This window comes from Syngnathus floridae, chromosome 15 (genome assembly GCF_059516105.1).
Source record: "Syngnathus floridae isolate MCC-2025c chromosome 15, RoL_Sflo_1.0, whole genome shotgun sequence".
Lineage (NCBI taxonomy): Eukaryota > Metazoa > Chordata > Actinopteri > Syngnathiformes > Syngnathidae > Syngnathus > Syngnathus floridae.
Genome location: NC_142427.1, coordinates 12,398,730 through 12,662,500, shown reverse-complemented (window position 1 = coordinate 12,662,500; position 263,771 = coordinate 12,398,730). Strand labels below are relative to the sequence as shown.

General features: G+C 47.9%; 29 protein-coding genes, 4 long non-coding RNA genes and 1 other non-coding gene across 106 annotated transcripts in view; 18 read left to right on the top strand and 16 right to left on the bottom strand.

Annotated features, from left to right (window-relative positions):
* Positions 1 to 5,314, bottom strand: part of LOC148386821 (uncharacterized) — a 6,444-nt gene extending 1,130 nt beyond the window's left edge. Inside the window, exons 1-4 of one of the 4 annotated variants that reach the window (XM_088399442.1) lie at positions 4,583 to 4,899; positions 4,453 to 4,507; positions 4,331 to 4,385; positions 4,209 to 4,263 (exon numbers count right to left, since the gene is read on the bottom strand). In XM_088399442.1, the coding sequence (XP_088255568.1) occupies positions 4,209 to 4,263; positions 4,331 to 4,385; positions 4,453 to 4,507; positions 4,583 to 4,641 (224 nt within the window). In that variant the 5' untranslated portion in view covers positions 4,642 to 4,899. Of the gene's footprint in view, positions 1 to 4,208; positions 4,264 to 4,330; positions 4,386 to 4,452; positions 4,508 to 4,582 lie in introns of all 4 variants that reach the window. The other 3 variants (XM_088399446.1, XM_088399445.1, XM_088399443.1) reach the window with 3 other exon arrangements.
* A 1,941-nt stretch (positions 5,315 to 7,255) lies between these two features.
* On the bottom strand, positions 7,256 to 14,627 carry LOC148386820 (uncharacterized). 4 transcript variants are annotated; one of them, XR_015863236.1, is made up of 11 exons: positions 14,398 to 14,626; positions 14,213 to 14,254; positions 13,283 to 14,132; positions 11,873 to 13,182; positions 10,671 to 11,807; positions 10,523 to 10,603; positions 10,352 to 10,452; positions 9,583 to 9,648; positions 7,936 to 9,340; positions 7,707 to 7,851; positions 7,256 to 7,478 (listed from the first exon to the last, which is right to left on the bottom strand). It is a non-coding gene; the product is annotated as an uncharacterized LOC148386820 (long non-coding RNA). The 4 variants fall into 4 exon arrangements; XR_015863235.1 differs by having other exon boundaries at positions 7,258 to 7,478; positions 10,523 to 11,807; positions 13,283 to 13,397; positions 13,686 to 14,132; positions 14,398 to 14,622; XR_015863237.1 differs by having other exon boundaries at positions 10,352 to 10,445; positions 10,523 to 11,807; positions 14,398 to 14,627.
* A 1,245-nt stretch (positions 14,628 to 15,872) lies between these two features.
* LOC148386819 (heterogeneous nuclear ribonucleoprotein D-like) lies at positions 15,873 to 19,189 on the bottom strand. The gene is made up of 9 exons (XM_088399489.1): positions 19,034 to 19,189; positions 17,786 to 17,969; positions 17,451 to 17,619; positions 17,214 to 17,372; positions 16,897 to 17,028; positions 16,706 to 16,829; positions 16,468 to 16,626; positions 16,304 to 16,388; positions 15,873 to 16,237 (listed from the first exon to the last, which is right to left on the bottom strand). The coding sequence occupies exons 2-8, from the start codon at positions 17,947 to 17,949 to the stop codon at positions 16,321 to 16,323; spliced, it is 975 nt and encodes a 324-aa protein (XP_088255615.1). The 5' UTR covers positions 17,950 to 17,969; positions 19,034 to 19,189; the 3' UTR covers positions 15,873 to 16,237; positions 16,304 to 16,320.
* LOC148386817 (uncharacterized) lies at positions 18,507 to 23,158 on the top strand. Its single transcript, XR_015863245.1, has 3 exons — positions 18,507 to 19,788; positions 20,155 to 20,458; positions 20,589 to 23,158. It is a non-coding gene; the product is annotated as an uncharacterized LOC148386817 (long non-coding RNA).
* btg4 (BTG anti-proliferation factor 4) lies at positions 19,565 to 22,981 on the bottom strand. 3 transcript variants are annotated; one of them, XM_088399491.1, is made up of 5 exons: positions 22,834 to 22,981; positions 21,106 to 21,308; positions 20,912 to 21,049; positions 20,525 to 20,806; positions 19,565 to 20,384 (listed from the first exon to the last, which is right to left on the bottom strand). In XM_088399491.1, the coding sequence occupies exons 2-5, from the start codon at positions 21,276 to 21,278 to the stop codon at positions 20,120 to 20,122; spliced, it is 858 nt and encodes a 285-aa protein (XP_088255617.1). In that variant the 5' UTR covers positions 21,279 to 21,308; positions 22,834 to 22,981; the 3' UTR covers positions 19,565 to 20,119. The 3 variants fall into 3 exon arrangements, with proteins under 3 accessions (XP_088255617.1, XP_088255616.1, XP_088255618.1); XM_088399490.1 differs by lacking the exon at positions 22,834 to 22,981 and having other exon boundaries at positions 21,106 to 21,744; XM_088399492.1 differs by lacking the exon at positions 22,834 to 22,981 and having other exon boundaries at positions 20,539 to 20,806; positions 21,106 to 21,744.
* On the bottom strand, positions 21,889 to 26,122 carry slc25a14 (solute carrier family 25 member 14). 2 transcript variants are annotated; one of them, XM_088399488.1, is made up of 9 exons: positions 25,954 to 26,122; positions 24,849 to 25,038; positions 24,436 to 24,574; positions 24,212 to 24,306; positions 24,049 to 24,134; positions 23,876 to 23,971; positions 23,687 to 23,811; positions 23,276 to 23,489; positions 21,889 to 23,200 (listed from the first exon to the last, which is right to left on the bottom strand). In XM_088399488.1, the coding sequence occupies exons 2-9, from the start codon at positions 24,910 to 24,912 to the stop codon at positions 23,159 to 23,161; spliced, it is 861 nt and encodes a 286-aa protein (XP_088255614.1). In that variant the 5' UTR covers positions 24,913 to 25,038; positions 25,954 to 26,122; the 3' UTR covers positions 21,889 to 23,158. The 2 variants fall into 2 exon arrangements, with proteins under 2 accessions (XP_088255614.1, XP_088255613.1); XM_088399487.1 differs by lacking the exon at positions 25,954 to 26,122 and having other exon boundaries at positions 24,849 to 25,912.
* A 1,727-nt stretch (positions 26,123 to 27,849) lies between these two features.
* On the bottom strand, positions 27,850 to 36,210 carry LOC148386815 (dual specificity protein kinase CLK4-like). Of its 7 annotated transcripts, XM_088399482.1 has the most exons (14): positions 36,063 to 36,115; positions 33,828 to 33,909; positions 31,020 to 31,157; positions 30,120 to 30,231; positions 29,958 to 30,049; positions 29,762 to 29,885; positions 29,633 to 29,699; positions 29,415 to 29,528; positions 29,187 to 29,353; positions 29,025 to 29,119; positions 28,821 to 28,950; positions 28,589 to 28,671; positions 28,426 to 28,505; positions 27,850 to 28,340 (listed from the first exon to the last, which is right to left on the bottom strand). In XM_088399482.1, exons 4-14 carry the CDS (start codon positions 30,154 to 30,156, stop codon positions 28,037 to 28,039), a joined length of 1,293 nt encoding a protein of 430 aa, XP_088255608.1. In that variant the 5' UTR covers positions 30,157 to 30,231; positions 31,020 to 31,157; positions 33,828 to 33,909; positions 36,063 to 36,115; the 3' UTR covers positions 27,850 to 28,036. The 7 variants fall into 7 exon arrangements, with proteins under 7 accessions (XP_088255608.1, XP_088255607.1, XP_088255606.1 ...); XM_088399481.1 differs by lacking the exon at positions 33,828 to 33,909 and having other exon boundaries at positions 36,063 to 36,210; XM_088399480.1 differs by lacking the exons at positions 33,828 to 33,909; positions 36,063 to 36,115 and adding an exon at positions 32,916 to 33,059.
* LOC148386814 (rho GTPase-activating protein 24-like) lies at positions 31,378 to 37,647 on the top strand. The gene is made up of 10 exons (XM_088399493.1): positions 31,378 to 33,938; positions 34,593 to 34,706; positions 34,783 to 34,990; positions 35,068 to 35,200; positions 35,300 to 35,373; positions 35,439 to 35,560; positions 35,643 to 35,859; positions 36,054 to 36,355; positions 36,578 to 37,127; positions 37,253 to 37,647. Exons 1-10 carry the CDS (start codon positions 33,887 to 33,889, stop codon positions 37,503 to 37,505), a joined length of 2,025 nt encoding a protein of 674 aa, XP_088255619.1. The 5' UTR covers positions 31,378 to 33,886; the 3' UTR covers positions 37,506 to 37,647.
* On the bottom strand, positions 31,907 to 42,458 carry LOC148386813 (putative monooxygenase p33MONOX). Of its 3 annotated transcripts, XR_015863244.1 has the most exons (14): positions 42,015 to 42,458; positions 41,530 to 41,664; positions 41,382 to 41,443; positions 41,123 to 41,298; positions 40,832 to 40,946; positions 40,620 to 40,747; positions 40,125 to 40,228; positions 39,848 to 40,029; positions 38,866 to 39,322; positions 37,248 to 37,499; positions 37,019 to 37,074; positions 36,538 to 36,913; positions 36,063 to 36,211; positions 31,907 to 33,909 (listed from the first exon to the last, which is right to left on the bottom strand). XR_015863244.1 is itself a non-coding variant. In XM_088399486.1 (10 exons), exons 3-10 carry the CDS (start codon positions 41,404 to 41,406, stop codon positions 39,102 to 39,104), a joined length of 1,026 nt encoding a protein of 341 aa, XP_088255612.1. In that variant the 5' UTR covers positions 41,407 to 41,443; positions 41,530 to 41,664; positions 42,015 to 42,446; the 3' UTR covers positions 37,755 to 39,101. The 3 variants fall into 3 exon arrangements, 1 of the variants encoding a protein (XP_088255612.1); XR_015863243.1 differs by lacking the exons at positions 31,907 to 33,909; positions 36,063 to 36,211; positions 36,538 to 36,913; positions 37,019 to 37,074; positions 37,248 to 37,499 and adding an exon at positions 39,439 to 39,513 and having other exon boundaries at positions 37,755 to 38,922; positions 39,023 to 39,322; positions 42,015 to 42,450; XM_088399486.1 differs by lacking the exons at positions 31,907 to 33,909; positions 36,063 to 36,211; positions 36,538 to 36,913; positions 37,019 to 37,074; positions 37,248 to 37,499 and adding an exon at positions 39,439 to 39,513 and having other exon boundaries at positions 37,755 to 39,322; positions 42,015 to 42,446.
* Positions 42,459 to 42,789: 331 nt separating this feature from the next.
* Positions 42,790 to 51,267, top strand: pof1b (POF1B actin binding protein). The gene is made up of 12 exons (XM_088399477.1): positions 42,790 to 43,335; positions 48,451 to 48,686; positions 48,773 to 48,797; positions 48,861 to 48,935; positions 49,011 to 49,103; positions 49,168 to 49,281; positions 49,351 to 49,503; positions 49,572 to 49,691; positions 49,886 to 50,023; positions 50,160 to 50,233; positions 50,319 to 50,439; positions 50,744 to 51,267. Exons 1-12 carry the CDS (start codon positions 43,009 to 43,011, stop codon positions 50,747 to 50,749), a joined length of 1,482 nt encoding a protein of 493 aa, XP_088255603.1. The 5' UTR covers positions 42,790 to 43,008; the 3' UTR covers positions 50,750 to 51,267.
* Positions 51,268 to 52,601: 1,334 nt separating this feature from the next.
* Positions 52,602 to 56,102, top strand: LOC148386811 (homeodomain-interacting protein kinase 3-like). Its single transcript, XM_088399159.1, has 9 exons — positions 52,602 to 52,898; positions 52,966 to 53,157; positions 53,822 to 54,003; positions 54,084 to 54,207; positions 54,436 to 54,549; positions 54,839 to 54,925; positions 54,987 to 55,183; positions 55,261 to 55,446; positions 55,518 to 56,102. The coding sequence occupies exons 1-9, from the start codon at positions 52,659 to 52,661 to the stop codon at positions 55,723 to 55,725; spliced, it is 1,530 nt and encodes a 509-aa protein (XP_088255285.1). The 5' UTR covers positions 52,602 to 52,658; the 3' UTR covers positions 55,726 to 56,102.
* On the top strand, positions 53,030 to 64,229 carry LOC148386810 (protein sprouty homolog 3). Of its 2 annotated transcripts, none has more exons than XM_088399161.1 (2): positions 53,030 to 53,157; positions 60,702 to 64,229. In XM_088399161.1, the coding sequence occupies exon 2, from the start codon at positions 60,761 to 60,763 to the stop codon at positions 61,673 to 61,675; it is 915 nt and encodes a 304-aa protein (XP_088255287.1). In that variant the 5' UTR covers positions 53,030 to 53,157; positions 60,702 to 60,760; the 3' UTR covers positions 61,676 to 64,229. The 2 variants fall into 2 exon arrangements, with proteins under 2 accessions (XP_088255287.1, XP_088255286.1); XM_088399160.1 differs by lacking the exon at positions 53,030 to 53,157 and adding an exon at positions 57,407 to 57,721.
* Positions 64,230 to 91,926: 27,697 nt separating this feature from the next.
* LOC148386808 (uncharacterized) lies at positions 91,927 to 116,615 on the top strand. Its single transcript, XR_015863056.1, has 6 exons — positions 91,927 to 91,983; positions 94,385 to 94,448; positions 100,141 to 100,463; positions 102,670 to 102,811; positions 104,593 to 104,844; positions 116,083 to 116,615. It is a non-coding gene; the product is annotated as an uncharacterized LOC148386808 (long non-coding RNA).
* On the bottom strand, positions 98,428 to 103,001 carry pou4f4 (POU class 4 homeobox 4). Of its 2 annotated transcripts, XR_015863039.1 has the most exons (3): positions 102,682 to 102,947; positions 99,842 to 101,111; positions 98,428 to 99,724 (listed from the first exon to the last, which is right to left on the bottom strand). XR_015863039.1 is itself a non-coding variant. In XM_088398563.1 (2 exons), exons 1-2 carry the CDS (start codon positions 102,799 to 102,801, stop codon positions 100,089 to 100,091), a joined length of 1,143 nt encoding a protein of 380 aa, XP_088254689.1. In that variant the 5' UTR covers positions 102,802 to 103,001; the 3' UTR covers positions 98,428 to 100,088. The 2 variants fall into 2 exon arrangements, 1 of the variants encoding a protein (XP_088254689.1); XM_088398563.1 differs by having other exon boundaries at positions 98,428 to 101,111; positions 102,682 to 103,001.
* A 6,396-nt stretch (positions 116,616 to 123,011) lies between the features above and the next one.
* Positions 123,012 to 133,300, top strand: klf5l (Kruppel like factor 5 like). 2 transcript variants are annotated; one of them, XM_088398553.1, is made up of 5 exons: positions 123,054 to 123,142; positions 123,226 to 123,362; positions 127,233 to 128,154; positions 128,674 to 128,733; positions 132,171 to 133,300. In XM_088398553.1, the coding sequence occupies exons 2-5, from the start codon at positions 123,243 to 123,245 to the stop codon at positions 132,347 to 132,349; spliced, it is 1,281 nt and encodes a 426-aa protein (XP_088254679.1). In that variant the 5' UTR covers positions 123,054 to 123,142; positions 123,226 to 123,242; the 3' UTR covers positions 132,350 to 133,300. The 2 variants fall into 2 exon arrangements, with proteins under 2 accessions (XP_088254678.1, XP_088254679.1); XM_088398552.1 differs by having other exon boundaries at positions 123,012 to 123,362.
* A 166-nt stretch (positions 133,301 to 133,466) lies between these two features.
* LOC148386806 (uncharacterized) lies at positions 133,467 to 154,166 on the top strand. 16 transcript variants are annotated; one of them, XR_015863048.1, is made up of 6 exons: positions 133,467 to 133,746; positions 145,184 to 145,257; positions 147,985 to 148,048; positions 152,254 to 152,468; positions 153,111 to 153,189; positions 153,842 to 154,148. It is a non-coding gene; the product is annotated as an uncharacterized LOC148386806 (long non-coding RNA). The 16 variants fall into 16 exon arrangements; XR_015863044.1 differs by lacking the exon at positions 133,467 to 133,746 and adding an exon at positions 144,410 to 144,954 and having other exon boundaries at positions 153,839 to 154,148; XR_015863043.1 differs by lacking the exons at positions 133,467 to 133,746; positions 152,254 to 152,468 and adding an exon at positions 144,429 to 144,954 and having other exon boundaries at positions 153,936 to 153,995; positions 154,091 to 154,157.
* On the bottom strand, positions 135,798 to 156,200 carry klf8 (Kruppel like factor 8). 6 transcript variants are annotated; one of them, XM_088398556.1, is made up of 7 exons: positions 156,084 to 156,200; positions 146,699 to 146,908; positions 141,479 to 141,742; positions 141,166 to 141,403; positions 140,256 to 140,367; positions 139,475 to 139,614; positions 135,798 to 139,231 (listed from the first exon to the last, which is right to left on the bottom strand). In XM_088398556.1, exons 1-7 carry the CDS (start codon positions 156,183 to 156,185, stop codon positions 139,050 to 139,052), a joined length of 1,248 nt encoding a protein of 415 aa, XP_088254682.1. In that variant the 5' UTR covers positions 156,186 to 156,200; the 3' UTR covers positions 135,798 to 139,049. The 6 variants fall into 6 exon arrangements, with proteins under 6 accessions (XP_088254682.1, XP_088254684.1, XP_088254683.1 ...); XM_088398558.1 differs by lacking the exon at positions 156,084 to 156,200 and adding an exon at positions 155,467 to 155,859; XM_088398557.1 differs by lacking the exon at positions 156,084 to 156,200 and adding an exon at positions 148,005 to 148,031.
* Positions 156,201 to 156,471: 271 nt separating this feature from the next.
* Positions 156,472 to 164,628, top strand: rbm41 (RNA binding motif protein 41). Of its 2 annotated transcripts, XM_088398554.1 has the most exons (9): positions 156,472 to 156,680; positions 157,216 to 157,332; positions 157,498 to 157,699; positions 157,767 to 157,971; positions 158,251 to 158,633; positions 158,755 to 158,914; positions 158,989 to 159,113; positions 162,130 to 163,004; positions 163,203 to 164,628. In XM_088398554.1, exons 1-8 carry the CDS (start codon positions 156,673 to 156,675, stop codon positions 162,175 to 162,177), a joined length of 1,248 nt encoding a protein of 415 aa, XP_088254680.1. In that variant the 5' UTR covers positions 156,472 to 156,672; the 3' UTR covers positions 162,178 to 163,004; positions 163,203 to 164,628. The 2 variants fall into 2 exon arrangements, with proteins under 2 accessions (XP_088254680.1, XP_088254681.1); XM_088398555.1 differs by lacking the exons at positions 162,130 to 163,004; positions 163,203 to 164,628 and having other exon boundaries at positions 158,989 to 159,210.
* On the bottom strand, positions 159,699 to 161,445 carry cldn2 (claudin 2). The gene is made up of 2 exons (XM_088398564.1): positions 161,286 to 161,445; positions 159,699 to 160,657 (listed from the first exon to the last, which is right to left on the bottom strand). Exon 2 carries the CDS (start codon positions 160,640 to 160,642, stop codon positions 159,866 to 159,868), a length of 777 nt encoding a protein of 258 aa, XP_088254690.1. The 5' UTR covers positions 160,643 to 160,657; positions 161,286 to 161,445; the 3' UTR covers positions 159,699 to 159,865.
* A 680-nt stretch (positions 164,629 to 165,308) lies between the features above and the next one.
* Positions 165,309 to 174,246, top strand: clip2 (CAP-GLY domain containing linker protein 2). Of its 5 annotated transcripts, none has more exons than XM_088398544.1 (18): positions 165,311 to 165,893; positions 166,470 to 166,647; positions 168,704 to 169,206; positions 169,320 to 169,444; positions 169,514 to 169,727; positions 170,270 to 170,467; positions 170,532 to 170,635; positions 170,804 to 170,864; positions 171,110 to 171,160; positions 171,526 to 171,804; positions 171,896 to 172,390; positions 172,453 to 172,504; positions 172,586 to 172,669; positions 172,748 to 172,904; positions 172,985 to 173,144; positions 173,220 to 173,408; positions 173,488 to 173,550; positions 173,658 to 174,246. In XM_088398544.1, the coding sequence occupies exons 2-18, from the start codon at positions 166,545 to 166,547 to the stop codon at positions 173,664 to 173,666; spliced, it is 2,847 nt and encodes a 948-aa protein (XP_088254670.1). In that variant the 5' UTR covers positions 165,311 to 165,893; positions 166,470 to 166,544; the 3' UTR covers positions 173,667 to 174,246. The 5 variants fall into 5 exon arrangements, with proteins under 5 accessions (XP_088254668.1, XP_088254666.1, XP_088254670.1 ...); XM_088398543.1 differs by having other exon boundaries at positions 165,312 to 165,893; positions 173,655 to 174,246; XM_088398545.1 differs by lacking the exon at positions 171,110 to 171,160 and having other exon boundaries at positions 165,312 to 165,893; positions 173,655 to 174,246.
* A 379-nt stretch (positions 174,247 to 174,625) lies between these two features.
* gtf2ird1 (GTF2I repeat domain containing 1) lies at positions 174,626 to 184,183 on the top strand. Of its 3 annotated transcripts, none has more exons than XM_088398538.1 (27): positions 174,626 to 174,920; positions 176,542 to 176,672; positions 176,749 to 176,890; positions 176,982 to 177,185; positions 177,283 to 177,466; positions 177,652 to 177,956; positions 178,057 to 178,152; positions 178,231 to 178,314; positions 178,437 to 178,620; positions 178,799 to 178,824; positions 179,004 to 179,148; positions 179,246 to 179,289; positions 179,388 to 179,468; positions 179,534 to 179,653; positions 180,532 to 180,588; positions 180,652 to 180,729; positions 180,804 to 180,987; positions 181,092 to 181,147; positions 181,256 to 181,327; positions 181,419 to 181,686; positions 181,761 to 181,789; positions 181,855 to 181,902; positions 181,970 to 182,047; positions 182,118 to 182,310; positions 182,490 to 182,527; positions 182,618 to 182,736; positions 182,853 to 184,183. In XM_088398538.1, exons 1-27 carry the CDS (start codon positions 174,749 to 174,751, stop codon positions 182,919 to 182,921), a joined length of 3,207 nt encoding a protein of 1,068 aa, XP_088254664.1. In that variant the 5' UTR covers positions 174,626 to 174,748; the 3' UTR covers positions 182,922 to 184,183. The 3 variants fall into 3 exon arrangements, with proteins under 3 accessions (XP_088254664.1, XP_088254663.1, XP_088254665.1); XM_088398537.1 differs by having other exon boundaries at positions 174,627 to 174,920; positions 180,649 to 180,729; XM_088398539.1 differs by having other exon boundaries at positions 174,758 to 175,051; positions 180,649 to 180,729.
* A 54-nt stretch (positions 184,184 to 184,237) lies between these two features.
* Positions 184,238 to 190,178, bottom strand: dtx2 (deltex 2, E3 ubiquitin ligase). 2 transcript variants are annotated; one of them, XM_088398546.1, is made up of 9 exons: positions 189,541 to 190,178; positions 188,421 to 189,096; positions 188,276 to 188,334; positions 187,613 to 187,849; positions 186,900 to 186,967; positions 186,649 to 186,825; positions 186,303 to 186,464; positions 186,124 to 186,213; positions 184,238 to 185,301 (listed from the first exon to the last, which is right to left on the bottom strand). In XM_088398546.1, the coding sequence occupies exons 1-9, from the start codon at positions 189,863 to 189,865 to the stop codon at positions 185,062 to 185,064; spliced, it is 2,034 nt and encodes a 677-aa protein (XP_088254672.1). In that variant the 5' UTR covers positions 189,866 to 190,178; the 3' UTR covers positions 184,238 to 185,061. The 2 variants fall into 2 exon arrangements, with proteins under 2 accessions (XP_088254672.1, XP_088254673.1); XM_088398547.1 differs by lacking the exon at positions 187,613 to 187,849 and having other exon boundaries at positions 189,541 to 190,177.
* LOC148386799 (FH2 domain-containing protein 1-like) lies at positions 185,469 to 195,515 on the top strand. Of its 3 annotated transcripts, XM_088398550.1 has the most exons (13): positions 190,997 to 191,470; positions 191,665 to 191,768; positions 191,920 to 192,263; positions 192,344 to 192,405; positions 192,679 to 192,775; positions 192,847 to 192,932; positions 193,235 to 193,335; positions 193,398 to 193,468; positions 193,549 to 193,656; positions 193,732 to 193,802; positions 193,881 to 193,998; positions 194,214 to 194,378; positions 194,658 to 195,515. In XM_088398550.1, exons 3-13 carry the CDS (start codon positions 191,949 to 191,951, stop codon positions 195,357 to 195,359), a joined length of 1,896 nt encoding a protein of 631 aa, XP_088254676.1. In that variant the 5' UTR covers positions 190,997 to 191,470; positions 191,665 to 191,768; positions 191,920 to 191,948; the 3' UTR covers positions 195,360 to 195,515. The 3 variants fall into 3 exon arrangements, with proteins under 3 accessions (XP_088254674.1, XP_088254676.1, XP_088254675.1); XM_088398548.1 differs by lacking the exons at positions 190,997 to 191,470; positions 191,665 to 191,768 and adding an exon at positions 185,469 to 185,728; XM_088398549.1 differs by lacking the exon at positions 191,665 to 191,768.
* Positions 195,516 to 195,645: 130 nt separating this feature from the next.
* Positions 195,646 to 195,717, bottom strand: trnaw-cca (transfer RNA tryptophan (anticodon CCA)). The gene has a single exon. It is a non-coding gene; the product is annotated as a tRNA-Trp (tRNA).
* Positions 195,718 to 196,081: 364 nt separating this feature from the next.
* Positions 196,082 to 216,245, top strand: sra1 (steroid receptor RNA activator 1). 4 transcript variants are annotated; one of them, XM_088398065.1, is made up of 7 exons: positions 196,082 to 196,292; positions 196,686 to 196,778; positions 214,908 to 215,012; positions 215,285 to 215,362; positions 215,432 to 215,586; positions 215,650 to 215,758; positions 215,839 to 216,245. In XM_088398065.1, exons 1-7 carry the CDS (start codon positions 196,253 to 196,255, stop codon positions 215,970 to 215,972), a joined length of 714 nt encoding a protein of 237 aa, XP_088254191.1. In that variant the 5' UTR covers positions 196,082 to 196,252; the 3' UTR covers positions 215,973 to 216,245. The 4 variants fall into 4 exon arrangements, with proteins under 4 accessions (XP_088254191.1, XP_088254193.1, XP_088254192.1 ...); XM_088398067.1 differs by lacking the exons at positions 196,082 to 196,292; positions 196,686 to 196,778 and adding exons at positions 214,286 to 214,465; positions 214,582 to 214,669; XM_088398066.1 differs by lacking the exons at positions 196,082 to 196,292; positions 196,686 to 196,778 and adding an exon at positions 214,498 to 214,669.
* On the bottom strand, positions 196,929 to 205,406 carry LOC148386797 (glutamate receptor 1-like). 8 transcript variants are annotated; one of them, XM_088398043.1, is made up of 18 exons: positions 205,193 to 205,401; positions 204,553 to 204,690; positions 203,714 to 203,953; positions 203,457 to 203,641; positions 203,294 to 203,347; positions 202,989 to 203,147; positions 202,754 to 202,921; positions 202,528 to 202,632; positions 202,365 to 202,475; positions 202,047 to 202,253; positions 201,764 to 201,979; positions 201,607 to 201,703; positions 201,281 to 201,413; positions 201,014 to 201,212; positions 200,638 to 200,885; positions 199,157 to 199,271; positions 197,656 to 197,790; positions 196,929 to 197,375 (listed from the first exon to the last, which is right to left on the bottom strand). In XM_088398043.1, exons 1-18 carry the CDS (start codon positions 205,266 to 205,268, stop codon positions 197,163 to 197,165), a joined length of 2,799 nt encoding a protein of 932 aa, XP_088254169.1. In that variant the 5' UTR covers positions 205,269 to 205,401; the 3' UTR covers positions 196,929 to 197,162. The 8 variants fall into 8 exon arrangements, 6 of the variants coding, with proteins under 6 accessions (XP_088254169.1, XP_088254168.1, XP_088254167.1 ...); XM_088398042.1 differs by having other exon boundaries at positions 203,457 to 203,953; positions 205,193 to 205,402; XM_088398041.1 differs by having other exon boundaries at positions 202,047 to 202,475; positions 205,193 to 205,402.
* LOC148386796 (uncharacterized) lies at positions 208,949 to 210,546 on the bottom strand. Its single transcript, XM_088398070.1, has 5 exons — positions 210,380 to 210,546; positions 209,901 to 209,949; positions 209,498 to 209,532; positions 209,303 to 209,432; positions 208,949 to 209,191 (listed from the first exon to the last, which is right to left on the bottom strand). Exons 2-5 carry the CDS (start codon positions 209,947 to 209,949, stop codon positions 209,058 to 209,060), a joined length of 348 nt encoding a protein of 115 aa, XP_088254196.1. The 5' UTR covers positions 210,380 to 210,546; the 3' UTR covers positions 208,949 to 209,057.
* Positions 210,602 to 214,582, bottom strand: apbb3 (amyloid beta precursor protein binding family B member 3). Of its 10 annotated transcripts, XM_088398058.1 has the most exons (13): positions 213,964 to 214,459; positions 213,391 to 213,554; positions 213,179 to 213,228; positions 213,065 to 213,116; positions 212,704 to 212,841; positions 212,501 to 212,628; positions 212,320 to 212,325; positions 212,087 to 212,201; positions 211,649 to 211,718; positions 211,499 to 211,582; positions 211,304 to 211,413; positions 211,051 to 211,239; positions 210,602 to 210,946 (listed from the first exon to the last, which is right to left on the bottom strand). In XM_088398058.1, the coding sequence occupies exons 1-13, from the start codon at positions 214,010 to 214,012 to the stop codon at positions 210,707 to 210,709; spliced, it is 1,395 nt and encodes a 464-aa protein (XP_088254184.1). In that variant the 5' UTR covers positions 214,013 to 214,459; the 3' UTR covers positions 210,602 to 210,706. The 10 variants fall into 10 exon arrangements, with proteins under 10 accessions (XP_088254184.1, XP_088254183.1, XP_088254181.1 ...); XM_088398057.1 differs by lacking the exon at positions 212,320 to 212,325 and having other exon boundaries at positions 212,501 to 212,841; positions 213,964 to 214,463; XM_088398055.1 differs by having other exon boundaries at positions 211,304 to 211,718; positions 213,964 to 214,463.
* A 139-nt stretch (positions 216,246 to 216,384) lies between the features above and the next one.
* Positions 216,385 to 224,594, top strand: camk2a (calcium/calmodulin-dependent protein kinase II alpha). 3 transcript variants are annotated; one of them, XM_088398059.1, is made up of 18 exons: positions 216,385 to 216,852; positions 217,414 to 217,508; positions 217,664 to 217,723; positions 218,465 to 218,519; positions 218,593 to 218,658; positions 218,727 to 218,799; positions 218,871 to 218,973; positions 219,133 to 219,216; positions 219,886 to 219,980; positions 220,062 to 220,184; positions 220,270 to 220,353; positions 220,488 to 220,530; positions 221,684 to 221,721; positions 221,799 to 221,847; positions 221,942 to 222,017; positions 222,096 to 222,190; positions 222,255 to 222,483; positions 222,590 to 224,594. In XM_088398059.1, exons 1-18 carry the CDS (start codon positions 216,791 to 216,793, stop codon positions 222,603 to 222,605), a joined length of 1,446 nt encoding a protein of 481 aa, XP_088254185.1. In that variant the 5' UTR covers positions 216,385 to 216,790; the 3' UTR covers positions 222,606 to 224,594. The 3 variants fall into 3 exon arrangements, with proteins under 3 accessions (XP_088254185.1, XP_088254186.1, XP_088254187.1); XM_088398060.1 differs by having other exon boundaries at positions 222,572 to 224,594; XM_088398061.1 differs by lacking the exons at positions 216,385 to 216,852; positions 217,414 to 217,508; positions 217,664 to 217,723; positions 218,465 to 218,519; positions 218,593 to 218,658 and having other exon boundaries at positions 218,746 to 218,799; positions 218,871 to 219,541.
* Positions 224,595 to 225,829: 1,235 nt separating this feature from the next.
* Positions 225,830 to 232,580, top strand: hyou1 (hypoxia up-regulated 1). The gene is made up of 24 exons (XM_088398040.1): positions 225,830 to 225,986; positions 226,683 to 226,761; positions 226,871 to 226,964; positions 227,074 to 227,152; positions 227,236 to 227,390; positions 227,531 to 227,607; positions 227,689 to 227,870; positions 227,975 to 228,090; positions 228,170 to 228,356; positions 228,494 to 228,628; positions 228,708 to 228,790; positions 228,881 to 229,013; positions 229,137 to 229,321; positions 229,401 to 229,539; positions 229,636 to 229,693; positions 229,900 to 229,976; positions 230,111 to 230,269; positions 230,333 to 230,481; positions 230,567 to 230,654; positions 230,755 to 231,011; positions 231,105 to 231,189; positions 231,309 to 231,558; positions 231,633 to 231,734; positions 231,833 to 232,580. Exons 2-24 carry the CDS (start codon positions 226,689 to 226,691, stop codon positions 231,877 to 231,879), a joined length of 2,910 nt encoding a protein of 969 aa, XP_088254166.1. The 5' UTR covers positions 225,830 to 225,986; positions 226,683 to 226,688; the 3' UTR covers positions 231,880 to 232,580.
* A 687-nt stretch (positions 232,581 to 233,267) lies between these two features.
* On the top strand, positions 233,268 to 238,228 carry vps11 (VPS11 core subunit of CORVET and HOPS complexes). Its single transcript, XM_088398047.1, has 16 exons — positions 233,268 to 233,473; positions 233,774 to 233,918; positions 234,013 to 234,148; positions 234,226 to 234,389; positions 234,517 to 234,752; positions 234,847 to 235,039; positions 235,228 to 235,379; positions 235,446 to 235,632; positions 235,752 to 235,895; positions 236,017 to 236,217; positions 236,334 to 236,495; positions 236,593 to 236,726; positions 236,932 to 237,134; positions 237,249 to 237,420; positions 237,502 to 237,724; positions 237,793 to 238,228. Exons 1-16 carry the CDS (start codon positions 233,328 to 233,330, stop codon positions 237,955 to 237,957), a joined length of 2,763 nt encoding a protein of 920 aa, XP_088254173.1. The 5' UTR covers positions 233,268 to 233,327; the 3' UTR covers positions 237,958 to 238,228.
* A 485-nt stretch (positions 238,229 to 238,713) lies between these two features.
* Positions 238,714 to 242,871, top strand: hspa8 (heat shock protein 8). The gene is made up of 9 exons (XM_088398048.1): positions 238,714 to 238,880; positions 240,100 to 240,317; positions 240,405 to 240,610; positions 240,687 to 240,839; positions 240,920 to 241,475; positions 241,612 to 241,814; positions 241,911 to 242,109; positions 242,193 to 242,425; positions 242,541 to 242,871. The coding sequence occupies exons 2-9, from the start codon at positions 240,113 to 240,115 to the stop codon at positions 242,736 to 242,738; spliced, it is 1,953 nt and encodes a 650-aa protein (XP_088254174.1). The 5' UTR covers positions 238,714 to 238,880; positions 240,100 to 240,112; the 3' UTR covers positions 242,739 to 242,871.
* A 764-nt stretch (positions 242,872 to 243,635) lies between these two features.
* On the top strand, positions 243,636 to 250,580 carry jhy (junctional cadherin complex regulator). Of its 2 annotated transcripts, XM_088398062.1 has the most exons (8): positions 243,636 to 243,778; positions 245,149 to 245,734; positions 248,157 to 248,222; positions 248,368 to 248,453; positions 248,548 to 248,785; positions 249,387 to 249,473; positions 250,008 to 250,142; positions 250,336 to 250,580. In XM_088398062.1, exons 2-8 carry the CDS (start codon positions 245,363 to 245,365, stop codon positions 250,534 to 250,536), a joined length of 1,185 nt encoding a protein of 394 aa, XP_088254188.1. In that variant the 5' UTR covers positions 243,636 to 243,778; positions 245,149 to 245,362; the 3' UTR covers positions 250,537 to 250,580. The 2 variants fall into 2 exon arrangements, with proteins under 2 accessions (XP_088254188.1, XP_088254190.1); XM_088398064.1 differs by lacking the exons at positions 243,636 to 243,778; positions 245,149 to 245,734 and adding an exon at positions 247,760 to 247,958.
* A 1,257-nt stretch (positions 250,581 to 251,837) lies between these two features.
* bsx (brain specific homeobox) lies at positions 251,838 to 254,268 on the bottom strand. The gene is made up of 3 exons (XM_088398069.1): positions 253,799 to 254,268; positions 253,137 to 253,327; positions 251,838 to 252,681 (listed from the first exon to the last, which is right to left on the bottom strand). The coding sequence occupies exons 1-3, from the start codon at positions 254,040 to 254,042 to the stop codon at positions 252,439 to 252,441; spliced, it is 678 nt and encodes a 225-aa protein (XP_088254195.1). The 5' UTR covers positions 254,043 to 254,268; the 3' UTR covers positions 251,838 to 252,438.
* Between the last annotated feature and the right edge of the window lie 9,503 nt (positions 254,269 to 263,771).

Genomic DNA, 263,771 nt, shown 5'->3' with positions numbered 1-263,771 from the left:
TGCACGATAGACTGCCAATGCCAATGTTTAAAATGGACCACTTGAATTCAGTTCACAGTTTAATTGCAGTTCAGTGGTACACACACACACAATTACAGTACAAACACTTCATTTCATGATTAAAAAAACAACAGTAAAACAACAATATTGCAAAATGACGCAAAACAAAAAAAAAAAAAAAAGAAAAACAAACAATACAAAACAAACAATACAATACATACAATACAATACATACAACACATACAATACAATACATACAATACAATACATACAAAACAAAAACAAAAAGAAAAAACAAAAGAAAAACAAAACAAAAAACAAAAAAAACAAAACAAAAAACAAACAATACATACAATACATACAAAACAAAACAAAAAACAAAACAAAACAATACAATACATAAAATACATACAATACAATACATACAATACAATACATACAATACAAAAAAACAAAACAAAAAACAAAACAAAACATAAAAAAAAGAAAAACAAACAACACAAAACAAACAATACATACAATACAATACATACAAAACAAAAAAGAAAAAACAAAAGAAAAAAAAAACAAAAAAAACAAAACAATACATACAATACATACAATACAATACATACAAAACAAAAAACAAAAAAAAACTAAATACATACAATATAATACATACAATACATACAAAACACAAAACAAAACAAAACAAACAATACAATACATACAATACAAACGATACATACAATACAATACAATCAATACAATACAATCAATACAAACAATACATACAAACAATACATACAAACAATACATACAAACAATACATACAAACAATACAATACAAACAATACAATACATACAATACATACAAACAATACATACAAACAATACAATACAAACAATACAATACATACAATACAATACAATACATACAATACAATACATACAATACAATACATACAATACAATACCATACAATACAATACCATACAATACAATACAATACCATACAATACATACATCCAATACCATACAATACATACAATACAATACATACAATACAATACATACAATACAATACATACAATACAATACATACAATACAATACAATACATACGATACATACAATACAATACATACGATACATACAATACAATACAAACAATACATACAAACAATACATACAATACATACAAACAATACAATACAAACAATACAATACAAACAATACAAAACAAATACAAACAATACAATACAAACAATACAATACATACAATACAATACATACATACAATACATACATACAACACATACAATACAAAACAACAAAACAAAAAACAAAAAAACAATACAAAACAATACATACAATACAATACACACAATACATACAATACATACAAAAAAAAAAAAAAATAAACAATACAATACCAACAATACATACAAACAATACAATACAAACAATACATACAATACAAACAATACATACAAACAATACATACAAACAATACATACAAACAATACATACAAAACAATACATACAATACAATACATACAATACAATACAATACATACAATACAATACATACAATACAATACATACAATACAATACATACAATACAACACATACAATACAACACATACAATACAACACATACAATACAATACATACAATACAATACATACAATACAATACAATACATACAATACATACAATACAATACATACAATACAATACAATACAATACAATACAATACATACAATACAAAAAACAAAAACAAAAAAAAAAGAAAAAAAAATACATACAATACAATACACACAATACAATACATACAGTACATACAAAACAAAAAACAAACAAAAAAAAAAAATATACCTACAATACAATACAATGCATACAATACAATGCATACAATACAATGCATACAATACAATACAATACAATACATACAATACAATACATACAATACAATACGATACAATACATACAAAACGAAAAACAAAACAAAACAAAAAACAACAAACAAAACAAACAATACAATACAAAAAAAACAAGAAACAAACAAAAAAAAATACATACAATACAATACATATAAAACAAAAAAAACAAAAAACAAAAAAAAACAAAAAAAAACAATACATACATACAATACATATAGTACAATACATACAATACAATACATACAATACAATACATACAATACAATACATACATACAATACATACATACAATACATACAATACAATACAATACATACAAACAATACAATACAAACAATACAATACAAACAATACAAAACAAATACAAACAATACAATACATACAATACAATACAAAAAAAACAAAAACACAACCAAAAAAAACCAAAAACACAATACATACAATACAATACATACAATACATACAATACAATACATACAATACATACAATACAATACATACAATACCATACAATACAAAAAAAAAAAACAAAAAAAAAAAACAATACATACAATACAATACACACAATACAATACATACAGTACATACAAAACAAAAAACAAAAAACAAAAAAAAAAATAAAAAAAATAATACATACAATACAATACAATACATACAATACAATACATACAATACAATACATACGATACATACAATACGATACATACAATACAATACAATACAATACATACAATACAATACATACAATACATACAAAACAAAAAACAAAACAAAAAACAACAAACAAAACAAAACAAACAATACAAAACAATACATACATACAATACATACAATACAAAAAAAAAACAATACAAAACAATACATACAATACATACAATACAAAAAAAACAACAAAAAAAACAAAAAAAAAAAACAAAAAAAAAATACATACAATACAATACATACAATACAATAGATACAAAACAAGAAAAACCAAACCCAAAAAAAACCCAAAAAAACTAAATACATACAATACATATAATACAATACATACAAAACAAAAAACAAAACAAAAAAAACAAAAAACAAAAAACAAAACAAAAAACAAAAAACAAAACAAAAAACAACAAAACAAAAAACACAACAAAACAAACAATACATACAAATCTTGGGATTTCCTGGGTTGAGCTGGATGAAGTGGCTGGAGAGAGGAAAGTCTGGGAGTCCCTCCTAAAGCTGCTGCCGCCGCAATCCGACGTCCGGATAAGCGGTGGATGGCTGGGTGGCTGGATGGATGGGTGGCTGGGTGGATGGATGGATGGGTGGGTGGATGGGTTGGGTGGATGGTTTGGATGGACGGATGGATGGGTGGATGGGTTGGGTGGGTGGCTGGATGGATGGGTGGCTGGGTGGATGGGTTGGGTGGGTGGCTGGATGGGTTGGGTGGATGGGTTGGGTGGATGGATGGGTTGGATGGGTTGGATGGATGGATGGGTGGATGGGTTGGATGGATGGGTGGATGGGTTGGATGGATGGGTGGGTGGGTGGATGGGTTGGATGGATGGGTGGGTGGGTGGATGGGTTGGTTGGATGGACGGGTGGGTGGATGGACGGATGGACAGGCGGACGGACGGATGGATGGATGGGTGGATGGATGGATTGACAGAACACATACAATACCCTGCCATACGCTACCATACACACAATGCATACAATACAATACAATACAATATCATACCATACTATATGCTCTGCATCTGGGAGTTACAATTATAGACATTGAGTAGAGTGGCAATGGCATGATATTTTTGCAACAATTACACATACCAACTCCAGTTTTATATTTAAAATATGTATACAATTATCAGTATATTGTAATGAGTTATAATAATTACAAAAGTATCCGAATTATAATAATTAATTTTATCATCCATCAACTCACTCAAAAATGTCGGCATGAATCGAGCAGTCGACTAAACGGGTGAAAATCACGCTCGCAAATGTTTGTTGCATAACGGAAGGCGGGCGGGCGGGCGCCATCTTGGAATAGATTTGAACATGACGTAACAAATTCGTCACATTCATCAGTTTGCATAACACGGAAATAGCACACTATATGTAATGCAACATTGTTAATTTGACGAAACACAACGCCAAAGAGATTTGAAATACTGTAGCGGCAAAACGACAGTCGCGGTGGCCGGGACGAGTGTGAAAAGATTTTCAAGATATTTGTTCGCATCAAACAAACAAGGCGTCCGTCGTGAGAAACGGCAATGAACGACAAACATTTGATAGCTTACCCGAGAAACCGCCACACGGTCGGTGGCGCCTGCATTTGATAACTCGCCTTGAATCCTGCAACAAACAAACAAGGCGTCCGTCGTGAGAAACGGCAATGAACGACAAACATTTGATAGCTTACCCGAGAAACCGCCACACGGTCGGTGGCGCCTGCATTTGATAACTCGCCTTGAATCCTGCAACAAACAAACAAGGCGTCCGTCGTGAGAAACGGCAATGAACGACAAACATTTGATAGCTTACCCGAGAAACCGCCACACGGTCGGTGGCGCCTGCATTTGATAACTCGCCTTGAATCCTGCAACAAACAAACAAGGCGTCCGTCGTGAGAAACGCCAATGAACGACAAACATTTCCTAGCATGTTAGCTTACCTGAGAAACCGCCCGCTGCGCGGGTGATTGCCCCGGTATTTGACAACACCCGAAGACATGACGTCACATCCGTCAATTCAAATCTTCCTCGCCTGCTCGTCCAATGGTGCTTTGCACACTAGCGTACCACGTGACAGGCCACTTCACACGCGGGCGGTTGCACCTGTCGCTCACCTCAAGACTGAAAACTGCCTTCAAAAACCTAAGTGCCACTTTGCCCGCCTCCTACCTCTGCCCAAATTCAGTCTGACCAATCACAGCGCAACTGAAATTGGCTTGACCACGCCCACCTCTCCGACAGCCAAGACTGAAACCTGCCTTCAAAAAAAAACAAAAAAACCTATAAAAACCTTCAGAGGGGAAAGAAGACAATAGCAAAGTGAAGGGATGGACTGATTTTAGACATCACCATATTTCATATTTCCACAGACAGATATAATTTTGATGTAATTCAATTCAATAAACAAATCATAATGTTAATGTACATTCTTGAAGCATACATCAAGTTGTGCAGGACTTGTGCCATAATGTATACATGTCTGATCATTTCTTTTTTATGGAACAGTCGCCCACCACCCTGCCCAGCCCCCCCTTGCTGGCACTACAGTGCTAACAAAAGTTCCACAAGCCTTTTTTTAATTTTATTTATTTTTTAAACTCTCATACGTTTCACCCATTCAGTAACATTTTTTAAAACTATATATTGGAGGAAATTCGACCTTTTAATTACGCTTTAAAAAAAGCTGCAAGTGCAGCATCGATAAGTTCGTGTTCGACTCTTATTGTACATAGACAACTAGGGGCACAAACTTTGAAATAAAAACCCCCTTAATTTGATTTCCGATTGAGGTCTGCAGTGGAATTTGAAAAAGATACACAATGGTACAAGTCGTATGGCAAAATTGGACATTCAGCTCCACGTCAAAGTTCAGTTTGAAAAGTCCTCCCCCAAGTGGGCCGTCAATGGCAACCAAGCACAAGACAACGCTGGATCCAGACCAGCCACAACCACAGCGCACCTCGAAAGCAAGACCAACCATCAGAGCCCTAAACACTGTCCACACCTGCAACCTTTGCGTCGTGCACCCATAACCAAAGGCAACCACACTGCCCCCTCCTGGGCACATGATCCGCACACGTCGACTTTTGCAGCGCGATGCTTGATTCTTGACTTGATATGGCCATTGCTCCTTTGCATATGGCCATTGCTCCTTTGCTCCTTTGCATATGGCCATTGCTCCTTTGCATATGGCCATTGCTCCTTTGCTCCTTTGCATATGGCCATTGCTCCTTTGCTCCTTTGCATATGGCCATTGCTCCTTTGCTCCTTTGCATATGGCCATTGCTCCTTTGCTCCTTTGCATATGGCCATTGCTCCTTTGCTCCTTTGCATATGCTCTTTTTTTTTTTAACCTCGTGTAGTGTACCTACACATATTGTCATATAAAATGTCTGATTTTTATGTTTTAATTGGCGAATATAAAAACAAGGAATAAGACGCCAGACACGTTTTAACATAAATGTTTATTAAAAATAATAATCAAAAGCAAATTTCAAACCAGCAATCTAATGTGAAATTGCAGTAGATATATTGGATAACAATATTTAGGGGTATATAGGTATACACGTTATTTAAAAACGACTATAAGTGTTATACTACGACACAAGTGTTTACCAGCTCAGTGGCCTAAGAGGAGAGTGTCCGCCCTGAGACTGGGAGGTGGTGGGTTCAAACCCCTGCCGAGTCATACCAGTGACTATAACAATGGTACCCATTTCTTCCCTGCTTGGCACTCAGTGGAAGGGGTTGAAATGGGGCCCCCCCCCTGCTGCTCACTTATACTCCGGTGCGACTTACAGTCCGAAAATTACGGTAAGTTCAAAAATATCAGAGGACGTGATAAACAACTGAGGTGATTTGGTTGCATAAGCAAGCCTAACCCTAAGCACAGCAAAAGCGAGAGCAAGCCTAACACAAACCCTAACCCTAGCAAGAGCTCTGGTCGAGTGGTTAACGCCATTGCCTTCAATCAAATGAAAATATTTGTATCGAGAGTTCATCCTAAAACGAATTGTTCTTGCAAAAATTCTGCCTGCCGCCGTTGCAGTGCTCCCGTGGACTCATTTTCAAGTCAGTTGCTAAAAAACACCACACCGTTGCACAGAGACAATTCTTGAGTCATATCAAATCAATGATTTTCAAACGGGTCCAAACAAGCTTTTCCCTCATGGCTACAAAGATCTTTAGATCTTTTCGTTCACTCTCGTTCACTGAAAACATTCGTTCTTTTGAACCCATCGTTCACTCACGAGCCAACACTACACTGCAGTAGTGATACACACACACACACACACACACAATGATACGACAAACACGATGACACGACTTTTCACGCACCTGCACCTAACGAGGGAATCTTGGGAAACATGTTGGAACGCGGCCCCGAGGACTAGAGCTTGACACCTGTGACCTTTGACCATGATATTTCCCTCATAAAGTGGCCTGTGTTTAGGTACACTTGAAAATGGCGGTGTACCTAATGGAGTGTCCGTGTGGTTCCCTCGTTAAGCGCACCTGTGTGAAAAGTTTGTTTGTAAAGTGACCAAAAACTTTTCACGCAGGTGCGCTTAACGAGGGAATCACATGGACACTCCATTAGGTACGCCACCATTTTCAATAAATAATAAAGTGGCCTGTTATTAGGTACTAGGTAAAAAAATAAATAAAGTGTAGCGAACGATTCGGTGAACGATTCTTTTGAACAAATCTTTTGAGCGAACCAATTCTAAAGCTGCAGTTCTTAGCTGGAATGCACATGACTAGTACAAAAGAGTGCGGAATTGTCATTGTTTTCCTGATCCGCATCCGTGGCGTTCACCTTTATGACCTCAAAACCTGGCAAGTGAAAAATGACAAATCGATGCGATGACAACCAACAGGTAGTTTGCATTTCAAATCAATGATGGAGAGGCGATCATCTTTTATCGACAGTCAGCAGCCGAACTTGCCCAGTATCATTTATTTACTTATTTTTAAATCCTGTCTTCAAACATATCTTCTCGTGCCATCTTTCTTTTATTATGGTGTGTTGAATAAATAAATCCATTTGTTAGCAGGTAGTACCTGTTGGTGATGCCTCAGCCACTTCTCCCAAGAAGGTATCCTTTTCAAAAACAGGGTTGTTGTCATTTTGATCAATGACATTGACAATAATTTCCATGGGCTTCTCAGCGTTTCCAGAACCTTCTGCCACGGCGAAGGCTTTGAACTGCACACACATGGACAATGGTAGGAGTGTGTACAGCAGTAGACATTTTAAGCATGAATTTCTCCAAAAGAGGACCTCACTCACCAAGTACCTGGGCTGCTTTTCCCTGTCCAGCGGTTGTGTGAGGTAAAGATTCCCGGTGTCTCTGTCCATGGTGAAAAGACCAACAGGAGGCTGATCAGCTCCTGGATCAACGCTGGATCCAGACCAGCCACAACCACAGCGCACCTCGAAAGCAAGACCAACCATCAGAGCCCTAAACACTGTCCACACCTGCAACCTTTCCGTCGTGCACCCATAACCAAAGGCAACCACACTGCCCCCTCCTGGGCACATGATCCGCACACGTCGACTTTTGCAGCGCGATGCTTGATTCTTGACTTGATATGGCCATTGCTCCTTTGCATATGGCCATTGCTCCTTTGCATATGGCCATTGCTCCTTTGCATATGGCCATTGCTCCTTTGCATATGGCCATTGCTCCTTTGCATATGGCCATTGCTCCTTTGCTCCTTTGCATATGGCCATGGCACCTTTGGATAGGCCATGGCACCTTTGGATAGGCCATGGCTCCTTTGGATAGGCCATTGTGCCTTTTCATATGGAATTGTCCCATTCGGCTCCTCTTGCAGCCTACACCAAAGTTGACTTTATTTACAAGACCACCAACAGGAAGCAAACACACCACTGTTGATTTTATTCACAAGAATGCCCACATGATGCATGACGATTCAAAACAAACCAAAAAATGGCTCTGACTAGATTCAAATAACAGCTTTTACTCTTACAGAAAATGTACCAACATTCTGCAAGATTCTGAGTTCGGTGGCCATTTTAAAGCAGGGTTGCCAAAGATGACTTACTGATTGCAACAGAGACCGTTTGTACACTTGTCGTTTGCATCTACGGGTGTCTGGCTACGTGGCTTTTGTCAACAATTTAGAATAAATCCAGCTTTTCTTTGTGTAGTTTAAAAAAAAAAAAAAAAAAAAGCCTGACACTGCATATTTAACAAGTCAATTTTGTTTCAGCCTAACTTTACAATTGTCTTGTCATTGAGAATGTCTCAAATGATTCCAGTTTGTATGCACGATAGACTGCCAATGCCAATGTTTAAAATGGACCACTTGAATTCAGTTCACAGTTTAATTGCAGTTCAGTGGTACACACACACAATTACAGTACAGTTCATTTCATGATTGAAAAAAACAACAGTAAAACAACAATATTGCAAAATGACGCAGCGCTGAGAGAGAAAGAAAGAGGCATCATGCAGATAGCCAGTGTGCACACCCAGTGAAAAAGTGGAGGGAGGGAGGGAAGAAAAAATGCAGTCATACTCTCCTTAAATACTGGCTGGGCGCTTTGCCCTCGCCGCATCCGCACCCGTCCGTCTCGTGTCGTGTCGTGTCGGTCGCTCATCACGGGCGAAGGTTGGCTCCCCCCCGGCCGCTATTCGACGTTTGGACTCATCCTCCGCCTCGTGCCACTGCAAAAAGAAAATCGGCTCTCTGTTGCATGCGGTTCACTTCTGTGGACGTACTCATTACCTGTCTATTAAAGCTTGCTCCTATTTTAAGCTCCCTTTATTGATAGCGTATGCACACATGAATGTTTTTGTTTTCTTTTTGTCTGTTCCTATATGAAGAATTCAATGCTTATAATTTCTTTCTTTGTCGTAAAGTGCTTTGAGCTGCATTTCTTGTATGAAATAAAGTTTTTTATTATTACCCTCCTCGCGGTCCTGTCCAGTCCCTCTCTGTGCAGGCACTCGTCCGATCCAGTGCCCCAGCAATCCTGAAAGGCAGACATATTGTGTTGGTTTTGGCAAGGGGAAAAATTCCACTAGCACCCCCCCCCCCCCCCCCCCCCAACCTTAAGTTTGAATCAGGTAACTCGCGGCACGCACGGGCTGGCGCATGTCGGATTGGAGCGATCCGGGTTACCGGGTTTAACCCCTTACAAAAAGGGAGGGAGGGAGGGAGGGAGAGAGGGAGGGGGAGGGAGAGAGAGAGAGAGAGAGGGAGAGAGAGAGGGAGGGGGCGAGAGGAGATGAGAAGAGGCTTTGGTGCGCACTTAAGCGCAACCGGCCAGTTCCCCCTGAGTAGAGCTGGCTTGGCCCTGAGAGGAAAAAAAGAGGAAACGTGACGTCACGGAGAGCGTCACGGAGAAGCTCCTTGTCCTCGACACCGTCGACGACACTGGGACCCAGTCTGGCAGACATTATACCCTGGTATTCCACAAAGGGCAAGGTATAGCCACGTTCCATCCTGAGCGCACCAGGCCAGGTACTGCCGGGCGCGTTGGAGAAAGAGAGTGAGAGAGCGAGAGAGGGGGGGGGGAGGAGGGGGGAGGAAGGGAGGCAGGCAGGGGGTGTCTACTTTGCCGATTCGTATCTAGAGGGTCACAGCAACCCAAACGCCCGTGCGTGCTACTAGTTACCCTATTCAAACAGACAGGGGTAGGGAAAGCACAAAAGAAAAAACAAAGTCATACTCACCCGCAACGCTGGCTGCATCTGCCCCCATCAGTCTTGTGTGGGCCGCTCGTCACGGGCTAAGGTCCGGGTCTGCTCCGGCCGGTGTTGGACTCTTCTTTCGCCTCACACAAGTGCAAAAAGAGAAACGGCACTCAGTTGCATGCGGTTCACTTCTGTCAACGTACTCATTACCTGCCCCCTCCCTGGTCTTGTGGGTGCAGCCCAGTCCCTCAGTGCAGGCTGGCGCTCGTCCCATCCGCCGCCCTGGCAACCCTGAACGGCAAACAAATCATATTAAAACTAACAAGTGTTGCATATTGGATTGCCATGTCACCACCACCTCTGGCCAGCCTTGGCCAGTCGTGCATCAGGCTCCTCTTCAACACTTGGCGACTGCTTTCTTTGGGTGATTCCTTCCTTTGGACCCCGCTCACCAATCGCGGGTCTGATGGCCTCCGTCCACCGGCTCTTCGTTTCATACATCGTCTCTTCCACCTAGCAAGACAAGCACAAAAAAGTCTCGCTGCGCCGTCGCTTGCGCTTGCCGTCGCTTGCGCAGTCGCTTGCGCTTGCGGTCGCTTGCGCGGTCGCTTGCGCTTGCCGTCGCTTGCGCTTGCCGTCGCTTGCGCGGTCGCTTGCGCTTGCCGTCGCTGCGCGGTCGCTTGCGCTTGCCGTCGCTGCGCGGTCGCTTGCGCTTGCCGTCGCTGCGCGGTCGCTTGCCGTCGCTGCGCGGTCGCTTGCGCTTGCAGTCGCTGCGCAGTCGCTTGCGCTTGCAGTCGCTGCGCGGTCGCTTGCCGTCGCTGCGCGTTTGGCACTCAGTGAGGGCTGCACAACATTTTGGAAAATCAATGATATGGCAGTATTGGGCCAGACCACTGCATTGAGGCAAGTTGTGCAAAATTCTTGGATGGAGGTTAACTATTTGATCGCAATGAGAGCAGTTAGATGAGTTAACTTTAACTTACATCAATGACTTATCGTCTTAACTCATTACAAATAGTTAGGCAAGAAAGCATGTTTCATTTGAGACATGAAAAAAAAGAAAATTCTTTGCTGTCTTCAAGTGCATGTCAATAACCTAGACCACCATATGGCAGTTTTCCAATACACGTGCAGCCCTACACACGTCACCATTGGTGTCCAAATGGCAGCCTCGGGGCAACTTGATCAACACACCACACGACTGAACACGACACTGCTTTGTAGCACTAAATATCAATGGCAACATTTCGTGATTGATTTAATGAATTTGCGTCAAAGAATTCTGAATTTGTTTCAGTATGCAGCCCTCAAGCAGACATTGGGACACCGCTGGTGTAATATAAAAAAGAAAAAGAAAAAATCCATTTCACACGTTGAAGCTGCGCAGGTCGACGCCTCCAGGGAAGCGGGTCTCCCTCACAACTCGGCGACTTCAGAGCGATGCCACAGCGGTCCGTTCACCTCTGATCAGATCGTGTCCCATCCCGGTCGCCATCTGCAGAAACAGAAACAAATGTTAAAAACTCAAAGAGCACCCCAAGTTGTCAGTCACTTGCTTACTTGATCACAGCGGCTAGCTACGATTGTTGAGCATCGCCCGGTCGGATCGGGCCGTGCGCCCCCCCCTTTCGCGTCCGGCCTGCAAATGGCAGAACATGCAATGAGTTGGGCGCTGCTCGCATCACTACGTCTTCCTCGTGGACCGGCTCGCCCAAACACCGCCCCCTACACCTAGAGAACAAAGGACACACAGCTTAGATCAAGCACGACAGCGGTAGTTTAGAAAAAGACACAAAATGTTACCGTCTCGCTCCAATGCTGCCTTACACCTAGGGGAGAACAAAGAACGCAAGTACCACAGCGGTGGTAGGTTAGGGTTAGATGAAGTGCAACAGTGGCAGGTTAGAAAAAGACAAAATGGTACAAGTCAAATTGCAAAATTGGACATTCGGGATCGGCTCGCTCCAACGCCGCCCTACACCGATGGGGGAGAACAAAGAATGCAGCAAGTACAACAGTGGCAGGTTAGAAAAAGACAAAATGGTACACATCATATGGCAAAATTGAACATTCGGATCCACATCAAAGTTTCGTTTTGTCTCCGTCCACGTAACCACGTCCTCCCCCAAGTGAGCCGTCAATGGCAACAAAGCACAAGACAACGCTGGATCCAGACAAGCCACAACCACAGCACACCTCTGAAGCCAGACCAACCATGAGAGCCCCAAACACTGGCCACACCTGCAACCTTTCCGTCGTGCACCCATAACCAAAGGCAACCACACTGCCCCCTCCTGGGCACATGATCCGCAAACGTCGACTTTTGCAGCGTGCTGCTTGATTCTTGACTTGATATAGCATTGCTCTTTTGGATAGGGCATTGCTCTTTTGGATAGGCCGTTGCTCCTTTGGATAGGCCATGGCTCCTTTGGATAGGCCATGGCTCCTTTGGATAGGCCATGGCTCCTTTGGATAGGCCATGGCTCCTTTGGATAGGCCATGGCTCCTTTGGATAGGCCATGGCTCCTTTGGATAGGCCATGGCTCCTTTGGATAGGCCATTGCTCCTTTGGATAGGCCATTGCTCCTTAGGATAGGCCATTGCTCCTTAGGATAGGGCATTGCTCCTTTGGATAGGCCATTGCTCCTTTGGATAGGCCATTGCTCCTTTGGATAGGCCATAGCTCCTTTGGATAGGCCATTGCTCCTTTAGATAGGCCATTGCTCCTTTGGATAGGCCATTGCTCCTCTGGATAGGCCATTGCTCCTCTGGATAGGCCATTGCGCCTTTGGATAGGCCATTGCGCCTTTGGATAGGCCATTGCGCCTTTTTATGTGGAATTACTTATCCCATTCGGCTCCTTTTGCAGCCTACAAAAACACAGACAGACATTAATTGTGTGCTGGGACGCTAAAACTCGACAACCATTGTGTGTTGGGAAGCTGAAACTTGACAAAGACAGGTTTTCACCTGATTTAGGACTACTCTTCCTCCTTAGTGTCCTCAACATCACTGAAAGGGCTCCTTCAAGAGCCTCCTGCTTGCTTTTTATAGAAGGATGCTGGCTGGGCGGCCTTTTTTAGTGCTACAAAAAACAAGCAAATTATTGCAACAAAAATAGACATTGAGTAGAGTGCCAATGGCATGATTTTTTTACCAACAATTATACATACTAGGAGTTTTACATTTGAGAAAAAAATATTATATTGCAGTAAGTTATGATAATTGATCAAAATTATAGTTAATGTTTTAATTTTATACATTCTAAGTAGAGTTTTATATTTGAAAAAATATATAATCATTACATTGTGGTAAATTACAAGAATTATTAAAGATTATAATTCATATTTTAATTTCATCATCTACAACTCACCTCACATTGGACAGATGGATGATCCAGGTTGGCGGCGTCCAAAACGGGAGAAAATAACCCGCGCAAATGTTTGTTGCGTGACGGAACGAGAGCGGGCGGGCCGGCGCCATCTTTGAATGGATTTGCTCTGATTTGGACATGACTTAAATTCGTTACATTTATCAGTTTGCATAACACGGAAATGGCACACGCATGATATAAAATAATAAAAAAGTGTTCAGTTAACTAGAGTCAAACTAACATTTCCTATAGTCAGACAAACACGAGCTTATCGCCGGCGTCATTTACGAACTTTTAACAAACGAATGAAAAAAGGCTGGCCAGCATTATTAAAAAAACAAAAACCCGCGAAAGACATTTGAAATAGCGTAGCGGCAAAACGACCAAAACGCGCAACGACGCGACGCAAAGTCGATTGTGGCGTGCATTCCCTAGACAGCGAGAATCCTGCAAGAAATAAAAAATGGCATCGTAAGAAACTGCAAACATTTGCTCACGGGCTAAATGGCCTCCGGCCTACAATTTACCTCCAGGCCCACCGTTGCGTGAGTCACGAGAGTACGACAATCCTGCGACAAACAAAATAAAGAAATAAATAACAAAGGCTTGTGAGAAAAGGCAACAAAGCGTGCCAATCGTGCAACAAACAAGGACGGCGTCCGTCGTGAAAAACGGCAGGAGACGCCAAACATTTGCTAGCATGCTCGCTTACCTGAGAACCCGTCCGCCGCGCCGCCACGCGCTCGGTGGCACCTGCATATGATAACTCCCCTTGAGCGAGCACACCGGTCTTCAATTGACCTAAAGACCTGACGTCACATCCGTCGATTCAAATCTTCTTCTCCTCATCGTCCAACGGCGCTCGGCACACTGACGCCACCAGGTGGTCGGCTGTCATGGTGACTACTGTGGAAAGGGTTGCTTCGGACGAGTGATGTGCATTCCAGTTCTTTTAGGTGAGCGAATCTTTAGAATCAGGTTCACTCAAACGGTTCGTTCAAACGAATCGTTCAACGACTACAAAGTCGCAGGCTTTTATTGATTCATAATGACCTGTTAATGTTAACAACACATTCAATATATTCTTTCACGTTCCGCAGGAGCTAAAAGTTTTCACGCACCTGCGCTTAAGGAGGGAATCACACGGACACTCCATTAGGTACACCGCCATTTTCAAGTGTACCTAACAACAGGCCACTTTATTATCTTGGAAAACATGTTGGAATGCGGCCCCAAGGACTGGAGCTTGACACCTGTGACCTTTGACCATGATATTTCCCTAATAAAGTGGCCTGTTATTGGGTACACTTGAAAATGGCGGTGTACCTAATGGAGTGTCCGTGTGTTTCCCTCGTTAAGCGCAGGTGCGTGAAAACTTTTAGCTCCTTTTGAACGTGAAAGAAGCTAAAACTTTTCACGCACCTGCGCTTAACGAGGGAATCACACGGACAATGCGAATCACTCACTCACTCGTTCACTCACAGATTCGTTCCTTGGTGAACGGGAAATGCAATTCACGACTCGTTCGTTAACGGGAAGTGACGTCATTTCGTTTTGTTTTACGGCGAGGTGGCACCAGCTTCAATGGGCGTTACTGACACCTACTGGTTGAAGTCATATGAACTGAGAAAAGAACGAATCACTTTAGGAAGTGATTCACTGTAACAAAGAAATAAAATCTATTTTAAATTTTAATATATATATTATTATACAATATAATATAGAATTGAAAATTTTAACTTTATGACTTAAATGAATGAATGTAGTATATTACACTAGGTCATCAAATCAGTGTCAGTTGAGTCTGTCGACTCCGATGCCTGTAGTATTTTTAAGGTCCAGCAGGTGTCCGCAGTCAGCGACAGTGTCAATACAGTTTGCCAATGTGTCGGGACGACACGCGACGCCTCATGGACCCATCACTAAAATAAAGATATTTCAAACACCAAATCATTGTTGTGTGGTCCTGGATATAATACCTAATACCATAGAAGTGCATGACTCTCTACCAAAATGACAGCATTAAAAATACAGTGATTCTAATATGGGTCGTTTATGACCCACTTAGTGCAGGGTTAAAATGAGTAGGTCATCCAAGTGTAACCCCGACACCACCAGCAACTGCTCCACATCAAGGCTTTTACAATGATCATTTCTTTTCAAAAAGAAGTGAAAAAGGACACCAGGTTACAATTTGTTTTTCTTTTTTATTTGTCAAAAAAGCTCCTTTACAGTGCCAAGACGCCCAACCTGTAAAGCTAGCTGACATGTAAAATACCCTTAGCAATACATTAGAATCAAAACAGGTACCAAAAAGTACAGTCAAATTACACTTCCTTTCAATGGAAATGTTGGGGGGAGGGACAAAAAAAACTGGAAGAAAAAAAAACAAAAAAAAACACTGAAGGGAAAAGTAAAACCTAAAAAATGAAAGCATACAATTAAAAAAAACAAAAAAAAAAACATGGAAAAGATTCATTTCTGATGTTTTCTGTACAAATGGTCTTCTGTCATAAAAGGAGTCGCCGCGTTGGTTTGTTTCTTGCTGGATTCTGAGGAGCAAAAGAACAAGGCCGTAAGTGGGTTAGCCGCCTTCCAGAGGACAGCGGATGACGTACCTGCCGCGTTGCGCGCATCAGTATGGCTTGTAGGTGCTCTGGTGGCCCCGTCGAGGAGCCTTGCCGTAACTGGCGCTGCCCTGGCCTGTCGGCGACCGCACGCACGCACGCAAAATGTTTGTGGACGCGTCAAATAGGATTGGGAGCGATTGGGCCGTACGTACTGTAGTCGTATCCGGGATATCCGTAGTAGCCGCCGGAGGGGTAGTCGTAGCCCCCGTAGCCGCCGTAGCTGCCGTAGCCTTGGCCGCCGTAGCCTTGACCGCCGTATCCCTGCTGATAGTAGCTTCCATAGCCGCCCTGGTTCCAGCCCTGGCTCTGGCCTGCAGAGTCAGCCACCATTAAGCACTTTGTGCTAACACTTTTGCTTGCTTGGCTGTCTGCTTAATATGAGCAACCCACCTCCGCGTCCTCCTCGGCCCCCTCGGCCACCGTAGCCACCGCCGCCGCCGCCACGTCCTCCGCCGTATTGCTGCTGCTGTTGCTGCTGGTACACTTCCTTGGGTTGGGCGATCTTCAACTCACACTGTCGAGGCAAGCGGAACGTTCAAACCCCCACGTGAGTGACAGTCTTGGCCGACGAAGCCACTGACCCTGCCGCCCTCTATGTTGTGGAACTTCTTTTCCAAGCACTTCTTGACGCTGGCTTCATCTTTGTACGTGATAAAGATGAAGCCCCTCCTCTTCTTCGACTTGGGGTCCAGCGGGAGCTCAATGGTTTCGATCTGAAAGATGACAACACGCAAGCTCGGGTCTGAATTTTCAAACGTCAGTTGTTGCGAGACCATTTCATCTTTGTTTTTCTGAGTGACAACCAAAAAATCTGTTAAATGGAAAGCGACAATTTCCTGGCCAATCCCTTCTTGAATTGCATAGAAAACAAAAAAAACCAAGAGTCCAATCGCCTCACCTCTCCAAAGGCCCCAAAGTGCGCCCTTATGCTCTCCTCAGTGGCTTCTGGATTCAAGCCGCCCACAAAGATCTTCTTGACGGCCTCCTTCTTCATGGCCAGGGCCCGCTTGGGGTCGATCTGGCGGCCGTCCAGTTTGTGCTGGCTCTGCTCCAGCACCTGCATAGCACACCCGGACGGTCGGTCCGTCCGTCAGCGGCGAGTTGGGTGCGTTACATTTCTGCTAGCGCTCCCCACCTTGTCTACGCTGGCCGGGTCCTTGAAGAGCACAAAGCCAAAGCCGCGGGAGCGCCCGCTGGCCGTGTCGATTTTGATGGTGCAGTCCGACACCTCGCCGAACTTGCTGAAATAGTCCTTGAGGTCTTTCTTGTTGGTCTCCCAGCTCAGGCCGCCCACAAACATTTTGCTGGAGAAGAGAGGAGGAACGCTTGCTAATCTTATTCAGGATTTGCACATGGAAAAATACATGACAAGAAAATGCTGAAGACAGAAAAAAAAAAAGAAAGAAGAAGCCAGCTTTCCCATTTTGTGTCTTGGGGCAAAAAAATGAAGTAAGACAAATGGACATTCACCCAGCATCCTCTTCGCCTTTGCTGGCGTCAATTTTGCCGCCGTCTGCCTGGCTGTCATCGTCAGCCATCAACTCGGCTTCGGCGGCGCCGTCGTTCTGGTCCTCGTCGCCCTCGTTGCCGTTCTGCTCTGAAGTCTCCATGAGCAGAATGTCAGAGTCGGCCATCGTGAGGGTGGATTGCTAACCTGATATGAGATTTGGGGCGGTGCAGAACCAGATTTTTTTAGTAGAATGGGGCCCCGTTCAAGGCATTTACTCTTAAGGTTGTTGTGCCAAGATGAGTTAGAAACGATCATTTCATTGTTTTGAGTCAAGCGCAGTTGTACTCAAAAGAAGCATGTTTGTGGCGACGGGTCAGCAACCAAAGGAGATGGAAGGACAATAGTGCAGTTTTTTAAATTTGTGCCATACAAGAAGAACTAGGGGAAATGTAGGCTAAACTTCAACATTTGCAAATATTTCAACGAACATTCCTTCCGAATAATGGAACCCCCAAGGTTTGAAATCAAGGTTGAACTATTTTATAATGAGCGACTAATTCGAAGATGAAGCATGCCTCGTTACATGCATATTTGAACTTTCTCGCGTTGCAAGGACTTCAAAGATTATAAAGCGTGCCTTCAAAGTTGAGCTCTAACTGACTTGAATGAATAACAGTGGGGGGCGCTTCCCATTCAAACAAACGCACGCACGCACGCACGCTTGCTTGCTTTCCACACAGACAGAAACATGCACAATCATTTCCTTTTGCTGCTGGATCTGCATTCGATTTGGAATTGCAATGGAGTTATTGTCAAAGAAAGTCGGACGAGCGTGTTTTCCATCCACCTAGCAACGTTTGGCAACAATAAGACGGCTCGTCGGATGGACGGTAACGAGCCGCGCTCGGGGAAAGTAGCAAGGCCCCGGCTAGCATTCGACCCCCCGTAAGTAAGACTACACATGCCATACGTCGCACGGGAATCAAGTGAAGTCACAACAACGACGACGACGACGATCGAGATGTGCAATTCAAGTGGAAATTCTAGGCAGCAGACAGCCGTGCTAACCATTCATTGGCCATACGCAACACGAGCTTGAATGTATAGCGCCACTATTAGCCTAGCTAGCCGATAGCATTGTCTTACCGCTCCGAAAAATGCACAATTCAGCTGAAATCAGAGGGTAGACCACAGCGCGAATAGCGGCATACGGGCTCCGACTGTTACGACTAAGCCCTTCGACAGACACAAATACGCAATTGTCTTACTTTAAGAAAGGGGGGAAACGAGGGAGACGCCGGATCTCAGCTCAAAATGGACACTCCAAATTCGCCGCTAACTCGTGGCTCTTTATATACAACCGGATGTGACCAAGCTCCACTGCGCGTTCCAATAACGATGCTCCCGATTGGCCAGAAGAATGGCGCGCGCGAATAAGGGCGCCGCACCATTGGCCTGACGGCAGCCGTGGGACCTGTGACGTCAAGGCGGCGGCGACAACAGAATGGCCTTCCTGTCGGACTGCCAATTTGCCATGTCCTGTCCTGTCGTGAGTGTGTGTGTGTGGAGAAAGCCGTTTGCATTCCATACTAGCAGATCGAGGTACTTGTAGCGGTTCTGTCTGGTGGTAGTATGCCAAACTTGTTCCACGAGTGACAACAACGTCCACAAAACAGAGCAGATGGATTTGGAGCAATTCAAACGATCAACGAGTTCCCGAAGCTTCCTTGGTAGCTTCGCCTCTTGCATCCCAGTAACAGCGTCAAATCGCAACTGGTGGCACTATTGCCAAAGCACCGTTGTTTACTTCTTCAAAGTATTTATTGGATTCAGAAGACAAAATCTACAACAGATACAGGAAATGGACCAGAAATACAATGCAGAAAATACGACATGGACTGAAGCTGAAGGAATTCGAGGATCAACTCTTGCAATAGTACAAAGTTGTTGAAAATATGGCATGATTTTAAACTTGATGGAAGGACTCCTGAAAGCCAGTCATCTTCCACCATCTAGAAACAAGGTCTTTACTTTAGGTTCTTTTCAGAAAAACGAATCAAGGCTAAGTTCTTTGCTATTCATACAGTGCAAACATGACATTACATTGTTTGCACATAAAAATGGAAGAAAAGAAAGGTTAACATTTTTGAAATGGGCGCCTTTTTTTCACCTACAGTTCACAATTGTGTTACTTTATTCAGTTACTGGAGATTAAAAATACATTTACAGTTAGAATTAGTTAAAAAGCACTTGTGTGTCAAGACGGTTAAAAAAAAATAACACCAAAAAAAAAAAAAGAAAAAACCTGATTTGCACAAATAGAAAATTCTGCTTTAAAGATACACAAACAGTCCTTAGACTTTTTTGGGGAAATTCTTTTCTTCTCCAGGGATACGGAAAGTTTTAGGAGCGGGACTTGCTGACCCAGTGGTACTTATCCACGCGGGGCCCGGTGAAGGTGAACAAGGTCCGGTCGGAATAGAAACCTTTGGAGCCCGCCAGCTGCTGCGGTGAGAGAGGAGGAAGTGGGACGAGAGGCGGGAAGGCGTCCCCGCCGAACGGCTTCCTCCTCGGGTAGGTGAGCCACGTCCGGGGGGCGCCGGGAGCAAACTCGCTGAACTGAGAGAGGGAGAAGTAGACAAAGACACCCAAATTCATATTCCAGGATTTCTTCCAGACTGGAAAGTCCCAAGGTACAAATACTCTCTTATCAGTATTTCCAGGAAATTGTTTTATGATCGCATGGAAGTAGTCTTTACCTGTGCTGACTTACCCGGTAGACGCTATTGGGGTTGTTAACAGTCGGGATGCTTTTGGGTTCAGCAAAGAGAGCAGAGGGGCTGCCGCCGCCACAGCGCTGCTCTTCTTCCTCCTCCTCCTCCTCCTCCTCCCCGCCGCCGCCCTCATCCGAAGAACTCTCCGAGGGCACTTCCAGGCTGGCGCGCTCCACCGCGTCGTGGACTCTCCGGGAAAATTGGCCACGGGCGTGTCGACTGCCGTCCACAACTGAGATGGCGAAGGGGGCGCTGTGTTCGCCGTACCTGCCACAGATGGCTCAGGTTCAGAGCTTAGTCAATCAATCATCAAGCCATCAGTCGTTACAAAGTTCAGGCTCGGTGGCTCTAAAACGCCGGCCGGCCGCCTACCTGCACGAGACCTCGCCGGGGTCGACCCACACGGTGAGCTCCCGAGGCAGGCCCAGGTCCTCGTAGCGCACGCCGCTTCTCTCGCACACCTTCTGAAGCACTGGATCCTGTAGTTGTAACCAGTTCATCCGCAGGCACCTGCAAAACAAAAAGGGTTGATACAAATGACTTTGAACTGACATTTCCAAGCGTACCTGTAGGCCTGGCCCTTGGCGGGCACGTCCGGGTGCCAGTGGTTCTTGTAGCTCTCAAACAAGGCCGACGTGAGCGCAGCGGCAAAGCGCTCGCGGCCGTCCTCGTCCAGGCATCCGTAGCGTTTGACCAGGCGGCCCATGAAGAACACGGTGGCGGCAATTTCCTCCTTCATAGCGACGAGCGTGGTTTCAAATCAAAGCACCTGAAAGGACAAGACTGACTCTCTTCTAAAACCAGATAAAAACGTGTAGGGTGCTCCTACTAGTCAAGTAAAAGTCAAGGAGATAAACAGAAAGGGCAAGCAAACATATTTGCTGTTGGAGCTCCGCAGAAATGTCAGCTTTCTTGCCCTAAGTTAAGAAGTCAACTGCTGTCTAGAGTGGGGAGGAGGATCAAGTCGACACCTGTTGACGCTTCACTTAATTGGAGTAGGCGGAGAAAATCAGCGGATTGGTTTCAAACTAATGGAACGTTTCCAATTTGACATTACCAATGAAAAATGCATTTGCTCCAGAAAATCCATACAATTTGAAGCATTTTGATGGCAATGGAAAAATGGATTGGAAGTTTTTTCAAACGAATTCAATACAATTTGAAGCATTTTAATGGCGATGATTAAGACTGCAGATACTTTTATGGCCACTTGATGGCGGTATACGCGAGGCCTACGGATATACACGGTGACGGTCACAAGATCAGTACACTGCGGTTGTTTTTTGTCGCACTGGTATCTTTAATTTAAAACTGCAAAACAAATGCATATGAGGCGGGGGGAGAAGAAATGTTTAGGACTGATTTTTTTTATTATTATTTGGAGTGTACAATACATAAATTGAAGCCATTAAATGACTCACAACAGATGAGAAACAACAAACCCGCCCGCATTCAAAACTTCCAGCAAAAAATAAAATCCCTCCGATTCGACAAGCACTAAAGTAAAACCACCACCAACGAAGAAGCGCTCGCTCTCTGTTGCAATATTCATAAATTAAGTGTGGCCTTTATAAAATCCATTTGATGACCTATCAAGTATATTTCAGTACTCTTATTCAATGCAACAAAAGGCAAGTCGAAGGGAGGGAATGAATGACTGGCGATGGCGACGTGACGCGCCAGATTGCAAAACGGGAGTGTTCGCTGTGTTGGAATTGTGTCGAAAGAAAAACAAAGAAGCAGCCTTGATTGGCACGTGATCCGACAAGAGGAATAAATACAAGTGTCAGCCAAGTGGCCAAAATAAATAAGCATCAAACAAAACACATTAAATAAGTAGCCGCACTCTGACAATACACACACACACACACACGTACAAAGTTTGGGTAAGACAAAGTGAAATCATTCAATGAAAAGTGAGGGAGGAATTTCTGATGCTTTGGTACTACAAATGCATCCCAACGTCTGCACTGCACGAGTCACAGACATAGTGTAGATGCAGGCAGGCAGGCAGGCAGGCAGAACAACTTTGGGCACTTTTGGCCTTCCTTTCCAGCTGTGAACCGCATCAGTCTATGGGTGTGTGTGTGTGCGTGGCACAGAAAAGGCTTTGGCTCAGATCGACGTCAGGCTTTTTTTTTCCGCCTCTAGAATCTCCGGCCAACAACATACAAGTATGGCACCTTGCGATGGAGTTCTTGTACCAGAAGGACATTTCAAGGCTCGCAGATGCGCGTCACTTGACCAACGGATGAACAAAACACCTTGGAAGAAAAATGGAGGTTCAAACTCACCTGGTGTGCGGCAGTAACCAGGTTCTAACTCACTCTCCTGCTAAAACGTAGCTGCCTGGTCTCAGTGCTCACGACTGTGGCGAAAACAGAATCAATCAACCGTGAAGAAAGAGCAAACTAAAGAAGAAAAACAAATACACGAGGTGACGGATGAGTGTGCGGGGAGGTCGGCCGACGCTGGTAGAGGAGAGGAGAGCGCAAAGCCGCCCAGTACTTCTTCTTCTTCTTCTGCGTCTCCCCAACAGGCCGCTCGGCCGACCGACACAGTCTGACCGACCGACCGACCGACCGACAGATCGGTGGCGTTCCGACTGGCCTTCCTCGCTTACAACGGGAGCTTCTTCAGCTGCTCAAAGGTGATGAAGAACTGAGCTGTAGGTGAAGGAAAACAAGCACAAGTGACAAAAGCCATTTGGTTTTCTCCTGTGCGCGCAAAGGATACGATGATGTTCCAAGGGCCCAGCCGCAGCCAGTTGGGCCAGAATCCTTTGTAGAGCGCAAAGAAGCCCTCGTTCCTCCAGGTCTGCATCACGCCATCCAGCGTGCCTTTGTACATGGGCGCCCCCGACAGCACGCGCTGGTTCATCATGCGTGTGCGCACCACGTCCACGGGGTTGGAGGCCAGCGCCCCTGCCAGGCCGCACGTGAAACTGGAGCTGCGGCAAAACGAAAGAAAGAAAGAAAGAGAGAGAGAGCGAGAGAGAGAGAGAAAGAAAGAAAGAGAGAAAGAAAGAAAGAACAAACGCTGAATCCACTCCCGTTCCCAACCACAACGAGCGCAATCGAAATGGAATGAGTTCTCATTATGACGATGATTCACTTCCCACTGCTGCACTGCGATGCGACGACTTACATGAAGTGTGTCAAAATGGTGTCGCCCATGACGCCGGAGCGGAGGAGGTGCTTCTTTGTGATGTCGTAGACGGGGAGTTCAACGCCGACGACGATGGCGGCCCTCTGCGCCGTGGGAATGACGCCCTGAGGAGCGCCGCCGACGTGTAAATGGAAGCGGGCAAATTGTTTCAACGGCTTTCCCACTCACTCGCCAGAGGCCTCTGGTGCCTTCCGTCTGGTAGATGTTGATGAAGTTGGACATCATGCTGCCTTGCAGCAAACTGCCCTGCGCCTGCATTCGGATCTACGATCAAACAACGGCAATTGTTTCGAATCCATTCTTCGAAGATTTGGTCCGTCGGTCAACAAACGGTCGGTCACCTTGAGCACGTCCGTGGGATTGGCCAGCGAGGACGACAGGACGCCGGAGACCACTCCGCAGAAGACGTTGATGACCATGGTCTCGTCTGTCACCAGACAAACATGGACACTTTGCAAAAATAGAAAAAGACAACCAAAAAGTATCACGTCTAGCGCCGCTGACCCTCCGGGTGACTGACAAAAAGCCTCTTGAGCGAGTTGTAGGTTCCGATCTTGATGGTCCCGTAAGACGCTTGCCTCAACAGGGCAGGTGAGATGCTGCAATGCAAGAGATTTTTGGTCGCAATATTAACTAACATATTGGGCCATTTCAAAAAGTTCTCGGCTGTCGTCAGAACATGCCCCGTGATTCGCTTTCGGCGTGGACTCAACGGAGAAGTCCTTTACCCGGAGTAAAGCGCCCGGACGCCCTCCTCCTTCCCGATCCTGAACAGGGCGTGGAACATGCCTCTGTAGCGCACCTCCGTGTACTGGGACTGACCCTGCACCTGGAGCCGCGTCTTTGTCAGATCGATGGGGAACGTGCCTACAAATACAAGTGCATCACGGGCAATGAGGTCGAAATGAAGCCGTTACCTGACAGATCAAGGAACCGCACCAGAAGCCAAATAAACCGTTGAGTTCGTGACATGATTATGCACAAAAACAATCAACTCGCTATTATGAAATGAAAACACATCTGATTTTCGAATTGGCCTTTTTTTTCCTTCTCAAAACGAAGAATTGATGGCACCGCTTTTGCATGAGACAGGTGTGCCATCCAAAACGTCTTGCATTCCATTGAAAAGACAATCACCTACTAAATTCTGCGACGATCGAGGCCATCCCACCGTAGATGAACGGCTTCCAGTTCAGGTTGGCCATCTCCACTGTGGGGGCTCCGGCGGCCCCTGCTGCTGCTGCGGCGGCGGCGGCGGCTGCTGCCTCTGCTTGCTGCAGCCCGCTCAGGAACAACAGCAAGCCGGCCAGGCACAGGTCCACGCAACAGCGCTGTGACAGCAGGCGAACAAGCACGGCAAAAAACATGATGCGACCGAGATCGGCGGGCTCTCCCTCATCAGCATCAGCATCGGCATCGGCATCGGCATCAGCATCAGCGCCCGAAAGCACACTGCGGCCGGAAACTGACACGGGGCGTCGTCGTCACGACGGACGCCTCGCTGCTATTAGCTGTCAGCTACGTCAATCAAACGCCTGCACAATTCTACTGGAGGAGAACGAGCCTCATTGAACGACAGTGGAAAATAACTGGGATTCATTTGGATTTGTTTTTTAAGCGAGCCACCGAAATGGTGCTTGAATGAATACAGGGATCCATATGCCGCCGATATTCGACAAACGGGAAACATGGGCTGCATCACTCCGATTGGCTGTCAACTATGTCAATCAAATAGACTGGCGTAAAAGTCTATTGGAGGAGGGCGGGCAGGAGGGCGGGCGAACTTGGCGAATGCACGTCGAACGCCAACACCAACAACTCCTTTCTTTATTGAGTGCCAAAACTGACAAGGCCAGGAAATATTTGTCATGTTATTACAAATGTAATTCAATATACATACACAACACAAACACTAAGCCGGCCGACAAGAAAGAAGAGAACAACTCTCATTGGTTGCCTGTCAAACGCTCCGCGATTCTATTGGTCCAAATCGAACCTTTCTGGACCGTTGTCGATTGGAACTCGAATTGAACTTCTTTATGAAGTCACAAACCCTGCCGAGTACATCAGAATTTGACCATGAACATTTCTTACTTATGGTTGAAATTTTACAGTATAATTAGAGAAATTCACACCGAGCGCCGTCGTCGTGAGTTAGCTCTCGTCGGCTAACACTTTGTGGAGATTACCAGCCTGTTGGATGGCTTCCAAATACTTCCCCATACAAATACATCGCGTTTACATACCTGAAGAGCGTCAGTAAAATCGACCAAACTCCTACGTTGCTCGCTTTTCCATCATTCAAGACTCGAGCATTTGACTTCGAAAAAGCGAAAAAGCAACTTGCTCGCTGTCGCGCTTGGCCGGTCTCCAAATAAGCTAACGTTAAGTTGACGGAAGCGACACATCTTGGGTTTCCGGGTTACACTTTCAAAGTAAATCGGGTGACTCGTCCGATGCAAGGTCATGACAATATGGGTGAATATTGGTCATGAGAATACTGGTGTTGGTCGTTGGAATTGGAAGTCGAAAAACCAACTGGGGAGGTTATTGTACGAGGTCAAGTTCATTTGTACGTTTTAATCCAACAAATATCTTAAATAAGGCCGACAGAGAAACCAAATCATCGACTGAGTTTAATACGATTCAAATCATGACAATCATTTTCAACAACATGGCAAAAGGATTAGACAGCAGCAGAAAGCGGTTCTTTTCCCCATGTCATCACCTTTGCACATTTTCGGCTGTGGTCATTCACAGAGTGTTCCGCAGCAGATGGGTGATCCTCTTGGAAAGCTGCTGGAAAAGCGCCATCAGGTTGCTATGGCGACACGGGAGAAATGGAACAGTTTAAAAAGAAAAACAAAATGCAAGGCTCCAGTGAGATGCCCCTCAAAGTCTCACCGGGGTCCGGCCGAAGTTCCGCTGTGGCGTTTGTGTTGACGGCAGAAAACCTTGGCCGCACGCTGAAGGCAGTACACCAGCCCGGCCACGAGAGGGCTCTTCAAGGACATCTTCAGTCGTCTGCAACTCAAGCGAATACCGACAAGGGCAAACGCACAACGTCGAGCTCATCAGTGAAATGGGAGCATTGAAGTGCATAGCTAAAAAAAAGAACTTCTCTTAATAGGACTGTTCATTCTTTCCAGCAATAGAAGCATAAAAGCACCAATGTCACTTCATTCCCATTCCATGACTGTCAAAAGGTGAGTAGCTTTGCTTTGTTTGAGTGGGATTGAATTTGTCTTTATTGGAATCCAAAAATATGGATATACGTAGGTTGGTAGTTTTTGCTTTCATTTCTATTAACACGTTTTAATATAAGTATGCCATTAGTTTGCTTTGATTTAAAACATGTGATTCCATCACTTTTATTCATTCGATTTTTGTGAATATACTGTGGTAGATCAGTAGTTCTTCCTGTTACATTTACTTGACATATCTACCAAAATCTAGTCATTGTTCTTTTTACATTTCATCATTTTCGCAACAAACGGTCATCACACACACAGAGACACACGGCACTGCAACACCCTGTGCTTACCAATTCCTCCTCAAGAAAAGCTCCTGCTTGGTTACAAAAGGGATGTCGGGAAAAAGGTGTTGTCTGGAGGTGTAACCAGAACCCAAAGCGGAACCCTAACCTTGTGCCCGTGGGCCGCCAGCCACAATAAGTGCTGAGGTGGCGCTTTCCAAAAGGTCCTGAAAGGTCCAGTGGCGCTTGGATAACATAGATGCATTGTGTCAAATGCGGCGGGGGGCTATTTATGTGTTTTGGGGAAAGGGGAGGTCGGGGTGGCAGGTCGCTAAAAAGCTCTCGGGTTGCTGTGAAGCCTTTAGTCCAAGTCATGTAAAGCTGATAAACGAAATGACACCACCAACGAGGCAGTCAAAAGTCACTTGACTCGTTTTTTTCCCCAATCTTTACTCTAGGTGAATAGCCTCCGCTAAAGTTTTTTTTCTTTCTGAATCATGACTTTCATGGAAATCTAGGACCCAGCTGAAAGTTGGTCATCTAATCAGCCAAGGCAGGTCTTAAGACGTCTGAACTTGCAAACCGGAATGTGTTTCCATTCCACCATTGCGTTTGCAAAATGACATTTGCAAAGTGACCTCTTTTTTGTCAGACATAACATAAAGCACTGTATCCACAACATATTTATTTTGTTATGATGGTGACCAGATGGCTTCAGCATCCAATTGTCTCTTTTGGACAGTTTGACGTTGCTACTGCATTTGCATCTGGTCTCGGTCCCTTAACCAAATAGTAAGCATTAACTGCACTGCACTGCACTGCACTGCACTGCACTGTACTGTACTGTAGGTGCGTTAGCTTGGCCTTTGTTTCTCCAGTCTGGCCGCTTGGAAAAACGGGTGCCACAGCGCCTCCTCCAGGGTGATGCGCCGACTCACGTCCAACTCCAGCATGCGGGCCAGAAGGTCCAACAGCTGCCGCTCATCGTCGCTGCGCCTCGGCAGGCTCTGCCAAAATAGACCGGAGCCGCATATTACTTTCTGCCCGACACTCCGTGTCCGGCGTACCTTGAGAGGCCTGCAGTGTTTTCGGACGTATCGGCCCGAGGAGCTGCGTTCGTCCCAGTCCAGTCGCTCATCGAGGATGTAGTGTTGCTTTCTAAGCAAGTCGTATAAAAGGAGTGAAATGACGGGATATTTTCTCCTAAAAAAAAAAAAAAAGGCGTTCCGGCGTTCTGTGGTACCTGCTTTGTTTCAGCATGTGCGGCGGGATGGGTCCCAGAATTGTCTCCATCATGGCCAGATGCTCCCTGCTGTCATGAGTCTGGAACAACACACGGGAAGAGGAAGCACTTTTTTACGAGCGCTGCCGTTAGTAACCGGGTGGCACTCGGCGTTCGTTCATACCGGGAATAGCGTGTGTCCCAAGTAGTACTCCATGAGAACGCAGGCCAAACTCCAAACGTCACACGATTGATTCCAGCCTAACTCTGAGCACAAAAATAGAATCAATATTAGCGGAAGGAACCTGACCGCTTTCCTTTTGACATTCTATTTCATTAGCTCGGAACCAACCGTACGGAGGAGTATTTTTTTTTCTATCATTTGAGCTTCCATTTTTGCGGCTGTTCATACCGACCGAGTATGATTTCCGGAGCTCGATAGTGGCGCGTGGACACTAAGGGTTGGTGATGCTGGTGGTCGAAAACGGCGGCGCCAAAGTCCACCACCTTTACATCCGGACTGCTCGTCTTCCTCTTGTCAAGTTTCTGATGCACACAAATGTTTTGGCTTCAGCTTTTATTTGGGAGTTGAGGGCAACCACGGGGGAGAGAGCCTTTACCATCTGCTCGTTGGATTTCATGTCGTCGTCGGAGCAGACAAACAAGATGTTTTCCGGTTTCAGATCAGTGTGGGTTATCTTATTGCGATGCAGGACTGGAAAAAAAGAACGACGCAAAAGAAAATGGAGGCCGAGCAAAAAAAAAAAAAAAAAAGTACTCACAGCTGACGGCTTGGAAGATCTGAAAGGCCATGTGTCGGATCTGCTCCACGCTGAACGGCAGGAACCGGTTTTGCCGGAGGACCTCGTAGGTAGTGCGTCCCAGGAGCTCGAAGACCAGACACACGTGGCCTTGGTGCTCAAACCAGTCCAACATCCGCACGCAAGCGCTGGCGAGAAACACGAAGATGGAATGGCAGGCGTTCTCTCACCAGCTGCGAGTCAACTCACAATCTGTTGTCGTCGTCCAAGGCGTTGATCTCCTCCAGGACGGCGATCTCGCATTTGGCTGCCCGCTGGAAACTTTGGATGTTGCGCACAATCTTGACTGCCACGCGAGTGTCTCTAGAACGTAAACACACGGTTGAATGAACCTCTCTCTGATCGTTGAACTAGGACTGCTCTTCGGAAGCCAAGAAAGACAATTTACAAATGAAAATCCAGCTTACGTGTCTCGGTCGATGCACTCGGCCACTTTTGCGAAGGCTCCCTCTCCCAGCGTGGACACCACCTCATCTAGGGACGGACGTTTGTTGAACATCTCTGAGGGACATCGGAAGGGAAAAGCACATACGTACAGCGCTCTTTCATCACGAGGCCGACGTGGTAGAGCAGGTGACCTTGGTCTTCATCGCGGTCGCCGCTCTCGCCGGCCGGACTCCTGGGAACTCGGTGGTCATCGCGGAGGTCGGTGGACTCCGGCTGGGAAGGTGAGGCAGAGAAAGAGGCCACTTTTGACATTGACTGGCCATTCAAACATCAACTATTCCATACAGAGTTGTGAGGATCCGTAGAGCTGTGCCGATTGTCACTTGCGCTCCTCTTCATCTCAACTTGGACTGAGTTTGGCTCAGTCTCTTTGCGGTCTACCAGAGAAGACAAACTGTAGATCAAATGGTCAACTGGCAAAAGATGTGTGTGGAAATACGTACGTACCGAAGCAAGAATCCAAGTCCCGCTCTTTCCTGCCCATGGCGTTAAAGCTTCGGGGTGGTGTCGCCCTTCTTCGGACAGACGTGACACCTGGACGGGCTCAGGTGGGTCCTGTCTGTCCACAGATCACATGTCCAATGTTGCCACTACCGTCTGTTTCCTTTTAGCCACCACTCAAAAATTGCAAAACGGCTTTTAGCAGTGTTGATGCCAGCTTGACAATGCGCTACGGTTTTCCTCACGTGGGCCAAGGCCTCAGCCCGCCACCCGCTTCTACAAATAGCATACTACATATGGGCAGCCGGGGGCCCCCTTCAGCGCCTCTCTCGCCCCAAAATCCATGCGATTCCCAAATCAATGGAGGGCGTACGATGAGGCGGACTGTAAATTGGCGGCGAGGGAGACGACGACGCTTGGCTTGGCGCTTGTCAACATGCAGCATTGTTGTCACTCACTTAAGAGCCCCGAAGGTATCAAAGCTGCTGGCAAGCCGTCCCGTGTAGCGAGCAGAGCGCGGGTCTCGTGTAGCGAGCAGAGCGCGGGTCTCGTGTAGCGAGCAGAGCGCGGGTCTCGTGTAGCGAGCAGAGCGCGGGTCTCGTGTTTCCGTTATTTGAATTCCTACCTTATTTACGATAATCCTTTACAGTTGGACTGCTCTGGCTGATGGCTTAAATGATAAAATATTGACACGATATTGTCACTGCCACAAAAGGTTAATAGCATTCAGTTGAAATTCGGGGGAAACATATTTTGCAGGGTTCGTCATTTTAATGGAATAATATTTGCGAATTGTAACTACAGGTAAATCCTAAACTTGATCACGTCAAAACTAATTCAACAAGAAACCGTGCAATCATAACATTACTGCCGATTCATTCCACCTAAAAAAGTTTTTGTTCTCACCTGAATATGACAACTGCTGAATGAAGGCCACTGGTTGTGCTGCTCTTCTCTATCTGATGGCTCTTTGGGCTCTCCTGCTGCTTTGCTTTGACTCCAGTCGTCTTGCCCCCCCCACACACACACACACAAGTAGGCGGCCTGTCAAAAAGAGGGGGTATGGAAATGGCGTGACCAGCGCAATAAAACAGAATGTTCTTCAAAAAAAAACAAGACGTGGGACATTCCCTCCAAACACCTCAGCGATGGAAAAAGTCACAGCCAGCTGCAGTGAAAGGAGACACGGGTCGTAAGGTGGCTGGCGGGCAGGCGGGCCGGCGGGCGGGCGGGCGGGCGACAGACGGGGCGGAAAAACCACTGACCCCGACCCAGATGGTGACCGTTCTAATTTTACTAGCAGATAACGCTTATGTGATGTAAAGGTACACTGCATTTGACGAGGCGTTACGGCTCCAGTGGTGTTGTTCCACGTCGAAAATGTCAAAATGCGTCACTCACTTACAACAAACACTGAATCACATTCGTACAACTTGAACGGCTCATGCTACCAGTAGCTACCTTATACATATTGAGATTTTGGGGGAATTGTTAACTTTCCGGTGGGTTGGCAGCTTAACATTGAACTAAAAACGGCTTAAGATGAAGCGATGCTCCTCAGGGCTCATTTCAGAGTCAACTCTTAATTTAAAACTTTGGTACAGTAGAAACAGTTGGTTGAAAATCAACTATGCGAATGGCTATTTATCGGTACATTTGGAAAAAAAACAACGTTGCAATGTTCCTCTTTCTTAATTGACAAATAGTAAGTCAACGGCTATCTTTAGCTTGAGCGGCAAGCGAGCAAAGCAACAACACTAAAAAGTCAAGCTAAAATTATCAGAACAGCACCATTGGCTTTCAGCAACTGCCTCATGGTCCTGCAGTTAGCCTTTGTTGGACATAACATGCAGAAGGAACAAAGCTATAGCTTTAAAAATCAAAAATGGAATTTCAAAACATCACATAAAATAGTCATCAGTGAATTCCAAAGTACACTTCAAAACCTAGCATTTGCATGTCGAGCATGATTGATTGATTCAATTAGTGAGAGGAGGCGCTTCAGTATTTCATTCATTAAAAAGCTCAGGCTCGCGCCGAGTTATGGCGACGTCGTCACGGCGATCGTCAGCGCCGCTCGTATCGACAGACAGCCGTTAAAGCTCTCGGCTAGGATTGGACGTCCAGGGGACGGACCATTGATCAGGTAGATCTACGGTCAGCCGCCGTTAATATCAATTGGCCCGCTTGGGAGCGCAACAATGATCGTCGGGGGCTGCCTGTCGTGTTCTTGCTCGGTGTGGAGTTTTCACCACCCTTTTCTTTTGTACCTTTGGCCCTCTTTTCAAGCTGGAAATCCAACTTGTGGGGTTCCTCAGGACTCCCATCAAGAACCACAGTTTTGTTTTTTTTAAAATACATATTACTAAGAATACAGGAGTTCCCATGTAAAATAATATCAGGTCTGTGATATTCTTTAGCCCCAATACGCTAAGGAGAAACACTGATTTCAATTCTTTTCTCTCAGCCAATACATACATATGTGAGCTGGGTTTGGCCTACAGAGGAAAAAAAACACAAATGGTTGAAAGGGTCCTCAGTGGCAGCCTCTCCAATACATCGAGCCAAAATGGGTCTCCGGGGAGTTTTTATCAGGTTGCCAATTATCAGAGTAGCCCCACATTTTGCTACCTACCGGTGGTAGTTAGAACATCCCAACAGTAAGTCACAAGGAATCAAATCTATTAAGCTGAGCTTTTTACACGGAGTTCAAAAGGGACAACCAGTCTGTCTGGCTTCAATGTGAATCATGGTGACACTGTGTGTGCATGTTTGTGTGTGTGTGTGTGGAGTGCCGCAGACCGTATCTCAGCAGCAGAATCAGAGACACAGACAGAGCCAGAGCCAGAGCCAGAGCCAGAGCCAGAGTCAGAGTCAGATCATCTCTCTCTCTCGCTCGCTCTCTCGCTCTCTCCGCTGTGATTACTGGAGTCAAAGAGAGCGCTGCGTCGCAGAGAACCAATTTTCCTAATGCACTGGCACACATACACACACACACAGCACCACTGTTATTGATGAGGTAAATGGGGAGGGGGCAAAACAGGGCCCCACGTCGTGCTGGGAAGTAGAGAGAGAGGGAGGCAGGGAGGATAGTGGAAGGACAAGCTGGACAAAGAGAGGGACAAGCCAGGCAAGGAAGGAGAAAGAAAGAAAGAAAAAAAAAGAAAAGGGGGGACGGGATGGAGGTGAGGGAAGAGGAGCGCCAGATGTTGGAACAGGACATTCACTTGGAATGAGGGAACATTCAAAGACGGCTGGCTCCTTTCCATTGAAGAAAAGAGAGAAAAATGCACGACAAGTTCCGAGACGGAGTCTCGCTGCTGCTTTTGTGGTGGTGTCTTCCGCTTGAAGTCCCCAAAAGGCAAAGAGACAAGAAATGGGCTTCCAAAGTCACTCCAGAGCAGTCCAAAAGGGCTTTGGTCTACCGTGGGATTCAACTGGAGCAGCCACACACTGTAGGAGAGAAGAAGTGGGAGCGCTTGTTTTGAGGAGGATGCCGCCGCTGCTTGAAGATGCTTGTTGAAAGATTCCGTTCAAAGGACAAAGAGGAAACGGCTTCTCAACTTTTCTTTCTCGACCTCCTTCCATCTCCCGCTCCATTCAGCCCCAGATTGGAATTTGTTCATCCCGGGACAGCCTTGGGCCACAGGTGGCGGGCGGGCGCGCTTTGTGGCAACTCGATTTGAAAAAACGGCTCAACTTTGCATCACTTGCACTTGAGCGGCTGCGGTCACGGTTACCACGGCAACGAGCCAGAGCGGGAGTGCTGCAGCATGGGACTCAGCTGCTTCAAGTCCTGGAAACATGACAGAGCAGGCCTCAAAGGTGACATGCACACAGTCCCTCCAGATCATGTGTGTGTGTGTGTGTGTGTGTGTGTGTGAGGTGAAATGGTGACTCAGGCAGGGATTTGAGCATTCTGAATTTGACTTTGAAGAGGGAATGAGTGAGGCATGTCGGGAGTTACAAGACAACTGCCATGCAAGTGTGTGTGTGTGTGTGTGAGAGAATATATATACAAAGCATACGTATATACATCCTGTTGGTTCCATGTTCAATATAAAGTTCAACCTGAACCTTTTGGCCATCATATGCTACGTAAATAATATTGAACTGTACAACTCGTTTCTTTATTTGACTCTGCTGCCTGATGCCAGATCAGTACTGCCACCTGGATAAATATATGTATATATATATATATATTTGATGAAGTATGTCAAGTAGCAACTCCTCCTACATGAACACCATCTTGACAATAATTGATATGGCCTCCTGTGATGTTATCTCGCATGGACGTAATCCAATTTGCTCATTAAGTAGCCTCCGCTCTGCCGTTGGAGAAAAAGATCTCACTCACGTCATCTTGACTGGCCGCACCGCCTGAGATGGGACACGATCGTCCCTTTAGCGTCCAAACCATAAAAAGCACGTTTGGATGGCTGTGTGTGTGCGTGCGTGCGTGCGTGCGTGCGCGCGCAGGAAACAGAGACGTGTTGGCCAGCCCGGGCTCGTATTTCTTCCTGTCCAACAGCGCCGGCCAGGGGGACGAGTGGCTGAAAAGCCTCAATAAAGGAGTCTGGATCCCCTTCACAGGTACACAAAGGGAGTGAGTGAGGGAGCATCTTGGGATGCTTGCTTGTTCATCAACTCCAACTTGAGTCCCGCTTAGGTGTCTTTGGACAGCGTCTGGAGGAGACGGTGCTGTACGAGCGGCGTTACGGCGTTTGCTCGGTTCCCCTGGTGGTGGAGCAGTGCGTGGCCTTTATACGAGAGCGGGGCCTCCAGGAGGTGGGCTTGTTTCGCCAACCGGGACGGGCCAGCTCGGTGAGGGAGCTGCAGGAGGCCTTTGACGCCGGGGAAAGGCCCTCCTTCGACAGGTAAGCCTCCAAACTTCCAGCCAGCCAGCCGATTGATTGATTGATTGATTCAGTGAGGAAACTTGATGCGTTTGCAGTAACACAGATGTCCACACGGTGGCATCACTGCTGAAGCTCTACTTGCGACAGCTGCCTGAGCCTCTGGTTCCTTTCGCTCACTACCGGGACTTTCTCCTCAGTGGCCAAAAGCTTTCGAGTGACCGCACACAGGTGACGGATGCGCTACTCCAAAAAACAGAAAAGGAAATAGCAAGAAATGGTAGATTATGTGAAAAGTAAAACACGATCATGCTCTTTGCGCCATCGCAGGGCTTGGAGGAGTTGAGGAGTCTGCTTCAGGAACTACCGGTGGCCAATTTCAACCTTCTGCAGTTTATATGCCAGTAAGAGCTACTGCAAAAAGATCCAAAATGTCTGCAAGGTGCCATGATGAGTCGTTGCCTGACAGGTTCCTCAACGAGGTGCAGAGTCACTCAAAAGGGAACAAGATGAGCTGCCAGAACTTGGCCACGGTCTTTGGGCCCAACATTCTCCGAGCTAAGGCGGAGGACCCGCAAAGCATCATGGGAGGTGGACACCAACTCAAAAGGCTCATGCGCTTGCTTCGGTTAGGTTAGAATGTCAGAAAGAGCTTTGAAGGGTTGTGTTCCAGGTGCAGCACTCGTCCAGGTGCTGATGTCGGAGTTGATCAGGGAGCACCGGTCCTTGTTTTCCAGAGTCTTCGTCGCAAGTCCCGCGCATACAGCCAGAGGATTTCACGGGTCGCCCGGTCCTCTCGGACGACCGCATCTGCACCAAAGCCCCTGCCTTCGCCAGATGTCGCTGCCGCTTATTGCCGAGCCGTGCCGGGAGTCGGGACAGAGTACCAGGTACCTTCTGGATTTCTGACTGTCAAACCCATTGAAATCCAGAGGTGGCAAAATGACTCCAGTTGATTTACAACAGAGCCCAACGATAAAAACGACGCAAAAGACTCCTTGTGTACAGTAGCGATGTCATCGAGTTCTCACTCCATCACGAGTTAAACTGTGCTTGTTATTTGGACCAAGAAAGTCATAGAAAGTACACGTACCTGTTTCACTTGCTCGTGCAGCTCGGTCCCTTTGTCGTCGGAAGTGACCTCAAACCACAAGCGCTTGCTGGGCCATCGCTACACCTCATCGCATCCGGAAAACTGCTTCTTCCCGCTACCTCCCTCAAGTCAGCTCCTTCAGAACCACACTGAGGAGAGAACACGAGATCAACACCAGCACTTAACCAGTTGCGGATCATCCCCTGCAAATGTTCGCAGCGATGCAAAGCCGACATTTGCGCCCATGGACTGGACGGAGGTCTGGACCGGTCTGGGAGAGGCAGGCGACACAGGTGGCAAAAATCTGCACTTTATGGATGTAAACAAACAAACAAACAAACTCTGCTGATACTGTTTCGACACCTTTACTTGGTCGTTGAAAGCACCCTTCTTCAAATGTAGAGTGAAAATAAAAAGTCAGAGAAAATAATTCTCAAGTGAAGTACTGATACTTCAAAATGTTAAATCCACTCACCTCATATTTGTACTTGGTTATTTTCCACCACCAGCAACAGGGGGCTACCTGTGGAGTTCAAGTGTCACTCAGATGGCCGGAGCTAAAGTTGAGGGCCCCGAAGCGGCCAGCGGGGGCAGCAGTGAGGCGCAGGAAGACAGCACGCCATCCCATTATGACAACTTGGACAGAGCGTCTTCCAGTCAGACATTGGACGACATTGCAGGTGAGCATTTGGACCCAAACAGCCAGGGAAACTCTGGCCAAGAATCAGAGGAGGCGTGGCAGACAGTGGGCGACTCCTCGTCGTGGTCCTCCTGCGAGATTATACCTCTGGACGAGAGCCAGTATCCTGCAGGTCGGGGTAGTCCGGTCTTGACGTCCCCCTCACGTCAAGCTGCAGATGACACAGAAAGTGAGCATGACGGAAGACACCTGAACACCCCGACATCCGGGTCCATCCTCAGCCCCATCAGCACCGGGAGCTCAGAGGTGTTCCTACCGTCCGGTCCTCCGGAACAGTCGCAGCCTGACGGTGCTCAGTCTCTCCTAGCCCAACTTCGACAGCAAATGGCCCAGCAGAAGTCCGAGTACCAGTCCAGGATACACAGGTTAAAAACAAACACACGTCGCTGCTGGCAGGGCTCAATGCTCTTTTCGATCATTTATCAATTACAAGTGCAAATCACTGATATTGGTGCACTCACTCACTCACTCCCTCCCTCCCTCACCACAGGTTGGAGCGCTGCAATGACACCCTCGAGCGGCAGGTGGCAGCACTGCGTGACCGCCTGGAGCGGCAGAGGCGCAGTCAGAGCGCTGCGGAGGTCAGGATCCGCCAGGTTGAGCGGGCCAGGGCGGCTGCGGACCACCGCAACGCCACACTGCAGGCGGACATGGAGCTGTTTTTCCAGACACGCGGAAAGACCAGAACACGGGAACGGGGGGATGAGGGAAAGGGAGAACGACGCATCTTAAAGAGTCTGTGAGGACGGAGGGAAAGATGAAGAATTAGTTATGATGGACTTACAGCGTCTATATTTGGAAACAACACACAGCAAGTCTGCGTTCATTTGCATGAGTGAGAAAAAAAACAAACAGTTCTTTTATTTGTTGACGCAATATTAAAGGGCACCAATGTCAAAAGCACAATCGTTGGTTTTGTGCGGAGTGCGTTCACAACTCAACCAAGCCAACTCTCACTTCAACATCGTATTTGGATAGGAAAGACAATGTGCTTTTTGGGTGATGTGACATTTATTCGGTAAGAAATAATCACTAGACACTATCAGTCACGACAAACAGAGAGGACACAATTGATTGCATTTAGAGGCGTGCGGGAGGGAGGGGTGACCAACATACGGCACGTGGGTCAAACAGTATTTCCAGCTATCGGTTTTTTTCCTGGCCTGCCTGTTGATGAACGGGAAAAACAAGAGCAAGTTCATTGCATCTCTAGTGTCTACGATTCTTGCTTCTGATATTCGCTCATTTGTTGAAGTGTTGAGTAGAGTTCCGTTTTAATTCAGTTCAACACTTGTGCAAATGACGCATCCAATATGAGTGTCAGTTGGTGAAACTGGCATGAGTAACTTTTTTTCTTTTTCCTTCAAACTTTCCAGGGAGTGTTTTATTCATCTGACCCACTAAGGCCCGCGGCGAAGTCGGCCATCCTTTAGCACGGACAAAAAATATTCTCAACTTCTTTTACCGCCAGCGACAACAAAGTAACAGTGACAGCCCGAGCTGCTAATAAAAGTGCAACGACTAAAACAAGGAAAGTGCAACTAAAGGGGAAAAGGAAGCTTCACGTATGACAAGCATTTGAAGTGCAGCTACGATCAAGTCGTGTTTTTTCAACTTCAAAAACCAACGGTAAACATACTTCAATCACGTTTTGACGAGAATTAAAACGTAACAAAATAATAAGCGGCGAGGACGGGAAAAAAAAAAAAAAGTAACACAAGTGGATGATTGGAGCCAGCCATTGTCCTTTTTGAGAATTTGGGGCAATTATTAAGCAGAGTAGGATGTTAAGATAAAGTGCAATTGAAGGATGAGCTTCTTCAGTCATTTTCAGAGGAGCTCACCAACATTTCACATGTGACAGTTGGCGGAGGTTGAAATACGTACTTATAGCTCTATGCATATGGTTTGATATACTAGCAGAATGGGCTTTCAAATCAAATCAAAAAATGAAAATATAAAAAAATTGAACTCAATGTTAATTACTAAAACGCTACAATTTAAAAAATCAAATTTTACATACGAAATCAAACGATCATCACGCCTACGGGAAATCTCATTTTGTAACAAGTTGTTCATTGTGATCCAGTTTGACAGACTGACCTATGAAATGCCACAAGATGATCACTGGTATCAATCCCTCTGCCAACGCCTGCCTCCCTGTTCCAAAGAGGACACTTTGCTCTCTTTGGATTCCATTCTGTGTGAAAAGGCTACAAACAACTATTGATTATGTTCTGAAGTGGAGGTTGCACCGTACATGGGAGCTGCCATTTTGAAAGCTGAAAATGGGAGACCGTGCGACCTCATCAGCGTGGTCGCGGGACGGGCTGCGGCATCTAGAAGCCGGAGGGCGTAAGGATGTTCATGTCGCGCGGCTTGAGCTTGTGCGGGCGGGCGCCCTGCCGCCGCCCCTCCGCCGTCGGGATCTCCATCTTGGGCAGGGCGGCAGCCCTCTGGGCGTCGGGGCCGTCGGCCAACCGGGTGGCCGCCTGCGACTTCATGACCTCCGCGGCGCTGGGCTTGTGGATGCCGCGGTAAGCCTGAAGCGCAAAGCCTGCTGGGTTCAAAAAAGAAAGACAGCAGGGTCAACTCACACGTGAGCCAAACCAGCGACTGCTCGGAACAGAGGCCGGCGAGCCACATGCTGCTTCACACTCTAATAAAGTACCCTACCCAAAGTCATGCGGCGGGCGGCAAAAAAAGGCTCGGACGTCTTCTCAGCACGCCAAGTCTCGCTCCCCCATTGAGCTGTGTTAAAAGTCATCCCGCGTCTGTTTTTATACAGGGCCAACCAAAAGGGCCACCGACCGGTCTGAAGGTCGTCCTTTCACTCATTAACCTAAAGCTCCTCTTTTCTTTTGCTTACCAAATACATGAGCCTGGCCTGATAAACGGGAGATTGTGCCTTGCGACCTTGGTCGACAGGGCACGTGCTGCCTCACCGTGTCCGATGGCGGATGTGTGAATGCTCACCACGAGTGGCCAAGACTTCTTTTTTTTTTTTTTTTTTTACACAATAACACCAAACATCCTGGAGCCAAGGCGTCATCCATAAAGCCTACATTTACGCAAACGTGTTTACCTGGCGCGATAGGATCGGTGCCCAGATCGGAAGTGGACTTGTGCACCGGCGGCCGTGGCCCAAACACGCCCCAGCGCTCCAGCACGCCGCCGCCTCCTCCTCCTCCGTCGCCTCCTACCAGATCCACGCTGCTGTTGGAGGAGCTCACGCTGACGTCCGAACTGGTGCTGCTGAACCAGGTCCTGGACACAAGGCGACAACAAACAAAAGCAGGGCTGGTTACATATCAGCCCGCTTGGGAGGGGCGGGCAGGCGGGGGATGTTTTTGGGGGCAAACCTGCGCTGTTGTTTTGGGGAGGTGTGCGGCGTGGTGGATGGCGTGGACTGGGCCGACGAGTTCTGGCGCTCTTCCCGAGCCTCCATGCTCTGAATCTGCATTTTCTACACCGCAATAAAAGAATATGACATCCTTACAGTAGAATCAGGTTTTAATACTCTAAGCATGACAACGACAGATTAGGGCTACAACAACAACAAAAAATACAAAAAAGTTATGAGAATAAAACAAATCACTTTAAACAGGAACCAAATCTTGATAATAAAGAGCTATTCCTATTCATTTGACAAAGGAGTATTGCGGCTCCTACTACCTAAGAATGATGTCAAAGCCGTAAGAAAAACGCTTTTGAGAAACGAGTATTTTACATGGATTTGGATCAGACTGGTTAACTTTGGCTTCGACCTCAAAGTCAGTTCACAGTGTTGCCTGGGGTGCTAATCAATATTTGATTGAGGGAGTGTGTACGTGTGTGCGCGCGCGCGCGCACGCGACCTGGAAGGATTCAGGCATGCGGTGATGGTGCCTCGTCTCCTCCGCCGTCAGGCCTTTGTGCGGAGTGTAACTGGTGTCGGTGAGGCCCGCCTTCTCTTCAAACTTGTACATGCTGTCGTGGGACTGCTCTGTGGATAGAAACACAGGACTAATGCAAAAGGCCTGACATTTAAGTACAAAAGCATTTGGAAGCGCGGGGGTCGTTGCCTTACTGGTGATGAGAGAGTTGAGGATGAGGGAGGAAGCCTTGGTCTTCACTACACCCGTGGACCTGGAAGAGGCGCTGTCCAACACCTTCGATTGACCAACCGCAACACCTTCATCCTCCTGGTGGCCAAGCCCAAGGCATGAATTGTGTGGGCCTCAAACGGCATTTATACGCAGATCCGTGTGAATTCTCTCCTCTAGCTTCAGCTGTTTCATTTTAGCAATGGTCCAAACTGGAAAATCTTATGAGCGGAAGGAAGGGCGTAGCATAAAAGGGTTTGGGGTTTGCGTCCCACCTCCGCCAGGTGGTTGAACTTCCTCTCGGGCACGACGGGGCGCCTCCACAGGTTGGTGATGTTGATGTCGTGCGGGGGCGTGGACATCGGCGCCTCCAGGTTGTCGTCGTAGCTGAGCGCCCGGCGGGTCATGCCGATGGGGAGCTTCATTCCGCCCATCCCGGAACCTTCCAGAGCTGCCGAGGCGATACCGTTGGCGTGTCGAGCCCTTGGTTCATAATCACCCGATGGTTGTTGTTGTTGTTTTTTTTTAACTCACCTGGTAAGTCACCTGAGCCGGACATGGTTTCCGTACTGTTAAGAGTAAAGATTGCGCAGTAACTGTGGGGACAGAAGAGACTTACAATGCAGCCATTGACAAGAAATGGTCAAGTTGTGCGCACGCAGTACAAAAACGGCATTCTAACCTGTGATTAGAGTGACAGCGGCGAGCAGAAGATGGCAATGGATGGGCTCATTGCATCCGGTTATGCTTAAAAGTGCCGTGGACAGGGCTGATGGAGAAGCTGAGGTTGCATCAGGTCAGATGGGACACAAATCCTCTAGCGGTGCATTATGGAAAATGGAGCCAGGCCGAAGGGGGGGAGACGCACATACAGGAATCCAGTCAACAACATAGCATTTGCTCAATGACCGTGACCAACAATATTCGACGGTTTAGGTACATGTCATTGACGCCGAATTGAAGAGTGGTGGCTCAAACGCCAGATTCGAGAGGATTGAAAGGACGTTTGAATCATTATTGACATGAAAATATGGTGGCATCGTTCATCTAAGACATTTCTGAACGCAGTTTGGTTTCGCAGATAGCGGAACCAACCGATGCCGAAGGACAACCAGATGCGACACAACTGGCGACCGAACAATTGTAGCGGCGATTTTTCTGTCTTACCAACCAGGGCGAAAACGTCGAGGCGTGTGGCTATAGTTTCCGATATGAAACTCCAACGATGAATGGGCACTTTGCTGGGAAGTTCCTAATTTGCTCGTCGGCCATTATGCTGATTTGTGAAAAGATTTCCGGGATCGATTTGCGACGTCACCTCCTCATCTCGCGAGACTTTGTCGTTCTTGTTTTGGTGTCAAGTTTGAGTTTACTGCTTGCAGCTGAAACAAGTTGGACGTCGTTTAGCATTGTTTTCGTTTTCACTGACTCGTTTTGTGCAACCACATCCGAATCCACCCATGGCTCTCTGGCTCTGTCTAGTGGTTCATTTGGAGAATGACGTCATCGGGTCGAAAATGGCCTGTTGACATTCATGAGCTGAGCGGTGGGCGTTTCCATGGCGACCAGCCGACAAGAATTAGGACTTCGTGCCTAGTAAACAACGCAAAAAGCTGTTTGAGCATTTATTATATGTTTTCCATGTAGCCTACTACTACCACCACCACGCTTTTTTCGAATGATTGACGATTTTCCATATTGTAGGACACACGAGCGAGTGGGATAACGTTGGCATACACGTTGGAAAACATGCTACTAGGGAGGCAAAACTGCACACGAGTTGACATCTGCGTAGTAGTTAAGCTTGTACAACATTAGTATTAGTCAAACTGAGCCCCTTCAAGTATTATGGAATACTAAATGCTGAAGGGCTTGTTGAAACTTTCTCTCGGTTCCGCCCACCTCCACAGTCGACATTTGCATGCCAAGCAACAGCACCTCCCGCCCCGTCGCTAGCTTCTCCACCCCCCCAGACCGACTCCACTAACCGGACTTTCCTCCCGAGCGCTGCCTGTAGAGAAGGAAGTAACATCGGAGGACTCACCTCTCCTCTCTGGGGGAAAAAGAAAAGAGCGCCAGCGGAGCAGCTTGTTTTGAGCAACTTTCCTGACTTTTTTTTCCCCCTTCTAACCTTTTCATTTTTGCCCGTGTCTCCGCAACAATGTCCGTCCAGAGCCAGAAGACCACCACGTCCACCTCCACCTACCGGACCATGAACGTGGCCTCGCCCGAGGCGGTGAGCGGCGGTACGTTGCTGACCACGACCGCCCGCTCGGCGTCCCCGCTTCAGTACGCCGTCAACGGCGGCAACTACAACACGCTGCGCTACCTGGTGCCGGTGCAGCCGACCGTGCAACAGCAGTCCTACGTGCTGGTGCAGCAGCCGGCCGTCATGCAGCAGATGATGTCGCCCGTCTACCTGCAGGGCGTCCCCCGCGTGAGCGTCAGCAGCAGCCTGGACTCGGAGCTCCTGTTTCAGCAGAACACGGTGAGAACACTCGCTCCATTGCTGGCCGTGGACACGGCACGCACCTTCTTCACTCCAGTGCAGTGCCAATTTCTAGAAACAAGTGAACAGGGAAAGAATTGAGAGCATTGATTCCATGTTTTGTCTTTACGACTTGCATAACTTTGGGCTACTGGTAGGAAATGTATTATGACTAGTGAGGCAAAACGGGACGAGTTCACATTTGTTACTAGTCCTATGAGTAGTATGATTTTCACATGCAGTCAGCCAAAATTGTCCTGCCAGTGTGCAGAAAGGTCATACGGAAGTGGGGAATACAAAACCCCCGTAGTAAGATGCTTGAAATGGTCACTTCGGGGTTTCCACTGTTGCATTAAGCAACCGCATGTGGTGATGATGATGATGATGATGATGTGTCTTCATTTAGCAACAGGCGTGTGCATTGTGAGCAGAGTGTATCATCATTTTGAACAATGTCTTTGCGGTATTTGGCTGTATCATCATATTCCAGCTCCTCCTTTGCATGCTTGGAAAAGGCGACCGTTTTGTTTGCAAGTATTTTTGGGCAATACGCATGATGCAACAGTGTGCGCATGTGTCGGCCGGCGTATGACCGCATCTTAACACCCGGCCGGCCCTGACTTCTCGCAGCCTATCCTGAGCAATCGTTTGTCATCGTGATACGAGTGAGTCGTACTTGTTTCACCCGCTGAAGGGAATTGGAATGAAACAAATAACGACCGACATCCGTCACGTGCTTGTGATCGGGCCGGTTCTCGAGTGGGAGTTGGTCGAAGCTGGGAAATGACAACTCCAAACCAAAACGGCTCACTTCCTGTTCAATTTGCTTACTTGAGATTTTTCCGTGTCCTGGTTTGATAGACACGTTCATCGGCTTTTGCATTGCGCAGTGAAAGCCATGCCGATTGGTCTATCCTGGCCTTTACGGTCCTCCTGATACATTGAAGGTCCTGCGCATGCTCTCAGAGTAACTTGACTAATCTTTTTTTAAAAATAACACATGAAACTTGCCATGCTTTGGTTTCATTTGGACACTCCCGTTCTTTCTTGAGCTTTTTATTTCTCAATAGGGATTTCCCCTGACTCCTCTTTTATTTCCAACCACACTCATTTGTTCTCCTGTTTTGAGTAACTCCAGTCGGAATTGTCAGAAAGCAAGCGAGCGAGCCACCCGGCAGGCAAGGTGGCACGCCCTGAACTCGCAGTAAAACAGACTCCCCCCCCCCCCCATGTTTGATTGCAGTGGTCATAGGTCATATGAAGCAGTGCACTTAATTATGTGTGACAATGACAATAAAGATCTATTCTATTCTATCTTACGCAACACATACATTCTAAAACAAAACAATGTCCCCCAAAAAGTTCCCAAATAATATTTTTGGGATGTAAATATTCAGATAGAAAGGAGTAGCTGAAAAAAAAAAACTGCAGCAGAGAAATGTCCCAATTAAAATGTCCAATAATGGTCCCCCACTCAAAATAGGGAATATGACTTGTATGAAATGTGATCGATCTCACGCTAAGCATGGTTATTCTAAGTGCACAAACAACTGGCAACTTGTGAAAAACGTCTGTCAGCAATGTCGTTTTCTGGAAAGACAAGTTCCTATTGTGTTTTTTTGAAAGAGGCGTTGGGCTCACTCTGACAATAGCACACAGACATACGTAGCATAGGGCAGCTACTTTGTTACTACATTAGTGATGCCAACCTGCCAGGTGAGATTGGAAAGCGATGGTGCTAGGGGCGTGGAATCGGAACGGTGCTTGAGGTCAATAACATTCTTTAGCTTGTTGTGCTGACACTCAGTGCTTACGTAAGGCAAGTGTGGATGTCAGCAGCAAGCAAGGACTGCTGTTTGACTTGAGAGAGGCACCTCAAAGATTGCAAAGAGAGAGACTTGCACAGATACTTTCAAACGTTGAATTCAATTCATGATTTGTAAAAATACTTGCACAGATACTTGAGCAAACATGTCATGAAATGAATGGTTTCATTTCATTCCCTTCTCATTTGACATAGGGCTATTTTGTCACCAAAGAGGGCATCGAATCATGTTCCACTGCTCCCGTTGATAAGTTTAACAAACGCGTCAGCTTTTGCAAGCAGGGTGGCCGGCCGATCTAGCCCCAAAACACCCGACGGACGGACATTCCTTCCGCGTGTTCCTCAAACAGGAGTACAAAGATGCATTCTTGGGGCGGGTTAAAGGACTCCTCCGGCGGGCACAGCTTTCTATGAACACAGCTCTTTCTTCCTCTCGTCTCAGAGCGTGAGCAGGAACTTGTCCTCAGGCTTCAGCCTATCCTCCAGCCCCCGAAAGGCCCCCGCAAGGCCCCCGCAAGGCCCCCGCAAGACCCCCGCAAGACCCCCGAGCCCAGTGTGGACGAGGAAGAGGAGGCAAGGCACATACAAACACACCAGTTTTGGCTTCCCCACCCGTCCGTCCGTCCGTCCGTCCGTAATGGAAGAAAATCTCCGGGAAGCAGCCGTCTGTCTGTCTGGCAGGAGCACAAATATGTGTCCTTTGAAAGCTTTTGCCCTTTGTTTGGAGCTTGAGAATGAAACAAATGAAAGTGTTGCTTCGAGGAAACATCACATTCTCCCTCAGCATAGGAGCTTAAACCTGTCGCAGCAGGTTGCGCTCAGAGTTGAATTACTTCTGCCCAACGGACGAGTTATTACTTGGCGCCAAAAATCATTATATCACCAATTTGGATGAGGACTGCATCTTCTAAAAAGAATAAGCTATTTTTTTTTTATACCGTATTCTGTATTTTATTGCAATAAAGTACAATTATCTTGATAGTGTGTAAAGAACTACGCGGAAGAGTTTGATAAAAATGATTTCTCCAGCTAAGGCAATTGAGGACAGATGCTCATTTGGGAGCTCCTTTTTTAAAAGGAGTTCATTTAGTTATACATACAAGCTTATCATGTTAGTGTGATTGTGCCTTGTCTGGGACAAGCTTAGCTTATTAGCAAAGTTGAAGCGCGTACTCATGTTTGGCTCTCTGAACTCAAAGGTCACATTTCAATATGCTGTCTTAGGTTTGCTACTGACAGGAAGACGGAGGAGGAAGCGGGGGGAGTGTGCAAGTGTGTGTGCGCAAGTGTGTGTGCGGGCGGGCGGGCGGGCGGACACACCCATCGGCTCAAAACAGACATTAGCTTGCGTTAATAGCTCATAGCGTGTCTGACAAAGCGCTCAAGGGTGTGTGTGTCTAACAAGGCGTGTCCGGGGCCACCTCCCACACCTTTTTGCAGTGGGTGGGTGCATTCCGTGGAATGTCAACCTGCAGCGTCACGCATCGGACGGGCGTGGCCGCAGTTCAAGTGCATTCCGCTACAGACGCTCATTTCGTGACTTTTTCTCGGAAGCGCCTGAGAGGATTTGCCATGACGCTGCCAAAACATTGACGTTTTCCAAAATGAAATCCGTCAACATTCCCGCTCCCTACAACAAAGGTCATTTACCCACCAGCGATGGTTGTTGTTATTATCCGTTCTAATGAAATGTAAATGGCACCAATGGCAATGTAGGTCAGTGTGTGATGCAGTGGCTCCCTCCTGGAGTGTAACCCAAGAAGAGGCTGTTGGCTCAGTTGACCTCATCGCCATTGCCACCTCTTTTGCTTCCATTTCTTCAAATGCCCAACAGGCGCAAAACAGCGCCTTCAAATTCATGTCGTTCAAATAGTTCAACTTGCTAGCATCAACAGCAGCACTAAGCAAATAATGGTAAAGGACTTTAGTCTTTCCTTGAAAAGCACTCGCCTTGACCGACCGAGTTCATTCCAATTTTTCAACATGAGCTTGGCCCCGTCTCTGGAATTTGCCACCTGCCGCTTATCCGCAAATTGAAAAGCCAACCGCTTTCTGCCGTTGCGCAACAATCGACAGCCAACTCTGTCCCAGTTCAGGGATTCGATGTACTTAAATGACATTTCGGAAAAGAATGGGGGGAGTATGTCGAGTGTCGCAAATTTAGTGTCGTACGAGTCAATGAAGTTTGAGGCTTAGGAAATTCGAAGCGCTGATTTTAGGCTGTCAAGATGGAAACGATGGCCAGTCCCCGACTGGCTCACTTTTGGTGCAGGCATGACCGGCATGCGCTGCTGACACACCTATGTGAACCCGCACGCTGGTTTCAACTTTAATTGACACAAGCGTCTTAGTCGACACGTTGAATGGCCACAAAGAGATTTCTGTGCTTGTGCAGATGATTCCTTGAGGAGAAAAAAAAACGTCATCACGTAAACAAATTGAAGATGTTATCTTTTGATAAGCCGAAGGGCACAACACCAGGAAGGGTTTTGTTTTCGTCACCGACATGCTGGTTTGTGATCTTCTCTCGGGCCCTTGCGGAATCTGGCAGAGCGACTCTGCGGGTATTTATGAAGCCATAACAAAAGTGTCAGCTCGCAAAAGCGTGAGTGACGAGTTATTGATATTTACAGAGGGAGAGTGAAGGTGCATGGCATGACTGCAGATAACGGCTTATGCAACGTTGAGTCGGACTCCAGATAAGGAAAAGCGCCGTCCGTGTGTTGGAGAGCTCTTTGAAAAAGGCCTCACACACTTTTTCAACACATCGAAAGTTAGCGTTGGGTTGTTTTTGTTTCCTGTTGTTTTTGTAGTGATAAACAATGTCATGTCTGACCAACGGGGATTTTTTTTTTTTTTTTGTGGCCGATACCGTTCTGAACATTCCGATGACCCATCAATCGGCAGATTCGTTTAAAAAAAAAAAAAAGAGGAATAAAATCCCTTTTTGGGGTCCCTCAATGCTTATAGCAATAAAGATGTGAAATACAGGGTGAATATTGGACTGTTTTACAATGCGTTGTCTTGTATTTGTTGAACTTTGCATATGAATCAGACAACAACTGACCATTTTTTGGGGTGGGAGCGTTTGAATGTCATCATTTGTTTGTTCCATTTTGTTCATGAGCAATTTGAACAAATAAAGAATCGCCCCAAACCATTTTTCTCCCATTAAAAACGATCGTATTGGCCGATCAATCGATCGGAACGGACACGGTTAAGTCACCGTGATCTCTATTGTGACACCGACGTCCTCCATCTAAGAGGTACCATCGACGCTGTGCTTCCAGGAGGAGGAGGACGAGGCGGTGGAAGTGGAGGAGGTGGAGATAGTGAACATCGTACAGCAGAAGCCGCCGCCGCCGCCGGCCATCGAGAAGATCTCCCGCACGGAGGTGAAGACGGAGCTGAACGAGGCCACCAAGATGGACACGCGCTACTTTGCCGCCTTACTGGCCGACGTCTACAGGAAGAACTGCGACATCCACTCCTGCATCTCCGAGCACGTGTCCAAGATCCGAGGACAGTGAGTGGGCCGCTGACATACGTAACGTGCCGGCTCATCGCAGCAAAAATGGAATAACGGTTTACGTTCTCCCTTTTGTGCGACAGGAAAGTGGATCTGGGTGTCGACCAGGTGCGTTGGGACTCATTTTGTTTGACTCCAGAACACAATCTCAATAACAAGCTGCGTGTTTAGGTGGAAGATGTCGAGTCCCTGCTGCCGAAAGGAGCCACGGAACTGACCAAACAGCAAATCCGCTACCTGCTGCAGGTGGGTGATTGGCAATCGCAAGCTGAGATCTCAGCGTGGAGCAAACTGTCAACAACTTTGTGCGCACGGGTGTAGACTCGCCTAACTGCGGATAAGAGCATGCGTCTGCTGCTGTCCACCTTCAGCAGCCTGAGAGAAGAGCTCCTGCACATGTCCGATGACTTGCGGGTAAGACTTTGTATGGACCACACCTCAAGGAAATTGCCCTGAAATGCGTGACTGTGCGCTTCAGCGTCTGGAGGGCGAGAAGGAGGCGCTGGAGCGAGATCTGGCCTTCAAAGCGGATCAGGGTCGCCAGTACGACAGTCTCTTGGAAGCGGTTCGTGAAAACAACAGACAGCTTCAGGTAAGAAAGACCACCCGACCTTAGAACCTTTTTCAAATGATGATCCCCATCTCCATCTTGCACTCCCAGGTGTCTCTGAAAGAGAGCACCACCTCCCAGCGCGCCTTGGAGAGCCAGCTGATGAGCGCCCGCAACACCGACGCCAGCCGCGACTTCCGAATGAAAGAGCTGGAGGGACGCATCAGAGCTCTGGAGAAGGAGAACGAGATGCTCCGACAGAAGGTACTCTCAACTTCCTCGTTTTAGTCCGAAGGTATGTGTTTGACCCTACGCGCCTTGCCACATTGCAGCAATTAGGCCAATCCAACAGCAGCACACTCCACATCAAGACCGAGGAGCTGTCGCGGCAGTTCAACGAGCAGCTCGGCACCATGAAACAGGAGAAGGACCAAGAGATCCTGCGGCTGCGGGTGGGTGAATTTGCCTCTTACGGACCAGCATTTCATATTGTTGACGTTGTCGAGTCACGAACCGAAATGTTCGACCGAACCGTATCATTTCATCCGACCCAGGTCCGCTAGCTTAACGCTAAATGATGAAACAAAACGCCATAGACAGGGCGCCAAAGGGAACGCTCGCTCATCCATTTTCCGTCCCTTTTTAGACTCAGATTACGAGGCTCCAGACAGAGATCACCACCGAGAGAACGTCGTCTGCCTCGGAGAAGACCCTCCAGTTGAAGATCTCGGAGCTGCTCGCCATGCTGGAGCAGCGACAGACCACCATCACCAGACAGGAGGAGGTCTGTAACATCACACGCGCGAGGAACCAATACTAGCTATGGGTATCAGATATGATTTGGTCTGGCCGAGAATAACTGGTGAAAAGTCCTGATTCCGGTTTACCGCTGAGCCAGTCACAATCTCTCTCTCCCGTAGGAAATCCAAAGGCTGATGATGGAGAGAAACAAAAAAGACAGCTCCCAAACCACCAAGACTATCATCACCAAAAGGTACATACGCTGCACAAAAACCCAAATCAGCCACAATCACTCTTTGGTTCATTCGGGTCATTTATGGTCTTTTCCGTCACTGCAGGTACAGGAACCAGTACCCCATCCTCGGCCTGCTGAGTGACGACTACCAGATAAACTCGAGCTCGCCTATCAGTGAAGACAAGACCATCGTCATTGAGAGATCCGGAGAGGTTATCCGACGGGTATGTAACAGAACCGGCCGGGCAGGAGGGGTACTGCGGCATTAGCGACCTACTGGAGTTGTTCTTGTCGAGTGAGTTGATCTAGGCTCTCACTGTGGTGCAGTTTTTCACTGATGGTGGTTGCGTCTGGAATGTAAGATTGGGGAGACACTTTCCAGGCCAACCGTTGAAACATCAACCCAGAGATCAAATTCACTGTGTAGCAAATGAAATAGCGCCTCTTGGTGGCCAAAAAGTGCTACAGCGTGTAACTATCCATACACTCATTGATTGATAAAGACACACACTGCTTTTGTCCCAACAGGAATGAGGGAACAAGAACAACACGGGAGCTCATCCATCCCACTCCATCGATTCCGAAGAAAAGCTTATACGCAGAAATGGATTTGATGTCTTGTTTTTATACTAATCCAACAATTCTGAAAACGTTGTTTTTTTTTTCTGTTTTTTTTGCATTGACCAATTATGGGCCTACGATGCCTAGCTTTTGCAGTAACTCATTGATAGTTTCCCCACAAAGTCCGGTAAATTTGTCACTGTAAATATTTAAATATATATATTTGTGAGACGGTTTAGAGAAATGGGGAGCTTTGCGCTTTATTTGGTTTATTGAAGTCGATTTGATCATGTTTATTTGAGGGTGGTATGAAGGGGAGAGGTGCATGGATGTCGGCGCTTTATGGTTAGGGAGTTTTAAGATGGGATGTCAACTGGTATTTTCTTGTGCTTCTAGAGTAGTGAACGCTTTTTGTCCACTGGAAGATGTCCTACAGCCTGATGAGCATAGGACGCTAACACATTAGCAATAAAACAGCCTTACTAAAACCTCACGTGTGACTACTCATTCCTACTTTGTGCGACGTTTCCAAAATGCACTGGGTTTGCTCACTAAGCCAACGAAGGCTTAGGATTTGGAACAGTAGATCTGATCGCGAGCTAGCAATAGCTTAACTAGCATATCATCATAGTAGTGTCGCCTGCAAGTAACCCCATCAGAGGGCGCTAAAAACTACTAGCATATAGACTTTAGCAACTTTTGACCTCTAGAGAAATGTAAAAAAAAAAAAACAGGGTTGCACTGTAGTCATTTAGACAGCAGGTGGGGTTATTCGCTCTTCGGCAACGGAGAACGGGATCGGGAATGAGGTCACGGCAGCTCTGTAGGGCTCGTTGGCTGCCCCATCGACTGCTTGTCACAACACCCGACCTTCTCCTACAAACGAAAGCCATCCCGACCGACTTCTAAATGTCTACAAGAGAAAGCCACGAGTGAGGGATTGGCGTGCAAAGTGAAGCTCTGTCGTGTCGAGCTTCATCGGGATCCTTCTCCACCCTGGTCGCACACGTTCCTGAACTCAATCGATTATGCGGCCGGGCCGTTCGACGGTATGTAGGCCTCGTGAATGAATTATGAGGCATGACAGGGAAAGGGGGCGGTGGGCTGGGGGGGAAGCAACTGCTTACAAACAAAATTCAGCCGTGAGCTGGCACCAAAAGATCAAACTGCACAATGTGAAGTTTGTCCCGCTATACACTACGCAGATGAACTGGGCTCGCACTCAACCTCTCTCTTCACTCCTCATCTCATCACACTCCTTTCTTCCGTGCGTGTCGGACGCTCCCGTGTAAATTCCCTCTGAGGGGCCCGGGGGGAATTTTAGTGCGATGGAGGCAGGAAGAGAGACCGCATTGTCCACATCAAAAGCGTTCATAGCCATAATCAATGAGCCGCGCCCCCCCCCCCCCCGCTATAGCCGACACACACGCCCCTCTAATCAGATCAATAGGCCTTATTGGCATAGATTGGGAGCTACGATATTGACATTGGAGGGTAAAAGGGATGCGAACTCAGAATTAGAATGATTAACACAGTGGACCGGCCTGCTTCGGCATTATGATGTCATTTCCATTCGAGCCATTCAAAATAGAGAAGCGGTGAAAATGCACGGGCCCTTTTCTGTTGAATTGAACACGATTTTCGCGTATCCCATTTAATGTTGACTTGGGTTCATTCGGTCGGGTATGTTTGGCGCTTGTCATCTCTCAAAAGTGATGTCAGAATCATAGCATGATTGATGAGTACACAAAAGGCTTGGCACTGTGATGTCACACTTTAATGACAACTTGTTGCCGTTAATTCCCTTTGATGATCTGCCTTGTTTGTACAAGGCCGCTTCCGTTTCATTTCTTCCAATGTTTGAACACGCAAGCAGGTCAAAATGCTTGGCACGCGAAGAGCGCTGCGGACGAGGATGGACGTCTCCCCGGGCGAAGCCGCCTACTGCCTGTGCCCGGGAGCCAGGCTTCACTCGCCGTTGGCCGGCTACAAGGTGCTCGCCGTTATGGGCGAGGGCACTTTTGGCAAAGTGGCCAAATGTCGCAAGACGGACACCAACAAGACAGTGGCGGTGAAAATGATCAGGGACCAGGGAAACTTTGCCGTGCAGGCTAGGTTTGAGGTTAGAGCGCGACACATTCGAGCGTCCCGAAAATCAGCTTTGGGAACCGTTACTCCAATGTCTGCAGATTGAGGCGCTACAGAAAATCCAAATGCTGGAAAACTACACGAGTCACCTGGTCCAGTGGATGAGCACTTTCAGCTACATGGGCTACATTTGCCTGGAATTTGAATACTTGGATAAGAGTTTATTTGACTTCATGAAGGAGCGACATTTTAAGCCCCTCCAAGTCAAAGAGATCCGACCCATTGTCCACCAGGTAGGCCGACCTGGACCCGGTCCAGTCTGAAACACTCCAACATTAGAACCCATCTTGGCTCCAAAAGGAACTGGATTGATTGCTACTTGGTCAGTCCCTTTTGGACCCATAAATGGGTGAGCCAAGCCATTTGCTGTGTAGAACAAGATTTCTTGATGGTTTGAGTTCACCGGTGTCTTACTAACATGTTTGTGTCAAGTTTTGGTCCAAGTAACCCGAGCGAGGATCAACTGAAACAGACTACTTTTTCTTTTCTTGCTGAAACGAGCTCGTTATGAGGCAGCGTCGCCTGTCTGAGCCACTCTACCGTGAAACTTTGGGCGGAGCTAGGGTGTTGCGACTAGGCGAGCGGCTTCTTCCTGGAAACTGAGACTAAAGTGTGGAACATGACACTGCGTGTCTTGTATTTCTCAAATATCTATTTTTCAGGGCGTGGCACTGTTTTAGCAAGTGAGTGCCGTAAACTTCGATACTTGGCTCTTTGTGTACTGTCAAAAAAAAATAAAAATAAAAAAAAAGAACACTAACACTTAGTAAACACCAATTCAGGGCTTCTCAACCTTGTCCCTTGAGGGGCGGTGTACATACAGGACACCGGCCGGCTCTCGAGGAACAGGCTTGAGAACCCAAACAACAATTAACACTGACAGGCAGTTTTTGTCAGCTCGCCAGGGCTCTGGACCACCTTAAGGGTGCTCGGATGATTCACGGCGACCTAAAGTTGGAGAACATCATGTTCATCAATCATCGGCAGCAGCCCTACCGCGTCAAAGTCATCGACTTCGGTTTGACGCACGACATCGCGGACGCCAGACCGGGCTCGTATATTCAGAGTCGCCCCTACCGGTGCTTGACTGGTCGTTTCCTAGATTTGTGCAGTGGTTTCCAAAGGAACCGGCGGCTTGACCTCGGTGACCCTCTCTCAGGTCTCCGGAGATCTTGGTGGGCGCGCCGTACAACGAGGCAATCGACGTTTGGTCCATGGGCTGCGTGACGGCTTTTTTGTACACGGGTACGCTGATTTTCCCCGGCAAGAATGACTACGAAATGGTAAATAGCCATCTGGGCTCCAATTGTGTGATCACTACTTTGTTATACCAAATTGGTAATCACGACGGTTAGGGTCATGTACAATGGGGTTCCAGTTGGAAGGTTACCGTAGGGTTAGTTTCGAGGGTTCGGTGAAACTATTGTGTGGTACCCCAGTGGAGTTTTCTAGACTAACCCCATGTTTTCCTTTAAAGTCAAAGGTTTCCATGGCAACTCTGTTGTGTTCAGATCACGTACATCACAGAGACTCAAGGAGCTTTTCCAGACAACCTTCTGGTCTCTGGAAAAAAGACTGAACATTTTTTCCACCAGGAAAGTGAAACCAGTCTTTGGAGCCTTAAGGTACACTCCCTCCCATGTGCTACCGGTGGATGGGACTAAACTGACCTTGAGTTCTGTCCAGGAGTGCTGAGCGACAACCACTCCATCTTATCTGCCCAGAGTTGGGAGTCAAGTGGAGTGTGTCTCTTTTTTTTTTTTTTTTTTATCTTTCAAATGAAAGATTTGCACATTTTCAAATGAAAACATTGAAGTTGTGTATAGCAGGTCTGGGACCAATCGAGTCTCACAACCACCAAGTCAAAGTCAGGTTTAACCGCAAAGGTCTAACCCCGATGCCATCTCTCGTTAGACGTCAGAAACGTACCAACAAGAAACGGGAATGGCAGTCAGGATGGCCAAGAAAACCCAGTTGAGCTCTCTTGACCACCTCCTCCAAGTATGGTCTAAAAGTCTCTAAAGACAATTTTCATGAAGTTCTCATGAGGTTTGTTTTCCAGCTCCAGCAGTTCCAGTGGTGTTACACTAAACACCCCTCGGACCAGGTGATGTATTCCACCGATAAGCTAATGTTTGTGGATATGTTGAAGGGTATGTTCCACCTGGATGCGTCGCTACGGATGACGCCCAGTCAGGTGTTGGAGCATCGGTTCATCAGCATGAGCCACCTGTGGCCTCACTTTGTCATCAGCCCCCAGTAAGAACCTAAGGAAGATCCACGTTGCTCGCGCTTTATCCCATTCTCCCGGCCGACGGAAGGTTTCTGTCTCGCAGCGTGCGGTTTTGCTGTGGGATAATGGCTGCGTGTGATAGCCAAGGTTCTCAAGGTACAGAGATGAAAGTGTCACTGCAGAATCCAGGCCGCCGTGGCTGCGAGACCAAGCGCTTGGAACAGAAGAAAACCACAGCAGTTAGTCTTCCCAAAAAGCGAAAGAGGGCAGATGCAGGATGTCAGCCCAGGTAGGCTCCACTAGAAGGATCAGCATCTACCCCCAAGCCCTAACTTTGTGACGACGGTTTTCCAAAATCAGTTTCACGTCCGACCACCTCTACGGGAGACGTCCGTCAGACTCCGTACGACCGCGGTCCAAGGTCTCCAAGAATTCAAGTCGGCATCTGGGCGTCGGCGCGGTACCGGAAACGCAATCAAGGGCGTGGCTAAGGAAGGACACGAAAAGGCTTCAGGAACTGGAACAGGAAGGAAAGGCTATCGCAAGCGCAAGCAACCACAACCCCTAAAAGCACTTTGACTCTGAAATGGAATCAGAGGAGCGAGTGGTTCGGGAACAGGACGAGAACAGCGTCTCAACTCTAACCGCCTTGACCCTAACCGCAGCTGAACCTAGACCTAATCTCGGAGGGGAACCCACCCCATAATCCTAAATCCTTTCGGAATGACATCTGGGCTGTGGATTCAGGGATGGGAAGAAAAAGATAACAAACTACCATGCCTGACCCGTGCATCCACTAACCCTAACTTGCTCCCGCTTTTTGCCCAAAAATAAAAAACTGGATTGGAGCTGATTGGAAGCACACGGTCTATCTGGTGTTCCTCACTTCTATTTGTATGCATGAAGTCTGAAAACAGATTTCAAAATAAAGACCAATCCTCCGCATACTGTGATCGTGTCTGCATTTTCTTTCATACCCGTCATCCTTCCTGACGAGCGAGGCAAGAGTGGGCCGGCCACTCATGCACTGGCGCTCATTAATAAAACTTTTATTCTTAGTCAGGAAATGCATTCGAGCTCCGGTGGCTGGAGCTCCTCTCAGACACAGGAAATGGCCGCTTGGCCAACGGCCAATGGTGCTATTTCAACGGTGGAGGGGAGGGGAGGGGAGGGGGGACCTCATCCGGAGCCAATCAAGCCAGGCCTGGTCACTTAATGGATCAGTGTCTCGACTCATCCTCGCAGCCACATATCAGCGGCAATTAGAGGGCGCGCGGGTGTGACCGGAGCAGCAGCTGGCAAAGCGAGCCAGGGGTAGGCGGGCTGGGGCTGTGGACGCTGCAAGGGACGTTCAAACGCGCTGGAATTCAGGTCAGAAGTAAAAAGCAAAAGCTGCTCAATCTACAGTCCACAAAGGCAATATTAATCACAATGCCGCATCTTTATTTGGACTCCATTTCCCCTTTCAAACCAGTTGAAAAAAATTTCTCGACCTGCCTGTTGTCACTCAAGTGGGAGACTCCTTGTACAGCAGAGTCACTATGAGAAAATAAAAAGATTTCCAACAAGAGGCCGAGCGTGCTCGCTTCAAGTCGTTTTTCGCCACATTTGTTTACAATGCGCCTGACGCGTAAGTCGGACAATTAAAAGATAATTAGCGTTACACAAGTGCTAATTGCTAATATGTCATGTAAAACACAACAGATGAGTTCAGGGAAACGAGCACAGTTCCATAACGTGTTACAAACGACCGCTCCTTCCTTTATACACAGAGCAGCAAAATTTGCAAGAAGAGCGAGCAAAGGCTCAGCGCTAGCTGCACAAACTGATTTGGACTCGACTAGTCATTGTCGCAAGTCGTTTGGTGTGCATGATGGCCACTTGAGTGCACGTGCACGGAGCGGCTCGGATTCAGTGACGGGCGAGGGTGGGGGTCGAGAGGGAGGAGTGTGAGTGCCTTTGCATGAGAGAGAGAGAGCGAGAGAGAGCTCCACAGAGCGTACCAGTCCTCACTACCATTCATCTCCGGAGAAGAGACGCGGACGCTACAACAGGGGCGGGGGGAAAGAGAGTTCTTTGCAAACAATTTGTGCCTGCCTGCCTGCCTGCCTGCCATCTCTCCACTTGGATGCACTTTCTTACTTTGTAAGTCCATTTCCGACCTGCCAGCATCCTCGGAAGGCTGACGTGCCAAAGAAGAAGAAGGCGGCGGCGGCGGTGGTGGTGGGGGAGGAGGTGACCTCAGGAGGACACGCAGGGATCCCAGCTCCGGGAAGAGGAGGAGGAGGGTGAGGAGGAGAGGGAGGAGGAGGGGGAGGAGGAGGGCACATCCTGCTGATAGAGAGCATCCACCAAGCCTTTCTTCCCCTCCATACACACACACACATGGACACTTAGGACTTGTTTTCACAGCAACTATGACGAGGACTTATTCGGTGATGTGAGCTTCACGGCTTAGCGCAAATGCGTCCTGTCATCAGACGTTAGTGAGGATATTTTGCAAAAAAAGGGACAAAAAGGACAAGCTGCACACGGGCGCAAAATGGATCTCAATCCAATCAGAGGTAAGAGCGTTCCTTTGAGAATGACAGACGTTTCGGGGTCTGCGGTGCAAAAAAGCAAGCGCCTCAAAGTTAGATTTACAATGATCGACATTTCGAATGGTACGTTTTGCCGGTTAAATATGTCAGACCTAAACAGACTGCCTTAAAACAAAGGCATGGTAAGTGAAGTCCACAAAAACCTTGGTTGTCATGTCGCCTCTAAAATGAAACCCATTTACAATCATTTTTCAAAAATGACTGCTGTTCAGTCAAACAAGAAAGAAAAAAGATGCACTTTGAGTGAAGCATTGGCAAAACCGGTTGTCACTTTTAGGTTTGGCGGATGTTGTCGGCATCTGTTGAATGTTACGAATGAAGCAACTTTGTTAGTTTTAAAATCAACTAAGGAGTAACGTGACTCAGTTACCTTTAAAGTCAAGGCGTGAAGAACTTAACTTTGAAAGTCAACAAATTAGTAAAGTGACTTTCTGAAGGTAACTTTGCTATGGGGATCAAAAGTCAACTTGAATTTCACAAGACACACCTTTGGTAATGCGGTCCACTTGTGTCCACTTGTCAAACTATACTTTGGGCGTTACTATTACCTGTAGAAGTATGGGGACCGGAAACATTGCCCCGATGAGGGATGGGTTAAAAAAAAGAAAGCCCTTCCCTTACTGGCCAACTGTGCGTTTGTGGCCACGTGTAAACGTGACCGGGCCGCGCTCGGAGGGGTTGCCATTGATTGTCCTCAAGGTCGGATGCAAAATGTCGATAGCCATCTCCGCCGGCCGGGGTGGGCCGACGGATGATGGGACCGAGTGACGTTGGAGGGGGGGATGAACAGGAGGCATAACCAGCCACGGGGCGGAAGAGGGGATGAGGGAGGGGGGGATGGCCGGATGAAGAAATGGATGAATGGATGATGGAGAAAAGGAGGGAGGGGATGAATGGAGTTGGTTTTTTTTTTTTTTTTTTTTTGTTTTTTTTGCCAAGGCAGAAGCACTAATGCTCCAGCTAATGCACCGCACGACCGCAGCGCTACGGAAATGTGCGATTTGCACCAAAAGACAACTTCACTGACTTTGAGTTGACTCACGTTACTGGATAAAAGTATCAAGATGCTAAGTGAAAAAGTTCCAAGCCACTTTGGCAAGAAATCCCACAACTAAATTTGCAACAACAACAACAACAAAAAAAGGAAGCTATTAATGTTGTTCATCCAACATCACCCAAATGTCCTTTTTCCTTCTCAGTTTATTATGGCCCACAGAGGACTTGATCAAAACTGCTGCGCTATGGGAACTTCCTCCCCAACTTTCCCTCAGATGGCCTTTCATCATATTTATATTTAAAAATCATTAATAGCGCCGTGATCCCTCGGTCATTGGCTGACCCTTCCCTTCCAGTGACTGCCCCCCACCCCCTTTCTGGTCTTCAGTGTCTATTTCAGTCTTTCCGTCACGGTCAGATTCAGCACATCCGGTATCTCATCAAGTTTATTGTCATCCAATCCTGCTGCTGCTGCTCCCGGGAGGGCGTCGAAGGAAGGGAAGCCTCCGGCCGGGTCTTAGTGCCTCGTTTATGCCCGAGACCTGGATTTTGGGGGAGATGGGCAATAGCTTCGAAATTGGCGGGAGGTCTGCTAATTGTATAGTCTGACGAGCATTTCAAAATTCAACTCATATCTTCTTCTTGGGAATGACACGGTATGGCCCCTCCACCACCGCCCCACTCGCAGTGTTTTTTTTTAAAATAGCAAAGTTGCTCGCATGAGGTCATCGCGTAGAGAGGCCCATTAAAAAGCCCCATCGACCGACCGGACTCAGCGGAAGTCAAAGGAAGAAACGCATTTCGACCTTGAGTGAGCATGTTTTGTCTCGGAAGCAGAAAGCAACATTTTTCATACAACTCTTGCGTTGGATTACACGGCAGGGTGCAGCTAATGAAGGGACCCGTGAGTCCTGAAAAAGTGTTTCTGTAGAAACCAGAGTCTCACAGTGCATCCTTTTGTGTGCGTGCGTGCGTGCGTGTGTGTGTGTGTGTGTGGTGGTCCACTGGTCCCGTCACACTGATACTCCCCTAGCAGCGCAAAAAGGGCCTTGCTCAAGTTACTTTTGCCTCGGTGAAGGTTTTCCGCATTCGCATTTGACTTTCATCATCACGGCTCAGAGATGGCAAAGGTTTTTTCCCAAATGAAGCTGACACGACGGTCAACGAGTTGACTTGACACAATGAGGTTCGGAGCGTGACATTGACCCGGCCGCCTTAAGCCAGCTTAATTGATACAAATTGTGTTTCTGTCTACCAACAGTCACTTGAAATCGTTGGTCTTGCTTTTATGGATGCTCAGTGTATTTTGTTGGCCTTCTCCCAAAAGGTTCTGTGAAGCGAGCAAGGTTTTTAATGCGAGACTTCTGCCTTTCTCCTTATCTACTTATCCATTCATCTGGAGCTTTTATTCAATTGACTCTACTTTGCTGCCTGTGCATTTCCTGCACTTGTCTTTATTTTCCTTTCCGGAGCATATCTGACATCTTCACAGCTAATTTATGCTGCAACACAAGGCCCTGTTTGCCGGCCGAAACACTGTCAGAAGCACTGACCTACATTGATGCAATCCGTATTGTAATATTTGAACGCATGAAATTGTATCGAATTACCATGTTAGTCGCTTCGATTGTTTTGCCGTCGTTCTATAAAGACGTACGACCGCCGGGGCGTTGTAGAGCTTGCTCGATCGTACTTACTTCCATCTCGATATTAGTAGCGGGGTGTCCAAACATCCATATGTACACTGAGGTAACATGCTTGTTAGCTAGCTAATTGGTTGTTTGTTAGCTTGTTAACTAAATATGATAAAATACCTGACTCTGTCGTTACTTGTGGTTTCCTAGTTAGCTCTCGAAAGAATCAAGCCAAGTTTATGCCAAACTGGATTCTACTGGCTACGTAGCATTAGCATCAGCTCATCAACTAACAAACACTCCCGTGTTTGCAGGTTTATCCGATGTCCCGTGAGTGGTGCCACCCACCCTGGTAGCGCCTAGCCCGACCGACATGGACCCCGCTCATTCCTTTAGGATGGAGCCGGACGGGCTGGACCTCCAGCACGTGCCGGTGTTGTCGCTCGACCAGATCCGCACCATCCGGGCCCACAACGACTACGTGGAGCGCCCGGTGGCACTGGAGCTGGCGACCCAGTCTGGATTTTTCTACCCCTACGACGAGCGGCGCCCACATGGAATATACTCGCAGCACCCTCCGTCGTCCCGCAATGCGGCGCTACCCCGCAGTCAAAGTCAGCAGCACGCCCACACGTCCCGCATCAGTCGCTCCAGCACCGTGAGCTCCTCCATGTCCCGGACCAGCGCCGGCTCTGACCAGAGGCTGTTGCCGGCCGGTTTGACGCCCTCACACTCGGGCCTGACCTCTGTGGTGCGCACGCAACCGAAAGGGGAGCTCAAGGGCGACACCTCCCTCAGCAAAATTCTGGCCGAGGACGAGCCGGGGGGCGGGCACCGGTTCATCTGCGAGCGCTGCGCCCGCTGCAAGTGCCACGAGTGCTGTGCCCCGCGCCGCCTGCCCTCCTGCTGGGCCTGCGGGCAGCGCTGCCTGTGTTCGGCCGAGAGCGCGGTGGAGTACGGCACCTGCCTGTGCTGCGTCAAGGGCCTCTTCTACCACTGTTCGGCGCAGGACGACGAGGACAACTGCGCCGATCGGCCGTGCTCCTGCGCCCCGGCCCACGCCCTGGCCCGCTGGGGCACCATGGGCCTCCTGGCTCTCTGCCTGCCCTGCCTCTGCTGCTACCCCCCTGCCCGACTGTGCCTCGCCCTGTGCCGCCGCGCCCACGACCGGGCCACGCGCCCCGGCTGCCGATGCAGCAACACCAACACCGTGTGCCGCAAGATCTCTGCTTCCGACCCCAACCCGGGTCATCCCTCTGTGAGCAAGGCTGTGGAGAAGTCACTATGACAAGCCTGGATGGGTGGCAATGAGATGCCAACCATTTACTAGTCTTCACCTACGTACCTTGTATGCAGCCACCTGTTCTTCAGCTTGAGAGGGAGCAAAAGCTTTACTGTGCCTGTTTGCCTTGGAAACCAAAAGCTGAACCTGAAGAAGAACTGAACTGAACTGAACTCGCCTTCCTCCTTCTGCCTAATCGGGACGTCTGACACGCATTTATTTATTTATTAACAGAACGACGCTTTGTGGTCGACAGCCGCCCCACGGACTGGATCATCGGCTCACGGTTCTACTACAACGGATTACGAAATGTAGAGACTTCCGCTGAAAATTCGAAGGCCAAGGAACTGACAAATTAAACATGCAGACAGTCAAAGCACATCTGGAAAGCTTTGACACGCCCGAGAAATGGGACCACACACGCAATCTGAATGCCATTAAGCTCATTTGTATGAAGTGGACACACGGTACTGCACCAAAGCGGCAGGCCACCGTGGCAAATCGTATGTGGGTTTGGTCGTAGGCAACTTTCTGGTTCCTGGAGGATCAGAATAAGGTTTTTGGAGCTATCGACGCCATCGGACGCCAAAATCAATGGGTTCTACGTACGACGTTTCTAGAAAATAGCAGAGAAATGGCTTTGAACTGAATCCGGCAATCACTGGTGGGAGCTTAGCTATTGGGCTCATTTCTACGAAGCAGATGCACGGTGCTGCACTGAAGCCGAGGGCCCCCGAGGCAAATCACAGAGCTGGATGTTGGATTCTGGCACTGTACCCACTTTTAATGTGATCCTCCACCAGTTAGCAACAGTTTCCATGTACAAATGCCTTCTAAGTGAACTTGTCCTCATCCCAAGTCGATGACAGCCTCGGACTTTTAGTGCACACGGGTGACCCTCTCCCTGGTTCCTGGAGGATCAGATGGTTGAACCTACGACGATGCCCGCACTTTTGACTAGTGTGCAGAAAATCTCTTGGAATTTGTTCTTTGATTGATGGTGGTGGCCTCAGACTTCAGTGCAGTACCCTACGAGGTTTTCAATGACAGGGTGGGCCGGGTGGACATTTGTCCTTCGAGTCTGTGTGTGCCTGCGTGTGTCCGTGTGAAGAAGGAGTTGTCTTTGTCGTCGTCTTATTTTTAGCCTCGCCGCTACATCTTTGCGCTGGTCCGCTCGGGTTTCTCGGTCTGTCGCGTTAAAGGCCGCCGCCCAAACCCCGGTCGGTCCTCGCCTCGCCTCGCCTCGCATCGCTTGCCTGCCCGCCTGCCCTATCCGCCCGTTTATTCTAACATCCCTCCGGCCGCGCCTGGCTCTCCTCTTCGGCCGGCCGGTGGGCTAAAAGCCTCCCGTCGAGAGTTGATCAGACGGGCAATTATCTCCGTGATTGCTCTTAATGGGCCAGACGAGAACGCAGGAAGGAGTTGCGGTGTTCTGGCGGACGGAGAAGAAGGCGGGATGGAGGGGGGGAAAAGGACGAGGCTCAAGTTTCCTGACGTGTGTGTGCATGTGTGCGCATGTTTTCAAGCGAACGTGCGTGTGTGTGTTTGTGGGATGCATGAAAACGACACCCGACGCGTTAAAGCCTTCCTTTGCCATTATATTTTTCTATGCAGATACGAGCGAGCGGGGTTGAAATGATTTTTTATGGCGCTTCCACGGTTGTCAATTCAGGAACTTTTGAGGCCAAGAACACTGACCAAACAATCAAAAAAGGACGGTCAAGGATTTAGTAGGATTGTCTTGACACAAAGTTGGAAAAGATCAGATTTGGCAGCACAATATTGTGAAACGATTGTTGTCGAGAATAGACAATGAGCGGAACCTTTATGCAAAGTGGCATTTGGAACTGCTCCTCTTGAAGAAACTCTTTTTCTTTGAATAAAACCAAAACTTGAATTCCTTCTCGGATGTGCGCATAGAGGTACGTGTTATATTTGATATTTCTTTCTTTCACAAAGATTACATCATGGGATTTTTTCATTTTTGGTTTGCGGTTAAGGTTAGCTACAGCGGGTGTGGGCAACCTTTTTCCAATCTGGGGCCATTTCAGTCCTCCAAGGGCTACGTACTATATTGATAGATTAAAAATGAATGAAGTTGTCTTATCATTATTATTATGAATGATGTGCGTTTTCTTTTTTTTCTATTTCAACGCTTGGCCGGATCCAAACATCTTGGATGAAGGCGCTGCCTGCATGTCGCCCATTCACTTTAGGTTGCCCACTCCCCAGCCACTTCACTCAGTATAACCACGACACATGCTTGCGGTACACAATCGCCATTTGCTTTGTTTATTGTAAGGAGAGTATATTGGCGCAAATATACGTAAATAGAGGTCTATCTCAAAGTCCAATCTTATTCTTATGACCATGATACGAGCACTACACGTTACTTTGCCCATGTGGTGTTATTGTTTATTTATTTACAGACGAATGGCCACCTTTGGCGTGTAATACGAGATGACGAGCGTGCTCGTCCTTTGTCATTTCGTTGTTGTTTTTCTGGCTTTTTGGCGCGGCTGCCGACGACCATCCAATAAAGAGGAGCTTTCCGAACGAGCATCGACGAGCATCCGTGTGTGTCTTTTGTTACGGGTGGAAACGGAAACAATCAAAACCTGCTGTGAAATGACAAGGATGGAGTCCACCTTACTATTTTCCCCAAAAAGCGGAAGAGAATCCGACACAAAAAGAAAAGAAACTACGACGGCGGCATCGTATCAAACGGTAGGAAAATTCATTAACTTAGTACATTCAGAAGAGTCCTTTTGAAAGAGGGTGCTCGCACTTTTGTCCAAGTAGAGGTCTCTCTCGCTAGGTGCTGCTGTTTTGGTTAGCATTAGCCTTCTAACACCTTGTTTACTGAGCGATTATTGAAGAATGTGTGCCGAGGGCTTCCAAAGAAACTCTTCCTGCTTTTCAAGTGAACAGACAAGCAGCCTTTGACCCCTCTGTCAAAGCAAGTGAGTCCCCCCCACTCGCCCCCCTCGGGAGTCCACCTCCCAGCTGTCCGTCAAGCGCCCATACAACTGTCAATCAATCAGGGAGCTTCCGCAGAATGTTTACTCCGATTTTTTTCTTGTTTACAGCTGTCAACACAGAGCGGTCCAAATGAACCAGGGGTCGGAGGTCAGAGAGAGCGGCAGGAAGGAAAATGGCAAATTGACTCATTTCAGTGACCAATCTGACATTTTGTCAGTTTGTCCATCATGAGTCGAACCACAAGGAAGTTTCTTTGGTTTAAAGTGACCATTTTAGACCAAATCTAAAGTGGTGCGGAAAGTCCAGACTGAACTCTGACAAACTGCCATCACACACAGAAATGTCGACGTTACTAGGAGAAAAAGCAAAGTTTGGCAGGGAGGAGGATGCGGGGATGGCGGGTGGGTCCGGTGGGAGGGGGGTGGGATGGGAATGTTATCTGCAGGGGTCACGCGGTCAGGCTAGAACTTTCAACTGGCTTCCTGTTCCTGCCGCTGGTATGACAACAACATCAACAACTCTCCTCGGGAATTTAAAAGCATCCCCTCCCGATTTCTTTCTTTTTTTTTTCTTTCAGAAAACAATCCTTTTGCAAAGAAACCAAAAATCAAACGCGGAAAGTCCGTCAGGGGTGTTTGGCTTGTGTTCAAGCATGCAGCTGCGATGCTCAAGGACAGCGATAAAGCATCTGCTCGCTCACTCGCTCACTCGCTCACGGCATGTTCCCACCCTCTTCGAGAGCACGCTTTGGTGCTGCTTGTGCAAGCTGAGAAGATGGCGGGGGAAAAAAGTGAAATTGTCGCTTCTACCTCATTTCTTACGCTCAATCGGTGAAATGATTGGCACGAGCTCCACTTGATCATGCAAACCACTCTGGGGTCATTTGTGGCTGAACCCCTAAAGAGGGACGGACGGACGGACGGACGGAGGGACGGATGCACCGAGACGTAGCACTTAACCTCGCGGCAGTGCCATTACGACTCAGGAAATATGCTGAATTATTCAATCGCTTCCTCTGGCTGCATCCTCTCGCACAGGATGCACAATGGAAATCACCGACTCGCTCTCTCCACGGGTTGCCAACTTACAAGCTTGACCTACATTACCAGATAGGCACCACAAAATATTCGCCTTTCAGCCTTTCCACAATTGTGCCATTATTATGATTACTATCGGTCGTTGTATCTTTCTTGAACCGAGGTGAAAATGTGTGTATGAGTTGAAAAAACACAATTCAAAGTAGAATAAAACTGAAAATAAATCAAAAATGATAGCAACCCTAAAAAGCATAATTTGCCAATATATAGGGGCCAGTTTGGTGCTGTGGGAGATTCATGGCCAGGGGGTCAAAGGGGGGGGGGGGGGTTAAATTTAGTGTTTGCTGCCAGGAAACAGGAAGTCGGTTGTTAAAGGTTGGCGAGCGCCTTGCGCATTGAAGCCAGCTTTCTCCCACACTGGGCCAGAGTGGAAATGGGCCAGCGGATGGCTGGATGGCTGGATGGATGGATGGAGGCCCTCAACAACTCGGGGTCACGACGACGGCCTTGTGGGGGACAAGGAGCGCACGTGTTTGTCCAAAACTCAATATTTCATCCACTTTGTTATTAGTGGAATCCTGTCACACGTGGTTCATTACACAGTCCGTTTTTTACTGTATTGGAAAGATTGTAGGTTACAGTAGAGGCCACTTGCGAGAGCTCCTGTTTGTGTTATGGCTCTCTCTGCTGGTCTTGGGGAGAAATACATTTCAGTACGTGCAACCCTGACATTTTTTAAATGATATTTAAATTGCATTTGAACTTTCCTGTGGTGATTTGAACATTTTTCATTTCATTTAGTGATTTTCTAAAATATACATTCATACTTCAGCCTGTAATTGTTTTATTTGTATTTCATTCCCACTTAAACTTGATGTAAATTATAAAACATAATAGTGATAATAATCATTTAAGTTGGACTTGATGTCATTTGAAAGCGTAATAGGTTTTATTGCTAAACTAGCGTTCTCATTGGAAATGTAGTTGGCATGCAGTACCTCAGTGGCCCAAACAGTGTCAGCATCTGCGCACTTTTTTTGTGACTGACTGGCAGCTTATCAAGTACAAGTACACACAGGGGTTGCAAAAGTTCAAGTCAAAAGTCGTCTGAAAAAATTCTCAATTATAGTACAGATACTGGGGGAAAATGCAGTACAGCGACAGATGATTTGTATTTCCTCACTTTGAAATGTGAATACACTCCTCACATTTGTGGGCAAATATTCGACCATATCCCTTCAGGAGATGAGACCAAATAAGTAACACTGTCCAAACTGCTGCCAACAGCCCAGCCCAGCCCAGCCCAGCCCAGCCCAGCCCAGCCCCCAAAGTGTAAGAGTCCCAATTAGGGCCTGTCAGCTATTTTTTACTGAGTGCTACCTGATGATAAAGGGGGACGGACGTGCATTGGAGGGAAGCTGACACAGGATCGAGTGGAAGGGTTGGGGGGGGTGCAATTCTTTGAGAAAAGACACTGATATGAAATCCACGCAGCGGCACTCAGACCCGCTGAGCACAAAACATGGAGTTCATTCAAGGGTCACTGGAAACTGCATGAATAACCTCTGAACCCCAAGTGACACAAGCGTGATCAATAAAGAGCGCTGAGGGAGGTTAGCTGTCACTCACCGGTGGCAGCGGAGTGCAGCGAAGTGGAGATTCAAGCAGAATCCAACACTCCAGTGTTTTGCCGCCAGGTTCGTATTTGGCTGTCGGTAGGGAGATACGTAACTGACGGCCAAATACAGCAAAATCAACAGTTGTCAAATTGTTTCCATTTGACAGATGAGGCACAGCAACAGGTTCAAGCTAACATTAGCGTTTGACGCTGGTCTGTCTACTGGTAAGGGAAGAAGTATTAGTATCCAAGAGGAGACTATGGGCAATAAAGTGGAGAGTGTGGACTTCATTGATGCAGCGTTCTGTAGTTGACAAACAAAACGGCCCAAAAAATACAGCCCAACTCCACTTGTGATGTTTGGACTCGGCGGGGGACACCCTGAGGTGGATTTCAACTTGAATCCTATTCCGCCGGATTTCGGGTCTCCCTCGTGTAACGCCGCCGGGAGCCTTCAAAGGCGGCATGGGCAAACGCACCAGTTTGATATTCAAATTTAGCGTTTGATTTTGTGTGCGTGTTGCTCGCCCGTCCAAATAAAAGCATCCGCAGATCAAATGTTGACGTGCTGCTGAAACATGGCCGACACATTGGGTCAGACACTTCTTCTATCTAGGCTAACAACTAGCTAGCTGGCTAGCAAACAATACACAGACTGCTTTAGGTTGAGGATAAATAGTCACGAGACCAATTCCATGTCCATTTTGTCTCCAACCAGATAATGGTTGGTTGGCTTGGCTTGGCTTGGCTTGGCTTGGGTTGGGTTGGGTGGGGGCTGTTTGTCAGTTGCAGACGTTCGACTTCTGTTTTCCTGCATTTTTCCACCAGATGTAAAGAAGTGATCGAAATCCCAGAAGGCCTCATTACGCCGAGGCCCTCCCGAGAGCTTTAAGGTCTTCACGTAACGATTGAAATATGATTGGTATTAAAGCCTGACTCGTCAGCGTCCTTGAGCCTGCTCCTCAAATTAGCGGGGAAAAAAAGCGAGAGCTATCCCGCCCCCTTCCAAATGCCAAATGAAAAGCTGTAACACTCAATAAGAAGGTGAGATGGTTTCACGCCGTCGTTTCTTTGATGAATTAAAATACGCGTTGATGGCGTTTGATATCACCGAGCATGAAAATCCCAAGAGGGGACCTCGCGCTTGTTAATGGAAATTGTTTAGGTCTACAAATATTGCCGACATAATTTCTCCATTCATACTCACAGTGTACTTCGGGAAACGCATGCGAAAAAAAACTGATAAATGATAAGAAATCAACTGAAATGGAGAAAAAGACAATACAGCATGTCATAAATTAGGCCAATTTGGTGTACTCATAAAATATTATTCTAAATGATTGTTACTTCTAGTTACAATTACAAGGAATTATTTATTCATGCTTATGTTTGAGGATATGGCTATGAATTTAAAAAGATAGCTTATCACGTATTCTTATATAGCTGTTTCATAAGGGTAAGCTATAAATCAAATGATATGATCATTACTTGTAATAAAGAATTGTATTTGTGTTTGAATTGTTTGTATCATTTTTACTGTCATAGAATGCAGCTCATTCCATTATTTATGTATTTTTAGAAAAATCGCTCGGTGACTCCCCCTGCTACTGTTTCACCCTCGTCACATCCCTCTTTCAACCCCTTGCGTGACCCCGACAAAAAGACGAAGAAGGGAGGGGTAAAAAAAAACAAAAAAAAAAACTCTAGCTCTACTCTGCCTTCCCCACACGTTCTCTTCTGGCTTCCCAACTTGTCTGGGAGAGAGTGAAGCTTTGAAGGAGGCGTCTATCGATCGGCCTCCGCCATCACTGTGAGCCGGTATCGATCGCTCTCGCATAGCGGAGGGCCGGCCGGCCGGCCGGAGAGGAGACGGAAGGAGGTTTCGATGAGGACTCTGGGAAAGTGATTGGCAGTTGTCGTGAGAAGCGGGACCTTAACCAGGTACCCGTGCCCAGTTACAAGTGACAACAATCATCTATCTGTATGGGAACACTGGGATCGACTGCATTGTATGCAGGTAGTCGATCCCTGAGGCAGCGAAGCAGAATGAACCTACAATGCAGCTCAGGGGCGGCTAAAAGGGGATTAGGATTTTATCCGGTGCTAATGAGACCCGGCTCTGCTCCAAATCCCTGCCGATCAATGAACTAAGCTGCTAAAGAGTCACTGATCTGATCTTGGACATTGGACACAAGCTGGCGACCACCTTCATCCGTGTGCCTGGACTTCCACCTTTCATCGGAAAGGGTACTTCAGGTCTAAATTCTCCGGGTGGGGGACTGATCCTGAAAACTGTCACCCACTCATTTATTAAGTGGACCAGGTCGTTTTGTTGGGGGACACCGCAATTGTCCAAGAGTTTTCCACAAATCCCAGAACATGTGAAACTCATATCAGCCACCCATTGTTTTGGTCTACTGTTTGAGCTCGGATCCATTTGGAAGGCTCTCTATGCGAACTGCACCCCCTGGTGGAAACAGGGTTAAAAAAAAAAGAAGGGGGTGATAAACACAGCGGATAAACATGCCGCAACAGTCAGGAGGCGCGTCAGAGTCTGACAGTTTTCCCCAGTTCCAACATCTGAAGTGACAGTAAGTGGGAAGCAAACATCTCCTCTTGTCTTTGTTGTCCACCATTGCGGGTAGACGCCCCCCGAAAAAAAACAACCCCCTCCTTACTGCCTGCTGCTCTCTTGGGGAAAGTTGGGAGTATGAGAGAGAGAGAGAGAGAGAGCTTGTTGATGGCGCCTTGATCAAGCCTTAATCCAGGGAGGAAGCACCCCCAACTCCACACATATAACCCCCCCCCCCCCCCATCTCGTCCCACTTTGGCCTGATCTATGCAAACGGTGTCTGTGCATGCTAAACAGCCATGATGTCAGAGATGAGGAGACACAGCGGGGGTGACAGACGGTTTGAGATCACTGGTGCCCGCGGGGGGTTGCTTGGGGTGTGTCTGCCTCACATCGTCCGAATCGTTTAAACCTCGTGCTAGCTAGCCATGGTATTAAAGTGCCACCCTTTCATTTCTTTTCTGGAGAGACTTTCCGGCGTCAATCGTCACCCTGCCTTTCTTCCGAACGAACCCGTCTTTCATCAGCCGCACCTCTATGAATATGTGCACAAATTTGTTTTGTCCCACATTCTTTCTTTCTTTCTTTCTTTCTTTCTTCCTTTCTTTCTTTCTTTCTTTCTTTCTTTCTTTCTCAATCTCCAAAGGCGTTGAAACACAAGCAAGCAAATTGGACATGGACTCCAATCGGTAAAACATATCGGGGCTACCCAGTAGAGGCGAGGAACACCCTGGATTCAGGTTCCCGACGAGACTTTTGACAAGAAGTAGGTTGCATCTTGGACGGACATCGATCCGGTCATTTTGTGTCCTGCTTGTCCTTTGAAGGGTAGCAGAAAGCTAAAGTCTAACACAAGTGACTTCTGCAGAGAGAAGTGGGATACTATCAGAGCGTCGAGCATCCGTTTCTCTATTCCTCATTATTAAATGGAGCATAGGCCAGGTTACATTTGACAAGAGAAGCACATAAACAACCATTTGTTGTCAGAACCTTCACGGAAACACTTCTTCAATTCAGCGCCCCCTACAGTATGGGCTGTGCGACAGCATTTTCTACAGTAGTGAATAGAAAGCGCGGTATCCTGGCAAACAGCGGAAGGAGGGCGGGGCGGGGGGGGGGCTAAGACTCTTTCAGATCAGGTACACATAATGGCCCTCGTTAATATTCATAGTTTCCGCGGGTACGGTGAAGGTTAAATTTGACTTACTTTTCAACTCTCATTACTAATACATGATGCCAATAAGAATATTCAAAGCGGACGGGTGACCAAAGGTTGATGAGAAGCGTACCTTTCCTCTGACATTTAAAGCACATTACCATTTCAGCGGCCCCTCCAACACCACTCCACCTTCTCCCTCTTAAACGCTCCAGAATATATCTGCTATAATCATCACACCTCTATCTGGCTTTCTATCTTCACATCTATCATTCTAACTGCAGCTCTCATACTGAGATAGACAAGCTTAGGCCGTTTCTACCCGGTCGGTAACTTGTTCCCGAGTTAGCTTTGTACCCACCGACCTCGCTAGCAACTTATCTAGCTGCTCTAGGACGTAATACTCGCTAGTTTGCTTCCTACCTAGCTTGAAACAACCCTCAAAAACGGCAAGCTTGCAATCCACCGAGCAGCACGTCTCAAGTGTATCCGTATGACACACGGCTGGCCGGCCGGCCGGCCACGGTCGCTTTAGGTGAACAAACGGGTGACAAAAAGTGGCCGTCGGGAACCATCAGCATCAGCCGCTAGCTTGACATTCGGCGATGTGTCTCGCGCCTAAGGCGGTCGGTCGCAAGTCTTAGGGATGACAGCGCAGGAGAGGACAGGTGACAGCAGGGAAGAAACACACATACGTAAGTAAGTAAACACACACCTACACGCACATATCATGTTTGATTAAGTCAGTTGAAGGGACGGCTTATGCTCTTGCTAATACCATTCATAAAAAGCTGCAGTAAAAATTCACTTTGAATGACTTCATGATCAAAGCAGACACATCCGCCAAAGACAAACATTTGAATTTATGTTGCGGAAAATGATAGTATATTAAGTAAATCAGTATTTTGTAGCACCTTCCGTTGTATGTTCATGGGCCACTGTGACCATGTTTGATCATCAATCAATCAAAAGATAAACAAAATAATACCATTGTCGTGTAGTGACTGTCAATTTGAGGGTTTGAATCATGTCCCGTGCTCCAGAAAACAAATGAGTTCAGACTAAATGACCACTTGGACTGCAAACATAAACCTCGGACGCCCCCCCCCCCACCACCACCACCACCTCGGCTCCCCACTCACCTCTCGCCCGAATCCCCTTCTGGCCTGTTTGTCACTTAAGCGAACGCTCTCAGACTGACAGGCCGACATCTCCCGGTCTTTAAAACCAAAACGAGCGGCCGATAAATTTTTCATCCTTTCTCATCAGTGACGGACGGTCCCTCCCGAAAATTCCTCCTCGGCGCGCGTCCCCCGCGGGCAACTCCTGCACGCGGCGGAAAGCCGAGGTTTTCATCCTAAACGGCGGTAAATGGCCCGCCGCACAAATAATGCATAAACAGCTGTTTTGCCCAAGTAAGTTATCCTCTTAAAAGATTCAGAACCCTCTCCCGCTTTCTGCCGTCCGACAGACTCTCACTCGGTTAATTCATCAATTTCTTATGATAGCAACAGTTTGGCTCGACGCGGGCGTTTAAGTAGCAATTAGAGGAGGGGGGGGGGGGAAACACCTCTGAATGTTTTTTCCGTCCCTCCCTCCCACCCTCCCCAAAGCGGCGAGGACCGTCCTTTCACGCCCGTCAAATCCTTTACCGGCAGGAGTCGCGATTAACTTTTAAGCACCGTCAATTATTTATCCTGGATAATCGCAGATCAAAAAGGCAGAAAAACACACATCAATCAGGGAGGACGTCGAGCACATCCAAACAAATTAGGGACTTCTATTACGCTTCCTTTCATTTTGAATACGTCTTTTTCGTTCCCGGGTGGTCCGGGCGCCTACGATACCACCGACGCTTTCAAAGTCAAAGACACCACAGCCCCATCCTGGCATTGTGATTAAGTAGGATAGCAGCTGAGAAGAACTAAACTTGAAGTGTTGCCACTTGGCTCGACGGATGCGTCTTCGGGCAGACATTTTGAATCTCTTGAGTCACTCAGATGTTTCTGCCAAACGTCTGCAGAGATGGAACAAGAAGAAGTATCTTTGGAGAGAGAATGAAAGCGTCATCCGAGTCTTCTGATTGGCGAGGCAACCGATTTCTTTATCTTTCCTTGCGTTAGGATGTAGAATTTGCCAAGTGGTGACCAAAGCTCTAAGAAAGGTTTCTACGAATCATGAGAGCAAAGGAGTCGCCCGACCTGGGAAACGCCGTGATGGATCCAGGAAAATGGCGGTACCCCAAGCAAACATTACACAACTTTGGCGGGATTGCTACATTTGGTCGCTAACCTCTAGTGACCGTACCGAATCCGCATGAAACTAGCTATCGAACACGGAGCACAACCGAGTAACCGTGACCTCCGACCTTTGGGGGACAATCGTTTCCCCTTTCCCGGGACGCCGCGCTTTTTACGCGTGAATATTTCATGACACTCTTAGCGCACAGACTGTATGTTCAAGGCTAACACACCGCTGTAGGTTTTTACCTTCATAATCCCTTCTGCATCGCCCACCCTCATGCTCTTTACTTTTACGTGGTGTTTTTTATGTGTGCGTTTCATAATTGCGTGAAATATTCATAAAGCTGAACTCATGCTGAGTGGGGAGACGGAGGGAGGGAGGGAGGGAGGGCGGGAGGGAGGGAGGGAGCGGGTGTTTTTGTTTGTTTTACCCTCTTCCTCCTCCCCGTCTACGTCTTTCCCCTTGCCGGCAACGCTCTATTTTCCACGAGTAAAGCGCGACCAATCAAAAATGGCTTTCTTCACAAGGAATCCGAGAGCGAAAAATAGGCGTCCCGAGGTTTGCCTTCATTTTCTTACGAGAGACATTTGGTTGCATCAAGGCAATTAGTTCTGCGGCGTCACCCCCAATTAGTCCATTCAATTAACGCCTCCTTCGCAGATAATAAAAGCCCGTAATTGATTTTTTATCCGAGGGCCTTTTTCTCTCGGCTGGTTTTTGTGCCGACTTACCCTCATTAGGCGAGTCGACGTACGGCGCCTGTGTAAAATCATTTGTCAAAGGCTGACTTTAATTAGCCGGGCGGTGCGCACCGCGGGCGTTTGTTGCTCGCTTCCCCCCCCCTTTTGTTGCCGACGAAGCTCCTGAGTTGAGCGGTTGGAGTAGTGGTGGTAGTGGAGATGGTGGAGGGTTAAATGAATCATTCATTACAGTCCACAGAGGAAGAAGAGAAGAAACAGAGGAGAAGGATGTTCAAAGAAGAAACGCTGTTGAGGGTTTTTTTCCCCCCCTCGCTGGCCCGTTGGAAAAGCAGGAGGTCGGTCCCCTCAGGGGAGCCTGGCCCATCTCCAGCCCAAAGATGGGCGGCCGGTTCTATACGGAACACACGTACGTCTACCACCTCCCTCCACCCGAGTGCCCCCGGGCCGCTGGGGTCGGCCTCCAGATGTCTCTAATGAAGCCCCCGGCTGGGCTGAGAAACGCTGCAAAAGGTGTCAAGAAGTGAAGATGTATCAATCGAGCAGAACAATCGGAATTCGGAAGGGTCCAACTAATCTTCTGCCCAGTAAACTTTTGCCAAGGCCAATAGAAGTAAAATGAAGATAAATAAATTGCAGGGTGATTAACGGTAGCGGAAATGCACGTACGACGTGGATTAAGTGCTTTAACACTAGCGCTATTATATCGTGCGAGTTAGTTTACGTCTACGGGGACTTGAGGGCTAATATGAGCGCGCGTGTGTGCTAATTACACGCTAATAGAAATACTTTGAGAGCTTTCCTAATGAGACTAATTATGGCGGAGGCGGGCGGCTCGGCTCGGCTCGTTAGAAGGAGGCTGTTGAGGAATTTTCCAGTCACACTATCTTGATATTTCATTTTTATTACTATTTTTTAACAATGTTGGTGGCAAGTTTTGGATGGCAAAAAAATACAGTTAGTTACTTGGAACAGGCCATTGAAAAATAAAGCCGCATTCTGCTTCATGAAGTGATTACACACTGCATCCTGCTCTGGTTACATTCCATCACAGAAGAAAAAAATAAATCGCAGTCAGGTTTCGGGCCTGAAAGTTTTTCCGGCCTCCCGCCAAACTTTATCAGCATCCATTTGACCAGGGAAGGCCTCCACCGCCAAATCTCCACCCTCCCTCCCCCTCGGTCCTACCCGGTCCGTGTCGGACTAGGAAGCTTGCGTGTACAGTAGAGTGCACTGAGTGGACGCGGGGGCCGAGCCCAGGCAGAAAAACAAGGGGCCCCTCCATCCATAATTCAAAGGAAGGCAGAGAGTGTACAGTGTGTGAGTTGCTTGCTTGCTCGCTCGCTCGCTTGCTTGCTTGCTTGGTGGGGGAGAGGCAGGTACAGCTATAATGGACTTATCTGCTACGCACTAGAAATATACAAAGGAAAATCCTACACATTTTTTTCTGCCGATATTCTACCTGGTGACAAGCAAATCCGTTTTCATAAGAAAAAAAATATGAGAATGATGCAATCAATCAATAAACTTGACTAGCTATATACTGCACCCCAAGTGTGTATTGCAAGGGAGTCTTCCCAACGGGACATACAAAGTGGAGGGGCCCATTTTGTGCAATGACCACTCAAGTATGTCACCGAGTGTTTTGTTGCTTTTTCCATACACGCACGCGTGCACTCAAATGACACGTCTTGGGGGACCCGTGCTGCTCTTTTGCCAGGCCCACCCCACCACCTGCAATATGTATCTCATGCAATTATTTGAGAAGCAAAAAAAAAAAAAAAACATTCAAACCCACTCCCTCATTAAGAATCACACACAAAAAAGCTCAGTGAAATGACTCACACACACACGTTTATATAAAAAGACGCACAAAGGCGCGAGCGAGTGTAGCGCTTGGTCCCGGCCGCTCTGGGAGTGACAGCCTCCTCATTGATTCTCGCTCACTGACTGTCCCACCGGCCTTGTCCTTTAAAAACACGACTCGCGAGCGAGCGCAAGTGAGGCTGAGCTACTTCCTTACATCATCTGCATGGCTGAACTTGGAGCGCTAACGCAGCCATGATTTCTGTTAGCCTGGGAGACCAACTGCTTGCGTGAGTGAGTGAGTGAGTGAGTGAGTGAGTGAGTGAGTGAGTGAGTGAGTGAGTGAGTGAGTGAGTGAGTGAGTGAGTGAGTGAGCGAGCGAGTGAGCGAGCGAGTGAGCGAGCGAGTGAGCGAGCCGCTTTGCTTGCAGTTTTGGGGTCACGGCAAGTGTTTAGTTTGTTTTCTCGTATTCTGGCCTGGCTATTTGTCCTCTCTCTCTTTTCACTCCCATTCCTCAGGAGGACCACAACCACCATATGACCAAAGTGGAGGAACAAAACAACCCGGTGCCAAAATGCGTACAGTCTTTGCGGTTCAAATTTGGTAGCAATCGGACAAAATGCCGCCCGGAACCCGCCATTTTGTGGGTCTACTCCCGTCAGACACAGCTACCATTTTTTTTTTTTTGCCACAGGCCCACGTTTGGCACGACGCTAAGCAGCCGGCTGCAAATACGTTCCAGGCTGGCAAATACAGCCACGAAGGCAATAAACGTTGCGTTCGATAACTGTTAAATAATGTAGCCCAACACGTCGTCGAGCTCGGTGGAGCGGCGGCGCTCCAAACACGAGCTCTGCGGCCCGCCGTCGCCACCGCGACCTTTTGCCTTAAGCGCTGAAATGCTCCCTCAAGTATCTCCATTTGTCTTCTTCTTCCGCGAGCAATGCTCTTCTCCACCTCCAACCCCAGGAGGATGTTTCACGCTGCTCGACGCCGCTTTTTTGTACGCTCTTTCTTTTTACGTGCCATTGGCTTTGCCATGTTACAATTCTGTCCGCCGCCTCCTGCATCATTTAACAGAAGCCTCCCACGGCGTGATGACAGCAGGCAGGTAGAAGACGAAGAAGAAGACACGGGGGGGACTAAGGGAGGATGTGGGCATGGATCAGACAAAATAAAGATGAGTAGAAACAAAAAGTTCAAGTCAAACTTTCTCCGTCCGTGTTCGCTGCCGTCGGCAAAAACGCTTGGCAAAGTTGGGTTTGCGCTTTAGCTCGCGCTGATGGTTTTCCCAGCATATCAAGTTGAAGTTTAAAATGATGAAATTGGAAGTGTGAGATCAACATTTCAAGACAGTGACACAGCAACCTTACGCCTGAATCCGCTTTCATCCCTTGTCGCGTTTATGACCTCATCCTCTTCTCATGTAAAGTTGATGTCGTCACTTTGGGGAAAAGCAGCTCCGTGTTGAGCCGGAAGGTTTCGTCAACCTCCCCATCGGCGCGATGATGGCAGCCGACTGTTCCTAATTCCTCCAGCTTTGAGGGTGACTTGTATATTTCATGCGTCCCTCACCTCACACTTTCACCCGGAGGAGGGTAAGTCATCCCAAATGCTGCTCTTTAAGCATTTATCCTTGTGGGATGTGTTCACACTTTTTCAGACAGAGATATGTCACCAGGAGAGGATGGTCCAGGTGACCCACAATCAATCTGAGACGCAAAGTGTAAGGTGAGCGAGACCCACGGTTTTCCCCAAGGAGCAAGCCTTTTGAACCAAAGAGAGGCACAAGTTAACAAGAACTTTAGGAGTGAAGCAGAAGAAGCTCTGATATATAGGCGTGGATGAGTTCCAAGAAAGAGATGAGCAAAATGGAAGGTGGTGGTGATGGTGGTGGGCTGGGGGGGGGGGCGTTCACCTGGCAAGGGGTCAGTGAAGCACTTTGCGCACATAACCAGGTTAATGGCGAAGCGGGCACCGAGATGGGCCTGATGGGAAAAAGAAGGGAAGGGAGGGTTGTTTTTGAGTGAAGCTTTAGTGTATAAGAGGGGGAAGGAGGAGAGGGCCAAATGGGATGGGAAGCTGGAGGAACATTTTTTTTTGTCCACTTTCCTATTTCCTCCCCCCCCCCCCGATGCCTGTTTTAATCTGACTAAATAGGATAACCTGCTCTTCATAAAAAATGGATGCCACTTCATTCGACGGGACCCACCGGCTGCGTGCCCCCCCCCGGAGGTTTCGGGCCGGCCGAGCGCAGAGGATCTCCGCCGCCCAAAATTCACTGGCCGTAATTAATTACCTACTGCCTCTGCCGCTCGGCATCTTCACCCTCCCCTCGACGCCCCCGCAAATATTCGGAGTGGTGAGATTGAGAGGTGTAAGCAGAAAAACAGAATGGATGGTCGGAAGGGGGGGGGGGGGGGTAGATGGAGGGGTGGGGCGGCTGCTTGCGAGGCACTGCGAGCTTTTTAGCCAATCACGTGGGGAAGTTTGTCAAGCAGGAGATTGCAGTCTGAAATATTAATGTTGAACCCGCTTACGCCACCCCAACCCTCCCTCCCTGCCTCCCTCCCTCCCCACCACCACCAGCCATCCGCCTCCTCCTCGCTCCTGGAAGGGACACTTGCCCGTCAATATTTCATGAGGCGGGCCCAGACACGGGCAGGCGCTGCTTGCCCCCCCCCCATGACGGTACACGCATCAGCCACCCCTTTGCCTTTATGCAGCCAGCGGTGGTGGAGGAAGGGAAGTCGGGCCGAAGGGGCTGCGGGGGTCGGCGGTGAAGTACGGGTGAGCAAGGTCCTCTCGGACCTGGCGAAAACTGAACAGGAGGTGCGCTAAAAGTTGCGTAAAGAACTCAGGGCGTTTCATGTGAGGTTGCGGGGTGAGCGGCGGGGAGTAGGGCGGGGAGTGGGGCGTGAGTCGGCGGGTTCGGAGACTTCGGAACCCCTCGCGGGGGCGCAGCGCTACTGCGGAACAAGAGATCCGAGTCGGTCAGGCGTCCGGGGAGCCGAGACGCCGCTGCGAGCGAGTTTAGCTGCTCTTCAAGTCCGACGTGCGCTTGGCGCGAGCGCATAAATGCGGTCGATGCTGCAAAAACACAAAAACCCACAGCCGCACGGAGACTGCTCCAAATGGATGGTTGACGAGCCCGGAAGGCCTCGGAGGACGTTGGGGTGTCCAACGTCGAGAAGAACCCCAAAAGCGAAACCGTCTCACCATCAGATCGACTTTTAATGGGCGTTCAACTGTACGAACTCACGCTACCTGCATACATGCAGATATCAAATATTTAGACATCCATCTTGACTGACTTCAAGTTTCCAAAAGTTCACCGGCAGACATGACATGCTACCTGGGACTCGGGTTACTGTGATACTTTGTTGGACTTTTGTATTCGTCCAGTCGGACCTCATTTGGTCAGCGGCTACTATTTTGTCAGGATGTCAAATAGAAAAGGACGCAAGAGACAAATGGTATAACGTGTGTACCCGGGGACATTACGATACAAATGGCCACTGGACAGTGTGCGAATGAATGCCGGTGTGCTTAAGACGAGGGACTCATTGAAAGCCCTTCGGAGCCCCGACCTCTTGAACTCTGAACTCCCTCGGAGCTCACGCCGTGTCCTGACACCTCAATAATTGATGTGAGGAAGAGGGATCGACTCTCTCTCTCTCTCTCTCTCGCTCACACTCACTCACACCTTCATGTCGCTCACACACATACATAAGCCTTATTGATTTTGTAAACTGACTCGATGTGGATACGCAAGGCTAGTCGCGCGTCAACACATCTTTTCACGCTTCGGACCCGTCTTCACTCGATACTCCGTTTGTTTATTTGTCTATCCGTCCGGCGGCGGGCCATAGGATGCCCGCCGGCCGTAGCTTTGCCCACGGGCAAGCGCTTTTCCCGCTGGCTTTAGCTTCACCCACCGGCCGTAGTTTGGCTCGACGGTCTTCGTCCAGCTTTTTTTGTTAGTTTGAAACTTTTGGCTCAGGTGTTTCAAGCGAGGCCGACTGATAGGAAGGAACGCTTGGCCCTTCTCTGCTGTATGAGGACGAGTCCAAGTGTGAAATTAAAACGTTCCCCCGCATCTGAGACTGACCTGGGAGCTCGTGCTGGGAGAATTAAATATGGATTTAAATTCCAGAATAATCAAATGGCCTGAAAAAGTCATTGAGTGTTCCTGCTTGGATATTCTTCAAATGTACATATCAATGCGTATCATTGCTGTGAGCCACTTGGAGATTTTCGGCCGGAGCTCGGAACGGGCTGCGGCTGAATATTCTGGTACCGGTCGGGAATCCGATTTGCATCGTCCGCATTTCTCGCCGCTCCGACCGTTTTTTATTCCTGGATGACAGGCCGTTTGCAGCGCAAGCAATTATGACTCTGCGGGCCTCCATTTGCAGGATCTTTTTTTTCTACCCCCAAAACAAACGTTGTAAATTTATCATAGCGGCGCCCCCGCCCAACCCCAGCGTTACCCCGACAGACAGGCGGCCCTAATCGTATGCTTCGGGGAGTTCCTCAGACGGATGGGAACGTATCAAATATTTACCGTCGGGCGCTAGCTAGCAGCAACACACACACAGCATGAATTTAACATGGCCGCCGCCACCAAGACAAAAGGTAGGGTCGCCAGGAGCTAGCTTCTGCTAGGACGGACCGCCAGCGCCCGGCTGGGCTTCATCCGGGCCCGGCCTCAAGGCTGCGCCGGTGAGTCGAGTGGCAGGCGAGTGCATTCCTGATCCTGGCACGCATGCTTTCATTTCCTGTGTGCGCGTGTGTTTTGCCTTAAATTACGGGTGCTGTTTGTTGAGTGGTCCAGTGGAGCGCACAGTGACAGATGATGTAAATTATTAATTGCTTTCCTGTAGCTGAGTGTGGTGGGCCTTGTCCTCCTTCCCTCTCTTCCGTCTTTCTCCCTCGGTTACTCTCTTTGTCTCTCTGCTTCTTTTATTTTTGTGTGTCGGTTGCCACCGCCGCCGCCACTCATATTTGTTAAGTAAAGTTGCTTTTTGGAGTTCTCCAACTTGAAAAGTTTGTTCTTAAAATGTTGATCGTTGATGAAGATCAGGTCTCATACCAAAGGTCCATCCATCCAAAAAAGTCCATCCGTCCATCCATCCATCCATCCATCCATCCATCCATCCATCCATCCATCCATCCATCCATCCATCCATCCATCCATCCATCCATCCATGCTTTAGATCACACTACGAAGACGACCTGTGGCATCAACGCAAAACAACGCACTTCATTACCACCCGCCTCATAGCCAACGCCACAAAACCGGGTCACGATACTCTCCGAGCTGTGGAGTGCACAGAAAACGGCGACTCTCCGAAAGACAACCACTCTTATTGCCACCTGCGTTGACGAGCACTCTACCGCCAGAACCAAGCCGTTCCTGGATGTTGAAAGAGGAACCATGTTGCAGGCGAAAGGCCGTCCTGCAAAGTGAATTCTTCATAAATGTATAACGAAGATATCGGCGGCGCACGCCCCCCCCCCCGTTAAGAGAGGGAACGTCCAAAATTCAAGCCGAGAACCCAACAATTCTTGGTCACCTGCTGAAATATTGATGCTATTTTTCCCGGTGAGGTCATTTCTTTCCTTTGCTGGCTGGCGCTAGGCTTACCGTCAGCAGGTATGTTGTCACACCCTCCGTTTTCATACATATGACGCGTTTCAGAAAGGAACGGCGGGGGCGCCTAAGTGCGTGCGAGCCGGCCGGCTGGCCGGCGAGGGAGCCATTTGCAGGTGGGGGAAAGGGACACGCTGTGGCACTCAAGAGGGCGGCGCCCGCCTCTCCGTGTGCACCGAGCGGAATCGTCCTCGAGCTGGCAGCCGGCCGGGGTGGGCCCGGAGAAGACTTGGCTTTTTACGCCGATTAAAGCAAAGTGAAAGTGAGAGCCATGCCATAGGGGGGGAAAAAATGATACCTTCTTTTCTAGATGTTTTTCCACCACAACATTCTTTTTTAATGAAATATTATGTTGTCTAGATTTTTTAAAAACGCTTTTCCAAGGACAAAGGTAGTCGTATCCTTCCAGAAAACCTGGCCTTAACGCTTTGAAGCAATCTTTGAAGAAAAAATCAAAAAGCAGATCTTTTGAGAAGTGAGTAGCAAAATACATTTTTGGATCAATTTTCAAGGAATATTTTCTTTGAAATGTATGTTTCTTTTAAAAATGTATTGGTTATTTTTGAAAGGTAAAAAAAAAAAAAAAAATGACGTTACAATTTTCCAAGTCGTGATCTTACGAGGACAAACTTGACCGTTAAATGATACTAGTTTGGTAATACACGCACGATATCATACGTATACATACGTCCATCTGCACACGCACATCAACTAGACTGTGGATAGAGACAGTGTCCATTGATTCTTGGATGAACATCGATCACATGCACAATTAATTGTTCTCTCAAGCGTAGTGCTCATCATACAACTTCAGGGGGGCGCGATCAATACCAGAATGGTTTCTGACGCACGCTAACAGAACATGCTACACCTGTAGGCTAATACCGTCCGTTGATGGGAAAGATGAGCTGGACGTTGCACATTCTGCACGGGGGGAAATATTTCACCCGCGGAATCTTATAATGAGTAATTAATCATGAAAGGAAAAACTGCTCAATTGACTTTGTGAATTAGTGTGTGTGTGGCTCAAGGTTACTTTTGTAAGCACTGCAATCAATTGTGCCTTTGAGGCTTTGTGCTGCTAGGAACCAGCAGGGAGGGGTGTGTGGGGGATGGATGCATGGTGGGGGGGGGCAATATTTCATCTTTTCTAGCTTGGGGCAGAAAGTCAGAGAGAAAAGTCTTATACATAAGAGTGAAATGAAGAAAAGGGTTGGCTTTGAAATGATCATGTCATATTTTGAGGAATTTTTTTTAGGGAAAAATAAAAGTGTTGCATTTTGGTGAATATCTTTTAGGGAAAAGGGGCTTGATTATAAAAGACTGGGAAAGAAAAAAAAAGAAATTGGGGGTTCTGTTTAAGGGTTTAAGTTTTAAAAACATTGGGAACATTGTTTTGGATTTTTTTTAACATGTATTTTGGGAAGGGAAGTCTTTTTTAGAGAATAGGCTTACATATTCAGAGGAAAACAAGTCAGTCAAACAATAATAATTAGCTCTTGTTGAAGTTGTAATCTTATAGCGTAAAAAAGGTCAACAAAAACAAATTTCCTGACAAAATGTCAGTACAAAAGGTTGCGAGCCAAAAATAATCATTACTCAAGACCTCAAGAATAAAGTTTGGTTTTTTACAAGAATACTTTTGGACATTTGTGAGAAGATGATGCAATTTTTTTTTTTTTTCAGAGCAAAAATCAGCATTAGCAAAAGTCAGCTCGCGAACAGTACAGAGCGCAAGTGGAAGGCGTGAAATACATTTCTTTTCCCCCCGTATGTGCAGCGGGTGCAGAGTGTGCCCCTCACCTTCTTGTCACTCGCCCCTCTTGCGGCCTTCACATGAAAAGCGGCGCGGCTCCTCTGTGGGAATTTTAAAGGGCCGTCAATTAGGCCTCCCGTCGGTGCCGCCGCTCTGCACGCGGCCCCGCGCAGCCGGGGTCTCGATCCGGCGCTCCTCTGCCGCTGCATATGCAAACCAGAAGAGCCACAATGAGGCGACGAACACGGAAAACGAGCGCCGCAGGAATATATCTGCATGTTTGAGACCAAAGCTCCAGAATAATGGCCCCCGCGGAAAGCGCAACGCCGCTGAGGTCGCTCGCACATCACCACAGCCAAGGATGAACTTGTTGGCTTTTTTCTTTGGCTTTGTGTGTGTTGGGCTTGGATTGTTTTGCGAGATTACAATTGACTTGTTTCAAAAAAATAGGGGGGTTTAGGGTAAGATTGGGGAAGATTTTTTCCTGACTTTGTTTTCATTATTTATTTGACGAAATTCTTTTTTTTTTTTTTTTTTTCACGTGACATTTTTTCTTGAAAATGCAACTTTTTTTGGTAAAATGATTTCTTTTGAGAAAAAAATGAATTCTTGACAGAGAAAACAAAATTCAATTCTCATTACATTTCAACTTCTTTGACAAAACAAAAGTCTTGGACTTGATGAACTTTACTCTCCTAAAATGACGGGTTGGAATTATTTTCTTCTTGAATGACGTCATCTCATTTCTGCCAACAAATTGCAGCGAGCGCTTGAGCTGCGCAAAGCGGCTGAAACATGAGCAAGGCGTACTTGCCCGCACAACATTAGCGGCGTACGGCGTGGGCAGACATGATGCATCCTAACAAGCGCATGCATATTGCATCGCTTTGACATATGTTTTTAGGGAATATCTGTTTTATGCATTAATGCCGATCCCGCTGAGCTTTCGGCGCAACGTTACGGCCAATGAAGACGTAGGATAAAGCGATCGGAGGAGACAAATACATTTCCATTCTCTGATGTTTTTGACGTTTAGCCGCGGCAGCCCTGTGGCAGAAGAAGTCACAGTGAGGGGCGCCCCGGGGGCACCACGAGACCTTGTTAATGGAAGGGTAGGGGGGGATCCAACCGAGATCTACATCGCTTGCGGGAAGACACGCTACGAATGATCTTGATGATCTTGTTGCTCTCCTCTTGTCATTCGCCCCAAAAAAGAACTTTCAATGAGCTTAAAAAGTCACATTTATTTGTGTATTTGTATCAGGCTCACGGGTTTTCCGAAACCCGGCCGTGACTGGTTGTGATGTCACTTTCAGTCGACGGCAAGTGGCAAAATGGCCGCCCCCTGAGATGGACCAAACTGTCCATCCCACCGATTTTGGACACCAGCGCGTGCCAACAAGAGGGAGGGAGGGAGGGAGGGGCGGGGGTCCATCATCGGCCGAGGTGCGTGCGTGCGTGCGTGCGTGCGTGCGTTTGCCAGGAGGGCGGGCGTACCCCCAAAGGGCCGCATTAACAAGCCCATCAAGTTAAATGTAGCCCCTCTGCACTCGCTAATGTAGCAGCAGAGCAGGAGACAGCCGCATCCATTATTGATCACATGGAGCTTCGCCTGTGATGCCAGAAGCCTGGCGGAGGGGTGCTCGCTCGCGTGGGGTGGGGTGGAGGCGGGCGAGTTGACGCTAGCAAAAGGCGAGGGGGGGGGGGGCATAAAGTATTTTGTTGTGTAAAGACAGAGATCAGTCACTTTATGACTTCTTGTCAAGTCGATATCCAGCAGTGGGAAGCATGGGTGTCCATTTGATCATTTCTGGGGCCTTCAAGCATTTTTGGGAGCCCCCTATTTTTGTTCCCACCACGTTGGGCTTGACGGCCATTTTGAAATGATCGGCACTTGATAATTTGACAGTAAGTTTGGCCACGTCTGTCACATCCTGTGTGACTTCTTGCCCCTCCCATCATCACGGGCGGCTCTGTCTATTTTCCGCAGTCACATTTATTTAATTCCATTTTGTAAATATGTCATCCAGTCCCTTTTCTTTACATGTCCGTGAGCATTTTTGTCAAACTTTCACTTCTTCATCTCCTCTCAAGTTGGTTTGTGTGTGCGTGTGTAAGAGCAAGAGGTTGAATAATTGATGTAGTTGCAGAGCAGAATTGTGCAGAGCAGAATTGTGTGACAGTACGCTTTAATTTCCCATTTATCCACAATATCGTGCAGACGATGCTGCGTTAACTGATCGATACGACACGAGGTCGGCGTGCCGGCTGATGTTTGACATCCACGCGCACGCAAACCCAGAAAGACAGAAATGTGACATTTGCCCATTTATCACTATTATAATTCATCCATCATTATTACTGTTCCCATTTTTTCGGTCGCGGTCGAAGTTGTAGTAATATAAAAAATTGATTTGAAAGGTAATTGTTATCGCAATATAGTTTAAATATCCCCCTAATCATCTGTATGATTATTATTATTACGCATAATATAATATTGAAATCAAAAACTGCACAAAATAATCTTATTTCTCTATTTCTTATTTATCTTATTTACCCACCAATCATTCTGGCATGATGATGTCACGTCTGCAGACGGTTCCAACCTGCAACACCTTTCCCTTCCCTTCCCTTCCCTTCCCTTCCCTTCCCTTCCCTTCCCTTCCCTTCCCTTCCCTTCCCTTCCCTTCCATTCCCTTCCCTTCACGCCTTCTCTTCTCTTCTCTTGTCTGCCCGCCACACACCAACCTCACCCCTTCTCCCCCTCCCTCCACAGCACTTTCACCCTCTCCACACTTGTCGCCCCGATTATGCAGATGCGTGTTTGCGGCGTGGCCCTAAAAAGCAGATTAGGGCTCGGGAGCCTCTTAGATTGAGACGCGGTTATTCCGCTGAGGCCGGCTAGCCGGCCGTATACATTAGCGTTAGCATGTGATTCGGCATCATCAGCCATTTGGACCCTGCCCCGCCCATGTGGAAAAGGCCCTGAGATGGAGAGTGCAAGATGGTAGGCCCACTTAGCACACGGGCCCGTATTATGCGACCGTAAGAGACGGGCTTTAATGGGAAATGGAGGTGATGGGGGTTGGGGGGGGGGGGGGGTGAACCAGAGTGGCACTATACTGTATTGGCCATATGCACTGCACACCACCTGCAACATTAAATAGACGCCACTTAAGGCTCACTTAATATACAGCGCACCAGAGTGACTTCAACTCATGTGAATAGTCACAGGCAGCAAAAATAGACCCAGAAAATACTTTCACAAACACACCGACCGGTGAGTCCATTTAAACGATGCTAATCTCCACTTCTACGTAACGTCTCGACTCGGCGCGGCGATTGTATGCGCCCCGCCGAGTGCCCCCGCTCGTTTGACAAGTGTCTAATTTGTTCATAAACGGTTGAAATGTAAGTTTGAAACGTCCTCGCGCTAGCCCATATCGGACACGGTGCTAATGAGGTGTACAGCGGGACCCCCGTGGACCGCCAACCTGACCCTAATTAAACTCCATTAACCCCCAGACACTTCCACAACCCTTCTCTCAATCAAACCAGCGCGGCCGCGTGCCACGAATAAAAAGAAGAAACCTGCACCGAGTTCTTATTTAATTAAGCGGTGGAGGTGAAGAAAGCTTGTGGGAGAATCTCAAATTCTCATGAAAAGAGGAGAGTGAAAAAAAAAAAAAAAAAAAAGGTAGTGAGGTCACGCTCCCTGCTAATTTGCTGACACGGGGGTTCGTCAAGGAGGGGGCAGCCTCCTTCTAAGATTGTTCTATTGAAGCAGCGGAGTGAAGAGCAAGGGGGAGCGACAAAAGTAACCCCGGCTGGCGATTCCTGTCGCCAATTAGTCGGTATCAATAATTGAACGGCATTGTCTGCGCAAGGGGCAGGGCGGCAGATTGAGTTCCCCCCCAACCCCTACCCCCACCCACCCCCGTTCCGCTAGTCGGGATTGTTATGACAAGCCGAGCCTACATAATATTAGCTATTAATAATTCACCTGCCAGCAGCGGCACGCTGCAGGTGACAAGAGGCCACACTCGGGCCAATTACGGTAGGTCAGGAATCGGAAGTGGAAATTGAAAAGTCTTGGGGGGGTGGCGTGGGCTCGGGACGCGCCTTGATTATCAGCCCATTTTACTGTTTGTCAAATCATCCACGGGCCATTCTACATTCATTTTTAAGTGTTACGCAGAATGGATGCATGTATTTAACTTTTGTCCTCAGACGCCAGAGATGAAGAAAGCGAAATTTGAGCCACTTTGGGTTCAAACCATCACACACACACACATTTAGACAAAAAGTTTGCTCACCAGTTTACCTGGTCATGTGACGTTCTGCATAAACTGGATGGTGAAGTTGCTGGCACGTCAACCACTGCGCAGGCACAGAAAATATGCTAAGTGACATTGTGTCTACATGTGTGTGTGTGTGTGTGTGTGTGTGCGTGTGTGGTGGTGAGGGGCGTGGGTGCATGCCTGATGGCTGATGGCTGTCTATTGGTGTCCCAGCAGACTTGAATGCGGAGCTTTGTTGACCACCCGGGCCGGTCTTGAGGGCCCACTTGAGCAGCTGCACTAGCAGGTCTCCTGTCACTGCAGCAGATGTTGGAATGACAAGGCCGGCCACCCCATCTCCTCCTCTTCATAGAGAACCACAGTTTGCTTTTCTTTGTTTCATTTTTCCTTAAAAAAAAGTAAGAAAGAAAATAACATAATCATCTATTGTTTACTTAATAAGAACGCACAGTCTCGACTAAACACTTTTTAGTTCCAAAACTCATGTCACCATGTTAATCTTAAACGAGCACACCTACTGTTCAATCGACACTTACACATCCATCTACGGATAGCATTCAGAAGCCATTGTGAAGCTAATCGAAATACTTACACGTACTGTTGCTCTTCTTTCACTTGTTACACAAACACTAAAGTACAACTTAACAAGCTTGAGAACATGTTTTTCTTCTTTTTTTTCTTTTATTTCTCTTCTTTTGTTTAGTTTTACGGCGGGGGGCATCGGCATAACACGGTCCTGAGAACTTGTTAGCAAGCTGCTAATGTCCAGTTCGCGGTTCGCACTTGTTCTTTGCTACCTAAACACACCCGTTTGCACTCACGGACTCTCAGGAGCGCCACTAGAGGTGAGAATGACACATAACACATAACCACTAATTAATACATAGCCTGGTAACGTGATAAATATAATAATAATAATAATAATAATAATAATAATAATAATAATAATAATAATAATAATAATAATAATAATAACAATAACAATAATAATAAGTAAATAAATAAATAGCCTGGAAACTAGATCACTGTTTGGCGTCATTTTGTTGCTATATTAAATATGTTTTTTGTGCTTCCTTATTCACTTTATGCTTTTCCCTCTCCGAGGCGCTTCCTGCTTCGCCAACGAAACCGGCGTCTTGCCACAACACTTAATAATACATCCAGCCATCAGAGGGGAAAATTGTATTCTCTCTATGCCGCTCAGATCCTATGATTGATATTTAACCTTCGTCATCTGGAGGGGGTAATCAATAAATTAGCAACAGAGCTGTCAGATACCCCGCCTTGCTATCAGCGTGCATTATTTATTTGACTGGACTGCGGGTGGTGATGACTGAGCTAAAGAGCAACAAGACTGTTTTTTTTTTAATTATTATTATTGATGCGACACCATAAAGCAACTCCCTCAATCAGTCACTCGCAACTAATTTTGAAGGGAAACTGCTTCCGATTGTCACCCAATGAATTGAATATAATTGAATTTGTGATGTGTCTCTCAGGTGTGAGGCCGTTTATTTTTTAATTTTATGATGCAGGTTAGTCTCTTCATGCCATTTAAAACTGTCACGAAAGGGTTGACGATGGCCGTTCCGGTCTGTCTGCTCGTTGTGGTATTCCAGTAAAGTGTTGCAAAAAGAGCCTTAAAGAGCCTGGCGGGTATAAAGTCTAAATAATGTAACCTGAGGTAGTAGAGAGAGAGAGAGAGAGAGAGAGAGAGAGAGAGAGAGATACACACACACACACACACAGTTGTCATATTGCTAGCATTCCGTCACCTAAGCAAACTTACCGCTTGACAATCATACCTTTGCTGTTACCTCGTGATCAGACGTGGTGCCTGCCAGCCAAACGCTTCCCCTGTAGCGCTACATGTTTGCACATTTGTGTTTGTCTAAGGCTTATGCCAGGCCATTAAAAAACAATAAGTGCTTATGACATATTCAAAGAGGGCATGTCTGGAGTATAAAGTCAAGGAGGGGGAAGCTATGATTCATTAATGGGACCATGAATAGATAACCGGGCTGTTGTATGATATCATATTCACCGTTGAATTCACAGCCGGCGACTCCTCTTCAAATAATCAGCGCGGCCAAGCTAACGCTGTATAGCATGGATTTATCTTTAAACAATTCATAGGCGCAACTATGCGCTAGCTGCTGTATTCGCTAAGCTTCAGTGTTCACTTTGGAATAACAAAGATGGCATTTATGTCAAATGCGAGCCGATGAATACGTGAACCAAACAGCGTCGTATCGTTAGTCGAACTAATACTAGTCGGAGATGAAGTGCCGTGGCTTAAGGTTGCTCATCACTCCTCGCACTTAGTGGGAATGATGAAAAAAAACATTTGTAATGACATCATCGCATGGTGTTTTCATCGCTTTCATCCAAACGAACTGGTCCTAATTCTTTCATCTTTCAAATGAAAATAACGGCGTTCGGCACACCAAACGTCATTGCATTTGGGAAAAGTTGCATAAGCTTTGTTATGAAATTGGAACAGGAGGGTTCCACTTCAAGCTCATCTCGTTGAAGACACAAAGAAGTGTCTTCACGCAGAGCGTGCTTAAAACAAAATGCACCAACACTCCAAGCCTTTCATCTCACGATGGACACACACACCCACACACGCACACACACACACAGATGCATGTGTTGTTGTTGTTGTTGCTCTGCTGCGTTGTAGTTTCTGACCCTTATCTCGGTCCCGCTATCAGTCGGCATACCTCTCTACGGATCCTCCGCCGACTCTGCAGAGCCTAATTGCAGAGCAGGCTCTCTCCTCGCCAGCCTGCTTGGGTTTTGAGACGGAAAAAAACCCCACGAATGTTTGTAGCCGGCTGTTGGGCTTTTATCTATATTTTAAGCCACACACAAGGTGTAGAGTCGGTCGGCCTGGAGCTTGTTCCGAGGGCCCGGGGCTGCATAATTCATGAGGAGGAGCCGTTTGCTGCAGCGGGCTAAATAAAAGATCTGCCAGAGGTGGATTGCAGGACAAGGAGGAGCCCGCCATACTGTACCTGAGTGGAAATGCAGCTCGGGATGGATGCGTAGCGCCCCAAATCCCCTACCCTTAGATCAATAGCAAAGAAAACAATGTCAGATACTACGTAGAGGACATACGTAGGCTCGTAGTCCCACGTGCGCTGTGATTGCGTGATCCGATCCGGCCCCCTCGCAGCTTCTGTTATGTCATCGCGGGCCACCCTGCTACAGTGATGAGATTTCATCATCTCGGCAAGGCCTGTTGGTTATGTAAGACCATTTGAGGCCTGCAGAAAGAAAAATGGATTTGGTAGCTCTCAAGCTGCAGACTATAGGAATTTGTGACATTGCTAAGATAAACCTTAGATAAAAGCGTTCATATAGAATAAGGTTCTATGAAGCATGAGCACCTTAGCGTCCAGAGCTGACAGGCTAAGCTAGTGTTGGCATTAGTGTTTGTTTGTTGGTTTGTTTGTTTGTTTGTTTGTTTGTTTGTTTGTTTGTTTGTTTGTTTGTTTGTTGGTTGGTTGGTTGGTTGGTTTGTTTGTGTAGTATCAAAATGAGCTGTAGGGATTAACGAGTCAAACTAAATCCAGATCAGATGCGAATTATTCATTAACACCTCCAGTCATGTCTGAATGGGAGCTGTGGGAAAGTTAGAAGGAGGTGAGCCGGCCACGTGTCTGGGACCAGGCCCGGCGCGGCGCGTGATGTCGGTCGGGGTTGGGGGGCCTCGGAGGCCGAGCCCGCTAAAAGCCTCTCTTCGGGAGCTGACGATGGAAAGAATAAGGGCTCCGCTCGGGGGTGCGCCACCCAGGAGAGGGTCTCGCCTCAGGGTGATTTTTCACAAGAAAGTAGCACTGGAGAGATGTAATAGTAGGTGGGAGAACATAGAGGAAGGGTGGGGGTACGGAGCACCTTGGAGCACCCAGCAATGATCCTTTCATGCCTGGATCCTCACCACACGCACCTCTCTCATGCCCGACGTGCGTTAATATGGTAACAAAGCTCTTTAGGCTCACAGGCTTTGCACCCTCCTAATCTATAAATGATTGAAGAGGCTCGACAAGCCCGGCCGGCCAACTTCTCGTTTTGATTTTTTTGATTTTTCTTGCTAACCTGTGAATTTGAACTCACCGGTGTGCATCCCAGTAGTGGGCAAACTCTGAGCTCAAGGGCCACGTTTGATTTTTAAAATAGACAGATGAGCCAGGCTATTCCACAAGGAGGTTTTAAAAAAAAGTTAAAATGTGTAAGTAAATATGTCAAATGAATGCATCCATTTCATGAAACCAACATTAGTGGAAAAACAACCACCCAAATGTATGTACAATTGGTCACAATATTCAGCAGAGTGGAACCAAAACACTTGTAATTCCGCTAGTAGCCAAAGATGGCGTACGTTTAACAACATCCCGAGTGTGTGACGAACAGAAAAACAGAAGAAAAGAGTCCTGCTCCGTTCATCTTTTCTGTCAACGTTCACCTTTCCACATTGACCAGGTGAGCACAGCACTTGAAAGGCATTCATATGACCTCAAATGTATGCTTGGAGACCGAGCATTTGTTACTCTCTGAAATCACTGTCAGCTTGTTTGTTGGTTTGTTTGTTTGTTTGTTTGTTTGTTTGTTTGTTTGTTTGTTTGTTTGTTTGTTCAAAAGTACCTTGACTTGTTCCAGTTACAAACATACGCTCGGTGTTAAGTTTTAAACTTGAAATGCTACCAAAACTCCCTCCCCATTTGAAGTTGCTATGGAAATGGACTGACCAAAAGCTGTGTGTAAATTGACTGAGTGTGTTGATCCCCTTTGCAACCTTGGTGCCTTGCCATTCCAACACGTCAAAGAATCTGTTGCACACCCACCAAAGTGGGAATTCCACCGTGATCCGTGCTGGTTTCAAGCGCTACGCTCGCCGCATAAATTCAAATGGAGCTCAAAAAAATGTGCAGTCTGCAAATGTTCTCTCATTAAAAAAAAAAAAAAAAAATCCTTCCAAGCTGCACCCAAATTACTGTCGGGCTGCAAGCTTGAAGGAATCCATTTTTACCACTCAGATAAAAATGCATACCATTGACCGCCCTGTGTTGCAGAGCAAGTATTTTATCGGGTTAAATTCTCGGAAGACTGTGCGCTCGTCAGAAGCGGGGGGAAAAAGTGGAATAACGCAAGCAAATGCTCTTTCAAGGCAACTTTTGTGAACTGAAATGCAATCTAATGAAAAGGAAGCGATGTAAACATGTAACGGGTGTAGAAAGAAGAAAACGAGTATATTTTTAGCCCTGCTACAAAATGAACGACATTGTGAAATTGAATTTGGACGAGAATTGATGGCATAGGTTGCCCCCAACTTTAGCAAATAGGAATACGGCTGTGATTATGATGATGATATCCTTTGTTTACATTGCAAGTGTTAAAATTGTTTCAAGGTTTATATTTATGCTCATATCTTTTTGGCCTTTTGCATTGTTAGCTGTATAGAAAGTCTAGCGTTTAAGATAATGCAGCTCCTCAATGTCGATCCCATGTGGAAATCTTTGCGATCACGCAAACTGAAAAGCTCACGAATCGAATTACAATACCAGACGAAGGCGTCGGATTCTTCGACACGCCGGCCAATCAAAGAGCCGTCATTCCATTTCATCCGTCAACCGCTGGGATATTATTAGGCCTGATCAAAGGCCTCCGATTGAAACCTTTTTGCCGCGCGCGTGTGTGGAAACCTTCTCGCTGGCCGTTTGGCCAACGCTTGGGGAAATTAAAATCAAGAGTTCATCATTTTCAAAAAAAAAAAAGAAAAGAGGAGGAAGGCGTGTTTCCTCCAAGCGAGGTCGATTAAACTTTCATGCTAAGTTGCGGCGGCCGCAACAGGTCGTACTCTCGGGGGGCGAAGACTTCGATCGCCGTAAACCTCGGCCGCCTCCGATACCGAGTCTGGAATCAAAGCGTCTGACTTGATTTGGAATCAATATCCCTTCTCGCCCCGCCTCCCGCCGTGTCGGCTTCATCCAAAATGGCCGCCGAATCCTTCAGATGGTTCACGGCAGCTCGGCTCATTAAGTTCATCCCGGCCGTTAATGTCATCAGATCCATTATTTATAGCCGAGAAGGAATACAAAGGAGCAAAAAGGAGTAGGGGATCTTCACGCCGCAGATCAATGAAGGCCCGCCGCGCATCTGTCTGCTTTACGGCTCTCGAAACGAGCCCGCCCCGTTTCAAAAACCGACTAAAAGCGCTGCTGTTCATCACGAGAAACAAAAAGTCCAAAACTTAATTAAGACCAACTTTTGAAGAAAACCCAAGCGGATTTCCGTGATTGTCAATCATGTGACTGGTGAGCAGCCTGAGCACAGTGTGGCGTGGCCTCCCTCTTTTTCTTTTTACAGATTACAGGGTCAGCGGGCGCCCCGTAGTCAGGTTGAGGGTTCCCGCTGAGCCTCACTCCTTCCTGCGGTGGATTAGAGCGCCAACACGGCTTTTAGAGCCCCCCCCACCCACACCCACCCGACACCGCCTACCGAGCCGGCAATCATCTCAACGAGATGGAACGCGCGCGACGCAATCCTGCCAGGCGAATCCTGCCAGGCAAAAAGTAAACAGCGCCTCTCCCCCTGTGTTCCCTTCCAATTGTTATTCATAGAAGGGATAAATATTTAATTTCATCTAAGGATACCTTTTGTTAACAGAATTGCTCGACAAGCCTCGCCGCCCGTAAAAATCCCTCAATGAATTGAAATTTTGCTCATTCTCCTCGTATGGCGGGCGGGCGTTCGGGCGGGCGGGGGCTGAGTTGGCCTCTCGATGGTGTTTCACATTTTACGTTAGCGGTCAGCTAACAGACGTTTGCTCGTTGAAACATTTTGACCAAATGTTGAATCCTTTTCTGTTTTCTGCCTCTGACAGTAAACTTCAACTGGGAAACCTCCAAGCAAGCACACTTGGAAACTTATTTGGAGGACCGTTGCAAGTGAGTCTTTCTTTTCCTCAAAGTGAGAATCAAGGAATACTTTACAACCCATACCTTTAAGTGTGTTAAATGTGCTTAAAAGGATGTGTGAGGAGTCAAAGTATTTGTTCAAGCCAGCAACTTGAAGTGTAATTAGCAGACAGCGTGTTTCCACTGCTAAATCTAAATCTACATTATGAACGCACAGGAAAGGTGAGAGTGAGCGCCAGTGCAGCTGGCAATGACTGGGAACACTGGTTAAGCAAATTGCTATTTAACTGGAAACCCGGCGGCCTCGCGCCGCTGCATTATTCATCAGCGAGACAAGAAAGTAGCGCTTCACGCACGCGCCCGCACACACACACACACACACACACACACACACACACACACACAGTACAGTATATGGGCCAGAGCAGGAAAGCAAGCGTAGCAGGCGAGTCCGCATGGAAGTATTCCCCAAACACGAGCACATACCGAGCCTTCAACACACACACACACACACACACACACACACACACACACACACACACACACCAATTATTGGTTGGCTGTCAGATTGGAAAGGCAACGTTGGGCTTTTGCAGCTATAGTGGCTTGTTGCTTTATTCATTTCGTTCTATTCCAGATGTTAGAATGTCCGCCCGTATTGCTCGAAACCAATTCAAGTCTGATCTTGAATTGTCTGACCAAACGGCTTTGATGTGTGGGGTCCCGCAAGGGTCATTCCTGCGACCCCTATTGTCAAATCAGTACACGCTTGCGCGAGGCCAGCTTCACATGACTTTATAACAACGCTGTGGAATCAATGGGCATGCAACAGTTGTCAGTTTGAAGACATGCAATACTTCATCTGTAGCTATTTTTATATAAGCTCATTTCCGAGAAGCCAAAATCAGCTTCCCTGAGCAGTCGTGTCAATCGATTTTTTAAAATTTCATTAAAATTGTACCGCCGCTAAACGGTGAAGTTTAGCCAGTGTCTATCGAAGGGGGGGAACGTGCGCTTTTTTTTTTCTTTCTTTATTTCAAATGTATTTCTTTTTTGCAAGGCATCTTGTCAGTTTTCGGGCATGCATTATGGATGAGATGTGATTAGAGGAGCCCGATGCACTGCAGCGCGCTTTGAACACACTTCTCTGAATTAAGTGCAACTTTGTATTTACGTCCGGGGCTGCTGAAAACATGCCTTTATTTATCGAAAAAGTAAAAAAAAAAAAAGTATGACCCTTTCTGGCTCACTTTAATTTACACCAAGTGTACAATAATGTATGTTGCATGGGCTTATTTTATATTTATGTCCCCCCCGCTTTGATTCCATTCAGCAACATTTCCGGGCTTTCGCTCAGGAAGTTCTCGGACGCAAATTCAGATTTATAGTAAGACAATGAAAATGATTTCATCACTTGTGTTTTTTTTTTCTTCTCTTTAGTGAACTGCTTGTCTTGTAATATTAGTTTGAAGTACGCAATTGAACAGCTTGTACATCTCGGCTCTTTCATATTTCACAAAGTTTGACGTAATTTCTCCCGTTTATTCCCCCCCCCCCCATCCTATTTCACGCTCTAAAAATATCTCCTAAACGAGCTGCGCTTTTATTGACTCAGGTGTCGGCCGGCGAGCTACTAAATAATAAAGAGCAACATCTCGGCAGGGCCTTAAGTCATGACACGAGTTGAATTATTGCTGGTGTGCATATAAATATTTCAATAATTGCTGTTTGCTACATAATTGATTAGAAATGATCAAGAACTATTTGAGTGTAACAAGGATGTTGTTTTTCATTCTTATGCACGTTGTTGATTTTTATTTTTTGATTCACGGTTTGTCATTTCTTCTTCTACGATTCAACTCTTCTTCTGCAGACAAAAGGAGGCTTTTCCAAGCTCTGGGAGTCCTGCCCTGTAAATATTGATATGGCTGCTACGATATTGTTCCATAATTCATAGCATTGCATTCCATCAGGAATTTGTATCCCCCCCCACTGCGCTGCTTTGTTTATTTTCCATTTACAGTGAGCACCTGAACGCCTCACCAACATTTGGTCTGATTTGTCCGAAATGCTCGTTATTGTTGTCCCGCAAGCCCGCCCCATTAGGCCTCATAAGTCGACTATTTGATCACGGCCTAGAACCCCCCCCCCCCACACACACACACACACACACACACACACGCACTGCTAACCCCCCCCACCCGTGCTCATTAGGCCTGATTAGTTATACAATGTTCCTGATTACCAACGCCATGTTTTAATTAGCGCCTCGTATGTTTAACGACATCCTCCAACGCCCTCAAAAACTGTCGCAGTTGTCTCGATGGAGAGAAAATAATGTATGTGGTCATTCACTGTGTGTGAGTGTGTGTGTTTTATGCACAACCTCGAGCGCAAATGGTGAAATTCTGTGATTAATTCACGCCCATCCAAAGAGGTTTAGAGTTGCCTATAGATGGTGACAAAGCACCACTTTTGTCCAAATGAAGCTCCTAGACTCACTTCTATGCAGTTCCTTGCTTAGCAAGGTGCCACCAGATGGCGACAAATCACTTCTTTGGACCTTTTGCAAGTGTGTGTGTGTGTGTGTCTGTGTGTGTGTGGTCACGGCTGCCTCAATGAATTTTCCCCATTAATGGTATTAGCGGAGGTCAGTCTCCTCTCAATGATAATAAAAGAATAACAGATTAGATTTCCACTGCTTTTCCACTGGGGGGGGGGGGGCAGAGGTAGAAAGAAGGCCTTGTTTGCATATGTGTGTACGTGTGGCAAGAGACTTAGTAGCGTAACAGAGGCCTGCTAATCTCCGAGGCCCCCACCCCACACCCAATGCTGCACTCAAGACTCGGAGCGTCATTAAAGTTTCATGGCCGCAGTGCTCGGCCAAGGTCTATTTATGAAAATGTGCTTCCTCGCTTCATGGAGATAAAGAAAGAAAGAAAGAAAGAAAGAAAGAAAGAAAGAAAGAAAGATAGAAAGAAAGAAAGAAAGAAAGAAAGAAAGAAAGAAAGAAAGAAAGAAAGAAAGAAAGAAAGAAAGAAAGAAAGAAATGCATCCAAAAGCGCACACAAGGCGCTTTGGGCTCATGTGAGAGGAGAAACGGCATGAGGTGCAGACATGGCGAATGTTTGTTGAGATGTGACGCGCTGGCGTTGCCGCCTTGGCAAACATTTGTTGAGATGTGACACGCCGGCGTTGGCGCCTTGGCAAACATTTTGCCGCCACTCAAACATCAACCCTTTGGAGTCAAGTCCAATGACTGGATTATTTTTTTTCCTGAAAATTTCTCGTGATGGAATCCGTGACTTTCCAATGTTTCCAGGAATCGAAGGGACAAGCCGACATTTGAAACAACAACAATGCCTAATTTATTGCAGATTGATGTTTGCAAAGTGTTTGATCTTTCTAATTATTGATATGGATATCATTGACGGTTCCACTGCATTTGTTTTCTTTCCTTTTGCTTTTTTTCTTCAATTTTCATTTCATTTGTCGACTTAAAACTAAAAGTATGAAACGAAAACAATGTTTTTTTTCTCCAGTTGTAGAAATAAAGCAAGTTGGGATTTTAGCTGCAGAAAGAAGGAAGGCCTCTAGTTCACTAGCACATAAAATCCATGGTGTAAATTGTCTTAGCGTGAATTTGCAACAGCAACAACAACAAAATCGAATCAAATAATCTTGTGTGCTGCAATCAAGTAAAAGGGAGAGGCCATGTCAGCCGGTCGGGCCCTCCAGGCTCCCTTTTGGAGGCCCCTCGTGCTTACAAAAGTTGCTGTCAGTTTTTCAGGAGAAGATATTCGTCACTGGCACTTTTTACACATTTTTCAGAGTCGTTTGCTTCTTCTTGAGACCAATCAATGACACGCACAAACATTTTTGTGCAAAATATTTTCAGCTTCAGTCACACACGTTTTAGGGAGGCCATTGACTGATACTTCCAAAATTGATCAGATCAAATCAAAACTGTTTACATTTAGATAAAAATGGGGGCTGTGAGAGTCTGACGTAAAACGTGCACGTTTTATTTCAGCTTCTGTCATGTACACAGACTCATTATTGAAGAACACACTTTCACAAAGGAAATCCATTCATTGTCATTTCCCCCAAAAATCCAAATCAATTCTTTTTCAATAAAAACAAAAAAGTGGGGAGACATGTTTAAATAATGAAATAAATAAGTTTGGTATCTACAAAGTGCGCTCCGTTGAATAAATAATAATGAATAATCCAAATGAATGGATGGTCATACTTGATTGTCAAAGCATCATTGTGGTGAGAGCTTTTTACAGTGCCTCCTCCTTCTACTGTGAATCCACCATCCAAAAACAAAAGAATGTTTTTTGTGAGCGTGCGTTAGATCACTATGAACACTTTGAGGGCGTGTGTGTGCGTGTAGTAATGAGGTAGACACACAGCCACGACACAACAGTGTGTTGCTTCTTCTTATTGCGATGCGTTCGTCGCGCTGGGAAGTTCCAAAACTTTGCCCTCCGTTCATTTAAAAAAAAAAAAAACACACACAAAAAAACATGCTTCTTTTTTTGCGCTGTCTCTTTTTTTTTGTTTTACATTATCATCAAAAATAATCAACAAAAACAATTCAATCCATTGGTGCAGCCTATTCACACAATATGTACAACAATAAATATAAAAAAAGGAGTCATTTGTATTTTTTTATACAATAATTGTAAAAAGTCCCAGCATGGTGCCTTCACTCGTTGTTATCCACATCCTCCAGTCCCTTATCCACTTTTTTCCCCCATTTGAAAAGATCTCAAGACACATCATCACCCTAAAAAAAAAAAAAAAAAAAATTGCATTCCCCTCAAATCACTCCCGTAGCTGACAGAAATGATGATAAATACGGTGATGGCTGGGGAATGAATATCTTGCTTCTCCTAAATGTATCTTCATCCGTTTTGCTGCTGTCCCTGGAACCCAACCACCTTCTGACTATTTGATTAGCCTGTATCTTTTGTCAAATAACTTTATCGTTCGAGGGAAAAATAATAAAATAAATAAAATAATAATAAATAAAATAAACTAGATCAAGTAAAAATGGAAGTCCCGACAATAACGAACTATTTCGTTACTTCCCAGAACGGTAATGTCACTTGAACAGAACAATGAAGTTGTGATGTCATCCGCTAAGATTGACCAAAGTAGAAGTACACAGATCTGTTTTCAAATAAGGACGGTCCAAAAACAATGAAGTGCAATTGCCAGGAAATCTACTTCAGCACAGTAACTTGATATTTCGTTAAGAGCCACAAACATGGCAGCCAGGCCATGGTTTGTCTCCCCTAAAAAAAAAAAAGTAACGGGCAAGTTGTTTATTTTGAAAGTAACGAAGCTTATTTTGCTAAAGTACTGGCTGTAACGTACAAGTAGCAGGAAAAAATTGCAGAACAGATAGCTACCTGAAGGATCTGCTCAAGTCGAGTAACGAAGTATTTGGTTACCTCCCACATTACTCGAGGTGATGAAATGTCTCGTCGAGGCACGAACATAGCAGCCGCTCCATGATTTGTCTTTCCAAAGTGAAAGGGGCCTTGCTTTTGCTTTTGCTTTTGCTTTTGCTTTTGCTCTTGCTCTTGCTCTTGCTTGTCCTTCTCATCCTCTCCCTCCCTCCCTGTGTCGCCCGTCTTTTCTCTTTGCCGGTTGTTTTTAGTGCGTGGCCGAGAACTTCATGCGCTTCTGTTTCTGCCTCTGGTTGCAGAACCAGACGCGCACCACGTTCTTTTTGAGGTCCAGCTTCTCGGCGATGGCGGCAATCTTCTCGGAGGAGGGCCGCGGCTGCACGGCAAAGTAGGCCTCGAGCGAGCGCTTCTCCGGCGCCGCGATGGACGTGCGCTTGCGCTTCTTGTCGCCGCCGCTGAAGATCTCCGGCTTGGCCATCTTCTCCCGCTGCGCCCGCTCCGCCTCCTCCAGCCAGGCCTCCAGGATGGGCTTGAGCGCCACCATGTTGTTGTGCGACAGCGTCAGCGACTCGAACCTGCAGATGGTGCTCTGGCTCAGGCAGCCCACGCCGGGGATCTTCAGGTTGGCCAGCGCCGCACCCACGTCCGCTTGCGTCACGCCCAGCTTGATGCGTCGCTGCTTGAAGCGCTCGGCGAACGATTCCAGCTCCCGGGGATCGGGCTCCGCGTCTCCGCCGCCCGCCGGCCCGCCGCCGCCTCCGCCCACGACCACCCCCGCGGCGGCGGCGGCCGCGGCGGCGGCGCTCCCCAGGGAGCCGTGCGAGGCCAGGCCGTGCGCGTGCATGTTCATGGACTGCGGGTGGTGCGGGTGATGATGGTGGTGGTGGTGGTGCTGCATGTGGTTGATGGCGCTCATGTGCGACGCCGTCGAACACACGTCCGAGCCGGTCATGGCGCCCAGGGAAAGGCCGGGCGTCAGGTGCTCCAGCAGGTCGCCCTCCAGGCCCTGCGCCGGCTGGTGGTGGTGGTGGTGCGCCGCCGCCGCCGCCGCCGGGTGGTGGTGGTGCGAGGTGAGCACGGACGGGTGGTGCAGGTGCGCCGCCGACGACGACGTGGGCGTGCACGTCATGCTGGTCATGGTGGTCATGGTGTGGTAGGTGGCGTCTGGCTTGAACGGGTGGCTCTTCTGGCTTACGATGTCCACGGCGGCCAGCGCCTCCGCCCGCTGCAGGAGCGTCTCGTCGAAGCCGGCGAAGATGTTGCCCTGCAGCTGGCGGCGAAAGCGGGCACAAGGGCGCACGGTTAATCATCGCAACCGACAGTTCCGTTCGCTCCGACCGGAAGTGGCTCGTTTCTGACGCGCAATTGGCAGGCCCGTCATTGAAAGGAAAAAAAAAAAAAAAAATGCTAGTATTTAGTGACCAAGCGTGCACGGCTGGAAATAGAAATGCCATGCAAATGACGCGCTCACGCCACTTAATTTGTCCCTTGAGAGTGAAAAGTACTCTATGCATATACCGGCAAAGTAAAATGAAATGAAATGAAATGAAATGAAATGAAATGAAATGAAATCGTCATCTCAGAACGAAGAAAAGTCAACAGAAAATCAGCATAGACGAACGCTTGAGTAAGATGTGTAGGAAAGTGTGCAAAATGAGCATCACTTTCCCATACATTTTAATTGGCTTCACACAGTGACCGGAAGTGCGTGAACATTTAATGACATGCTTCCGTAGTCATTTCCAATCATTTGTTTGTGTTTTTAGCATTTTTTTTTTTTGTTAAAAAAAACACGGATTCAATTTTGACATCACCATATCCAGTCTTTTTCATGTTTTAATGTAGCTACACAGAGGCTGAAGTGTCTAGAAACTGACCAATCAATTAATTCTAATGACGTGCCTATCATAACACTTGATTACAATTATAATAACAGAATCCATACATTTTGGTATGTGTCTGGGAACTAACATAAATCAACGAGTCCATTTAGCTGTTAAATGAAGGTAACTGAATTTACTCAGTGACCGTGAATAAAGTCAATTACATTCTTTAGTTCAAGTGTCATCGCGCCCGCCCGTATATGCTCATTTTGTCGTTTAATTGCATTTGCAACTGTAAATTAAGAGTCATTTTTTTGTAGGCCAACTTTTTCTAGCCCAATTTATTTGTGAAATTCCACTCAACAAAACGCGTACATATTTCTAAAGGCATTGGCTAGATTTATAGATGATTACATTTATTGGAATGATTTCTATTTCAGTGTGATTTAAATTTCTATTGGAGCACTGTTTGAAAATGAAGACCTCCAATTTATTTTCGTTGTATAGAAAAGCTGAGTCGGTCACAAGCTGTCCACTTGTGCACCAAAAGTGTTACTTAAAAACTGGTCTCTGCCGAATGTCGCATTTACCAATTAAAACCAAATTCATCCTGCATTTACTTTCCTCCTCACTCCAAAGAAATGAAACGGATATTTTCCTCGTGTGCGTGGCATGTTCCGCAAAGTGTGCCAGCAGCGTGGATTGACATTCATCTAAAATTAATCCTTACAACGCCCCCCCCCCCACACACACACTTCCTTTTGAATAATTTGTGCCTATACAAATAAACGAGACAGGCGCGTATTTATCAATGATTCCTGAATATAAAATCACGCTGCTGTGTATTTAGTTTAGAATATTAATATTGGTGTGACAATACGCGCTAAAGTGTAAGAAATATGCGCAGTCCATTATTATTATTATTGGGACTATTTTGGTTCGTTTAAAGTTGATTTATTCTTCCGTTTGAGTGTGTCTTCTTTTTTTATTTTTTCTCCCACGCAGTGTTGGACTCACCGACGGCGTGGGCAAGCATGCCCGGCGGATGGCCTCGGAGCTGCTGTGCAGCGGCGTATACTTGGGTTCGTGCAGGATGGGGTGCATGCTGAACGGCTGCTTGCTGTTCATCGACATCATGATGACGCAGGTGAGGGAGGGATGCAGGTAGGCAGGCGGGCGGGCGGGCGGCCGGGCGGGCAGGCTGACAGGCGCAGGCAGGCAGCTGTCCGTCGTCCTCTTTTCACAAATATGGAATGGAAAAAAAAAATACCACACACACTTTGAAAAGTTGTCAAACGTATTGAAAGGGGAGAAAAACGTCCTCCAATCCTCGCGTGTGCAACACTTGAGCGATGAAGACGAAACTTGGCCCTCTCTTCCATATACTTTTATAGGGAGAGCGCTCGGAACAAACCGCGCCCCGAGAAGGCTTCTCAGCCAATCAGAGTTTGCGCGTCTGAGTGTAGTCACGCCCATTCGCGTGCCTCTTTCGTCGCTCTTGCTGAGAGAGCGAGCGAGAGAGGGTGAGAGAGAGGGAGAGAGAGAGAGAGCGCGAACCAGGCTGGGTGGCCCGCTGCAAAAAATAACCTCGTCTTCAACTACACAAAATTAAAATAAAAAAAGCAATTCCATCACACTCCCGAAGAGATAAGCGACACAGACTAAAATTAAAAAAATGAGTTATGGTGAGTATAAATCGTAAAACAACAGAATGCAAAAAAACAAAAACGTGGGTTCTGGCTCATTCATACTTGATATGAAATACATATGATCTCGACGTATGTCAACAAACAATTGATTCTGGTCTCTCGACAGATTTGAATCATTTAGCTGCTCATTTCTAAGGAGCCCACAGGAGTGCATATAGTAATTAGACTGTATGTGTTGATTTAGAAAAGAAAAATTTATTTTGCAACACTACCGTTTTATTGATATTCATAATATTATACAACTAAATCAAATTGAGCTAACTGCTAAGCAAATTGTGCAAAATGATTTAACTGTAGAGATTCAATCCACTGATAACAGTCGATTAATCACTAGATCCCCAATTAATAAACAATGTGACGACACACACACACACACACACACACACGCTCAGTTATTTATTCAGCTCGGGATTATTAATTGATGTGAGGCGCGCAGGAATTTCCTCCTGCTTGTCTGCGCGAACCACATTCACTTTCATGGCAATTAATGCATTAATTAATCATGTTTCATTTACTTTGCGGGTGTCGTGGATTGGAGGGGGGGTCCAAAAAAAAAATCCTAAATCAAACATACACACGCAGCGATAAAGATTGAATATAGACAAGTGGCTCGCTCCTTGTGCAATTCATAAAAAGAATTCTGCTCATTTAACATTAACTGCTGGGTGGAAGTATTTCTCTTTTTATTTGTTTCTTTCTTTCTTTATTTATTTCATTGTCATCCTTTAATTAACTTTTATGAAGGAGAAGTTAAAAAATTGTTATATGGGTGCACAGGAAATGTCAGGAAAAGCTTACTAGAACATCTGAATTGAATATTTTGGCTGAACTTTGTATTGGGCACATCACAAAGACCTGGTAATTGAACAGGGGTGTGTAGACTTTTCATACCCACTATCGTTGCTGTGAATTGAATGCGTAGTGCACAATTAATGAACAAGACTAATAAGAGTAAAGATGGGAGATGTGTCATTGAAAATATGAATACCATGAATAATTGAGCCTTTGACCTTTTAATATGTTCTGAACATCACATTTAAATGAAGGCTATCAAGTTGACAGGTTCCAATGTATGAAAATGTGACACATCAATGTCATTTCCAGTGATTTTCACTTCTTTTTTTACAACAGTTTCTATTTGCAGGTGCCGAGTATAGATTTTTTATCATAAGTACGTATAATAATGATAACGGTGACATTCTTTTGTTGTTGGGAACAGGTTTGCAAGCAGTGGCTTGCAAAAAAAAAAAGAGCAACGCGGCACTGCGTAACCCGAGCGAGGTGGCCATTGTCCTCGATGCGTGCGGCCCCTCTCCAGAGGGTCCCCGGGACCCGCTCATCAAATATGCATCAGCCGCCGTCCTCCGGGACCCGAGAAGGCAGGCAGGCAGGCAGGCAGGACGCTCCTGCGGGAAGGCGACACCGGCGTGGAGTCCAGCTGTGAGGAGGAGGCCGACAGCAACCCAGCCAGGTAGGCGCTGCTGACCTCATTTCACTTCAATTGGTTGTGGGGCGGGGCCATGTGCTGATTCAGGTCCACTAGTTACAAAACAAATCGACAAAAGAAATTTGTGTTGACATCTATTTGATAAAAAACGATTTTTAACGCCCATGAAGTGCTTGGACGCCATCTCGTGGCACAACAGGCAGCCAATAGGGCAACTTCACCTGATGCTAAAATGGTTGCGCCATATTTAGGAAATGACTTCCCAGTTTCTCCTTGTCCCGTTTGCACCTTGCATGATTCATGCCGGGTCAAATCTGCCGTTGTAAACTTTGCCACAGTTCACCAAAGCGGCCTTTGAGGCAGCGCGGGCGGGGCGGGGCGGGGCGGAGCGGGGCCTGGCCAAAGGCTAGGCTGTGTCTAACCACACGCTCTTAATGTAATTGCAAGCATGTAGGGGTCCTAGTGAATATTTCATTGTCTGCCAGTACAAATTAAAGACACCAGCGCTTCTCTGAGGAGCAGAGATCCTCTCTCTTTGCACTTTACCTGTAAATTTGTCCAAGCCGGATGGGAAATGGAGACCGTGTTCCTTCCGCTCGAAATGATGACAAGCCCGCACTCGTCCTCGTGTCGACAAGACCACCAGCCGCCTGCTCCTAATGGTTGGTTGGAGTGGTTCATGTAGCGCTAGTTGTTGTTGATGACTTGGCAGTAGGAGTGCTTGCGTTGTTGTTCTTTATTCTAGCCTGTAGTTTGTTGCTGTTAACATTAGAAGAGGAGCGATGACAAAAGGTGAGCCAGGCTGCCCAAGGAGAAAAGACACAAGACATATTTTGGATCAATGGATTAACTGAGTGCTCATGTATTATGCAACGTAGCCCTGCAGCACTTGCACGCAAAGTTGGCCGATTGGCGTGTAAAAGCCTCCGCCGGGCCGGGCCAGGCCAGGCCAGGCCAGGCCAGGTTTGATGCCCGTTGCTCCATCCACCGAGCAACGGGCATCAAACGACACCCCCTCATCAGAAAGCCGCCATGGCTCATTAACATGCAAGCAAAATCCTGCACGCTGTACTACAACAATAGCTCGCTGTCAAACAAAAGGAGCAAACAAGCGAGGGACATGTCGCGCATCACAAATGAATTTTCCGTCAACGTGCGTCTCTGATGTTTGCCGCCGCAGGGAGCAGCAGATCGAGACGCTCGCGAGATGAATCCAAGCTATTTTCAAATTACGACCCGAGACGAACGATCCGGAAATGCCGACGGCAGATTTGGACACCTAGCAGCATCCAAACAAAAACTGGCTGCTGCGGTGGCTAGTTTTTGAGAACTGAAATTTGAACCAGTAGGAAGAGAAAATAAAAAAGTTGTTATATTTTTTAAAATAACATTCCATAACGTTAGCATTTCATGCTAGCCTATTTACTTTTGTGCACGGGCAGACGTGTGAGTGCGATTTGTTATTTTCATGCACGGGCGGGGGGGAATATGTGTGGCTACAGACATCCAGCTGGTGTGGCCCAAGGGGGGTCTTTGTGTCAGTCATTCATAGACCCCGCCCCCCTCCGTCCTCAGGGCATTGACTCCCCAGCAGCTCACACTAACAGGATTAGAGGACGGAAGGACCTGGCGACGTATGTGAATATAGAGGTGCTCCATGTGTCAAAAGGGGTTGGGGGGGGGGGAGAGTGTCGTCCCTCAAAGGCTCTGAGGCCCCGAGGGACATGAGACGCAAAAATTCACCCATGTGACCAGGTGTCCAAGCATGTGCAATACAATGGAGCCAATGATGTCACGACGTTTACTGGCACTCATCTGACGTCTCCATGCTACATTTGTTGCTTCTAATTGCACGAGGAGTTGTCATTGTTGTAAGTCACTGTATCAAATCCCGCTTTGTCAGGTGCGAGAATTTGCCTCTGTAGGCCGCCGCCGCCGCCACCTCACCTGTAGCATCAGGGAGCGAGCGGCGGCGGTGGCGCGCTCTCATTACGCCGACGATGAAATAATGATGATGGGAATATCCATTGTATTATTTATTCATCCCGTCCCCCGGGCTCAGGGGGAGCCAGGACGCGTATAAACTTCGCCGCCCGGCCCTGACGCCACTCACTCGCCGAGCGGAGGCTCAGGGACGCGCTGGCTCGCTCTTCTTCTTCTTCTTCTTCTTCTTCTTCTTTGAATACCCTCCGGCCATGCCAACCTTTGCGTTACTTTTTCATACGCTGTTGTCTAACACGGACGCCATTAGCTGGATGATTCAAAGACTTGGAACGGTGCAAGCGGTCAAAGGGTACGGTGGCCTGTAGTCGTGGGGTTGGGGGGCCTCGGCACAATGGAACCCATTGAAGGTGCCTCGCAGGGCTGAGGTGACAGCTGCGTGGCAGGCCGGAGGCGAGGCAGCGGCGCCTCGGGGGCACAACAGGTGAGTGATGCTCACTCAAGTCGCGCTGACTAATGATCGCTCACACATAGGAGGCTACTGTTACTCCGCAGTACAAGTAAAGCAATCGCATGGAGCCATCCTGTCAGCCTGTGTGACTTTATGGAGTGGCTTGACTCGTTCCAATTTGGCACACATTTGGGAAACAGGCCTATTCCCGTCTGCAGTTAAGTGCCTAATATTGCCCCTGAGCAAAGTTGTTTGTACGCGGCAAACAGGTGATTGGCGGGTGGACAAAATGGCCGCCGACGCTCATCTTGCGCAGGTCTTATTTCACCTGCTGCCAAACCTCAGGAAGGAAGCGCATACGTAGGAGCAGTGAAAGCCTGGTCTGGTCTATCCGCCCTAAAAAGCAAATATTTGTCACTTTCACTTGAAGTCTTCTGTAAAACTGACACAAGACAAGGACTCATGCAAGTTCGCTAGCTCAATGCAAACATGCAAAGCAAAATGCTATTAGGTATTTTGTACAATGTGTCTTCCGTGTGACTTTCTCGCTGACATTTCCTAATGTAGCGACAATCGCACCAAGCATTCCATCTACAATATTAGCGGCGCATTAGCGTGCCAACCCGGCCCCTGCCGGAGAAGGCTTTTGGGTGCGCGCCATCAATAATGCAGCACGTTTCCGCGGTAACTGCCCCGGCCGGCAACCGCGCACCGGGGAGCCCGGGCAATGACGACGGGGAGCGAAAGACACACAATCGTATTGTCATCGGTCAGAGACAAGTTTGAGCTCATTGGATTTGTTTATGTCATTGGCTTTGAGCGTTTGGATGGAATGTTCCAGCGGTTTTAACAAGTCAAATTGAAAACAACTTCTCCCCTACTGTCGATTTCAATGATTTAACATCCATCCCGTTTGCCAATTGTGCCAGCCACCCACCGATTCTCCTTTTCCGCATTTTTGACTGACATTCTGGTCGAGCTGTTGAAATCCACGTTTGGCGCCTGCCGGTGCGCGGCGCCCGAGCTCGACGTCCGAACATAGATCCCGTGGCGTCTCTGATAAATACTTGATGTGGCGGCGGCGGCGGCGGCTATCTGGCTCACACTTTTCCAGGCGGAGGTTGCGCAACTTTGTCAGGGGCGGTGGCGTTATTGATTGGCGGCAGCGGCGGCGCGACGAGTGAGAGGTGCAACAATCATCATAAATAATTCTCCTGAAGAGGAAATGCATTTTTTATGTTTTTACTTGACCTTAATTTAAGGCGGACAAGCTTGATGTCTTATTTACGAGCTCTGCAACAGATGGGCAAAACCATTTAGGACACTTAATACACTTTGCTACTATTGCTACTACGACTGTGAGTGTGTGTGTGTGCGTGTGTGTGCGCGAGTGAGAGAGAGACTGCATTTGAGATGCTCTCATGCTACTGCAGTCAATTGATTTGTTATTAATTTTTGTGGTCAATTTCTAGGGAACTCAGTATTTTTGGGGGAGGTCGGATTCAGGTGTTCTTTCCTTTGAACGGCACTGCCATGTGGCCCGAATCCGACACGACTTGGCATCCTGCGTTCAAAAGGCAGAAGAAAGAAACAAGATCAGAGGTTCAAATATGAGACAAGCTCGGATAAAAGCGTCCGTAAGTGTTTTCCCCGCTTGTGAAGTGTGTCGCTCAGCCTTCCGGGATTCGCCGCCGCTGCCGCCGCCGCCGCCGGTTATCAGCCTTCGGAGACGGCCTCATCCATATTGCATGGTCGTTAGCATCGCCCGCGATGGGGACTTTGAATGGGATGGGAACAGTGGCAAGAAGGTCCCACCAGTGGAGGCGCCTGGGGGGCTTTGCAAGTGGGGGGTCACTCTCTGAACTGTCATTTCAATCTAAGGTTGGAGGTCTTGTCACAAGATATACACTCCAACATCTGAAGTGGTGGAACATCAGAGCCCCCACCCCCCCTAACCCAAATTGGGTCCTACCCAACTTTTTGGGATATTTTTATTTTGGGTTATCAGTCCAATGAGCAGTGATAACAACAAATTGTATCTTGCATCATTTGGACTCGCAGTCAAACAAGAGGTTTTCTAATGTTCCCTTTGATTGACTCCTCCTTGCTACAGTGCAAAGTGCATTCATAATCAGAAGGAGTTGCTAGTGGTTTAGATTGTTGGGTTGGTGGGGTGGTGGTGGTGGTGGTGGGGGGGGCTCCGCTGAGGATAATGGGAGCAGCCCAGCCCAGCCAGGCGGCATATGGCCAGGCTGGGCTGCCTGCTGGTGCACCAGCTGTGGAACTGGTGGCTGAGATCACACAGCCACTAAAGAGGCCATCATCACCACCATCATCATCATCATCATCATCGTCAGCATCGCCCCTCCCTCCCTCCCTCCCTCCCTCCCTCCCTCCCGCACAATCCCATCTAGTCTTTCTCACGGCGCTGCGCTAATGCTAAGCAGTTAGCTAGACAGTGTCAATGTCAAGTGGATTCAGTCGACTGTACACGTTGGACCTCGTCCTCATGTATTGACCCGAAAAAAGGCTTTTGTTCTCACGCCTTTCTCAATTGCGTGGAGATTTTTCAAGAAAATCAAACAAAAGAAAATGACGTCATTTTCTTTTTTTATTTGACCAGTTCCGATGGCCTTTTAAAGAGCAGTGCCGTGCAGTGCAGTGCAGTGCTGCCCTCCCCTCCCCTCCCCTCTCTGACTTTAGCCTCAAGGCTTTTCTCATAGTCTTGGAGTGCTTTTAGCCTCAGTGCACTAGCCCACCACCACCACCACCACCACCACCACGGTCACCACGGCCACCCTGTGTGGCCCCCCCGCTCAGGCCAGTGGGACGCTTTGGGTCGGCTACAGTTTCACACAAGTCTCACTGCTGTCGCTTTTCGAGTGCGTAAAGTTGACAATCAGTCATCATTGCACCCGGAGCTGGGTTGTGAAAAGGTTTTCCATTGCGTCTCTCCCTATCCTGCACTAAGTCACTATTTCAATGTGGTTTGCAGCCTTTGCTAGCTATTTGACGTGTTGCGTTGGTAACAGCAGGAGAAATCAGATGTCGTTGCAATGCGCTTCAAGTGTCGGTTGGGATGTTTTGCTAGGTTGCTAATGCTAACACACACACACATACACACACAGAATCTGTCACTACGATATTCACTTGTCTCTTGGGCAACTTCTCATCTTTATAGAAACACACACACACGCACACACACAGTGTGAGACTCCCAATGCTAATAAATATTTCAAAGGCGGAAAGTTTAGTAAACAAAGGTGCACGTCTGTGTGTGTGTGTGTGCGTGTGTGCGTGTGTTGTGTGTGTGCGTGTGTGTGTGTGTGTGTGTGTGTGCGCGTCTGCACACAGATGAGGTGTCATATTTGCCTTCAGGATTCTTCTCTTCTTCCTGGTCGAAACTCGAGGCGGTAGTTGTGCTGTTTGCAGCAAACAGATACACACGATACAAAAAACCACACTCAAAATCCACGACACGATGACCGACCGCCACAGTTTACGAGCCGAACGAACGAGGGGAGGGAATGGAGCCGAAAAGCGCAACTCCATGTATCAGGTGCACACGCGATTGTCGTCACCGTGAGATGACTTTAATAGCAATACGCACAATGTTAATTTGGCGGCTAGTTTGCGATTGTAAATGTCACATTTCTCTTTGGTGCTGGATGCGCTTCATTATTTGTAATCATGCTGCATCAATCAAATTCCACGTAAAATTCCTGCGCTCCAATATCGATGCATGATGGTGATGAGCTTCATCACATGAACTCATGTTATTTTGATCACGCGCTACATCTTTTTTTGACGAGCATGCCACAAGGACACCAAACTCCGTGTGAAACAACGTCAGCGCGCTCGCTCATTTCCCATTTTCAAGGTTTTTCCGCCTCTTGATGCTCATTGGACGAGCCAACACGGAGTAAAGCGTCGGCGCGCCTCATAAATCTTTAAGCGAGCTTTGTTTTGCCCCGGCGAACGTAATTAATACATAATTAATATTTAAAGATCGACTCGTTTATCAAATTTAATTTAGGCGCTGCGACAGAAGCAAAACAAACAAAGGGAGGAAGCCTCGCTTGTGTTGGGGAAGAAGAAAGGACGGAAAAGCAAAGCAAAGCACAGCAAAGCAAAGCAAAGCAAGGAGGGCAAGCCTAATTAGCGCTAATGAGGCACAAATGAGGCGGCGACCTAATTAAGCGGCCAAGTCCCTCAGGTAAACATGGTACGTCTACCTGCTTGTGTTTTTCCAACTAAGACGTAACAGTCTGCTTGACAGTTGGCGCAGGATGGAGACAAGAGAGTCGACAATGATTAGCAATTTATTTTCATTGTAGTTCCTATTTTATTCATTTGTAGCATTTAGCTAAATGGGAAAAATGATAGAAATTTCAGGTGGCCATGCTCAGGCACTGTCTTTTTTTTTTAGATAGGTATATATCTTAAAGTTGTACCCAATGTTGAGTACAAACGTTTGCTAAAGTGTGAGTGGATACAAGTGCAAGTGTTTTGTGTTTATTTGTATTTCTTGAAGTGACCGCTTGACATTTATGAAGCGGGCCTCTCTCTCTGGTTGTCGCCCGGCCCCCCCCTTCCTTCCTTCCCCCGGGGGAGCGCTGTTAAGTAGGCCCACTTTACGCTGTCAATACATTCGATACCATGCTCGCAGCGGGAAAAAGAGACGGCAGGACAACTGACTGAGGAAAGAAACATTTCCAAAGAAAATAGTTAACGTAGTACGTCCACGTTGACTTAACGTTTGACTTTCGAATGAGCCTTATCGATGAAGCTGTTCAAATACGGAAGACGCTTTTCCCAGATTTCTCTCGGTACTCTTCAAAACTCTTTTTCAAAATCTCGCTTCTGTTGACGTGATTCATATTGGAAGATAGATGGACAGACTGCACGCACGCACGCACAAACACACACACACACACACGAGCAGAGTGATGAAAGCATCTCTGGGCTAATGGCTTCATTTCATTCCACTGCTCTCTTCCATGTTGAAGACAATTAGTCCGGAATGGCGTTGTTAATTTTTAATGAGCAAGAAGAAAAGGTAGGACGAGAGTGAGGAAGCAGGAAACCAGCATCCAGGATGGAAAATTATGGATGGATGGATGGATGGATGGATGGATGGATGGATGGATGGATGGATGGATGGATGGATGGATGGATGGACGGACGGACGGACGGACGGACGGATGGATGGATGCATGGATGGATGAATCGATGGACAGACGGATGCATGGATGGATGGATAGATGATAGATAGATAGATAGATAGATAGATAGATAGATAGATAGATAGATAGATAGATAGATAGATAGATAGATAGATAGATAGATAGATAGATAGATAGATAGATAGATAGATAGATCCCTCACCTGCAAACTGGTGACTAATCAATAGTTTTCCTCATCCAGCAAGCTTTCCATTCCACCTACCCATCAGCGTCCAATCAATCAATCCTCCTCTTTGTCATCGAGCCCATGAATAATTCAGACTTTTGATTGGCTGATGAGGATCAATCGGCCAATTAATGAGCCTCTTTCTTTTTTTTGTTGCTTTTGTTTCTCCTGTTCCAAACGAAGAACGTGCGAGCGGCTCGGGTGATTGGCAGGCGCCGACCGCTCGTCACCTCGGGGCACGGCGGAGCGGCTGTCAATCATCCATCCGGCATGCAGTCTAATTGTGACTGGACGGCTGCGCGGGTCAGACGGAAGGTTCGTAAATAAGAGCAACATCAGCGCGCACACGCGAAGCCTCTGGAGGAGGTCCGCTCCATTCTCTCATCTTGTTCAACTTCTTTGCAGTCCAACTTTTGCACTTGTCTCACAGAAAAGTTTGGATCCAGTTCAAATCATCGATCTTTTCAAAGTAATGGTAGAACAATGACAAAGTACTGACACTTCACGACTGTACCGAAGAAAGCGACTTTGCTTCGAGTTTTCGTTTTCCCCGACGACTTTATAGTACGTACCTGAGAATGGATATCTGTGCTCAAAAAGATTGAATGAACGCTCAACGAACCAATCAATTGGTCGTAAAGAAACAAACACTGAAATAACGCGCTTCCCTTTACAGTGGCCCAATGGAAATGCAAATTGCAAATCCGGGATTAAGAGTATCCGAGCGGAGGGGGGGGGGGCCTGGGCCGCAGGCGCCAACAGAGCACTGCTTGTCAGGTTAAGCTTCACCTGGAGCCAGCGGCACGATGAAGCAGCATATGGCACACGGGGCTCAGGATCAGCTATGCAAAGCGCTCCACGCTCTCCTGTTTCCCAGAGAACAGCTGTTGCTCTTGAACGCCACACAGCACACAAAACAACTCTGCTGGTGGCCATATAAAAGACCTCCTCGGAAAAAGGAAAAAACTATTTAAGACTATTTTTTGCCATCCCTATTCAAAGAAGATAGATAAGCTACGAGACAAGGCGGTGTATGTTTTTGCGCCGGTTTCCCCAGTGGGACCAAATGAAGTGCAGCGGCGTAATGCACTTTATTGATACGTGCACATGTCAAAACAACAAATTAGCCTCCTGCCGTCTGCCCGAGATTTCATCCATACATCACCTTGCACTCATGGCAGCATTAATGCATTTTGTTGATATCAGCGACTCTTTGGCCATTAAGAGAATGTCGATACACGTATACGCGCATACGCACGGCCCAGCTAGAGACGCTGGCACGCTTAAAGACGCTGCTGCTTTTCATTAGCATTAGGCTAGCTCTGCAGCTACTAACTATACATGTAGAATTCACTCATTAGGTGAACTCGTTCTCACTCGTTCAAACAGATGACGTCCTTTCATGTGCCCAATTACGCCGCAACAAATGACCACGTCCTACGTGTGCAGCGAGGCCGACGCTAAGCGGATCCGACGTGCACGGATGGCCACGTGGTTGCCCCCCCCCCCAGCCGTCGCTTCAACACTTGTAGCTTTTTTGGGGGGTCCAACAAGGATGGGGTCGCTGAGGTCAAAGGTCACAAGGTTGGTCAAATCTAAAGAGTCGGGAGGGGCCAAATGAAATATTCCTTTGTGTGTCCTGTGTCTGGGCTGACCTGACCTACAAAGATGGCAAGGAAAAGGAAAAGTGGATTGGCCAAGTAGGAACTCATTCAAACAAAATTCCATGCAAAATGATATCAAACATATATTTTGGAAATAGGATTTTGGTGTCGAATGTGCAATTTTGCCGTGAGCAGAAAAAGGCCTGACGTAACAGCACCTAGAAAACAATCATAAGTGCTCCCCCTCGGGGCAGCCCCCCCCCCCCCTTCCCTGCCCAGCGTACCCCCTGCGTCGTCATTCTCACAAAGCTGCTTGTCATCTTTGTTGCGTTGTCCCTCCGCTGCCCGTTAAGTCGCCTCAATTGACCCGACGGCATCAAAGATGCAAAAGAAAACTACAAAAGTCAGTTTCAAACACTACAAGCTAATAACAGAATTAGGTTTGTGTGTGTGTGTGTGGGGGGGGGGGTGACCTGTGGGGGGGTGACCTGTTGACTGCAAGCTTATGTAATGAACAGGAGCCATTCATTATACATCACACACACACACACACAAACACACACACACATCATTTATTCATCTGTCTGTAAACATGACTGAGATTTACAATGTGTGTGTGTGTGCACGTGATGGAATATTTCCACATTTGCAGAGTTGGAACGTCAGGTCAAAGCGGCCATTTTTTTTTCCGTTAGCAACGTTATCGTCCGTCTGTTGCTTCAATTGGCCGTTTTTCCATTCAAACTCCCAAAAAGTTCTTTTCTTGCTCTTATCAGGTATTGTTGGTCCAAACAAAAGCCAGCAACTGCAGGCTTTGTTTTTTCTGTGGCGTGTGCCGTCGCTCGCCATTGTCATCGAGCGGGATCGCCGGAGGGGAACGTATCGGGTTCGTCGGCGGGAGGTTTGAGTCAAGTCGAGTCAAGTCAAGTTTATTTGTATAGCCCTAAATCACAAACCGTCTCAAAGGGCTTCACATAGCCAAAATTGACAATTATTCTCAAAGCATCCCCTGATCTTAACCGTCCCATTTGTACTTTTTAGGAGTGTTCCTTGTCCAATCAAATGTCGGCAGGTGCTTAAGTAAGCGTGTCCTTTCTCATGTGATGATAAACGAGCGGCATCCTCCGCGTGGCAGCGGTCGTGATGGATCATTCCAAAGGGCGCGCCGTGGCTAATTATCCCGGCCGTGGCCGGGGCCTCTCGTGTCAACACCCCTAATAGCCTGATGGAGAGTTGCCTTGGGGTCACGCGTGTGCGAGCGCTCGGTCGGTCGATGAGGAAATGTCGGGGCCATTGCCGATAGATGGGCTGATTAATTTGCACTTGAATGGGAAGAGACCAAATCAAGCGATACTATCAATAAATGCTAGGTGTTTTGAAGCCATCTTAGCGCCGTGAATGAAGTCAGACGGTCGCTGTCCCCGCCCGCCGATCGGGACATTGGCGTGGCGGGCGCCAAACGGGCTTGGCGTCAAGTCAAGATGGATGGGGACGTGTTGGCCTTCTTGTTCAATGCTTGCTCCGCATTACCTGGATCACAGAGCACACGCTCCCTCTGGGCCGCGCCGCACACACATTTCCATCCGCATTGCCACGGCATTGCGACATCTAATCAATAGACAACACTCACTTTGTCCTTCATTCTTACGTTTTTCATCTCCACTTAGTATTGATGGCAAACACGTGCGCGAGGGCCACAATACAATGGCATCCAAAACGATAACATGTAATCCTCATGTGTAACATTTACAAAGATAAGATCAAGATACTAAGAAGAGATAAACTGCTGTTCAGCAAGACACATTGGTAAAGGCCCGGGCTGGTTTGTTTGTTTGTTTGTTTGTTTCTCTGCAGGGAGGTGTCAGAGCACTGCTGCGCCGGTTGCCGCTTCGTTGTGTCAGGCGACTCCATCGACGCCTCCGGCGGGCACCAACGGCGCGTCTCCGGCCTCGTCCAGTCGGCCCGAGGCTGACACCCTTCAACCTCCTTTTTTTCCCCCGACCGCTTCGCCGTCATCAACTCTGAACTTCGGAGGCCTGAGCTGGTCGTGAGTGAAAGCAGTGTCACTTTAATATTTCATCTTTTTTGCCCCTTTAATGGACCACGCTGATGACTGACACGTACATACATAGCACCGCATGAAACTTTAAACAACGCAAGCACGCGCGCACACACACACACACACACACACACACGTACACACAAAAAGCAAAACATTTCAGAGTAGAATGTAAAAAAAAAGTATGTTTAAAAAAACTTTTAACATAATTGAAATGATGCATTTTTCAGACCAAGAGTGTTCACTTCCTGTCCTGTTTTTTTTGTTAGCTGAAATAGCAGCGAGGTCGATGCTAAGAGGCCAAGCGAATTTTGGTAGCTGCACACTGACTTATCACTGGAGGGGGGGGGGGCCTCGGAGGTGCAGTAAAATTCAACCCCTGAGCCGGCGGTCCGGAGGAAGCGGCTTTAATGGTCTAATGGCGCTCTAATGGCAGTCGGTGAGCCTTGGCCGGCTGGCCGGCCGACAGGAAAGAGAGCGAAAAACCAGCGGTTTGCACTTAAAGGAACAGCAGTTGTGAATTGCGAGCCAGCAGTCGGCGTTAGCTGCCGTTTGGTTGGCGGAAAAGCTTTTGACACTTGCGTTGACTTTCATTACAGCTCCGGATGCAATTTTAATGAAGCCTTTTCATAAAGCTTCATACTAATCAACGGAGAGGCAAAAGCGGAAAGTCGGCCGGCGCCTGCCTGCCTGCCTGCCTGCCTGCCTGCCTGCTTGGAAATTGCACATTGGCTGCATTTGACTTGAAAAGGGGGTGCGCCATCGGACTGTGGCGGATGCACCCAAATGGCCTCCAGGGGGTGGGTGCACCAAATTAAAAGCAAAGTCATTCATGATGGAGGTAGCAACCCCTTTGTTAATTTGTGAGCTGATGTTTTGATTAGAAAGCTTGTTGAGCTCATTAGCACGTGCGTGAGCGTGTGTGCGTTTCTGTGCAAATGCTGGCGTCTTAATTATGAAGGCAGAGAGTTTCCTGTCCCAGGGGCATCTTCATTAAAAGAACATCAGGTGCTAATTAGCCCAGACTTACATGTCCCTCATATCAACTCGTCTCTCTGTTGGCTTGCAGCAGTAGCACTTTCTGCAAGGTCTGTCCTTTGGCGCCCCCTGGTGGTGAATTAGAGTCTTCTTGAATTCTTTCTTCGTCTCTGCTACGTCTGGGACTACACCCCCAACTGCTTCGCCGTTTGGAAACAATCATTTGCTAAGGGCAGCAAAATCCGAATTTAGAATTGCGCACCTTCGGCGTAGTACCGACTTGTGCCACAACATGCTGAGCAGCACTGTGCTCAAGTGGAAGGAAGACACGCAACGCAATTGCTCTCTCCCTCTGTCTGTGTTCAAGTAGCAATTGTTTGAAAGTAAAGACTGAGTCAAAGACCATCAAATATGGGGTGAAGACAATAAGCTACACGACACACTAAAATAAGATACAAACATATATGAAGTGAAAAGTAAGATATCATTTTATGTGATGCCGATATGATATATGATGTGATATGATATGATATGATACAATAAGACAAGATATGTTAGGTAAACATACAAAGGACACACACGCACCGGACCAAGCGCACGCCCCCCCACACAGCCAAACTGAGGTGAGACAAGGCGGGCAGGGTGCTTCTCAAGGTCCCCCCCGAGGTGACAGGGATTAAGTCCGTCCGTCCGGCCGACCGGCCGACCGGGGTCTCTCTGGAGGGGTCATTAGGGCGGCTATGATTAGCTCTGATCCGCAAATGCACACACTCACACAAACACACGCATTGATCTTTCCTGGTTGGCTCACATGTGCTTAGCATAGGACCTTGAAGGCGGTAATGTGACACCTCATCAGCACTTCAACCAGAGTGCGTGCAGGCGTGTGCGTGCAGGCGTGCGTGTGTTTCAGATCAAGTATGCTGCTTGGAAGAACAAACTGATCAATGTTCTTCTCTTTTTGTCCACTAGAGGTCAGTGTGAACCTCGGAAATGTATTGAAATGGAGTGCATGTACCTGAAAACCAGCTGGAATCCGCATCTTATCTTAAGAGTTTTGGTTGGTGTTAAAAGTTCCGCCTTTGGAGTAAGGATTGGTGTTGAGCTGAGTTTGTAATATATGTCATTTCACCTTTTGGGGTTGGTGTGACCGGTTCAGCTCGGCGTTAGAGTTCGGATGAAGACTTGGAGCTAAGTTGTAGTAAGAGCTCCAAAATAAAGAACCATTTGTTATATAATCATTGCAATACACGAGCTTGATATTTGGGTGTGTCCTGGTTCACGTGTTAGACAAAGTTGGAGTGTGATGGAGTTCCGCACTCTCTCAGGCTTGAGTGTTTGAACACTCGGCCATCCATCATGTTCTCATACAGTAAGTGTCACAATGCCGGTGCCGGTCAAAGGTTGCGCTATAGCCAGTCTTTTTTTTTTTTTAATCTTAAAGTAAACACCACCATACAGGCCACGACAAAGCTGCTGTCATTGCCGCTATATGAATCAAAAGTATCCATCCGCCTGTTGCAGGGGGACGTTGAAGGTGATGGAAAGCTGGAGGAAGAGCCTGGTTGGCTGGCTGGCTGGCTGGCTGGCTGGCTGGCTGGCTGGCTGGCTGGCTGGCTGGCTGGCTGGCTGGCTGGCTGGCTGGCTGGCTGGCTGGCTGGCTGGCTGGCTGGCTGGCTGGCTGCCTGGCTGGCTGGCTGGCTGCCTGGCTGGCTGCCTGGCTGGCTCGCAGATTTGGTAAGGGCTACAATGTACAGACATTTACTATAGTCCTTTGAGTAAGAATAAGAAATCGTAAAGGTAACTGCAAATGACGGTACCCTTGTACTTGGTTCCTCCTCCCCAGCAATGTTGTAGGCTGCCAAGAAAATTCTGTCTCATCCAGTGCTATAATTAATATACTTAACGGCCTGAGTTGTGTTTGCTGTAGTAACCGTGTTTTGTTTTCCGCCAAGACGAATCTTTTGTTCTCGGCTCCTCCAAAAAATGTCAGCGGTGCAGATTGTGTAAAACGCCGCTTTGTGCGTGTGCAGGCTTTTGCAGGCGCATTGTCAAGTGTGACTCAGCACACCTCCGGATTCACAAGTATAACGAAGCACGTCACGGATGTCGTCGGCGGACGTCAAAATCCGTGTCAAATGTCAAGCTGAAAAGATATTTTTAAAAATGGTTTGTTGCACACAAACATTTCAAAACATGGTCTCCGGTCCACGGTCTTGGATTGGTGGTCCCTGATCCATAGTTGAGCGTGCGAGGTCTACGGTCTAGCTTGCCCTCTTTTGTGCCTTTATCCACCTTGAACTTGAAAGAACAAGGTGATGAAACCACAAATTGATGTTGAGCCGTACAGCTTCATCTGCCCCGCGGCCATCGCGCTGGAAGTTGGACTGAGCCTGGAATGTTGCATTTGACGCAACAGGAGGAAGTCAAGTCATTTTGCGTTTGTTCAGACACGTCGGACAGATGCGTCCAAAATCATCATCCCGTCGTGGGTCAGTCAGCCTTGAATGTGGAGCAACTTTTATTGCGGGCGTGCGTGCGTGCGGGGTTGTAAAATGGGACCGTCAGATCAAATACTCCACCAAGGAAGTTAGAGTCAGACTTATCTATCTGACAACCGATTATAAAGCAGTGACCGTCGGCATCAGTTTCACCAGTCACCGTGAAATGGGCTGGAAGGGCCTGTCAATGGTGATCAGACATCTCACCCCATTAGGTTTGAAGCAGCCACATTTTTTTACCGGGGCTCCGTCGCGGCCGACTTGGATTTTGCCGTCTGTTGGATGGAAACGGCGTTAGCTCGTTTATAATTCACGGCGGCTAATTCATCACACGACAGCCAGCGAGGGAGGGAGGGAGGGAGGGAGGGAGGGAGGGAGGGAGGGAGGGAGGGAGGGAGGGAGGGAGGGAGGGAGGCGGCCGTAACGGGCCTGCCGACGCGACGACAAGTATTATGTGTCGCTAGCCTGGGAGCGCGTGTGCCAAGGCGGCCGGCATTAAGGCCAACGAGATATCTATCATATCGTGTTCCGCTGGATGCTGCATCGGTTTCCTATTGTTAACGCGCCAAGTGTAAGGTGGTGTTAGGCGACACACAAGCTGATGCTGGTAGATGACACGGTGCATTGGGAATCTCCCTGGGAATGTTGTCAACTCCTATTTTGTGCCAGTCTCTTTTTTTTTGATGGGCTTTGGGCCCCGCAAATTCTGCCTAGCAGCAAGACATTGCTGACTCGCTAAAAACGGCCTTTTTGTTCTTGAACAAACTACGATGTGAGAAAAATTGCATCTGTAGGAAATGTTCAGAGGATACGAGCGTTACGTTTTCCCCGTTTGACACGGAAAAAATGACTCATGAGCGTCCGTCCCCCGTGGTGACATGATAGGGCAAGAGATTGCCATCTTTGGAGGAACGTTTGGCCGACCTGTTGCTGAGTTCCCGTGTTTTCAAGGTGGCGTCATCTCAGAAGGGATTCCAGGGACTTCCTAGCGCCCAAATATGGTCACGGCTGGTGATGGTGAAATATAGCTTCTTGGCTTGCTGTCTGTCATGTCACACACAACCAATTGTGCATTTTTCGCCTCGACTTCTTTCACCATCATTGACATAATTAGCAGGAATTTTTCTTTCCATTTGACAATTGTTTCTTCCATCGTAATCTGCGTGTTGTGCAATGTACCGGCGACATATACAGCCCTGACGTGGAGTCGTAAAGTGTATTCGTTTTCCTACTGATAAGACAATTCTGCCTCCTCTAATGTTAATGATTTCTTAAAACTTCTCAAGTTCCACTCTTGCAAATGTCCCAGAAGTCAGTCGACTGTACCTGCCTGCTACGTCTGTATTTTGTGCAATTGACCAATCATTTGATTTTGTTATTTGAAATTTGCAAGAATCAATTCTTTATTGGAATGAGTCATTCTTTTGGGCGCTGGGGACTTTACATCAAGCCATGAACAGGCAAGGCTGTAAAACCTCTGACGGCCGGCGGCTATAAAATCATAACGACGGTGATCTGAGGCTGCGTCACATCTGAGTTGCTACAAGAATTTGGGGTCATTTTCTTGGTGACAGGAAGTAGGAAGGGGCAGGGCACGAGAATGACTTTGCAACAAATCAAATACATATCTCTGAAGTAAGTGGGAAGGGGCAGCACAGAAGAATGACTTTGCAACAAATCTCATATCTCTCAAGTCGGATGATGTTCCACCGTCAGTTGACTATCACTACATAACATTTTGATTTGAGATACGTATATGCAGTCTATAGCGTGTATGCTAACTATATACAAAACGTGATTTATACGAAAGAAATATGATTGATGAAAATGAATACAATTGACCGTATACAGGTGTTGACCTGTCACTTCTTCACTGTTGTCCTGGTTTATTTGGACCCTCGTGACATTTTTCCGTCTTGAACTTGACAAAGCGGCACCAAAGTGGATCGATGCCTCAGCCGTGGCGTGGCCTTAAAGGAAGGCAAACAGGAGGCGTCATTCCTGAGAACAATCGCAAAGTGTTCACCGTTTCCGCCCTGGGTCAATATGAGGGCGGGCGGGCGGCCGGTCGGTCGGCCGGCCGGGCGACCAATTGCGCCGCTTGTCTTCAACACACCCACTGACACGCAGCATATGTCATGTTATTTAATACTGTGATTTACAGCTAGGCAGTAGCATTTGTAACATTTTAGTCATCTATTTTTTCATTTCAACCGTCTACGTGGATGACCACGGGCTTTATCCACGGACAGTAGCTCGGCCTCACGTCGGTAGCATAGTATTTGGCTAATGCGCAAACGACAGCGTGCTGCCATTTTAGCTTTCATGTTGCCAACCGCGTAGCTTTATCCAAGGCTAGTAACTTGGGCTCCCATGAGCGTTTCGGCTAACGAGCTTCACCAACCTACTGTCATTGCGCTCGGTAGAATCGACCAAAACTATCTGCAAAATGAATACATGTTTGCTCATTCACCAAACTGCTAACACAATGGTGTTGCCTGGTTACTATTTGTGTCCCCAAAGTCAATAAAGGGCGTTAGCCTGCCCATGTGTTTTGATGGATCCCCATTAAGAAAAGGTCGCCATTAGGGAGGAATCAGACTATTCCGGTTCTAATCTCATGGCTCTTTTGATGTTGGCGCTTGGACGGAGACAGAAGAAATGTGTATTTCGTCCCTTTTTGCCTGGAAACCTTGACACCGTTCAGAGCTGCAGGAAAAACTCAATTGGGCAACGCTCGTTTTTAGCCACAAATGTTAACTCGGATCCACCGTCTTGTTTCTTGCTGACGTAAATGGACTGAACTTCTTTTTTCATTCTAAACCATTGTGCAATTATGTCATTTGGCAGCAATTAAATGAAAATGAAAAGGGCAAAGGGAACCTCCCAGTGTTATTACTGTTAATGACTTCAAGAGCAGTGTCGGTTTTTTTTTCCATGTGATCTTTACATGCCAAGCAGAGTGTGAACGAGAAAGGCATCGTTCCTTATTATTATTATCATCATTATTCCATGTATGACTTGCACTATTGTCAAAAAGCTACTCTATATTTCTTGATTCTGCATTGAACACCGAAGTAAGTAATATAAGTAATATACACACACAAGTCATGTGCTGTTTCTTTCACTGTGCAGACTCAAGGAATGAGAAAAGTGAAAATCTGATTTATTGGTGTTGATGACGTGAGGCTTGCACCTCGCTTCCTGCTCGCGCTCAGGTGTGTCCCGCCCCCCTCGCAGCCGATTGGGCAGCTAGCCTCGTGCCCTCATCTGATTGGTAGTTGGAATCTCTACTTGAGCTCAGGTAAAAGATCACACAGGTAAGAAGAGCGCGGAAGACTTTGCTGGACTTACTGTGTCGCTTCTTTCAGCTCCGGTAAATATAACCCACCCCCCCCAAACAATACATGTGTTTTTAAAACAAGAATTTCACCTTAAGTGAACCTTTTGAAATGGCAGCGAGTGTAGGGCCGGTCATGAATACGCCGCAGGGGAGCGACGAGCGGGTGGTTTTCACGCAGCTAAAGCCGGTGAGGATGTCGGGAGCAGCGGACGGTGCCGAGGACTCATCCGTGTTTGAAGACGTTAAGCCCGGGGTGAGAGTCTCCGCCGACCCGTCGATGTGAAGCCGAGCTCCTGCTCCTCTCCTCGCTCAGTCTGTCTGTGTGCGTGCGTGTGTGTGCGTGCGTGTGCGTGCGTGTGTTTACTCTTGTCACACACGCGCGCTCACCTGCGCGGGTTAAAGTCCTGCTTGACGTCTTCTAAAGATAATATATAGTAGGTGTTGGAAAGAGACAAAAAGCGAACGTTTAAAGACAGCCGAACTCCCGCATGTGTTCTCATGGAACATCGTGCGTTCGTCATGTGATGTCATGATTGGCGAGTTGAATTAGCCAGGCAGCAAGGATGTCGAGAGCCCGAACGCCCGATGCCCGCCCGCCCGTCCGGCTGCACCGCGCCTGAGAGTTGCGCCTTCTTGGTGTCCAGTAGCTTGCAAATAGTGCAGACAGACTGACAGACAGACAGGCAGGCAGGGCTAAGCTTCTGCTGCAAGAAACCTTTTGACGGCAATTGCGCGAATTGAACGCAAGACACTCAGTGGCGGAAAAAGACCTTGATGCTTGTCGCTAAAATGCAATTTTGCATCAAAAGGCACGACAAATTGCTCTAGAAGACAAGATGAGATGTTGTCAAATGTGTAGATGGTAACTGTGGTTAAAAGAAGTTTCATTGGCATCAAACAGGCAGAGATGCAAAGTCAAAGGTCATTGTTGTTGATTGTCATTAGACGTGACGATGCAAATTGTAGGCATGAATTACGGTCAAATGAAGTTGATGCTAATTTCCATAAAATGAGTGTTGTAAAAGACATTGACGTGAATTGTTTTCAAAATGCGCCAATTGTGGTAGAAGACGTTGATTGTCACAAAAATACTACGTCGGCAAGAAGTGTTAGATGTCCAAGCAAATTGTTGGAATATTTGTTAAAGATGCATAGAGCTGCATATCTTTGCTAAAAGACATCGGTCCTTATTATCATACATTTTTTTACAAGAAAATCATACATTTGTGGTTTAATGGTTCTGTTTAAAAGCGGATCATTTGAAAAGCTCCTGTGGGGGGGCCATTCCATGACCCACTTACCTCACGTTGCACACCACTTCAACTGTAAATGCTAACTGTAAACCTGCTCCGTTTTTTATTTTTGGTGCTATCTCCATTTGATCTTTTCCAGACCTTTTTTTTTTCTTTTTTTTGTGGTTTGAAGTGAGCGTCTAGTCAGTGTCGTGACAGCAGTATGTGGTCCGACCTGTCTGAGCAGGGCCCGCATCTCCATAAGCCGCCTCGAGGCACCGCCGTCAAAGGCCCACCGCCATGAGAAAGTCAAGCGCGCTTGTGTGTGTGCGTGTGTGGATGTGGAGGGGGGGGGGGTCATACAGGTTTAGCTGTTATGTGCTTGCTTGCTTTTGTTCGGCCGCATGGTTCTTATATTTGCGTCTCCGAGTGAACTCTGATCTTTTCGACATGAGATTTTCAACGTGCCTTCCTCGCTTTTTGGAATGTCGTCCCGTACATTTGTTTAGTCCGGTTTGTTTGTCTTTGACGTTGAAATAAAACACGAGCGATTGCGTGACGGCCTCAGAAAGGGCTCTTGTGTTTTTACACAGCGCCACATCGCAGGAGCCTAATGTCGCTTTGATGAAGATGTCCCTTCACGGCATGAATGTCTTTGGTGTCCTGCCAGCCATAACCGCAGAATGAGTAACCCGTATGAAAGCACTCGCAGGATTCTTTAGCCGTTCCATCGGCGGCCGTAAGACGACGGCGCCGCCGGTTACACAGTAACCTGACGGTCACGCCTAATGATCCCCTGCAGATCAATATTCAGATACGGCGGAACTATGTTTGGAGGGGAAACATTTCTTTCGGGGCTATTGTCATTGTGCCGCTCTTTCTTCTTCCTGGACAACATGCCAGGAGTATTTGCCTGTACGCAAAGCAGCGATGCAGAAATCCGTCACACTCTGGCGGCATCCTTGGAAAGGATTGTGGCCGTTGTTCTCGCTTAGTCTTTGGGTGATAAAAGATTAAGATCTCCAAGTGACCATCAAGTGTGCGAGGGAAAAAAATCCAAGCAATTCAGTTGCTCTAGATTTGTCGCTCAAGAGTTTCACGGTGAATCGTCGAATATTTCTAGTCGCCGATGAGCATGTTTAGCAAACTGCGGATAACGGCTCTCACGTTTAGCGCAGTGTGGTTATGCTAGCATTCTTCTATGTTTGAGTACTTTGCTAGGTTTAGGGTTGAAGCTAATGGCTAAGCGTCGAGCATCTCACATTCGCCTAACGCATTTTGGAAGGTGGCTCCCTCTCAAGAGCTCATCAAATATGAGCAAATCACACAATTCTGTGCTAGTGTACAAATCATTTCAAATATAATTCAAATCTATTCATCCAAAGCTCACAAATGATCTTTTTTTTTTTTTGATTCATGCTTTTGCCACTTTCATTTCGGATTTGAACGCCAATACGACAAGAAAGTGAAACTCACTTGCTTTTTCCAACACGACTTATCGCTTGCTCCATCAGGAAGTCTTAAAACTAAGAACCGAGTCAATGTTTTCGATGCTAGCAAAGCAGTTTCCTGGTAGTCGCTTGAGTCATGTTCATTTTGGAGTGAAATCGGAATGCGAGGAAGCGATGGAGAATAATAGTCATTCAAAGCAAGCCTTGTTATCGCTCACTGCGTCATAAAATATCAGCGCAGTCTCAAAGGTTTTGATGCTGATATAAAGTTGGGATCAGGCATTGAACAAGACCAGACAAGACACGCTTTTAATGAAAGAAATAAAAGGTGTTTTCCTCTGTTTGAATAGCTCGTAATCCGGAGTCGCTGGCGTAAGAAGCAAAACATGAATCCTGTAACGCACATGCTAGACAAACAACAAATGAAAAATCCTCTCCACACGGGTGTGTCGTCGGTGGTGGTGGAAGCCAACGCTCTCAGACAAGCCAAAAACAAAGGCCGCAGGGAGGGAAGGAGGGAGGCATGCAAGCCATGCAGTGAAACGTAAAAATAGACACAAAGAAGAAGGTCTGAGAAAATTGACAAATAAACACAAAAGCCCCCCCCCCCCCAAAAAAAACCTCACCTTTGGAATGAAGATGAGCCATTTACCAAGAGGCTAATCTGACTAAGACATCGCAAGAAACATTTTCTCACTCTCATGATGCTTGAAAAATGTCTGCTTCCTCATACCTTGCATCTGATATCCATTCATAGTAGACATAACCTGCTGAGCTAACAACAATGGACAGATGGAAAACTGCTTTGATGGTCGCGTTAGTGCTAACACACAGATGATTAGCATTTTTAGCTAACGTTTATGGCATAACAATTTCAACGTCGATCGACCGGTTAATCGAGAGCTTTGCCTTTAGGCTCAGCTCCTTCTTGGCCGCACCGCACCGCTACAAAGTCTGCATCACAGCAGATGCTGCACAGTTAAGAATGTTTGGGATAAACAAAGTACAGGACAAGCGCAAGAAATCCAAAGCCTTCTCGCTCAGGTTTGAACAATGTCTCCAGGCATCAACAGTCAGTCAGTCAGTCGGTTGGTTAATAATTGGAGGAGGCGCTCGACTGATCCCGCTATGAGTCCTGGCGTCCGATGATAACAAAACAGTAAGAGTCTCTTATCAGCTCCCTTTTTGACTTTATTGGACGAGAAGGGGAGTTTCCGTCCTTCCGGCCCATCTCACAGTTGATCCTTAGCTCACCCGCCGCAACTTTGTTCAGATCAAGGCTTGGCGCTTTATAAGGCGGGAGGGATCCTTGCTGCGATTGTTCTCCATTCAAATCACTGACGGAGTGAGTGGTCATGATTTTGTAGCCTCAGGCTTCCGCTTAGCCACCTGGTCCACGGATTTCGCCTTCTGATTGTCGGCGGCGCCTTGTCCTTCCAGGTCCAGTTGGAGATGGACAAATACCTGCCGCAGATCACCAGCTCGCTCTTGAGTCCCGCCATCGACCTGAGCGACAAGAAGTACCGGCGGGAGAGCGCCTCGGTGGTGGACGAGTACTTCTCCGAGGACAAGCCCGGCGGCGCTCCCTACAGCCTCAACATCAACGTCATCCTTCCCAGCTCTTCTCACCTACGCACGGGTCTCTACCGCCACAACTCCAAGAGCCTGGCAACGACGCAGATCAAGACAGAGCCTGGACTGGAGGTGCCCTGCTCCTCCGCCGCCGGCACCCAGGCCCTGCCGGACTTCACTTCGGTGTTCAACGTGCCGCCCGCGGTCAACGGTGTTTTTATCAAGCCGGACCTGAACACCGGAGGCGTCACCCTTTCCGGCAGGTGCCAGCAGCAGCAGCAGCAGCAGCAGCAGCAGCAGAGTTTGGACACGGAGCTTCACATAGGACCCCCGGCCCCCCAGCCGCAGGTTTACCACATGCCTGTCAGCAGCACAGCAGACCTCACCATGACTCTGTCCCACTCGGCACCCTCGGCGTCCGGTTGTCGGACCATGCTCAACCTGGGCAACGCCGGTGGCGGCGGCTACGTGTTGGCTGAGCACCAGCTGGGGGCCCATCACGGTTATTACCAGGCATCCAGCCAGCAACACGCGGGCCCCCACAGCCTGCCACCCTCGCCCCCAAACTCGCAGCCGGGCAGCCCCGAGGCTCAGGCCGAGCTGCTGAGCTTGGCCAGCCAGCCGCCACCTCCGTACCAACAGCATCTGGTGGCTGGGACAAAAGTCACGGGGTTGTCTCATCACGCCATGCTGATGACGCACGGCCAGGGCGTCCTCACGGGGCCCAAATACAACCGGCGGAACAACCCGGAGCTGGAGAAGAGGAGGATTCACTTCTGCGACTATCCAGGTCTTTAACCAGTTCCAAGCTAACCTTTGAACGCTAGTTAGCGCACTCTGTGTCGCCAATCCTGCTTTTTCACGGAAAATCGAACCGTGGAGGTTTATCAGAATTATTTTGAAAATTCTCCAGATAGCAAATGAGCGACTTCCCTTGCATCTACATCGTATCGAGTGAAGTACCCATGAAACAACCGAAAGCGTTTACCGCCTATTATTGGAAAGTCATGGTACTCGATGACAGATTGAACTTACACAATAAAATGTTCGTTTTTCTGAAGACGACAGCTCGCCCGTTCACCTCCGCTAAGTACCTTTTTCCTCCTTGGCACACATTGCAAGCACAATGTGTTCCTTTTACACAGCGTACCCTTTTGAAACAGGGTGAAACGCTCTTATGCAAATTTTTCATCCGAGGTGCCAATTACTTTTGTTGTCGTTTCACCAAGATGCTCAACTTGTTTTTCCTTTTTTTTCCTCTACCATCAGCTTGACTCACATGATGATTTTGGTTGTTTTCATTTTGCAGGCTGCACAAAGGTTTACACAAAGAGCTCACATCTGAAGGCACACCAGAGGACGCACACGGGTAAGAATAAAAATGAATACATCCAAAATAGAGCGAATAAGGCTGTAAGCAAGTGTGCTAATATCCCGGAGTAACAGCAAAAGAATTCACTTTTTCTCTCGCCGTGTTACATGTCTAAACCTGCCCGGCAAGAAAGAAAAAGCAGAAAGGGGGTGTGGATGGGAGGAAAGGGAAATGTGGAATAGCCAAGGCCAAAACCAGTTACTCCTGCTTTTTTCAGAACAAGATCGAGGGGCATAGTTGTCGTCGCTATATGCATTCGAATGCAAGGCCGGTTTCGATAGACCCCCTCCCTTGTAAGGTGACACCACCCTGGCTTCTTTTTTTTCGTGTTCGTTTTTTGGGGTAAGATGGCGATACGCTCAAAAGCGTGACATTGAAAGAGTGTAAATGTCATAAATAGATAACACAAACGGGTCCCGTGGGAAAGTTGGCGCCGTGAACAACAGCAGTGAGAAAGTTAAACACAAAAACGCAAACGGAGCCGGAGGTAACAATGCGAGCGATCTGAATCATGAGCTGTACCTACAAAGTAGTTCCACAATCTAGCAATGTAGTTCACATTTAGATCTTTAGCTACGGATTGAAAAGCCTTCTCTTGGAAGATCGCTCGATAGAATAGCTGCTAGCCAGCTCAGCCAAAGGGCCCGAGTGCGGTCAGAGCGTCTCATTAGCAGGCTCCACTTGCCAAATTGAACTTGCCCCGTCTTGTTTTGTTCCGTTCGGTCGATGGCGATGACTCACGAGTCAAGTATGCGGAGCGGCAAGGTCTTTACGGCTAAACGGAGCAAGAGAAGGAGAAACTCGGACGCTGTCGTCGATGTTTGCGCTGCAATATTTTCATCGGTGCTTTCTACGGCGGTACAGTGAGGCGTGCGGCCAAAGCGGCTGCCTCGCACTTTCGACGTTCTGTGTTCAAATCGGTTGTCATGCGGTCCAAAAAACAGGCATGACTAAATCGGCCGTATCCTTCAGGGTGTTACCCCGCTTCGATTGTCAAAAAATCGAATGTGAACATGCCCAAAGATTGATTGGCAACAAGTCCAGGGTGTTACGCAGGATCAATGAAGACTTCCGTAGTTTGCTAGTCTGGCCCAGAGTCCAGAGGATCCGGGTTGGAAATCCCCGCTCGGGTCTTTCGCCCGAGCTGAGCAACGTACTTGTACGTCTTGTTGTTTTCGTGAAGGTGAACAACTGATTCGAAATCTTGATGGACTTTGTGGCAGTAAAGCAAGTCATTCACAAATGTGTTATCGTAACAATTGGCCCCTCCCACATATGTGTATGGAGCCGGGGGGGGGGGGGGGGGGCGGGGGGCAACCTTGAGCGTGAACTTGTGTGTCCGGACCGGACCCTCACCCATACCCCTCCGCGCACACTCAACCAGCCCTCTTTCCAAACACTAGGTGAGCTGATAAAGACTTTTATGGGCGTCCTGGAAGGCCTTTGAAGTGTTTATTCTTTGCCTGAGTAAAAGCATGTTGTAGCAGGGAGTTGTAAAATGTTACTATTGTGATACAAGACTTACTTCTAGAGGAATGAAAGAGCCCGGATGGAGCGCAAACTGGATGACATCATGGCGTTGCACTTTTTCAATCCTCCTATTGGAAGAGAGACGTCAAAGGACACAAAAAGGCTTTTGTGCGCACGAGCGAGTGATGGATGCACTTTTGCCGTGTTTTGTTTTGTGGTGTTTGACGGGGCCGTTTGGAAGGCGCTTCTCTGCGCAGACATGCTACATTAGCGTGTTTGTGCTTGAGTGTTTCAGGTTTCTAATTTGCCAGCTGCACAAACAGTTGAGCGCTCAATGCTTATTAATGACACTTTTGAGTGCTACTTCTACGTACACGGTGAACTTGGATGATGACAAAAGAACTCGGGTCGTTTGCTTGGCATAGGCAAATTTTGGTCGGGCGCACAATTATTAAAAACCATCAGTGTGATTTGAACGTATTGGCTACAGTTTACTTAATGTGGCATTTCTTTGATAGTATTTTTGGGGACAAGTCATGTTAGTTTTTCATCTCTGGACATCTAAATCATACACTAATTGACCTCCTCAAAGACAGCTGACCTTTTCCCTAAGTTTGTTCTGAAAAGGACGCCAGGCGAGAGTGTTTATCCAGCTCGAGTCGGATTTCAGCCGCCAATTTACGGAGGATCATAATCTATGTCAAGCGAGCGTGCGTGCGTGCGCACACACACCTGCGGGGCTCTTTGACACATTGTACTCGATTGTATCGTATAGTTCCAATAGGAGCCTGGAGAATTTTTGGGGGGGAAACGTTTGTAAATTGACGCTCGTGCCAGTTTATTGTGGTCACCTGCTGCCTGCCCTTTGGACTCGTCCTGTCGCCGTTAACGACTTGCCCGCGTCACGATTGATTGATTGATTGATTGGTCAATAGTTGGCCGCTAATCTAATCGGTGTGGGTAATGAGCGCTTGATGACCCAAACGGCCAAAAAGACTCGCTGATAGGAGGATTAGCTTGTAAGTAAGCTTCTCGGCCAAGGAAATCCCGCTTTAAACCCACAATAGATGGCACTTTGGAAAGTGAGCTAGTTTGCTAGCTTATTTTGCCACAAATATTGATTGGTATGAATTGGATCAAATTAGATTTGGTGAAGCTGGCTGGCAAGTTTGCTGGTTGATATTTAGATATACGAGTTTGATTTGGTTGTTTTTTGAATTAGCATGTTTGCTGGTAATGGTAGAAACTGACTAGATGTGTGGAGCAATTTTGTGAGCTGTGGATTTTATCAAGTGTTTTGATCGTGTTCATATTACAGGAAGTGAACAATTGTTTCAGCTCATCTGCTGTTTATTGAGGGCATTTTGTGAGGTTAGCATGTGTGCTTGCTCCTTTTTCAACGACTATTTGGATCAACTGTGACATCCTGAAAAGTCACTGCTCCAAAGTAGAAAAGCTTGACTAACTGAATTAATATCTCATTTTCTTATCTTCTTTTCAGTTGATATGTTTTCTCTCTTCCTGCTTTGTAATCTTGTGTGTTTCTTGTGGTATGTTTGCATAGGAGCCCATTCAACGTCTTTTCTTTTCTTTTCTTTTCTTTTCTTTTTTTTTCTGAACTCCGTCTCAGTCAGTTGATGATTAGCTGGAACTTTGGCACCTGCACATTTCAAATGTCAAACGTTTGGGTGTGGTTCATGAAACGTCTGGTTGGATTGAGCTCATTACGTTTCACCTTTTCAAGTTTCCCCCCCTTATTATTACTCAGGGAACAAACATATTCATTTCCTGGTCTTCAAATGTGGAATTTGCCTGGGTGCAATTTCAACAAAAGTCATTTTTCGCCACTATTTTTCATGCTGCCAGCCAAAACATCTTTGCATTGAACATTGATGCCAGATACTATGTTTTTGCTGCTTTTGTCTGTTTTTTTGACTGAGCCGTCGTCATGTTGTGGTTGTCAGGCGAGAAGCCGTACCGCTGCACGTGGGCCAACTGCGACTGGCGCTTCGCCCGTTCTGACGAGCTGACCCGACACTACCGCAAGCACACGGGCGCCAAACCCTTCAAATGCGTGGCCTGCAGCCGCTGCTTCTCACGTTCGGACCACCTGGCCCTGCACATGAAGCGCCACCAGAACTGAGAACGCCTCAACCAGAGCCGGCGGAATTCGCTGCAGGAAGTGCGGACAAATCGGAAAAAAGTCACGCTTTTTCTTCTCTGGGTTTCCTAATCACAAAACATCTTTTGTAAAATCTGGTCAAACAAAAAACGTGCAGAGCAGAGCGCAAAAATCTCTGACTTGCATAGTTAACTTCAATTGCAAAACAAAAACCTTTGCCTGATCTGCTCTGCCAAGAAGTTTGCTTTCTTTGCCTTTTGTGTACATTGTAAAGTCATTTTCAAGTTACCTTTTGTGGCAGTTTTTTTAATTTTTTTTTTTACATTCCGTCTCAGCTAATTCTCTTTGACAAATTCCCGAACTTTCTGTGGGACAGGTGGATGCCCCGCCCCTGCTCTCGTGTAAATAATGTTTCTATAGCTATTGTGCATATGCAAAGAAATAATTTTTTTCCCCATATTTTGTTCATATGAGTTTAAACTTATCTTAAGTGTGTAAAAAGAAAAATGAAACAAAATTGGACTTAGTCATGGACTGGTTTTGCCTGTTTTGGAGGTCACAGGGCTCAGTCATTGGTTGCTGTTTGTACCGGTTGCTTCCATGGCAACCAATGTATGTAATCAAATATTTCTGGTGCCATTTTTTTGTTCAGTCATTTAAAAAAAATATTTTTCAAAATATACATTGTAGGCCTCCATCATCGACACACGAGAGCACTGCAATAAAATTGTCTTATTGCAATGCTAAAATGACTTTTTCATGCTTTTGTAAGGATTCAAGTTCTCTGACCGCAATGTGTACATAAATAAGTGTCTTGAATTATTCATTTCTTTTTGTAAATATTTTTGGGGTTTTTACGACTTTGCATCAGGATTGAATCGGAATGTTTGTCAAACAAGGCCTTTTCCGTTGTGGAGTTGTTGTTTTTTAGTTGAAAATTGAAATGAGATAATAAAAAATGTCAATGTGTGACTTGCCTTTTGCTCATTTGGGTCAAAACCAGTGTCAAAAAGAGCAGTTTAAACAGTTAAAAATGCAATAAAAACTATTTTTTTTGCATTGAAGAAAGATCGCTATACAAGCTTTGAGTATAAACCATTTGTTTCTTTTTATTTATTTATTTTTTTTCTCCAAAGCGCCCGCCCACACGAAGAAGAACATTGGTGACACCGACGAAGAAGAAGGGGCGCACCTGCTTCGCCTGTTTTGGGCGCCAATCAGCATCACAAGTCCAAGTTAACTTTCTAAAACGCCATGAAACGTCGGCTCAGAACAACGCTACGAAAAAGATGAAATAGTGTGCGAAGGAGGTCTCAGCACACGAAGACGACTTAACGGACTGGCGTGTTTGACGACCTCGGTTCTCCTTCCCAAGCTCAGCCGCCAGCCAGCCAGCCAGCCAGCCAGCAGCTCGTCCGGTGAGTCCAACAACGAACGACACAGGCCAGTCAGCCTGACAAAGTGTGAGGCGGCAAGTGAAATACAATTAAGCAGCTAACTAATGTTGACATATTGTGACAGACCCATTGTCGGCTCATTGCTAGTAGTCTTCTGCTCATCTGAATTGCCTTACGAAATTGCTCGATCTGTCTTAGCCTATCGTTGAGTTACACAGCAGGTGAGTGAGTCCATCGTGTCAAGTGATTTTCATGAGGTTTAAAGAAAAGAAAGCTGTATGGGAGCAAAGAATTGTAAATGAGTTTGGTTAACACTCATTCAACCCCTTTGCTTTATTTTCATAGAAAAGTCCATTCAAAAAGTGCAAAGTTGATAGAAGGTTCAGATGAGTTCATCCAGAAAATATTGGACGTTCTTTTTTTTCACTACAAAATGTGGTTTTAGTTGGAGAGTGACAGTGAGGTTTGTTTTGGGGGCATGTCAAATTGAAACGCTATCCACACAGAAGAGAAAGCGTAAATACTTATTTCGTGGAATGTCTTGAAGATTGGGAAATTGGTGAAAGTTAAACACGTCGTTCCTTAGCCGATGCCACAACAGATGATGAGAATCGTCATCGTGAGAATCGTCCTGAAAATATGAAGCAAAGACACAGACAGGGTGGAGTCGCTCAGAAATAATTGGAGCGTTTGTGCTCATGTCTTTCGAGCGAGATTTACCTGGTCGTCGTGGTCACGCGAGGACAACGCCCTCATCATCGTTTCTTGCCATATTCTGTTGTTGTACTGTGCTCAGCATGTTTGTGCCAAGGAGGCGAGCTCCCTTTTGTATTGCGCTCATGCATCAATACATGCACTTAACCTGCATGACGTATGAGGTGAAACAAACAAATGCATCCTTTTTCTCCATTTTTGTTTGGGGGGGGAAAGGTGTGAATATTTAGTCTCCGCGGTTTTTGAAAAACATCACAGGGCAAGCAAGTAAATGTTTGCGTAGCTATATACGTAGGTATATTTTTCTGCGATGTTCTGTGATCTTACTTCCCGGGGGAAAATGATTCATTTGTTTTCTTTTTGCTAAGCTTTCACCGTCAAACGCTTGTTTGGGCCTGTTTGCGTGATTCTGCAATAGAGCCTGCCATGCTTTCTTTAGTCATACAGGTCCGTTTTCAACATGACCTTGTATCGGTGCAGTGGTTCCCATAGCCGACTTTGATTCTCAGTGAGGAGGAACACGGGTCCGTTTTGAAGTTAAATGTGCTCAAGTTACCACATAGCGTGCCTTTGCACGTTTATAATAGCAAAATGACATTCAACTGCCCAATTGGTAGAAAGAGTAGTGGTTCACATAGCAGGATGTCAAGCATACAGAATGGATGCGCAAAGGAATCCACAGCAATTATTCAGATAAGCTCATGGGGGAAGTCTATTTCCTGGATGGCTTCATCATCTTGGACTTTTTCCCATGCATAATGTAATACGTATGGGGGGGACGTAGGATGTTGCAAGTGCATTCCAGGTGAGAGGCTGTGAAATGCACTGTCACTCAGCGGCAGCATTTGTCAGAACATGTCCCGCCCCGCCCAGCCCATCAGATCAGTCAAACGGCATGGCCAAGCACTGCATTAAAAGGAGGTTGCTCGTGATGGTGCCAATGAATTTTTGGGGAGTGACTCATGGGAGGAAAGGGTAGTACTCAAAAGTTAAAAAAAAAAAAGCGTCTTATTTAATGATGTTGTCATTATTGTGCTTTTATAAGTGGGATGCTGTAATATTAGAGTGCTATTTTTCTTCATAACAATTCCCACTAATGCTACCCCTACATTCAACCTAACCTTAACCAGTAACACTAAGCATAAACTGAAACCAAACCTTAAGCCTAGTTTAAAACCCGAAGCGATATAGATTGATAGGTTCCTTTTTCAACGCGAACCTTAACATCCCTCTTCAAGCCTAACGAAGGGGGCATCTTATTTGCCTTGGGCACAGCGCCTCCTAGTGACGTTTGCGTCTCACTGCACCCGCATCTTCACTTTTCCAGTATAAAAAACCCAAAACACACGCACCGGAAGTAAATTGCACCAAAAACAAGTTTATTCTATAAAAGAAGGAAGGAGGATGAGGAGTAATCATCACAAGGATACAGAAGAGAAAAACAAAGGACTTTTTAAACACCAGAGTAGAGTCACAGTATCAAAAAGCTCACGTTTCTTTTTTTCCTTCCCCGTACATCTTTACATCTCTTTGTTCTGTACACAAATACAAAAGAAAATATTCTTATAATATTCTTCTCATTATTATTATAACCATAATAACTGCATTGCACTGAGTAAATGAAGAGTACTGGCCCGCTAAAAATTACTGCATTCATCAGGGAGGGGTTAAGAAAAAGTCAAAGATAAAAGTGGCGAGTCAGACGCACTCGTATGCAGTCGGGACCCAAAAGTGGGCATTCAAATTTTACTTTTTAAAATAAGTTTGTCAAACATACAGAATAGGTTAGGCTAGCTAAACAAGCCCTCCCCCCCCCCCCCTCCTCAAAAAGAAGATCATTATCATCGGCTAAAAAAAAAAAGGTTTTGGGCGCTATTTATGATTGTTCAAAATAGTTTCATCGAAGCTACGTATGTTAGCAGGTATAGCTAAACATGCTTAGTGTCTATTTTGGGGATTTTTGCGTGATATGACTTTGATAATTGATAGCAAAAGGCAAGCCTGGTTTCTAAAACGTTAGCATTTATTGCTAATTAGCCCATCAAAATCAACACAGAATCAGTACCCCATATTGTTAGCTTTAGAATTCAAAATAATAGAAATGATTGCGTTGATTGAACACACCGCAATAAATAGTTTTGTCACTTGTAGCTGCATGCTAGCATTTTAGCATGTGTTTTTTTTTTTTATTTCACGTTCTTCTTTTTGTAGAAAAATGTGAACCAAGACAAAAATTGACAAATTGGCACACAAAATCGTCAAAGCGCGAACCACTAGCTTGCTGTTGCTAAAACAAACATCGGTACCCACGTGGAACTTTTTTCTTTCCTTAAAGGTTTTGTGCGGAAGTGATCATATCAAACTCTTTTATTTTTATAGGTAACATATTTGTATCCTCCAAAAAGCCAGATGTTTCGCACGCACGCACGCACGCACACTCACGGCGACATGCTCGCCAACGTCACTAGTTGAAAACAAGAGGGCAACTCTCCATGCAACACAAATATGCACAACACAACTGGGACCAATAGTATTATTCTTATTATTGTCATTTGTAAGAAACTACAAAAAAAGTTGTAAAAAAAAAACAAAAACAAAGGGAGAAGAGGGAAGGGGTTCACATTATCTAGTCAGTGTTAAAAATAGAACTCCACCCGTTACATTTACTTTTTAATTATATACATTTATGTACATGGATTCTTTTTTTTTTCAACTGTTTTCTTTTTCTTGTTGTTGCCGTCTTTATCCTTAATGTTTACAAAAGAATGCATAAACTCTTCTAGAAAGATGTGCTTTTTCCATTTTCTCGTTGTAGTCAGACCAAATAAAAAAGGCGGGAAAAATCCCTCCAAACAAGAATCGGTTCGGATGTTTTATGCGTCAAAGTTGTACGTAGTTTCTCGTCTCATTCTACCGGAAATTCTCATAGCATTTTTGCTCCCGTGACCTTGTTTTCAAATTGTTGTTAAAGTCGCCACTCCCCCCTCCCCAATATTGAAAACTTTTTTCCCCCTATAATCCCCAAGTTCGGTTCAAGCTCAACGTGCCCAGAATGCACACTCGTAAAGTAAAAAAAATAAAATATTCAGATGATGTATTTGTCGCAAAACATGCAGACGGGAAAAAAAAAGAAACATGCGCGACCACTTGGCAAAGTCGGGTAAAAGGTCCCGTATTTCCCTGCGATAAGGTTTGAACTTCTCCGCCGACCACTACTTCACAGCGTTTAAAAGACGACCAAAGACCAGAAATAGTTCAAAACGACAAAAGCGAGACTCTGCCACAAAGGTTGGAAAAACATAGACAAACCTCAACGATAACACGCAAATACTGTTTTTTTGTTGTTAGTGTGCGCAGGATATGCAACAAAAAATGTGACGGGAAAATTCTTTAGAAAGTTCACAGTTGTCATAGCGCGCATGAATTGATAAGGCGTGTCCCAAACCTCGACTTTCAGATGGCAACATGAAACAGCGCACCGCGAAGGTCAATTTCTACTGTAGGAAATTCTGCTTACGTAAGGAAACCCATGAGAAATGTCGTCGTTGTCATCTGGAAGTCTATTGTTCATCATAGAAATGAAACGCCGCGCTTCATGGATTAAAAATGGACTTGTGCTGCTGCAGTGAACCACTTTGACAAATGCATTAACACAGTTGGACTTGGCCGCTCGCTCGCTCGCTCGCTCGCTCGCTCGGTCCTATTGCGAAAAGCTGCAACAAATTTCATCGTCTAAAAGTAAATGCCGCACCCCCAGAATGACATGTCTCCTCCGATCGTATGCCTGACAACAAATTTGCATTTTCATTCAAACTGGCAAAATGTGCTAATCAGGGTGTCAACTTTTAGATATAAAATTAAACACCACGTCCCAAGGATAAAAACACTGTCCAACCTTCCCTGTGCATCGAGACAACTCGACAAATGCGTTAAAAGGGTAAAAGAAAAAAGGGGGGGGGGGGGTTTGAAATCCAGAACAAAATTACTTGTTCAGGAAACTACTTTTAGACTGTAAAACTTAAACACCGCACGCACCCCCGAGGATATAAAAAGGTCAACTCCTGTGATGCAACAAAAAAGTGATCTATCAGCGTTAGGAAATTGAGAAAAAAAAAGAGACCCGGTTGTCCAAACATCTAATTTTATGATCAAAAATAAAATGCCGCACCCAAGGCAAAAAAAATCCCAAAAACGTCATCTCCTGTGCTACAATGTGACAACTTCAAAAATGCATTCAATAGGTAGGCCAGTCCTGCGATTGGGGGGGGGAAGATGGGGTGACGTCCATAAAAAATGTCTCGTCCAGGCTTCTACTTTTGGATCATAAAAATGAAATGCCGCACCCCAAGAAGGAAACGCATCTTACGTCACCTGTGCTGCAGACAGACAGACAGCCAGCGTGCCCAATGCATTCAAAAGGATTGCATTCCTGCCAGAAAAAGAAAATGGGGAAATAATGTCTGGGTGGGTGGACGGATGAGTGGAAAAAACAAATCCCCAACCTCCATTAATGCCTGGTACTCCTGCACAAGATGAGTCAGAGAACTGTAGTCGTAAAGTTTGTTTTGAAGGCGACGGGAGAAAAAAAGCCCAAATAAATCCAAAAGAGTTCACATCATGACGTGGCGGCGGCGGTGCAAGGACAGGTGGTCGGAGCGCGAGAAGGAGCGGTCGCACTCGGTGCAGCGGAAAGGCTTGATGCCCGTGTGCTTGCGGAAATGCCGAGTCAGCTCGTCGGAGCGGGCAAAACGCCAGGTGCAGCCCTCCCAGGTGCAATGGTAAGGCTTCTCACCTGTACAGGGCAGGGCAGGGCAGGGCAGGGCAGGACGAGCAAACGTCAGGCAGGCTTAAGCACTTTCTTCAAGCTTTTGAGCGACATTTTCGTCAGCTGCTCTATGGCTTTTCACATCGCATTAAGCGAGTTGACTAGTTGCTAGCGGTGAAATAAACAATGTCAAATTCCCTGGCTGGCACCGTTCCTAATTACAACGTAGCGCATCAACGGAACGTCAGCTGTCAGAATTTCCGTATTCACCTGTGTGTATCCGTCGGTGAGCTTTGAGGTGCGAGCTCTTGGTGTAAACTTTTTTGCAGCCTTCGTAGTCGCACATGTGGATCCGCCGTCTTTTGACATCTGGGGAGTCGGGGTCCGCTGGCTCCAAGTCCAACATGGACCTGAAATGTTGTACAATATACCCTCAAAAAATGGTGTGGTAGGCAGTGAGTCTGGAAGGCCACCAGTGGGTGCCAAATAGCTACTCAAGTCACAACTGAGATACAATCGTTTGTTTTGTTTTTTTTAATGAATTTATACATCAAGTTGTCCGGATAGTGAGCGAGGGATTTATTATTATTATTATTTTGTTTTCATTAACTTTGTATTTTATTCCTTTTCTTTTGCACATGCTTTGTTTCTATGATGACATTTCATGTTTTACATGAAGAGGCCTCTTGTCAATTCCGTCAGATTTTGTATTGGTATCATTGGTTTGAAACAGTCGTCTGTCTACCTTTTAAGCCATTACAGAGCCTTCTATGGGCCTGATAAAGGAAGGTCAGTGACAGGCAACTTGGAAAATGAGGTGTGGCGTACACACGTGTGCACTCGCACATCAGATAACAGCTAAGCTCCAAGGTCCACACCCTAACTTTCCGTTAACACCGCAACGCCTCGCCCACGTAGGTGCGAAGAAGACACTCTGACTTATTTCCAGACTCAAACAAACGAAAAACCTTCCAGGACCGATGCGTTAAATAGATACATATTTGCGTGTAACGCTAATCCTAATAAATGCGGTGCGTGTGCGTGCGCTCACCCTGCATCGAGGCTCTGGGCGCTGATTGACGCCGATCCGGACTCGGTTCCACTCTCGACCTCGCTGTCGCTGTGATATTCCACCGGAGACGTGGAGCCGGGCTTAATGCGAACTGAGGAAAACAAGACCAGGCAATCATGCCAAAACATACTGACGTTGCGCTACATTTCCATGACCCTGTTGGCATTACACCGCACGTTTATACCGTGCGTGATGTTTGCATTGTTTACATAACATTAGCTTATGCTATGCTAGGTTTATGCAATGTTATATGACCTCACTTTATGCTTTGCCCCGCTTGCACTGCTACATGACTCTGCGTTCTGCGATCTTGCGCTAGCTTCTTTTGACCTCCATGAGCTTACGCGACATGACTTTGTCATACGCTATGACTATACGCTGCTGCTATGAAGGGAAATATGAAAAGTGGAAGTACACTGTAGACGTAAACTGGATGGGTAGAGAGTTGAGTGGAAGCGTTACACCCTGCAGGATAAACAACGTCCACCCTGCACGGAGGCGAGGGAAGGATCAAGGGTGTGGCACGCAAAAGGAGTGATGCGTGCAATTTGGTGCCGAGACACGCACACAGCAAAATGAAATGTTCTTCCTCTCTGGAGACAATGATTCCACCCACTCGCTCTCAGACACCGCCCATTAAAAAAAAAAAAGAAGTAACATGCACTCTTAACCCTCCCTTCCTCGCCATAAGCTCTTTGCCTGAATATTTATGAATATAGTGAACACCGAGTGGTGTCAATACAGACAACAAGCTAGCTAGCAAATAGCTAACTGGTTGTAGTGGTGGCTCCAGCTACTCTTTAGCGCCACAATAAGTTCAGATAAAAGGTACAGAAATGACAGACAAGTAATTCATGGTCTGTGCGAGGGATCGGCCGGCGTTCCTGACCTGAGCCTTCCGACCGTCCGTCGCTGCCAATGAGCGGCACGGTGATGGCCGCGGTGGCGGCCACGCTGTCTGCGGGCACGGCGGTGTAGACCAAGGGTAAGGACTGCACCACCACGGGGATGGTCTGCAGCTGGCCCACCTTGCTGGGCATGCTGACTGACGGGATCGTGTGGATAACGTGCAAGATCTGTTGGCCGCCCGCGCCCTGCGTGGCCAAAATGGAGCCCGGCGATAAAACCTGGGGGGGGGGCAAGTACGTCACCCATCAGTTCTAACGAGTCTTGATTTGAAAGTTGGGCTAGCTGTTATTCACCATGGATCCTATGGACTGCACGTTGGAGGTGACAGGCGTGGCCGTGAGTCCAGGCTGTGCCAGGCCGCTTCCCGGCGCAGGGTTGACGGGCACGTTGACGGTGGGCAGTGAGGACGAGCGAGGCTTGTGGAGGGACAGGTCCACCGGTTCCGTCTGGTCCTCGGCCGGGCACGGGCTCGGCGAGGACGGCTCGGTCTTGCAGCTCCGCGCGTCCGTCTTTGCGTCGGGGTCGCTTTGGTGGGAACGCTCGTCTCCGACGTCGGCCTGATAGACGAGGAAAGAACAACGGAAAATTCACTTTTGGAAAATATGACTTTTGGGGGCGAAAAATGACTGTTTGATCGGAATGTCGCGCAATCTATAATCAAAAAATCACTTTGTTTCATGTAATGTTCCACTTTTTGCTAACATTACCCGTTTCGGGTCGTAACTATTTCGTGATTTTCTATGACAACAATCATACTTTCTCACAAAGCGACACGTCGTGACTTTTAACCTAGGCGAGGAGCTGAATGCTAACTAAGACTTTTTGCGGCCGGCCGGCCGGCCGGCAAGGGCCTGCTTTTCCCCGCCCGCATGTCGTTGACGGGGGAAAACAATGGCCCGCTGTGTGGGATGCAACCAGAAAGCAGGCTGAGGGGGGAAGTGGACGAGAAAAAGAAGCACAAGAAGAAGAAGCTGGCCTCCCTCCAGTTCAGTTGAGCGTGGCTCAGCTCTGGGCGAGGGCCAGGGCGAGGCCTCTATTTGGCCCTTTTAGATCGGGTGACGCGGGACAACCGGAAGGCCGGGCGCGCACGCACACACACACACACACACCAAAATGTCCTCTCCTTTTCGTAAGTTGAACATGTCGATAGAAGAGCAAAGAGGTGAGGCGGTGAGAGGAGACTAAGGGGGAAGAGTGGGCGGGAAAAAAAGGGCCTCACGTCGCCATGGAAACTGGGGAGCTATCAGCCGCCTCCACGTCGTGGCACTCCTTTGCCTTCCCCGTCCGGCAACACCCTCGTCCGTCCGTCCGTCCGTCCTCGCTCACCTTTCTCCCTCCCTGCCTCCCTCTCGACATCTTCCCGCTCGCTTGCGCCAACCACACCCTTCCCGCCCATGTGGCTTTTGCTTTGCCGCCATTTTGTGTGGCGCGCTTCAGAAAGTGGGTCAACTATGTCCTCGCCTCAAAATTCATTCACGCCGGCCGGCCACGGTAGGAAATGGCGAATCGATGGGATCGACACGGAACCCGGCGAAGGCAGGATGCCCTGTAACGCATTGGGCTCCCTTCCGTCCCTTTAAGATCCCTTGAAGATACTTCAATGCATGGTATTGTTTATTCATTTCATGATTTGACATTTACTTGAAATATGTTCTAATGTGATTCTCATTGAGAGTGTTACGATTATAAATGATTTATACTTTTCTCATCGGTTGACTTCAGTCACCGACGGCAATGGCGCAGCACGCCCGACAGTCTCATTAGCTTTCACTTCCTGTCATTTTTGCTGGCGTTTTTCTCGCTCGAGGCGCCAATCAATAGGCCGAGGATTGAGGGAGGGGGAAAAAAAAAAAAAAAAAAAACGCTGCGCGACTGTTCATTTTCATCAACATGTGCATCTGAGCGGCACGGTCGTTACGCTCGGATATCAGAAGAAAAAAAAAGCAAGTGAGCAAAAACAACAGCTGGCTTGGATAGAAACCACAAAAGATGCCAGCAGGCCGCCTCTCCCTGGCCTACACCCACCCGCCCGCCCGCCCGCCTGCCTCGCCCACCTGTTAGCGTAGCCCGCTAGCCGCACCCTGACGTTACCCAACCCAACGCTAGCGCTGTTGACGCGGCGGCTGCTTAGCGACACTCACCGCAAAGTCATCGACTCCGCCTGGGTAAGAAGACCTTCAGGCTCAAAGCATGCAGTGAGGAAAAAAGAACTCAATGGACATTTTGAGACCTTTTTGGTGCAAAATCCGATTCAATTTGCGGCACAAGTATTTTCCAAATTTGCTACGTGCTAAACAATGGCGCTCTATTGTGTGACATCCATCCCATAGTCATGACAACATTGCTAAAACATTATCCGACGAGTTAGTTCCATTTTCTTTAACCAATTGCAGGGCAAAATGATTGCATCAGCCGATATACTATTGCTCCCAGAAAAGAAAACGCTGTCACAGCCACAGCATGGAAGAGCTTCTACGATGTTGAAGTGTTGTAAAAGTGTGTGTGTGTTTTCCTTCAAGCCAAAATGTAGTAAGATCTTGCAGAAAAGCTGCACAATCATTTGTAAAAACGTGACAAACGTTGTGTTATTGTCAGTCGGCATCGTTAAGGTTAGCGGTTGACACATGTGGCTTTGTCACGTGGTTTCTTCTGCCAAAAGTGCTGGACTGCAGTTTAAACTCTGCGACACCCCCCCACCCCCGCTGGTGGCATGTCCGGACTTGTTAGCCAGTGAGGCGCTAACAAGAATTGACTAGAATTTTGCATCGAAATTGCTCTGCCATTTGTTGAAATGCCACTTGAAGTGGTCAAATCAATGGCGATGAACCCGGGATGTCTTTCCCCTGCGCCTTCTCCTCGTCGGAGCTCTGAAAACTCCCGTTGGTCTCGAACGCACCATATGTGAGTGATGACATCATCAGCCCGCACCAGCTTAGGCGTCGCCGCATTTGCTACCGCGCCTTTCCCACTGCCCCCCTCCCCCATCCACCCCCAACAAAATTGTGCATGGTCGTGTCCTTTTGCTGATTTGTCTCACACACACACACACACACACACACACACACGCATGCAAGCAAGAAAGCCTCCTGGCTCGAGTGCGAGGCCGCTAACCTCTCATGACAAACTCGTGTGCAAGTGTACGTGTGTGTGTGTGTGTGTGTATGATTGCTGCCAACGTCGTGCATGACTGCTCTTCTTTGCTGGAGGACAACCGACTTGTTTACGTGCACACACACACACACACACTGACACACAAGGCCTTGTTTGTGCGAGTGTGTATAGCAGAGAAAGAGAGATTACAGAGCTATTCAGTTTGCTATGCTGGTAGCTATTCAGCGTGTGTTTGTGTGCGTGTGTGTGTGCGCATGTGGGTGTGTGTTATTGGCTGAAGTGGAAAAAGGTGGCAGAGGGAAGTGCGGTGGGAACAGAGGAGGGTCTGGGAGTCTTTTTGGGCAACTCCCGCCCGCCGCCGCCGCGGTTGCCACAGCGACAACGAGCGGAAGCGCAGTCCGGCCGCTCCCCTCAACACATCCTATTCGGGGCGAGGTGATGTTAGAAGAAGAATGGAGGTAGAGCAGGAAGTAAGCGCTTGGACCCATTGAAAGTCCGGGTGGTGAACTTTGAACCCGAGGTTTCATTTAATGAGGCTGACGCAGATGCTTGGTGACCAATTTTATCCAAGGGGAGACTAAGGGCAGTGAGAAAATGGCGCCCGAAAACAAAGACCAGACTGGGGATGGGAATGTGTACAGATCGGATCTCTGCCAAGGTTCAAATCTTCATAGCTAGGATTTTTTTACAAAAATGGTATCATAACTAGTAATTGTATAGCATGTAACCTCCAAACTTGCTATTCATCATGTATCCAAGAGGAGACTTAGGGCAGCAGCAGCAGCAGCAGACTGAAAACTGTGGAGTATAATACTCCAGGGTACAAAATGGTCAATTCATGTTAGCATGTGGGCTTAATCTGGCTTTATCTCAATGTGTATCCCCAGATGTTCATGGACACATTCTGACCAAGAAGAGACCAAGACTGTGGAGTCTAAAAGTGCAGCAACAACAGGGTGAGGTGAGCATTTTTGCAATTTTCTCCTTTCCCTCACCATATGCTTCAATGTCCAATGACAGTGAAGCTGATTGTATACACACACACACACAAACATTCCATTTGAACTACCTCTTAAAAACAAACATCCTCACTGTTAGTAATCAGATGATGTGTTCACTGACCAACTGAGCCTCGACAGAGTCGTGTGATTGCGACGTGAAATGAAAACGGGTCCGAGCAGTGAGCCTTGGGGAACTTCAAATCGCTAGGCTCTGACGCTTCCTGGAACAAAGGGAAGTCTGTCTTTGGGGCTAAATGTGCCACAGGTCTCATTATATTTTCCACAAGATGAACTTTTTACCTTTTTCCACACACTCAGAGATCATTGGACAAAAAGTGATGGGAGAAGTGCAAAACACAAAAATTGCTCATATCAACCTCACGTCTGTCTAGTTCATAAATAGCAGCAAAAAAGCTGGGGAAAAAAACTCACTGGGATGAAGACGAGCCGCAAACATCATCCGACTTCCTTGTGTGCTTATCTGGCCATCACAACGTGGCTGGGCATCTTCATCCCGCATTCTCACATACCGTGGCGAGCATGGGCACTTTTCATGTCGCCTCGGCAATCTCTGGGAGAACACTCGTTCTCAACGTTTTAAAGGCAAAACATGGCCCCGCACACATTTGATGTGACTGGTTCTCGTCACCAGACGCAAACCCCAACCTGCTATCTACTAAATGCTAGCCACTTGGCTACGAAGTGACAACTGCTACGATCTACCCTCTTCACGCAATTCTAAACGCGGGATTCCATTTGCTGGATGCTAACCACGTGATGCTAATTCCTCAAGGCTAATAGATACTCACTGTTATGCTCGCCGCTCGAGTCCATCCGCTCGACCGGGGGATATTAACGATCGATCGTATGCCGAGCGCAAATGCCAACCGCTAAGCGCCACCTGCGTCCACGAGACGCTGCCCGCTCGATGCCACCCTCGCTCGAGATGGTAACTCCTACACCTTATCGGCTCAATGCTACTCGGTAGATCAAGGGTGTTGAGCTCATGTTTGCCGTGTACCACGTTAAAGTCGGGGTCTCTCTCGGAGGGCCCGATGCGGCCGGCGGGATCTGGAGTCTGGCAGCTGTCCGCTCGATAGTAACCGCTATATGTTCGTATTCGAGATGCTATGCGCCACATCCTAGTCAGTGAACTGCTTGACACGGGCTAGTGTGTACCGACCGACCGACCGCTGTGTACTCGCCGCTGTATGCTAACCTCGAAATACTGGCGCTGGTTGAAAAGCAAGGGACAAAAATGGGTTTTTAGAGCCATTTTAAAAGCCGCTTCCTGCTAATTGCTGGATGCTCATTGCTAAAGCACGCTATGCTAGCCCTCAAATGGACCCACACCCACCACACTTCCTCCCCCCCTTTCTTCCTCCTCCTCCTCCTCCTCACCGTGCACTCCATCTCCTCTGGCTCAGCTTTGATCTGGACTGAGGGCATGTCTGACGCCTCCTCTCCCTCCTCTTCCTCCTCTTCCTCCTCCTTGGCCGGTGAGGGCGGCGCGGCCTCCTGCGTCAGGGCCTCCTGCGTCAGGGCCTCCTGCGTCAGGGCAGCGACTGGCGGCTGCTGCTTCTTCTTCTTCTTGTGGGCACCGCTCCTCCTCTGAAAGGAGAAGGAAAGTGTCACGGACAGGAGTGAGGGTAGAAAAGTTGAGGAGGAAGTAAGACGTGAACATTTAGTACCTCACTTTGATGAAGGGAGAGAGAGAAAGGATAATTTTCAAAGGACAGAGAGGATTAGATTAGAAAGGGAAGGAAAGAAAAAAGGAGGCCTAATGTGGAGGCTTCCACTGAGGGAATGAGGAGCCGGCGAGGAATAACAAGCCAGAAAACGAAAGCGAGGGTGGGAGGGGGGAGCAGGGAGGAGTCGCCCCTCCCTCCCTTTCAGCCAGGCAAGCGGACACACCCTTTTCTGGAAACGCGCACACACAATGAGGTGTGGCTGGCCAGGCCCTTTCTGTCCGCACACACGCACATTTACATAAGTCTCAACTCCTGATAAACAAACCATTTCCTCAAAGAACTTCCTTCACGGTCACAGCCACGAACCGGACGCTTCCAAAAGCAAATGGCACCTCCAAAATACTTCACAAAGCAAAAATGCTAAACCCTAACACAGTCAGCCAAAAGTGATTTGAAACAAAGGTAAAGAACTGGACATGCCACGCCCCCGCCTCTCCCTCAGCTCACCAACACAAACCAACCGACCTCCTTGAGCTTTCAAATGGTCCACCTTCCATCCTCCGACCTATAGCGTATTTAGCATGAGCGCAATAACGATCTCATAATCACTTGAAACGTGTCGTCGCAGGACATCACAATACTGACTTCAAAGTCACTAGCTAAATGTGCCTTGGAAAATGGCCGCTTTGATTCCTAAACAGGCTATTTAGTACATTAACACGCGCTCCAAAAATGCACTCTTCAATCGGAGTGCAACAAAGATTCCGTTTAATTTGAGTTGAAGGACGGCAAAGTTTGCGTGAGTAAAAAACTAACATGTCAATTACTGACATTGCCGAATCATTTTCGTTTTGGATTAAACGGAAAAGGTCCGACGCAAACGTTAAAGCCGTCGCTTACGATTGAAACGTTTTTGTAATTGGCGCTATTTTGTTGTTGTTTAGCACTGAGTTGATTTGGCCTTTATTGTTTAACGACCGAGCAAATTTCTTCCAGGGTGTGTCTGAGGAACTTACAAAGGACTCCATGTCATCTTCTTCTTTGAGGCCAAACATAAACGGTAAGAATTTAGCAACACTGTTGGGCGTACACGTGGAAGGAAGGAAGGAAGGAAGGAAGGAAGGAAGCAAGCAATGAAATAAAAGCAGTCTCAAAGTGCATCAACCAAAGTTAAACATGCATTAAATGCTAACGAGAGTCACACAGCACTGGAAGTCAAAACGAGTCGGCGTGTATTCAATTATTGATGGGCTGAAACGCGAGCTACATTGTAATGGAGACGTGTAGCTCGGCTAAACTTTGGAGACCAAAGTCAAAGTTGGCTGACGCGCTCCGCCCACACACAATAGGGAAAATGCCATTTGGCACCACCCATCTCTGGGCATTGTGTCGAGCAGGTTAGCTTAGCATTTGTAGCAAAGCAGATCATGATTTAGATCCACAAGCAAACAATTGTTCAAGCCTATACTACAGAAAAGTGCAAAAATGGCAAGCATCCTGTGTCTTCGGGCATGGCTTCTTGACAATTTTTGGGGGCGTGCCTACAAAATGACCTAGTACAGAGTGATTTCTTTTTTTGCCCCATGAAATCAGTCTGGGCCTCTGCGGGCGGGCGGGCGGACTCGATCGTCAAAGAGTGTTTGTCATGTGACTCGGTCGTAGCGGATTCCACACTGAGGTGTGGCCTGGACCAATCGGCTGCGGGGTGTGACTGTCTGCGTCACCCCTCCCAAACACACGCATGAACTCACGCTGGTGGCCCTCCAGTTCCATTGTGAGAGGGACAGAGCCCCCTCTGTGCTTCCAAACAAAGGTAAAGGCCTCTCCATGCCACACCTTCCCCCCCCCCCCCTCCTCCCCACTCTGCTGACCAACGCAAGCCTCCTTGCACTTGTCCACTTTCCTTCAACAAAGGAATGACATAAATACTTTGAAACATTCCCTATGATATCGTTGGAGGAAACTGTAGCGCTTACTTTGAATCCATTTTTCGTATCCATTTTATTTTGCAGAAGTCATTGACAGCACGTTTTGTTGTTTGACATGCTCATGAAAAAGACTTCTTTGTCATTTATATTGTTACCGGCTTTCAGGCAAAATAATATTTGGATTTAATTCTCATTCAGACTCAAACACCAATTCATCTGAGAGACCTGTTTATCTGCCACCATAGTTGCTGCTGTTTTGGTTAGCAGTTGCATAACTGGTGACACTTTTTGTGTCCTTATGGCAAACAGTGGGCATCAATTTAACTAAAAGGCAATTAATTAATTAAAAGGCAACATTATCATTCCTTAAATTCAAAAATCTTGTAAATCTACCCACCCCCACCTCAAGCAAGATTCCGAACACAGCCGGGAGTCCAGGGCCCAAGTCGTGAAACCAAATAGGAAAACACAACAGGGGGGCTGCTTGGGAAACTGTAAGGACGGTGCAACCGCGCCCCGTAGAATGGGAAAACAAGCACCATTGTTAAGACACCGGCTAAATTAAAGACCGTTCTCCAGTTCGCTTGTCCAAAGATTGACTTTCGAATGTGCGAGCGTGCGTTGCAGCTGCGATTTTGACACGGAGGGGGGAAAAAAATAAAAATAATAATATGCCTGCAAATGTCATGACATCATCTGTCTGTGTTGCTCCACCATTTGTGTTCAAATTGCTTCTAGAGTATTAACATTGCGACACAGATGCTATTGGCTCAACTGTCGCGTTCTGCATTGTTTGTTGATATTTAGCTAAACAGACCTAATCAAGGATGCGGTTGGTTTGTATGCGCAACCCGGTGGTCAAGGGTAGACATCAAAACAGTTTCAAATTATAAAACGGAAACGAGGGGACAATCTTTCTTGAAATGAGAAACAACAGCGCTAACAACGTGTTTGAGAGCCCTGTTCGCTCCAACCACGAGATGGTGTTCCAAAAAAGTCTCAAAAACATTTGCAAAAATGTCTTTTGGCCTTGACGGGCTTAACGTGAGGCAGCCCGAGAGGCCGCAACCACAAGGAAGGATTAGCCAATAATTCCTCAAGGTTTGTTTTGACCTAATCTGGAGCACCCCCACTGGGCGGAGGATTCAGTGCAACAGGATAAAAGAAGAAAAAAAAGAAAGGGGGGGGGGGATAAAACACGCTAATATGAAGAAGTCATCTGGACTCCAACCGGGTCCACTCAGAAAAGGCAAGAGTAGAAATTGTCTGTAAATCCAACTCGGACGAGGCAGTTAGGGTGGAGGCTTCGGTGGGGTGGGTTTAGGGGTGGGTTCTGTTAGCATGGAAGACCTTATGAGGACCACTAGACTGCGGGAGGAGGGGCCTCACTCTGGGAGTGCAGAGTTCCAGGAACTAGAAAAAAAAGGGCGGGGTGGGCGCGACCCTGTCAGCTTGTGATCTCCACACAGGAAGTCGGGGAGGGGGGTTATTGAGGGTGGGGGTTGGTTCGCCAAGGAGACGACCAAGAGCCAAAAGACAAGAAGGGAAAATAAAGGTTGAGGAGACAGTGAACAAATAGTGTTTGGGGGGGGAAAAAAGGTTGCACCCGCTTTTGTACTCATCCCAAAGCCCTTTCTAATATAAAAGTAGAGCTTTGGCACCATCGTGTGGCATCCCTGGAACTATGTTGAAGTGAGGGTAGGTGCTTCATTTAGTCAGGCAATATCCCTGTCGAATAGAAAAGTAGTGCTTTGACACCATCTCATGACATATGCAGGCATTTTGTGACCCTTTCAGCTTAAAAAAAAAAAAATGGGGCCTTTAATAATTTCAGCTGACTGCAAACATTTTCTTCATGCCTACAAAAGAAAAGTCACTGGAACTATTCAAGGTGTTTCTTTTTCTTATTGTCACCGTTTTTAGTCCCGCCATTGCATTTTAAGAGAGACTGAAGTATTTGCGGCGAGGGCTTCAAAAGCGTCTCTGTCCCTGGCACTTTTTTAACGAGCTATTTTTACCCGCTGAAAGGCCAGCCGAGCGTGAACCGCGTCCACGCGTTAACGCTCGGCCGGCTACCAGCTCGGGAGGAGACGCAAGAGTCACGTCGGAGGTGCGTCGTCCGGCCGGCCGGTGGATTGGAGCACAGGCAAACAGTCAAAACAACACAAAGTTGTAGCATGTCTAAGTTTGGCAGCCAAAAGCTTGTTAAATACATTCAAAGGTAACCCCAGTTTTGCTTCTGTATTTTTGTGTGATTGTTAATGTTATTTTGTTTTGTGCACCCATTTGACTAAATAGAATTTTGAAAACAATTTTGTCTTGAGATACAAAGAAAAAAAAAATGAAAACGCACGTGTGCGTCAGACCCCTAGCAGTAGATGGGGCTAGCAAAATTCACACCATCCAGCCACCATCAGCTCACAGTGAAAAGCAGCAATAAACATTGTAGAAGAAGAACAGGGAAGGCCCCAATGCAATTGAATGGACATCAATGATCCACCAATTGTCACTATTTCACCGTTGTCCTACCAGTCCTCTGTACCGATACAAAAACAATCACTTTGATGATGCCTTCAAGTGGACGCCAAAACTGTAGGAAGATCCAATTCTTTTGAACCCACCCCCCCAAAAATTGGATAGCACCAACATGAAAAGTGGCGAGTCGCTGGCTCATGTTTGGACGATCTGCCACTATGATTAGCAGATTAGCATATTAGCATAGCTCCACTTAAGCGTTATTACATGCTTCCCCCTTTGCAGCGTGAGAGAAGGAAGGCGGGACAGCCGAGTCTAACTGGGTCAGCGCTCTACTCGCTCGCTGTCACTGCAACGCACACAAACACACACACACAGGTCCTCACCATGTGTGTATTTGGGGGTGGGGGTGGGGAAATGCCCCCTGCAGGATCCACACATATGCGCTCGTAACGCGGCTGCCCGCTCCCACGAGCTGCTCGGAGGCGGAGACCTCCCCCAAGGCATCCCAGCAAAAAACAAAAAAAACTACACACATCACATTGCAGAGGATCTTTTTCGTGTTCTATTTTTTTTTTTTTGCACAATGTGCGTGAGTAACGAGGGTAAAAATACAGTGACCGCACGCTCCGGGTTCACGTCAAGTTCAGCCCTAAAAAGTCGTTCTGACATGCTGGACCGCAGTGAGATATGAAAGAGGGAAATTGCGAGATGGAAATAAGACTTGAGTTGTCGGCGGGGGGGAGCGATAAAAACCGAAAGTAAACGTGAAATGAATGTCAATTGCAAAAATGTTGGTGCACTAACACATTTTGCAACAAAAACATGTATTCTCTCTGTTCGATATTTTCTATTTCTATAGGCTGGAGGAGAGCGGCCGACTAAGGGCAATCATAATCTGCCTCCCGTTCGAGTACTTGATCAATCGTGCTCCATAGTCTCCACTTTACGGCCCTCATTCTCCTTCCTCTCTGATCGAATGCGTTTCAACGTGTTTGCTGCGGGGTGGCTTTTGCGTACAAAAACGACCACCCCCGAACCAAGACGAGTCCACAGACGCACGCACGCACGCACAGAGTGAGTGCACATGAGAGTGAAATGAAACACCGGGTGTGTCCTCCATCTGGCAAGCAGTGAGGCAAGCTCGAGAAGCCGCCTGCCTGTTATCACACCACACCCTGCTGACGCAAAGCTGGCCGCCACTTCCCTACACACCCTCTTATCCGCGCACACACACACACATACAGCCCAAACAAACACGCTTGAGCAGCTTCTGTGGTCAGAAGGTTCCCCAAACGTTGTGTTGAAGGACACAGAGTGCATGGCGCTACCGGCGAGCGTTGACGCAAGCAAAGAAAAACTGAAAGCAGCAGCACCCATTTCAGAGCATTCATGAAAACAGCAAGAAATCTTTCGAGATGAGGCGCAATAAGAAACTAAGAGCAGGATAACCTTTTATCATGTCCCCAAGAAGTACGTATTTTCGCCAAGGCGAGACTATGGCGTACCATGCTGATGCAACATGCTAAGCTAACATGAGCCTTTTTGCGTTTACTTTTGTTATTCTCAGCATGTGGTGACTGGTACGGAGATGCATTTGTTCTGAGAGGAGAGTGAGGTCAAGCCGAGACTAAGGGCGTAGTTTATCCAAGTGGAGACTGTGCGGTACCACAACACAGCACTTGCCAAGCTAACAATTGCATGTGTGCTTGTTTTCAGTGATTGCCATGAAGCTGATTTGATCCAAGAGGAGACTGAGGGCAAACTCTCAGACCTCCGGAGTGAACCCCGCCACAAGGTAAGCTGTATGTTTGTCTTTATTTATGCTGTCTGCAGTTTATATTTCCGTCTTGGCATGAATGATCCACCAATTGTCATTGATGGTATGAAATGAGTTTTTATTAGCGATATCCAGGAGGAGACTAAGGGTTTAGAAAGTTGTGTGTGTGTATATCTATAAATAAAGCTCAAGCAGGGCGGAGCATCAAATGAAGAAAATAACGTCCTCATTGCAGCTTCAGGAAATGAGCCAACTTCCTAGCCAGTTTATTGACTCAATAAGCATCTTCCCTCATACGACATTGCGGGCTTTACGTTGCCTTGCAATGTCGCGATTGCTATGTCCGTGTGCCATGCTCAAATTTCACTTTAGAAAATGAAGATAACAAATACATAAAGACATGAATATCAGGTCCCCTCCATGGCCACTATCAGCAGCGCAGCACATTCATTCTCGCTCCCCGCCTCTGCCGCGCACCACGCCGGCTACCTGCCGCTCGTTAATTTTCGCTGACAACGTCGCCGCTCGGCGACCCCGACGTGCCGCCGCCCGCCGGCGGCGACCCTCGGGCTGGCCCCGAAGCGCTCGGCCCATTCCTCACACCATGTCGTCTTACCTCGCGCTCGTTTATCTGGACGCGCACGCCCGCCCGCCCGCCCGCACAAAGAAGAAGCAGCCAGCTGGCCGGCTAACTGGTCATCCGCTCAAGCCACCTGATACCAAAATACTGAGCCAGCGCATCAAGTGAGCTTCTCCCGTGTCAGGCTGTCTCCGCGTGAAGCTTCCACAACCTTCTGCAAAGAACACACTATCAAGAAAGTCCAGTACGTTAGGCTATCCATTGCAAAATGGACCAGAAGGGTGAAGGGGAAAAAACCAACATGGACTTTCTGTCCCTCTTGTAATGTTTCCGTTGTAGAAGATCTTCATTTTGGCCTGTTGTACTGCCACTTCTCTTCTCTGCATATCTGTTGCGACGACGACCTGCTGATGACAATGCGGTGGACTCGAGCAATGTTCCAGCTCTGCTACTACCTTAGCAGGTGGAACATTGCCAGGTTGACTTTTTTTTTTTTGTAATGATCTTCCACGTGGAGATTCCGCAAAATTGGAGGCGTCACCAAAGAGCTGCGTCCTTTTCACAAGTATCCACTTTGCCGGCAAAGGCGAGATGTGCGCTTTGGCCCAGAGACGCGTCATCCCCTCGGCCACCCTCAATGTCACGATGACAAATGTGTTCATGAGATAAATGGGACTATGATGGACAAACACACACACAAACACACACAATCTCAGGAGTGTGATCAAACTTTGTTCGCCTCTGTTAACAATTGACAGACGCGGGCATCATCCCACTACCTTTGGGTCTCTCTCGCTCTCTCTCTCTCTCACACACATGCATGGACGCCAAGGTTATTATGATGAATGAAAATGAATGAAAAAAAAGTCAAACTGAAAAATCTTTGTAAATGAAAATGTTTTCAAAAAATGGTAAACTGAAACTACCATTATAAAACTAACTTTAGCCAAAGCCATTTGTTTACGGTTTCTCAATTTTTTGAGAACTGTAGTTCACATTATGACGCATTTATGACTTGCCGATCGTTGTTTTCAATCTTGTACTTAACACACACACATTGTGCAACAAATTCCTGGAAACCACTGGCGAAAACTGCGCGCTTTCCAATATTCCGACCGCTGCATTTGAGAAAGCCTGGAGATTCTGGAGGTCTGCATTTTCCCATTTGCCAGCAGTCTTGAACGCAGCATTAGCCTGCAGCCAGACAGGAAAACTTCAAAGGCTTTGCAGCCCAAGTAAGCATATTTGGCAAGTGTCAGTTAAGTCAATCACGGGGCCAATACAGAAAACTGATTCTAGTCAATCACAAGACACATAACCAAGAACACTGTCCGCCAGTCAATCACAGTGCACTGTCAAATAAACAACCCATATTCAACCTGCGCCCTCGTGAAGAGTTAAACACACACACACACCTCTCCAAATGAACTCATTTTGTTACCCTCCTAACCTTCATAAACAAAGGATGTACAGCAATGGCAGCCGGAAGTGCACCTGGCTCTTCATCTGTGCGCATGCGCGCGGAGAGGGGGGGGGCGCTTTAAAAAAAAAATAAGATGGTGTCCTGTGAGGCTGCAGAGCGCGCCTGCCTTTGCTCCCCTCGCCCGTTTTCGCCTGCAACTCCGGCCGTCCGTCCGGTCGGCCGTCAACATTATGAAAGAGCCGCATCACCGCACTGACAACGTCACCATGTGTCAAATAGAACGTGCACTTACTTTTTTGTGGCGGCTCTCCGTGTGCATCTCGTGGAGGGGCAGGGGGGTGGAGGAGGAGGAGGAGGGGAGGGGGTAGGGTGTGTATAGCTGTAATGTGGGGAAAGGGGAGAAAGGAGGGCTTATGGGAGAGGACAAGGAGGAGGAAGGGGGCGGTGTGCTGTGGATATTCGGGGTATAGCAGCAGCAGCAGCAGCACGGTGGTGCGTGCCTCTTCCGTTCAGTTCATGTCCGCAGCGTCGTTGTCTTTGCAAGCCCCCTCCCCAAAAATAAAAAAGGGAATAAATCAAGCCAAGCGTTGCGCCTCTGGTTCTTGCCGTTCCCTGCCGTGCATTGAAGGGCTGGGCTCTCTCTCGCTGCCTGTTCCTCCTCCGCCTCTCCCTGCTTGTGACCCCACCCTGCGTCCCCACCCCTCATCTCTGTCACTCACTTGCTGCGCAGAAAGCGCCCTTTGCGGAGGAGCTCGAGCCGAGCCGAGCCGATCCGAGCCGATGCGAGGCGCTGCACGAGTGCACGGCCGAATTTGACAATGCATTCAAAGTGCAGGCGCACCCCCGCACCCCAACCACCCCTCAAATATTCCACATACCGCTATCATGCGTGGAGAGCGCCCATGTTACCTTAGTGACGTCATCCGGAAGGCAAATTGAGGACACTCTCGCAGGGCGGGGAGGGCTGCTTTGAGGGCTGCTTTGAGGGCTGCTTTGGAGGCTTTGCAGCATCTGATAAATATGACACCCCGGCCAACTTTGACAGGGAGCCAAGCCAACGCGACCATCTAGCTATTATAACTGTACCAGTGTCATTTTGCAGCATAACAATACATTTCACAGCTGTGCTGCTGGACAAAATCTACAAACAATCGTTAGAAATGTCCCCAATGCGGAGCCTCTTGCCGTCCAACGCTTACACTTTTAAGAAAAGACCCATTTCGAAAGAGAAAACGCTCTCTGCAGTTTGAAATTCCAATTGGAAAGGTTTGACTACATTTCCCATGATGCCTCGCACCGGAGGCTAACGCGGAAGTATGGGCTCAACAAGCACCGTGCTTCAATTTTAAGCATAAATACCATTCATCGTTACATAGCATATGGTGTTACTTTGCCGTATTAGCCGTTATTATGCGAAGGAAACGAGGCAACTCTGCAAGTTATGAATATGTATTTCCCATAATGCAATTGACCAGAAGTAGGAGCCAAACGCGGAAGTATGCGGAGGTAAACACAGGCGGTCTGCCGTTTTCCTTTTTTTTCAGTTCACTAACAGCATTCAATCTTTAACCACAAATACTATTGCTGTGTTTTGCATCATTCATTGGGCCTTGCGGTGATTATGCGAAAGTGAACAGGCGACTGCTCGGCTAGCGTTAGCTTCTCGGCCCGCGCGCTGCACTACATGAATAACATCTTAATTCATGGTTCGTGTTATGCTTTTAAACGGATTTGAATCATTGAAGAACGCCACTAAAATTGGCGTCCGACCGAGGCTATAGGATAGGATTCATACATTAACACCATTTATTAATTCGCATTATTTTGCCACTATTTATTCATGCTATTTCCTTATGGGTTTCTTTTTAAATCAAGATTTTGTAATTGTCAGTAGAAAGTCTGATTCATGATGTCATTATGAGCTCATTTTTCACATCTTCTAAGACCGGCCCTGAGCATTTGTGTAATCGACCGGGTATTTATTCAAATGTGTTTTTTTAATAACCGACCCAAGTCATGAAAGTCATTTGTGTGTTTTAAGAGTTAGCCGGCGATCCTGTGAGGATGGCCCGCTGCTGGAGGAGCAGGAGACAGAGGGACAGCGGCAGCTTCACGGCCTTCTGCTGCGGCAACTCCACACCCAAGTCGATGTCGAAAGGTAACCAAATGGCCAAATGAAAGCGACGATACCTCACTAAACCTCCATTTGGTGAGCAAGTGGGCGAGCTCAGGTGTTGGCGTTGCTAACCTTTATATTAACAGCACTTGTTCAAATGGTCACCTGTGCAATTAGTCACTACTCGTATGGTTTTGCGCCCTTCAGATGTGTGGCCAAGAAGCAGAGCTTTGCGCCAGCGGCACTCTACAAGCCGTTCGGCCAACAGGCGTCCGGCGTGCATAGCCTGTCTCAGTTCCGGGCGTTGCAGGAGGACGACCAGGAGCTGGCCGTCCTGCGAGAGCTGGGCCTGACCGATCCAGAGATCCAGCTGTGGCAGAAAAGGGACGCCCCGGAAATACCTGAACAGGTAGACGCCGCTGGACTTTTTGCTCCATTTCCATGACAAGTCCAGGGAACCGTTGTGTTTGTTCCAGGGTCATGGTGTTTGCGCGGCTCCTGGCGTCAAGCGGCAGCGCCTCCAGGTCATCCAGGACAAGATCGCAGCCCGGGCAAAGCTTCTAGCGCGGCCCCAGCGCTTTGCCGCCAGCCAGCCGCTGTCCCGGCGCGAGATGGAGATTGAGCAGGCGCTCTTCCAGGGCAGCGACCGCCAAGGATTCCTTACAGCACTCTACCATCGAGGTGAGGATAAAGCTCGTTTATTTACGTAACTGCCGGTGGTAGGTGCTACTATTTTGCTAGGATGTTTGATTGGGCTTAGCAGACAAACGGAGGCACTTGATCTGACTCAGCAGTTAAGCGTTTTGTTTTTTTCCTTCAAAAGGATGCCTGATGAAAATTTGAAATAGAGATAATTCACAGATTTTTTTTTTTGCCGATAGGGTTAAAAAGGGAGTGGTCTATTTTTAGGAAGTTGGTACATACACAAAGAGGTATAAAAAGACTTGCTCCTTCTTCCAGATGAAAATAAGCAAGATGGCCCTCAAGAAGCGACAGATCCAATGGACTCCTTGTACAAAGATCTTCTCAGCAAGCCGCCCCAGGGTGTGGAAACTGCCGGAACGTCACGCCTCTTTACATCTGCCCTGCCACAGGAAAGCGACGGCAAATCGGAGGAAGGCTCAGCGGAAGCGCCGGAGCGCCACACCGTCCCCCCGTTGGAGATCAGCCGGCCGATCGGCAGCCTGCGCGGGGCAGACGGTGCCGGCTCGGGTCGGCCGCTAACGGTCACGGGGCAGGTGGTGCCCGTGACGAACCAGGAAATCCGGGAGAACCGGGCCAGCTCGGAGGAGATCCGGAGCATCCCGAGATTCCGAAACTACCAGGCTGGAAAAGCCTCCCGAGTATGGCCAATGAATGAGTTCAAAACTTTGGTGGCGTTTTGTAGTTCATTCAGAATGAGTAATTATGTGGGGATTTCTATTTGTGCTATTCACACATACTAATTGAGATATTTCTTTCCAGGTGGTGTGCGTGAAGAACCTGAGTCCGCAAGTGTCAGTAGCCCAGCTGGTGGCGCTGTTCTCCAGGTTCGAAAGACGCGGCGAGGGCGACGGCGGACCCCCGTTGCTCTACCGCCTCCTGACGGGTCGCATGAAGGGTCAGGCCTTTGTCACACTGCCAGGTGAGTGCGCGCTGGCTCCTCCACAGCCTACTGCGAAATTCACAGGATATTTACGTGTGCGTTTGTGTGCCGAGACATCCAAACGGCCCAGAAGGCTTTGCAGCTGCTCCATGGTTACCGGTTGCTAGGGAAACCTTTGGTGTTGGAGTTTGGCCGCGAGCGAAAGGAAGCCGATGAGCGGGAAGCAAAGACGTCAAAAGTAAAACACAACGAATAATGGTTTTTCTATTTTTATTTGTATTATTAGATTGAATTGGATTGTGTCTAGATGTATCTATAAAAACATTCCCATCTAATTGACTTGAGTTGAATCAATGTTTGAAATAGTCTCAAAAAGGGGAAACTTGTTTGTTTTAAAGCAGTTCATTCTTGTTTGATCGTTTGGCCTGCCCCGACGGAGGTGCTTCAAACACCGTCGACCTTTCAAATGTTTCTTTTGCACACTAGGTGGTGGTGATGTTGTAAGGTTAGCTTTAGTGTTCCGTCTGATCTAGCAGCGGCCCATGGCTTTAGAGTGGAATTGCATCGGGATTAGAAAATGTCCCAATTAGTGGGTACTGCCCCCCTACTGTCCCGGAATTTGTGGAATTCAGATAAGGCTTTCATTAGTACACACACACAAATCATGTACAGTGCAACCAGGTTGATTTTGATTTCTAAGCAAGTCCATTCATTCATCCATCAAGATGTGTTTGGAAGTTCTAATCAAAAGAGATTTGAACTCATTGCAGCATCAAATGGCAGTAAAATGACCCATAGCATGAGCATTGCAACCAAACAAACGTCCTCCAAAATCACATTTATTGAAATCGGCCATAAAAGGTTTCACAAGCCCACATTGGGGAGATAAATACAACAATAGCAGATTGAAACACTGTAGCAGCGCGAGGCATTTCTTTCATTCCGAAAGAACAACAACTCTGGTATTTTCTTTCATGTTTTGTGACGTCGTCACACATATCGCGTGACACCGTACATGGGCCCTCCGGGTTTCACAAGGGCTCCCGGGTAGCTCCCGGCGCCGCCTCCGACCAGCATCTGTCCTCTGCTGACGGGGATGTCTCCCATTTGACGTATGGTGGGATTTCGCGCCATGGCAAAGGGAATTTCCACGGCGTGGCCCTTGTACGTGTAGCCGCCCCGGCGCCTTCCGCAGCATTTGCCGGCAAAGAAGGACAAGGCTAGTATGCCGCCGCCGAGCACGGAGAGCACGGACGAGGCCATGCCCAAGTAGAGGCAACTGCCCGGCACAAACTTGAGCAACACGTTGCTGCTGGTGGGGAAGTTCCGGATCACAATGTTGGCGGTCCAGGAGACGGGCACCAAGGCCACCATGCCGGCGGCGAAGAGCAAAAAGCCACCTATGCCTGCCACCCGTCTCTTGCACGACTCGCACCTCTTCATGCAAACGGTGCACTGCATGCCTGTCACGGCAATGAGCAGGCCCACCACGCTCAGCCCCAGGGAGCTCAACATGAGAATTCGGGAGATCCGGAGATCGGAGGGCATCATCAGGAAGGACTTGTACATTTCGCACAAGAAGGCCCCGTTCAACTTGTTGGAGCATCTCATCCACAGGCCGTTCATGTTGGTGTCCCTGGCCGTCACTTTTGCGGCCCCGGCCTCCACCGAGACCTCCCAGAAGGGCAGCGCCGTGGTCACCAGGTTGCCCACTAGGCCCATCAGGCCCATGAAAAAGCCCAACAGCTCCAGAGACGCAGAAGCCATTGCCACCCAACGATCCTGGGGGAGCAAATGAAACCTGATGACACTTGGCCGACTGACTGTAGGATGACAATCAGCAAACTTGGATGAAAATCCATCAATTGCGCTTGGTTAACTTGCAAGCAAGGTTTTGGAGACCTCAAACGCTTGTTAGGAGCTTGTTCATGCAACAAAAGCGCCTTTAAACCTGTTCTCAACTGCAACTAAGTCAGGACCAAGGTGACTAGTCATGGGCGCTCACTCAAGCTTTTTGCCAACAAAACTCATCAAAGCTAGCAAGCTTTCTTTCATAGGTTCGTTGTTAGCGAGGGAGTCGAGCATTTCGTATTAATGGTGGCTGCGACGAAAGTCAAGCATTGCAAAGTTGGATGTGCTCATCAAAAATGCAGGCATGGCAAAACATTGCAGCAACATTTTATTGCTATCATTTCACCTGTAGCACTGAGATTTGCCTTCAATTGTAAAGTGCAGTCGGCGCAAATCAAATCCGTGATTATTAGAGTCTCATTTTCCAAATTTTACCAAAGGTTTGAATCTTAAGAAAGAGTAAAAATGCACCAATCATTGCTTCGTGTTAAGACAATAGAGGCTGAGATTTTAGGTGTGACAAAAACTGATGAAGAAGGCTTTTTGAAACGCTACTCACCTTTGACAAGACTTGGTCCAAAACTACGGCTAGCTAAAAGACGACCGAGCCGCTCAAATCATCTCCTTCCTTTTCAGCCAGCCGGTCGGCCGGCCGGTCGGGTCGTGTCATAAGGGTAAATGTCTCATCTCTTTATGGGGTCGTCGTCGTCATGCCACTTTTGATATTTTCATTTTGTATTTCACTATGAAAAGCAGAACACATCATATACGGACGGGGTCAATCGGCTCGTAAAGAAAACGTCCCTTTCGCAATCTGAAGAACGCACAGTACATTCTTGCAAAACGAAGGCGAGTCCCATTTTGTTGAATAATTGAGATGACTGTGAAGAAAAAAGAAGGGAGGGGGGGGGGCAGGACAGGATCTGTGCTTGTAAATATTGACCATGTTTGAAGATTTTCTGCCTCATTTGTGGCCCATTTTTAGGATTGGTGCAAATTCACTCAAAGTTCACCTTTGACCACGTTTGAGACATGACAATCAGCTATTTGTCGGGAGAATCAGGACAGCCAGATGATCTTTATGAGTGTACCAGGCCAAAATGAAGAGTCTTTGTAAATACGGGCCCAGTTGACACATCCAGTATTGATCCGTTTGGGTCAGTCTTTGCTCTTGAATGGACTTTAATGTGTACCTTACATTTTTGTAGGCTAGTTCAGGGAGATAGAAATAAAACGAGGTCCCATCTTAGTCATGGATATTTGTGCGTGGCTCAGTTGTTTTATCCACGTGAGTAGCATAGCGTCAGCATTTTAGACAAAGTCTTTCAAAACACTTTTCAAACAAGGCACTATTTATTTCACTTTGAAAACTCCGTCTGTAACATTCATACTGTCCATCACAGGTGAAGTGTGAGATCATATCCGGTGACATCATCACACGTATCCTGTGACATCATATCCTGCCGTCAGGGGTTTCACATGGACTCCCCCGGAGCTCCCGCTACCGCTGTGAACCAACGTGCGCCCTTTATTGTTCACGCTGAGGCCTCCCATTTGCAGGGTTGTGGGATTTGGTAGCACCACCGGCGGCGGCGGCGGCGGCGCAGCACCTCCACCCACCGGGTAGGGGTAGCCTCCGGCCCCATACGGCCTCCCCCGGCGGTGGCCTCCTCTGCCGTCCTGCCCCTCGCAGAAAGACGTGGCCAGCATGCTGCCCCCCAGCATGGAGAGCACAGCTGAGACTATGCCCAAGTAAAGACAGTCACCTAGCTCGAACTTGAGAGTGGCGGGTACGCTGGGATTGTAGAAGTTCTGTATCACCCTGTTGGTGCTCCAGGAGACGGGCACCAGAGTCATAAAGCCGGCCACCAGGAAGAAGCACCCGCCGACGCCCGCCACCCGTTTCTTGAGTTCCCCCGAGCCCTCCAGGCAGACGGTGCACTGCATGCCCAGGACGGCGACGGCCAGGCCGAGGGTGGACAGGACCAGAGAGACCACCATGAGGGCCCGGGACGTCTGGAGGTCAGAGGACAGAGCCAGGATGGAATTGTACGTCTCGCACTGGAAGGCCCCGGTGCTCTGATGGACGCACTCCATCCACAGGCCCTTCACGCTGCCTGAGGCTGTCACAATGTTGGAGCCGATATGGGCCGTATTCTCCCAGAAAGGGAGCACCGTGGACACCAGGCTGCCCACTAGACCCAGCAGGCCGAGGAAGAAGCCCATCAGCTCCAGAGCCGCAGAGGCCATGGCGCCCAAACGCTCCTCGGGAAAGACGGTAAGGAGCAACAACAAGTTAGCACCGATGAACAGTGTCGAACTCGCTAAATAGAGCGTCTAGTAGCTGTTATCCATTTTGTTGTTGTTAATTAGCTTTATAGTAGCAGCTAGCTCATTCAACTAGCTCCATCTTTCCATTTATTTTCTGAGAATGTCCCAAAATGACAACCTTTTTTTGTGTGTTTTATTTTTCTAGGAGCAGATTTGCCTTGGAAGAAATCTTTGATATCTTTGGACTTGAAGTGAAATCCTCCGTACGACGGACGGACGGACGTCTTTGTGTTTCGAGGTACAGACAGTATGGGAGTTGGGAACTCTTAGTTTCACCAAATCAAAAGTTTGTTAAGATTAATCTCAGTTTGTAAAGCCACAGTTCAGCTTTTTAAAATAGATACGTATATCATAACTATGTTTTACATCAAATTGGATATAACTTTTGGCTCTATTGTAGAACTAAAACCTGATGCAATCAAAGAGGCAAAAAAGTAGACTTACGTTGCACGCTATGTGAAGAAATCACTCGTTCCTGTTGTTGCTCCTTTTTCCCCGCCCCCCCAGTGGAAACATCAGACTTTTTCGGTCCACTTCAACATATTGCCGGCGGCGGCGGCGGCCTTACAACCCAACAAGACTAAAAGTCACTTTTCAGGATTTTGAATGCATTTTCCGAAGCAGGTGGATTTGAAAGGCAGGACAATGGATGGATGTGTGTGTTGGTGCGTGCGTAGCATCCTCATCCTCGTCAGATCACGCGCGGGTGTCGCCATCCGATCCGGGCCGTCGCCTCCTGTCAAACACACGCGACGGTTAATCATTCTCTCATTGGTGAAACAAAACAACCTTTGCCATCCTTCCCCCGTTGGCCCTACAGTATTCCCTCCCGCACGCCGTGCCGTAATGGGATTAGAAAAAAGCGGAATAATCCCGCAGTGCTGGTGAGTGCCACATCCACTGGGCTCACACACTGAGGCCTTTATTGGGAAATGGAACAGGGATGTTATTATCCGGAAATGTTCCGACGAAGAAAAAAAAGTTCACCCCATCATTTTGCCTCGTTTTATTATTTCTCACAAAAATTCACATCATTGAGTACAGGTCACCTAATAGATTTCAGTAACCCTGGAAATATGCAACAAAAAAAGGCAGACCACTAAATCGGTTCATCATGATTCAATGCTTCAGTTCAATGCATTATGCTGCTCCTTCTAGTGTGGCCGCTTTAGCCAATAGGGGGCGGTATAATACAGTCAGGAAAGGAAAGTTCCTCAGCAAAAATGCAAATCTGAGGAAGCCCTGATTTCGTTTGCATATGTCACCATGAGCGAAGCAGTTCATTAAAATGTGTGATTATCTTGTTCGATACATTTCTATGCATGTTCTTTGTTTGGTCGGTTTTGTATGTTTTTGAGTGATGTTTTGTTGAAGAAAAAAAGAGGAAGAGGGGGCATTGCATACTAAGTGAGGACCAGCCAGTTATCCAAGCAGCCTGTTTGCATGTTTTTGCTGCCCTCTAGCCGACATGTGGTGCAACTGCATATAAAAGACGACTAACGGTGAAGGCATCCAAAATAATTCTCCTTTTATTGTTTCATCCAAATATTTGTCCCCGTTCCAGGTCAGTAAAATTAAATAAAGTATCAAAATGAATATAGAGGTGTTTTTGTTGGGTTTTTTTGTTTTCCTTAAAACGAGTGTGACGTTCAATGACAAGCATCGTGATTGTGAGGGGGCCAATCGGGTCGCTCTCTAGCTCGCCGGCCCGGAAGTGCACAACGAGATTGTAATTTGTCAAATTAAAGATTAGAATGAACATTTGGAGTTGGCAGAGGCTGTGAGGTTATGAAAAGCTTCACTCATTTGCCGAATGACGCCTCCCAACGATAATTCCGTGATCTCTCCAATTCACCCACACTCCATTCCAATCCGAATTTCCTCATTTTGGAAGTCCGTGCGCTTCGGCACGATTTATTTTTCCATTTCATGATTTGATCGCAGTTTATTTCAACATTTTATTTTCTATTTTAATTCGTCGTGGGCTTCATTTAAGAATTGCACGTTTATTCTACAAAACAACTGCTTTTGCTTACACCGGGTGTTTCCAGTTGCGCGTCGGACACGTAACGCTTGGGAAGGAAGGCCTTCATAATGATAATGGCTGGGAATGATGCGGCGGAGATGAAGCAATCCGAACGTTGTAAGCGGTGTGTCTTGTGTATATTAACCAGGTGGTAATGGCACATTGAAACCCTTAGGTTTTGAAACGGAGTGTGCCATTGACAGGAAGGGAAGGGAGGGGAGGGGAGGGGAGGAGGGGTGACAGGCTGTAGTCTTCTCATCCGTCCCCCAGGAGGCTCTGCTTCCCCGGCCCCTTTGTTCCGTCTCGCCGGTGTGGGTTGAGTCAGTCACGGGGAGCCTGCGCTAACCCTCCCAACAATAAGAGGGGGGAGAAAAAAAGAGAAAGAAAACGAAAACACACCGACGGGAGAGGGGGCGAGGGAGAAGACAGAGCGTCGGAGGAAGTCACGGGAAAACGAGACGGGTGGCGCCTATTGGCAACATAGAAGAAAGAAAGAAAGAACGAAAAGTTGCTCCTGATGCCTTCGTGGTCGCGGGCAAAAAGTCGGACAGACAGCTTTACAGGGGGCGAAAAAGACATCTCGGGGAGACATCAGGGCGCTTTTTGATGCACGCTTTAGGGAAGCTAAGTGCTAACCGGTAGGACGGATCCACGCGGCGGCGGCGACGGCGGCGGACTCTCCCTTTCTGCTACCCTAAGCATCCATATTTGCATCCTCCCGGCCCAGGGAGTGGCATCCTCCCTTTTTTTCCCCTGTTCCAAGTGGCTCCTCTTTCTACATGATCCTCACCCTGTCTTGTGTGACTCACTGTGAGTATTTACAGATTTTTCTTTATTGGATGTGTGTGAGGTGTTTTTCCCCTTTGCTTTTCCTTGCCGCAGACTAGGCTCACAGCAAGGGATCAAAGTGGTTGCATTTTTTTTTTTTTTTGTGGAGGTGCGCATTATCTATCTCCCCCCCCCCCTCCACCCACCCTCCTCAGCACTATCAGGTGCAGGCCTTAAGACGGTGGAGGCTTTCATTTGGATCACTTAGCAGCATCCTCGACCCATTTTAAAGCTCTGCATGTGTCTATCAGTCATGCCACAATATTTGGAACAGGGTGGGGGTGATGATGATGATCATTTGTAGCTAGCAAGCTGCGTGGCATCCTCACAGCGGGTTTTATGGAACACTGTTTGTTTTTGGTCTGCCACCGCAGTGCATTAAACTGAGGCGCTCTTAATATTTGGGAGGAGGGAAATGTGAGAAAATAGCTCATTATAATTTGGGAATGTATGCTGCTGCGATGTTTGCTAACAGTTCATTCTGGGAGTTTGTTCTTAACTTTGTTAGTTTTAAACTCCATTCTCTTAGTGTCTGAATAACCTTTCCTGCATTTCCAGTAGTACAACATGGAGGGAGATGATCACCACCTCGTGGTTTAGTGCCTTCAGCGCCTTTTTTTATCAACAATAAACATGCTCAAGTCCAGCGGGCTGAAGATCCCCGGACGCGGGCCCAAGCATTCCAGCCCGATGGGAAGGAGCGCAACCTCGAGCTCCCCCGTGCCCCCCAAGGACAGTAAGTCACTTCCTCCTCTTCTACTAGGAAGAAGACGAAAACTGTGTGGTCGTCATTGCTGCGGTTTACACTGTTGACTGACTGACTCACAGCTCACAGCTGTGCTACGTGAGCCGCTATTTGGCGGAATACACATGATGCACGCAACATGGTTCTCACGGTTACATCTGAACTGTCACCATCGTAAAAAAAAAAAGCCCAATTAACTACAATTCTTTGCATGCATTTGACTTTGTCATGTCTCGCAGAGGATAAAGAATGTATGCTTCTTTTACATTGTCCTTCCATCGGCCCCTTGACAAAGATTCTGGGAAATCCGTTTGCTAGTTTGAGACCAACATCGTCGAAAATGTAGCCGGCCGGACGTATTTGTGAGAATTTCGACTCGACCGAATGGGCGCCTTCCATCACGTCGCATCGCAGCCTGCTACATGTAAACACAGCTGTTTCCCACACTGAATGACACCTTTGCCCACTACATTGCATTCAGCAGCCATGTTGACATTATAATTATGAGTACTGTTTTTAAAGCTGATCCCCATTGTGTCGTCGAAATGATTACCAAGCACTCAAGTGACTAATCCCACCGGGCGAGTACATCGTGTAAAACGATGATTTGTTACATGAACGATGAAGGCTCACATTAGCTACCCGCTTGATTCCACCTTCCCAAAACGTGCATTAGGTTGTCGTGTCCAACCGCTCGACTTCCAGAGTTCCATTTTTGTTTGTTTGTTCGTTCCTCGCAGCTTAAATTGCGACACAACTACGCCCGGTTGGGGATCAGAAAGATAATCTGCGAAATGTTGCATGCGGCCTCACATCTGTTAGCGAGCTGCGAGCTGCGAGCTGCGATCTGCGGACGGGGACGGAACGAATAATGCTACATGAGCAAAGATGTAACCACTGAAAAGTACGCTTGACTTGTATGTGCCCTCAAAGAGGTCCCGATTCTTTTTTGGTTTTGGTTCTGTTTGATTGTAGCTCACCGTTTTTCCGACACAAATAATCGGCTCAATTGCGACACCTGCTTGAAAAAAACGCCAGCTGTGTCGTAAATAACTCCCAACTTGATCTTTAGCTCGGCCTCCTCCATCTGCTGCCGTCCGCGACCGCATTTGAAGCGCTAGTAAATAACCCAGGCGGGCCGGCCGGCCGGCCGGGGACGAGAGGTGCGTCCGCTGCCAACGTGAGGAGGCGGAGGAAGTTGTGCGGAGCGGAGGGGGGGGGGGGGGGGGGGTCATTGTGCGTCGACGGGGGATGAATGGCGGCTGTTCACACTGGCCCAGCACAATGCTCAAAGTGGAGGCTTGTCTCGCTGGTCTTCGCTCCGCTTTGGCACCCTTTTTATCCACCCCCCCCCCCCCTCGCGTCGCCTTGGCAACAGAAAAAAGAGGCCTGGATGGTTGCATAGAACTGTTTACCATTTCCTGTTTTTTTTTCCTATATACCAAGTGCTCCTCTAGCCTGCTCCTGATAAGGGCAGCTTTGAGGGGAAGGAAAAAAAAAAGTTAAGCAGGATATGCGCAGTTTGAAAATTCGGTGAGCGACTTGTCACCCATTGCCACAACAACAACAGCAACATATGGCAGCGATCGGGGCTTAAAGCTCCGGCAACGGGGCCACGGAGCCTCGGGCGGCTCTTCGACTCGGAGCGGTGCACAGAGGGCAACCAATCACAGCCCCGTTCGTGTGTGTGCAAATGGCGAAGAATGGCGGCTTTAATTGCAGTTGCGTCTCGCTGACCCACTTTGTTGGGCACCAATTAAAGTGCGGGCACACAATCCGCGCCCTTGTGCCGCACGCCGACCGACACCCACAGCTTGCTCCTTTTCGGCCGGCACGACACGGTCAAAGGGGATCGACGAGGAGAGGCTCACAATGTCGACACTGCGGGTGTTGGTGACGCCGCTCGCTAGAACGCCGTTCTCTCAAATACACGCAATGCAAACGTTTGTCGCACGACATGGACTGTGTCCTCTCCCCATATGGGGGCTTAACATCTCAATGGCTCAATGGAGAGTTTGGACGTCAATATTTTCTACTTGCTCTCCAGATGCTCCAGTCAAGCCCAGCACGCCGCCCAAAGTGTCGGAGGAGGGCGACGAGGTGGCGGGTGACTACACGGTGGGAGAGGCGGTGTGGGTGAACGGCGTGAAAGCCGGGGTCATCGCCTACCTCGGGGAGACCCAGTTCGCCCCGGGCCAGTGGGCCGGCGTCATCCTCAACGACCCGCTGGGCAAGAACGACGGCTCGGTGGGCGGCGTCCGCTACTTTGAGTGCCAAGCCCTGCAGGGCATCTTCACGCGGCCCTCCAAGCTCACGCGGCAGCCCACGGCCGAGGGCAGCGACAGCCTGTCCGCCGAGTCGCTCTGCGCCCATAATCAGACGCTGCAAGGGGGCGGGGGGGGCCTCGCGGGGCAGCGGGCGCCGCCGCTCCGAGAGGGCCTGCTCAACAGCGCCGTCAAGACGGGAAACGAGTCGGGCTCCAACATGTCCGACAGCGGCTCCGTCAAGAGAAGCGCCGACAAGGACCTGAGGGCCGGAGATCGTGTTTTGGTGAGCCTCTCGTGCGATCGAGGGCAAATACGTGACGAAATATAGTTCACCAAACAGAATCGAAAAGCATTTCTAATCCGGTATTGAATCACTCCTTTTGTCTTTGCTGCCAGGTGGGAGGCTCCAAGATGGGCGTGATCCGCTACATAGGGGAGACGGACTTTGCCAAGGGCGAGTGGTGCGGCGTGGAGCTGGACGAGCCTCTGGGCAAGAACGACGGCGCCGTGGCTGGCACCAGGTATGCCCGCGGGCGCGCACGCACAACAGAAAGCCACAAAGTGCTCATCGCTGCATGCTGTCCTGGCAGATATTTCCAGTGCCTCCACAAGTTTGGCCTGTTCGCGCCCATACACAAGGTGATCCGCATCGGCTTCCCGTCCACCAGCCCGGCCAAGGCCAAGAAGAGCAAGCGAGTGGCCATGGGCGTGTCGTCGCTGGCTCACAGCCCCAGCAGCTCGTCCATCAGCTCCGTCAGCTCGGTGGCCTCGTCGGTGGGCGGGCGACCCAGCCGCGCCGGCCTGGTGAGATCATTCGAAGGTCCTTCATTTTTGCAGAGCGAGCAACCTCCAAAGTAATCAAACGGGACAACGTGCCATTGATTTTGCTGGCTTTTTTTTCTTTTACTTGACTTAATTGCTGGCAACCTTTGCTTTACTCACCGTCAGTCGTAAAGATGGCGGCGTGAGCGAGAATGCTCGCTCGGCTTGAGTGATGCCGATCTGTCCCTTGTGATCGAGCGCCGTTGATTCTCCTCAAATACACTCCTCGGCAGCAAATTCCCATCAAGAACACAGAAGAATACGAAAGAATGTGATCAAATACTAAGAAATGTAATGAGAGGGAGGCCTAGAATTAATCGGATAAATCGCAAGCCCAAAATGATCCTTTAAGAATGAATGTGCCATAATTATAGTGAATGGTGAGGATCTTATTGATATTGATGATCATATTCTCAGCTATGACGAATAAATGGCGAAATGTGTCAAACACCGCCCTCTAGTGGCTGAGGAAATGTTTTCACCTCGATTTTGTTTTTTGTTTTTCCTGCTTTTGTTCCTCCAAGCTGACGGAGACGTCGTCGCGCTACGCCCGCAAGATCTCGGGCACCACCGCCCTGCAGGAGGCGCTGAAGGAGAAACAGCAGCACATCGAGCAGCTGCTGGCCGAGCGCGACCTGGAGCGCGCCGACATGGCCAAAGCCACCAGCCGCATTTGCGAGGTGGAGAAGGAGCTCAGCGCCCTCAAGTCGCAGCATGTGCAGGTGGCAAACGTTAGCCAGATCATGTCCGGCTCGCACGTCCCTCCTGACCCGATGTCCTCCCCAGTACGTGTCGGAGAACGAGGGCGCCCTGCAGCAAGTCACGGCCGCCTTGGCCGGCGTGCAGAAAGCCAAGGTGGAGCTCGCCAATCAGCTGGAGGAAGAGAAAAGGTAAGGTTGAAGGCTGTCACCTGTCGCTGACCAAAACGGCAGCACCCGCAAAAGCGCATCATCTCGGAGTCTTGGCGTCATTTTGTATGCCCGCGGTCAAGCTGCAAATAAGTCAAGTACGAGACTCGTTGGGTGAAAGAGATTAGCATCAGCCCCTGTTGTTTTCAGGAAAGTGGAGGACCTCCAGTTCAGAGTGGAGGAGGAGTCCATCACCAAAGGAGACCTGGAGGTAATCCATCAATTGTTGTCTGGGGGAATTCCAGGGGCAGCTCCGATGAAAAGTCACGCTCACTATCAGAGAGGATTGGCCCATTTTTCCCGAGCGGTCCTTGTTTCTAGGCGGGATTGTTACTGTGACTTGATTGCATACAAATGCTCCCTGTTGGGGCGCATCTCATCACTTGGCCCATTGCTCCCAAAAATGGACTCCCGCTTGTAGTATTTGGGTGCAGTAAAGTGTGTTTTTGCCAACAGGGAAAATGCAAGCATGACTCTGCATCCTTGGGGTCGGGTAAGAGGACCAAGGTGACCGCATTTGTTCCAAAACACGAGACCTGATTCTGGATACCACATTAACCTTCCACACACACTTTGCTATATTTCCTCTTGTGTGCTGTTGTCTTCCAAAAAAAAAGCCAAGTAGTGCCTTCAAAGTAGCAATGGACTTGTTTCAAATGGATGCTTGCGACAGTGGCTGCGCTCTTCTCACAATTTCCCATTTTCACGCTGCTGCAGTAACACAAGACGGACATGGACAGGGATGCGTCCATTCCTCTCTTTGGACTCATTGCATTGCTTGGAAATGGAAATGGAAATGGAAATGGCACTTGGAAAGGACTTTTCTTCCCCAAATCTGATGGCTAACATTCCTCTGTTCTTCATCATACCAGCAAACCACGGTGGAGGAGCAAAGTCGCATCGCGCAGCTGGAAAAGGAGCTGGGCCGAACCAGGGCCGAGATGGAGATCCTTCGGGGTCAGCTGCCGGGCGCCGCCGTCACCGCCCGAGCGCTCCCATCCGAATCGAATCCCGAGGCGTTGGCGGCGAGTCGACGGGAGACCGAAGCGCTAAAATTGCTGTCGGAGAAACAGAACCAGGAGATTGGTGAGTTGAAGCTGAAGGTCCAGCAGGCCACCAAGGAGAACATGGACATGATGGATGCCTGGAAGGTAACGAGCCCATCCCATCCCATTCCTTCCCGAGCCACGTCTTAAGCTCGGCCAGCTGGCTTTTAATGCTCTTTTGCTCGTCTCGGCGCAGGCTAAATTTGACTCTCTCGTAAGCGACCACCAGCAGTCCCTGGAGGAGCTCAAGACCTCGTTCTCCGGTGAACGCTCCACGCCCGAGGGACAAGAGCTTCGGGCCACCGTGGAGGGCCTGAAGATGGAGCATCAGCTCGAGGTGGAGAACCTCAAGGCCAAGTACAAAATCGAAGCCGCCATCCTCACCAAGGAACGCGAAGACCTCGCCGCTCGCCTCCAGGAGGCCAAGGAGCACACCAGTAGTGAGGCCTTGGAGGAAGCCGGCGACAAACTGCAGAGGGCTGACAAAAGGCTGGCGGAGATGGAGGCGCTTCAACGGGAGAGCGACCGGAGCGCTCAAGAGCTGAAAGAACGGCTTGAGATTTCGGAGAAAAAGTTAGCGGACTACCGATCCTTGCGGGAGGTCAGTCAAGAGGAGGTCCAGAAGCTGCGAGAGAAGCTGAGGGTGACGGCCAATCAGCTGCAGGCCATCCAGACCGACCGCGACGCTAACGTGAGCGATGATTCGCAACACCGCCGCCGGATGGACACTTATCTAACGCTTGATTCTCGTAGGTGATTGAAGATAACCAGCTTCCCGACAAGAAGCTCGAGCAGAACATTGAAGGTAAAACTGTTTACAGTTTCTTGACTTTTGACTTCTGTGAACAGCCCGTGTCACAGATGTCAACCATTGTCTTCTTTTCAGAAACCACGGAGAAGCTCCTGAAAAGGGAAAAAGAGGTTTCCACTCTCACCTCCCAAGTTGAAGCTCTCAAATCTCAAATCGGAGGCAAGTCTACCTGACAACAGTACAATATTGACTCAAACAAAGTCAACACCGGTTCTGATTTTTCCCCCCCCTCGGCAGTTCTGGAGGGCAAAGTTCGCTCGGGGGAAAGGAAGGCCGAAGCCCTCGTGCGGGAGAAGGTGCGTTTGGAGGCGGAGCTTGAGTCCATGACCAGAAAGTCCCACGATGCCTCCGGGCAGCTGCTCAGCATCAGCCAAGAGCTGCTGAAGAAAGAGGGGTAGGATTAGCTGAGCATCTGTTAGCATCTTCTTCAAACGAGGCTCTTTTGCAAGCCTTTCGCTATTCGGTCGGCACCAGGAGCCTCAACGAGCTGAGGGTTCTGCTCCTGGAGTCGCGTCGACACTCTCGCGAGATGGACAAAGATCTGAACCGTGAAATGCGCAAAGCCGAGTGGAAGGTGAAGGAGCAAAAACTGCAGGAGGACATCAAGACGCTTCGGGAGAAACTCCTCGTGCTGGTGAGAGACGGACGACTCGTTTGACCATTTTGACGATGAGCGGTAGAAGTGCAGTCGTACTTGCCTTTATTCCAGGGCCGTGAGAGATTCTCCCCGGACCACCGCCGTCACTCCATGCTGGACCCCTCGGCTTTGGACTCGGAGGTGAGCCGCCTTCGCCAGCAGCTGCTCAGCACCGAGGACGCCCTGAGGACGGCCCTGGAGCACAACCAGCAGGTGGACCAACTGGTGCAGGCCATGAGGAAGCATCCAGAGAAAAGCCCGGTAAGGTGCTACGAAGGGCATACTCCTGAAAAAGGAGAATCATTCTCCATCCATCACTCATCTGCTTCTTCTCCTTCAGATGCACGGAGCCCACAAGTCAGCCAACGGAATTCACCATCAGGAGCCCGACAGCAATCAAGACGTCCGTATCTTTTTTGAGTGACTTTACTACGGTGGCGTACATCCTGCCGGTGGTACTAAAACATCTTTTTGTTTGTTTGGGGGGGGGGCGGTCGGTGTTTTCAGCAGCAGCGCTGATACGAGACGAGAAAGCATCAAACGGGACTCAGAAGAACGTCCGACCGACCGACCGATCGATCCTGCGGTGGCGGCGGACCTATGAACTCGATATCGTAACCACGCACGGTCGCCGAAAAAGCACCTATTACCTATCCAGTTGCGAGGACCGAGCGCTGTAAATAAAAGGCCTTCTTGAGAGAAACGATCTTCCGGCAAAAGCAACTTCCATTGTCTTACTGTAGCGGCAACGCTTCATGTCCGAGAATTTACCACTCGGTCACTTTTGTTTGTTCTTTTATTTATTGCTTTCAAATGATCTACCAAGTGACTCGCAGAGATGACAAAAGTATTTCTGTGCGCTTGAAGGGATCGGTGGCCAATGCGAAAGCATCTGTCGGTGACAAATGATGTACGCACGTTGAAGAATGCAACGTTACTGGTGCTTTTCTTGGGCTTAAAAGGTCTGGCCGCTATTCTCAAACATTTTGTGGATGGCAAAAGAAGAGCTCCAGTCTTGTACCGTATGGGGAACGCTCATTATCGGGATGAATACTGCAACGCTTTCCCAGGCTGACTCATTAAATATTTACAACCCAAACCGTTTTGTCACTGGCTGCTGTTTCTTCCCATTCACAGAACTATTGGAATGCACCGGAGCAAGACATTGGATTTCTTCCAGTGAAACATTGGCAATCAGGGCAATTTGTTTGTTGTTCACTGGGATCATACAGGATAAACAGCTACACTTTTTTTCAAAGCTGTGTTTAAATTGTTATTTTCATTCAAACGTGTGCTTGTTTCATTGGATTTTTTTAACCAAAGCACAATCACTGCTTTTATTTTTCTTCCTTGACGGACGCTACCTGTGGCCCTCGCAGCATTTCTAATTGGCTAAATGTATGCTGTGCTGTGCTGTGTATTCATTTCCCGCAGGCTTCCACGCACGTCAACTTGTTTGTTTGGACGAAAGAACGGATGCAATCAAAAGATCCAACACGCTCGGAATTTCCTTCCTTTCTCTTTCTCCTCCTCCCCAATCGTGTCCCTTTCCGGAGTTTCTCCGGTTAATCCTGCTCGGCCCCGCCGGCCGGCCGCAGCCAATGGACGCTGCCGTTGAGTTGGGGTTGGGATTAGCAGGAGGGCGAATGACTTTCAATTTTACTGGATTACAGAACAAAGAACGAGAAGAGGGCTGCGAAAAGGACACTACTACTCTTACTAGTGCTCTGGAGGGGAGAAAACAAGAGCAAGAGGGGGGATACAAATATTCAGGTTGGGATTACGTCTGTCCCCCCCCCCAAAAAAGTGCATTGAGCGACATTTGTGCGTTTTTAGCGATGGATTAAAAAAAAATATTCCGGGATTGACAGCAACCGACCAGGCGGATTTAATCGCGAATTACGGTGAGCTATGGGTCCTTTTTTTTAACATCTTTAAACCTTCCCAAACGTTATTTGTATCATACATTGTTCATTAATTGAGAAATGAGTGGATTGTACGTGAAGAATCTATAGATTATTTCACGACGACATCAACGAGAGGGAGGGGGAGTGCTAATATTAGCTCGCGAGCTAACTAGCCAGCTACTTAGCTAGCCTGTTAGCTAATTAGCTCGCGCTTGGCTGCCTGCTGAACTCAAGAATGTCAGTAAATTAAGACAGCGGCGAAATGAAAACGATTCCCCCGTCTTGTTTTTTAAGACCAAGAGTGCGTGCGCGGCGTCGATTGTCTTTTTGTTCTTTTCGGTTGTCCTTCGTTAAAGTGTCTGCTTAAAGGTTATTTAGGACCACACAACAAAGCCAGCTGCTGTGCAACCAAACGGAGCGTTTAAAAGTCGTCATTTAGTTTTTTTTTTTTTTTTTTTAACACAATCTCAAGTAGAGCTCAAATGAACTTTTTGGGGGTTATTTTACACCACGACAGTTGTTGATTTGTGCTCGCTCCTCCTTTCATTTTGGGGTAGTGTGTGTGTTTATTCGTTAATAAAAGTAACAAGGCTCGTCGTTAATGTCGGGGTTACGCTCTGCTTTCAACTCAGTCCAAGTTGAAATTCCACACTGTTGGTTGGAGTGCCAAGAGTTCTTGGTCCCCAGTGTAGCGTTTGAGGAAATGAAATGGACCGACCGCTTGAACATTTGGGTGTTTACATTTACGGTGGCAAACTCGCTTGTGTGCCAAATATGACTAACCCTCGATATTCCATCTTGTTTTGGGCTATGTCCCACATTTTCCACACAGTTCGCACCAACTTTAAAGTGTGAAATTGTGTTTCCCACAAACGTTGCTCACTTGAGCAGCTTTGTATGTCATTGCCATTGACTGTGTCTTATTCCTCCTGCTGCTCTATCTGCGCTCCTCCTCCGTCACTTCCTGATCTGGGCTATGTGTTCAGGCTCAGTCTATTTTCAGGCCCTAATCGGTGAATGCTTGCCGCGGCCTCGGGGGAAAGGCATTTAGACGGACGGCCACGCCTGCCTCTTCCTCTTCATCCATCTTCCTCCTCCTCCTCCTCCTCCGTCGATTGAGCCCGAGCCCCGACCGGCATAATGCTCGGCAGTGTCTGCAGAGATTAAAGGGCCAGCGCTACATTGTTCGCATGCCCCGAGATTAGTTTCCAAGGAGACGGGTTGCGGTTGCCGCGGCAACGCGGCAGCGACGGCCAGTCCCGTCTTCGTCCGTTCGGCCAACGGCATGTGACTGAGGCGGCTGACCGATGCTAAGATAACAGATTGAGACGTGGTCAGACGGAGGCGCTAAAGGGGGGGGGGGGCGACTGTATTAAGATGTTAACGTAGGACTCGCAGATGCTATGTTATCGATGACAAACTGATGCTAGTATGTTGCGATCGGATGCCAAGATATTGCTAACGGTGTGTTCTTGTTGTCTTTGTAGCGGCCATGTCTCAAATGAGGAAGCTGACGTGTGATGGCGTGCGGCCCACCTCCCGCTGCGATCCTGCGCTTCCGGCGCCCTCTGCCAGGCAGGAGATCCTCACCAGCTTGGTGTCGGCCCTGGATTCGGTGGTAAATCCGCTGCCGCTGCCGCCGCCGCCGCCGCGCAACTTACCAGATGTGTGTAGTAAGGCAGCTTTTTGTCCAGTGCATGGCCATGTCCAAGTTGAACGCCGAGGTGGCCTGTGTCACCGTCCACGAGGACAGCGTTATTGCAGTTGGTACAGAAAAGGGACGCATTTTCCTCAACTCCAGGAGAGAAATCCAGACTGAATTCTACAAGTTTTGCCGTAAGTTCCTCCCACGCGTTCCCGAGAGTGATTTGGGGCTAAAGGCCATTTGTGCTAGGTTTTCGATGCCACTCTCATCCTTTGCCTGTAGGGGCGCCCTCGTACCTGCCCGACGTGACCTCCGCCAAAGACCAGGATGTGGATCTGGGCAAGGCGGGAAAGGAAGGCGAGCGTGCGAAAGCGGGCAGAGCGCCTACGCTGCCGCCTCCGCTGCCGCCACCGCCGCAAGCGGATGCGCAGTCCAACATTTTTGTCCTGAGGAAGATGGTGGACGAGGTCTTTACCGTTCTCTACAGTAAGCCCTTTTTTTCCAGTCAGATGGCAAGTGTCAAAGCGTTTGAGGGTCGCGGCACACCTATTTACGTCAAGGGATTCCCCGTCGGTGTGCGCAGGTGAAGCGGCTGGAAAGAGCACCCTAGTGCCCGTGCCTTATGAGTGGCTCCAGAAGGAGCCCGCTTGCCTTGTGGCCCACGGTCTCCCGGAGGGCGTCTCCTTGAGAAAGCCGTCAGAGTATGACTCCAAGACGCTCATAAAAATTCTAGAGCAAAGCCACAGGATACAGTTCACCGTCACAAGGTCAGCACCTCACACGGGCCGGAGCATTTCCGTCCGGCTCAGTGGCAAGTTTGTGGCTTCCCGGCGAGTTAGGGCTCGACGGCTATTTTTGCAAGCGTGACTATCTGCGGCGTATTAGTTTGGGCTCCGAGCCCAATTTGGAGAGCCCGCGTTTGACGCGGCTCCTCCTCCGGTCTGTCGCGCAGGCCGACGGAAGACTTGTCCAAGTCGGCGAGCGCAGAGCTGGGCCATCAAAGCTCTTCCGGCAGCCCCGCGGCTCAGAGCGGCGCTGGCCCAGTCAAGACTACTGCCCAGGTAGTCACACCGCCAAGTCCCGCCACTTCCGCCAACTCTGTTCTCTCAAACTTCCTGTACGGCATGCCCATGTCCTCCAAACCCCACCCAGATGGCACGCCGGACTTCAAAGCCACGTCGCTCCTCAGCCTGGCCAAGGACCGACTGGCCGACTGGACGGACAAGGGCACGTGCGGGAAGGCTGCCGCTAGCAACGGTAGCACCCCCGGCCGGCCGCTCGCTCGGTCAGGAGTCGCGCCCACGTTCGGAAGCGGATGCGCTGACTTTTCTGCCTGTGTGTTTTGGTTGATCCGTAGATGAAAGCACAAAACTAGCCGGTGAACAGGGTCAGACACCTGCGAGTGTCCACATTTCCAAGAGGCTACTCTTCTCCATCGTACACGAGAAATCGGGTATGCCTTCCACCGCTAGCTGGGAACACAAATGAAATCCAAATCTTCATTCAATGGTCATCCATCCTCCCTCCGCAGAAAAATGGGACTCGTTCATTCGGGAGACGGAGGATATTAACACGTTGAGGGAATGTGTCCAGATTCTGTTCAACAGCAGATACGGTGAGGAGGACTCGAGCGGCATCTGCCATTCAAGCAAAGATGGGCTGGCCCGCTTTTCCCAATTTTGATGCATAAAAACAATGGCGTGCTATTTTTTTTTGACTTTTTCCTTGTCTTTCTAGCCGAGGCCCTGGGTCTGGACCACATGGTGCCGGTTCCGTACCGCAAGATAGCGTGCGACCCGGGCGCGGTGGAGATTCTGGGCATCCCGGACCAGATCCCCTTCAAGCGCCCGTGCACCTACGGGGTCCCCAAACTCAAACGCATCCTGGACCAGCGCCACGCCATCCGATTTGCGGTCAGGCGGTACGTCCGTGCTTTCCTTTCCTTTCCTTTCCTTTCCTTTCCTTTCCTTTCCTTTCCTTTCCTTTCCTTTCCTTTCCTTTCCTTTCCTTTCCTTTCCTTTCCTTCCTTTGGAGGAACGTTGGCGAAACGCTCACTCCGACGACATTGGCGCTTTTTCACTGTCTGCTTTGCCTTACAGGATGTTTGATGAAAAGATTTTCACAGGTAAGCTCAATTCAGCTGGTGCACACATTTAGCATATGGCATTGTCGTTGACGTAAATGGGAAAGTGTGTCAAGATGCCTGCAACTATCTATGTTCAGGTCCCAAGCGTTGCCATTGTAACAATTGTTGAGAATTCTCAGAAACCTGACCGTGTTTTATGGTCTGGGCTCTCCTCCAAGCTGCCGCCGCCGCCGCCGCCGGCAAGATGTCGAAGGAAGAAAGCAAGCAGGACGCGGGCTCCTCCGCCTCAGAAGACGCTTTGGCCGAGAACCTGAGTCTCACGGCCAGCGCCGCAGAGCTGCCCGTCAATCCTCACAGCGACTGGTCAGAGCGCGTTGCATTGTTTTGCCAGGGCCAACAAACGCCTCCTAATGAGCTGTCCCGTCCCGCCCCGCCCCGTCCCGTGTGTTGAATTGCACAGGTCGACCAGCGTGTGCGCCAGTCCCCTGGCTGAGTGCGAAGCAGGTGAGAACTCGAACCCGCCCGCCTGGTGGCCGGCCATCTGGGCGGGAGAAAGATGATGATGATGATGATGATGATGATGATGACGATGCCCCCTGCAGGTCCTTCGGCAGATTGCCTCCCCATTAAGAGGATTAAAACGGAGCCTCCGGACGGGGACATCATTCAAGTTACGGTGCCGGGTAAGTCAGACGAATGCAACGGGGGAAACATGCCGTATCACAAACCTTGCTCTTGTTTTTCCAAGCCGGCTCCAACGCCGAGGAGGCCGGCGAGCCCGAGCCCGCCTCCGCCCCCTCGTGTCGGGCCACGTCTGAGCCCGCCCCCTGGTGTCGGGCCGCGTCCTCTCCCTCGGGCCCCCTCGCAGGTAAGCGCCACAGCTCCCCCCTAGCCACCTTCCCGGACTGATCCCTCACCAGCTTCGCAGATCCAGCCCCTGTAGCCTGCTTGTTGTTTCGGGCCTCGCAGATAAACTTAACCTTAGTGAAGTTGCCACATGCAAACCCTCCGTCCCTCCCTCCCTCCCTCCCTCCCTCCCTCCCTCCCTCCCTCCCTCCCTCCCTCCCTCCCTCCCTCCCTCCCTCCCTCCCTCCCTCCCTCCCTCCCTCCCTCCCTCCCAGCCAGCCAGCCAGCCAGCCAGCCAGCCAGCCATCCTCCCCCACTGTAGCACTTCTTCCACTAGCAACTTGCACTAGGATGATTGATGAGCCTCCCCCTCAGTCTAACACACAGCTGTCTGGGGACCCAAGGCGACATTTGTGCAGTCCCTCTCTTTAAGTAGCAAAAAAAAAAGAAGCAATCACAATCTCCGGTCATGTTTTATGTCTGTACGGCCACCTTGAGTGCCTTGAAAGGCGCCTTAGAAATAAAATGTATGATTGTTATTAAGAACATGAAACGTTCAGCAAGTTGCTTTGCTTCCACATAAGGAGAGTCCACACAAATGCGAACTTGGGGTTTAGCGCACACGCTTTTTATTTTATTTTTGTCTTGTTTTGACTGTGCTTTGCTTAAGTTTCTTTTCTTTCGCAAATGACCACTGCAGGAGGCAAAGCAGAGGTAAGCGCACACGACAAATCCCAGCGCTCCAAATGAACACCAAAGTGCAAAATACATGGCCCTGGCCCGATCGCCCGCCCGCCCGCCCATACACAAATAAGCTAAAACCAGTAAAGTCGTTCACAAATCTCGTTGGAAGCGTATAAGCGTTTCAAAATGGTCTTATGGCGTTCTTGCACCTTGCAGCCGGCGAAGGGTTGTCGCCCAATACGGCACCGCTCAACCTCCGAAGACCCTCTGAAGGTAAGGCTTTTTTCAAAGTTCTTTTCTTTTTTCACACGGAAACTTGTCTTTGTCATTCAGCAGGCAGCCTGGTGGAGGACATTGGTGAAATGATTCTTCAGCTGCGCAGACAGGTGGACAACTTATTCAGCATCAAGTATGGTAAGTGCACAAAGAAGTTGTCGCTTCTTTTTTGGAAGCACCTTTTTATTTTTCAACATGGTTTTGTTGCTCAGCTGAAGCTTTGGGCCTCCCCGAGCCGGCCAAGGTGCCCTACTCCAAGTTCCAAACGTACCCCGACGAGCTGTTTGCGACCGGGCTGCCCGAGGGCATCGCCCTGCGGCGGCCCAACTGCTTCGGGGCGGCCAAGTTGCGCAAGATCCTGGCCGCCGCCAACCGCATCAAGTTTGTCATCAAAACGTGAGCGGAAACACCCACACTGGGTTGGCCTCGTGCCAAACAAAGGCTGAGCCAGCCAGCCAGCCGGCCAGCGTCATTGACGGCAGGCCTCATCGTGTCCGTAGGCCCGAGCTGCTGAGCGAGCAGGTCAAGCAAGAGATGCCTTCCGTCTGCGACTCGGGTGAGGGAGCCAAAGGCCAAAGTTTGAATGCAGATTTTCCCATTTTGGGTGCATCCTGCTGAGATGGTTCAAAGGTTTGACCTTCTGAATGGTTGGTTCTTCGTAAAGAGCTGGACGCTAAGGAAGTGGCAGCGCTCCCAGAGGACGCTACTGCGTTGTCCAAAAGACCCGCTTTCTCAGGTACCACCTCATCTCATTCGGTGACTGAAGATATCGAACGAACTGTGTGTAGCTAGCCCAAATGTCGATTGAGAGCCTTTTCCATCACCAGAGTGCCTGGAGTCCAAGCTGTCCAGGATCGACCTGGCCAACACGCTGCGGGAGCAGGTCCAGGACCTGTTCAACAGAAAGTACGGCGAGGCGCTGGGCATCAAGTACCCGGTGCAAGTGCCTTACAAGCGCATCAAGAACAACCCGGACTCGGTCATCATCGAGGGACTCCCGCCCGGAATCCCCTTCCGCAAGCCTTGCACCTTCGGCTCGCAGAACCTGGAGCGCATCCTGGCTGTTGCTGACAAAATTAACTTCACCATCACCAGGTGAATGCTCATTCTTGTCTCCATGTTGTGGCCGTCAAATGAGGCGAAGCTAACCGCTGCCTGTCCATTTCCAGACCTTTCCAAGGACTCATTCCAAAACCTGGTGAGTACAGAGCAACAGGCGCTCAAATCGCTCCCTTGATTAAAAGCCCTCATCGTGTTCTTCAGCGCCTCGCCGGGTCACGTTACTCAAGAAGGCCTACGCCACCATAAATGGTTGGTAGGTTGTGGCTCACTTTTTCGTAGCTTAGCTTGTGGAGAAATGCCATTTGTCTCCTGTTAGATGACGACGATGTCAACCGAGTTGGGGAGAAGGTGGTCCTCCGCGAGCAGGTCAAGGAGCTGTTTAACAAGAAATACGGTAATGAAGAAAAGACAGCGTACGCCGCCCTCCGGGACACATTTGTAGCATCGCGTTGCTTTGTCTCTAGGCGAGGCTCTGGGGCTTGACCGCGCCGTGGCCGTGCCGTACAAGCTGATCCGCGGCAGCCCCGAGAGTGTGGAGGTGGAAGGCCTCCCCGAAGACGTGCCCTTCCGGAACCCGGGTGCCTACGACGCCGCCTGCCTGGAGAGGATCCTCCATGCCAAAGACAAAATCAGCTTCAGCGTCAAGAGCCAACTACAGTAAGCAAGCGGTGGCCAGCCAGCCCTGGACAGCAATTGATACTTAGTGTTCACTTTTTCTGCATGAAAATTGATCAAATGCTAATAGTTGCTATTCAAATGAGAACAGCAACTGAGATCGAGACATTGGGTGCCAGAATGGCTAGACTGCCGTCCGCTAACTTTTGTGTCTCACACAGGCCTTTCTCAGAACTGTGCAGTCAGCCTTGCAACGCAGGTATCACGTCGTCGTCGTCATCATCATCATCATCATCATCCCATATGAACAAGCCTTTTGCTGATCTTGAACTTGGTTTTCTTGCCTAAGCATCAGCGCCCGAAGCCTCGACCAGTCGGCGGAAGCGCAAACGCGTCCAGGAGAGCCACCGAGGCCCCGCCCCCTCCTCCGCAGGGCTTGCCCCATCATCCAATCAGATTCCAGTCATGGTACGTGTTACATATCTGAGAGTTCAGATGAACAAAACGGAGCCTATATTGGCTCTGGCTATCCATTTGCTTCATGACTGATTGACTCTCTGCTGCCTGCCATTTTGTGTACTCAGCAGTGGCCAATGTACATGGTGGACTACAGCGGAGTCAACATGCAAGTACCAGGAAAAGTGAACTACTGAACCCAGTCAAAGCCCAGAAATGGCGTGGTCAACAATCTGCCATTGTTCTTTGGTTTGCTAACATTGGCACTAAAAACAAGTCACATTGTGCGTGCGTGCGTGCACGCCAATAGCATCCACGGCGTCATTACTGACACTATTAAGTCATATCATATGCTAATGTTTGTACCTTTTTTAATTTATTCTATTTATTTAACTGTAACACCGCCGCGTGCAGGGATGCTGACTAAAACACTAACGCTTCATGGGGGTCTCATACTCTGAATTGATACTTTGGAATTAAAAGCCTAAGGAACAGTCTGTCTTAATTCCAGTTATAACGGCTGGCACGAGAAGCTTAAGATAGCCGTCTACAGCTTGACTCAAGGAGGCCACTTGCTGATGAGCTGACCGAGCTACATCTTCATCCTGACTAACTAGCGCAAAGCTAATGCAGCCGTTTACCTCTTCATTCCAGCTAACTGGTTGTCAGCTAACGGTATTACCTTCACTGTGACCAACCGAGTAGTGGCTGATTAGAACGCAAAGCCAGCGCAGCAGTCGAGAGCTTCAACCTAGTTAAGGACCGTGTGACCCTTACCCAGCTAAAATGCTGGTGGCTACTGAGCAAAAGAGACTAACTAGTTCTTTGTTTTGCTTTCCATTATATCCAGCGTATGGGCGCCCTGCCCTGCCCTGCCCTGCCCTGCCCTGCCCTGCCCTGCCCTGCCCTGCCCTGCCCTGCCCTGCCCTGCCCTGCCCTGCCCTGCCCTGCCCTGCCCTGCCCTGCCCTGCCCTGCCCTGCCCTGCCCTGCCCTGCCCTGCCCTGCCCTGCCCTCTCAAGGAGTTTGAGATTAACACAGCCTTTTGTATGTTAGCGCATTTATGAAAAGCCATTTGAGCATTTATTCAATATCAAGTTTCAGGATTTTTTTTTTTTTTTATCCGCTACCGTATGACATTTCTGCGCATTAGGACAACTTTGACATTGTACAATTTGACGAGTTAACATAAAGCTCTGTATTAAGTAGCATACAGACATGCCTACTGGTCCATGGACCTTCTGCTAGATATCAAGGATATGGAATAAATGCTCCGAGGGGCTTTTACCTATATGTACCATTATATTATGTGGCTAAAACAAAGAGGTCAGTCAGTCTGAATGTATCAAGCAGGGCCCGCCGTCCCTGACCTAACAGTAAAGAATGCTATGACTAATCCCCATGTGAACATGCTGTACCTTAATGCCAATTAGGCCTTTCCAAATAAATTGTGTTGCCTTCCATCGTTGTTTTATTTTTCGTACCGCTGCGTATTTCTCAATTGATACCGTAGAGTCTTTTTGTTGTCATCAATCATTTATTGCAGTGACTTGTGCCGCGAGAGGCGGGATCATTCATGTGAGTACAGGAAGTGAGGCCGTCCGTGATTGTCACCAATGGAGCACTTTCTTGGCTTTTGTCTTCAGATTGGCAGTCGGGGTAGAGCGTCAAGCCGTGCAGGATTTGGCTACAACGCTAACCGAAAGAGAAAGTACGCCCAGCTAGCAAAATAGACGAGTCCAAATGAAGTGAGTTGGTCAAACGGTGCAGGATCCGATTCAAATGTTAACCAAAGCACGTGTTAAAGAACATGTCTTTTCTGACTTGTGGCTCACCACTTGTTCAAATTTGGACTCCCCCCCCCCCTAACGCAGCATCACTTTGCTATGCTTTCAATGGCATGATTCTGCCCCCTATTTTTTTTTAATTGCAGATTTATGCGCCATCACAACTAAAGTGCTTCTTGAGTTTTGAATTATCGATGACGTCACGACAACCGAGCGGAAAAGGTGGTAGATGAAGCTAGAAATGAAGAATATACCACAACACTTTCCTTTTCCCCAGAATAAGGTTTGCAGGAATGTAGCTGCATCAGAAGCGTAGCAGAAAAGGGATATCACAGCAACTGTGTTCACTTTGACACAGCATGCTGCATTTCCAGCGCCTATTAGACTCTGGGATGACTTCCAAAGGTGGAAAAATGATCAGGTTCTTCCCCATTCCACTGCCTGTGTGGTGGTGGTTATACCGCCGCCGCCGCCCGGTCTAGAATGGGTTCCCTTCCAATAGGAGGATGTGAAAAGTTTTTTTTTTTTTGGGGGGGGGGGGCTGCGGTTCACTTAGCTGGAGGGGCCGGGGGCTTTGAGGCAGTCCTCGGTCACGCCCTGAGAGGCCAGCTCCAACAGGACGTTGTCCAGATAGTTGGGATCCGGGAAGCCGTGTCCCGACAGGTTGGACATCATCTCCGTCTTGTGGTGGATGCCGTTCCACACCACTGTGTCGGGTTCGCCGGTGGTGCTGGACGTGCCCACCGTGAAGATGAGGCGGCGCATCCACGCAACCTTCAGCAGCTCCAGAACCTTTGGTCATACAAAAAAGGACACAGGATGAGGTAAGATGAAAAAAACGGCTTAGGGGTGAATTTATTGCGACGAACCCCGAGGTGATATTTGACCCTGTTGCACTTCTGAGGCGTTTTCAAAGTTCTATAATGAGAAACTGTGCCAGCCACCTAGTGGGCAATCATTTGCTAGCAGCCTTGTGAACAAGCCCAGTTGATTGGGCCAGGTGCGCGCGCTTGTTAGGAGGAAATGTTTGGGATGGAATGCTTTCTGAGAGCACTTTGATTTTTAATCATGAGGAACGTTTTGGATTTGATGAACTTGTGCATGCATGCACAACACACTGCAGGAGTATAGAATTAAAGCTGCCGGGGAAACGGACTGATGTCATCGCAAAACAGAGCCATGGAGGGAAACTGGCAAGCAAACTCAAGTCATCGAAAAAGTAAGTCAAACAAACCTTCTTTATGTTTGTGGGAGTGCGTTAGCCTTCAGTGTTTGCTGTTGAATGTGGATAATGTTGGCCTTGTTAATGACAAAGGAAAGACTCCAACAGGTAATTTGGTGCTGCAGTTGAAAACCGAGTTAACGCCACCGTGCGTAAAACATCAGATTAAACCGCAATTTCCCCTAAATCCCTTGGAAAGTTGTCGAATAGTTGCATTTGAAATTTGTAAGCTATTTCAAACACGTGAGCGAACCTTGTGTGTTGTTTGGACGCTCACGACGACCCCATCGTGTTGGCTTACATGAGCTGAACCAGTCTCATTGCAAGTTAGCGTTTAGCTAACTGGTGGGTGGGATTTTCACATAGCGCAGGTGGCTCCCAAAACATATTACCTTCCTGCCTTTGTCGCTGTCGGGCAAGAAGCAGAAGCGAGGAAATCCCCGGCAGGTGAAGGGCTGTCCCGGGTTGGGATGCTCGGGACCCTGCGGCAGCGCAAAAGCGGCCACCGTGAGTGAGCGAGCAAGCGAGCGAGGGAGGGCGCTTCTCATGTCTGGCCCAGGGCGCGGCCCACCTGTATTCCTGGCGGGATGCTGTAGATGATTTGGATGGTGCCGCAGTCCGGGTGTCCGGGCAGCGCTTGGGGGATGCTGTAAATCTCCATCTTGCCTTTTGGCTGCGTGCCCGTCTTTTCGCCGTAGATGGTCTTACACGAGGGGCACTGGAGGCTGCCGTCCTGTGGAGATAAAGAGAAGAGCGACTCGTCGATCCGATGTACTTTTGATGTAAACCGCTTCGGGGGGGGGGGCGGGGCTCGTGTGTGCGCGTTAGAGAAAGTGCGTGCGTAGTTGCCCATTTCATCTTTGAATGTTTTTGAAAGCATCTTTTCCCATTTTAAAAATCATTTTCTCCATCCGTACCTTGGTGCCGTTGTTGTACATGGCCAGCATGCAGAGCATGTGCAGGGTGTGCCCGCACTTGACAAACTTCCCCACGGCGTCCGGCAAGATGCCCTGGGCGGCCTCCTCCGTCGTAGCGGGCGGCTGCGCCTCGTAGCCGGAGGGATTGGACAGTTGATCCATGCAGATGATGCAGTCCTGGGAAGCGCGACGGAAGGTGTCAGGAAAAAAAAGAAAAAAAGTTGCAAAACGTGCAGTCAGTAGAGCACGACCTCGTCCGGGACGCCGGGCACCGCCTCCATGTAACGTCGGATCACCTCCTCGGCTCTCTGAACAGAAGCTGAAAACGGAACGCAGCCTTTAGAATCTCACGGGGAAATTTGCAGCTTCTTTCTCGGCGCCGTTTTGCGCGGCGGCATGCAAAAGCCAGTTAGCGGGTGGCACGGACAAGACAGTCAAAGATGGGAAGAAAAGTTGGGGATGTGGGACGTCGTCAATTGCTTTCAAAACGACGTCGCGGGAGGGAGGAAGGAGTGTTGGATTTTGACGCCGCTGTAAATAGGGCTTTATGGCGCAGCGACCCCAAACTTGCTCTAAGACAATGGTCTGGTGCGGGCTTTCTCGCTGTTGTGGGCCGGCGGCCCCCATCGCTTTGAACACAAAAGGGCAGGAGAAGCGAGCGGCGGCCGTGCCGTGCCGACCCGACCCGACCCGTCTGGCCTCTGATAGCATCTCACGAGGCAGATGGATGCTGGTGTGGTACACAAAAGAAGAGATGATCCATGTTTCTTTTCAGACCGGTATGAGTATGCCCCCCTCCCCCCCCTATATTTTGAGGTACCACAATGGATGGATGGATGGATGACAGGTGACAAGAAGCACAAGACTGAAAATGGCAGGATGGGAGACAAGAGGACCGATGGAGGTGACGACAGGCTCCTCCGAGTGGGCGGGCGAGCGAGCGAGCGAGCGGCGTGGTAGCTACCTCTCCTGTGCTGCCTCTTGGCCCTCTTAACTGAACCGCCGCTGCTGCTGCTGCTGCTGCTGCTGCTGGGTCGGCCGGCGGGGGGGTAGCGGACGGGAGGCGGCAGCGGCGGCGGGAGCAAGAATTGCTGATGCGGAGGAGGAAGAGGAGGAGGCTGCGGGAGGGGAGCGGTTGTGGTGGTGGTGGTGGTGAAGTGCACGCCCAGTCCCACCGCTGACATCAAAATGGAGGCCATGCCTGGAGCGGGGTGGGTGTTTTGGGGGGAAGGGAGGGCAGGACCAAGGCGGGGCAAAGCAGGTGCGGTGCAGGAGCGGAAAGGAACAAATTGAAAAATAAAAACGGATGAGATGGAGCTGCCACAATTGTCATGAAAAACACATCTGGCCAAAAACGATTGATTTCATCATTAGAACCAAAAAGTGGTTTCCTTCTTTCGATGCAGACTTCAATTTGGAAAAGCAAAACGCCGCTAACCGCTCCCCATGGGCTTTTTGTACAGCGAGCCGGCCGGCCGGCCGAGGGTCTCGACGAGACCAAAGCAGAGAGAAAGTCGAGGCGCATAAAACCAGCGTCACCACCGGAATCGAAATCTCCCAAAGATGAAAAATCAAAGACAAGCAAAGCGCAGAAAGGCGCGGAGACGGTCCAAGAAGCGTTCTTTACCTGCCAGGGCCGAGCTGACGCTTGTGGAGCCGTTGAGCTGAACGGGGATGGAAGGAACGCTGCGAGAGGGTTAAGGCAAACAATTTGAGCGGTTAGTTGATGTCCCTGCTAGCCAGCATGAGCTCCACGTACTCAAGATGCCAACCTTAGGCCGTTGGCGCTCGAAGAGCCGCTCAGAAGGGGTGCGGCCAGCTGGCTGGCAGAAGGCGGCGGAGGCCAGGGAGTGCCCCAGGACATCCCCCCGACAGAGAGGGGCCTGCGGGGGTACGGGGAGTAGACGGAGGTCGGGTGGGCCGCCGCCGCCGCCGCCACCCTGCCCGGCCCCTGCAGGTTGGGCCGGTTCAGGCTGCCCGATGAAAAGGAGTGGCGCGACCGGCTGGGCATGGGACCTGTGGCCCCGTGGCTAAGACACTGCTGGCAGGAGCAGGCCGGGCCCCCACCGGAGGAGGAGGAGGAGGAGGAAGACGACGAAGAGGAGGAAGGGGGGACGCCGGCAGGGAGCGCCGAGGGCCCGGAGGGGATGGCCGGGGGTCCGAAGGAGGCCAGCGGGTAGGGAAGGTTGCACTGCCGCCGCACCTGCCGCCTGAAGCCTGACGATTTGTTGACCTGGGCCAGGGAGGTGAGGTCCACGATGTAGTTGTAGCCATGCGGGCCCAAGTCAGCCGTGCCCTGTCGGGCCTGGTAGCTGTGCTCCAGGAGGATGGAAGTGCGCGTCTCGTAGGGCGTCCAGCCACCCTCGTCGTTGGCCCACTCCCAGTACACGCCGCTGCCCAAGCCTGACGACTGGGCGAACAGGGAGCGCCGTACTGACCGGGTTTTGCCTGGAGCCAGATTCAAGTCAATACGGGAAGATGTCATTTTCAAGAGCTCTTTGTTTAAATGCTACTTGGCCAAAAATCAGAGCGTTCACGGGAGAACGTGACAAGAATTTGGGAGACTGAGGTGCCTCAAGGGTTAAACAAGTCAAGTGTCATTTCGCTATCATTTCACCGATCCCGGCATTTGCTTGGGTTATTGCTTGCGTTTTCTCTGACAGCCGTTCGGCCACCGTAGTTAACTCATCAGCCTTCAGGTGGGACCGAAAAATGTCATATTACTTCCTCAAGTGGACGAGTCGTCACACTTTGCGCCTGGTTTGTCCGGTGAATCCGGCGGAGCGGCTCTGTCATGCAGATGACAACAAACGCCCCAAGGCTAACGTGCTAAGCTACTTAGCAGGGCCTTTGAAACTATACGCCGAAACAATGCTCAAGTAACTCACTCACCTGTGTCCTGTCTGAACTGCTTCAGACTAGCCACGTCGATGAGATATGGCGACAAGCCGGGGTCCGACTGGCCCAAGCAGATGGTGGTGGCGCCGGGTGCGCCACCCCGGTGGCCCCGCGGCGACAGGCAGCGCTCGATGTAAGCGCTCACCTGGCCGCTGTACGGCCGCCAGTGGCCCAGGTCGTCCTGCCATTCCCACACGGCTATCATGGGCTGCGAGTGGCCGGACGACGGCGACGGGACCGGGCCCGCCGTAGCAGCCGCCGCCGAGGGCCCGCTCCGGGAGCCGTTAACCCGCGCGCAGGAGCCCGACACAATCGCCATGGTTTATCGGCCCCGCTTTAGCTTGAGCTCGATGCTAACGTCACGGTGGAGCCTCGACGAAGAACGGCAAGGCTAGGCTAACGCTAGGCTAGCTGGGCTCGTTAAAGAACAGCATGACGAACGCGTTAAAATTCCAATCATGGCACCTAACGCAACCTTTGCTCACTTAATATGAGATTCAAATACATGATTGAGCAAAAATGCGAGGCGCCGGAAGAGGGGTCATTGAAAATGCTAAACGTTGTTAGACCTTTCTTTTATTGTGACAGCGTTGCCTGGGTGCTTTCGTTCCGTCATAGCTGCCGTCATCAACTCGGAAGCTGGATTCAGCTTCTTTTCAAAGACCACCGTTGGAAGGCTGTTGGACATTTTCAGGATTTACATCGACACGTTTTTCAAACTCAAACATTCACGTCAAAATAACACGTTTTATTTTGGGGTTGAAGATATCTTTTTTTAGATTACATGTTGTATTCGTAAACAAGGTTACTTAAGTTTAGCTATTTCCAACTGTAAGCGAAGGCAGCATTGTCTCCCTCACTGCTGCCCCTTGCTGGCAGTATGTTGGTACGACATAGCTAGTGGCCTACTCTACAACGGCAGTAATTCTGTTCTATTGTATTCTATTGTATTCTATTCTATTCTATTCTATTCTATTCTATTCTATTCTATTCTATTCTATTCTATTCTAGTCCACATAAGAATATTGTTGTAGCGCCATTTGTTGGCATTTTGGTGCCAATCTCTTGTAAATAACTTTGCCCAATAGAAAACCAATCCCTCAAGACGGCAGTAACTCACTAGGTTTGTCCAAATCAAACTCCTTAAGTCACTTGACCAGAGTTTCTCGACATCGAGAAACTATAAGATAGCACCACAGTAATAGTGAATACGAGTGTTTTTCAGCAAATGAAAGGAACGGTCAGTACGCTGGGGTGCCCTGTCATCATGTGAGGATTTGGGGCCAAGAGAGGTACACAATGTGAGGAGCCTCTGCAGGTGGGCCGCCCGACAGGCAGCCACACCCACCTGCATCGTCTTTGTGGCGTGTTTCACACCAGTGCAGGCAGTGCAGTGCAGTGCATTGCAGTGCATTGCATTGAATGGGAGGGAGGTAGGGAGGGAGCACAGGTGGTGCAAAATGCACTACTGCATGTGGCACAGCACTCAATCCAAATGGCACTCTTTTGATTTCAACTTCAAAGTGTGATTCACTCTCATAATTAATTTCTTGAGGGTTTTTGGGTCCAAAGATCGACTCCAGATCGTGCAGAACCATTTATCCCCACGGGAGGGCGCCGCAGCCTAGCCTAGCCTAGCCTAGCAGTCTTTGGGCGGTAGGCGGGCCCGGAGTCCAACTCCGGATCTGATTGGTGGAGATGCTTCTGCACCTTGCGGCTCTCAAGTGGCAACGTCAAGGGAATCTGATTGGTGCAGACGCATTTGGCCGCCATCAATCCGCGATCCGATTGCTTGGGACGATTCCGACGTCCGTATTTCCTCGCGGCAAACTTTGACTGACTGTTTTTACCATGCTGACTTCCCTCAAAGAAGGCTACGGTGCCGTTTGGACCTGTTGGACCGCTACGTTCGTCAAAGATTAATGTGAGTAGTGTTTCAGTTGTCGTGACGCTACGAAATATACCTTTTAAAATGATAGCAACCGCACTTGGTCGAATCACTTTTGATTGAAATAGACGCAATAGAGGAGCAACGATTCATCATTTGAATCAGATGAATCATTAACCGAAGTACCAGTCTCCAATGACGCCAATAATTGTGAGTTCCCTCCCTAAAAGATAATCAGCCTGCTGCTGTGATGGAGGATAACCAAAAAATGGAGAATATTTATTTTTGACAAGGTTGAAATTCCGAAGATTTGGACAATTGGAGATCAACAAAGGTTTGTGAGCGATGAATCCATGATCCAAATGGTTGCGTCAATGTTATAATCGATCGATGCAAGTGAAATATTGAATTGTCCAAAGCGTCTCGTGCTGGAATCGACTCAAATGCATTCTGCGGCTCAGGCAGTGCTGCGCTTTTGCTTGCAGAAAGTGGGGCCTCCTCATTCTTGGGCGTGATGGAGCCAGCGCAGATCTCTGTGCAACCTGCTCCTCGTCCGCCGCCGCCGCCGCCTCCTCCTCCTCTCCCCCTTCGGCCATCCTCGTCGCAGCGGCGCTCCATGAAGAAGCTCAACTGGGACACCATTCCCAGCCAGCGCGTATTGGGCAAAGTCAACGTGTGGACGTCGGCGCTGCCCCCCAGAGACCTGGTGCTGGACACCCACAGCATGGACGAGCTCTTCGGCCACGTGGACCGACGGGCCCAGGCCAGGGCCTGCCTGCGGGGACCGCGCGGCCGTGACAACGGTGACGTTTGCACGCCCCAGGCTCAGGTGGGAAGTTTTCCAACAAGGGAAGTGTTAAGTTCCGCAGCAAAGTTCCTCTAACATGATGAAATGGTTTGTGTTTTCAGGTGAGCATTCTGGATGCCAAAAGGAGCATGAATATCGGCATCTTCCTCCGATATTTTAAGAGGTAAGATTTTTCCTGTCTTTCTTTATTAATAAACCAAATAGAAGCTGTCAAATTTTACTTAGTAAAAATATTCAGTCACGAAAATAATTCAGTGGGAGGGGGTGGGGGGGGGTTGAGCCTTCAATTCAGGAAGACCAAGTCCACACACTTCCCAAATTCGCACGCTCATGCAACACATGACTTTTCTGTTTACTTCCCCCTTGGTGATGATCATGCACGCACAACAAATCCGTTACACAATACAAAGCGAGTGTGCGGTGGCTTCCCCTACAGGCCAGTGGCGGATTTACTGGAGGACATCGTCCGAGGCGAGTGGCGCGACTGCGGCAAATTGAAGGAGCTGTGCAGGCTGCTGCCCGACGAAGGCGAGGTAGCGCGTCCTCGCTCGTCGTGACGACTCCGTCGGCCGTCACTCACGCATGCTCGTGAAACTGGTCGCAGGTGAAGCAGCTGCTGTCCTACAGCGGGAACCTGTCGCTCTTATCCGAGGCCGATCGCTTCATGGTGGAGCTGGTCAAAGTGCCCCAGTGAGTCGAAAAATGCAAACACTAACAATATCAGCCACCGATGCTCAAGGTAAAGAAGTCTGACTCAGCGGTAGAAGTTTTTAGTAGAAGGGGAAAAAAAAAAAAAAAAAAGCTGTACTGGTATTAGATGTAATTTTAGCAGAATACCGAAGATGTGAGAATTTGCTTTTTTTTTTGTTTTTAAACCATTCACACCGCAGACGTGAACATATTGACATTGCCACTCTGACTCGAGAGGGGGGGCAGCACAAAACAGTGAATTCATGCTAACATTGCTAGCGTACTTGCGCTAACTGTCGCAGCTACGAGGAGCTACTGAAGACCATGGTCCTGCGCCAGGAGTTCTCACCTCTCATGGAGGAGGTGAACAAGTCGCTGGCCGTCATGATCCAAGCAGCGGACGGTATGCATGCTAGCTTTAGGCTAGGCTTGGCTAGCCTAGTTACTCCCTGTTTTCCCGCACAGAACTGCTGGACTGCGACGAGCTGCACGCCGTCATCCGCCTTGTGCTGAAAGCCGGCAATTACATGAACGCTGTGAGTATTTGCTGCTTCTGTCCTTTCGGCCGTCCAACTTACGTGTGCTTGGACGCCGGGCAAAACGATTTGGCCCGCAGGGTGGCTTCGGCGCAGAGGCCATCGGCTTCAGGATGACATCGCTCCTCAAGCTGGCCGACACCAAGGCCAACAAGCCAGGCGTAAACCTCCTGCACTACGTCGCCAAGGTCAAACGGCTCCTGTGGAGTGTTTGTGGAGAAGACGGTGTTAGTATTATTTCTCCTTTTTATTTTTGCCGATAGCAAGCAGAGGACATTGACTCCAACCTGCTGACCTTTCCCAGCCAGCTGCCGCACCTCGAAATGGCAGCCAGGTGCGTGTCATCTCCATGTTATTTTCTTGTACATGTCTTGTTATCATTGCTAGAGATTGTTTGTGTACTTGTGAGAAGAGTGTGCAAAGAGGACGTGCTGGCGGACTTGGAGAGAGAAGTGCAGAAGCTCAAGGAGGTCAAACTGTATGCCAGTAGACATCTTCAACTTCACCAGCAGATGGCGCCCTTCTTCACGGTACCCCCCACCCCCTAAATTGTACTTTATTTTTAAAATCAATGATATTTCTTTGATAAATTGTATGTTTGAAAGAAAAGTCATCTTATGTCAGTGTAGTAACATTTATGAATGACATTGTAATCTTGGAAAAGAGACATTTACTTTAACTGAACAAGTGAGGGGAAAAAATTATTTTTTAGACAAGAGTCTATTTTCTTGTTTTGTTTTTACAGCAATGCGACGACGAGCTTTGTCACGTCAACTCGTCGCTGCATGAGCTGGACGTGCTGAGTTTCGCCGTGGCTGAGTTCTTCTGCGAGGACCCACAAAATTTCAAGCTGGAGGAATGCTGCGCCATCTTCCACAACTTCTGCCGACGCTTTGTCACCGCTGTGCAGGTTCGCTGCGTCGAGCCACCGAGAGTGTCGTTTGGGCTGTCTTTGGCTCAGCGGGCCAAAAAGTTCAAAACGGCTTTTTTCGGTCCTCCAATGAACACGGTGAAATGTTGCCACCTAGAGGCGGAAAAAAAACATCAAATCCCGCCTCTACCGTTTTTTAAATAACTTAACGAGAGGAGTCTGCAGGAAGAAATTCTTTGTCGTGGCAATGTTTATTTTCTACTGCACGAGCCGCTGATGGGTTTTTCCAAGCAGAAAATGTTTCCTTCCCAACCAAAGGAGAATCGTGAGCGCGAGGTGGCCGAGCAGCGTCGCAAGAGCCGGCAGAGCTTCCGCGTGAGCGCCAAACGCACGCCCGCACCCCCGCTGGCCCTGGAATCCAGCCTGGAGTCGGCCTTGCACAGCTTGCTCTCCGCCGGCAGGTGCCAGAGGAACTCTCGTTCGCCCACGCCGCCGGAGCCTCCCACCGGGGACCGACAAACGGCACTGGAGAGTCCCGAGAAGAAACAGGCCAAAGTCGAGGGGGACGGCGAGGAAAATCCGTCTACGCCACGCACCCCTTGTCCCAGAACCAGAGATGTTTTCTTCGCCAGTAATGGCGACGTGGGCTCACCGTGGACCATCCTGAGCCCGCTGACCTGCTCCCGGCAGCGACGCCCTCGGCGGCGGGTCACGGCGGATGCCGAAGAGCCAGACGACGCCTTCTGGGGAAGCGCGGCAACAGGTCCACGAGGACGCTCGGTGTCCGTGGACTCCACGCGCCAGCCACTGACCCTGCCCACTGCCGCTGCCGCCTTCCGGATGGGGACTTTGTTCCAGAGGGCCGCCGCCCATCGCTCGTACTCGTCCGGCTCCGGGGCGGCCTGTGTCGGGAATCCCGCCGCCGGCTCCTTTGGCTTCATTTCCTTCTTCAGACGTTTTGGAGGAAAAAGGGAGACTGAGGAGCCCAGCCCAAGAGGAACGGATACTCTCCTTCAATAGACATTTTATTCTTTTAACTGCAACTGTGTTTTAACAGACAACTAGGAACTTGTCTTGGACGTTTTGGGAGCCAATTAGCGTTCTAAAATGCCATTTTATATTTGAAGCTCTTTTGATGTGTATATGTACAATAAAGGATATTTTGCTACATCTTTACTTGTGTATGTGCTGTGCATTTTTTATTGCGAGGGTTTTGTAAAATGCTTCAAGGTGAAGGTTTATCTTGTTTTTGTCGGGGGTTTTGCAGATGACATCAAAGCAAATCGTGACTGTCATTAAAAGAGAATGACCCCGACGTGATTTGAACACGCAACCTTCTGATCTGGAGTCAGACGCGCTACCGTTGCGCCACGAGGTCTATGCCGGTGCTGGTGGAAAATACATTATATAAGGATATCATTAGTGTGTGGATTGTTTTATCACAAAATGTTTAAACCATAAAAAAATACAGCGTTTTTGTATACGTACTGAGAACACGAGATTTTTTTTTTCACCAAAGTGGTTTTTTCACGTTGACTCCATTTGGCCAATAGGAAAAAGCATTCAAGTCGCCTTGCGTGTCATGTGACTTTATTTAACCAATAGCGGGAGCTCTCAAAACCACCGAAAGATGGCAGCCGCACACTATCCCGTAAGTAAGTGATGTCGCGAATAAAGTCGCTAAGGACAATAAATGCATACACGTGTTGTATTTGATGTCTGTCTAGAATTTGAAAAGATACAAGAAACAGACATATCTCCAAACCTTCGGATGCCATGCAAGAAAATAACCCGAACCAATGGCGTCAGAGGTCATCCGCCATTGGAGGGTGTGGTCACGTGCTTACCTGGCCAAGCCGAGGAGAAAGAAGTTGTAGCACGCACTTGTTGAACTTTGTGTCCATAACATCGACATGAGCTACCTGTCTTCACTGGACGTCTGGACTCAAACAGGTAATTACATTTGGCTGGTATGTTGAGAAAATTACAACTGTGCATTTGGTTTCAAATGAGCATGGTTGTTAATTGCGATTAGCCTCCCCAGTAGCCCGATGTGAGTTAGCTGCGGCTGCCGCTGGTCATGTGAGTTGAGACAAAGTTAGCACATGGACTCAGTACTGTTGCTTTTTTCCTGCTACTGGCTTAGACTGAGTACGAGTTCATTCCTCGCGCCATGCCAATTTTCATGGATGCTTTTTTTTCTCTTGCTACACTTTTCTTACTTCTGTTATGTTCTTCTTACTTACTTATACTTGTCAAGTTGTTTTGTATATGTGAACCCCTGTGAGACTGCTATATCAATCAACTTGACTTGACTTAACTTGACTTCTTCTCTCTCTTTTGGAGTGCTGCACGCCATCTGCACCGCTCACCGAAACTGTGAGTACGCCACGGTTGTGCACCAAAAGCAGCGGGTCGGCCCGACGTGCGCTGGACAAGGTAGGAGTACCGGTAGTGTGTGATTGTGGGCCCACATTTAATATTGTTATGCTTGTTGCCATAGTTAAGCCGTAATGTCTGAATGTCGTATTGCGTTTCACAATTTGGTGCTCAGCGCTACAACTTGTTGTTCATTGCACCCCGACTCCATTTTGTACTTGAACTTTTTATTTGTGTTCAACAAGCAAGCAAAAGACGTGAGAGAAGTCAAAATGCAAATGAGCTTCCAAACAACAGGGCAGGCTCGAAAAGAAGTAGTAGAAGACGTTTCTTTCGTGTTGCCGGCCTTAGGCCAGCTGATACGTTGGCGTGCGCTCGCTCGCTCGCTCGCTTCATCTCGGCGGCTGGCCAACCGTTAAAAGGCTGGCCGGTCCGAGAGGGCGCTCACGTGAGGTTGGAGGGCAGCCCCAGTCCGGCGGCTTTGCTCGCGCACACCAAGCCGGGCGCGCTGGCCCGGGCCAACTCCTGCGCCACCGCGCCGCCGTTCTCTCCTGCCAGGCTCAGGGCCCCGCCCCCTGCTAGGCCCAGGGCTCCGCCCCCCGCCAGGCTCAGGGCCCCGCCCAAGCTGCTGCTCAGCATGGCGGCGTCGATCAGCTCCTGTGAGGGAGGGGGACGTCACCATTTGCTCGCATAGCAAATAGCATCGTGAGAATGCCAGCGTGTGCATCAGCATTTTAGTGGTGTCAGGGAAAATGATTTCATGAGCCTTTCATACGTGTGCATGAGAGTTATTCTTGGATTGTGTGTGGCCTCGCGCCTGTGTGTGCGTGCGTGCTAGTAATGGGCCTGCGTTATTGCCGGTGTTCCCAACGGCTGGCTCTCCTGGCAGCCATCAAGCAAATTGGTGCAAACAAATGCCAATTTCTGGCTTTCTCACCTTCATCCTGCGCGACTCGAGCCGCGATTTGTAGCAGAAGTCTAGCAGGGCTACCATCATGGCCACGCCCAGGCCACCGATCAGGATGTAGAAGATGCCCGCCACGTTGCTCAGGCTCAGCGCGCTCGTCTTGTCCTGTCAGAGCGGACGGGCGGGGTCAAAAGACGGCAACCGCTCCCGCATGTTCGCCGCCTTCGGTTTTTGTTCACGCTTTCAAAAGGCGCACTATCGAGAACTACAATTCCCATCATGACACTTGACCCCGCAATTCCCACTCCATTCCAACCAGCAGCGGCTGATGGGAAGTGTAGTGTCGTAACGGGGAGGGGGGGTGTCCGACGGAAGAAGGCGTGCGTCGGTTTGACGTGTCAGTCATGGAACAAAATGGAAACACTGTCTTTAAAATAGTTGGGGGGGGTTTCTTCCACAAAAAGTACATCTCCAATGATGTCATTAAAAAATCATACTAAATTGAAACCCCAAATTAATAAAACAGTTTCTTTAAAAATTTGACATTTCTTAAGAAACTTTATAGGAAAACATTTTCAAAGCTTTATAAAAAAAATCAAATAAATAGCCAAATCCTTCGAAAAAACTTCCTTTCAATTCTAATTTAATTTAAAGAAAAAAAAAAGCTCAACTTCAACAAATATACCAAACATTGGTATGAAGATATGTTTCTTGAAAACATAAAAACTAAATCTCAAAAAGTCTCTTTGGCGTTTCTTAAAAAACGCAAATGTCGCAAAGGGGTTAGCGGCGTGTGTGATGTTACATGACAGTTTTTGCATGCAGCTGAGTGGGGGGGGGGGGGGGGTTATATATGACTCGAGGATGATGCTTTTCTCTCCAAAGTGTCCCCCCGGGAAATTTCAGTTTGCCTTGCGCCGTAGATATGCGTTGAACCAAAACAAAACTTTGAGAACGTTCACAAGCGTTTGGCGGGAAAGAAAACCTCAAGGAACATATCGGCAGGAAGTGAAAATAAATATGAAGCTGACAGGAAGTTTGCGTCAGGTTAAATAAAGTCAAGACCACGTTAAAGGCAAACAAAGAGGACGTTAACGGGGAGTTGGTGGCAGATTGGAGACAGAAGCATTGTTGTTTGGGTCGCAAAAACGTGACCTTTGACATCAAAACGGAAAGGAGTGGGCGGGGCCACAAGGAGATGTCAAAGGTTACATCGCATTGCGTCGGGGGGGGGGGGGAGCTCCGTGGGTTGCCGGACTCATGCCGATTTGTTCATGCTCCTCTTGGGGGAAAAAAAAAAACGATGATAATAATAATGAAAAGAACACAAAAGTTCATGTCAAAGGACAACTAGAGCAACTGTAAAAAATGGAAATAAATGACCCTCAATAAACAGCCAGAAAAATATCTGGAAGAAAATCAAACAAACAAGCAAGAAGGGAAGGACTTGGGGTGGGTGTTTTTGTTGTGGGAGCTAGCGGGGGTGGGTGGGTGGGTGGGGGTGGGGATGTCCAAGCGACCTCTAACTGACCTTCCGGCCGGCGTCCTTGTGTCCACATTGACCTTTGTCGTACCACCACTTGTTCTTCAACTTGTCTAACACGGCCTGCTCATTGAGCTTGAGCACGGCCAGGTTCACCGGAATTCTAACATGTAACATAACATAACATCAACAGCCGCCGCCATGTTATCTTATGTTAGCGCTAACACACGCCACAAAACGCCCACCTCGCTACGTCGCGCCCGCACATCCGCAACATCGTCAAACGTGCGGCTGCTTCTTTCATGTTGCCGCTTTCGAATCGAGAATATACGCGCGCAAATCAGACATACGACAGACGTGATGTCGTTTGAACACAAACAAGAACACGCCATCACACAGGGAGTCCTATCAAGAGGCCGGGTTTGTATATGCGTGCCTTTTCGAATGTCGCAAACACACACACACACACACACCCCTACCGTCTATATTCATTCACACGCACAAATTAAAAGAAAATACATACACACACAAAACAAATCCTCAAAGCATGCGCACCTAACAGATATACACAAAAATCACAGAGTCAATCATAGCACACCAAAATACACCCACACAACACACTAAATGGTTGTGCGTGCGCGTGCGTGTGCGCACGCCCACAGAGAGATGTTGCTAAGCAACTAGATCCAAAATTGTCCTCCCCGTTATTGTAGTAAAAGTGCTGAGTCGTGCGTCATGTGGACAAAAGCATAAATGAGCGAGGTGAACAATTACATGCTGGCTGAACAAGAAGAAGGAGGCCGAAGAAGAGCTCAAACACAAAAAGCGACTTGTCAAGTCTTATTTTGGGAGGCTGTGAGTGATGGTTGCTAGGCAACATAGGCTTGACGTCATGCCACGGAAACGTGCGCTCCTAGCATGTCGCTAAGCTAAGTTGCATCACTGACCAAAGCGTTAAAAGGCGTCAGCCGTCGGCAGCCGCGGTTGGCCGACACGCAGATGAGCAGAGGGACAAACTTTGGGCTCGGGCGGGGCTCACGGACAAACGGACGCACAGACAGAAGAGAGAGGCACAGATAAGACAAAGACATCTTGCATGCACACAAACGTGTGATAGACATAAAAACATGCGCAGTCGTTCCGCAACGTAGTACATGTCAATGCAATGGCACATACCGCAACAGCTCCTACTATCGCAAAGTAGTAGCGTGTCGTTCGGAAAAAGAGGCACGTGATAAGCGGAGATGTGGACAAAACGGAATAACGTGTTTGCCAGAGTAACCCGTTGGAATTGCACGTCATCGGAATAGCTTAGCGGAACACCAAAAAGGCCTGCTAACTAGGCTTCTGAAGTTCACAAGCAAGGCCAACGTTGCTAATGAGGCTAACAAGCGTCATGAAGCAAAAGCGCTAACCAGGCCAAAGTGGCTTAGCAAATGCGTAAATGTTTGCCCAGCTACGAACGATGCCAGGGAGTGAAAAGATGCTAACCAGGTTACCCGGACAGACTAGCCATGCTAAGGAAGTACCTGAGGGGTGATCCTTTGGGCGTGGCCACGCCGTAGCCTTTAGAATCGAGGTTGCCGCCCACTTTGATGGTGTCGCAAGGCGCGCGCTGCTCGATGTACTCGTTCATGGACGACTCCAGCAAGTAGGCGTACTTGCCCTTGGACTTGCGCACGCGGCTCACGCCCTCGTCCGTGTTCTTGACGAAGACGGACGGGTCGGCGCCGCGCATGTACGACCACATCTTCTCAAACACGCCGATCTTGGACCTCTATGGGTGAGGAGCGACCGACCGCCCGACCGACAAACAGAAGATGGAAGTGCTTCAAATGTGACCGCTCTTTGCTGAAAACAAAAAATGGATGAAAACAAATGACAACAATATGAGAATCCGCTGACCCTGAAGAATTCCTTGGTGGATCCGCCGTCCAGAGTGCCGTAGGCGATCTCGCTCTGCTTGGCGAGGTCTTCGGCGCTCTCGATGGGCGACACCATGCGCTCGACCGTCAGGAAGGCGGCCAGGTTGGCCGTGTACGAGGAGATGATGATCAGCGTGAAGAACCACCACACGCCGCCCACGATGCGACCCGACAACGACCTGCGGCGGCGGGGTCACGGCGTGACGGACCGACCTCGCGGCGGCGGCGGAGTAGCGCGGGAACAGACCTGGGCGAGATGTCGCATCCTTGCTGCATGAAGGCTCCCAAGGAGAACCAGAGCGAGTTGAAGATGCCAAAGTGGTTGGTGTGTTCCGGACTCTCTTTCTCTTGGTCTTTCGGGGACTGCCGCCTGTTTGGTCCTGGCGGGAACACGCAAAACTAAACGCGCCCACCGCACGCACGCTGGCTGGCTGGAATGACGATGACGGCGACAGCCGCGATGAATGCGAAGATGATGGCAAGGATGAAGATGATGACCAAGATTGCGTTGGCCGTTTATGATGAATGGTGAAAATCACGATGGCGATGCCAATAATGCCCATGATGTCGTACCTGGGGCGTGTCTGGAAGAGGTGGGCGGAGTTTCCTCCTCCTGCTCCTCCTCCTCCTCCTCCTCCTCCTTCCACTCGTACGGACTGAAGCGGCTCACCTGCCACGTTGACAACCGCTGGCATCAAAGCCTTTTTGGCGTACGTGGGCGGGGCCTCACCAGGAAGAGCACCACGCTGACGCCGATGTAAGCGAAGACGATGCACATCCAGATCTCGTAGGCCAGCGGGTCCAAGAAGGAGAAGACGCCGGGCTTGGACTTGGTGGGCTTCTTGATCATGATGGAGATGCCGAGCGACATGAAAGGTTTGGTGAAGTCGATCACCTGCTCGCGCACCAGCGTGATGGTCAGCGGCGCCACCGCCACGTCCGCCTTCTGCAAGTCAACGCAGGAATGACACTTCCCATACGACAAACAGCTCCGATTTGAGTGGCGCCCTCACCCCGTAGACCAGCTCCCCCACCATGCCGTTCCACATTTTGCTGACGGAGTCTCGGGCGCCGTACTTGCCGTCGCCCACGAGCTCCAGCCGGTAGGCGAAGCCCACGTGCTTGGCGATCTCGGCCGCCAGCTCGGCGCAGTAACCTTCGTACTTGTCGTTTCCCACCAGCTGCTCGTGGTTCTTCTTTAGCATCATGTAAGGCGCTTCCTGGAAGCATAAGACCCCGCCCCCTTTGTCACCTGACCTGAGGATGAAGCCGCCTAAAGCTGGGATTCCAAAAAGTGCCGTAGACGCTGAGGCTGCACTGCTTGGCCTCACCAGGATGGTGGTGACCACGTAGGTGCGGTTCTGCAGCCCGTAGAACTCCTCCGGGGTAGGCTTGTACCGGGCCGTGTTTATGTAGCCTCTCTGCTCGCTCCACATACCTACCTGAATATCACAGTGAGCGTGCAGATGCAACTTTACGCACACCCACACACACCTTCCTGGGTCCAGTTCGGCTCAGTTCCATGACTGTGAGTGTAAAGTTGGTCCGACGTCCTCTCTCGTCAAATTGAATGCGACCTGTCAAACCGTCCAGACGCACCTACGCACGCACACACACACACACATGCACACTTTTGTCTCCTCGGGCGTGTTCACATTTGTGATGGTGTCTGCTGTGTTAGCGCTCGTGTACATGCATGCGAGCGTCACGCGTGAGTGACCTGCTGCAGCGCCCTCTGTATGTCGATGCCTTGCCCCCAGGGCGCGGGGGGGTTCCCCAAACACTCTCCGGCATTCCCCCGGCGAGCGACGTCAATGCGCTGGCGCCGGAGGCTCTGAAAGGCCGCCGCCACCACGCCGACGCCGTCGTAGGTTAGCGCGCCTGCGTACTGACCAATCAGAGCAAAGGGGTCGCCGTCAGGTGCGCGCCGAGCGCCACGGGAAGCGGCTTCGTACCCGCAGAGCGCGCCGCGTGGTTTTGCCCTCCTTGGGGTCAAAGTTAATCCAGTCCCGCTGGACCTTCAGCGCCGACCCGTGGGACCAGTTGACCAGCTGGAAACCGGTTACGTTGGGGGACAGCGCGTGGAACTCGGTCAGGTTCAGCTCCACAAAGCCCTGGCGCGCACACAAGATACAAATGGACAGTGTACTTTGTCTGATCCCCAAACGCAAACTCTGAAAACTACAAAATTGAATCTAACAACACGGAATGTTTTGGAATCCAGATGAACCGAATCAAGAATTGTGGAATCTAGACAAACCGGGTTGAGGAGGATGTACTGATAGTTCTTCAGGTTTCTTCTCTGTGCCGAAATCTGTCGCAACGAAAACAAACGCTCCGTCAGGACGAGGAAGCGGACGGGGCGGGACGGGACGGGAAGAGGAAGTGGCGAGGCGAGACGAGGCGAGGAGGATGGGACCCACCAGGCCCAGGATGGCGTCGAGGCGCTCCGACTCGCAGTCCAGAACCACTTGGTACTCCTTCTTGAAGTCCAGGTCGGCCAGCAGCTGGATGAAGCCCGACTCGTTTAGCGAGTCCAAGTTGACCGACGTCACCTGCCAGCCTCGCTCGGCCGCCCGCTCCAGCACCTTCTTCAGGACCAACACGCCTGAACGCACCATCAGATGAGCGTCTGGCCGCAAGCGCCCGCCCGTCACGTGACGTACGTAGTAGCTCTCACCTTCGTGGGCACCGTACATGTAGACGAAGCGTCGCCAGCCGAAGTGGTCCAGCAGCGACATGAGCGCCTCTCGCAGACTCGGCCGCAGCCGCAGCACGAAGGGGCTGTCGGCCAACGTGGGCGATGACGGCGTGACGAAGCTGACGTGGAGCGAGGCGCAGAAGGAGGACACCGTGTTGACCGTCCTCTGGTCGTACACGCCCATCAGCGCGTGCACGCCTTTGGCCAACTGCGAACAGACTGACGCCACGCACACAGTTTGCGTCGGCGGCAAGGCGACCATTTTACGGGCGTGGCTAGCCGGCAGTAAGCTTGAGCCCGCCGTGCGCGTGCGCGCGCTCATGCAAACACAAAGACGACACCTGGGCGACTGTGCTCGCTGTCAGCAAAGGGCAGGAAGTGGAAAAAGACAACGGGAAGCGGAGACCGGACGGCAAGTCGGACCAAATGGGCGAGTGCCGCCAGAAGTCAAGGAAGAAGTAGAAGGAAGTGGAGAACGGCAAATGTCGGGAGAGCGTGCGGGATGTTGTGCCGCCGTCTTTTGTCCAAATCTCAGCCAAAAGAGGTCAGCGCATTGTTGGCTGAGAGGACAACAGCACACCCTCGGGCGGGCGGGCGGCCGGGCGGCCGGGCCTTTTGAATGCACCGCCACAACCTTTGATGGACGCCACGGTTTGGGAGCCAGCCCCTCCCCCATACCGGGAGGATGACCAGGGCGATGAAAGTGATGAAGATGAGAGCAATCATGGACATGAAGCTGGTGATGATGATGATTACGACAATCCTTGAGATGAGGCTGGCCATGACGAGGACTGACGGCGGTCGGGGGTGGCGCTCACAAGCGTAGGTCATGGCAAAGCTGCTGCCGATGTCGACGGCGTCGATCTGAGCCAGCAGCTTGGGAACGTCGGCGCCGCGCTGAGCCATGGCAAAACGAAACACCTCCTGCTCGTGCGACCCGGCCGGGAAAAGTCCTCCTGCGGGGGGGGGGGCGCCGTAAAACACCGCAAAACATGAACAAACTGGGGGCGGGGCGGGGCGGGGCCTGGCTAGCATCTTGTCGTCTGATTGAACGTCTCTTAACAGCTGTCAATCACTCTCTGGCGTCAAGGACATCGTTCATTGAGAACGTGCGCCATTCGCTCAATGCTCGACAACAACGCTCTCATGCACACCACTAAAATGCACAAGTCCTCATATTTGTGCACACATTTGTACGCACTTAAACAGACGTATGCACCAAAAATGAAACTTCACTTCAAATAAATGTGTGATGACTTCATGTGCGCAAACTTCAACACACTTTAGAACGTTGCACGCAAACACATATGCGTGCTCGAAATCTTGTAGATGCGAGGGACACGATTAAGTGTGAGCCGTGTAGGAAGTTGATGAGCTACGCAGTCTTTTATGTGACGGGTGCGTCCGTGCGATGGCGTAAACTGCGACGTGTGTGTGTGTGAGGTGAGGTGAGCTCACCTATGCTGACGCTGGCAGGAAAAGCGGCGGCGGTAGCGAGCGCCAAGCCGAGCGCCAAAGCAAGTGGAGTCCTCATGGTTCTCGTATCGTCTCACCTCGGCTTTCTCCTGGCTTGTGCACAGCCTCCGGAGCGAGCGCTGCAGCTGTCCCACACACACACACACACACACACACACACTCACTTTGTGTGTGTGTGTGTGTGAGAACATGTGTGAGAGAGAGAGAGAGAGAATGCAGGGTGGGCTTTCCCCACAACTTAGCTCCACCCCTTGGGTCCTCCTCCAAATTAGCTCACACACACTGGTATCCAACTTTTTACCTCATCTCAATTGTTGCCATGAATCTTATGAGCAGAAACTTGATTCATCTTCTCCGCTCTTGATTGTTAGCATTCAACAGTTCTTCCAATCAAATCAGCCAATGTCTTCGTCTTTTCCACATGATATGTATGTCGTCTCACTGTGTGGCCTGTCTCCATAATTCACACGATTTGTCGTTAGGACTTAAGTCAAAGTCTGCTTTATTTGTTTGAGTTTGAGCTCCGTCTGCATCGTAAAGGGTTGACGCGTCGTGGACGCAGCCGCTCGGCGCCTGAGACTCAGTCTTGTCTACCGCGAGGGGGGCGGAGCTAGCGGTCCGCACAAGCGGAAAGTACATCTCAGGATGGCGCCATCTAATTAACCGGTCCACTTCCTGTCTGCGCTTCCACACGCCGCACGGCTCAGCGCGGCGTGAACGAGCGTGCGCGCCTGTCAAGCAGGCGGCACAATACATCGTTACTTATTCATGGGCATAACGCGTGCGGCCGGGACGAGGAAGTTGACCCGAAGTTTGCGACCAATTATGTTGACTCGACAGGAAATGGCGACGGCACGCGGCTGGAAGCCGGCCGCCTCGCTGTTTTATTCATGCGGGAGACCATTAACGGCGTTCGGCTCGCTCAGCGAGTCCGTCTCCCGCTGGTGGCGGGCCAGTGCAAAATAGTTGCTGCCTAAGTGAGCTTTTTTATTTCTACGTTACACTTCCTGACCCCCCCAATCATCATCACCAAGTTGGGCGAAATGATTAACAGGAAAGAGTCACATGACCTCATCATCAGTGAGCTCTCTCGTTACCATGACAACACAAACACCTTGACGAATGGAGCAAGCGGCCATTAAAATACTTCACATGCATGAATCGTCCCACAATAACATCAATTATTTGTGGGTCGCGTACATCTTTCATGAGCGTTTCACACCTGATGATGACATACATCATCAAATGTGTCCGTCAAGAGTGGCTTAAAATAGACATACAAAGTTTATTTTGAGACTTCTGGACACACACTTAAACAGACTGTGGATTACGTAAACACACACACACACACTCTGACACATTCGCCGTGTCCATTAGCCCGAGCATTTGTGGCCGTTGAGGGACGTTGGTGTGTGGCGTGTCACATGACCTGTCCACAACGTGTGTGTTAGCATCAGCCATTGCCCACAATTCAACGCCGCCGTCAAGCGCTCGTTAACGACGCCTTGGTGGGTCGTTTAATGTTCTCGTGAGCCCCGAGGAAGGCGAAGATCAAGAGTACGAGGAAGAAAATGAGGATGCGAGCGGGAGGAGGAAGATGAAGACGGAAAGGACGGCATGAGGCGTGTTCTTGCGCCAGCTGGGGGCCTCGCAGGGCAACGGGGGGAAGGGGGGCAACACAGCTGGGGGACGCCAGCGCAGGGCCCCCGGGCGAGACGTTCTGGAACATTCCCGGCAAGTCAACAGAACTGCCGAGATGGGCTCCGCCATGGCCGTGGTCACGTCTTTGCGTTGCAAAATCTTCACGTTCATCCACCCCGGTTGGCAGAGTACGTCCCATGCAAATGAGGTCCATTTGTCTCCATATGGCATCTCGGTGTTTTCCTTTCATCATTTGCCTCCTCAGCACCTTTCAAATATCAAGATGACATCGTCAGGTCAGGCAACGTGCGCTTTGTTGTTCAACTGGAGCAGCTCTGTGCCGAGGCGTGATGTTTATGCTGACTTCAGCGTGCGCGTTCAGCACAAACAAATTGTTCAGTTCCTGCGTGGGCGACGTCTTTTCCCCACCTAGCTACTCGAGCAGCCTTTGCGCTCGTCTCGTTCGCACCGCCTCCCCAAAACGGAACGTGTCCGTCAACCTTTGCTTATTAGCTCTTTAGCTGAGCGTGTGTGCGGCCGCGGGCGACAGGAAGCGGCTGACAAAAGTCTGCTGAACACGTGCACGTCATCCAATGGTACTCGGCATCATCATCATCTCGTCATAATGCCAGCTCCTCTCCCTTCATTGTGGTCAGACAACAATCGTCCTCTCTGACTTGACTCCGCTCGGGCGGCTGGCTGATTCCAGTACTTGTAGGGCCGGCGTACCCCGGGGAAGCGTTTTGGCGCTACTTTTCTTTTCTTTTCACGCTTCGTCTCGGACCGATGTCGAGCGGAGTGGCCCGTCGGAAGGAGGGGAGCGCACCCAACGCGAAAGTGAACCCGCTCTGAAGAGAACCATCATCAGAGGCAACCATTCGCACTTTGTCATATTCACAAAGAGGAGAAACATTCGTTGGCTGAAAGGCGGGAAATGGGTCACGTCCGATGAGCTCATGTCAACCCAAAGGTCCGTTGAACAGAGTTGGCCCAAGATGACCGGTTGATTAAATGTACAAAAGCACGTTTACGCTGGTGGACATGGTCTTCATCCTCCTCTTCATCATTACCCTCATCATTATCGCCACGGTCTTCATCTCCCGCCTCTTCATCATCGTTCTGGCTTCCCTCTTCCACTTTCCCTCCCTGGGGCCACTCGTGTTATGATGCTCGCACTTCCTGTTTACGGAGGTTCCTTATGTTGAACATCATCATCAACTTCATCCTCCTCCTGCTCCTCATTATCCCCGATTCCTTTTCCCCTCCCCGGGGCCACTCTTGTTATGACGCTCTCACGTCTTGTTTGAGAAGGTTTCTCGTCTTCGTGGTCTTCATCATCCCCTTCCTCGTCGTTTTCATCCTCCTCATCATCATCTGTGTCACCGCCTGTAGCAGTGCAGCTGTGCATTAGCTGACCCCTGACCTGCAGTGGCTGATCTTTGCTGCGCGAAAACATGTTGTCAACATCAATCAGTGTGTGTGTACGTGCGTGTGTGTGTGTGTGTCTGTCCCAGTGGGGAATGGAGGTGACATGAGAGCGGCAGCTGTACCCAACCAATAACTGTACAAGCCTGTGCGTGTGTGCACATATACACATGAGATTTATTGATTCCCACGAGAGCCGGAGAGAGAACAAGCGTGTAAACACGCAAATTTCATTGTCAACAAAGTACTACTTACTCGCTTATCATTGGTGATTGCGCTTTTATTGGTTTATTTGATTATCCATCTGCCACTTGGGTCACAGCTTCATCAGGGATATGTAATTCGTTTTGATTATGTATTTCATTGAAAACCAATAAGTGGTAGCGCTCTGGCGCCCCTTGTGGTCCTTTTCCCAGTACTGCAGCAATCAAGTCGGCGCTTTCGAGCAGCACAGGTGTCAAACTGCGGTTCCCCCGTTCGAGCGCGCGCTCCAGCAGCCCGCTAGCCACCCTGATCGTTTGAATCAATTGTGTCGGAGGAGGGAAACGTGCACCCAAAAAATAAAGAACAGGCAGGAAGTCACCGTTTAAGGGCCGCCGTTTGACACCTGTGCTCTCATGCGCGAAGGAGTCATGACGTCACAGCTTCATCACAAACAATGGAACAAGTGAGGACGCCAAAGTATGTTTATTAGTTTGCCGGGTCAGCCTCCGCCAGAAAAGTGATGGTATGACACGGTTGGCACGGTGGCCATAGCAACAAGCCAGATGTATTGGCCAGGTTACAAGTGACGCGTCAGTAAGTCACACAGACAACAACAACACAGAAGGGTGGAGCAGGTCGACAACAGCGACCTCAAAGCTCCGCCGCCGCGACCCACGTGGGCCGCACCCTCGTTCTGGTCCACCACATACACTGGAATGCGGATACACAGACGCTGGGATATATTGTATATATACGCACGCACGTGTATTTTCGTCAGCCAATGACTTCCGAGTAGATTCCATTATCCCCGAAACAACCTACCCGTGTGTTTGGGCGGCCCCCCGTAGGCCTTGGGAGCATCCCAGCCTTGGGGGCCGACGTAGAAGGGGTTGGGGTAGCCGGGCGGGGTCAGGTACTCCTGCGGGCCCTGGTAGTAGGAAGAGGGCGCCGCCTGCGACGGACACTGATGTCATAAGACGTCGCCACACTAACGCCGCTGAGCAAGCGTGTCCTTACCTGGTAGGGCGCGGCGCCCGCCAAGCTTCCAAAGCCTACTCGCACGGACAGATACACACACACGCACACAATTTACAGGGAGTGAAAATGTGAGCCACTGAGTTGACATTTTTGTCGTCAGCGTCCAATTCCATAACGGCCATTCACAAAGAAACATCCCAGCGACGCTTTGGTTCGGGTGCCTGCCAATGCGTCAGCGGTGCCATTTGTCATGAAACAGGCTGCCCTCAAAAGGAAATTCATTTGTGGAAAGTGCTTTGAAACCCGAAATACCCCAAAATAAGCAAAACCAAGGTTCCACTCTGTTATTATTACGGTCATTGGATAGATATTTACCTATCTATCTATTTCACTTGCTAGCTAGCAACCTAACCAGAAAAACCTTGGACCAATTGGCACACACCTTGCGCCAGTGGAGGCGGGGCATACGGGGGCGGGTGGTCAGCGTTCATCTGGAAGGACAAAGTTGATATCAGTGATGACGACGTCAGAGCAACACGCGCACTTTTTATGGGATGACTGAGCGAACAATGCTGCGCTGTTAGACGCACATAGCAGCGCTAATCCAATTGAAATGCGTTGCCACGATGACAACAGTCTGTCCTTGCACTGTTGATTGTTGGACGGACGACGCTCGCAAAAGACGCATAGCCATATAAAAATACAAACTTTAGAATGCTGTAATATATCCAAATAATTGAAGGAAAAGTTTGTGAAGTTGACTGTTGCGCAACACAACTTTTAAGCACTTATTTGATCCATTCACACATAAAACCTTTCATCAAATATTTGATCCAAAAATGTTCATGTCAACATATTTGGATCGAGCAAGTTAGTGCAAGAAGAAGAAGAAGAAGAAGAAGAAGAAGAAGGGCAAGTTACCTTTCCACTCAGCCGCACGTCCAACGTCAATGCTCTCTCTGACGGCTCACGTGGCCTTGGGGGAGGTCACGGCTTCCTTTGCGCCCTCCTCCCCTTCTTCCTTCCCTCCTCCCTCCAAGCAAGAAATATGTAGATGAAGATGTCTTACTGGGGTTAGGAGGATTACTGTAAGCTTTTGTGACTGCCCCCCGCCACCCCCCCAAAAAAAATGGCTGCATCCAATCAGATCAACACGAATTTATTTTTTCGGGAGACATCTGTGATCGTGTTGGCGGTCAGCAGGAAGTCCGAGCTGAGCTCTCCTGAGGGACCGACCGTCCTCCGTTGTTAGGAGGCGGCGGCATGCTTGCTGCGGAAGGTGTCCAAGAAGGCCATCATGCCCCTGCGAACACCGCTGCCGCTATAGCCGCCATTTCCCTTCATCGGCGACACCCCGCCACTGCTGCCGCCGCCTTGGAAAGTGGCGCCATCCACCGAGTTGGCGCGTTTGACCTTGGGTCCGGTGGCATGCCAAAGCCGCCTCCTGGGCGGCGGCGTCTGAGCCACCAAACATTTCTGATACTGAACCTGAAAGGACCACGTGTCCTACATCAGTGGTGGGAAGTGATTAAGCGCAAATACTTGGAGAGTTCAACTCTGATGGAATGCTAAGCTACGCTAAGCGAACTCACCACGCACGCCGCCTGGACTGCCTCGGACAAGGGGCCGGCGTCGGGCTCGCACCAGAAGACGTGACATTCGAAACGCTGCCGGCCGCCGTCCACGATGATGGCGAAGGTGCGACTGTCGTGACCGACGCCCAGGAAGCTGAGGAAACGCACCTGGCAAGCCCAGACTGGCTCCTCCTCTTCCTGCTGCTGCTGCAGGTCAGAGTCGCAAAATAAACCAATGCAGCTCACGTGCAAGTCAGTAAAGCAAGCGTACCTTGAAGACAGACAGGACGTTGTCGGTCACGTGGATGACGCTGGCCTCCCACTCGTGGCGGCGGGTGGAGTTCATGATGCTCTCGATGGCCAAGTTTAACACCTCCATGCCTGCGGAATAAAAACAAACGGGCATGCTTCGGAGCCAAGGGCTGTGGTGCGGCCCCGGATATCATGTGACATTCATGACGGGTACCCATGCCGCGGGACACGGGCAGGTTGCCAACGTAGTGGACGTCAAACTTGTGGACGCGCTGAAGCCCCGCCTCCAGGAACTCCACTGAAAGACAGGAGGAGGAGGAGTCAGCGGGCCGATCGGAGCGAAGCGGGCGACGCGGCTCCTCACCTTGTCGGGGCGGGTCCTCGGGCGAGACGCTGTACATGGAGAGAGAGCGGGACGTCTGCCGGGTCATCGTCTGAGGACGGACGGCAACGACGGGACGTCATGGTCATCGCGTTCTCGCGCTCCGATTCATTTACGCATTGCTTAACTTAAATGCCACAACGGACGGATTTTGAAAAGTTGTTTCGGAAGACCGCGCAGGTGCCGTGCGAGATGTCATCGAGTGCGGCGTGCGTGATGTCATCGAGTGCGGCGTGCGTGATGTCATCGAGTGCGCGCGCGTGACCCTCGCGCACGTGCGATAGCATCGTCACGCGTGCTCAATGACATTGTTGCGTGACGGTACGTGACATCACCATCGGATCACATGACATGCATCATTGTCTGGTGTGTGTGTGTGACACGACCGACTCGGCGCGTGGTGGCTCATGCGCGACTGACCTGCGAGCACACGCGATGCAGCGCGGCGGCGACGGCCTTGGCGGGCGCGTCACAGCGGAACACGTGACACTTGAGGACGCAGCTATCCTTGTCGGCCGCCACAAAGGCAAAGTCCCTGAAGGCGAGCACACACGCGGCGGCCGGCGGCCGTCATTGTTCACCTGCGCCACCTTCACGACGCCACGAGCCGCGTGGGTGTGTGGCGTGCGTGCGCGTGCGTGCGTGCTTGTTACCTGTCCCTGCCGGTGCGGGCGTGGCGGCATTCAAAGAGACAGACGGGGATCAGTGACATGTTAGCCTAGCAAAGTGAGCTTGGTTTTAGCCTAGCACCAAAAGCCAAGCAGGTGCCGTGTCTTGCGGTGAGAAGAGGAGGACGGGCCAGAGAGCCCGTGAAGGTGCCGCCGGCTGGCTCACCTGCCCTTGTTGCTGCCCACTCCCCAAACGCGGATGTCGACGATTGGCTGGCGGTACAAGGGGGTGCGGTCTAATGGGTCCACCAGAGTTAGCGCGTCCCACTTCAGAAGCAGCTTCATCTCACGGCCCTGCGGACGGACAGGCAGGCAGACAGACAGATGTCCGTCAAAACAAAGTGGCAGACAGGCGGAGCCGTGTCTCACCTCCCCCAAGACCCCATCCGTCTGCTCGCTGCCGTCGGACAGTTGCTGGATGACGTTGCCCACCGCCAGGCTGCTGCGGCCCGGCGACAAGTCGTCCTCCTCCACCTGCAGCCAGCCCAGCGAGCGCACCGAAAAGCACTGCCGCACGCGGTTCGTAGACAGACCGGATGGGCGGGCGGGCGGGCGGACCGACCGACCGACGTCAACACAGACGGATGGGATTTGAAGATGGACAGATGACAATGTAGGAGAAGCCAGATGGCCACATGATGGGCAGATATGAAGACGTGAAGTGGAGAGAAAGGAATAAATGAGACTAAGCAGAGATTAAATGTCATGCATTGTGTGTGTCGTGTCATACCTGTGCGTCGTTGCCATAGCAACCGGAGGTGTCAGACCTTTGAGACCTACAACTTCAACAAATACACATTGTGTGCATACTGTGTGTGTGTGTGTATGTCTGTGTGTGTGTTACCTGGTGTCAGGTGGGACTGCACTGAAGCCTGGTGGTCCTTGTCCGTCCTTCTAGGAGCAAACATCAGAAAGAATTAGAAGACAAACAAGAGTCCACCTTTGCCACTAACGGGAAGCATAAAAAAAAAAAAAAACAATCCAATTGGCCCACAGACAGAAAAGGGAATCCAAATCAAACAACTAGTTGTATCATGACAAAAAAAGACTTGCTACCTGTGCATCAAGCAGTGCTGGCTTCCCTTCCAAGCGAGGGTGCTGCCACTGGGTAGCACCAGTGGGCACGTGCCAGTAGTAGGTTCCCGTGGAGTCGTTGATGGTCCTCCAGCCAGAGGGAAGATCTGGGTCAAGCAGAAGGTTCTGGTCCGTCCAGATGTTGTCTAATGAAGCCATAGCAAATGTGACATCAAACTCGGCTTCGGCCGCTCCGCCACTAGATGACGCCAGTGAGCGTCACAACATCCGGCCACCATTGGTCCACCTTACCGTCCAAGTACAGCTGCGTATGTGTGTGCGTGTGGGTTTGTTTGTTTTTTTTTCTTTTGGGCTGACTTGCATTTAGCGTTAAAATGTGCTGCTGCGTGTCAATCGATTGCAAGTCAATCACACCGCTGAACAGGAAGAGGCTTGAATAATTAATAAAGCGGCACAGACAGGAAGTGCGGTAGACAACCTCTGCTTCTTAATTCTTCTTTAACTTCAGTCTTACTTTGAAAATACAGAAAATGGTGTGTGCACATTGCAGTCAGGTTTGCGTGTGACAAAGTTGATTTTCTGAAAAGCTCTTACCGTCACAGTTAACAATGACGATGGCCAACATGTAGTCTTTGCCCATCATGGTTCCAATCAGCCGCTTGCCCTCCAGAGTGCACACACGCCGCACACACACTCATAAGCGCCCCCCAACACACACACACACACACACTTCACACATAAACCTTCACATGCGTACACAAACTCCTAGGCCCGAATCAAGGTTTTTCAATTTCTCTGCGTGTCCTTGTTTCCACGGCAACAGCATCAGTCTGGTGTCCTTGTGTGATGGTCTTCTTGTCTCACTGATGGAGGGAGGGAGGGAGGAGACACTACCACTCCCTCCCTCCCTCCCACTCTCCTCCCTCATGAATACGTCAACAATGACTGGCGCCTTCTTCCGGTGACGTCAAAGGCGCCGGGCTCTCGCCCCACCTTCCGATGACGTCGCGCCACGACCTCATCAAATCTCATCGTCGAAGAATGACTTCATGGAACGCTAACACCGATTACCACTGGCTGACCCATACTCTGAACAGTAGGTGGCGGTAATGCGCCATTTGGTTCCCAACCGCCGGAAAGAAGAGGAATAGCACTACGTCAGCTTGACAAACCCGGAAATAAAACTGCGTTGTGTGTGTACCTGTTTTGTAGGTGGCGCTTCGGTTATTTTAATGGCGTAGTTACAGAAAGGAGTCTCCTCAACTTTGACACATAATGGATGAAATGTATGTCAAGCCAGGTAGGACGATTTAGTGTGACGTTGGCAAATAGGTCACTTAAAATTGCCGGCGAGCGAGTGGCTAGATAGCTGCTAGCTGGTTCCTAGCCCGACACGTCACACTCGACATGTTGCCAAGTTTGATTCCCTTTGATAGTTACTAGTGACAGATTAATGATACAACATATGTAACACCTTTGCATGCCGCCCTGACAAGGTAACGCATTGAAGGAGTGATCATGGTCGTGTGATTGTCCAGGTAACCAGGAGCGAGGATGGAACGACCCCCCTCAGTTCTCCTACGGTCTCCAGACGGCCCGCACCCCACAGAAGAACCTTCTGAACAAGAGGCCCACGCTGCCAGGTCTCACAGCGGTTCTTGTACATGTAGAGCGTTTGTCAGGCTGCACTTGTGTGTGGAGGGGCACCCACCCCACTGTGTTGTGGTCGACATGTCTCCTGACAGTCACCATTGTCGTGTGACTTCAAGTGTGTGGTGCCTCTGAAATGATGCACACGTGAATGTTATCAACATGTATAGTGTTGTATATTGGCTTCGGGTTAGTTGCCTCAAGTTAGTCACGCTCATGTTGTACACAGTAGCGTGCCATCATCTTCTCCACGATTGATCGATAGATGCCGCGGCCCTTCCTACGACTCTTCCTTTGAGCCCCTCGGGTCCGCCGCCTTGTGGCTTGGCCCCTCCTCCTGCAGGTCAGACGCCACCATTATGTTGTAGACGCATCGCTGAGGTTGTCGTCACACGGTGCAAAATGTCTGCAGGTTGCGCGCCCGCCTGGAAGGCCACGCCTCCTGAGGGCGCCGCAGGACGCATCGGGGGCATCGAGGACCCTGGCCAATCTGAGGCCGAGCCCAACTTGGAGGACGTGGTCGAGGTTCTGGAGCGGGTGCTGGCCAGGTGCAGGCTGGACGTGGCGGTGAGTTGCGTGATGATGTCGTCAACGATCCCGTGAGTTTGAACGCGAGCATTGTCTGCGCAGCCCCAGGTGTGTAACGACATGGAAAAGAGACTCCGCCTCTTCAAGGACAGCTGGACATCGGGTCGACTGAGTCTTCCCGTGAGGAGACGCATGAGCGCCTTGTCTCAAGGTTTTGCGTCCGTCCGTCCGTCCGTCTGACCGTTGCGGTTCCTCTTTGTTTGTGACTGCGCCGCACGCTTGCGTCTCCAGAACTGCAGGCGGGACACTGGGACCAGGCTGACGAGATCCATCGCTCGCTAATGGTGGATTACGTGACCGAAGTCAGCCAATGGATGGTCGGCGTGAAGCGACTGATCGCCGAAAGCCGCGGCCCTAAGCTTTAGCGGAGGCGCTGACTACATCCCGAGGCACGTCAGACCGCAGCGACTCATGTTAGTCGTGACCTTTGAACTTTTCAAAGCGGACGGTCAAGGTAACGGGAAGAGAATGAGGGAGAATGCTGTTGCCATAGCAACCATCCAGCAGCTGACCAATTGAAGCGCGTCGTCGCCAAGGAAGCTGAACGTTCTTTCAATATCTGGACGATTGCCTTGAAAATAATGCATCCATCTGGACGCTTGACTTGATGATATCAATACATATCTATGATGATGTCATGATTGTCTTGGACCACTTTTATGCTCTCGAACCTCCCTGTGCGGCCTGGAGGGACCACGTGTCATAAGCGTAACCAGCAGGGGGCAGCAAAGGTTGATTTAGGTGGGAGGAAAAAAACTGCACGTGACCTTTGTTGGAAAGAATCACGTGACTGGCGGCGTGGGCGCCAGGAACACATGGCCAGGGTAAAATATTGATGAAGCGTTTCAAGGCATACCAAATGTTTTGTGAAATGTTTGCACTTTTTATTCGCCGGAGCTGCAGCCTAGGCATGGGCAAAATGAGGATGCAGTTGCCATGGCGACCCTGCATGCGGGCGTCCCGGCCAACGATTGGCTAACGGTGTGGAGGGGGGGCTGAGTAGGCGGCGAGCAGAACCTGGAGAGGAGCCGCTCTTCGCCATCCCCTCCATCTTCATCTTGCGTCGAAACAAAGCGGTCCTCGTTCTTCTCCTCTTTGGTCTTCTCCGTCCAACCGCGAACCTTCATCGTCGTCAGCATCGTCACCACCGCCTGACCCTCGCTCCAGCGCCGGCCGGGTCACCATGGCAACGGTCATTTGCACTCGCTTCACCGAGGAGTATCAACTGTACGAGGAGCTGGGAAAGTAAGTTGAATATGAGTGCGCTTTGCATCGACGCCACGGAGCCTTGAAATGTGCTCCGGTGTTTAACAACGACGAGAAGAAGAAATGAGAGGCATGAGTGGCAAACCTCTCTGACCTCATCCCCCGCACGCAGGCAGGTCTGTTACATAAGACGAAAAGTGGCAGACGTGTTCAATCTGGCAAAGCTGCGTATTGATGACCTGTCATCCGTCACCTGATCACAATCCCCTTTCCTTGCGTCCTCATCCGTTGCCTTATTTTGTGTGTTTCCTGGATCTCGTGCCCATGAAGCCTGCTTTCCTTGCTCTCTTGTTTGCAAAGCGCTCTCCCTCGTTACCTGGGTCCCCTGGTTCCGTTCTCCCTGGTTTCCTCTTTCTTTGCGTTCTCGCTTGTATCTCACGTTACCTGTCTCCGTCGAGTCCTCGTCCCTGCCTTCTTTACTCACCTCAGCTCACTGCTGCTCCCTTGCTTTCTTTTTCCCTTCTTTCCTTCTTGTTTCTCCGTCCTTAGTCCTCTCCTCTCCGGTTTCCTCGCTCATTTGTTTCCTCGCTATCTTGTCAGGGGCGCCTTCTCGGTGGTGCGCCGCTGCGTGAAGGTGCTGTCGGGTCAGGAGTTCGCCGCCAAGATCATCAACACCAAGAAGCTGTCGGCGCGAGGTGAGACGCCACCGCTCGGCCGTGGGCGCCCGGCGTGGCAAAGGTCAACGCCTTCCGGGCGGAAGCGGGCGCGTGAAGCCGGCTGCCGTCTGTCGCGGCGGCCCGATGACGTCTTGGCCCGAATTCAAACGTTCTTCTCCTCTCTCTGTCGGCAGATCATCAAAAGTTGGACCGCGAAGCCCGAATTTGCCGCCTGCTCAAGCATTCTAACATTGGTGAGTCGCTGCCGGCCGCCAGAGGGAAAAAGGCCTGAGGAAGCCCATGATGAATTATGGACGTGGCGCTTGCCTGTCCATAATTCATGTGATGTCATCATCACGTGAGCAGGATGCGGCTACAGAAATCAAAAACACCACCGAGCGGCGATATGGTTGAGTTCCACCTTTTTTTTTTTCTTCTTCTTAACTAAAACTGAACAACCCAACCTCCTTCGGTATATTAGCATCAATTTGCCACAAAATGCATTTTGACGCACGCTGCCTTCATTTTGTAACGGCATGCGGAAAAGGCCCGCCGCCGTCTCTGCCGATGCGGCGGCCCACACGTGCGCCCACACACACACACACACACACACACACACACACACACACACACACACACGCGCGTGTTGAAAAAGCTCTCAGAAAGAAATCATGTGACTTTTTTTCTTTTTTTCCTTCACTCCTACGCGCCGCACCGATTGTGTGTTGTCGGTAGACTTTTGACGCTTTCACCTAAAGACACTGTTGCCTGGCAACACACACACAGAGCGAGCTCGGTTATGTAAGCCTCCTCGGTATGTGCGGAGCATCGCCCGCCCACACGGAGCTGCCGTCGGACACTCGGCCGCCGCCGCCACCGTGCAAATTCCTCGTCCCCCTAATTTAATTGGCAAAGTTGGGGCGTTAAAAAGACCGCTCTGGGATTTTCTGTCTCATCTTGCCTCCTTGCTTGTCTCCTCGCTCGCTCCCTGGCAGTGCGGCTTCATGACAGCATCTCGGAGGAGGCTCATCATTACCTCATCTTTGACTTGTGAGTGGTCTCGGCCGACGTCCTCATTGTGGTCTCGGAAAGGCCGACTCCATCTTGCGTGTGTGTGCGTCAGGGTGACAGGCGGCGAGTTGTTTGAAGATATCGTCGCCCGAGAGTATTACAGCGAAGCCGACGCCAGGTGACGGCGCTCGCGTGTTCTACCTGTGCCGTTTTTCCACCTTTGACCTTTGACTTTTTTGTCCGCAGCCACTGCATCCAGCAAATTCTCGAGGCGGTGCTTCACTGTCACCAGATGGGCGTGGTCCATCGCGACCTGAAGGTTTGCCGTGACTCCTCCCTCTTTGGTGCGGCGGCTAGCGCATGCTTAGCACGCATGTTGTTGTGGCACAGCCGGAGAACCTGCTGCTGGCCTCCAAGTCCAAGGGGGCGGCGGTCAAGCTGGCTGACTTCGGGCTGGCCATCGAGGTGGAGGGCGAACAGCAGGCCTGGTTTGGTGAGATGACGTCACGGTCACATGGTCATCGCCGTCATTATCATCACGCACGGTCGCCGTAGCGTAGGGAACGCACCGGTGGCGTCGTCCGTGTCGCCGTGCCCATCACCTAGCAACCGTGTTGCTAAGGCGACTGCTTACACGTGTGCGTGTCCTCAGGCTTTGCTGGGACCCCCGGATATCTTTCTCCCGAAGTTCTGCGGAAGGATCCCTACGGAAAGGCCGTTGACCTCTGGGCCTGTGGTCAGATTCCAACCGTCGCCACCTTGTCTCCTTCACGCCACCGCCCCTATCCTTGTCTCTGACTCTTCTCTTCCTCTCCTTCACGCCTCTCCTCTCCTCTCCTCTCCTCTCCTGTCCTGTCCTCTTCTCTCCTCTCCTCTCCTCTCCTCTCCTCTCCTCTCCTCTCCTCTCCTCTCCTCTCCTCTCCTCTCCTCTCCTCTCCTCTCCTCTCCTCTCCTGTGTCTTGTGTATGTTGTTCTCTCTGTTCATCTTCCCTCCACTTGTCTCTTTGTTTCTTCTCCTCAGGTGTGTCCTGTCTCCTGGGGTGTGTATTTTGTGTCCTCAGGTGTGTATTGTCTTCTCAGGGAGGGAGCATACGTCTCACCCTCAGGTGTCTCTTTCCGTGCGTCTTGTATGTGTCCTCACTTGATTTTTTTTTTTAGTGTCAGACATCTCCTCAGTTTGTTGTCTCTTTTCCCATCCTCAGAGCGAGCGTCCTTGCTTGTATGTTTCACGTCTTCATTTGCACCGTGATACGTGTTCTCCATTCTTCGGCGTGTCCTCGGTTGCGTCTTTGGTGTCCTCGAGCGTACGGCTTTCGGTCTTTGGTTTTGTTCTTTTGTGTCCTGAGGTGTGGACTCTCCTGGGTTGTGTCTTTTGCATCCTCACATGTGTGTTTTGGGCCCTCAGGTGTGATCCTGTACATCCTTCTGGTGGGCTATCCTCCCTTTTGGGATGAAGACCAGCACCGTCTGTATCAGCAAATCAAAGCCGGAGCGTATGATGTAGGAGGTCACGTGACTAGGCGGCCGCCCGCCCGTCCGCACGCCGGTTGTCGTGACGCTTAGCGGCCTTGTCCTTCGCAGTTCCCGTCCCCCGAGTGGGACACGGTGACTCCCGAGGCCAAAGATCTGATCAACAAGATGTTGACCATCAATCCGTCCAAACGCATCTCGGCCGCCGAGGCGCTCAAACATCCCTGGATCTCTGTGAGCGAGCGTCGACTTCTCTGGCGATTGGTCGAGGGCCACGCGTGACGTGTGTGCGTGCGTGCGTGCGTTTGTGTTAATGCAGCATCGCTCCACGGTGGCGTCCTGCATGCACAGACAGGAGACGGTGGAATGTCTGAAGAAGTTCAACGCCCGCCGCAAGCTCAAGGTAGGAAAGGCGGGTCTTCCGCCGAGGCCGAGGGCTCATGCCACGGCTTGCAAATTGAGCCATGTGGCTTGTTTCCGTGCTGGCGAGTGCTATTGTCTTGACTTCCGACTTTCTCTCTTCTCGCTCCCTTGCAGGGCGCCATCTTGACGACGATGTTGGCCACCCGCAACTTCTCAGGTGGGGCAACAGATCAATGGGGTCAAATTTGATGTCAACCATTTTAGCGGAGGGGCTGAGCTTGCCTTCTCACCTTTGACATACATGTTAGCAGCAGATTAGCACACAATGATCACATCTAGTATACTGCGCGTGTGTGTGTGTGTCGGCAGCTGTGGTCATATGTCAATCAGTCATATGTCATATGTAGTCTATTAATAGCGTCTGTTGTTGTAGCTACCTTTCACTTTAACAAGATCCCAAATTCCAGGTCCTGGTCATGATGCTACATCTGAACCATGAGCTGGTCCTAACCCTAGACCTAGATTTCAACTCAATCCAATTTTGGGTCCTTGTCCCGGTCCTGACCCTAAATTTGATCCTGCGTTTATCCTAAGCCAAGTCTGAGTCCTAATCCTAGTCTTTATCACCCAAATCGAAGTCCTAGCTCTTGTCCTGGACACCTGACACTGGTCCTAGGGGAAGACTTGATCTAAGCGCTGGTCCTAGAGCCCTTCTCGTATTTGACCCTGGGGGGAGACTTGAGATCTGATTCTAGGACTGGACCGCAACCTAGTTCTGCACCGGTTTTAGCCCTAAATCTAGTCCCAGTTTGTTGTCGTTATGGTGCAGAAGTGACCAAGCTGCGTGTATGTTGCGTCTGTTGTGTTTCTTCTGTCACGTTTGAGGAATGTTTGGTGTCAAGTGTTTGCTAAAAGTGGCCTCGTACATGACTCCTGCTGCACTCCAAGCCCACGTCCACACATTCGCGCTTGTCTTGGTGGGTGGACCGCACGCTCGCTGCCGGGATGTCGGATTCTGAAACTTGGATTGAGATCTTTTCCCGACTGAGATTTCTGATCACCTGGACCGCATAGGGCCATAGTCTGAGACATAGACCTACATAGTAGCAGTTTAGGGCTTGTTGCGGCGAGCAGTAGACTTACCATAGTAGTAGGATGACTCTATGGATCTAGTTCACGTAGGACCCAGGGCGCAGAGCTGCTTTCGGTAGGGCAGTAGATTTACGGGGGTCGTCCGTACATTGAAGACTGGTCGTAGCGTACAGCTCGAGCGGCGCTCATGTGGCCGTTGGTCCAGGCAGCGGCACTGTTTGCGGTGTCGGTGACACTTTTGTTGCTGCTGTGCGTGTTTGTCGCCGTCCCGCCCACAGGAGGGAAGAGCGGAAACAAGAAGACGGACGGGGTCAAGGTGAGTACACGCCGCAGGTGACCGACCGCTCGTGAACAACTCGCGGCCGCCCTAATGCGCATTTGCTGTCGGCGCAGGAGTCGTCAGAGAGCACAAACACCACCATCGAGGATGAGGACACTCGAGGTAGGCGAGTGCCGGCCGGGAAAGTCGTGACGCACGCGTCAGACGTGTAGTCAGTGCGCCCCTCCCTCTGTGCGTGCGTGCGTGCGCGTGGCAGTGAGGAAGCAGGACATCATCAAAGTGACGGAGATGCTGATCGAGGCCATCAGTAACGGCGACTTTGAGAGCTACACGTAAGTGGGCGCCTCGACGGCCAAAGCGGCCGGCAAGGCAAGCAAGCGCCTGAGCCGCATCCTGCGCTTCCCCCTCAGCAAGATGTGCGACCCGGCCGTGACGGCCTTTGAACCCGAGGCGCTGGGGAACCTGGTGGAAGGCCTGGACTTCCATCGCTTTTACTTTGAAAATCGTGAGTGCCTTTCCTCTTCCTGCCTTCTTTGCATCGGTGTGTCCAAATGCGTGTCTGTGCGCAGTGTGGTCCAAGAACAGCAAGCCGGTGCACACCACCATCTTGAACCCTCACATCCACCTGGTGGGCGAGGAAGCGGCCTGCATCGCCTACATCCGCGTCACTCAGTACATCGACAGCAACGGGACACCGCGCACCGTCCAATCGGAGGAGACCAGGGTGTGGCACCGCCGCGACGGCAAGTGGCAGATCGTCCACTTCCACCGCTCGGGCTCGCCCTCCACGCTCAGCAAGTACGGCACGCACGCGCCTGGGCCGGCCAGCGGCTAGCATGCTACGGCTTTAGCTTTCATTCTACATAGAGTATTTGTGTTCACCTAGCTAACTTCCTGTGACAAGGTCACCGTCGCCTTGACGACCAATTGATTGACAGCAGGCCGGTCCCGTCGACAAACAGGAAGAGAAGGAGCTGAGGACGGACGGGGCCAAACCTTCATTGTTCATCCCTTTGACCAATCGATCAATCAATCAATCAACCAATCACACAGCCCCCCCCCAACCCCACTTCCCTCCACACCCCTCATTGCCTGTGTCCGAATCTGCACGCTATTCCCCATATGAATTGTGTTCATGTCCGAGGAGCCTTTAAAAGAACCCGCGATGCACTCGGAAAAGTCATGACCATAGTCAGTCAAAAGTTGAATCTCTATAAAGCATTCAATTCTATGAACCCCCAAGCCACAGGGTCCTCAAAAGAGCTGGCTGTGGGCTTGTCAAAGCTGCTGAGTCTCACTATGGTGGGCCACTGTGTGAGGGGATAAGGGTGGACATTCGGACACAGCCCTTGACGGGTGCTTTTCGTGTTACTGACGAACGAGGCCTCCCCCCCACAGTGGCCGCCGGAGGAGGGCTCGTCTTAGCAAAGTGAAATGTGTATTCATTGATTCTCAACCGAAAGGCAGAAAGTGGCTGGCTGGTGCATGTGTGTTAATGCCTGTGTCTTTTGTCAGCTAACCAACAGGATCCGTACATCCAAATGTTGTTTCGGTGATTGATTGCTAGCCTTTGTTCCATCCAGACGCTTCCTTCTCTCGTTTGCGACCTCGCGAGCTTCCATAAACACCTGCACTTCGAGGGTCTGCTTCCTCCAAAACAGTACACACGTGCGGACGGAGTCAGACAAACGTATGACATAGTAATAATTCAAAAAACAATCACTTAACAACTTTGTTGGATTTTTAGCTCGTTAGTTCACTTCAAGTGCTTTGACGATCACTGCGCAAAAATTCTTGGCTCACCTCGTGTTTTCTTGTTTGTGGGTGTGCACGAGTGTGCGTGTCTGCGTGTGCGTGCGTGCGTGCGTGCGTGCGTGCGTGCGTGGTGCGCTCTTCTTTGGCTTTTCGATTGCATGCATTTGAAGTTGACACGCAAGCTCCCGTTTGGAGCGGCTTTCTAGTCACGTGATTTTGGGCCCGTTTACATCCAAGCAATTTCTTGTCTATTGATTGGCAACTTTGGATATGCTGACCATTCTTGGGATGTTTTTAACTCCGCTGCGCTAGTTTTCTTTTTGTTTGCTTTAACTGCTTTGAAAGTGAAACCTTCCCGCGCGCTCAGTGAAAACCTTTGAATGCACGCTGCTGACGTCATCACGACCCTTTCCGCCATGGAAGCTTGGCAACGAACTTTTCCTTGCCCTTTGTTTGCAGGCTGATGACGTCACCTCGCGTAGCATCCATGTACAGAAAGGAGTTTTTTTGTTTTGTTTTTTTAGCTTTGGTGTTGTTAGCAGCTATTCCTTAGCTAAGATGTAAACAAGACCAGGAATGCTAAAAGGTCACGTTTCTCAGGGGAAGTGACGACACAGAAAACGTAAAATAATAAAACCAAATACGAATAAATAGAGGTGAGCAATTGACCCTATTTTGCCGTTTTGTTAGTGTCCTGGACGCATGTTGGTCACTGCCAGCGTTTTTTCAAACCGAACAAAACTTAAGTCAGGTGACCGACCGGCAAAACAAGTGTAAATTGGCCGCCGCTTCAAGTCGTCAATGAAACGGGCGTCCGCCACTGACGGACTGAGATGAGAGGTTTGTTGGTGCTTCATGACAGATGGCCAAAAATCTACTTCCGTCAGTGCTTACTCTGTCATTTTGGAAAGTTTCTCATCATTTGTCATCAAAATGCACATCCGTCAGTCTGACGGAATGCCCACCTCTGAAAAGAAACGAGTCGATGTTGTAAAGTGTCAGTGCCTGCATGCTCGCTAGTAGCAGGAAGTGAACACGACGTGCGTGCGTGTGCGCGTGCGTGCACATAGGAGAGAACGTGCACGTGTTTCTCCTGCATTCTGCAGTATTGTCACATTTTAAAAAGCAAATAAAAAAGTTCACCATCACAACCATCTCCATGTGATTTGTCAAAAGGTATAGTAAGGCCTTTACTTTTATTCTCTCTCTCTCAACACTAATGGTTAGAATTGTTTTGCAATACACCTTTTATGAAACAAATCAATCATAACAATGAGAAGGAATGCTGATGCTGCATTTATTATTTTAATTGTATTTCTTCCTAATAATCATCCAAGTGGAAAAACCCCACAATATAACGATTGAACGTTGAACGATTCGTTTGAACGAATCTTTTGAGTGAACTGATTCTAAAGATGCAGTTCACTTAAAAGAACTGGAATGCACATCACGACAAAGCAGGGAATCATGTGACAGCTCAGCCACATGTGTAAACCGGAAGTTTGCGCTTGAATTACTTTTTTATTCAAATACAAAAAAACAGGTATAAGAGCATACCATAGTCTTCCAGTTGCACAGATCAATACAAATAAACTGACAAGAATAAAACATTCAAATATATTTTTTAAATGGGGCGGCATCTGCATTACCCAAGAAGAAGAAGCCGTGTGTGATAAGTTTGTACACCGAGCTCACAGTTCTGAACTTTTGTTCATTGAACTCGTTCAGACACAACACTGCTTCGTAAAGTTACGCATCCGTCTTGCAGAATACAGACAGACCGCTATGCAATTAAGATGAGACTCCCTCCCTCCTCTCCTTCCTTCCTTCCTTCCCTGTTGACCCTTTTCAAAGTACGCCTCGTGGACGTGGACCAACTGCCTGTGTTGACGTTTTTGATCACAGCACGTGGACCAATCACTGGATTGTGCGTAGCCCTTGAGGGGTCGGATCTTAAATATGGGGTCGGTGTTCACGGACGTGCCTTTCTAGGTTCTTCCATTGCATCAAGTTACCTGTCGGATAGTAAGAACATGTCTTTCAAATTAAGATCGTAAACTTGTTTCTACAAACAGACTGAAAGGCTTTCATTTAAGAACAGCGATCCATTCTTATCCTCAATCGCATCCTTATTATATATGCAATGCATATTCATATCTACTCTTTTGCGTTTTTGTGATAAAAATGATAACAAGTGCCAATTTCAATAGTTTGCTGTATTGGGTATTGCAAATGATATTTTATTCACCAAAATGAACGTTGTAATATAATTAAGCAAACCTTGGAACAAACAAACAAAGAAACATTTACACGTCAAGCAAATCTATTTTGTAGTGCAAACCGGAAATAGTATGCACTATTTTAGCTTGACTTTTTGTGCCCCAACCAGCACTTCGGTGGATCCAATGAGGTGACGCCGCGTTCTGGGCCCGAGTGATCGAGTCAAGCCGGTGATAAGCTGGGCTAAAACTGCCCACTGTCAAAAGCCAGAACATCTAAATTGCCTCTAAAGTGGCCGTCTAATATCAGAAGAAACACGAAAGAGGGTACGTAATGGTTGTTCCTTGTGTCCGCGGTTGAATAGTCTGAAGAAAGGTAAATTCACATCAGTTCTGCGGTTCTGTCCATGCTGTCCTGCTAGCTAACAATGTTGTTCAATTTCATATAGTATGTACGACTTGAATGCAGGGCTTGCTTGCTTGCTTAATAGATGCGGTCGAAATGCTTTCCTGGTATGGCTCTTTTGTACGACACTGAATGGAAACGTTAAGGTGTAATGGACTGACTCCACGTCCATAGCGCTTTTCATTTAGAATTGTGGCGTAGCCACATGGTTTCCATAGCGCTTAACAATGCATCACATTCACTCATTCATAGAGCAATGTGAGGCTGCTGCCAGCCAGCCAGCCAGCCAAGTCTGCACTTGGGGTTCAGTGTCTTGCTCAAGGACAATTCGACACCAGGGCTGAGGATCGACCCCACAAACTTCCAGTTGAGAGACTAACACTCCACATCGTGTCCCTTTAATACCATTTGTAGACATTAAAGTCAAAGGCAACTTCAAAGTCTGATAAAGCTGGTAAATGCTTGTTTTTATGGACGACGTACGTCTATTCTGGGCAAAGTTAGGTTGAAGTGGTAAATGAACTTTAGATCATTAAAAAAAATGCCTACGTCTTCGATGAGGTTTTTTGATTTAGTCCAAGGAAAAAGATTGATGAGTCCATATTTGATCATTTCAGCTCATCATGGTTTGGAGAACAACGTTTCCTTTAGCTGCGTTCTTCTACCTTGTCCTTGCAATGATGCCTTCTCACACAGGTATGAGCTGTCTTGTGTTCTATATTTACTGCAGTATCAAATCGTCGTGGTGTAGGAAAGTGCAAAGAAATAATGCAATTCTGAATTGATTTGTGGTATTTCTTTGTAGATGCTGTGGCTGTCATGTCAATAGATGTAGGGAGCGAATGGATGAAGATGGCAATCGTTAAACCTGGTGTGCCAATGGAGATTGTTCTCAACAAGTGGGTAGCAACAAGCATGCCTTTCTGGTTCACATCACTAATTCAGCGGCCGGCAGGTACCATAAGGAATACGACATTTCATGGTATTATCACTTTGGTGTCTTTTTAGAGAGTCAAGGAGGAAAACGCCAGCGGCTGTATGTCTGAAGGAAAATGAACGACTTTTCGGTGACAGTGCTTTAGGAGTGGTAAGGGCTACACGCCGTATTGGAGAATCATAGCATATGCAATATGCTTGTTGAATTCATCAATACGCTTGTTACGTTTTCAGTCTGTGAAGAATCCCAAAAGCGTCTATCGACACCTGCAAAGTCTCATGGGTAAAAAGCACAACAACCCACAGATAGCGCTTTACCAGAAACGCTTTCCTGAGCACCAACTGCAAGTTGACCCCGTTCGAGAGACCGTTTATTTCAAAGATTCAGAGTAAGTCTGCTGCCGCCGCCGGCCTTCTGGGTATTTTTGTTCTGAAATGGTTGTTGGAATGCCAAATGCTGCCGACCTTCAACCTGTGTGACAGTCGTTGTCCAGTAATAATGAACACCCCAAAAAAATCTATTTCTCAGGAAAGTGCAGTACACAGCAGAAGAGCTTCTTGGGATGATGCTCAACTATACTCGTGGACTGGCTCAGGAGTTTGCAGGTCAGTTTCTTCTTCTTCAACAAATGTCCCAGCGGTCATTGGTCTTGATTTGCCGCTCTACTGTCTTTCTACAAATCACAGAGCAGCCAATCAAAGATGCAGTCATCACCGTTCCAGCCTTTTTTAATCAGGCAGAGCGAAGGGCTGTCCTGCAGGCTGCACACATGGCAGGGATCAAGGTCCTTCAACTCATCAACGACAACACGGCCGTGGCCTTGAATTATGGGGTCTTTAGAAGGAAAGATATTGACAGTACAGGAAAGGTACATTTCAGTGTACAGTCATGTCAATGAGCTCTTGGAGTGATCAAGTCTTCTTTTGAAATCAAAGTAGCGATTGACAAAACGTCTCTATTGCTTCCTTTCAGAATGTGATGTTTTTTGATATGGGCTCAGGCAGCACAAGCGCCACCATTGTCACATACCAGACAGTGAAAACAAAGGAATCTGGCAGCCAGCCACAGTTGCAGATTCGAGGTGTCGGGTGAGTCCGTCAAAGGTGTACTTTTCGAGGGAAACGGCAGCACCCTGACGTCGCTTTTTATTTGGGAACGATTCTCCAGCTTTGACCGTGGATTGGGTGGCTTTGAGATGGATTTGCGCCTGCGGGATCATTTGGCTAAACTCTTCAACCAGCAGAAAAAGACCCCCAAAGATGTGAGAGAGAATCACCGTGCCATGGCCAAGCTACTAAAGGAGGCCCAGAGGCTAAAGACAGTGCTCAGCGCAAATATGGAATTCATGGCCCAGGTGAAGCCATCTATTTTATTTTATTTATTCCCCTCCCCCCCCTCCTCCCCTCCCCCATAAGTCACAAGCCGGCTCCTCCGGTTTTGGGAAATGTCTGATCTGGACCATTTATTGCACTGTCCTGATGTTTCTTGCAGGTGGAAGGTTTAATCGATGAGATTGACTTCAAGGCCAAGGTCACCAGAGCAGAGTTTGAAGAGCTCTGTGTTGATCTATTTGAAAGAGTGCCTCACCCAGTGCAAGATGCCCTCACTGCTGCAGAAATGAATCTGGTTTGTATTCACTATTTCCTTACGCTGTATTTCAGAAATTGTTGTGCATTATTCAGTATCTACTTCTTTGTTGCAATAGGATGAGATTGAACAGGTGATTTTAGTTGGTGGCTCCACTCGTGTCCCAAAGGTTCAGGAAGTGCTGCTCAAAGCAGTAGGCAAGTAAGTGGAAACTTGAAGTCAGCTCTTATTTCATTGCTCTCATGCTTCCAATATGCGAAGGGCTTCATCATTGTATTTCCTGGAATTTAGAGAGGAATTGGGAAAAAGCATCAATGCGGACGAGGCAGCAGCTATGGGAGCCGTCTATCAGGCCGCTGCTCTCAGTAAGGCCTTCAAAGTCACGCCGTTCCTGGTTCGAGACGCAGCTGTCTTCCCCATTCAGGTTGTCAATTTGCTTTGGAATAAATCCTTACATTCGTTCCTTTATTTACTAAGAATGCACACTTTTTTTTTTACTTGAGTAGAACATCACTCTAATTCTACTCGGTTGTGATTCCATTTCTAGGTGGATTTCACTCGCGAGGCCGAGGAGGAAGGTGCCAAAAGCTTGAAACACAGCAAACGTATCCTCTTTCAGAGGATGGCACCCTATCCCCAGCGAAAGGTCATCACATTCAACCGCTACACTGACGACTTTGCTTTCGACATCAACTACGGAGATGTCAGCTTCCTGTCACAGGAAGACCTGAGGTAGCTAATGTGTGAATGCCACGCTCATCAATGCTAGTCTTGCTAATGCTGTATCTCTCATCTATTTTCTGGGCTGCAGTGTGTTTGGTTCGCTCAATCTGACAACAGTCAAGTTGTCTGGAGTGGGCAGCAGCTTTCAGAAACACACACAGGCAGAGTCCAAAGGGATTAAGGCCCATTTCAACATGGATGAAAGTGGACTTCTCCTATTGGATCGAGTAAGTGTTTATCCGGCCTGGATGCGTCGCTCGCCCAACACACCTGATGGCACCTGATTATTATTACTTTTTTTTTTTTTTTGTAATCCGCAACAGGTGGAAGCTGTTTTTGAAACCATTGTGGAGGAGAAGGAGGAAGAATCCACATTAACCAGTATGTTGTTTTTTGTTAAGTTTGCTTTGGGGCACATTGTCTACATACAGTTGATCTGGGAAGTACTGTGGGGCTGTCACAATTATTTTTGCAATCCATAATCGCCCCAATCTTGACTCAGATTCCATGATGTTGCGTATATGATACTGCTTTTTGCGACCTTGATAATGACCTCACTACAACAAATTTTTTTTTTAATCTTACAGAACTAGGTAACACAATATCCACATTGTTTGGAGGAGGATCCCCAGAGCTTGCTCCAAATGTGACTGCACCTGTTCAGGTAACATTATTTTGGCAAATGGCTCTAATGTTACAAAGGGTGGGGAAAAAAAAAATAAAAAATTAAGGGGGTCTGATACTTTCTGCACTCACTGTATGTACTTAAATATATATATATATAATTTGTGTATTCAGGATGATAAGGATGACTCTGGCAAAGCTGGCGAGAATCAAAATAACGGCGAGGATACCCAAACGGGAGAGAGTACCAAGGAGGAATCAGAGAAGAGTGCTCCAGAGGAGAACAACCAGGAGAAGGCCCAAGATGCAGGCGCTTTGAATTCAGACAACAAGGTAAAGTATGACCATTAAAATTTCCCATCCCAGTAACAATAAGAGCCAACATCTACTCTGTAGGAGGAAAAGGACGATGAAAAGAAATCCGATGATGAAAACGTAGCTAAACCTCTAAAAAAGGCAAAGATCTCAGAAGACATCAAGATTGATCTAGTCATCAATGATGTGATGGATCCTACTGATAATGACCTCAAAGCTTCAATAAATAAGTAAGAAATCCCCCCCAGTATTTCCAACCAGCTTGCTTTTCTCTGAACTTGACTTTTTTTCTTTTCTTTTTTTTCCCTCCCCCAGGCTGCAAGATTTGACAGATCGAGACCTGGCCAAACAAGAAAGGGAAAAGATGCTCAACACCCTGGAAGCATTTATCTTTGAAACTCAGGTAAGATCAAGCATTCGTTCTTTCATCACTAGATAGATAGTGGTCAGAAAAAAGAAGAAAAAAAAGAACACAGCTCCACATATGTGCTTGATGTCTACAGGACAAATTAGACCAGGAGGATTACCAATTGGTGGTGTCAGATGAGGAGAAGGAGCAGATTTCCTCAAAGCTAAGCGAAGCATCTGCGTGGCTGGACGATGAGGGCTACTCTGCCGCCACCAGTCAGCTCAAGGAAAGGTTTTCTCAGCTCAAGCATTTGTGCAAGGACATGTTTTTTAGGGTGGAAGAGCGACGCAAGTGGCCCGATCGCCTCGCCGCCCTCGACAGTATGCTCAATACCTCCAGCATCTTTTTGCGGTGAGCATCAACATGGAAGGCTGAGGATGCTACTTTTATATTGTTCTGACATGTTTTTGTTTTTTTTTCTTCCCCCCCGCAATTCTTTCAAAGGAGTGCAAAGCTCATTCCAGAGGATGATCAAATTTTTTCCCAAGTTGAACTGACTGTGTTGGAAAAAGTCATCAATGAGACGATGGTAAGTGAAGTTTAATGTGATGTGGTCCGAATGATTGGTGCAACCAAAAAATGTTGGACTAGACTTCTGAAAAATGGATTTTTAAAGTAATGCATAAAAACACCATTTGGTCTGTCCAGACGTGGAGGAACGAGACGACGGCCGAGCAGGAGAAGCGTTCTCCAAAAGAGCGTCCAGTCATGCTCTCCAAAGACATTGAAACAAAGATTTCCCTGCTGGACCGAGAAGTCAACTATCTGCTCAACAAGGCAAAGTTTGCCAAACCCAAGTCTAAAGCCAAGGCCAAGAATAGCACCAGCTCTGATAAAACCAGCAAGTCCAATACCACGGCTGAACAGAAAGTGGAGGAGAACTCTGACAAAAGCAGTGGTGGGTGGCGGCACATGCACACGCACACTCCTCGATTGCACAGCTGATAGATAACTTGATCTTTTCAAATGTAGAAAGCTTAGAAGAGAAGCTGCCCGTTGATGCCACGGTCACAGAGGAAAGCACTGCTCAGATAGAATCTGATAGCAAATCACAGCTCACAGAAGAAGAAACAGGTTGGTTGGTTTGCAGTACAACTTTCTGATGATAAACTGACTTCATATTGTCACAAACATGTTTCATCTTTTTTTTCTCACGTTGTCCTTATTTTTAGGAACCGAGAAAGCCAAATCGGAGAACCACATAGATGACGAATTATAACAACTGGAACTGGGAAAAGAATCAACAATATTTATTGATGATGTAAATGTTTTCATTTTTGAGCTGATGTCCATTTGTTGTTAAAGACTTGAGCAGGCCTTCGTTCTCTTTTTCTTCTGTTGGTCTCTCAGCAGCATACACTTCACACTGTAAAGAAATTTAACAACTTTTTTTTTTTCCCTTTTTCACGTGTTTTAAGTTGTCCCGCCCCCTTCTCTGCACTGTATTTTTATCCGTATTGTTGTTGCATGCTGACACTGATGAAACCCTTGGATGGCCCAACAACGTGTACCACACCACACGTGGTCTGTGCCCTTAGAAGCTGCAAGACGAATTCTAAAATTTCCGTATCAATCAGACGGGATCATATCAACATAGCAGCATATTAGGATGAAATGAATATGGAGTTGTCTCAATTATGTGACTCAAATGTTAAAGTAGTTAAAAAAAACAAAAACTCCACATTCATGTGAAGTCAGCGCTGATGTTATGTATAGTATGTCTGGGTACCTGCACCACTACTTTTGTCAGCATATTGCGTGCCCACGGACAGAAATAAGTTATTGGTGTGCTATTCCAAATAGCACGCTGTTATCTCCAGTTTATTTGAATGAAAAGGGCTGTTCTATTGAGGGTTTATTCCACTTGGATGATTATTAGGAAAAATAACAAATAAAATAATAAATGCAGCGTCAGCATTCCTTCTCATTGTTATGGTTGATTTGTTTCATAAAAGGTGTATTGCAAAACAATTCTAACCATTAGTCTTGAGAGAGAATAAAAATAAAGGCCTTATTATACCTTTTGACAAATCACATGGAGATGGTTGTGATGGTGAACTCTATTATTTGCTTTTTAAAATGTGACAATACTGCAGAATGCAGGAGAAACACGTGCACGTTCTTCCATGTGCAGCTTACCAACTTTATCAGACTTTGAAGTTGGCTTTGACTTTAATGTCGACATATGGTATTATAGGGAGACGATGTGGAGTGTTCGCTTCTCAACTGGAAGTTTGTCGGATCGATCCTCAACCCTGGTGTCGAATTGTCCTTGAGCAAGACACTGAACCCCAAGTGCGGACTTGGCTGGCTGGCAGCAGCCTCACATTGCTCTATGAACGGGTGAATGTGATGCATTGCAAAGCGCTATGGAAATGAACAAAAGTTCAGAACTGAGAGCTCGGTGTACGAACTTACCACACACGGCTTCCTCTACCTGCGTAATGCAGATGCCGCCCCATTTAAAAAAATATTTATTTTTTTTATTTTTTATTTTTGTCAGTTTACTTGTATTGATCTGTCTAACTGGAAGAGTATGGTATGCTCTTATACCTGCTTTTTGTGTTTGAATAAAAAAAAGTAATTAAAGCCAAACTTCCGGTTTACTCACGTGACTGAGCTGTCACATGATTCCCTGCTTTGTTTAGCGTTAGCCCAAACACTACGATGGCCGCGTTCTTACAGTGGAGAAAGTTTGTATTTTTTGACAAAGATGCAGTTAAGGATCCTCAGGATAATGGCAAATTCTTTCTTCTTCCAAATGGAATATCGGCCTGTGACTCTGGACGTGGTCACATTGTTCTTGGAGATATCCTTCAGTAGTTAGCCTGCTCAGCTATGTTATGCTTTGCGTCTCTCCGCTAAATGCACTTGAATCGTAAAGGGGCAATACAAATGAATTTGGCATGCATGTTACTCTTATCGCTACCGCAGGTATGTCATATATTGTGACAATTTGTCCATGACCACATCTGACCAAGTGTTAGACATATTTGGGTGTGTCACCTATCCAAAATTTCCGCAGAAGTTCCGAAATGAGCTGCATTTATTTGTATTTTGTTGTATTGTTTGCATTTGTTTGTATTTTATTTTTCCTTAGCCATATTACATATGGATGGTAACATCTGGCTTTTGACACGACTCTTGCAGCTGACAACCTTTCAGGCTTATAAATTACGAGTAACACATATCTACCAACTGAAACAACACAGTATTCTTGTAACAGTGGGACAGGACGAACATGGAATAAACCCTCTCGTAAGTCCCCCGGTGCTTGTAAAAGTGGTGCCTTTTACTCGGAATAGTCGAGCCAGTGATGGGCAAACCACTGAATCCAATTTTTTTCCCTCAGGTAAAGGTCTGGAACTTAGACAAAAAAGACAGTGGAAGTCCCCTGTGTACAAGAATTTTCCCTGCAATTCCAGGCAACAAACCAACAGAAGTTTCTTGCCTCAGTGTACATGAGAACCTCAACTATATGGCCATTGGTATGTGATGTTTCCTTGGTGTCACTATATGACCCTCCTTGACACAGGCTAAAAGAACATCATGTGTCTCTTGGTAGGCTTCACAGATGGCAGTGTGGTTCTGACCAAAGGTGACATCACTCGAGATCGGCATAGTAAAACCTTGACTCTGCACGAGGGAACTATCCCAGTCACGGGCCTTGCCTTCCGTCAAGTTGCTAAAGTCACACATTTGTATGTCGCCACTCTTGAGAAAGTCCACGTAAGTCTGAGCGCAACTGGAATATTTGGTTGTGCTATTGTTCATCGACTTTAAAATGCTGTCAACGGCAAGAATAATGTGACTGTAAGCTCTCTCTCTCGCTCTCTCTCTCTCTCTCTCTCTCTAGTGCTACACCCTGACAGTGAAAGAGTATCCAAAAGTGGAGCTGGATACCCATGGGTGTGCTCTTCACTGCTCATCCCTCACAGATCCTTCTCAGGATTCTCAATTTATTGTGGCCGGTGACGAATGCGTTTATCTGTACCAACCCGATGAACGAGGTCCCTGCTTTGCTTTTGATGGAACCAAGCTTTTGGCCCGCTGGCATCGGGGATATCTTTTCTTACTTATTAGGAATACAAAGTGAGCACCAAAAGTGATCCTCGCTGAATGGTTGCGTTCTATTTGGATTATTTCCACAAAGTAAAAAAATGTCTGTGTTTTGATGCCGACACAGGACAAGGTTTGGCAGCTCTCCATCCGATAAACAACTTCTGACTATCTACGACTTGGACAACAAGTTCATTGCCTATAGTGCCTTATTTGAAGACGTCATTGATGTGGTGGCTGAGTGGGGCTCCTTCTACGTCCTCACCAGAGATGGTAAAATGCACATTCTCCAGGAAAAGGACACACAGACCAAGCTGGAAGTAAGTGGGAATACCTTAGGGTACTTCATTATTATCAGCTTATTATTCTTAGAATCATCTTTCTTTTATTTTTGACTCTACTTAAGTGTCTTGACGGCAATAGTAGCGCTGCAGAAGTGGTCAATTCATCGCCGATTGTGTCAATAACGTCATGAACTATTTGCCTCGCTGCATTTTTTTGCTCATAGATGCTGTTTAAGAAGAATTTATTTGTGATGGCCATAAACCTAGCCAAAAGCCAGCATTTGGACAGCGACGGATTGTCCGAGATCTTCAGACAGTATGGGGATCACCTGTACCTTAAGGGAGATCATGATGGTGCCATTCAGCAGTACATCCGGTAAGGTTACACGGAACCTGCTTTTCCCAAAGGTAGACGTTCCCCATTATTTTCTGTTTCCCACAGCACAATTGGCAAACTGGAGCCATCTTACGTTATTCGTAAATTTCTGGATGCCCAGAGGATCCATAACTTGACAGCTTATCTCCAAGCATTGCACAGGCAGTCTCTGGCCAACGCAGACCATACCACGCTGCTGCTCAACTGTTACACAAAGCTGAAGGACAGTTTGAAGCTGGAAGAGTTCATTAAGGTGACTAGGAGAGATGAGAGGAATAAAAATAATGCAATGATTGCGATTTATGGTTCCATTACAGAGAAAACGTGGACTCCAATGTTGATACTGTTTCTATTCCCATGTACTGTCTATAGAGCAGTGAAAGTGAGGTGCACTTTGATGTTGAGATTGCCATTAAGGTCCTTCGACAGGCCGGCTACCACAGCCATGCTGTTTTCTTGGCAGAGAAGCACATGCACCACGAGTGGTATTTAAAGATTCAGCTGGAAGATCTCAAGGTAAAAATCCTGAATAACATGCGAGCAATTGTGACTCCATCATATCAAAACAAAACATCTCTCTCTCGCTCAGCTATTGTTTCACTTCTGATATTGTTTGCTTTCTTCTTCCCCAACCCAGAACTATGACGAAGGCTTGCGCTACATCGGACGGCTATCGTTCGAACAAGCTGAAAGCAACATGAAGCGTTATGGCAAGACATTAATGCATCATATTCCTGAAGGTACAACACTGCTTCTGAAAGGCTTATGCACCAACTACCACCCAAGTGGGGACTCTGCTGAAATTGACAGCCACTTGGAGAGGAACCTGTTCTGCAAGGTGCGTGGGGCCAGTGTCGATTTTCTTTACTAGATCAATGAATTGCTATTATTTGTAGTTATTTTGCCACCTTTCATTAACAGAAATGCATTAACAATTTTGTATTTGTCTTTCAGGCAAACTCTGAAGAATTCATTCCAATTTTTGCCAACAACCCACGGGAGCTCAAAGCCTACCTCGAGCATATGATTGAGGTGGATCCCAATTCTTCTCAAGGTGTTTATGACACATTGCTTGAGCTCCGACTGCAAGACTGGGCACATGAACAGGACCCTGAGGTCAGAGCAACGCAATCAAACGATCACCCAGTTAGCCATACGCATGTTGCAAAGCAATTTCAATCATCTTGTTTTGATTTGGCTTCATTGCTTGCAGAGAAAAAAGATCCTGCAGGGTGAAGCCTTGTCACTACTCCGGAGTGACAATACTGTGTTTGATAAAGCCCTGGTCCTCTGTCAAATGCACAATTTTAAAGAAGGTGTCCTTTACTTGTATGAGAAGGGCAAATTGTAAGTACACGTCTGCTTGCACAGTACATTCATGTTGTCAAAACGACCATCGCTAATGTGACTGAAAATTCATTCCTGAGATCAAAACAAGTTGCAGGATTTAGGCACTTAAAAAAAAAAAAAACCACTCCCACTTCACTTGGCCACAGGCTCATCATTTCTTGCAATTATCTCAACATGACATTTGCTTTCCTCCCCCCTGCAGGTACCAACAGATTATGCACTATCACATGCAGAATGAGGTTTATGATAAAGTGGTTGAAGCTTGTAAATGTTATGGGGACCAAGAAGGTTGCCTGTGGGAGCAAGCCTTGGGTTACTTTGCCAGAAAGGAAGAAGACTGCAAGGCTTACATCAGTGAGGTCCTGAGTCACATTGACCAAAATAATCTGATGCCACCTTTACTCGGTAGTTTTCAACATTCATTTATTTATACTTGGAATGTGTGCGGCGGCGGGGAAAAGTATAATTGTATAAAAGCATCAAATAAAGCAATAAATGCTTATATCTGTGTGTTTGTAGTCGTGCAAACGCTGGCACACAACTCGACCGCGACCCTATCGGTTATCAAAGACTACCTCATCAACAAGTTGCAGAGGGAAAGCCAACAGATTGAGGATGACGAGCGTAAAATATGCCAATACCAGGAAGAAACTTCTCACCTACGCTCCGAGATCCAGGAGCTCAAGACAAGGTAGATGCATTTCCTATTTGCGCATGACAACCAGAACAACGTCCTAATTGTGACTCCAATTGAATATATAAATCCCCACAGTGCCAAGATATTCCAGAAGACCAAATGTAACATGTGCAACAGTCCCCTGGAGCTGCCATCAGTTCATTTCCTGTGCAGCCACTCCTTTCACCAACACTGCTTTGAAAGTTATGCTGACAACGAGGCCGAGTGCCCAACGTGTGCTCCGGAAAACCGAAAGGTCATGGACATGCTCCGGACCCAGGACCAGAAGCGTGACCTGCATGACCGCTTCAATAGACAGGTAGGAGTAACACACTCCTTTTGTGAGTTGTTCTGGGGAAAATAGAAGAGCTTCTTTGTTCTTTTCAGTTACAGGGCTCTCATGATGGATTCTCTGTTGTGGCTGACTACTTTGGACGAGGAGTTTTTAACAAACTGACTCTTCTCACGGACCCACCTGGCAGCAAATCTGTTGGGAATCTTGAGGTAAATTTGCAGAGAAACCTTCTCGTCCGCACCAAGAGGAACTGCTAAAACGACTACGACTCATTTGCACTAAGAACTGCTCAAAAACGTTTGTCATTTGAATTTGTCCGCTGTTTACTGTATTTATGTCCAGGTTTATCTGCAATAGTTCTCAACCATGTCTTGCTAGCTAGAACACACATTTGCATTCATCCTGTATACTTTTCTTTAGTACTTGTAAGTAACGTACTCTCGTCCCTTGTCTGGCTTGTGAGTCTGTCAGAATTATAGATACAATCGAATAAAACAGGGTCGTTGTTTCCGACAACTGACTTGCAAATATTTGTCCAACTGGTTTCTTCGAAGGCTAATTTCGTTGGTCAAATGGTAAAAAAAAAAAAAAAAGTCAAATCATTTTTCTTTCAGGTGAATACATATGCTATAAACAAATATATTTTTTATCTTTCCAGGTGAATACATATGTACAAACGGTATGTCAGAACGGGACTTGCGTCTTAAGATCGGTGATTACTGGTAACAAGTGATGCGCTCAAAATAAAAATCAACTGCTGAGCTAAAAAAAAAAAAAAAATAATATTTAGCTAGTTATATCTCTAAATTTCTGATGATTTGTCAAGAAGGTGAAATCCTAACTGCTTGACTCTGTTTTTGTCGCATTCGCCGGCGCTCGAGAATGTTCTCGAAATTGATGACCGTTATTCAAAGCCATGCGGGTTGGCACGCCATTTTGCGTAAGACTCACGTCACATGGGAAACGCTCACTCGCGTTGGCGCGTCACAAGATTGGCCATTGGCTGTACGTTGCGTACGCATCGAAAACGTTGCGTGTGATTGGGTGCTTGCACCGAAATAAAGAAGGGCCACAACCTAAGCGCTTCCTTTTACTGCTTCCCCACCAAGGACAAGGCATCGCCAGCCAAGACCTTCCCTACGACCTCTTCTTGCGAAATTACATCACTCTCACTGCTTTGGTTAGTCACGCATTTATTGCTTTATTTTACGCTTTTATACAATTGTTTGATTGAACACTGGATTAATGGTAGCGTGATTTACAGGTTTGCATGATTTCTATCACTTCATTCTTTTGAATGAACCTTGCATATTTACACGACCCTGATGTTTTTCCCATCACCTGAAAGCGTTCCGTTTCCCCCCAGCGTTTAAACAAACAGTATTTACGCGTGCGTCAGCGAGCGAACGAGCAGAGATTATTCCGTGGGTGAGGGCGGAGAGGATCAGAGACATTCTCGAAGGTTCTCGCATCGAGACGAGCAAGCTAACGGTTTACTCGCAAGCTAACGGTTCACCTTCGTTCTGCTTCTTGAGAAGAAACTGAGTGCGAACTCGCCAACCACATCAAAAAGTAAAGCTCGACTCATTTAATTTCCTTTTAGATGCCACATCTGTTTTTTTCTGAAATTCGAATTAAACGTTAACGTCCGCTTGTAGAATATGAACTAGCGTCATAGTCGCCATTTTAATATCTTAAAATTATGATTAAATCACATTCACTCAACGGTGAGCGGCATTCATCATATCGCGGTTTGACTGAATTCCCAACTACGTTAGCATTTTTTCATGTCACCACCACAAACCAGTCAAAATGGCGGCGAGCCGGGTGTTAATTCTTTCCTAAGGTGAAGGAAGGAAGGAAGTGCACGCCAATATAAGAGCTGGTCAGCATTTCCCGAATGTCGTCCACACCCTTTAAAAAACTTGCTAAGGAAATCTTCCACTCTAAATAGATACATTTAGCACATAACCACACAGTTTAAACCCTTCTGCTAATGCAAATTTTCTGACATTCAGAAAATTAAAAATGTCCTGTCTAGTGATAATTAATGGGGTGTTTGTTCATTCTTGAGTCGTGTTTAATATAAGGCAATGAATAATTTTTGGCATTATGTAAAGTGCCACCAAGTGGACATCCAGGGAAATGCCAGTGCAATGCAGCACTTGCTGTTCCATACAAGCAGTGGGTGGCGCAGGATTGCCCAACCAAGTAGATCACGAGGTGTGCGGGGGAATAAGAATAAGATTTTGGGTGGCTGTGTGATCATTTCGACGGGATGGACGGTTCCAAAATCGTTTGTACTTCATAATAAAGAATGTGTAACATTTTCTTAAATGATTGTAGAACTACTTTGAATCATTCTATTTGTCTGTCCCCCCCCCCCTTGAATTATCCAGAGAAACAGCAAGCATGTCTAAAGGACCAGCTGTTGGCATTGATCTAGGGACCACCTACTCCTGTGTTGGTGTATTCCAGCATGGAAAGGTTGAAATCATTGCCAATGACCAAGGCAACAGGACCACACCCAGCTATGTGGCCTTCACAGACACTGAGAGGCTCATAGGGGATGCAGCCAAGAACCAGGTTGCAATGAACCCGACCAACACAGTCTTTGGTAAGGAAGCGATAACGCTATGGCTTTGTAATGACTTGCTCGAATGAAATAACCTTGATTTTCCTCTTTTGCCTTTTATCTATACAGATGCCAAGCGATTAATTGGGCGGAGGTTTGATGATTCAGTTGTACAATCGGATATGAAACACTGGCCGTTTATTGTAGTCGACGACAACACCCGCCCTAAGGTTCAAGTTGACTACAAGGGTGAGACAAAGTCGTTCTACCCTGAGGAGATCTCCTCAATGGTGCTGACAAAGATGAAGGAAATTGCTGAAGCTTATCTCGGCAAAGTAAGGCTCGGATGATGAGTGCGCGTGAGTGCGTAATAAGAAAAGCGTTTTGTAAATGAACTCACTTTGTTTACAGACAGTCAACAATGCCGTCATTACCGTGCCCGCCTACTTCAACGATTCCCAGCGGCAGGCCACGAAGGACGCAGGAACAATCTCCGGTCTCAATGTTTTGCGTATCATCAATGAGCCGACTGCAGCTGCTATAGCCTACGGCTTGGACAAAAAAGTGAGTTCCGACTTTGACCGCTAGGAATGTTTCTTTGATCGCGACCAAACAAATTGAATTGGAAAATGTTCCCATTTCAGGTTGGGGCAGAGAGGAATGTGCTCATTTTTGATCTGGGCGGTGGCACCTTTGACGTGTCCATTTTGACCATTGAAGATGGAATCTTTGAGGTCAAGTCCACCGCCGGCGATACCCATCTGGGTGGGGAAGATTTCGACAACCGCATGGTCAACCACTTTATTGCCGAGTTCAAGCGCAAATACAAGAAGGACATTAGTGACAACAAGCGAGCCGTCCGCCGTCTGCGTACCGCATGCGAGAGGGCAAAGCGCACCTTGTCTTCCAGCACTCAGGCCAGCATCGAAATTGACTCTCTGTACGAGGGAGTCGATTTCTACACCTCCATCACCAGAGCTCGCTTTGAGGAACTCAATGCCGACCTCTTCCGTGGCACCTTGGACCCGGTGGAGAAATCGCTGCGTGATGCCAAGATGGACAAGGGGCTGATTCATGACATTGTCTTGGTTGGTGGCTCCACTCGCATCCCTAAGATCCAGAAACTGCTGCAGGACTTCTTCAATGGAAAAGAGCTGAACAAGAGCATCAACCCAGATGAAGCCGTTGCCTATGGGGCCGGTAAGTGTATGGGGCAAGACTCAATGGCCAGTAGAATCCATTGGACTGGGTGGGAATGAAGTGGCCATTCCGACCGTGCTCTACATTTGTGTTTGAAAGGCATTTTTCTTGTAACACTGCTGCTTTTGTTTTTCAGCTGTCCAGGCTGCCATTCTGTCAGGTGACAAGTCTGAAAATGTCCAGGACCTGCTACTCCTGGATGTTACTCCTTTATCTCTGGGGATTGAAACGGCGGGAGGTGTCATGACTGTCTTGATCAAGCGTAACACTACCATTCCAACCAAGCAGACTCAGACCTTCACCACGTACTCTGATAACCAGCCAGGTGTACTCATTCAGGTCAGTAGTACATGAATTTGAAATGATGTTATTCCTCTCCACTTGCTACAGTGTGCTTGAATGTTCAACTACGGCTTGCGCCCTCCCAACAAACAGGTCTATGAAGGCGAGCGCGCTATGACCAAGGACAATAACTTGTTGGGCAAGTTTGAGCTGACCGGAATTCCTCCGGCACCTCGTGGAGTTCCTCAGATTGAAGTGACGTTTGATATTGACGCAAACGGCATCATGAACGTGTCTGCGGTTGACAAGAGCACCGGCAAGGAGAATAAGATCACCATCACCAATGACAAAGGTAAAGTGTTCGTTTACTTGGATCGTGACAAATGTACGTGCGTGCCTTGGCTTGAATGTTCCTCTCGTTTCCTATCATTTTAGGACGTCTCAGCAAAGATGACATTGAGCGCATGGTTCGGGAAGCTGAGAAGTACAAAGAGGAGGACGACGTCCAACGTGATAAGGTGTCGGCCAAGAATGGCCTGGAATCTTACGCGTTCAACATGAAGTCAACAGTGGAAGACGAAAAGCTTTCTGGAAAAATTAGTGACGATGACAAGAAAAACATCTTGGACAAATGCAATGAGGTCATCAGCTGGCTTGACAAGAACCAGGTATGTGCAGAAAAAAACCCGGATGGATTCTTCAGTAAGTCCCAGTCCTGGCCGTTCTGGTTCACCTTTTTATTCCATTCCCCCCCCCTCCCTCCCTCCCTCCCTCTATGGCTAGACTGCTGAGAAAGATGAATATGAACACCAGCAGAAGGAATTGGAGAAGGTGTGCAACCCTATCATCACAAAGCTGTACCAAAGTGCTGGAGGCATGCCAGGTGGGATGCCAGAAGGTATGCCTGGTGGATTCCCTGGTGCTGGCGGTGCTGCTCCTGGTGGCGGATCCTCTGGCCCAACCATAGAGGAAGTTGATTAAACATTCCATCATGGTTTATTCATGCAATAATAATAAAAATTGGGTTTAGGGTTTTCGTTCATTGTTTGCAACTGGATTGTAAAGTCCAAAGTTTGTGCTTATGGTTGGAGGTCATTAAAACTTGTAAACCCCATTTTTTGCATCAAAACCTAGTCTTTGTAAGCGCCAGTCTTGTTTTCATGCAAATGTGACCCAATTGATTTTTGTTTGGCACACAACTATTTTTGAACGTTCCAGTCGGCCAACTTGTCTAGCATCTGTCTCCTCTCGGTGGTGGTGCGGATCCATTTTATGCCAGCCTACTTCCTGTGCCCAGTGGAAATTTCAAAAATATTTCAGTAAAACCGCATTAGATGATCACGCCATGTCTAAACCTGAAAATTGAACCCAGCATGAGCCACAGGCAAGCACAAGTGAAGCCCCCACCACACTTGAAGCGACCAGGTAAGCTGTTTGATTGACATTGCTACATTTGCTACTTCTTACAGACTGAAATAATGGCCCAGGTGTCCACAACAAGCTTGAATATAAAACCAAGCTATAAAGACTGCTATTCAAAGCAATGAAGTAAACCTAACTAGTTTCTAAGAATGAGATCTTTTAAGCCTTGTGTGCACCACGCCAAACTCGACTAAAAATTCAAATAAGAGCCCCTATTGTAAAATGACTTAGGCGTCTCATATAATTTCTGCCTGTCTGATATTTCTTTCGAACAAACCTGTGTCTAAATCGCCCAAGAATTCAACGAATTATGCTTGAGCCGAATGGATAGCACAATACAAATGATGAGTGGCTCCCTCTAGTGATCAAAAGTGCCATCAACATGAGACGTGTACGCGTCTGTCTCTATGGTTACAATGTCGCCATTCTTGTTGTTTTTCCCGATCATTTCCTTCATTAAGATCGACGATCCAGCACAGCTCTACAGCTAATACGAAGCATTACGTTCACAGTCGTTTCCGCTCGACAAAATATGTGTCTTCGGTCTGAACTACCTCCCTGAAAACATTGGGAAGCTAGCTAGCTGCAGAAAAGACCAGGTAAGTTTCAGTAACAAGACACTTTAATACTTGGTATACTTGTCCTTAGCACGAGTTTACCCACAAGGATTCAAATGAAGTTGACACTGTTTTAATATGTTTGCAAGCATGCACTTGATAATTGCAAATCAAGTAGTGTGAACTGTAGCTCAAAATCAGTTCTTGCCAATCTTGTCATTCTCGTGTAGGCCTTTAATTGTTTTTTCAATTTCCATGTGACATATACATTCTTTGTACTTCCACCCACTCCATTTGAACATGTAAACAATATTAGATCTAAATAGATGATTTCTATTTTTTCCCCTCCTTTCTCATCAATTCAAACATTGGATGTTATGTTTGTATGTTCAATAAACCAACCGATACCAAGTAGCCGGTAGATGGCAGTCATGTTATACAATGGTTGTGGCAGTGCTGACAACGTTTGGATGAAATGACTACTAGGAATGTGGAATTGATTGGGAATGGAGTAGTAATAATAGGTTCAGTCTATTTTCTTATTTAATGTGTTGCTAAATATACGATCGGTTTTGGGAGTCTTCTTGACTCCCTTTTCTTCTGCTTCAGACACTGAAGGATAGTAAATGACCAGAAAATGGAAATGTACTCTCCTACTGTCATTAACCTGTGATAAATGCTCATCATGTTTCAGAGAATAAAGACCTTGGTACATTTACACAATGCTTTCAATCTAACAGAACGAGGTAGAGTACGCAGTTCTATTCCCCATCATCATGTTCTCATAGTTCTTTTCACGTCCTCCTGGAAGCAGATAAGCCTTTTCACACAATGCCGCTGCATACTTTAAAACCCCCAATGCCTATTCCTCATTCAAGTGAACAAATTCTATCCAAGCAGCTCCATTCATCTCTGCGCACTATATTTTTCACTCAATACTGGAAGCTAATGTTTGCGGCCATACAACTATTTTCTTTCATTGTCATGGTTTTTCCGCTTGCTTTTGTATCCGCCGGGCCTGTGTACTCACTCGTGGGTAAATCCTGTATTTTTCCATCACACCCAGCTGCATGTTTTAATGCTTTCTCTTAACTAGTTTGACTCAGTATCTATCACCCTTTCGGTCCTACACCTTTACCCCCCCCCCACGTCATGATGTTTGCAGGGAATTAGGCTCTCTTCGTCCCACCCAGACAGCACAAAAGAGCTGCAATTTATTGCCATTGAGCATTTCATATGACTATTTTGTACACTGCTCATGAGCTGAAAATGCTATTTGTGAACTATTCCCCTGATATCACTGTTAAAATTCACTTCACTTGTCTGGCTGAAAGTAAAAAACAAAAATGATTTAGTAAATATATGATGTCAATCTCTGTTAGCTATTGACTTTATAACTTTTTATTTGACAGCAAACTGGATGCCGGTGACGCTTCCTCGGAATTGTGCTGTGACCCGGATTCAAGCACCATCAAAAAGGGAGATGTCATCACTGAGATTTCAAAGAGCTCCGCCGTCCCTGTCCCTGTCCCTGTCCCCGTCCCTCACAACTTTAATCGACAAGCGTATAGTCCGTCCCAGACTCCATTTCTAAAAGGATACCGATATATAGCTGACACACTTTTAATGTCTCCGGATCTTTCTGATAGTAAGTGTCATCAGCCGTACCACCTCCACCCCCAAGATGACCAGGTTAGCTTTGCTAATGTGGACAAAAATATCAAAAGATCTCTTGAGCACACAGAAGCAATGCGCTTGGAAGAGTATAGTCAAAAGTACAAGCAGAAGGAAGTGCAGCAACACACAGCTGCTGGAGGATCATTTCCAATCTCAGTCCCAGCAGAGAGTTCTCATACTCTTGGAAAGAAAAAACGACACGCCCACTCAGACGACCTTGTAGAACGTAACAAAATCACACTGGGCCGAAGCACCTCTGGTTATGGATCCTATGTGAATATGCGTGCACTTCAACAGAAGAAGCCTCACTTTGAGAAAAAGGTATGTGGAGATAAGTTTAGCTTAGTTTTTTTTTTTTTAAATTCTTATTCAGTATGATTGCTTCTCATCAAGAATGGGTTGCTATAGTTTATAGAGCAGCTACAGTGGAGGAAATAAATATTTGATCCCTCACTAATTTTGCGAGTGCCCTCTGACAGTCTATCATTTTAAAGGTAGGTTCATTTGATCAATGAGACAGAATATAGAAAAGAAAATGCAGAAAAACACATGATATAAAAGATAGAAATGCATTTCATTGAGGGAAACAAGTGGTGGCAAAACCAACCCTCTTGACAAGCGCACTTTCCAGTCTTTGCCAAATAAGGTCATGATGGGTGCAGCGCAGCCAAACGGTTCCGCCAATCCGCCATCTTTATTACCCGGAAAGACTTTTGTAGTCCAATTATCTCAACAATGCCGAACTGGTGGCTTTGCCGTTCGATTCATTGAGCGTTCACTTCCTTCGACCTGTGGAAACGACGGACGCAGTAAAGCGGTAGGCTTGAGATAACACCAAAATAGTGAACTGTATTTCACCTTTCTATTATTGCGTGTGTATGATGCCCTCGTTTTCATTAGCATAGCATTAGCGTCAGTCGTTCTGCTGATTTGAGCGCTGTGCGCTCTCTTTTCACTTCTTGTGGATGTATTTTGAGGAGTTGTACCAGATGAATTGCACCGAAGGTGCTGTTATATTCTTGGAAAACACAATAATATGTTCAAACCATTCGTTAGCTTCTCGCCAACGCTAGCATTAGCTTACTGCTTAACTCGACTGCAGTGCTTGTTTACGAGACATGTTCATGAATGCATTTTGTTACGTGTTGGATGCACACGTCTTCTGCTGTTGACATCTTTTAATCAATCCAAAAAGTGTCCAAAGATGTCCAATATGTGAAGGGTCTCATTTGCATTGGCAGCATCAAGCACCCAAGCCTATTCTCATTTATTGGTATCATTGCATCGTAAATAGTTTTGATGGTCCTAGCAGTCAACAAGCAAATGTGCAATGCTGTTTGCTTTAAGGCCACCTGGAAAATGAATTTCCAGGCTTTCATCCATCCGTATCTGGCTGACTATGTAGTGCTTATTATGACTTGATCTGTCCAAGCAGAAGATCAGAGACATGGCTCCCCTTCCTCTCCTCCCTCCCAATAGGCTCTTAGACATCCATCCATCCATCCGTCCGTCCGTCCATCCATCCATGCACCTGGCACAGTGGCATAATTGGTCTGGATAGCACGCATTCACCATTTGTTGGGCCACAGAACTGTTTTTGTGGCAATAATACCCTCAACCTTGTCCACCCATCTGAGCCCCAGTCCTCTACAATGTCTCATATCATCACCATTTACATAGTCAAGAGCTGTTAGCTTTGTGTAGTGGTAAACAGAGCTGGAGGCTTTCCCTCTCTCGAACCCTTGGGCTTTGTTAATATCCCTCTGAATTTGCTCATTAGTTTCCAATTGCCATACACAGCTTACCTAAAAATGATTGTTCTCGTGTAATGATTTCACTCAAGAGATCCCATTTTCTATTTAAAAAAAACCCGAAAAAATAAAGCAACAGATAAAAGAGGTTTCATCCTGTTTTTCTTGCTCTCTTACTATGTATGTGCCTATTGCAACATTGCCATAGCATATCATCGATATAACAAAACATTTGAATTCTTCCCAGAGGATAATCATTCACTTATCATGCCACAATATCACATTTGGCCTTTTGTGAAGGAGCCACTATTAAATGTACACCAGTTTTGAATGCAGCGATTGCTTGCACCATCAAAGTGCTATTGTGGCATTAGGCAGTGAGAAGGTTCATTGAGCCTAGTATTCTTTGATAATAACAGAAGTAGCAGATCAATCTTGCACTATTGCACTCGCGCTGCCTTCCTTGTCCTCTTGCTTTAGGCAGGCCGGCCGGCTGGCCCTCACTTCAAAGCCAGGGTAACATAATGTACAATCTTTTAATAGCTTTGGACCAAAGCTTTGTGAAGGCCTCTGCCCCTGCCTCAGTCTAAACACCCAATCAAGATGACCTAGGCTGTCTACAATAGTGGCTAAATGCAATTCAAGATCCCATATCCTCTTTGAAGTCATCATTGGCAAAAAACGGGAGCCGGCCGGCCGGCCGTGTGCAATTGACAGACAGACTTTGTTGTGACGTTGCCTCCTAGACAAGCAATTACCGTTCCTCCCAATTTGGAAGAAAAGATATTACGCAGGTGATCATCCTCCAAATGCAATTGCGGCCAGATTATTGGCTCCATTTGATTGGTGTCAAAAGCCAAAGACAGGGTCATCATGTCATTTTGTATGTTGCTACTTAGTGGGTATTCGCTGTACATACGCGAACATAAGTGGATTAAAATTCCTTTCTTTTTGTTTGTACTTTTGTGAAACTTGGTGACGCTGCTCATTAGGAAGCTACTGCCGTGTGTCCAAAAGAGACTTCAGATGCCGAACAAAGTTTAATCCAACAATTGAAGGTATGTATGCTGTATGTTATCGCTTCATGAGCAGACAATCTTTGCAAAATAGCAAATTGTATTGATTTCAAATGTGTTTCATTTCATTTTTGTGGCGGGGGCATCCTTTGTTTATCTAAAGTGTTGAAGCAAGTCTAACCCCCAGGTCACCCATATCATTGAAGGAAGTAAAGAACAGGGGATGATGGAACCTGACTTTAGGAGCATGGAAAAAGGGCCCGGATTGCAAAGGTGCTTTATTGTAAACTTTGAATCCAACATACTCCATCATCGTTTGTCAAAAGATAATTGTGTGTTTGAGCACGAGATTCTTCTTATCCATTAGGGAGGGTGAACCAAAGTGGTGTCCAAATGAAGATTGGCTTGAGCAAAGTCTGGAAAAGGCCCCCACAATGCCTTCAAGTACTTCACACGACATCAGAGTCTATACAAAGCTGCCACCTATTATGCCAAAGATGCGCTTTGGTCAGAGTGTGAACACAATCAATTCCCACCATAGAAACAGCTCCACTGATTTCTTCGCACAGATGGACGATAAGACGGGGACAAGACCCAATTACAAGGTTGCTTTGCTCTTGAGTTTTCGCTCCTAATTTTCTTTCTTAATCTCTTTTCTTTGGAGACGTGTTGCGTTTGCTCTTTTTATCTTTGTTTTGTTATTTGACATCCCTTGCTGCGTTGTGTATGATGTAGTTAGTTAGATGATTTATTGGTGCAGCATTAAACATAACATTACGCTTGTAATCGCCACATACATGGGATGTTATTATGCTCCTTTGAAGTCCCAAGTAATCCCCTCCTCACCAGTCTTCACATGGGCTGCGTAATCCATTTGAAGGGTTTTAGTTACTCATGGCGCAAAGCATCAGGTTAATTGTCCAGGTCCTCTAAGATACACTTAATTGCAATAAGATGGCCACAGAACTGCTGGCTCTGTAAAGATGTATTAGATGATAAAGTGAGTAGGTCTCCAGGGCAAGGAAAGGAAAGGAAAAAAAAAAGTCAATAAAAATGGTTGACATTTTTGACACCACCCGCTCGTTGAGAAATTTCTAACGTGATTCATAATTTGGACTTATTTGATATATTTTTTATCCAATTCTTTGTCATCATTGAATTGAACGTTTTCAATATTTTGGACTATTCTCTCCTCCATATTGTCAGACATACAGCCTGAAAGAATACAAGGAGTTGATGCTAGATGTGAAGCTACAAGGTCTCGGTCCTGACTACGCAACAGTTCAAAAGAACGTAAGTTGCACCCTCCAAAAGAACTCAAATAGACGCTTTATTGATTATGATGTCATCTTTAATGATGGCGCATTGAGTCTTGTTCAAAGTCACGTAACACAATGGTAAAAAAAGAATATGGAATTTTCAAATTATTCTGTTTTTGTTTCCATGGTCCACTGAGAGTCGGATATGCCGTAGCTCTGCTTTCAGTTCGTCATTTAAAGGCTCACTCGGCAGATAACATGACATTTACAAAGCAAATGAGAGTAGCCATTAGAAGTTAAGTGCTCTTTGGCTTCAATATAGCGTTCCTTAATCTCCTGTTGTACAAACTGAGCATGTTTGACTAATTTAGTCCAAATTGAGGCCTGCGTATCTCCGGGGTAAAGCCAATTAGTGAATGATAGATGTCATTTTTCATAGCTTGCCGGGTTTGCTTTTGTTGGGCTGGGCTGTGCTGTGCTGTGTGGAGCGGCTCGGCTCCTCTTTATAATCTATCTGCATGTGAATCTCTTTTTCTTTTGTTTGTTCCCATTCTTTGAACATTGCCAGACTGAGAAGATGACCCAACAGAAGCTGTATTCAAACGCGGTTCGTGAGAGGAACAAAAACAGCCGAAAAATACCACCCTTTCTCTTGGCCAAGGACCCGCTGGGCAAAGACGGGAGGAAAATTGCCAGGATGAAGGTGTGTCTGGATTTTCACATCTTCTTCCTCTTTGTAGAAACACAATTTGTCATCATATGTTAAAGTAGCTTTGAAAAACGTTACACCGCACTTTAAACTCAATTCAAAATGGCCGACATCATGTATTTGGAGTGGTTGAATCTGTAAATGTGCGATGAATCAATTTGAGTTTCTCTCTCTCTCTGTGTCTCAGGCTTTGGAGTACGCCAAAACCATAGCCAAGCCTGTCATTCAGCCTCCTCAAGCAAAATCAAACAAAAAACAGGAGTCAGCACATTCCGTCACGCCTTGTTTAGACGGCGGGAACATTTCCCCCATGGCCAAAGTTGACCTTCTTACCAAACGTCACCAAGAAGAAAAAGAGGCCCTCCTCAGAAAGGTGCATGTCATATGAGGGGGCAAATCCGTGGCATTCATCAATAAACAGCAGATGATGCATTTGCTACTTGTTGCTATTGCTCATCGTTGCCCTGTGAATTTCACCCTAATTGCTTTCGTGTACAAATTCATTGTTTTGTGGAAAAAATCATTTGGCGATTGGCTAACGCCATTTTGCTTTGAAAGCTTCAATGGCAAGAAAATGTAGGTCGCAATTGGACTGAGGGCACTTCTGTTTATTATTATTCTTCGATATTATTTGAGATCTGTTGCCATTAGTGAGTATCCCAAAGATGTGGGAAGCACTCAAACACAGCTCATTTTCCTAATTGCGCTCTCACATTATTATCAAAGCTCTATTTATCTCCAAAATATGTGAATTTGATTAGTGTCTCTATTTAACCCATCATAGTCTTTGAAGCGCTCTGTTTTTAGTGTTAAATCCTCAGATGCCTGATGGGAAACAAATGACACAGCCCCTTTTAATTGAATGAGAAATGTCCTCTGCATCTTTTTGAGTTGCACCTACTCGCCCCCCCCCCCCCCCCCCCCATTGAAAGCCAGTTAATTGAAGGAGTCTTTCAGTGCTATACATGAAGGGCTTGAAATTAGCATCCCTTTCTGCCCATTGGAAAGATGATGCAGACGTGGATGCTTTGATGTGAGAAGGATGCTTCAGGAGGCGGCAGGCTTGGAGAAAATGAGCTGATGGCTCTGCTATTAGGCCCAAATGCAGATGCAGCCATGTGTTGCAAAACGCTTAATCTTTTAATTGATCACCTTCTGCACAGCCTATTTTTCTATTTCCCCCTGCTGTCTGATAATCTGAAACACATTAGGGGCACGGCACGGCCGGGCACGGGTTGTTCTTCAAAAGGCACGAGCACAAATTGAATACAAAAGACACAAAAAGCAGGACGAGAAATTCAATAGGAAAAAAAGACAAGTGTGTGTTATTTGCAAATATCAATTGGAGGAAGCTGCAGCTCATTAGGGTCATGAAATTATTCAATTATATCATGAAAGGGCTCGATCATTACACGTTATTTCGTCACGTGATCGTGTTTTTTGTTTTGATAGTACAGAAGAAATCATTGACAGTAAAATCAGCTTTTTTGTAGTTGATCAACTAAGTAGAAACCTGAATATGATGCTGCACAGCCAAAGTGCCTAAGCAGTTTATTTATTTTTTTCCTCTTATTTAGTTTGACTGAAAATATTTTATTTCACCACCGAGGAAGCAAACGAATAGTCCTCGGAAAAGAGAAATTTAAGGATAAGCACACACATAACAGCACACCGGTCAAACCCGTAAGACATTGGCAGCAAGGACGTGCGGGCGGCCGGCAGGCGGCTGGCGTTCTTCGCGACATTTTCCATGCTTTCTCCTTTATTTGTTCCGCATATTTCATGTATTTGCCACATTTTAAAAGCACCCCACACAACAGTGCAGGGCGCGCGCTCGCTCGCGCACACTTCAAAACGGGGCTCGGGATGATCGCTAAATGGATCGATTAGATAGATGTTCACTTCAACCTCATTTAAATGCCAGTAAATTATTTAAGAGCAGGGTCTAGCGATGACCGAAAAAACAAAACAAAAAAAACCTAAATCCAAAATAATTGATGGCCTATATATAGAAAGTTATTCGTCGGCATTTAAAATCAAAACAAAAACGAAGGCACCGGTTTGAGAAAAAGTAGATGTTCTAACAGAAATGGTTGCATCATATGCATCATTTCCAATTTATTTACAGAGATGAAGAGACAAATGTTAAATATTACAGCCGGTGCATAAGTGAGCATCACAATATAGGCCTATTGTTTTTTTTTTTCAGCGCTAAATATTTGTAATGGCAATCATATAAAGTTATTTACAAACGTATCCAATGTGCTGCATGTCAAATGCACGCAGCCTACTATAGGAGATGATCCGTGGAGCAAATATCGTCCTCGATATCCACATCGTCGTCGTTTTCTTCCAGCAAATATGTGTCCCGATCCAGTGGACGTTTCAGGTCCTTGCCACTCTTGTCGGTCAATTCACTCTCGCTTGAGTTCTCTGCGTTCCTCTCCGACTGCCTGGGGGTCTTGTGCTCATCCTGGGCTTTCCTCAGCTGCTTCTTGTGCTTCATCCGCCGGTTCTGAAACCACGTTTTCACCTGCGGGTGCATGCGATTGCTGCATGTTGTCAATTTGAAACGACACGGAAAAGTAATCATGCATTTTCAGTATTCTGAACAAATGGATCAAATATAGCCCGGATTCTTGCAAGTTTAAAAAAACAAAAAAAAAAAAACGAATGAAATACATCCGTCTCCCATTTTCATGCGTTATTGATTCAAAGTTAATACAAATGAAACAATCGGCTTAGTGTTTGAGCTGTCCGCAGCGCAGCGCAGCCATATCGGTTGCCTTAAATCCTCATCGGAACTCTGGTGCTTATTAATTCATCATCTTAATATATTCTTGGATGTCTGTATTTTTTTCCCCCACAATAATTCGTTCCCATTTTTGTTTGACTGCTCCCAAACGGCACATGGCCGGCCTTTAGCGCGTTGCGCTTTTGCGCTTCTGCGCTTCTGCGCTGTGTGTGTGTGAAAAGCGCAATGCATACCTGCGTTTCGGAAAGGCTGAGCGCAGTCGCCAGCTCCACTCTCTCCGGTGTGGACAAATATCGCTGGATTTCAAACCTCTTCTCCAGACCAGAGAGTTGCGAGTCGGAGAAAACCGTCCGGGCCTTCCTGCGTCTGCAGTGCTTCCCCGGTAAGTCGGTGTGGTGTTGAAACAAGGCCGGCATTTGCATGCCTGCGCGCACGGACAGGAGATAGATGGAACTTTGACGGCGCATTCAAAGTTAGCATTTATTTCAATTCAAACTGCATGGAAAGTGCTATTTATCCTATTTAGACAGGGGAGCAAAAATGCCAAATTCTGAACTCAAAAAATGATAACTAAAATCATGCAGATCATATATATATATATCGTGTGTGTGTCGATCAAAAATGAGCATCGTTCTCGGCCTCATTTGCCTTTATTGACGACTCTTCTAACGAACTGCAATACTTAATTTTTATTCATTTATTTAGAATTTTGGGGAAAAAAAATATGACATACTTTTCCACCTGCATTTTTACCTGAGGGATTTCAACGTCTCAATGATCACAATTTTAAAAGTATACCACAAGCATCTGCTAAAGTAAAATGTTGCTTTATAAAATGGGGTGGCAACAGCTTTCTTAATGTGTATGTTTTAAAAAAAATGTTTTTTCTACTTACCAGATGTAAAGAAGTACTGGTGATGTTCTGGTTTGTGGAGCGGATGATGAGGATGTGGAGCTAATACTGGCGTCGGCATCAACGGGTATCCATACTCCAGGATGGGCATCCGGGAGGCCACGGAGGTACAGAAAGGCGATTGAATCACTTCTCTCAGAGGTTTAGGTTTGTGCAATAAGATGTCTTCTATAAAAAAAGACGTGGACCTTTGCGTAGGAGCCGCTGATGGGTAATTCATGCTCATGATCAAAGTGACTTGGAGTAGGCCTTATTTTAAAAAGACATGGGCGCCTAGCTGCTGTCTCTTTGGCTTTTAAACGCAGGCCCTATCCAACACCATATCGTAGGAAGGACAGATTGTCATCAAGTTCTTATTCAGCCCGGAGTGTGAAAATGGATTTACCCACCAGCCAATTAGAGTACAGATGGGCGGGGGAGAAGGCGAGGAGGCGCTCCGAGCTCCGATTGGGTGAAATTGTGCACTTGGGGAAACGCCGATCACCCAGAAAAGCAGTGTGTTCGTCATTCACGTGGAAACAAATACTGAAAACAGTGCTGTTTTTTTTCTTTTTTCTTTTGGTTACCAGGCAACGATGCTGTTTTTATGCACAACCACTTACGTCCCGAGACACTTGCTGCTTTTAATTTCGGCCAATCCAGTGATTGCTTCAGCAGCGTCAAAATATATATATTTCCGCATAAATAATTGGATTCAAATCAAGTGGGCGGCAGGCTTTTGCGTTCTTCACTCAACAACAAAAGCTTGGACTTTTGGAAAGCAAAAATATGTATCAAAGGAGCGCACCGACGCTGCATCCATGTTTGAGATCTTATCGCTTCCCCCTGCACACGGCATCTGACATATTTAGGGGTCAACATTTTATTTAATTTTTCTAACGGAGTTACTCATCTTTGGTGATAAACTTGAAGCATGGGGACGCCCAGCTAGTTGTGCGCTCTGCTCTCTCTTTATTTCACTCGTTGAATGTGATGTGACGGGAATAAGTCGCGCTTGCAATTTGCTCCAAATGGACTGTAATTGTCGGAATTAAAATCGACCAGAGTACATGTCCCGTCCCCATTTCCGAAGCAAAGCTGTTTGCTATAATTTGTTGATACGGCGCTGTCGTCACATTTCTAATCATGACGGTTCATGCCAAAGTGCCTTCGTGTAGGCGCAATCAGCCTGCAATGCTAACTTGGGCAATTAGGAAGATATTACAGCGGAGACTGGAATCCTGAATGCGTAGCGCATGCAGGATTTCCATTTCATCAGATGGAACAGAAGGGAACAAATGAATGGCACAGAAGTGATTGCACAACTAGATACTTGTGATGAAAAGAATAGTTGACATATAGTATATTGATACGAGACGGCGGCAGCAGGCTGCAGTGCACGGATCAATGTACATGAAACTATTCTGGTACGAATAGAAATAAAAAGCCATTCATTAAAAAAAGAACAATGAGTCATTAGGAAAGGGAAACACCCAAGTGCCCCTGCATGCGCTGACTGCACGAGCGTCAAAAAAGCACGTACTAGCTGCTTTTAGAGCGGAAAGTGGAAAAGAAATGGATCAGATGCATGGTGAGCGAGCGAATCTCCTTCTTCGCTCGCTCGCTCGGGCACCCTTAAGCGGCTTTGCGGCAATTTCATTAGCTAAAAAAGTCCGTCGTAAGACTCTGCGTCACCTCTTTACGTATTACAGTTGCTTAACAGCATAATAGGCATTTTTAGTTTGTAAATTCATCATCAAATAATAAGGACGGTTGAAAATAAACTGCACCGATTGAAGGCAGATTGTTATTGACACACATTTCGGAAGGGCGGTTTTCAATCTTATCTCCAAATACATATGTATTTGATGGACGAATGTGCACTTGATTAAAGAAGGAAGACAGATCGGCAAACAAAATGACTGCATGTAGTTCCAAACTTCCAATTAACATGAACGCTTGGCAGTGGCGGAACCTGTGCATAGCGTATGAATGCCATCTTGCTGACTTCCGAGTCATACAAGTTCACTTCCATTCAGGTCATTTGAGCTGCTTACGTTGGAAATGAAGCAAAGAAAAACATTTGGAGAGGCAAACCAAGTGAGGTCGTGAATTTCAATTTCCATTTGTAGCGCCTACGTACGTCACAGTACATGCACCTGTGTTCATCTAAGACTAGAGCTCCCTCAGGGTGTATTTCCTTTACTGTGCCCCCTCTTCCCCATCCATATCCAGGTTCAGCACATTCACACATGCACAAACCTTGAAGATGAAAGGAGAAGAGTAGCTCCATTACCTGCATTACAGCAAGTTGCATAGACCAATTGACAGTGACAAAATGCCCCAGAAAAAGCATTTTTTCTTCCCCCCCAGATTTGAGTGCTGTACTTACATCTAACTTCATTTTTATAGAGCGCAGCCTATTTTCCTCCACCCTGAGTGTTGCAGCCAGGGGCCATTTGATATCTGCAGTCAAAGTGGAAATGATGCCTCCCTCTGTCACAGAAGAGAACATGGATTTTTTGCCCATTTAGCTTGTATCGCTAATGGACAAGGTGAGCATTAAAAACACACGCAATGAATATATATTATTATCCATTTTCTATGAAGTATTTTTACGATTGACGTCACAGTTTTTGGCGCGGCACTACCAAACGAGGTCAAACGCTTTTGCCAATCCGCCATCTTTATTGTAGTCCGAACAAGTCAAGGATGCTGACTAAAATTGTGGATTTCAAATCTTCTCTCTATTCGACCGATTGGTCATGCACTCCAATTTTGTAATTCATCCTCATTATTTGAGAGATTAAAATGGTTATACAATGCGATTAGTTACGGGGACTTTGAGGTCCAGAATTTGGAAATGGCGTTAACCCCGAAAGGGTCTTGGTTCTTGTAGAAAGGCGGCGGCGGCGGCGGCGGCGGCGCCCCAGTAGCACATGGCATCGATGAGCAGCCTGTAACTGGTTGATGAATAGAGTGTGTGACATCGGCAGTAAGAAGAAGAAAAACAAATAGACATTTCGCTATTTCCCAGCTGTGCCATTTATGAAGCACAAGGCCAGAACAATGTTTAATGGGCTTCTAAAAATGATTGACATTAGTGAAGCAAATGCTTTATGTCACAGACATACTCTGCCTAATAGGTTAAATCAACTGGTCTGGATGGTGTTTTAAAGCCTTCAAATGACAAAATTTGTGCAGCAAGTGCTTTCACCCGTTCCTCCGTAAATGAATGGCAATTGTCACCCAGCTAGTGGCTGCTGCTGCTGCCGCTGCCGCCGCCGCCGCCGCCACTGCCGCCGCCGCCGCCGCCGTCTCTCCTCATCCACCCATGAGACAGTTGTGGGGAGAAAAAGCTCTCCACTTAACTACTTAAATGAATATATCAAGAAACTAATTTAGCATTTTAATTGCATGCTTTAGGGAGACTCTACTTCACTCACTCGCCTTCCATCTCGCCTGATTTCCAGTGTGAGCGCACATTAGATTGATCTATGAAAGACTGCAGAAATCACAACACTTAAGCCTGTTTATTTTCTCTTCCTAATGAAATAATTGAAATTCTTGTCAGTGCCTGCACTTAAGGACGAGAGATTGCGGGCGGGCGGGCGGATTTGCTCTGCGGCTGGCCGGCTGGCTGGCCGGCCGGCCGGCTGAATGAATTTTCAAAAGCATGGATGTTTTCTCCTTTTTATTGTTTGCGGCTTGTGCTTTTCTTTGTGTGATATGATTTCTTTTGCTTTATAAAGTCATTCCATCTGCACAGGCCAGAAATGGTGCATGACTTTTTTTTCTTTTTTTTTAAGATTTACCTACCCCATTAAGTGATTGCTGGCAGAAATGGCAGGGGACTTTTCTTTTGATACGTTTTCAGAAAGAGTGCTGGCAGACATTAAGGACACATTATTGGGTCCCATTTTCTCTCAGCTACAAGGATATCCATTAGTGTGGCACATAGCCCTAAATTTTTCCATTTTCTCTCCCACCAAACTTGACTTTACACATCATTCCAGCTTGTGTTTTGTCATTTTCCTCCACAAATTATATCAAAGAAAAGCCATTTTGCTGTGTGTGTGGCCTGTTTGTTGTGACTTGATTCTGAAGTGTCAAAATGGGCCCATCGTTATGGATAATCATGAGTGACACCAGAGGTGCTTTAAAGTCTTGGGGAAAAAAACATTGGTAGGTGGACAAAATGAATTTGAGCTTGCACAGACAGAGAACAGTGACACATTTTCTATTTGCTAAGAGGAGCTGCTTGTAATCTGCAGACATACTGTCAACTAGTCACAGTGTTTACTACTTAAAAGTCACTCTTTTTTGGGGAGTTAGAAATGAAACTTTATTAGACACCTTTTGTAGTCACATATGTGCACTTTTGCGGCAGATTTAGATGTGTTCATTCATGTGCATTGTCCCTATTGTAAAATAAAATAAAACGAAAAATAAGAACGTAAAACACCCAAAAAACATCAATAAATAATGTGGAATACAAATCAGATGTGGTCATCTTTAGTAAACATTTTGTGTTAAACAAAGACATCAAAGATGCAGTAGCTTGGAAACATTTCCACGTGAAAAAAAAAAGGCAGTTTACAAAGCCATCATCAGATTCAGGTCACAGAGAAAATGAAAGCATCCTTGTTCTCTAATATAGTGTCTGAATGTTTGTTTGTTTGTTTGTTTGTGTCGATAACGTGATATCAGCGAAGATCCCTCAACTTTGTTCCCCAAATGAGGTCAACTTGACCTCAAGTATGTTTTCCCACACATTGAATAAGTCAACAATATTGCTTGCTCTATGAGCAGCACTTGTAAAAAAATGCAGTGAAGATCAGATCCAGCAAGAGGTCAAGCCTTTCTTTTCACAATGTTGTGGCGGGCGGGCGGGCACAATCGCAGAAGCGTCAGAAGGCGGCTCAAAGGCCACTCCGGCCCCATGCTGAGCTGACATTCTCATCGTGCCTTGCCCATTAATTCTGTCATTGTTGCTGCCCTGGCCTCCTGGAGTCCTATCAAAGACTCAATAACCACTGCTTAACCAAAGTCCATTGCCAATTCTCCTGATTGCTCCCTCCCTCCCTCCCACTCTCCCACTCTCTCTCCCACTCTCTCTCTCTCCGTCCCTCGCTCTCTGCTGCACCACTGCCTTTGACTGCAACGTGGCTTGGCTGAAAAGACCATTATTACCCTGTAATTGTTGGGAGTCAAACCCAATTAAGCAAATGTGTATAGGGGCAGATGCTGGCCCCCCGCCCCGCCCCCCCCTTTTGCTCACCACTTCATTGACTCTTTTCTCCCGCTTACTGTTACTTCACGCACGCTGGCTTGATCTCTGATACCGGATGAACAAGTCGTGGTGTCTCTCCTCCGACTCCTCCCAGCTGGGTGGCGCATTGCTAATTGACTTCTCGCTGGTCATTTGCTCCTACAAAGTGAGCAAGAAGAAAAAGAAAAAACTGCCGCCTTGTCCGCTCAGGCCATGGGAAGCAAACGTGACAAAAAGGGAAAGCGAAAGCCATTTCATCCACAGGGAAAAGAAGGGCTTATATGTTCACTTGCTCCAGCAGGGATCCACGCTGCTCGCTCGGTCTCCGGCTCCAAAAGCCAATGCTCTCATTGAAGCGTCGCACCACCCCTGGGGTGTGACACTTCCTGTCTCTCGGAGCCCTCACTTCTCAAATGAAGAGAGGAGAAATAAAGCGATGATCACGCTTGCGCTTGGATAGATCGTACTGTATATTTCACACTGCTGTCTTGCCTTTCAACCTAGTTGCAGCTGTCAACGCAAATCAATGGATCAACAATGGCTCATCCAGTAGGCTACGCAACAGACTGATGAATAACTCATTTGGAAATGGGAACGCTCATGAAAATGGCTGAAAATAGCTCGACGTCTTAAAAAGTGACGATAATTTGCAGTCGTATTGACACAGAGTCGATGCGCACTTTGTCTTTGCGGCCCAAATATCATTGCACTGCGGGCGGGCCAGTGTTTGACACCCGGGCTCTAAATGATACAATGTGAATCTCACAGCTTAGGAAAACACATGCTAATTTGGTGTTAATCATCACCGGGTTGAGGCACAGACCAAGGACAAGATAGCGGCTTATGCTCGGCTTCCGATCGATCTGATTGCGATTGGTGCTTTTCGTCCAAAAGACGTACGTAGTCAACATTCACAAGGACCGATTATTTGCTCGCGACATCATCGTGAGTCACAGCGTGCAAATGAGTAATTAATGTCGGCAGCCACACTCTTTCTTTTTGCTCACTTGCCACCTGTTTTAGTCAAGACGTAATGGAAAGTGGGGAGCAAATGCAGCGCTCGGAGACAATTGATGAGGCCATCAGTCAGTAATTAAGCAGTTGGCCAGGCAATTTCGCAAATTATCCTCTTCGCTAGTTTGTACATTGACTGAATGTTTTGATTACATTGGTAATAAGTCTGAATCTAACATGACAAATGTTCTTTTACTCTTTAATGGAGCTTGTCAAATATCATTTTTAAATTCCTTCATGAGGTAAAGTGCCCATGTGGACCTTTAAAATTTCCAGACAATTTGCAAGAGGCTTTCAGGCACTTAAGCAAAGGTCACCCAAACAAGAAACGAATTAGCAATTTACATTTTTTAAAGCATACCAGTTAGAAAGCTCTGGCACACCTTTCCTCTCAATTACCATTTTGAATAGATTGTTTTGAAAAAGTGCCATGTTTTGTATTAAAGACAAAAAAAAAAAAAAACAGTCGGTAGAAAGACAATAAATATAGAAATAGTATTGTTGATAGAATTTGTCCGTATTTATTCATTTCTATTTAGTGTACGTAAATATTGGTCCCTGACACCAAATAATTGTTGCACATTATGAAGGAACGCTTTACGGCGTAAATGTCAATATTTTATACAGCGTAACGTTTACGCGACATAAAATATTTACATGACAGATTGATGTGAAAGGGACGTTCAACTCTCATAAATGAATAGATAACTAGATAGATAGAGGAGCTTAACCGAGCTGTAATGAAAATGGCACCCATGCACCTAATGTCCTGCCCAAAAATCTATTGTGAATATCAACATTTCCAAGTACTCTCAAACGCTAAGGCTCCCAGTATGGTTTAAAATGCGGATAATGAAGAAATGGAAAATGGAATCCCAATTGACCCTTGCACAGCATGTTAAGTCCGTTTGTATGGGTACCTGTTGTGACTGTCCCCTTCCTATCAATAAAATAATTTAAGAACACATTAGACTCCTTTAAAAGGGCCCATTTGTCAGAGCAGGTGACTCTTAAAAGACCCTGTGGATTAGAGACGCCCTACGTCAGGTACTTTTAATTCAGCCACAATCAATATGACTTAGGCTGCTGTTGTGTTCACAGCCAATATCAAAAAGAAAAAGAAAAAAAAAGTGTTTCCGGTAAAATAGTGGATAGCGGGTCATGTCATTTCATAAAAGGGAAGCAAAACAAAGCCCAAATTGTAAATGAAGTCCAAAATGATAAGAGTGAAGCGACAAAAGCGGGCAATTAAATACCAAACAAAGTGACGATGAAGGTTATTGCTTCTTTGTTTGCTTACTAATAGGCCTATTTTTCCTCCACTCTGGGAAGTTACTCTTCTGTCTTATGGGCGCTGAGTGAAAGCTCATGTGGAAGCCAAGTACATAGTGATTTGGCATGTTAGCTAGTGTGTTGGGGCTAATCAGACGGAGGGGCCACTATAATGGACAGAATGTGGGCAGAATCACAGCTCGAGCCGCTGCAGTAATGCAGCTAATTTCTCCACTGTCTCAGCCAGCGCATAGACACAAATGGGGTCAGGAAAGGTGCAGGCGGCACGAAATGAACAGCTGTCGCCGTTCTCACTTCTCGGCAGCCAAGGTGGGAGAAAAAGCCAAGCCACCTGTTCTTTGGAAATGCACAAGAATGTATGGACAAATTAAGGGCAGGACCCATGCATATTGCTTTCCATTTTCGCCTGGCTATTGGGAAGCGCCGCTTTGATCAAATATAGGTTACTCGTGGATTGTTTTGCCTTTTTTCTGTAATGGAAAAACAATTGGCTATTTTTAAGATGTGTCTCTCATAGGGAGATAAGATGTTGGTGTGTACGTTCAAAAAAGAGGCAATATGTCTATGCATTCATGCAAATATTAAAGCCAAACATTGGGCTGTTTAGTTTCATCAAATCATAGACACCCTTCATTTAGGATGTGGCCGCCGCAACGTTTATTATCCAGCCCAGAGATGGAATTCAGCTCTCATTTCAATGTCTCATCATCACTGTCCAATACAAACTGCACGCATGTCACATTTGTTTTTTTCAGGCACAGTACAAATTTGAGCAACAATGTAGGTGGATCGTATAAAAGCTCCACCGCAAACAACAAATGTGGATTGATTTAGTCAAAATGCATCACCGGAAGTATTCCTAGCCATTTCGTCCTTTGATGTTTACTTGATCATTTGATGACTCATTTCCCGTCAATGTAAATTTCTACTTTAATAGCCAACTTGAAAGGACTTGAAATTCAAACCACTTGGAAGCATTTCAATAAAGACAACTGTCACGGCGGCAAAAAATGGAAAAAAAAAGTATATCAAGTTGAAAAGAAATCAACGTAAATAGACAAACCTATATATAAAATGTATATGCACCTGCGTCTGCACAAAAAAGAACCCTAAACACTAATATTGAAAAAAAACATGGAAAAAAATATACAGTTAAATATGACCAGATGTGATACAATGAAAATAATTGTTGACTGCATATTTCTAAACACCCTAAAAAGAATAGAGTAAATTGCAAGATGAAGTCCCATAATTGTCGTATTTCCAGAGAGCTGTATTTGAAAGAAAGCGAGCGGGTGAAATGTAGCGGCTTGGGTGCATTAAAGCTTCCCCATTAGGAGAAGTCATGGATTAAAGGGTGCTGTGGCTCTGCAGTTTGCCAGTCAATGCTCTTTTGCTCTCCCCCCCCCAATGCAAGTGCCCCCCTTGCTACTCTGTTCTCTTCCTCCTGAAAGAAGTTGATTTGCCATCAATTGCCATGGCCATTAATGCACACTCACAAAAGGATGACACATCGCATTATCACCTCACTCCCTTTCAAATTAGAGCTGAGCGATGCCTCGGCGCAGCTTGTGACTGGTTAACAGTATCAGCTATTTGCCGGGATTGTTCTCTAATACGCAGTGTCTAAAGATTTCATCGGGCATTTCATGATGGAAATAAACCACTGCCCACAGGGAAATTGGCCTGATTAATGGAATTATGCTTTGCAGGGGAGTCAATATGAGCAGCGGACACTGGAATGACGACGAGTAGAGCTGTCTGTCACCAATTAGGACAATTCCTCACACCGCACTCCTACCCATCCATCTAGGTATGTTGCTGAGCAGGAAAATGTTCTCCTTCTCATTTTCTTGGGGGAACAAACATGGAAGTAACTTACTCGACCTAACCCACCTCTTTCTTCCCCCATAAGCACATGCAAGCAGGTTTTTGCTGCAAAAAAAAAGAAACTTCATCCATGATATTTTCTTTTCAAAAGGTCCAAAACGTTTAAGGCTCATGCGGCTCAATTAAAGCTCAATGTTCAATAGCTGCAAAAAAAGCTCATTGGTATATTGAGAGGACCAACAGCTTACTTTTTGGGTCATCAGACACATCCTTTTATTGGATGAATGAACGAACGAATGAATGAATGGATGGATGAACGGACGAATGAATGAATAATGATCCTGCCAGGTAGCTGTTAATATCTTTAGCCAAGCCACATTTCAATTCAAGTTTCATTTGGTGTGTCTTATATAGGTGCAATTTGTTTACGTACGTAGATAGTTGCACAATTTTTCTAAATAGTTTGACATCATAGCAGCATTCAGTGGTTTTTGCAATATCCCTAGAAAAATAATATTTCAAGCGGCGAATCCTGTTATGAGGCCTTGCTACACGACACAACCAAGC

Bases quoted from the DNA above. Each gene is read 5' to 3' on its own strand.
- LOC148386819 (XM_088399489.1), bottom strand. From the start codon at position 17,949: ATGGCCGACTCTGACATTCTGCTCATGGAGACTTCAGAGCAGAACGGC. The intron at 17,373-17,450 runs GTGGGGAGCGCT...TGTGCTATGCAG, and splicing joins ACCCGGCCAGCGTAGACAAG to GTGCTGGAGCAGAGCCAGCA. The intron at 16,627-16,705 runs GTGGGTTGCTCA...CTGACTCTGCAG, and splicing joins GGGCCGAGGAGGACGCGGAG to GCCAGAGCCAGGGCTGGAAC.
- btg4 (XM_088399491.1), bottom strand. From the start codon at position 21,278: ATGAAGGAGGAAATTGCCGCCACCGTGTTCTTCATGGGCCGCCTGGTC. The intron at 21,050-21,105 runs GTACGCTTGGAA...TTTGTTTTGCAG, and splicing joins GCCAAGGGCCAGGCCTACAG to GTGCCTGCGGATGAACTGGT. The intron at 20,807-20,911 runs GTAGGCGGCCGG...CATCTGTGGCAG, and splicing joins CCCGGCGAGGTCTCGTGCAG to GTACGGCGAACACAGCGCCC.
- slc25a14 (XM_088399487.1), bottom strand. From the start codon at position 25,074: ATGTTTTTTGCCGTGCTTGTTCGCCTGCTGTCACAGCGCTGTTGCGTG. The intron at 24,307-24,435 runs GTAAAGGACTTC...CTTGCATTGCAG, and splicing joins GTCCGGGCGCTTTACTCCGG to CATCTCACCTGCCCTGTTGA. The intron at 23,812-23,875 runs GTGAGTGGGAAA...GGCGCTCCTCAG, and splicing joins GCACCAGAGGCCTCTGGCGA to GGCGTCATTCCCACGGCGCA.
- LOC148386815 (XM_088399481.1), bottom strand. From the start codon at position 30,156: ATGGGCAGGAAAGAGCGGGACTTGGATTCTTGCTTCG. The intron at 29,120-29,186 runs GTGAGTACTTTT...CTTTTTTTCCAG, and splicing joins GATCTTCCAAGCCGTCAGCT to TCCTGCATCGCAATAAGATA. The intron at 28,341-28,425 runs GTACCACAGAAC...CGACTTGCTTAG, and splicing joins CACATGCTGAAACAAAGCAG to AAAGCAACACTACATCCTCG.
- LOC148386814 (XM_088399493.1), top strand. From the start codon at position 33,887: ATGGGACTCAGCTGCTTCAAGTCCTGGAAACATGACAGAGCAGGCCTC. The intron at 35,201-35,299 runs GTGACGGATGCG...GCGCCATCGCAG, and splicing joins TTTCGAGTGACCGCACACAG to GGCTTGGAGGAGTTGAGGAG. The intron at 37,128-37,252 runs GTTAAAAACAAA...CCCTCACCACAG, and splicing joins TACCAGTCCAGGATACACAG to GTTGGAGCGCTGCAATGACA.
- LOC148386813 (XM_088399486.1), bottom strand. From the start codon at position 41,406: ATGTCCGGCTCAGGTGACTTACCAG. The intron at 40,947-41,122 runs GTGGGACGCAAA...CTTGGCCACCAG, and splicing joins AGTTCAACCACCTGGCGGAG to GAGGATGAAGGTGTTGCGGT. The intron at 39,323-39,438 runs GTAGGGTACTTT...TTTTGAACCCAG, and splicing joins CGCCCGCCGCATGACTTTGG to CAGGCTTTGCGCTTCAGGCT.
- pof1b (XM_088399477.1), top strand. From the start codon at position 43,009: ATGTCCGTCCAGAGCCAGAAGACCACCACGTCCACCTCCACCTACCGG. The intron at 48,798-48,860 runs GTGCGTTGGGAC...CTGCGTGTTTAG, and splicing joins TGGATCTGGGTGTCGACCAG to GTGGAAGATGTCGAGTCCCT. The intron at 49,692-49,885 runs GTGGGTGAATTT...GTCCCTTTTTAG, and splicing joins AAGAGATCCTGCGGCTGCGG to ACTCAGATTACGAGGCTCCA.
- LOC148386811 (XM_088399159.1), top strand. From the start codon at position 52,659: ATGCTTGGCACGCGAAGAGCGCTGCGGACGAGGATGGACGTCTCCCCG. The intron at 53,158-53,821 runs GTAGGCCGACCT...AGTTTTTGTCAG, and splicing joins TCCGACCCATTGTCCACCAG to CTCGCCAGGGCTCTGGACCA. The intron at 54,004-54,083 runs GTGCTTGACTGG...ACCCTCTCTCAG, and splicing joins ATTCAGAGTCGCCCCTACCG to GTCTCCGGAGATCTTGGTGG.
- LOC148386810 (XM_088399161.1), top strand. From the start codon at position 60,761: ATGGACCCCGCTCATTCCTTTAGGATGGAGCCGGACGGGCTGGACCTC.
- pou4f4 (XM_088398563.1), bottom strand. From the start codon at position 102,801: ATGATGTCGATGAACAGCAAGCAGCCGTTCAGCATGCACCCCATCCTG. The intron at 101,112-102,681 runs GTGAGTCCAACA...TTTCGCCGCCAG, and splicing joins CATGCTTGCCCACGCCGTCG to CTGCAGGGCAACATCTTCGC.
- klf5l (XM_088398552.1), top strand. From the start codon at position 123,219: ATGGCAGCGAGTGTAGGGCCGGTCATGAATACGCCGCAGGGGAGCGAC. The intron at 123,363-127,232 runs GTGAGAGTCTCC...TTGTCCTTCCAG, and splicing joins TTGAAGACGTTAAGCCCGGG to GTCCAGTTGGAGATGGACAA. The intron at 128,155-128,673 runs GTCTTTAACCAG...TTCATTTTGCAG, and splicing joins TCACTTCTGCGACTATCCAG to GCTGCACAAAGGTTTACACA.
- klf8 (XM_088398556.1), bottom strand. From the start codon at position 156,185: ATGCTGCAAAGCCTCCAAAGCAGCCCTCAAAGCAGCCCTCAAAGCAGC. The intron at 141,404-141,478 runs GTGAATAACAGC...CCCCCCCCCCAG, and splicing joins TGCAGTCCATAGGATCCATG to GTTTTATCGCCGGGCTCCAT. The intron at 139,232-139,474 runs GTGAATACGGAA...TGCCCTGTACAG, and splicing joins TCACCGACGGATACACACAG to GTGAGAAGCCTTACCATTGC.
- rbm41 (XM_088398554.1), top strand. The intron at 157,333-157,497 runs GTAACCAAATGG...TGCGCCCTTCAG, and splicing joins ACCCAAGTCGATGTCGAAAG to ATGTGTGGCCAAGAAGCAGA. The intron at 158,634-158,754 runs GTATGGCCAATG...ATTTCTTTCCAG, and splicing joins AGGCTGGAAAAGCCTCCCGA to GTGGTGTGCGTGAAGAACCT.
- cldn2 (XM_088398564.1), bottom strand. From the start codon at position 160,642: ATGGCTTCTGCGTCTCTGGAGCTGTTGGGCTTTTTCATGGGCCTGATG.
- clip2 (XM_088398542.1), top strand. From the start codon at position 166,545: ATGCTCAAGTCCAGCGGGCTGAAGATCCCCGGACGCGGGCCCAAGCAT. The intron at 169,207-169,319 runs GTGAGCCTCTCG...CTTTGCTGCCAG, and splicing joins GGGCCGGAGATCGTGTTTTG to GTGGGAGGCTCCAAGATGGG. The intron at 172,670-172,747 runs GCAAGTCTACCT...CCCCCTCGGCAG, and splicing joins TCTCAAATCTCAAATCGGAG to TTCTGGAGGGCAAAGTTCGC.
- gtf2ird1 (XM_088398537.1), top strand. From the start codon at position 174,749: ATGGACGCTGCCGTTGAGTTGGGGTTGGGATTAGCAGGAGGGCGAATG. The intron at 177,467-177,651 runs GTCAGCACCTCA...TCTGTCGCGCAG, and splicing joins ATACAGTTCACCGTCACAAG to GCCGACGGAAGACTTGTCCA. The intron at 178,825-179,003 runs GTAAGCTCAATT...CTCTCCTCCAAG, and splicing joins TGATGAAAAGATTTTCACAG to CTGCCGCCGCCGCCGCCGCC.
- LOC148386799 (XM_088398548.1), top strand. From the start codon at position 185,668: ATGTCATCGCAAAACAGAGCCATGGAGGGAAACTGGCAAGCAAACTCA. The intron at 193,657-193,731 runs GTCAAACGGCTC...TTTTGCCGATAG, and splicing joins TCCTGCACTACGTCGCCAAG to CAAGCAGAGGACATTGACTC. The intron at 193,803-193,880 runs GTGCGTGTCATC...ACTTGTGAGAAG, and splicing joins CACCTCGAAATGGCAGCCAG to AGTGTGCAAAGAGGACGTGC.
- dtx2 (XM_088398546.1), bottom strand. From the start codon at position 189,865: ATGGCGATTGTGTCGGGCTCCTGCGCGCGGGTTAACGGCTCCCGGAGC. The intron at 188,335-188,420 runs GTTGGCATCTTG...ACCCTCTCGCAG, and splicing joins TCGAGCGCCAACGGCCTAAG to CGTTCCTTCCATCCCCGTTC. The intron at 186,968-187,612 runs GTAGCTACCACG...TTCCGTTTTCAG, and splicing joins CAAGAGGCAGCACAGGAGAG to CTTCTGTTCAGAGAGCCGAG.
- sra1 (XM_088398065.1), top strand. From the start codon at position 196,253: ATGAGCTACCTGTCTTCACTGGACGTCTGGACTCAAACAG. The intron at 215,363-215,431 runs GTCAGACGCCAC...AAATGTCTGCAG, and splicing joins CTTGGCCCCTCCTCCTGCAG to GTTGCGCGCCCGCCTGGAAG. The intron at 215,759-215,838 runs GTTTTGCGTCCG...TTGCGTCTCCAG, and splicing joins CATGAGCGCCTTGTCTCAAG to AACTGCAGGCGGGACACTGG.
- LOC148386797 (XM_088398041.1), bottom strand. From the start codon at position 205,268: ATGAGGACTCCACTTGCTTTGGCGCTCGGCTTGGCGCTCGCTACCGCC. The intron at 203,642-203,713 runs GTGAGAGCTACT...TGGTGCGTTCAG, and splicing joins CATGTACGGTGCCCACGAAG to GCGTGTTGGTCCTGAAGAAG. The intron at 201,980-202,046 runs GTGAGGGCGCCA...GTTGACTTGCAG, and splicing joins TGGGGGAGCTGGTCTACGGG to AAGGCGGACGTGGCGGTGGC.
- LOC148386796 (XM_088398070.1), bottom strand. From the start codon at position 209,949: ATGAACGCTGACCACCCGCCCCCGTATGCCCCGCCTCCACTGGCGCAA. The intron at 209,533-209,900 runs GTGTGTGCCAAT...CCGTGCGAGTAG, and splicing joins CCCGCCTCCACTGGCGCAAG to GCTTTGGAAGCTTGGCGGGC. The intron at 209,192-209,302 runs GTAGGTTGTTTC...TCCGCATTCCAG, and splicing joins GGGGCCGCCCAAACACACGG to TGTATGTGGTGGACCAGAAC.
- apbb3 (XM_088398049.1), bottom strand. From the start codon at position 214,012: ATGATGGGCAAAGACTACATGTTGGCCATCGTCATTGTTAACTGTGAC. The intron at 213,229-213,390 runs GTAGCAAGTCTT...GTTTGCTCCTAG, and splicing joins CAGCACTGCTTGATGCACAG to AAGGACGGACAAGGACCACC. The intron at 211,240-211,303 runs GTACGCTTGCTT...TCTGACCTGCAG, and splicing joins ACGTCCTGTCTGTCTTCAAG to CAGCAGCAGGAAGAGGAGGA.
- camk2a (XM_088398059.1), top strand. From the start codon at position 216,791: ATGGCAACGGTCATTTGCACTCGCTTCACCGAGGAGTATCAACTGTAC. The intron at 216,853-217,413 runs GTAAGTTGAATA...CTATCTTGTCAG, and splicing joins CTGTACGAGGAGCTGGGAAA to GGGCGCCTTCTCGGTGGTGC. The intron at 219,217-219,885 runs GTCAGATTCCAA...TTGGGCCCTCAG, and splicing joins CGTTGACCTCTGGGCCTGTG to GTGTGATCCTGTACATCCTT.
- hyou1 (XM_088398040.1), top strand. From the start codon at position 226,689: ATGGTTTGGAGAACAACGTTTCCTTTAGCTGCGTTCTTCTACCTTGTC. The intron at 226,965-227,073 runs GTGGGTAGCAAC...GTGTCTTTTTAG, and splicing joins ATGGAGATTGTTCTCAACAA to AGAGTCAAGGAGGAAAACGC. The intron at 228,091-228,169 runs GTGAGTCCGTCA...ACGATTCTCCAG, and splicing joins TTGCAGATTCGAGGTGTCGG to CTTTGACCGTGGATTGGGTG.
- vps11 (XM_088398047.1), top strand. From the start codon at position 233,328: ATGGCCGCGTTCTTACAGTGGAGAAAGTTTGTATTTTTTGACAAAGAT. The intron at 234,753-234,846 runs GTGAGCACCAAA...ATGCCGACACAG, and splicing joins TTACTTATTAGGAATACAAA to GACAAGGTTTGGCAGCTCTC. The intron at 236,496-236,592 runs GTCAGAGCAACG...CATTGCTTGCAG, and splicing joins CACATGAACAGGACCCTGAG to AGAAAAAAGATCCTGCAGGG.
- hspa8 (XM_088398048.1), top strand. From the start codon at position 240,113: ATGTCTAAAGGACCAGCTGTTGGCATTGATCTAGGGACCACCTACTCC. The intron at 240,840-240,919 runs GTGAGTTCCGAC...TTCCCATTTCAG, and splicing joins CCTACGGCTTGGACAAAAAA to GTTGGGGCAGAGAGGAATGT. The intron at 242,426-242,540 runs GTATGTGCAGAA...CTCTATGGCTAG, and splicing joins GCTGGCTTGACAAGAACCAG to ACTGCTGAGAAAGATGAATA.
- jhy (XM_088398062.1), top strand. From the start codon at position 245,363: ATGTCTCCGGATCTTTCTGATAGTAAGTGTCATCAGCCGTACCACCTC. The intron at 248,786-249,386 runs GTTGCTTTGCTC...CCATATTGTCAG, and splicing joins GGACAAGACCCAATTACAAG to ACATACAGCCTGAAAGAATA. The intron at 250,143-250,335 runs GTGTGTCTGGAT...TCTGTGTCTCAG, and splicing joins GGAAAATTGCCAGGATGAAG to GCTTTGGAGTACGCCAAAAC.
- bsx (XM_088398069.1), bottom strand. From the start codon at position 254,042: ATGAGCATGAATTACCCATCAGCGGCTCCTACGCAAAGGTCCACGTCT. The intron at 253,328-253,798 runs GTAAGTAGAAAA...CCGTGCGCGCAG, and splicing joins CCAGTACTTCTTTACATCTG to GCATGCAAATGCCGGCCTTG. The intron at 252,682-253,136 runs GTATGCATTGCG...ATGCACCCGCAG, and splicing joins TCAGCCTTTCCGAAACGCAG to GTGAAAACGTGGTTTCAGAA.